Consider the following 207,416-nt stretch of genomic DNA (forward strand, 5'->3'; position numbering starts at 1 on the left):
AGCTTTTTAATTTTTGAGTGGAAATAGAAAAACACTTGCTATAAGGTCTGTGGGTACCAAGTGGCACAGATGAGAGTAGAGCCCTGAGCCATGGTGGGCACGGAAGGCAGCAACCTGCCAGGAGCCAAGAGCCCCACTAGGTTGGTGAGCCGCCTCGCTGCAGGTGACTTCTTCTCCTCTAAATAGTCCAAAAAAGGTTCCAACTGCCCGTGCAGCAGCCCAACTAAAGGTCTTTTTCCTTTACTCCCCCTGATCTGGCTCCTTCTTTGAGGAAAAGATCGTAGAACATGCTTTCAAATTACTTTCATGTTAATATTATACCCTGCCATACATACGACAGAAACGTGTAGGCACAACATAGGTTATGCTATTTCCTTTAAAATTCACACAGCGATAATCTACAGAGGGCAGATTATGTCCTGGGTTTAGGTGAATAGGGAGGAAAATACTTAGCTGGCTCAGTGAAGATTAAGATCTGTCTTTTTCAGTACTAGAAACACAGGAAAGAAGGAAACTCCCTTTTTTATTTTAAGGATTTCCCTTTTTGAAATAAGGAGATTACCATTAAGGTTTCTCTTCCCCAGACCTCCAAGACCCATCAAAATTTCTGGAAATTGTGAGTTGTCACACTATTCTGCTTTTGCTTATTCAAAGAAAACTCATTTAAGGCCTCTTTGGGTGTTGTTTTCTTAGAATGCAAAATGAATGATTCTTTGAACAACTCAAGAAACTTAGATCAGAATGATACTCATGTCTTAAAATTTTAGCTTTAATTTTAAATATGGGGGTATGTGTGCAAGTTTGTCACATCAGTATATTGCACCCCGGTAGAGAGCATAGTACCCAATAGGTAGTTTTTCAACCTGCACCCCTCTCCCTCCATCCCCCTCTAGTAGTCCACAGTGTCTGTTGTTCCCAACCTTATGTCCAAGGGTACCTGTTGTTTAGCTCTCATAGGTGAGAATATGTAGTATTTGGTTTTCTGGTCTTGCATTAATTTGCTTAGGATAATGGCCTCCGGCTCCATCTACGTTGCTGCAAAAGACCTGATTTCACTCATATTTATGGCTGTGTAGAATTCCATCGTGTGTATGTACCACATTTTCTTTATCCAATCCACCACTGATGGGCACCTAGGTTGACTCCATATCTTTACTATTGTGAATAGCACAGCAATTAACATATCAGTGTGTGTGTCTTTTGGTAGAGTGGTCTTTTTCCCATTGGGCATATATCCAATAGTGGGATTACTGGGTCGAATGGTAGCTCATTTTAAGTTCTTTGAGAAATCTCCAGACTGCTTTCCACAGTGGCTGAACTAATTTACACTCCCACCAACAATGTATAAACGTTCCCTTTTCTCTGCAGCCTTGCCAGCATCTGTTGTTTTTGACTTTTTATTAATCGCCATTCTGACTAGTGTGAGATGGTATCTCATTGTGGTTTTGATTTGCACTTCTCTGACAATTCGTGAAGTGAAGCATTTTTCCAGATGCTCATTGGTCACTTGTATGTCTTCTTTTGAGAAGTATGTGTCATGTTCTTTCCACATTTTTAATGGGGTTATTTGGTTTCTGCGTGTGGATTTGTGTAAGTTCCTTATAGTTTCTGGATATTAGACCTTTGTTGGATGCATAGTTTGCAAATGTTTCCTCCTGTTCTCTGGGTTGTCTGTTTGCTCTGTCGATCGTTTCTCTTGCTGTGCCAAAGCGCTTTAGCTTTATTAGGTCCCACTTGTCAATCTTTGTTGTTATTGCAATTGCTTTTGGGGACTTAGTTAAAAATTCTTTCCGAAGGCCAATGTCAAGAAGGGTATTTCTGAGGTTTTCTTCTAGGATTTTTATCACTTGAGGTCTTACATTTAAATCTTTAATCTATCTCCAGTTAATTTTTGTATATGATGAAAGGTATGGGTCGAGTATCATTATTCTGCATATTGCTAGCCAGTTACCCCAACACCATTTATTGAATAGGGAGTCCTTCCCCCATTGCTTGTTTTTGTCAGCCTTGCAATATCAGGTGGTTTTAAGTGTAAGGCTTTATTCTGGGTTTTCTATTCTGTTCCATTGGTCTATATGTCTGCTTTTGTACCAGTACCATGCTGTTTTGGATAATATAGCCTTATAGTTTGAAGCCTCTGGCTTTGCCTTTTGCTTAGATTTGCTTAGGCTATTGAGGCCCTCTTTTGGTTTCATATGACTTCTAGAATACTTTTTTCTAATTCTGTGAAGAATGACATTGGTAGTTTGATAGAAATAGCACTGAATCTGTCAATTGCTTTGGGCAGTATGGCCATTTGAATGATACTGATTCTTCCAATCCATGAGCATGGAATGTTTTTCCATTTAATTGTGTTATCTCTGATTTCTTTCTGCAGTGTTTTATAGTTCTTGTAGAGATCTTTCACATCCTTTGTTAGCTGTATTCCTAGTTATTTCATTTTCCTTGTCGCTACCATAAATGGGATTCTGTTCTTGATTTAACTCTCAGCCTGGACATTATTGGTGTATAGAAATGCTATTGATTTTTATACATTGATTTTTTATCCTGAAACTTTGCTAAAGTTATTTATCAGTTCTAGTAGCCTTTTGGCAGAGTCTTTGCTTTTCTGGATATAGAATCATATCATCAGTGAAGAGAGATAGTTTGACTTCTTCTTTTGCTATTTGGATGCCTATTCTTTCTTTCTCCTGCCTGAGTTCTCCAGGTAGGTCTTCCAGTGCTACGTTGAATAGGAGTGATGAGAGTCGGCATCATTGTCTTGCTCCATTTCTCATGGGGATTGTTTCCAACTTGTGCCCATTCAGTAGGTTGGTGGCTGTGAGTTTGTCATAGATGGCTCCTATTATTTTGAGGTATGTTCCCTTGATGCTGAGTCTGTTGAGGTTTTTAATGTGAAGGGATGTTGGATTTTATCAAAAGTTGTTTCTGCATCTATTGAGATGATGATATGGTTTTTCTTTTAGTTCTGCTTATGTGGTGAATCACTAAATGTGATTTACCACATTTAGTATGTTGTAAATATGAACATCATATTTGAACCAGCCTTGCATCCCTGTACTGAAGACTTGATTGTGGTGGATTAACTTACTGATGTGCTGCTGGATTCTGTTTCCTAGTATTTGGTTGAGAATTTTTGTGTCTATGTTAATCAGAGTAATTGGCCTGAAGTTTTCTTTTTGTGTGTTTCTCTGCCAGATTTTGGTATTAGGCTGATGCTGGCTTCATAGACTGAGTTAGGGAGGAGCCCCTCATCCTCAGTTCTTTGGAATAGTTTCAATAGAACTAGTACCAGTTCTTTGTACATCTGGTAGAATTCAGCTCTTGCGTCATCTGGTCCAGGGCTTTTCCTTGTTGGTAGATTTTACATTAATGATTTGATTTTTGAACTCGGTATTTGTCTATTTAAGGTTTCAATCTCTTTCTAATTCAATCTTGGGAGATTGTATGTTTCCAGGAATTTCTCCATTTCCTCTAGATTATCTAATTTGTGTGCATAGAGTTGTTTATAGTATTCTCTGAGGATCTTTTGTATTTCTGTGGGATTGTTTGTAATGTCATCTTTGTCATTTATGATTGTACTTATTTGGCTCTTCTCTTTTTTTCTTTGTTTAGCTATCAGGCTATCCATCTTGTTTATTTTTTGAAAAACTAATTATTGGTTTCATTGATCTTTTGTGTGGATTTTTGCATCTAGTCTAAAAAAACAGCACCTCAAAAAGCACTTCATTCAGTGCTTCTCTAATTTTAGATATTTCTCTTCTGCCAGCTTTGGAGTTAGTTTATTCTTTTTTTCTAGTTCCCTTAACTGCAAAGTAGGAAAGTTAATTTGAGATATTTCTAACTTCTTGATGAAGGCATTTCGTGTGTAAACTTTCCTATTAACACTGCCTTAGCTGCATCCCAGAGATTCTGGTATGTTGTGTCCCTATTTTCATTAATTGTAAAGAATTTTTTTATTTCTGCCTTAATTTAGTTTTTCACCCAGGAGTTATTCAGGAGCAAATTATGTAATTACCATGTATTTATGTAGTTTTGAGAGATCTTCTTGATACTGATTTCTATTTTTGTCTCACTGTGGTCAGAGTGTGTGCTTGGTATGATTTCAAACTTTTTGAATTTATTGAGGCTTGCTTTATGGCCAAGCATGTGCTTGATCTTAGAATATGTTCTGTGTGCACATAAGAATGTATCTTCTGTGTTTGTTGGGCAAAGTGTTCTGTAGATGTCTATCAGGTCCAATTGGTCAACTGTCAAGTGCGAGTACAGAGTTTGTTAGTTTTCTGCCTCAATGATCTGTCTATTGCTGTCAGTGGGTTGTTGAAGTCTCCTGCTGTTATTGTGTGTCTAAATCTTTTTGTAGGCCAAGAAAAACTTGTTTTATGAATTTGGGTGCTCCAATGTTGGGTGTGTACATATTTAGGCTAGGTCTTCTGGTTGAATTGTGTCCTTTATCATTCTATAAGGAATGCTCTTCTTTGTCCTTAATTTTTATTCATTAAAAATATGTTTTATTTGGCCAGGTGCAGTGGCTCATGCCTGTAATCCCAGCACTTTGGGAGGCTGAGGCGGGTAGATCACGAGGTCAGGAGTTCGAGGCCAGCCTGACCAACATGGTGAAACCCTATCTGTACTAAAAATACAAAAATTAGCCAGGTGTGGTAGAGCACCCCTGTAATCCCACTTACTCGGGAGGCTGAGGCAGGAGAATTGCTTGAACCCAGGAAGCAGAGGTTGCAGTGAGCCGAGACTGCACCACTGCACTTCAGACTGGCAAGAGACTGAGACTCCATATTAAGAAAAAAAAAAATCAACCACTTAGAATAGTAACACACGTTAAGCAGATCCTGCACCTAGAATGGGTTAAGCAACCATTTGTAAGCATCTTCATGAGAAATGATCACTTCTGGGTTTTTCTGGTAACATTTGAAATAAACATGGAACCAAACTGTATTTCCCTCAGCACATAACTGTCCAAATTACATGTGCAAGTAGAGGTTTATGTAAAAGCCCTGACAGAACTGTACTCAGTCTTTTGAATTAGGTGCATAAGGCTACTGACCACTCTCTATTTTACCAAGGGAAAGAGCAGTGACTTCTCTATTTCAGTACAATTATGGGCAGAAATGACATGATGCAAAATAGAGGTTCTTCCATACAATTTAAGATGTAGGGTATAAGGGAAGACGAAAAAGCAAAATTCCCAAGAAATCAGAATAACTTCACACTGGTCTTGTACTACAAGAAACCCTGAGATGAACTGTAGTCCTCAAACACCTGTGCTTGGCTCAGGCCGTCCAAGACACTTCAGTATGCTTCCAACTGGCTCATCATCAACTTCCTGGTATATTCGTCGGCCAAAAAGAGTGCTAAATCGTCAGGTAATGCTCGAATCATAGTAGGTTTCAGTCCAGAATGTAAGGCCATTATTCCTAGAAGACAAAAGGGCAAGCAAAGACTGCAACAATCCCTCCTTTGGGGACACCCACGCAGCTGCATTGCACAGGTATATTTACACATGCAAATCCAGACAAGAGTGCTAAAAACCAACAAGTCATGGAAGGACGCATTCCCAGCTTTCCCTAAATAGACCAACAGAAACAAGGACAAGTATCAGGTCTCCTGGCAAAACTGACTGATGCTCAGGTAACATACCCCAATTCCATGCTTGGTTAACTCTTAGTACATGGATGGGGCAGTGTTGAGGCCTGAGACGGCCAGACAGATGCAACCATGGAGACAGAGGTGGCCACAGCTTTGCAGCTTCACCTGGGCAGTGGCAAGAGCACCAACCTTGAGGTTGGAGACTGGTTTATAATATTAGTACTGCCCAGGGTGGTTATGAAGATTGAATTAGATAAGGGAGGTATAAGTACTGTGTAAAACTTCGCATGTTATACAAATTTAAGGGAGGATTACTATGAGTAATAGACAAGTTATCTGTGCTCTATTTGGGACACAAAGTTTCTGTGTTACCGTTCTCTTTCCTTTTACAATCAAAACAGAGAAGTTCACTTCTCAGATTTTAAGATGTATACTAGATGCTGTAAAAACAGGTGTTTATTCACCTTCATTTTTCACAACATTTATAAAAGTTCTGATAAATCCTGCCTGTTTTCAAGACATGGAAAGAACTTGAATTCTGGATTTGATACAATCCACTAGATATACCGCAAGCCAGAGGCAAATCCCGCCAACTCCCTCCACCACTTAACATCAAAGGGACAGGGCCTAGATAAAAAAAAAATAGCAAATGGTATTTTATCTCAAGAACAGCTGATGTGACATTTCCAGAGGTCAGCGTAGTAATGGCTGCAGGCAGGTGCAAATAGAAATGCTAGTGCTATGGAAGAGTTCTTTGTGGAAACTGTCAAAGCTCTTGTTCCCAGGCTCTAAGAACACAAGGTTTTGTTTGGTAGCCCAGGTCTACGCCTGGGTCTTGCCAAGTACAAGAAGCTCTAGTGAGGGTTGTATTTCGTTTGGTCACTGAGGTGTCGAGGGCTGGCCCACACGAACCAGCAGGCCTCCAGCTGAGTGGCAACCCCTCACGGTGGGGAGAAGACAGGCCAAACACAATCTACCTCTTTTTTTCTTTTTTCAACTTTCTCATTCTTAAGCATTTTAATAGCCCCGATTCTTCCTTTACCATGTTTTTATTAAACATAGCAGTTAAGTCTGGGAGCTTGTCTAATCCCAGAATAGATTCAAAATGCTGAGGGAGATGGTAAGAACAGGTAAATGCATTTGCATTCACAGCAGTGGGGTGTGATGGTGTTTGCTCCCTGCAGGTATGGTTTCTGTGGATTCTCTGCTCTTTGTGCTCTCCTCCCCACATTGGTGGCTCCATCTGGCACAGGGAAGCTTCTGGATGCCAGAAGGTAACATGTTGGCAGGCAGTTGATAGCACCCCACCCTCCAGGCTTGATAATTTCCTTAGGACAGGGGCTGAAGCAGTACATCCCAAACTTTCTTACTGGAATAAGGTTTGTTAATTTTTCTAGATCTATTTTAGAAGAGAAGAAATTCAGAAATGACCTTCCCAGTTGGGGAATCACCTATAAATAATCTTGAAATAAGCTTAAAACCTGGTAATCTCAGTAGCTTTTTGAGAGTAGCGAAAACCGTAGTTCTTTGTAGCTTATCATGTTTTGTTGGTTGGTACGACTGCATGCGATGTTTGCCTCACATAAGTGAATGAGTTTTTCTTCCCTGATTCCCTGTCTTCTCTCCCCATTTTGTCCTTTACTAAGGAAACTGAACTGAACTGAAGTCCAGGTCTTCTATAATAGAGAGTCTCTCCTTCAACAGGGAACAACACTACAGTCTCCCGTGGCTTTGTTTCTGTTCAGTCTCCACCGTGGCATGCCACACTCTCCTGGTTTGGGCCCTGCTGATTTCTTTACTGCCTTCCTGCCTGCTGTTTTTGTGCTGGTAGGTCATCCCATTCATGCTCAGCCCTCCTCGCTGTCTACACTGTCTTCTTGGGCAATCGTATCCAGTCCCAAGCCTTTTAAAAAAACAAGCTATACCCATCCTGGTGGAATTCCTGCCTATAAAAGGGCACACCTTCAGACCTCCAGGCATGTCCAGCGAACACTGCTATGCACACGGAACCAAATTCAGTTGTGTGGGACCTGCAGCTGCAATTGGGTTTCAAACTCCCATTGCTGATGATCAAGTTAAAATATGAATGTGCTGGATTAAATGCTTTATTCAGCTTATCTGCATCTAGGTTATCTAAATTACACACCCACTTAAAACATTCTGTCACCTCTTCTCTTGGAATAATTAATTATTTTAATGTAATTCAGATCTCATTTTATCCTAGCCCAGCAGCACCTGGGAGAGAATGACTCAATCATAGTAAAATCATATTAAATTATATTCCACTGATTCAGAATTGGAGATAATCTGGCAATTAAAGTGAGAAGTGTGTCATTCCTCTCCTGGAAGAAATGAACAGTAATGATGGGATCACAGAGATCATACATATAAGGGCCCAATACAGGTTCAAAACATGCCCACCGGCAACTGCCTTACATACCTGGCTCCCAACCATACTGTTACAATTTCTATCTTTCAAACTCACTGTAAATTACAAATGTGGTACCCAAATACCTGTATGCACATAAATAGGAAAAGGTAAACTTTTTTTTTTTTTTTAGGTGGATTTTCGCTCTGTCACCCAGGCTGGAGCGTAATAGCACAATCTTCGCTCACTTCAACCTCTGCCTTCTGGGTTCGAGCAATTCTCCTGCCTCAGACTCCCGAGTAACTGGGATTACAGGCGTGTACCACCACGTCTGGCTAATTTTTGTATTTTTAGTAGGGACGGGGTTTTACCATATTGGCCAGGCTGGTCTTGAACTCCTGACCTCAAGTGAACCACCCGCCTCAGCCTCCCAAAGTGCTGAGATTACAGGCTTGAGCAACCTTGCCCAGCCAAAAGTAAACTTTTTAATTCCATCACAATATGTTCTAGATCTTTGACAGACTGAAAGACATAGAATGTCAAAAGGTGAGACTCTCTCATGTGGCTAAACACCCTCCTACTGCAGATACAGAACTGAGCCCAAGAGCATTCACATGCTGGTGAGAAGTGGTGGCCAGGGGCAGGCAGATGGTTGCACCACCCTCAGGGTCAGCATTCTCCCCAGTGTGGCATGGCGAGGAGGGGAGGGGGCACGGGGCCTGGGAGGCTGTAGCCTAAAGGCACGCAGTGGGCAAGAGACTACTGGGCGGGCCCCTGCCAGCCTTCAGTTCCCTGAGTGTCTGGTGCCAGGACGCTTCTTGTGGGCTCTGCCCTGGGAGAAGTGCCCTTGCCCAGTGCTCCTTCTCGGTGTCTGTGACACGCTGTCTCCAGTCCTCCTCATTAGCATAACTTGGCTGACCTTTGGCTCATGGAAAAACACTTTGCTCTTCTCTGAACAATTTCTTTTTCACAACTGAGCAAATGACTGATGAGGTGACCACACTCATGACCATACTCATCTGTTGATGGTGGGTGGGGGGTGGACTGGATGATGACAGCATTGGGCAACACTCCTTCTGGCCTCACCACTGCAGGGAGCCGCAATTACTATGAGAGTCCTGTGGGAGGCCAGGGTAGTCCAGGGTTTCCCTTTGGGCCATCAGCATTCCAACCGCTCCTCCTACTTCTGGCCTCTGGAGAACTAAATTACCACCATGCACTTCCCATTCCACCTCTGCCTCAGCCCGAGGGTCCTGCTCTTCCTGCATATTCAAGCTGATCTTTCTAGGGAGTAGCCTGCACTGTGCCAGCACTACCCCTTGTCACAGGCAGCACCTCCCTGTGCTGGGGGAGCCTCAGTCTGCCCTTGGGCTCAGGCCCCTAGGCTCAGGTTAGCTGACATTCCCAGGAAATCCTACAACTTCTCCTTTCCTTTCATGGCTCTAAGACACAGTCCACTATCAGTCTCATTGTAAAAGACGTTTCTAAAGAGTGTCCTCCTTTCTTTCCCAACACTAGCAGGGACAGTAAGTGATGTTTCCTGGACTGCAGCTTTTTGCCGCCGCCGCTTTTTGCCCACCCCGGGTTTTTGTCCCCCTCCCCTCGCCACCATGGGTTGTTCCCCGCCCCGGCTTTTTGCCCCACCCCGGCGCCGTGGCTTTTTGCCCCCCGCGGATATTTGCCCCCCTGCAGCCGCAGCTTTTTGTCTCCCCGCCTCCGCGGGTTTATGCCCGCCACGGCTTTTTGCCCCCCGCCGCCGCGGCTTTTTGCCGCCGTGGCTATTTGCCCCCGCCGCCGCGGATTTTTGCTGCTGCGCCTTTTTGCCCCCGCCGCCTTAACAACCTTAATTTCACTTGAAATCTAATTTCCCACTGCCATGCAACCTAACATATTTGTATGTTAGGGAATTGTAACTCTGGGAATTAGGACATGAACATTTTTGGGAGGCTATTATGTTGTCTACAGCAGACATAATCTATTTACCTGCAGATTAAAGTGCTCTTTATTTTTCTGCCTCCCTCTCTTAATTGTTTTAAAATAATATGAATTGTAGGAAAGAGAAAAGAAAGAAAAAAGAAGGAAGGAAAGAAGGAAGGAAGGAAAGAAAGAAGAAAGAAAAGAAGGAGGAAATGAGAGAAGGGAGGGAGGGAGGAAGGGAGAAAGGCAGGAAGGGAGAAAAAAGCAAGAACTCAAGAAAGAGAGAAAGAAAGTGAGAAAGAAGAAGGAAAGGAGGAAGAGAGAATGGTAAAAGGGAGGAAGGCAAAGACACGAAGAAAATAAAGAGGAGAAGGAAGGAAAAAGGAGGAAAGGAAGGGAGGGAGGAAGGAAGAAAAGGAGGGAGGAAGGGAGAAAAAAGGAAAGAAAGCAACAAAGTGAGAAAGAATAAGAGAAAAGAAGGAAGAAAAGGGAGAAAGGGTGGGGGGAGGGAAGGAAGAATAAGGGGAAAGAAAGAAGGAAAGAAGGAAGGAAGGAGAAAAGAAAGAAAAGAAAGGAAAAGAAAAAAAAGAAAGAGGAAAAGAAGAAAGGAAGGAAGAAGGCAAGGGAACGGAAGAGAAGAGAAAGGAAGATGGAAAGATAGAAAGAAGGGAGGAAGATCGCAAATATTAGAAATTCTGGGTTTGTTAGAGAATATGCCATAGTGTTTTTTTTTTTCACTTGAAAAGAAAGAGTATCTGCCATTGCAGATTGGATGTCTTGTTGGTGATATTGTTGTTCTTATCTTCCATATGACTACTGAGTTTGTGCCTAGTCTATCCATTACTAAGACAAAAGTGTTGAAGTCTGCAAATATAATTTTGGATTTTTCTAGTTCACCTTTGATTTCTTTCATGTTTTACCTCATGTATTTGGAGGTTCTGTTGTTAGCTGCATAACCTAATTAGGAGGATGCTTACATCTTCTTGAGAATTGATTATTATATTATCTATTACCTCTCATCTCTGATACTATTTCTTGTTCTGAACTCTGTTGTATCTAATATCTATGTAGTCCTTCAACAGCTTTATTTTATTGTTTCCATGATATGGCTTTCTCCATATCTTGATGATAACCTATTTATATCTCTATATATTTGGAGCAAGATATAAAATTTAGAGTTGATTTTTAAAAGATTTTTCAAGATTTAATTCTTATTTATTTTTGTTCTATTTGACATTCTCTGAGTCTCCTATATCTGAAGTTCCATTTTCTGTCACTTCTTTTAGAATATTTTTGGCAGTTATTTTGAAAAATATTTCTTTTGCTCCATTATTTTTCCCTCTTTTCTTTTTGGGATTTCAGTCATAACTAGAGTAGGTAATTTCATCTCAGTCTCATGCAGGTACTTTTTCTCAGGGTCTCAGGAATGTAGCCTTCTCACACTTCTGTTCTTTTCCTGGCTGTGTTAGTGAGCTCAGTGATATTCCTCCTTCACCTTCAAGAGCAGTTTTGTTTTGTTTTTCCTGTTTTCATACTCCCAGCATCAGGAGTATTCTAAGTGTGGCAGTTTTTGTTGCCTTCCCCTGCATATTAAGTGGAATATCTTGGTCTATTTGGACTCTTATAACAAAATAACATATACTGGGTGACTAAAAAACAACAGATATTTCTCTTTTCACACTTCTTGAGGCTGTAAGATCTCAGGTCAAGATGCTCACAAATTCAGTGTTGATGAGAGCCCATTTCATGGTTCATAGATGGTGCCTTCTTTCTATGTCCTCACACAGTGGAAGGCACACAAGAACTCCATTGAGCTTCTTTTATAAAGGCACTAATCCCATTCATAAGGGCTCGGCCCCCAAGACCTGGTCACCTCCCAAGTGTTCTGCTCTCCCTGATCTGTGTCATATACAGACTCTCTTGGATTTCTCACCAATTGCTTGAGAGATCGCAGTGGGTTTGTGGGGAAAAAGTTTTCAAGATGATGGATCTTTCCCAACTTCTGCAGCTGTCAGCGGTCTCCGAATTTCACCAGCCCCACTTTGTCTTTAGGAATTTATTGATTATTCCAGCTTTACTTGTCATAATGGTGTCTATTTGCATCTGTCCTATGTAAGTGCATCTGTCCTCTTTCTCCTTGCAGGTGCTTGTTTTCCCTCACATTTTGACTCAGTTCTTGGCAACCTGGTTGCTATAAAAATAAAGTCATGACTTTGAAGTTAGTTTGGTTCTTTCATTGTTGTCAGGTTAGGAAACCTATTCCATCCCAGATCTCCAAAACCCAGACTTTTTGGGGGGTTGAAATTTTAGGCTTTCTCTTTGAATTGTAGTTTTATCTTCTTTCAGTTACAATTTGCGTTTTCATAATGATTAATGAGACTAAGCTTTTTTTGTGTAGTTGACTGTACCTTTGGATTTTTTTCCCAAATCCCTTTTCATTCCTTATTTTCTTTATGGTTTTAGAAAATGTAGTTTACATAATTGCAGCTTGATTTTTTACTCAGGTAATGGCATGCTTAATAGAGAGAAAAAATATTAACTATATTTCCCTTTTTAATTACTGTGCTTTTTTCTTCTTTAAGGAAATATTTCATTATGTTAAATTTTAGTGTTATTCTACTCAGCTATTCCTTAACTATTATAGTATTTTGGATTTCACATATAAATTTGTAACACATCTTGAGTTTATTGTATATAGAGTAAGGCTATTTTCTATTTTTTTAAGGTAAAAATCACATAATATAAAATTAATAACTTAAGAATTTTAAAGCATACAACGCAGTTGCTTTTAGTATATTCACAATGTTCCAGGACAATTTCATCATGTCCCTTCTAAAAACCCAATTATGCATGAAGTTGTTACACCCTGTTCTGCTTCCCTGAGCCCTAATGACCACTAATCTGATTTATATCCCAGTTGATTTGCCAATTCCTGATGTTTCATGTGAATAAAATCAAGTAATATTTATCCTTTTGTGCACTTAACGTAATGCTTTCAAATTTCACCCATATTATACCATGTATAAGTACTTCATTCTTTGTTATAGCTGGAAATTGGGTGTCCATTTATGAGTCAACAAGCATATGGATTGTTTCCACTTTTTGACTGTAAGAATATTACTGCTATAAATATTCATGCATATGTTTATTTTTTGAGCACCTAGGTTTTCTAAGATTAACAGCTGACTTAACAGAAACAATGGAAGGCAAGAGGCAGTAGAATAATATATTCAAAAGATGCAAAGAAAAAAACTGTCAGCCACCAATTCCTTATCGAGCAATTATTTTTCAAAAATGAAGATAACAGAAAGACTTACACAGATAAACCAAAATATTAACCGAAGTTGTTGCTGGCAGACCTACCATACAAAAAAAAAAAAACACTAAAATAAATTCCTAAGGCTAAAAGCAAGTTACACAAGCCAGTCATTTGAATCCACATTTTTAAAAAAGCACTGGTATAGGTAATATTAACATTATAAAAACAGTAGAAATGCATATTTTCTCTTTATCATAAATTGTTTATAAAATAATATGCATATAACGGCCGGGCACTATGGCTCACGCCTGTAATCTCAACATTTCGGGAGGCCGAGGCGGGCGTATTATGAGGCCAGGAGATAGAGCCCATCCTGGCTAACACAGTGAAACCCCGTCTCTACTAAAAATACAAAAAATTAGCCAGGCGTGATGGCAGGCGCCTGTAGTCCCAGCTACTCGGGAGGCTGAAGCTGAAGAATGGCATGAAGCCGGGAGATGGAGCTTGCAGTGAGCGGAGATTGTGCCACTGCACTCCAGCCTGGGTGACAGAGGGAGACTCCGTCTCAATGATAATAATAATATATGCATAATGTATTGCTGAGTATTTGACATGTAGAAATGTAATACGTCTATAACATATTTTCCAGTAACATCAACAAGGAGGTAGTTGGAAGAAAAATGTATTGTGATAAGGTAATCACTCTAGATGGTAAAGCAATAATTACTAAAATATATTGTTGGCTTTGTAACTTTAATAGATGTAACGTGTAAAGTGATAATACTTTAAAATGGAGGAAATAAAAGAGATTTGTATAAGAATGATGTTTCTATGTATTACTAAAAGTTTACTAGTATAAATTGGAAGATGATTTGAATAAATAATTTTCCATATACCTATATGGTAAACTTACAACAACAAAAATTCTCAAAAATATATAGTAAAATAATTCATTAGTAATCTAGAGTTCCCTATTTTAGAAAATATTCATTCATTGCAAAATAAAGGAATAAAGAAAAATATTTGAGAAATATACAAAACAAACGGTAAAATGGCAGACATAAATAGAATTATACCAATTATAATATTAAATGTGAGCAGATTAAAATCCCTTCAAGAGGCAGAGATTGTCAGACTGGATTAAAACAAGTGATCCCAATATACCCGGAGATGCAAGGATACCAATGGAATGAAAGTACAAAGATGACAAAAAATATCATGCAAAGAGCAATCATAAGAACACTGAACTCATTATACTCATAACACACGATATACACTATTAAAAATGTGAATAGGATTTTAAACATTTATATTGTAGTAATAAGGAGGTCAACGCTTTTGGTCATAGCTTTTCCCGCTTTTTGGTCATAGCTATTACAGTCATGTATGCACAGATATGAGCTAAATTGTTTCCTCTATATAGATGCTGAAATCTTAACCACTGAATATGACCTCATTAGAAAATAGGTTCTTTGCAGGTGATTAAGTTAAGATAAAATCAGATGAGCCTGAATTCAATATGACTGATGTCCTTATAAAAAGAAAAAATTTGAGTAGAGGGAGACATACACATAGGGAGAGTACCATGTGATTATGAGGACAGAGAATAGCCAAGGAAGGCCAAAGACTGCCACTAAACCACCAGAAGCGAGAAACAAGGCACAGAAGAGACTTTCTCTCATAGCCCTTGAAGGGACCATCCCTGCTGACACCTCAATCTCAGACTTTTAGCTTCCAGGACTATAAGACTATAAATGTATGTTGTTCAAGGCACCCAGTTTGTGTTAGTTGGTTATGGCAGCCCTAGGAAACTAATACATGAACTAATAACAAAGCACAATAACATGAAGCAAAAATTGACAAAAGAGGAGCATCAGCAAAATGGTAGTGGAGACAGCTGCAATCTGTCATTTCCCCACAGAAACATCACACAACTAAGAGAAACTGTCCGAATAAACTTTGCCAAAACTCTGGAAAATGGTCAAAAGATTACAACAACCAAGTGAAAGCAGACTCAAGAGAAAGACAACTGGAAAACTTTATGACATTTTTAACTTGCCTTTGCAGCAGCAAATTGGCAGTTTTGAAGTATCAGAAGCCCACGTTCCCAGTGAGGAACCCTAGTCCATGGTCCAAAGGAACAAGAGAAGATCTTACCCTCAAATTACTATGTGTCTGTTCTGACTGGTCTGGGGGATACCTAAAGGACTCATGAAAGACTTTTTTTTTTCTGTGTTGCTAGAATACAGAACAGATAAGGAATGGACATTATCAAGAAACTCTGCAAGGAGACCTAACAAGCCACAGATGCTTAGGGCAAAAATTAGAGTTTACACATATAGTAGATCACCTTGAGCACAGGAAGAAAAGTTGGAGAAGAGTATTTGGAAAACTAAGACATTCAAAATCATTCACGTACATGGGAGGGTCTAGAAAGTCACATGTATGCATAGGTTAAGCCACATGCTGACAAATGTCATAAGAATACCCTACACTTTTACCTTGGCCGATCCCTCCCCTCAGTGCAAGCTCTGTGCAAGAGTGAACTTGAACTTCACTCAGTGCAAGAGTGAACACACACTTTGTGCCGGCTTTAAAGAACCGAGTACAAAGCCAGTCTGCATGGCCTAGAGACATATTTTGCTGGACAATGATTACTTGTTTTTCTTTTTGTTTTTGTTGTATTTGCCGGTTTGCTTAGTTCCTGACATACAAGAAAATCACTGTCAAAACATTAGCTTAACATTTGTTAAGGAAACAAAAAGACTTCGGTGACCACACCTTATAAAGCAAACAGTTTTGTAAATCACTTTGGAAAATTTCACTAAAAAAAAATCCTTAACAATATAATAAGTAAAGAAGATTTAAAACCACAAAATATTACTGTGTTTGTAGCGGGGGTGGGGGTCTGATTTACAGAGTAACCACATGGTAATTATAATTATTATAATGTCCAGTTTTCAAAAAAAGTTACAAGGCATACAAAGAATGGGAAAGTGTGACTCATTCAAAGGAACAAAACAAACTGACAGAAAATATCTCTAAGGAAACCCAGACTTCAAACTTACTAGACAAAGACTTTAAAACAGCTCTCTTAATTATACTCAAATGTTAAAAGGAAAACACAAACAAAGAAATCAAGGAAACAGAAAAAATATTAAAAAGTAGGAATATCAACAGAGATAGAAGAAATTCTGGAGTGGAAAACTACAACAATAAAAATTTAAAAATCACCAGAGGGATTTAAGAGTATATTTGCACACACAGAAGAAGTCATGAGCTTGAAGATAAGAAAATGGAAAATACTCTGAGAAACAGATAAAAAATGAGCAGAGACTAAGGAATCTGTGGGACATCATCAAATAGACCAACATTCATATTCTAGAAGGATAAATTATGTTGTTGAAAACTTTAGCATTCTTTCTTTCCACCTTTCTTCCTCCCTCTCCCTCCTCCTCCTTTTTACTTTTCTTCCTCTTCCTTTCTCTTCTTCTTTCTCTCCTTCATTATCCCTTTCTCTCTGTTTCTCTTTCTCCCTTTCTCTTTTTTCTTTTCTTTCAATTTTCTCAATTACTAAGAGATGTTTAAATACCCTTACCATGTGAGTTGATATGGTTATTTCTCCCTTTAATCCTCTTTCGAGATTTATAGTCACTCTAAGTAAAGAGATAACCCCAAACATAAGCCTCACAAACAGGCTTCCATACCACTCTTAATTTGGTCCTGTAATTCTTCATTGCTCTATTAACTTTCTGATGCTTTTAAGGATGTTTTATAACAAATTGTTTAGTTTTTTTCACTGGAATGTTTATTCTGAATTATCTAATTCATATTGTAAATATAGAGGGAGTTTAATATAAAATTATTAAACTAATATTTGTGAAAGAATGTATTTGTGCATTTAACAAATATGTTAATCCTCAGACTGTTATTGGGCAGCTGAGCATACAGCAATAAAAATAACATAATTTTTATGTGTACAATATTTATGGAATACGTTACTGGAACAAATAATTTAGTTAATAACATGACAAACGACAGAAATTGTATGCACTATAGAGCATAGTAATGGAATAATGAATGATTAAAGTTATTAATATTAGGTAGAAAATGAAGGGTATCTTTGAGAGCAGAACTCAAGGAAGCAAGCAATTCGCCTTATGAGGAAAGAGTTACCTGTGGATAAAGGAGAATCTGAAAAATTTACAATTCAAGACTTTTTGAGCAAAAACAAAAATATGACTATTAGTCACCAATTCACTACAGTGAAAAAAAAGTTGAAGAGATATCTTGGAAGTAAACCATGCTGTGGAAGAGCATGTAGGGTTTTGATAATCATGGGATGATTCTGAATTAATTTTAAATGCGATAGGAATATATGAGATAATTTCACCAGAGAATAACATGATTGTGTTTGCATTTCAAAGGGGTGTATCTGGTGCACTGTGTAGAATAAATAGGTTATGTGAGCAAATAAATTGGGAGGCTACTGTAATCCAGAGAAAACAGGTAGTGACTTAGGTGAGAATGCTGTGAGGATGAGTGGTATTAGTGGTGAGAAGTCGTTAGGCCATGGATGTATTTCATAGGACTGGCCAAGAGAACTGCAGCTAAATTGGAGTGTAGGGAGTGAAATGGAGAACTCAAATATGACTCTCAGCACTGGAAGGTGACAGCTGTCACTGAAGCATGCTGATGCCTCTTATTAAGAGAGTTACTTGGGAATGGCAAGATCAAAACTTCTCATTTTCAAATTTATGAAAAATATTGTTTTCAGAACGAATGACTTTGGGATCAGAAAGCCATCATTCTAATTGATGGTTCCAAGACTACACGGGCTCACACTCCCAAGAACAGAAGTAAATCATCACAAAGGTGCTTCCTGATAATTCTAGAGAATGGAGAATTACTGTAACATCTTTCTGATTTTAGGAGAGGAACAATTCCCTTTTTAGTCTAAATGCTATTTTTTTTTAAAGCTCAGCCAAGAGACTCCATTATAATTTTCAAAAGTGTGTAACTTAAATTCTCATATGAAATACCACTATGCGTAAATTAGTCAAAACATTTTCTCCATCTACAACTCTATCTTGTCATTGCAATCATTTTCACAAAAGTGACTGCAGCTCACAGACCCTAAAAGGAGAAAATCCAGGGTAGGTTATCTGATCTAGTTAGTTTCGAAGACAGGATCTAGAGATTATTTAATATGAAATAGGTCACCTGAAATGAAGTGTTCACTGAAAACAGCTTGGATCAGCCCAGTTTTCTACCACTGAACCATGCATTTGGTTTCAAAAACACAACAACTCTGGCTGCTTCCAACTGTGTTGAAGGTGTTAAAGAAAACAGCATAAAATTATAAATGATCATCTGAGGCCTTTGTAGTCTCTGCTGAAGAGACTAGAGTCTTCCATTCTTAACGAAACAACCAAATATCTTAATAATTGGGCAAAATCTAAATATCGGAGAGATAATTTTATCTTGAAGATTGTTAAATTATAATGGTGATTCACTACCTTGCCACGTCTCTGAGTCAAAAATTAGAACTTTGTTTAGGAATCAATGGTACTCTGCAACTTGGAAATAGGAAGATTTTAGAAGACTCAAACACTGACTTTCTTGTGTGCAAAAAAAAGACAAATTGAGATAAGACAAGTCTTTCCTTGCAATGATACCTCTAATGCTCATACACCACCTCCCCTAACGTTAATATAGCTTCCAGGTCACTAAGCAGTGTCAGAGAGCAGCCCATGCAACTACAAATTCAATAGATGTTGAACACAGGGTCAAGCCTAGAATAAGAAGTCTTAGCTAATTAAGTATGCTTTTTTCCCCAAATTCATATGAACAAAAACTTGGATATGTCAGAGAATGCATTCTAAGTTCACTCAACCTAGGAGGGAGAAACATAATTTTAAATTAAGAGCTGAAGCATTCTTGTCCTAACAGAAAGCAAGGAAAACGAAATATCACACCACAGGAGGGATTTCACAAATTAGTGTCAACATCAAAACCTTAAAATAGGCAAGGAGAATGCAGATTCACGATGAACTCTTGTACTTGTTTTGTTCAGAGAAGAGATGGTTCTGAGAGAATGACAGTGAACTAACCCCAGCTGGTTTAGTTGGTGCTTTCGACTGCTGCTTCTGATAAACTCCTTTAGCTAGAACAAATTGATGAGGATTTTGGCATGTGGTATTAGAGATGGTTATTAATTTTTTCCTCGTATTTGCATTGTTCAATGTAGTAAATACTAGCTGTATATGGCTACTTCAATTCAAATTAATTACAAGGAAATATACTTCAATATTGAATTTTTTAGTCACTGTTGGTTCATTATTGAATATCTTCAGCTAAGATTTCCCATCTAAATACACTAAGAGGTGGCTTAGTTAACTGGTCGTCCACAAATATTGAAGCTGATGTTAACTCCTGATATATTCTCTGCAAAGAGAATATTCATAAGCCTCCTCCTGAAATCAGCAGCCTAGAGATAGTTTTATAAATTGGATACCAGTTGGAAATCTATACTCTTTAAGTTTTTGAAATATTAGCTTCCCAGGGAAGAAAATCAAATTCGTAAGATATGTTAGGACAATTTAACTCAAGATGTTCAAAACTGAAATGACATATTCTACAATATATGATAAAACCACCCGCTAACAACTTAAAGCAAAACAGGGATTGACCTTAAAGACCTGCCTTTGCCTCATCCCCCAGCCAATCAGTTTTCAAATCTTGCATTTAATTTCGAAAGGTCCTTATCCCCCTAGTCTCTTGTTTCTAGACTTGGCACATATTTAAGCTTGTTACCTCTATGTACTGACTTTTCTCTTTTCAAACAGTATCTATGCCTGCCAAATGTGAACATACAAAAAACAAATCAGAATGTGCCATTCTGATTTAAACTGCTTATTAGTTAATACCCTCAAGGTAACATCTGGGTTCTTAGCTGCAATGAGTCAAGCCTACTTACATCTTCTTTTGTCTTTGGCTGCACATTTCCTATCACATCACACTCCAGCAAAGCCAAGCTGTGCCGGACTTCTACCCCATCTCCACTATTTTGCCCTCCGTCGCGGCGGCTTTTTGCCCCCCCGGCGCCGCGGCTTTTTGCTCCCCCGCCGCCTCGGGTTTATGCCCGCCACGGGTTTTTGCCGCCCGCTGCGGCTTTTTGCCCCCCTCCGGTGCCGCGGTTATTTGCCCGCCGCGGCTTTTTGCCCCCGCCGCTTTGGCTTTTTGCCCCCGCCGCCGCGGCTTTTTGTGTTTTTTTGCCCCTGCTCCCACTGATTTTGCCCCCACCACCGCGGCTTTTTGCGGCTGTTTGCGCCCGCCACCGTGGCTTTTTGCCGCCCCGGCTTTTTGGCTCCGCCGCCGCGGCTTTTTCCGCCCGTCAGCGCAGCTTTTTGTTGCGGCGGCTTTTTGCCCGGCCTTTGCTGCCTTCTTATTTAATCAGAGCCTTAATTTGAACCTCAGGTCATCAAATCTGGAAGGTGATAACACCAAAAGAGAACACTGGAGCTGTGGGAGGGAACAACTGGGGAAAACAAGAGGACTCTACCCAGGAAAAGAGCAAGAACACGCAGACCAACATCTCATCTGGAGGAAGTTCAGAAACACTGGAAAGCTCACACCCAGACTCAGGATCACAATATGGACCCAGGAAAAGTCGCAAAATCTCCCTTTATTCTATTGCCTTCAACCAATTTCACTATTGTCAGTTAAATATAACATTTTAACCCACCTGAAGGAGCTGAAAGAGATTCTCTGGAGGAGGGAACAGGTGATGAGACAAAGCCAAGCAGGAAAGAAAAACGAGGTATCACTGGAGCATCTGAAGTCTCTGGTGGACACAGAACAGACTTCAACTCTGATGTCCACTGCAAAAGTAAATGTCAAATGTAGCTGTGAGAAGATTCACGGACATTTCCACAATAATTGCCTGGCAAAGATAAAGTGTGGTCAAATACAGGCAGAAAATGGATAAAATGAAATAAGCCAGTATCAACTGTCAAACCCAACATGTCTGGTTATCAACAACGATTATTACATATATTAATGAGAAATACCAAAGTCACAATAAAGAAATAATCAGAAAGGGATTTATAAAAGATACAGGTATTATAACTAATTAAATAAGATATATAATGTAACTATAATTCATATGTAAAAATCTCTTGAAGAAACTGTGGACATAATGCAGGACTAGATAGGGGACTGAGAGATGAAAATACTAAGAAGTAATCAAATGGAAATGCATGAGAAATCAAAAGCAATGCAGTATGAACATTGAGCAATCTTTGGGCACACTGCTCATTAGAGCTGGCTCAGCTTTTAAATGAAACCATGCACTTAAAATGTCACTAGAAATTTAACAAGTAAATTGCAAAGGAAAAGAGTGAAGAAACTAAACAATATCAAAAGTGTAGTAAATGTATACTTTAATTCTGAAAAGTAGAAATTATAGATACAGAGAAAGTATTTGAAAAAATAATGGTTGAGAATGTTCCCAATTTTGTGAAAGACACTGAACTACAGATCCCAGAATCACAGAGAACCCCAAGCAGAGTAAACACAGATACAGACACACACCACACATCCAACATGGACAGCGTGGTTAAAGAAAAATTGCTCACATCACACACCACACACATTTCATCAACTTTATTCCTTTTGCTTAGTTGTTTTAAATGTATTGGCATTTATAGTATTAAGTAGAAGTCTATAATTAAAATATATTATTCTATGCATAAGTCTGTCTATGCTTACCATGATCAAATACACAGCTTGGTGCAAATGAGTGTAACTATGTTGTTAGGAATTTCACTATTTCAAATAAAAATGGTATTTTTTTCAGGCTCTGTGTTGAATCACTTGTAATGTATGGCAATACAATCCTTTTTAATTAAAGGATTTTTTAGGTTGGCAGATAATGATTGTTTATATTTATGGGATACAGTGTGATATTTCAATACATCTCTGCCATGTGGTTTGACCAAATCAGAACAATGAGAAAATTCATCAGCTCAGACATTAACATTTATTTGTGTTGGTAGCATACAAAATGCTCTCTTCTGGCTACTTGTAAACGTACAATATATTGTTAGCTGTAGTCATCCTACTGCGCTGTAGAACACTAGAGCATATCCCTCCCGTCTACCTGTAATTGTGCATTTGTTAACAAGCCTCTTCTTGTCTCTCAGTCTCCTCCCATTTGGAGCATCTCATAACCACTACTCTACTATTTACTTCTAGAAGATCAACTTTCTTAAACTTCCACATTAAATTGAGAAAATGTGGTATTTATTTTTCTAGTCTGTCTTCTTTCATTCACCATAAGGGTGTCCAGTTCCAACCATGTTGCTTCAAATGGCAGAATTTCATTTTTAAGGCTGAATAATATTTCATTGTGTAAATTTACCTCATTTTATTTATCCATTCATCTGTTCATGGACACATATGTTGATTTCATAGCTTAGCTATTTCAATTAGTGCTGCAGTAAACATGGGTGTACAGGTATCTCTTCAATTTTAGTTTTTTCTTTTAATTATTTAAATAGATAAATACTCAGCAGTTGGATCGCTGAATTATATGGCAGTTCTATTTTTTTCCCATGATGGCTATACTAATTTACATTTCCACCAGTGGTCAATAAGAGTGTCCCCTTCTATGCAGCCTTGCTAGCTTTTGTTTTCCTTATTTTGGCTTTCTGTTAACAGAATTTCCAGCAAAGATGAAGGATGAAAAGATATCTCATTGTGAATTTGCATGTTCCTGAATATTAGTGCTGTCTAGCAATATATGTGTGCATATATACTTATCATCTATCTATCTATTGATCCTTTCCACGTCTTCCTTGGACAGATGTTCATTCATGTTATTTGCCCATTATTATTCAGATTATTAATTGCAGTTCAGTTAATTTTATATGCTTTATAGTAATCCCTTGTCAAATGAACAGTTTTCAAATATTGTCTATCATCTGCAGGTTCTCTCCTCACTCAACTGTTTCCTTTACTGGGCAGGAGCTAAAATTTCTTGATAGAACCTGGACAGGTGGGCTGTGGAGCTGTGGGACATTGGAGGAGAAGAGATGGTCTCCACTTGCTGTAAGCTCACACTATATTCTTCGCTTACTCTCTGAACCATTTTATGAGGGTAGTGATGAGCCCTCACTAAATTTAATTTAATTTTCAGTAAATGGAAATTAAATGGAAATTGTATATCTTCTCAGCATGAATCCCATGGGCAGTCATGAATTATTCTTCTGGTTATAGTAATTGATTTTTCTTGGCATGTTCATTACTAGTAATATTCAAAGTCATTTCATTTAAATCTTTGATGCTTAATTTTTTTGTTTTTGCTATGACATTCTTTCTTCTATTGAATCTTCCCTTTAGCATTATAACATGATCCAGTACCCAGGCTCAGTTGTCGTTAATAGTAACCACATATGTTAAAAACTATGTCTTCTTTCCACAGCAGACAAGATTTTCTCTTTTCTGGGGATGAACACACACTGCTGAGCTACCCCCACTCACAAGAACATATCCACAATTATGATATTTTCATTTATTTGACTAATAAGTTATATTATTCTCCCTTCAAGTTCTTCACCCCTCAGAAGTCCCGGACAAACTCTTCTGCATCTGGTCAAACCATAAACTCAGAAACAAAACCACATGGTGAGTAAAAGCTTACTTGATTCTGGATATTGGGTCCAGCTCTTCCCCATTTATGTCCCACAGCACCTCAGCCCACCTGTCCAGGTTCTATCAAGAAACCAAAACTCAGGGGTGGTTCCAAAATGGCCGAATAGGAACAACTCCAGTCTACAGCTCACAGTGTGAGCGACACAGAAGATGAATGATTTCTGCATTTCCAACTGAGGTACCAGGTTCATCTCACCGGGGACTGTCGGACAGTGCGTGCAGGACAGTGGGTGCAGCGCACCGAGCATGAGCCAAAGCAGGGCGAAGAATCGCCTCACCCAGGAAGTGCAAGGGGTCAGGGAATTCCCTTTCCTAGCCAAGGAAAGGGGTGACAGATGGCACCTGGAAAATCGGGTCACTCCCACACTAATACTGTGCTTTTCTGATGGTCTTAGCAAACAGCACACCAGGAGATTATATCCCGTGCATATCTTGGAGGGTCCCACGCCCACAGAGCCTTGCTCATTGCTAGCACAGCACTCTGAGATCAAACTGCAAGGCAACAGCGAGGCTGGGGAAGGGGGGCCTGCCATTACCAAGGCTTGAGTAAATAAACAAAGTGGCCAGGAAGCTCGAACTGGGTGGAGCCCACCACAGCTCAAGGAGGCCTGCCTGCCTCTGTAGACTTCACCTCTGGGGGCAGGGCATAGCCAAATAAAAGGCAGCAGAAACCTCTGCAGACTTAAATTGTCCCTGTTTGACAGCTTTGAAGACAGTAGTGGTTCTCCCAGCATGCAGCTTGAGATCTGAGAATGGACAGACTGCCTCCTCAAGTGGGTCCCTGACCCCCAGGTAGCCTAACTGGGAGGCACTCCCCAGTAGCGGCAGACTGACATCTCACATGGCCGGGTACTCCTCTGAGATGAAACATCCAGAGGAAAGATCAGGCAGCAACATTTGCTGTTCACCAATATTCACTGTTCTGCAGCCTCCACTGCTGATACCCAGGCAAACAGGGTCTGGAGTGGACCTCCAGCAAACTCCAACAGACCTGCAACTGAGGGTCCTGACTGTTAGAAGGAAAACTAACAAACAGAAAGGACATCCACACCAAAACCCCATCTGTACATCACCTTCATCAAAGACCAAAGGTAGATAAATCCACAAAGACGGAGAAAAAACAGAGCAGAAAAACTGAAAATTCTAAAAATCAGAGTGCCTCTCCTTCTCCAAAGGAATGCAGCTCCTCACCAGCAATGGAAAAAAGCTGGATGGAGAATGACTTTGATGAGTTGAGAGAAGAAGGCTTCAGACTATCAAACTTCTCCAAGCTAAAGGAGGAAGCTCAAACCCATGGCAAACAAGTTAAAAACCTTGAAAAAAGATTAGACGAATGACTAACTAGAATAACCAATGCAGAGAAGTCCTTAAAGGATCTGAAGGAGCTAAAAATCATGACACAAGAACTGTGTGATGAATGCATGAGCTTCAGTAGCTGATTCAATCAACTGGAAGAAAGGTTATCAGTGATGGAAGGTCAAATGAATGAAATGAAGTGAGAAAAGAAGTTTAGAGAAAAAGGAATAAAAAGAACAAAGCCTTCAAGAAATATGGGACTATGTGAAAAGACCAAATCTATGTCTGATTGGTGTACCTGAAAGTGACGGGGAGAATGGAACCAAGTTGCAAAACACTCTGCAGGCTATTATCCAGAACTTCCCCAATCTAGAAAGGCAGACCAACATTCAAATTCAGGAAATACAGAGAATGTCACAAAGATACTCCTCAAGAACAGCAACTCCAAGACACATAATTGTCAGATTCACCAAAGTTGAAATGAAGGAAAAAAATGTTAAGGGAAGCCAGAGAGAAAGGTTGGGTTACCCACAAAGGGAAGCCCATCGGACTAACAGTGGATCTCTCGGCAGAAACTCTACAAGCCAGAAGAGAGTGGGGGCCAATATTCAACATTCTTAAAGAAAATAATTTCAACCCAGAATTTCATATCCAGCCAAACTAAGCTCCATAAGTGAGGGAGAAATACAATCCTTTACAGACAAGCAAATGATGAGAGATTTTGTCACCACCAGGCCTGCCCTAAAAGAGCTCCTGAAGGAAGCACTAAACATGGAAAGGAACAACCGGTAACAGCCACTGCAAAAACATGCCAAATTGTAAAGACCACCAAAGCTAGGAAGAAACTGCATCAACTAACGAGCCAAATAACCAGCTAACATCACAATGACGGGATCAAATTCACACATAACAATATTAACCTTAAATGAAAATGGGCTCAGTGCACCAATTAAAGACACAGACTGGCAAGTTGGATAAAGAGTCAAGACCCTTCAGTGTGCTGTATTCAGGAAACCCATCTCATGTGCAGAGACACACACAGGCTCAAAATAAAGGGATGGGGGAAGATCTACCAAGCAAATGGAAAACAAAAAAAGGTAGGGGTTGCAATCCTAGTCTCCGATAAAACAGACTTTAAACCAACAAAGATCAGAAGAGACAAAGAAGGCCATTACAGAATGGTAAAGGGATCAATTCAACAAGAAGAGTTAACTATCCTAAATATATATGCACCAAATACAGGAGAACCCAGATTCATAAAGCAAGTCCTTAGAGACCTACAAAGAGACTTAGACTCCCACACAATAATAGTGGGAGACTTTAACACCCCACTGTCAACATTAGACAGATCAACGAGACAGAAAGTTAACAAGGATATCCAGGAATTGAACTCAGCTCTGCACCAAGCAGACATAATAGACATCTACAGAACTCTCTATGCCAAATCAACAGAATATACATTCTTTCAGCACCACACCGCACTTACTCCAAAACTGACCACATAGTTGGAAGTAAAGCACTCCTCAGCAAATGTAAAAGAACAGAAATTATAACAAACTGTCTCTCAGACCACAGTGCAATCAAACTAGAACTCAGGATTAAGAAACTCACTCAAACCGTTCAACTACATGGAAACTGAACAAACTGCTCCTGAATGACTACTGGGTACATAATGAAATGAAGGTAGAAATAAAGATGTTCTTTGAAACCAACGAGAACAAAGACACAACATACCAGAATCTCTGGGACACATTTAAAGCAGTGTGTAGAGGGAAATTTATAGCACTAAATGCCCACAAGAGAAAGCAGGAAAGATCTAAAATTGACACCCTAACATCACAATTAAAAGAACTAGAGAAGCAAGAGCAAATACATTCAAAAGCTAGCAGAAGGCAAGAAATAACTAAGATCAGATCAGAACTGAAGGAGATAGACACACAAAAAGCCCTTCAAAAAATCAATGAATCCAGGAGATGGTTTTTCGAAAAGATCAACAAAATTGATAGACCACTAACCAGACTAATAAAGAAGAAAAGAGAGAAGAATCAAATAGACACAATAAAAAATGATAAAGGAGATATCACCACCGATCCCACAGACATACAAACTGCCATCACAGAATACTATAAACACCTCTACGCAAATAAACTAGAAAATCTAGAAGAAATGGATAAATTCCTCGACACATACACCCTCCCAAGACTAAACCAGGAAGAAGTTGAGTCCTTGAATAGACCAATAATAGGCTCTGAAATTGAGGCAATAATTAATAGCCTACGAATTAAAAAATGTCCAGGACCAGACAGATTCACAGCTGAATTTTACCAGAGGTACAAGGAGGAGCTGGTACCATTCCTTCTGAAACTATTCCAATCTATAGAAAAAAAGGGAATGCTCCCTAACTCATTTTACGAGGCCAGCATCATTCTGATACCAAAGCCTGGCAGAGACACAACAAAAAAAGAGAATTTTAGACCAATATCCCTGATGAACATCATTGCAAAAATCCTCAGTATAATACTGGCAAACTGAATCCAGCAGCACATCAAAAACTTATCCACCGTGATCAAGTGGGCTTCATTCCTGGGATGCAAGTCTGGTTCAACATACACAAATCAATAAATGTAATCCAGCATATAAATAGAACCAATGACAAAAACCACATGATTATCTCAGTAGATGAAGAAAAGGCCTTTGACAAAATTCAACAACCCTTCATGCTAAAAACTCTCAATAATTTAGGTATTGATGGGACGTATCTCAAAATAATAAGAGCTATCTATGACAAACCCACAGCCAATATCATACTGAATGGGCAAAAACTGGAAGCATTCCCTTTGAAAACTGGCACAAGACAGGGATGCCCTTTCTCATCACTCCTATTCAACATAGTGTTGCAAGTTTTGGCCAGAGCAATCAGACAGGAGAAGGAAATAAAGGGTATTCAATGAAGAAAAGAGGAAGTCAAATTGTCCCTGTTTGCAGATGACATGATTGTATATCTAGAAAACCCCATCATCTCAGCCCAAAATTTCCTTAAGCTGATAAGCAACTTCAGCAAAGTCTCAGGATACAAAATCAATGTGCAGAAATCACAAGCATTCTTATACACCAATAACAGACAGAGCCAAATCATGAGTGAACTCCCATTCACAATTGCTTCAAAGAGAATAAAATACCTAGGAATCCAACTTACAAGGGAGGTGAAGGACCTATTCAAGGAGAACTACAAACCACTGCTCAATGAAACAAAAGAAGATATAAACAAATGGAAGAACATTCCATGCTCATGGGTAGGAAGAATCAATATCATGAAAATGGCCATACTGCCCAAGGTAATTTATAGATTCAATGTCATCCCCATCAAGCTACCAATGACTTTCTTCACAGAATTGGAAAAAAACTACTTTAAAGTTCATATGGAATCAAAAAGGAGCCCGCATTGCCAAGTCAATCCTAAGCCAAAAGAACAAAACTGGAGCCATCACACTACCTGACTTCAAACTATACTACAAGGCTACAGCAACCAAAACAGTATGGTACTGGTACCTAAACAGAGATATAGACCAATGGAACAGAACAGAGCCCTCAGAAATAATGCCACATATCTACAACTATCTGATCTTTGGCAAACCTGACCAAAACAAAATATGGGGAAAGGATTCCCTATTTAATAAACGGTGCTGGGAAAACTGGCTAGCCATATGTAGAAAGCTGAAACTGGATCCCTTCCTTACAACTTATAAAAATTAAATTAAGATGGATCAAAGACTTAAATGTTAGATCTAAAACCATAAAAACCCTAGAAGAAAACCTAGGCAATACCATTCAGGACATAGGCTTGGGCAAGGACTTCATGTCGAAAACAGCAAAAGCAATGGCAACAAAAGCCAAAATTGACAAATGGGATCTAATTAAACTAAAGAGCTTCTGCACAGCAAAAGAAACTACCATCAGAGTAAACAGGCAACCTACAGAATGGGAGAAAATGTTTGCAATCTACTCATCTGACAAAGGGCTAATATCCAGAATCTACAGAGAACCCAAACAAATTTACAAGAAAAAAACAAACAACCCCATCAACAAGTGGGTGAAGGATATGAACAGACACTTCTCAAAAGAAAACATTTATGCAGCCAAAAGACACATAAAAAAATGTTCATCTTCACTGGCCATCAGAGAAATGCAAATCAAAACCACGATGAGATACCATCTCACACCAGTTAGAATGGCGATCATTAAAAAGTCAGGAAACAACAGGTGCTGGAGAGGATGTGGAGAAATAGGAATACTTTCACACTGTTTTTGGGACTGTAAACTAGTTCAACCATTGTGGAAGTCAGTGTGGCAATTCCTTAGGGATCTAGAACTAGAAATACCATTTGACCTAGCCATCTCATTACTGTGTATATACCCAAAGGATTTTAAATCTTGCTGCTATAAAGACACATGCACATGTATGTTTATTGTGGCACTATTCACTATAGCAAAGACTTGGAACCAACCCAAATGTCCAACAATGCTAGACTGGATTAAGAAAATGTGGCACATATACACCATGGAATACTATGCAGCCATAAAAAAGGATGAGTTCATGTCCTTTGTAGGGACATGGATGAAGCTGCGAACCATCATTCTCAGCAAACTATCACCAGAACAAAAAACCAAACACTGCATGTTCTCACTCATAGGTGGGAATTGAACAATGAGAACACATGGACACAGGAAGGGGAACATCACACACTGGGGCCTGTTGTGGGGTGAGGGGAGTGGGGAGGGATAGCATTAGGAGATATACCTAATGTAAATGATGAGTTAATGGGTGCAACACCCAACATGGCACATGTATGCATATGTAACAAACCTGCACGTTATGCACATGTACCCTAAAACTTAAAGTATAATAAAAAAAAAAAGAAATCAGCACAATTGGAAGGCTACTCCAACAGAGAGAATTTGGACCTATTTAATTAATAGACTGGAATTCACTCAAAGACACTCTCCTATGGGATCTCAAACTTAAGCAGATCTCTGTAAGCTGAAGAAGTTTCCTCAACAGATATTTTTCTCTAGGCATCAAAAAATGGAAAAACACATTTTGGATATTTGTGCATGAGTGATCTGTAGAAGGCCTTGGCCTATTAATGAAAGTTCATGGATATATGATAACTTCATCACTTACTGTGCACTCACACTTCACTGGTTTCAAAAATTCCTCACCCGTGTGATGGGGCAATGCAGAAGAAGACACAATAGTGCCATCTTCCTCATGAACACAACTCTGCATTCCCCAGATAACTTAGCCCTGCCTGAGGGGAGAGCTATTAGCTTTCACAGTCCAAAAGCATTTCATTCCCTGGAGCCTGAAGAATAATTTGGATGTGGAACAACCTTGTACTTATAACAGAGAAGGACAGAGGTCAGACTCCCACTGGATTTGAATATGTTTTCTTGTTTTCTGTTTATTTTCTGGTTGATGTGAAGCATTTTCTTGCCAAAAATTACAGCCATGACATTTGATAAAATCTGCTTAATCTGATTTTCCCACCTGTGACATTTGTACTTCATCAAGTGAGCAATGTGCATACCTTACAGGAACAATTACAAAATAACTCTCTAAGTCATCAGTATCACACAAACGCTATCCTGTCCTTACTGCCAAATATCTTCTGGAAAGATTTAAGTAAAAATAAATCATAAATTGCATCTTTAAGTTAAAAGTAGCATAATATCCAGAAACTCAGGAACTCCCTTTGCCAAAGGTACTCCCACCAGAACTTACAACCCTTAGTCTGCTTCCTCAAGGACACAGACATTATCACCCTATGGCTTGGTTCATCAAAAGCCCATGTATTTCCCATTTTACCTTCAGTTTTATATACTGATTAATCGCAAGCCGATACAGCAAAGTATTTTAAGGGATTGATGTGCTATGCAGAATCATTCAACAGGATGTTAAAGATGGCTTCCTGGCCAGGCGCATCAACTCATGCCTGTAAACCCAGCACTCTGGGAGGCTGAGGCGGGGGGGATCACCTGATGTCAGGAGTTCGAGACCAGCCTGACCCACATGGAGAAATCTCCTCTCTACTAAAAATAAAAAATTAGCCGGGCGTGTTGGTGCATGCCTGTAATCCCAGCTACTCGGGAGTCTGAGGCAGGAGAATCACTTGAACTAGGGAGGCAGAGGTTGCAGTGAGCTGAGATCCCGCCATTGCACTCCAGCCTGGGCAACAAGAGTGAATCTCCATCTCAAAAGTAAATAAATAAATAAAAATATGCCTTCCAAATATGCCAAATAGATCTTCCTAAGTATCTTCTTTATTGGCGTCAACTTGGAAATTCTTTATTTTAGAAGAGATATCAGAGAAAAATTGCTTCGAATATTGTAAAGGGGGCTTATTAACATTAATAAGAAATGCAGCAGTGACTACAGGATGTCAATCCATAGGTTTATGAAGTGAAAATGAGGTGGGTTACATAAGCTGTTTTGAAAGAATTATCCTGTGCTTGTAGAATCAATACCAAGGGTGGCATCAGTATAAGGCTGAACAGGCAGTCGCTGGACACATATCTTTGTAGAAGGAAGTTTTATATGGTGTTGGTGGCTTCTATCCAAGGTTGTGATTAAGCAGAGTCAATTTATGGTAGTTCTTCTTATCAGGAGTATGTGCATGCGAACCCTCCTTCATGGTCATTCCTAGTTCCATTTGTCAGGGTTTTAACACAAGTGGCTCCATTTTGATTCTGACAACTTTCACACACTATTTATAACGCCACTGGTGAGGAAGGTGACTTTGTGGTAGCTTGCACAGCACAGGACAAATTTCATATCCACATCCCATTTTGTCCACACAAGCTCATCCCCTTCACTACTATTGGCCACTTCCTTTCCCAGGTGAGTCTCCACACAACACACTGGATGGTCTCGTGCAATGAGAGAGAAGAAAGTCCCATCAGCCTCTCCCGTGTGGCTGCAGGAGCCACAGCCTGAGCCCCACCTGAGCTGCAAGGAATGGGCTTGAGCCCTGGAGCTTTGGCAGCAAGAACCACATCCCCACTTTACAGGGAGCAGCAGCAGTACAAGGAAAAGCAAGAATAACAACAACAAATAAAGAGAAACAGAATGTGCTAGGAGTAAAAGGGCCCCAGATCGGCGCTGATACTGATTGGCATGCTTTATTGTTGGTGGAGAAGGGTCAGACATAAAACTTGTGAGGTTCTATCTGACATTGATCTGGCCCAGCCTCTGTCTTGGCTGAGGTTAGGATTCCTGAGACTGTTCTCCTCAGGGAACCCCGCTAAGGTTCCTGTCCCGAATGTGACTGAAGAAGATTCACCAGGTTACCCTCAGCTTCCTCAGGGCTGTGATCCTAGTGACCACTGGCAGAGAGATTGCTCTACATTTAGGGCCTGTGAGAAGGTTTCCTCCTGGTACAACAAAACTGTGGTATTTTAGAGATGTAGAGCTAGACACAGCACCATGAAATAAGAGAGGGTCCCTGGAGGAAACATGAAGATGGTGAGGCAACCCCAGAACCTGGCAGTAAACCAACCTCTCATCTCTACCCCCAACTGCTCTGGGGCTGGCCCTGTGCTTCCTGCAACCTGCTCTTCCCTGGTGGTCTTGAGTCCCCTCTGTGGTCCTGAGTCTTCCTGGCAGTCCTGAGTGCCCTGCCAGCAAGTTTTGTGTCAGGGCTCACAAGGACACCTTCTCATTAAGTCTTTCACAGTAATACTCAGCTGTGTCCTGGGCAGCCATGGAGCTGAGCTTCACAGAGAACTGGCTCTTGGTTGAGTCATTGTTGATGGGGACATGGACCTGGGTGGAGGGAGCATGATGTGTATTCCTTGGTGATCGACTCTAGTAACTGTGCCCCAGCCATTCCAGCCTGTTGCCCAGGGGATGGTGGATTCAGCTCAAATAGTATCCATGGTAAAAAAGAATCCAGACACAGCACATGTGGAGGGCAGTGTCTGAGGGCCTCATGGGTCCTGGACCTGACTCCTGCACCTACACATGGGACAGGACACCTGGAATAAGAGGGAACATCCTGGTGAGTCACACAGAGAGCTCACTTGTCCACATCAACCCTTTTTTAAATTCTAGATGTTCACCCTGCAAAGCTGTCAGCAAAGGAAGAAATATAAGTAGTTGATCTTCTTGAGAGAAAGAATAATGTCTTTCATGGGGAATTTGTTCCTTGGCTGATGACAGAGCGGTATCTGGGGAGGAGAGGGGCTGACAACACCCAGCATTGTTGCTGGGGTGTAAACAGAGTTTGAGGAGAAGTGTGCATGTGCCAGGAGCCCCGCACATATAAGGGGCAGGAACTACGGCGGACCTCTGTCTTGGAACCTCTTCCCAGGCATGATTTTCCTGCTCAGGAGTCAGATGACACAAACTAATTCCTCCTCTGAAAGAGCATCCCTCTGCTGAGTGTCAAGGCATCCATTCTTACCCCAAGGACAGGAAGGCAGGTGACAGAAACAAGCAGGTTTGCTGGACAGAGAGGAAAGGAAAGGGGTAGGAACTGGGGAAAAACCTTGTGCACAAGACCTATGGCCTAAAGTCCCCCTGCCTCTTTTGGGGTCCCACCTGGAGCTGGAGATTCTCCATTGTGAACTTTCCTGGCACAGGAAATTTCTTGAGGGAAAATTGAGGGAAATGTTGAGTGAGTTCTCCTCTTTGCTGAGCACAGAATTCTCACCCTCTCTTGTACGTGGTGTTTTCCCTGTCCGGTTGAGTCACCGCTCCTGGTCCCCTCCCTGCTACTCCCCAGGTTTTGCTTCTTTGCTCATATGCTTATCCTTTTCTAGATTTCTCTTCATGGAGCCCCCATTGTAGCCTTGAGTGACAACATCACCCTAGTTCACAACACCTTAGCATGCCTGAGGACTCCTTTTGTACCACTGTGAACACACACACACACACACACACGCACACCAGTTCCCCACATCCCCTTTCAATTTCATACAGGAAAACTCATGACTGTGTTGGGGAAATCATTTGCATGGGCCATAGGAGACACAATGAGGTATCATCTGTCTCTGAGAATACAGGATCTCCATGTCCAAGGAGGTGAGAGACTGCAGGTGCACAGAAGCCCAAGGTTTCAGGATCTGGGAGAGGAATCACAGGAGACCAAGTACAGCAGGACTGGCCAAGAGGACCAAAGCTCTGATGGTAGACTTTGAATGAGGAGGACAAGGTGAGGCCTGATCTTATGGCCTTTGTCCTTTCTGTTGATGTGATGTGTCACATTGATTGATTTCCATATGTTGGACCATCCTTGAATCACTGGGATAAACTGTACTTGGTCATGATGCATGATTTTTTTAATGTGTTGTTGAATGGTGTTTGCTAAGTTTTCCTTGAGGATTTTCGCTTCTGTATTCATCAGAGACATTGGCTTGTAGTGTTTTTTATGTTTTTATTTGGTTTTCATTTCAGGGTAATACTGGTCTCATAGAGCAGGTTTGAAAGTACTCCCTCCTTCTCTACCTATTTTTTAATATTTTGAGGAGGATAGATATTGTTTCTTCTTTAAATATTTGTCACAATTGCGCAATGAAGCCATTGAGTCCTGGGTTTTTTTTCTTTCCTGGAAGACCTTTTATTAATGCTTCAATTTTGTGACTTGTTATTGCCCTGTTCAGGGGTTGGTTTCCTGCTGGGCAACACCAGAGCCAAAGGGGATCTTGGCTCTAGGCTTTGTGCAGCTAGTATTTTGGCCTTTACCCACTTGTGTGTTTGATGGAATGGAAACAGAGGCCCAGTGTGGAGACATGCAATGACTACTGCCCCAAAGAAGGGCACCCTCCAGAAGTGTCTCTGGTCTCAAAGTTGTGACAGGCTATAGCATTTTGGCTAATGGGATGGGTGGTGGGCAAGGAATACAGATTTTGCTCCTAATCTTGTGCAGTACAGATGCATGAATTCCTTCCAGCTCTCCAAGTTGAGCTCAGGGTTTGCAAGCCCTGTGAATTTATTTTACAGTAAGGATTGTTGACATGTGTGATTGCAGTGGGGTCTGATGTGCTTCTTCTACTTAACTTTCCTCACCAGGGATAATCCCATGTGAATCTCGAGTATGAAGCTGCAGACACAGGGTGCTTTCACTATTAGAAGCACTATTGGGCTTCTAATAACCACAGGGACCTCTCCTCTCCCCTGCTATCCTCTACTTCTCCCTTTCATCAGTCCAGTCTAGTCTTAGCTGTTTATTCAATTCTGTCATTCCGTCATATGGGATTGACGAATGTCAGGCACATCTATTCAGCTGTCATGCTGATTTTTTTTTTAAATTTTAGTTACATATTTATAGCTAACATGGACACTAAAATTGGTAATTCAAATTTATAACAAAATAGATTGAATTATGATTACCTTAGCATCGATAGTGCATACAAATCTGTGTCTCTACAGCTCTATCCATCTTCCCTTACTGTGTTATTACTATATATTAGTATTTTACAAATTATATGTATATTATTTACATGTATAATTAATATTATGGTACTTGATTTTCAAAATAATGGAGGAATGAAACATGAGACTCAGGGCAGAATAAAACACTATTGGCGCTCACATACACAAATGTAATGACATTTCTGGGACACCTTCCTTGTTGCTGTTGTTCTTTTTAGGTGTAAGATTTTCTGCTCCTCTCCACTCTCCTTTCAGTTCAGTCTGTGGGACTCCATATAGCATTTCTCATAAGGACTGTCTAGGTTCCATGAACTCCATCAGCGTTTGTTTCTTTATATTCACCTTAATTTCTCCTTCACTTTTGAAGGTTTCTTTGAAAGTGTATAATTCTTGATTGACAGTGTATTTCAGTCTTTTGATACGCCACCTCAATGAGTTTTTGCCTTCATGAATTTGGTGAGAAATCAGTTGTTTATTTTATGAAGGTTTTATTATAGGCAACGCTTCTTTCTCAGGTTCTGACACTCAAACATACTTGATATTTTCAGACATGTGACACTGAGGTCAAGAGATGAATCTCTGGCGAGGTGGGGTGGCTCATGCCTGTAATCCCAGCACTCTGGGAGGCCAAGGCGGGCAGATTACGAGGTCAAGAGATCAAGACCATCCTGGCCAACATGGTGAAATCCCATCTCTACTAAAAATACAAAAATTAGCTGGGCATGGTGGCACACACCAGTAGTCCCAAATACTCAGGAGGCTGAGGCAGGAGAATCGCTTGAACCCTGGAGGCAGAGGTTGCAGTGAGCTGAGATCACGCCACTGCACTCCAGCCTGGCGAGCAGAGCAAGACTCCATTTAAAAATAAATAAATAAACAAAAGAGCCTGGGCACGGTGGCTCATGCCTGTAATCCTAGCACTTTGGTAGGCCAAGGTGGGAGGATCACCTGAGGTCAAGAGAGACCATTCTGGCCAGCATGGTGAAACCCCATCTCTAAAAAAAGTACAAAAATTAGCTAGGCATGGTGGCACATGCCTGTAATCCCAGCTACTCAGGAGCCTGAGGTGGGAGAATCGCTTGAACCAGAGAGGCAGAGGTTGTGGTGACCCGAGATCATGCCACTGCACTCCAGCCTGGGTAACAAGAGTGAAACTCCAACTCAAAAAAAAAGTCTCTAAAAGCATGCATACTAACAATCCACATGTATATAAACATGCTCACAGACTCACACACACTCTCAACACCTTCATATGTAGAGTCACAGGTAATGACCCCCCCACACACTCAGGGGCACACACTCACCAAGTAATACAAAGAGCACACACACACTCAAATATTCCTGGTCACACTAGCGTCAAATCAACTATATTCACTTCTGAAAGGAAAGTAAATCTTGGGACCCTAAGATCACACCGCTGAAGAGAAAAGTCAAGTTAGAAACTACTAGGGCAAACTTGTCTACTACTCTATTCAAAGTCATCCATCTGCTCACAGAGATAAAAGCATATCTGATTGAGTCTTTTGGAAAAGCTAATCAGAAACTCAAAAGAATGCAACCCTTTGTCTCTCACCTACATATGGAAACCCCCTTCGAGTTTTCACATCTTTCTGGAATGAATCAATGTATTTTTTTTCTTAAGACAGAGTCTTGCTCTGTCACCCAGTCTGGAGTGCAGTGGCACAATCTCGGCTCACTGCAATCTCCACCTCCCAGGTTCAAGCAATTCTCCTGCCTCAGCCTCCCAAGTAGCTGGGACTGCAGGCGTGCATCACCACACCCAGCAAATTTCTGGATTTTCAGTAGAGATGGGGTTTCACCATGTTGACCAGGCTGGTGTCGAATTCCTGACATCAAATGATCTGCCCACCTTGGCCTCCCAAAGTGCTGGGATTACAGGCATGAGCCACTGCACCAGGCCAACCAATGTACATCTTACACATATTGTTTGATGTCTCATGTCTTCCTAAAACGTATAAAACCAAGCTGTGTCCTGACCACCTTGGGCTCATGTCATCAGAACCTCCCGAGGCTGTGTCATAGGTGTGTGTCTTTAACTTTGGCAAAACAAACTTCTTAAATTGCCTGACACCTATCTCAGATACTTTGTATTCACCTAGTCAAGTATGCAACTCACACGTACTAAGGAAAATTAACATTCATGCAAATTGATAGGCTCAAATATTGAAGAACGCACTCACACACACTCAAAATAGCATACGCTTTTACAAACTAACTCACAGAAACACACAAACACGTTCTCCCACACACTTGGTCGAAGATATAGTGTAACAATCACAAAGTAAGTAACTCATTTTAATATAAAACACAGGCACACACAAGCTCACACCCTCACACAAACACACACATTCACAAACACACAGACACAGTTGTATGCATCATCCCACTTACACACAATGTTCTATAGTGACACACAGACAAACATTGAGACTATTCCATGACCAGGGGCTTGAGACAGTAGCTGTCTCAGTCTCCATGGACGTCACACTGTCTCAGAGGCTCAAGGTTTGCTTTCCACTACAGCAGGTAACCCTGAAATTTCCCTAGATGTTAATGATTGTGTCTTCCCTTCCACCATCTAGATTCTCCTCAGAGATGGCCAGGACTCCAGAGTTCAGGTTCTCACATGTTGTGTGGCTTTTGGGCTAAAACACACCTGAAACACTGAGTGGCTGTTGTCCTTGATCACTTGATCATCATCTGCATTTTGGTTGATGCATTTTTTACCTCATTGGAATAAAATAAAACAAATTAATTGACTCTACCTGGGCCAAATGGACTTCTTTCTGTTTCTCTTGGTAGCTGCAAATGTAGCCCCAAATATGACAGGATCCAGTAAGCACTGCAGCTCTTAAAACACTTTCTTGGTCAGCTGGTCTAACAGCATAAGGACCTCAGGAGAACAATTATATTATGGGTGTAATTCTGTACCCACTGCAGACCAGTTTATTTTTATAGACCAGCAGCTCCAGTCTATCACAACCTATGATTATCCAGATGGAAGGAAACAGTCTTCAAATTTTTATGACAGATGCGGAAAGATAAACTGATATTTCTGTCATTTGTTTTCTAGGCCCAGGTCTTGTAGCTCCTGGCCACGGGGCACTGTGGTGCTCTCTGATTTGGGGCGTTTGAAGGATACTGGAAAATAGTATTGTCCTCAAAACGGACTTTCTTTAGAGACTAATTTTTCTACTATGAAACAGTGGCATAAAACATCTGGTATAATACTCGTATGGGACTGGAGAGACTGAAGTCAATTCTCCCATTGTTCTCCTGGGTCTCTGTCTGGGCAACTGTGAAAAGACAAAGCACTGCTGGATCCCTGCTCATGTTCTTACGATCACATCTCCTATCCCTAACAACAGCTACATTCCTTTGTGTCAGACCATAATATGCAGTCTCTCATACTGGGAAATAAGATATCCAGAACTTGGACAGTGGCGTTAGCAGGTTCTCTATGGAAAAAAAAAGAAACAACAAAACCTAAAAACATCCCATGTGAAGATAGGAGTCAGTTTCTCATTATAAATTACTACCTATCAAGTTTGGGCTTTATCTAAATTATTCAAATTGTCCCCATATGGCTGGTGGATATCCTTAAAGGGTGTCGTTTTTTTGTTAGACAAATGTGATATCTATCACTATCAGCTCAGGCACTCGCTGAGAGGTTCTAGGTTAGTCTGGTGGAAGGTATCTGTGCTGAGTCTTCATTGTACATGTTAGGGAAAGTTTTGATATAAAGAGAGAGGACACTATAACTTGCGTAGCAGTATTAATTAAACTGAAGAAGATAATCATACTATGAGTTCCCCATACTCACTTACCCAGGATAATGGATTTCCCTTTTCCTCAGCTGTTGGCTTACTTACCTTAAATATTACAGCATTTACTTTTGTTTACAATGTTTTTTTTATCTTAGGTTATTGCCTGATTAAAGTAAGCACAAGTAAAATTTAAAATTAACAATCAATCACCTGTAGAAATAACAAAAAATGGGCTTGGTGAAATTTAAGGAGCGATGCCAGAATTAAACAAATAAAGAAACACATTGTGTAAGTTAGAGTGGTCAGTGAGGAGTGAAATGATGAGAAGCTGGTGCTGAACGATATATGAAGAACGTCAAATACACTTGATATTCAGAATGCTGGTCACAACAGTGAAAAATCTGTAGAGTGGTCTGCGCAGATAAGAAATTAGAAAGTGAGAAAGTCACAAACTTTCAACAGCAGGAGACATGCAATATATTCAGTATTCAGCTCTCTCTGTCCTCTAGGAAAAATAGGTTATAACTGCATGGAAAATGAGACAAGTAGTTTTTAAGATAATTCTCGAGAAAAGTTGCTAATAAAGTTATTCAGATGATGTTCCGACACAGGATTGTGGAGGGGACGTTGACCCGTGGTTGTCACTGTCAGCTATACGGGATGGTCAACTTGGTGGTCTCCTTTGCCAATTTTTTGTCCACAAGAGAGATTACGCTGTCATGTGCTATGTTGCAGATGAGTTTCTTAACCTCACACCATGAGAGGAACATGAGAACAAAGAAGATGAGAAAACTGAAGACCACACTACATCACCTACATTCCACTGATGAGAACTCGTCACACAGAGGCCCAGGGATGAGCAGGGAAGACAAAGGGGCTGGGAAATATCATCCACAAAGGGACACCTCCAGGCTGCTTGACCTCCCCATGCAAGGAGAGGTGAAATGTTTGTTCTCAGCTAATGGTGGCTATGTCAGGACCTCCACAAGCTTTGAGAAATACAGATTTGTATGAACAAATGCCCATACTTTATTCAGAGGGAATATTTTACTCATAATTTATTTCCTCTCCCTAGCAAGCACCGCAGAAGGATGTTTCCATGATTCTCCCTAATCCTTCCTCAGTTCCTGGTGCAGTTCCTGGAGGAAAAGCCTGCATGGGGGAGGGAGCCCTCCTCATGTGCAGCCCTGAGGCTGTGCCATCACCTCACCTACTATTGCCCTTCAGTCAGTTTTTAAACATTCCAAACTAATTTTCCTGAAATGTGTAGTATTTGGCAGTGTCTTTCCCAGATAAGAAAATACTTAAGTTCTGTTTATCCCTGCAGGCGCATATCCATTTCTGGAAGTCAGGTGGTTTTTGAATGTTTAGTAGTGGATAATTAGTGGGAGGAGGTTTGTGTGCATCTTGTCATCTTCCAGAGTGCACCCCAATATGGCATTGACACTGGCAAGCAAGCAGATGGGCTTGTTCAGCTGGAGAATGGCAGACATTGTTATAACCTGTGACCCCAATGAGGCTCTCCCTCTACAAGCCCAATCAGGCTCATGCCTCTTGACAACGTGCAGCCAGCACAGGACACCAGTGTCCACCTCAGTGAGGGGCCTTCCAGGTGCCCACCTTCTTCCTAAGGGGGAGCTTTTGTCCCTGCCTGGATCCCACGCATGTGCTTGCATTTGCTGCAAAAAGGGATTCATCCGTAAACACACCCCACGAGCCTACAGTGTAAGTAATCCATCTACAGGGCCTCATACATGACATCTCTCATGGCCAAGGTCTCCATTTCTCATTAAAGAACATTCATTGTAGAATTCACTAGAACTTGCTGGACTTTTAGAGGCATGGATAGGAATAACCTTACCCACTTTCCCTCTAATATCATTCCTAGAAACCCTCTGAAAATACCTCTGGTGCTCCAAGATAATTTATGTTTGTTACACCACGGGATCACCAGGAAAAGAAAGAACCAAAGTGTCCATGTAGGTTCATCATTTGTAACTTGCTGATATGACTCTGGTGCAGGATGCAGATAGTGGAGAAGGCTGTGCCTGTGTTGGACGGGGATTCATGGGAGCTCTGGTACTTTCTGTTCAAGTTCACTGTTATCCTAAAACCACTCTAAAATAAAATTTATGCAACAACAGTAGCAGAGACATTCTTGGAAGACATTTTGGACATTTTTCAGAATCATACTTAGTCTTACCATGTGATCAAATAATCTTGCTCAAATTATTCATCCATCTAATTTGAAAACTTGTTCACAATAATATACTCATTGATATGATTTTATTGATATGGTTTGACTGTATCCCCACCCAAATCTCTTCTTGAGTTTTAATAATTCCAATGTGTTAAGGGTGGGGTCAGGTGGATGTAATTGAATCATGGGGGCGGTTTCCCCCATACTGTTCTCGTGGTAGTGAATATGTCTCATGAGATCTGACAGTTTTATAAACAGGAGTTCCCCTGGCACAAGGTCTCTCTTGCCTGCTGCCATGTAAGACATCAGTTTACTCTTTCTTCATCTTCTTCCATGATTATGAGACCACCCCAGCCATGTGGAATTATGATTCCATTAAACCACTTTTCTTTATAAATTATTCCATCTCAGGTACGTCTTTATTAGCAGCATGATAATGGACTAATACAGGGCCTTTACTAATCTTTGAATTTTCTGTATACGGTGACTCTTGAATAAAATATTTATCATAAAATTAGAGTGTGTCCTTGTTTCTATTGATCCTTGTCCTCAGTTACTTGACCCATTTTCTAAACAACTTTAAACCTCATCTTCCCTGTCATCTCCTCTGCAGGAACACAGCTGCCTCCTCCCTGCAGTTTCTGAAACTCTCAAGATGTGGGTTTTCACATTGTGTCTCTCACACAGTAATACATGGCCGTGTCCTCAGATCTCAGACTGCTTAGCTCCATGTAGGCTGTGCTCATGGATGTGTCCCTGGTTATGGTGACTCTGGCCTGGAACTTCTGTGCATAGCTTGTGCTGCCATCACTAGGGCACACCAATCCCATCCACTCAAGCCCTTGTGCATGGACCTGGTGCACCCAGTGCATACAGTAGCTGGTGATGGTGTATCCAGAAGCCTTGCAGGAGACCTTCACTGAGGCCCCAGGCTTCTTCACCTCAGCCCCAGACTGCACCAGCTGTACCTGGGACTGGGCACCTGTGGAGAGGACACAGGAGTGGATAAAACCCTCTTTTACTGGACCCAGTCACCTTAGTCCTGGGGACTGAGAATTATCCTACCCGCAGCTATGACCACCAAAAACAGGATCCTCCAATTCCAGTCCATGGTAAGGAGCTGTGCTCTCAGGGGCTTCTCTAGAGGACATGGCTGGTTATTGGGTAATGCTCTCAGGGCACAGACATATCTGTAGTGTTCATCTCAGGTGATTTGCATATTCACGAGAACTACTACTTCATAGCCTTACACTTGATCCAGCATGAGAAAGAGAAAATAGATCTCACATGAACCACACAACTGTGGGATGCTGAGGTACAAGTCCTCATTCTTATTTAAAGTCGTGTTTCCCTTTATATGCCCAGAACTTTGTGAAGGGAGAACTTCTCCACTAAGAAGGTGACTCACACAGGACATGGCACATGGACAGCCTCCACCCTTTCGGGGTTTTGCTGTCTGCAGTCTTACTCTTGGGATCTATGTGTCTTCTGAAATGTGTACCTTTTGATTTAATAAAACCATCCCTGTTCTTCATTTTTTACTAGGAAAATACCTCAAACCGCTAACAATTTTGCCTTTTAAATGTGGTTCTCACTGAATTGTTGATTTATTTATTTCTAAATGTATAGAGATAATAGAAATAGTCTTTGCAAAATTCTAATTTTAACATGTTATAATTTTTTGGTTTTCAATAAAACAACACTCAGTTCTCAGAGAAATCCCCGCTGCAGCCTCATGTGCACCAGCTCTGGGGCTGGAGCCTGTTCTGGGTGGGTCCTGGGCGCCCTCTGCAGCACTGTCTCTGCTCTGCATGGAGGTTTCCATCTGGGCTCACAGAGGATTTATCTCTCAGTGTTTCTAGGGCTATAGGAAGAGGTCATGCCCTAGTTTAAAATGCTCCTTCAGTGACACCATATGTTACTGACACAATCTTTTGAAAACATTGACCTTAGAAGACCCAGTGAACTCTAAGAAACCATCAGGGAGCCCTTCCCTGGAGCTCAGGATGCATTTAATTAGTGGACACATAGTGAGCACAAAAATTTTGAAGGGTTTTGGGGGATGCTCTATCTTGTTTGGTCTTCTGCAATTGAATATTACATCTAAGAATACCTGTAGGCATATATACTTGTGGATCAATGCCCACTCCATGTCTTCTTTTTCAATAACACACACACACACACACACACACACACACACACACAGAACTAGTTGATTTGTACAACAGTGGGCCTCTAACTTGCCATTTTTTCTAGTATCTTGCAAATGGGGAGCACCCCCTACATGGATACTAGACCTGAGTATATGACTTCCTTCTCCAAACAGAAGTAACGAAAACAGTACACAATTGGAGACGTAGCAAGTGTACATTCATCATGTTTGTATATTTTCACCTGAGAATACTGGAGTTTCCCTAAGAGAAGTGACTCTGTGTCCATCAAGGGTTGAGTGACCCCGTTCATCAAGCTGTTGGTGTCAGAAGCTTCCAGTTGCTCTACTGTCCTTCACTTTTTTTCTCCCAGTGTCTTTGCATTTCCCTATGTTTTTCTCTGTATATAGAGTCTCTGCTTTGCCACACTCATCTTCAATGTAGATTAATTATGCTGATGAGAAGGTAATGTGTGAGGATTGTATATATTTTCTTTTCTTACAACTATAGGATTTTTCATTCAGTTAAGAGGTAAACAGATTAACATTGGAGGCTATTCCATTTAACTAGCCCAAGTTCCTATTTCACTTTATATATCCCTCCCACACTGCCGTACGTCTCGAAGAAATGACTGCCAGAAGACTTTGCTTCTAAATTCTTAGCAATAACTTTCAATGAATTGCTTTCAAATAAGTTATTCCTAACTTAAAATTTTATTGTGTTCAAAGAAACTCGTCCTTCTAACAGGCTTCCACATATGCCGATAGAACGTTCCACCACTGACAGGAGGGCAGAGTACCAATGATTCTAATTACAGGAGCTACTCCAAGGAAAGCCTCAGTGATATTTGCGTTTGAGTCCGTCCATTCCATTCGAGTACATTCTATTCCATTCTATTCCATTCGATTCCATTTCATCTGATTTCATTCCGGTCCACTCCATTGCATTGCATTCCATTCCATTCCAGTCCATTCCATTCCATTCCATTCCATTTCATTCTATTCCATTCCATTCCACTCGAGTCCATTCCAAACCATTCCATTCGAGTCTTTTGCATATCATTCCATTCCATTCGAATTCATTGCATACCATTTGAGTCCATTCCATTCAATTACATTCCATTCCATTCGAGTTCATTAAATTCGATTCCATTCCACTCGAGTCCATTCGAGTCCAACCCATTCCATTCGATTCCATTCCATTCTATGCCATTCAAGTCCATTCCATTGCATTCCATTCGAGTCCATTCCATTCCACTCGAGTCCATTCCATTCAATTTGTATCCATTCCATTCAATTTGAATCCAATGCATTCCATTCCATTCCATTCGAGTCCATTCCATTCCACTCGAGTCCATTCCATTCAATTTGTATCCATTCCATTCCATTTGAATCCATTGCATTCCATTCCATTCCATTTGAGTCCATTCCATTCGATTCCATTAGAGACCATTCCCTTCCATTCCATTCAATTCGAAACCTGTCCATTCCATTCCATTCGAGTCCATTCCGATCCATTCCATTCGAGTCCATTCCATTCCATTGAACTCCATTCCATTCGAGTCCATTGAGTTCCATTCCATTCCATTCGAGTCCTTTCAATTCCATTCCATTCGAGTCCATTCCGATCCATTCCATTCGAGTCCATTCCGTTCCATTGCACTCCATTCCATTCGAGTCCTTTGAGTTCCATTCCATTCCATTCGAGTCCTTTCAATTCCATTCCATTCCATTCCATTCAATTCCACTCGATTCGATTCCATTACATTACATTCGAGTCCATTACATTCCAATCCAATCCATTCTATTCGATTCCATTCCATTCCATGCCATTCCTTTGCATTCTACTCGAGTCATTTCCATTCCATTCCATTCCATTCTAATCCATTCCATTTCATTCGAGTCCATACCATTCCATTCCAATCGAGTCCACTCCATTCCATTCCATTCCTTTCGAGCTCATTCAAATCCACTAGTTTCCTTTCGATTCCATTCCATTCCATTCAACTCCATTTCATTCCAATACATTCCATTCCATTCGATTCCATTCCATTCCATTACATTCCATTCGATTCAAGTCAATTCAGTTCCATTCCATTCCATTTGAGTCCATTCCACTCCATTCCATTCGAGTCCATTCCAATCCATTCCATTCCATTCAAGTCCATTCCATTCTATTCCATTCGAGTCCATTCCATTGCGTTCCATTCTAGTCCATTCCATTCCATTCCATTTCATTCGTGTCCATTCAGTTCTATTGCATTTGAGTCGATTCCATTCCATTCCATTCAAATCCATTCAATTCCATTCCATTCCATTCCTGTCCATTCCATTCTATTGAATTCGAGTCCATTCCATTCCATTCTATTCGAGTCCAATCCATTCCATTCCATTCAATTCGAGTCCAATCCATTCCATTCCATTCAATTCGAGTCGATTCCATTCCATTCCATTCCATTCGAGTTCATTCCATTCAATTCCAGTCCATTCCATTTCATTCCATTCCATTTGAGTCCATTCCATTCTATTCCTTTCGAGTCCATTCCATTCCATTCCATTAGGGTCCATTCCATTAAATTCCATTCCATTCCACTCAATTACAAAGCAATCCACTGCATTCGGGTCCATTCCATTCCATTCATTCCATTGTGGTCCATTCCATTCAATTCCATTTGAGTCAATTTCATTCCATTCCTTTGGAGTCCATTCCATTGCATTCCATTCCATCACTTTCGACACCATTCAATTCCATTCCATTCAGTTTGAGTCTATTTAATTCCATTACATTCGAGTCCATTCCTTTGCATTCCACTCCATTCGAGTACATTCCATGGTATTCCATTTGAATCCATTCCATTGCATTAAATTAGATTCCATTCCATTAGTGTCCATTCCATTAAACTCCTTTCCATTCCATTCGAGTCAATTCCATTCCATTCGTGTCAGTTCCATTCCAATACCTTCGAGTCCATTACATTAAATTCCATTCTTTTCCATTCAAGTCAATTCCATTCCATTCCATTCGGGTCAATTCTAATCCATTGCACTCAATTCCAATCGAGTGCAGTCCATGCCATTCGAGTAAATTAGATTTCATTTCATTCCATTCGAGTCCCTTCTATTCCATTCCATTCCATTCGAGTCCCTTCCATTACATTCCATTACATTCGAGTCCATTCCATTCCATTCCATTCCATTCCATTCCATTCCATTCCACTCCATTCCATTCCATCTGGGGCCATTCCATTCGAGTCCATTCCATTGCATTCCATACCATTCGAGTCCATTCCATTCCATTCCATTCAACTCGAGTCGATTCCATTCTATTTCATTCCATTCATGTCCATTCCATTCCATTCGAGGCCATTCCATTTCATTCCATTCGAGTCCATTCCATTCCTTTCCATTCCATTCCATTGCATTCCTTTTGAGTCCATTCAATTCAATAGCATTCCATTCGAGTCCATAACATTCCATTCCATTCCATTCCATTTTTCCATTCCATTACATTCCATTCCATTCGATTCCATTCCTTCCCATTCGAGTCCATTTCATTACATTCCACTCCATTCCATCCTAGTACATTTCTTTCTGTTACATTCCATTGCAGTCAATTCCATTGAATTCCATTTCTTGGCATTCGAGTCCATTAAACTCCATTCCATTCAAGTCCACTCCATTCTACTCCATTATTTTCGAGTCCATTCCATTCGAATCCATTTCATTTCACTCCATTATTTTCGAGTCCATTCCATTCTATTCTATTCGAGTCCATTCCATGCCATTCCATTCGAGTCCATTTCATTCCATCCATTCTGTTCCTTTTAGGTCCATTCAATTCCATTGCATTCCGATCGAGTCCGTTCCGTTCCATGCAAGTCCATTCGATTCCATTCTATTCCATTTGAGTCCATTCCACTCTATTACTTTCGAGTCCTTTCCCTTCCATTCCATTCTATTCCTTTCAACTCCATTCCATTGTATGAATTTGTATTCCATTCCAGTCCATTCCATTCCATTCCAGTCCATGACATACGGGTCCATTTCATTTCATTCCATTCCATTCGGGTCCATTTCATTCCATTCCACACCATTCTTGTCCATTCAATTTTCTCCATTCCATTCGATTCCATTCCATTCGATTCCATTCGAGTCCTTTCAATTCCATTGCACTCGAGTCCATTCAATTCCATTCCATGCTATTCCATTCGAGTCCAATACTTTACATTCCATTCCATTCGAGTAATTTCCATTCCATTCGAGTCCATTGCCTTCAATTCCATTGGAGTCCTCTCCATTCCATTCTATTCCATTTGAGTCCTTTCCACTCCATATATTCTAGTCCATTCCATTCAAACCCCTTCCATTGGAGTCAATTCCATTCCATTCCATTCCATTCTATTCCATTCGAGTCCATTCCTTTCCATTCCATTCCATTCGAGACCGTTCCATTCCATTGGAGTCAATTCCACTCCATTCCATTGGAGTCCATTCCATTACATTCTATTCCAATTGAGTCCATTCCATTCCATTCCTTTCGAGTCCATTCCATTCTATTCAAATCCATTCCATTCCAGCCCATTCCATTCGAGTCCATTCCATTCCATTCCATTCGAATCCATTCCATTCGAGTCCATTCCATTCCATTCAATTCGAGTCATTAGATTCCACTCCATTCCATTCCATTCGAGTCCATTCCATTCCATTCCATTCCATTCCGTTCCGTTCCATTCCATTCCATTCCATTCCATTCCATTCCATTCCATTCCACTCATGTCCATTCAATTCAATTCCATTCGAGTCAATTCCATTCTATTGCATTCGAGTCCATTCCATTCTGTTCCATTCCATTAGATTCCAGTCCATTCCACTCAATTCCATTCGAGATCATTCCAAACCATTCCATTCCATACCATTCCATTCCATTCCTTTCCATTTGGGTCCATTCCATTTGAGTCCATTCCATTCCTTCTATTCCATAACATTTCATTCGAGTCCATCCCATTCCTTTCCATTCCACTCGAGTCCATTCCATTCTAAACCATTCTATTACAGTTCATTCCATTCGAGTCCATTCCATTCCCCTCCATTAGAGTCCATTCCATTAGAGTCCACTCCAGTAAAACCCATTCAATTCCATTCGTGTCTATTCCATTCCATTCCATTCTATTAAAGTCCATTCCATTCCATTCGAGTCCATTCCATTCCATTCCATTCAATACCATTCCATTCCAATCCATTCTATTCCATTCAAGTCCTTTCCATTCCATTCCATTCAATTCTATTCAGATCAATTCCATTGTTTCCATTCGAGTCCATTGCATTCCATTCGAGTCCATTGAATTCCATTCTATTCGAGTACATTCTATTCCATTTCGTTCCATTCCAGCCCTTTCCATTCCTTTCCGTTCCTTTCATGTCCATTCCATTCCATTCCACTCCATTCCATTCCATTCCACTCCATTCAATTCCATTCCACTCCATTCCATTCAATTCCATTCCATTCCATTCCATTCCATTCCATTCCATTCCATTAGAGTCGTATCCTTTCCATGCCATTCCATTAGGGTAAATTCCATTCTATTCCACTCAATTCCATTCCATTGCATTCCATTTCATTTGAGTCCACTCCTTTCCATTCCATTCAACTCGAGTCGATTTCATTTCATTCCATTCCATTCGAGTCCATTCCGTTCCATTCGAGTCCATTCCATTCCATTCCATTCCATTTAACTTGAGTCATTTCCATTAAATTCCATTCCTTTCCAGTCCATTCCATTCCATTTGACTCCATTCCATTCCATTGCATTTGAGTCCATTTCATTTCATTCCATTCCATTCCATTCCATTCAATTCCATTCCATTCGAGTCCATTCCATTGCATTCCATTCCATTCGAGTCCATACCTTTCTATTCCATTTGAGTCAATTCCATTCCATGCCTTTCGACTACATTCCATTCCACTCCATTCCATTCCATTCCACTCGAGACTGTTCCAATCCATTCCAATACATTTGAGTCCATTCTATTCCATTCGGGTCCATTCCATTCCATTCGAGTCCAATCTCTCTCATTTCATTCCATTCCTTTCAAGTCCATTCAATTCCATTCCATTCCATTTGAGTCCATTCCATTCCACTCCATTCCATTCCATTCCATTTCACTCCATTACATTCGTGTCCATTCCATTCGAGTCCATTCCATTCCATTCATGTCAACTCAATTCCATTCCATTCCATACGTTCCATTTTATGCCATTCCATTCGAATGCATTCCATTCTATTCCATTCAAATGAATTCCGTTCTATTCCATTCGAGTCCATTCCATTCCTTTCCATTCGAGTCTGTTCCATTCCGTTCCTTTCTATTCCTTTCAAGTTCATTCCTTTCAATTCCATTCCATTTGAAGGCATTCCCTTCCATTCGAGTCCATTCGAATCCTTTCCCTTCTATTTCATTTGAGCCATTCCATTCCATTCCATTAGTGCCCATTCCATCCAGTTCCATTCCACTCGAACCCATTTCATTCTGTTGAAATCCATTCAGGTCCAATCAATTCAAATCCATTCGAGTCAATTCCATTTGAGTCCATTCCATAGCATTCCATTCCGTTTCACTGAATTCCATTCCATTCCTATCGAATCAATTGCATTCAAATTCATTCGAGTCCATTGCATTCTATTCCATTCGAGTCCATCCCTTTCCATTCCATTAGGGTCCATTCCATTAAATTCCATTCCAATCCATTCGAGTCCATTCCATTCCATTCTATTCCACTCCATTCCATTCCATTCCATCCCTTTCGATTCCATTGCATTCTATTCGCGTCCATTCCGTTCCATTCCATTCCATTCGGGTCCATTCTATTCCATTCCATTTGATTCCATTCCACTCCACTGCATTTCATTCGAGTACATTCCATTCCATTTCATTCCATTCTATAGAATTCCATTCGACTCCATTCCATTCCATTCCATTCCATAGTCAACTTCATTTCCTTACATTCCATTCCAGTTGAGTCCATTCAATTCCATTCCATTCGAGTCTATTCCACTCCATTCCACACAAGTCCATTCCATTCCACACCATTCCATTCGAGTTCATTCCATTCGATTCCAATCCAGTATATTCCATTCAATTCCATTCGATTCAAGTCGATTCAAATCCATTCCACTGCATTCAAATCCATTCGATTCCATTCCATTCCATTCCATTCCATTCTAGTCAATTTCATTCCTTTACATTCCATTCCAGTCGAGTCCATTCAATTCCATTCCATTCGAGTCTATTCCACTCCATTCCATACAAGTCCATTCCATTCCAAACCATTCCATTCGAGTTCATTCCATTCTATTACAATCTAGTAGATTCCATTCAATTCCATTCGATTCAAATCCATTCGAATCCATTCCATTGAATTCAAATCCATTCAAGTCCATTCCATTCCATTCCTTTCGAGTCCATTCCATTGCATTCCATTCCATTCTTTTCGAGTCCATTCAATTCGATTCCACTCCTTTGAAGTCCATTCAATTCCATTCCATTCCATTCGAATCCATTCCATTCCATTCCATTCAAATGCGTTCCATTCCACTACATTCCATTCGAATCTATTCTATTCCATTCCGTTCGCATCCATTCCATTCGAGTCCATTCCATTGCATTCCATTCCATTCGAGTACATTCCATTCTTTTCCATGCGAGTCCATTACTTTCTATTCCATTCCATTAGATTCCATTCCATTAAATTCCATTCCATTCCTTTCGAGTCCATTCCATTCAAATCCATTCCATTCCAATCCATTCCATTCCATTCCCAACAAGTCCATTCCATTCCATTCCATTCCATTCCATTCCATTCCATTCCATTCCATTCTATTCCATTCAAGTCCATTCCATTCCATTCCATTCCATTCCATTCCATTCCATTCCATTCCATTCTGTTCCATTTCATTTCATTCCATTCCAGCACATTCCATTCCATTCGAGTCCATTCCATTTCATTCCATTCTATTGCTTTCGAGACCATTCAATTCCATTCCATTTCATTCGAGTCAATTTCATTCGATTCCATTCCATTGCATTCCATTCCATTGGCGTCCATTCCGTTCTATCCCATTTGAGTCCATTCCTTTCCATTCCATTAGATTCCATTCCATTAGAGTCCATTACATTAAATTATATTCCATTCCATTCGAGTCCATTCCATTCCAAAGGAGTATATTCCACTCCATTGTCTTTGTATCCATTCCATTCCATTACATTCTATTCCATTCATGTCGATTCCATTCCATTCCCTTTCATTCCATTAAATTTCATTACCTTACATTACGTTACATTACATTACATTACATTACATTACATTACATTACATTACATTACATTCGGGTCCTTTCTATTCCATTTCCTTCGAGTCTATTCCATTCCATTGCATTCCAATCAAGTCCATTCAATTCCATTCCATTTCATTCGATTCCATTCCATTGTATTCCCTTCGAATCCATTGCATTCCATTCCATTAGAGTCCATTCCATTAAATCACATTCTGTTCCTTTCAAGTCCATTCCATTCCACTCCAACGTACTCAAGTCATTTCAATTCCATTCGAGTCCATTCCTTTCCATTCCATTCCATTCCACTGGATTCTATTCCATTCCATTCCATTCCATTCCATTCCATTCCATTCCATTCGGGTCCATTCCATTTCATTCGATTCCACTCCGTTCCCTTCCATTCCATTCGAGTCCATTTCATTCCATTCCATTCCTTTCAGATCTATTCAATTCAACTACATTCCATTCAAATTCATTCCATTCCATTCCATTCCATTCCATTCCATTCCATTCCATTCGATTTGGGTCCATTCGATTCCATTCCATTCATGTCCATTCTATTCCATTCGAGTCCATTCCATTCCATTAATTTTGGTTTCATTCCATTCCATTCCATTCAATTCCGTTAGAGTCCATTCCATTCCATTCCATACCATTCCATTCCATTCCATTTCATTCCATTCCGTGCCTTGCAATTCCATTCGATTCCATTCCATTCGGGTCCATTCAATTCCATTCCATTAGGGTCCATTCCATTCCATTCCACTCCATTCGGGTCAATTCCATTCCGTTCCATTCCATTCGATTCCATTTCTTTCCATTCCATTCCATTAAATTCGGGTTAATTCAATTCCCTTCCATTCGAGTCCATTCCATTCCATTCCGTTCCATTCCATTCCATTCCACTCCACTCGATTCCATTCCACTTGAATCAATTCCATTCGAGTGAATTCCTTTCCATTCCATTCGTGTACATTCCACTCCGTTCCATTCAATTAGAGTTTATTCCATCCCATCCCATTTGAGTCCACTTAAATCCATCCCATTCCATTCAAGTCCATTCCATTTTAATCCATTGGAGTCCATTCCATTGCATTCCATTCCATTAGAATCCATTCCATTATATTACATTCAAGTCCATTCCATTCTGTTCCATTACAATCGTTTCCAGTCCATTCCATTCGAGTCCATTCCATTTCATTCCATTCGAGTAAATTCCATTTCATTCCATTCCATTTGAGTCAATTCCATTCCATTCCGTTGCATTCCATTCCATTCCATTCCATTCCACTGCATTCCATTCGTGTCCATTCCTTTCCCTTCCATTCGAGTCCATTCTACTTCATTCCAATCCATTCCATTCCATCCCATTTCATTCCATTTGAGTCAATTCCATTCCATTCCATTGCATTGCATTCCATTCCATTCCAATCAATTCCATTCAATTCCATTCTATTCCATTTGAGTCCATTCAATTGCATTCCATTCGAGTCCATTCCATTCCTTTCCTTTAGAGTCCATTCCAATAAATACAATTCTATTCCATTCAAGTCTGTTCTATTCCATTCCATTCCATTTGTATCCATTCTATTTCACTCGAGCCCATTGCATTCCATTCCATTCGAGGCCATTCCATTCCATTCCTTACTATTCCATTCAAGTCCATTCCATCCAATTCCATTGCATTCCATTCCATTCCATTCAATTCCTTTCCATTCCATTCCATTCCTTTTCCATTCCATTCCATTCCATTCCATTCCATTCCATTCCATTCCACTACATTCCGTTTGAATCCATTCCATTCCATTCCGTTCGAGTCCATTCCATTGGAATCCATTCCATTGCATTCCATTCCATTCGAGTCCATTCCATTCTTTTCCATTTGAGTCCATTACATTCGATTCCATTCCATTAGACTACATTCCATTAAATTCCATTCCATTCCTTTCGAGTCCATTTGATTCCATTCAAATCCATTCCATTCCATTCCCATCAATTCCATTCCATTCCATTCCATTCTATTCAATTCTAGTCCATTCCATTCCATTTCATTACATTCCGTTCCTGTACATTCTATTGCATTTTAGTCCATTCCATTTCATTCCATTCTATTCCTTTCGAGACCATTCTATTCCATTCCATTTCATTCCAGTCCATTCCATTCGATTCCATTCCATTGCCTTCCATTCCATTGGCGTCCATTCCATTCTATGGCATTCGAGTCCATTCCATTACGTTCCATTAGAGTCCATTTCATTAAATTACATTGTATTCCGTTCGAGTCCATTCTATTCAATTTCATTCCATTCGTGTCCATTCCATTCCACTCGAATCCATTCCATTCCGTTACTTTTGAGTCCATTCTACTCCATCCAATTCTATTCCAATCAAGACCATTAGATTCCCTTCCATTCCATTGAAGTCCATTCCACTCCATTCCATTCTAGTTCGTTACATTCCACTCCATTCCATTCGAGTCCATTCCTTTCTACTCCATTCGAGTCCATTCCATTATATTCCATTCCATTCCATTCCGTTCTATTCTGTTCGAGTCTGTTCCATTCCCTTCCGTTTGAGTCCACTCAATTCCTTTCGATTCCATTCCATTCCATTGCATTCAAATCCATTGAATTCCATGCTATTCCATTTGATTCCATTCCATTCCATTCCATTAGAGTCCCTTTCATTCAAAGCAATTCCATTCCATTCCATTCCATTCCATTCCATTCCATTCCATTCCATTCCATTCCATTCGTCTCCTTTCCATACCATTCCGTTCCATTTGAGATCATTCCATTCCATTCCATTCCATTCGGGTCCATTCCATTCAATGCCGTTCGTGTCAATTCCACTCAATTAGGTACGAGTCCATTCCATTGCATTCCATTCCATCGAGTCATTGCATTCCATTCCATTCGAGTCCATTCCATTGCATTCCATTCCATTCCTTTCGAGTCCATTCAATTCCATTAAATTCCATTCGAATACATTACATTCTAATCCATTCGGGTCTCTTCCATTCGAATCCATTCCATTGCATTCCATTCCATTCAAGTCGATTCCATTCTATTCCATTCGAGTCCGTTCCATTACATTACATTCCTTTAAATTCCATTCCATTAAATTCCATTCCTTTCCTTTTGAGTCCATTCCATTCCATTCAAATGCAATCCATTCCATTCCCATTGAGTCCATTCCATTCCATTCCATTCAATTCCATTCCATTCCATTCCATTCCATTCCATTCTATTCCATTCAAGTCCATTCCTTTCCATTTCATTCCAGTCCATTCCATTCCATTCCATTCCAGTCCATTCCATTCCATTTCATTCGAGTCCATTCCACTGCATTACATTCCATTCCTTTAGATACCATTCAATTCCATTCCATTTCATTTGAGTTCATTCCATTTCATTCCATTCCATTGACATCCTTTCCTTTCTATTCCATTCGATTCAATTCCATTCCATTCCATTAGAGTCCATTCCATTAAATTCCATTGGATTCCATTCGAGTCTATTCTATTCCATTTTTTTATTCATGTCCATTCCATTCCACTCAATTCCATTGCATTCCATTACTTTTGTGTCCATTCCATTCCATTCAATTCTTTTCCAATCAAGTCCATTAGATTCCTTTCCATTCCATTCAAGTCCATTCCACTCCATTCCATTCTAGTCCATTTCATTCCACTCCATTCCATACGAGTCCCTTCCATTCTACTCCTTTTGGTTCCATTCCATTCCATTGTATTCCATTTGACACCATTCCATTCCCTTCCATTCTGTTTGAGCGCACTCCATTCCTTTCAATTCCATTCCATTCCATGGCATTCGAATCCATTCAATTCCATGCTATTCCATTTGAGTCCATTCCATTCCATTCCATTAGAGTTCCTTTCATTCAAAGCAATTCCATTCCAGTCCATTCCGTTCCATTACTTTCCATCCCATTCCATTCGTCTCCATTCCATACCATTCCATTCCATTTGAGCTCATTCCATCCCATTCCAATCCATTCGTGTCCATTCCATTCAATTGCTTTCCAGTCAATTCCATTCAATGCCATACACGTCTATTCCGTTGCATTCCATTCCATCGAGCCCTTTGCATACCATTCAATTCGAATCCATTCCATTGCATTCCTTTCCATTCCTTTCGATTCCTTTCAATTCCTTTCCATTCCATTCTAATACATTACATTCTATTCCATTCGAGTCCATTCCATTCGAATCCATTTCATTGCATTCCATTCCATTTGAGTCCATTCCATACTATTCCATTCGAGTCCATTCCATTAGGTTCATTTCCTTTAGATTCCATTCCACTCCTTTCGAGTCCATTCCATTCCATTCAAATTCATTCCATTCCATTCCCATCCAGTCCATTTCATTCCATTCCATTCTATTCCATTCAAGTCCATTCCTTTCCATCTCATTACATTCCAATGAAGTCCATTCCATTCCATTGCATTCCAGTCCACTCCATTCCATTCCATTCGAGTCCATTCCATTGCATTCAATTCCATTGTCATCCATTGCATTCTATTCCATTCGAGTCCATTCCATTGCATTCCATTCCATTGTCATCCATTGCCTTCTATTCCATTAGAGTCCATTCCATTGCATTCCATTCCATTCCTTTCGAGTCCTTTCAATTCCATTAAATTCCATTCAAATACATTACATTCTAATCCATTCGAGTCCATTCCATTCGAATCCATTCTATTGCATTCCATTCCATTCAAGTCCATTCCATTCTATTCCATTCGAGTCCATTCCATTACATTCCATTCCTTTAGATTCCATTCAATTAAATTCCATTCCATTCCTTTTGATTCCATTCCATTCCATTCAAATCCATTCCATTCCAATCCCTTCGAGTCCATTCCATTACATTACATTCTATTCCATTCAAGTCCATTCCATTACATTTCATTCCATTCCATTCCATTCCATTCGAGTCCATTCCATTGCATTCCATTCCATTCCTTTCGAGAACATTCAATTCCATTCCATTTCAATTGAGTCCATTCCATTGCATTCCATTCCATTGACATCCATTCCATTGTATTCCATTTGAGTCCATTCCATTAAATTCCATAGTATTCCATTCGAGTCCATTCTATTCCATTTTTTTCCATTCATGTCCATTCCATTCCACTTGAGTCCATTGCATTCCATTACTTTTGAGTCCATTCCATTCCATTCAATTCTTTTCCAATCAAGTCCACTAGATTCCATTCTATTCCATTCAAGTCCATTCCACTCCATTCCACTCTAGTCCGTTACATTCCTCTCCATTCCATAAAAGTCCATTCCATTCTACTCCTTTCGATTCCATTCCATTCCATTCTATTCCATTTGAGTCCATTCCATTCCATTCCATTAGAGTTCCTTTCATTCAAAGCAATTCCATTCCAGTCCATTCCGTTCCATTACTTTCCATCCCATTCCATTTGTCTCCATTCCATACCAATTCATTCCATTTGAGCTCATTCCATTCCATTCCATTCGGTCCATTCCACTGAATTGCTTTCCAGTCAATTCCATTCAATTCCATACACATCCATTCCGTTGCATTCCATTCCATCGAGTCCATAGCATACCATTCCATTCGAGTCCATTCCATTACATTCCATTCCATTCCTTTCGCTTCCTTTCAATTCTTTTCCATTCCATTCTAATACATTACATTCTATTCCATTCGAGTCCATTCCATTCAAATCCATTTCATTGCATTCCATTCCATTCGAGTCCATTCCATATTATTCAGTTCGAGTCCATTCCATTAGATTCCATTCCTTTAGATTTCATTCCACTCCTTTTGAATCCATTCCATTTCATTCCCATCGAGTCCATTTCATTCCATTCCATTCTATTCCATTCAAGTCCATTACTTTCCATTTCATTACATTCCAATCAAGTCCATTCCATTACATTCCATTGCACTCCATTCCATTCCATTCGTGTCCATTCCATTGCATTCCATTCCGTTCCTTTCGAGTCCATTCAATTCCATTAAATTCCATTCGAATACATTACATTCTAATCCATTCGAGTCCATTCCATTCGAATCCATTCCATTGCATTCCATTCCATTCAAGTCCATTCCATTCTATTCCATTCGAGTCCATTCCATTACATTCCATTTTTTTAGATTCCATTCCTTTAAATTCCATTCCATTCCTTTTGAGTCCATTCCATTCCATTCAAATCCATTCCATTCCATTCCCATCAAGTCCATTCCATTCCATTCTATTCCATTCAAGTCCCTTCCATTCCATTTCATTACATTCCATTCCAGTCCATTCCATTCCATTTCATTCGAGTCCATTCCATTACATTCCATTCCATTGCTTTCTAGACCATTCAATTGCATTCCTTTTCATTCAAATCCATTCCATTCGAGTCCATTCCATTGCATTCCATTCCATTGACATCCATTGCATTCTATTCCATTCGAGTCCATTCCATTAGAGTCCATTCCATTAAATTCCATTGTATTCCATTCGAGTCCATACCATTCCATTTTTTTTTCCATTCGTGTCCATTCCATTCCATTTGAGTCCATTGCATTCCATTACTTTTGAGTCCATTCCATTCCATTCAATTCTTTTCCAATCAAGTCCATTAGATTCCATTCCATTCCATTCAAGTCCATTGCACTCCATTCCATTCTAGTCTGTTACATTCCACTCTATTCCATACGAGTCCATTCCATTCTACTCCTTTCGATTCCATTCCATTCCATTCTATTCCATTTGGTCCATTCCATTACATTCTATTCTGCTTGAGTCCACTCCATTCCTTTCAATTCCATTCCATTCCTTGGCATTTGAATCCATCCTATTCCATGCTATTCCATTTGAGTCATTCCATTCCATTCCGTTAGAGTCCGTTTCATTCAAAGCAATTCCATTTCTGTCCATTCTTTTCCATTCCATTCCATCTCATTCCATTCATCTCCATTCCATACCATTCCATTCCATATGAGCTCATTCCATTCCATTCCTTTCGGATCCATTTCATTCAATTGCTTTCCAGTCAATTCCATTCAATTCCATACACGTCCACTCCGTTGCATTCCATTCCATTGAGTCCATTGCATACCATTCCATTCGAGTCCATTCCATTGCATTCCATTCCATTCCTTTCACTTCCTTTCAATTCCTTTCCATTCCATTCTAATACATTACTTTGTATTCCATTCGAGTCCATTCCATTCGAATCCATTTCATTGCATTCCATTCCATTCGAGTCCATTCCATACTATTCAATTTGAGTCCATTCTATTTGATTCCACTCCTTTTGAGTCCATTCCATTCCATTCAAATCCATTCCATTCCATTCTCATCGAGTCCTTTTCATTCCATTCCATTCTATTCCATTCAAGTCCATTCCATTCCATTTCATTACATTCCAATCAAGTCCATTCCATTCCATTCCATTCCAGTCCATTCCATTCCATTGCATTCGTGTCCATTCCATTGCATTCCATTCCATTCCATTTGAGACCATTCAATTCCATTCCATTCCATTCGAGTCCATTCCATTGCATTCCATTCGACTCCTTTTGAGACTATTCGATTCCATTCCATTTCATTCGAGTCCATTCCATTTGAGTCCATTCCATTGCATTCCATTCCATTGTCATCCACTCCATTCTATTCCATTCGAGTCCATTCCATTCCATTAAATTAGAGTCCATTCCATTAAATTCCATTGTATTCCATTTGAGTCCATTCTATTCAATTCCTTTCCATTCCTGTCCATTCCATTCCACTCGAGTCCATTCCATTCCATTACTTTTGAGTCCATTTCATTCCATTCAATTCTTTTCCACACAAGTCCATTGGATTCCATTCCATTTCATTCAAGTCCATTCCACTCCATTCCATTCTAGTCCGTTACATTCCAGTCCATTTCAATGCAGTCCATTCCATTCTTCTCCATTCAAGTCTATTCCATTCCATTCCATTCGAATCCATTCCATTCCATTCCATTCCATTCCATTCCATTCCATTCCATTCCATTCCTTTCCGTTTGAGCGCACTCTATTCCTTTCGATTCCATTCCATTCCATTGAATTTGAATCCATTCAATTCCGTGTGATTCCATTTGATTCCATTCCATTCCATTCCATTAGAGTTCCTTCCATTCAAAGCAATTCCATTCCATTCCATTCCATTCCATTCATCTCCATTCCATACCATTACATTCCGCTTGAGCTCATTCCATTCCATTCCATTCGAGTCCATTCCATTGCATTCCATTCCATTCGAGTCCATTGTAGTCCATTCCATTCGAGTCCCTTCCATTGCATTCCATTCCATTCCATTCGAGTCCATTCCGTTCCATTCTATTTCATTTCATTCCATTCCATTCCATTCCAATGCATTCTATTCTATTCCATTTGGATCCAATCCATTGCATGCTATTCCATTGCATTCCAAGCATTTGAGTCCTTTCCATTCCATGCTGTTCCTTTTGAGTCCATTCCATTCCATTCCAATCAAGACGATTCAATTCGAGTCCATTCCATTAAAATCCATTCGAATCCATTCCATTCCATTCCATAACATTCGAGTCCATTCAATTCCATTCCATTCGAGTCCATTCCTTTCCATTACATTACACTAATTTCCAATCCATTCAATTCCATTCGAGTCCATTCCATTCCATTCCATTCGAGTCCATTCCATTGCTTTTCATTCCAATGCCTTCGAATCCATTCCATTCCATTCCATTCCATTCCATTCCATTCCATTCCATTCTAGTCCATTCAAATCCTTTAAATTTGAATCCATTACATTGCATAGCATTCCACTCTAGTCCAGTCCACTTCATTCCATCCAAGTCCACACCATTTCATTCCGTTAGAGTCCATTCCATTTAATTCCGTTGTATTCCATTCGAGTCCATTCCATTCAATTCCTTTCCATTCTATTCGAGTCCATTCCATTCCATTCCATTCCATTCCATTCCATTCGAGTCCATTCCATTCCATTCCATTCCATTCCATTCCATTCCATTCCATTCCATTCCATTCAGGTCCATTCTATTCCATTCCATTCGAGTCCATTCCAATCCATTTCTTTCAAGCCATTCCATTCCACACCATTCCATTTGAGTCCATTACATTCTATTCCACTCGAGTCCATTCCACTCAATTCCATTTGAGTCCGTTCCATTGCATTCCATTCCATTAGAGTCTATTCCATTCCATTCAATTTGTGTCCGTTCCATTCCATTCCATTCCATTTTTTTATTCCATTCAATTCCATTCCATTCCTTTCCAGTCCAGGTCATTGCATTCCATTCGAGTCTTTTCCACTCCATTCCAATCCATTCCATTCCTTTCGAGTCCATTCCATTCCATTCGACTCCATTCCATTCCATTGCATTTCATTCTTTCGAGTACATTCCATTACATTCCTTTCGAGTCCATTCCATTAGATTCCATTACTTTAGATTCCATTCCAATAAATTCCATCCTGTTCCTTTTGGAGTCCATTCCATTCCATTCAAATCCATTGCATTCCATTCCTTTCGAGTCCATTCCATTGCATTCCTTTCTAGTCCATTCCATTAGATTCCATTACTTTAGATTCCATTCCAATAAATTCCGTCCTATTCCTTTTGGAGTCCATTCCATTCCATTCAAATCCATTGCATTCCATTCCCTTCGAGTCCATGCAATTCCATTTCATTCTATTCCATTTAGGTCCATTTCATTGCATTTCATTCCATTCCATTCCATTCCATTCCATTCCATTCCATTCCATTCCATTCCATTCCATTCAATTCCTTTCCATTCCATTCGGGTCCATTCCATTCCATTCAAGTCCATTTGAGTCCATTCCATTCCATTTCATTCGATTCCATTTGATTCCAAACCATTTCATTCGAGTCCATTCCATTCTATTCCATTCGAATCCATTCCATTCCATTCGAGTCCATTCCATTCCATTCCGTTCGAATCCATTCCATTCCTTTCCATTCCATTCGAGTATATTCCACTCCATTCAATTCCATTCCATTCCATATCATTCCATTCTATTCTGGTCCATTCCTTTCAATTCCATTAGAGTCAATTCCATTGCATTCCATTCGAGTTCATTCCTTCACATTCCATTCCATTCGAGTGTATTCCAATCCATTCCATTTGAGTGTATTCCATTGCATTCCATTCCATTCTTTTAGAGTCCATTCAATTCTGTTCCATTCCTTTCGAGTCCATTCCATTCCATTCCATTCCATTCCATTCCATTCCATTCCATTCCATTCCATCTGGGTCCATTCCATTCTATTGGCGTCCATTCCATTGGCGTCCATTCCATGACATTCGTGTCCATTCCAATCCATTCCATTCCACTCGGTTCCACTCCATTCCATTCTATTCGAGTCCATTCCATTCCATTCCATTCCATTCGAGTCCATTCCATTACATTCTATTCCATTTGCGTCTATTCCATTCCATTCCATTCGAGTCCATTCCTTTCAATTCGAGTCCATTCCATTCCATTCCATTCGAGTACGTTCCATTCAAGTCCAATCCATTCCATTCCTTTTGATTCCATTCAATACAATTGCATTCCATTCGAGTCCATTCCATTGCATTCCATTCAATTCAAATCCTCTCCATTCCATTTGGGTCCATTCCATCCCATTCCATTCCATTCGAGTCCATTTCATTCCATTCCATTCCATACCATTCGAATCCATTCCATTCCGTTACTTTCCATTCCATTCGAGTCCATTCCATTCCAGTCCATACCAGTCGAGTCCATCCCATTCTATTCCATTTGAGTCCATTGCATTCCATTCCATTCGAGTCCATCCATTCCATTCCATTCGAGTCCATCCATTCCATTCCATTCGAGTCCATCCCATTCCATTCTGTTCCGTTTGAGTCGATTGCATTCCATTCCATTCGAGTCCTTTCCATTCCAACCCATTCGAGTCCATTTCATTCCAATCCCTTCCATTCGAATCCATTCCATTCTATTCCATTCGAGTCCATGCCATTCGATTCCGTTCGAGTCCATTCCTTTACATTCCATTCGATTCCCGTCCATTCCGTTCCATTTCATTCCATTCGAGTCCGTTCCATTTCATTCATTGCATTCCTTTTCGGTCCATTCCATTCCATTCTAGTCCATTCCATTCCATTGAATTCCACTTGAGTAGTTTCCCTTCTATTTCAGTCAATTCTATTCCACTCCACTCCATTCAAGTCCATTCCATTTCTTTCCATTCGAGCACAATCCATTCCATTCCATTGCAATCCATTCCATTCCTTTTGAGTCCATTCCATTCCATTCCATTCCATTCCATTCCATTCCTTTCGAGTCCTGTCAATTCCATTCCATTCAATTCGAGTCCATTCCATTCCATTCCATTCCACTCGAGTCCAGTCCATTCCATTCCATTCCTTTCGAGTCCTGTCAATTCCATTCCATTCCATTCGAGTCCATTCCATTCCACTTGAGTCTGTTCCATTCCATTCCATTCCATTCCATTCCATTCCATTCCGTTTCATTCCATTTCATTCCATTCCATTCGAGTCCATTCCATACCATGACATTCCGTTGTATTCTAGTCCATTCAATTCCATTCCATTCCAATGCATTCCATTCGAGTCCATTCCATTCCATTCCTTTTGGGTCCATTCTTTTCTATTCCATTCGAGTCAATTCCTTTCCATTCCATTAGAGTCCATTCCATTCTATTCCATTCCACTCGAGTCAATTTAATTCCGTTATATTCCATTCGAGTCCATTACATTCCTTTCCATTCTAGTCCATTCCTTTCCATTCCATTCCATTCCACTAGTGTCGTTTCCATACCATTCCATTCCATTCGATTTCTTTCCCTTCCTTTCGAGTACATTCCATTGCATTCCATTTGAGTTCATTCCATTCCATTTCATTCGATTCCATTCCACTCCATTCCATTCAATTCGAGTCTGTTCCATTCCATTCCATTCCATTCGGGTCCATACATTTCAATACCATTTGAGTCAATTCCATTCCATTCCATTGGAGTCCAAGCCATTGCATTCCAATCCATTCGATTCCATTCTGTTCCATTCCATTGCATTCCATTCCATTCTTTTCGAGTCCATTCAGTTCCATTCCATTACTTTCGAGTCCATTCAGTTCCATTCCATTACTTTCGAGTTCATTATATTCCTTTCCATTCGATTCCATTCCATTTCATTCCATTCCATTCTTTTCAAGTCCATTCAATTCCATTCCATTACAATCGAGTCCATTCCATTCCAGTCCATTAGATTCCATTCCATTAAATTACACTGAATTCCGTTCAATTATTTTCCATTCCATTCGTGTACCTTCCATTGCATTCGAGTCCATTCCATTCCCTTCCTTTTGAATCCATTCCTTTCCATAACATTCTATTCCATTAAAGTCCATTCCATTCCATACCATTCAATTCCATTCCAATCCATTGAATTCCACTCCATTCCATTCGTGTCCATTCCATTCCATTCCTTTTGTGGACATTCCATTCCATTCCAATCCATTGAATTCCACTCCATTCCATTCGTGTCCATTCCATTCCATTCCTTTTGTGGACATTCCATTCCATTCCAATCATTTCCAATCCATTCCATTCCAGTTCTTTCCATTCTTTTCCAGTCGACTCCATTCCATTCCATTCCATTGCATTCCATTTCATTCCTTTTGTGTCCTTTCCATTCCATTTCATTCCATGCGAGTACATTCCATTCCATTCAATTCGAGGCCATTCCATTCCAATCGACTCGTTTCCATATCATTCCATACCACTTGAGTCCATTCCATTCCATTCGAGTCCAATCCATTCAATTACATTCGTATCCATTGCATTCCATTCCAGTACATTCCATTCCATTTATTTCATGTACATTCGAATCCTTTCCATTCCATTCGAGTCCATTGCATTCTATTTCATTCAAGTGCATTAAATTCCTTTTCATTAGAATAAATTCCATTAGAGTCCATTGCATTAAATTCCATTCCATTGCTTTCGAGGCCATACCATTCATTTGGCGTCCATTGAATTCCATTCCATTCGAGTCCATTCCATTCCATTCCATTCCATTCCATTCCATTCCATTCCTGTTGGTTCCATTCCACTCCATTGCATTCCATTCCATTCCATTAGTGTACTTTCCATTCCATTCCATTGGGGTCCAATCCATTCCATTCCAGTCCACTCGAGTCATTTCCATTCCATTCCATTCCATTGGAGTCCATTGTATTCCTTTCGAATCCATTCCATTCCATTCCATTCCATTCGAGTCCATTCCATTCCATTCCATTCGAGTCCATTCCATTCCATTCCTTTCATTTCAAGTCCCTTCGCTTCCTTTCCATTCCATTCAAGTCCATTCCATTCTATTCCATTTGGGTCCATTAAATTCCACTTCATTAGAGTCCATTCCCTTAAATTCCATTCAATTGCATTCGAGGACATTCCACACAATTCAAGTCCATTCCTTTCCATTGCCTTCGAGTCCATTCCATTCCAATCCGTAATATTCCATTCAAGTCCATTCCATTCCAATCCTTTCCATTCCATTCAATTCCATTCTATTAAATTGCATTCCCTTCCATTCCATTCAATACTGTTCCATTCCATTCCATTCCATTCTGGTCCGTTTAATTCCATTTGAGTACTTTCCATTCCATTCGATTCAAGTCCATTCCATTGCATTCCATTCCATTCCTTTCATCTCCATTGAATTCCATTATATTCCATTCTAGTCCATTCCATTCGATTCCTTTCTAGTCCATTCCATTCCATTCCATTCAATTCGTGTCCACACCATTATATTCCACTCCATTCGAATCCATTCCATTCTATTCCATTCCAGTCCATTCCATGCCATTCCATTAGAATGCATTCATTAAATGTCACTCCCTTCCTTTGGAGGCCATTCCATTCCATTTGAGTCCATTCTATTCCATTCCACTCCATTCGTGTCCATTCCATTCCATTTGAGTCCATTCCATTCGAGTCCTTTCCTTTCCATTCCATTCCATTCCATTCCTGTTGATTCCATTCCATTCCATTCCATTCCATTCCATTCCATTCCATTCCATTCCGTTCCTTCCCATTCCATTTGAGTCCATTCCATTCCATTTCCTTCAATTCTATTCCATTGGCGTCCATTCCATGACATTCGTGTCCATTCCAATCCATTCCATTCCACTCGGTTCCATTCCATTCCATTCTATTCGAGTCCATTCCATTCCATTCCATTCGAGTCCATTCCATTACATTCTATTCCATTTGAGTCTATTCCATTCCATTCCATTCGAGTCCATTCCTTTCAATTAGAATCCATTCCATTCCATTCCATTCGAGTACGTTCCATTCAAGTCTAATCCATTCCATTCCTTTCAATTCCATTCAATACAATTGCATTCCTTTCGAGTCCATTCCATTCCATTGCATTCCATTCAATTCAAATCTTCTCCATTCCATTTGGGTCCATTCCATCCCATTCCATTCCATTCGAGTCCATTCCATTCCTTTACTTTCCATTCCATTTGAGTCCATTCCATTCCAGTCCATACCAGTCGAGTCCATCCCATTCTATTCCATTCGAGTCCATTGCATTCCATTCGATTCGAGTCCATTCCATTCCATTCTGTTCCGTTTGAGTCGATTGCATTCCATTCCATTCGAGTCCTTTCCATTCCAACCCATTCGAGTCCATTTCGTTCCAATCCCTTCCATTCGATTCCATTCCATTCTATTCCATTCAATTCCATTCCATTCATTTCCATTCGAGTCCATTCCATTTCATTCCATTCTATTCCTATCGAGTCCATTCCATTCCATTCCACTGCATTCGAGTCCATTCCATTCCATTCGAGTCCATTCCATTCCATTCTATTCCATTTCAGTCCATTCCATTCCATTCGAGTCCATTCCATTCCATTCCATTCCATTCCATTCCATTGAATTCCATTCTATTCCGTTTGAGTCTGTCCCCTGCCATTCAATTCAATTCCAGTCAATTCCATTCCATTTGAGTCAATTCCAATGCATTCCTTTCCTTTCAGGACCATTCCTTTCCAATCCATTCGAGTCCCTTCCTTTGAATAACATTGCTTCCTTTCGAGTTCATTCCAATCCATTCCATTCGAGTCCACTCCGTTATATTCCTTTCCATTCGAGTCCATTCCATTCTCTTACATTCGAGTCCATTCCATTCCAATCCTTTAGTGTTCATTCCATTAAATTCCACTCTATTCCATACGGGTCAAATCCATTCCATTCCATTCCATTCCATTCCATTCCATTCTGTTCCATTGAAGTTCATTCCATTCAATACCATTCCATTCCATTCCATTCCATTCCATTCCATTCCATTCCATTCCATTCCATTCCATTTGGGTCCATTTTATTCCATTCTCTTCGAGTCCATTCCATTCAATTCCATTCTGCTCGATTCCAGTCAATTCCATTCCATTGCATTTGAGTCCATACCATTCAATTCCATTCCATTTCATTCGGGTCCATTCCATTCCGTCCCATTTGAGTCCATTCCATTCCATTCCATTCCATTCCACTCAATTCGTTACAATTCTAATCCATTACATTCCATTCTAGTCCATTCCTTTCCATTCGTGTTAATTCCATTCCATAATATTCGAGTCCATCCCATTACATTCGAGTCCATCCCATTCCTTTCTATTCCCTTCCCTTCCATTCCATTGCTTTCAGGTCCTTTCCATTCCGTAGAATTCCATTCGAGTCCATTCCAATCCATTCCATTGTGTTCCTTTCTAGTCCATTCCATTCTATTCCATTCCATTCGGGTACAATCCATCCCATTCCATTCGAGGACATTCCATTCCATTCCACTCAATTGGAGTCAATTCCATTCATTTCCATTCCACTTGAGTCGATTCCATTCCATTCATTTCTTTCAAGTCCATTCCATTCCATTTGAGTCCATTCCATTCCATTGCATTCCATTCGAGTCCATTCCATTCATTCCATTCTATTCCATTCCAATCCATTCTATTTCATTTCAATCCAATCCATTCCATTCCATTCGAGGCCATTCCATTCCAACCATTTCGAGTCCATTCCATTCCAACCCATTCGAGTCCATTCCACTACACTGCATTCCACTCGTTTCCATTCCATTCTATTTCACTGGAGTTCATTCCATTCCCACCCATTCCATTCGGTTCATGTCCATTCCATTTCATTCCATTTCATTCGAGTGCTCTCCATTCCATTCCATTCCTCTCGAGTCGATTACACTCCATTCCATACCATTCGAGTCCATTCTATTCCATTCAAATCCATTCCATTCCATTTGATAGCATTCCATTCCATTCCATTCCATTCCATTCCATTCCATTCCATTCCATTCCATTTCATACCATTCCTTTCAACTGCATTCCTTTCGAGTCCATTCCTTTCCATTCCATTCGAGTCTATTCCATTCCATTCTATTACATTCCCGTCCATTAAATTAATTCCATTCCATTCATTTCGAGTCCATTTAATTCCATTCCATTACTTTCGATTCCATTCCTTTCGATTCCATTCCATTCTATTCCATTCGAGTGCATTTCATTGCATTCCATTCCATTCATTTTGAGTCCATTCCATTCCATTCCATTACTTTCATTTCCATTCCAATCCATTCCATTCGTGTCCATTCCATTAAATTTCATTGTATTCCATTCCATTCCATTCATGTCCATTCTATTCGAGTCCATTCGATTCCATTCAGTACTATTCCTTTCGAGTCCATTCCATTCCAATCCTTTCTTTTCCATTCAAGTCCATTCCATTCCGTTTCATTCCATTCCATTCCATTCCATTCCTTTCCATTCCATTCCATTCCATTCCAATCCTTTCCGCTCGGCTAAATTCCTTTCCATGCCATTCGAGTCCATTCCATGGCATTTGAGTCCATTCCATTCGAGTCCATTCCATTCCACTCCATTCCATTTGATTCCATTCCATTCTATTCCATTCGATTGCTTTCCAATACATTACATTCTAGTACATTCCTTTCCATTCCGTTTTAGTCCATTACAGTCCATTCCATTTCTTTCCATTCCATTCCATTGGGACCATTCCATACAATTCCATTCGAGTGTATTCCATTCCATTACATTCCAGTCCATGCCATTCTATTCCATTTGAGTCCTTTCCATTTCATTCCCTTCCATTTCTTTCAGGTCCATTTCTTTTCTTTCCAATCAATTCCATTCCATTCCATTCAAGTCCATTCCTTTACATTCCATTCCACTCAAGTCATTTTCATTCCATTCCATTCCATTCAAGTGCATTCCATTCCATTCCATTCCATTCAAGTGCATTCCATTCCATTCCATTCCATTCCATTCCATTCCATTGCATTCCATTCCTTTTGAGTCCCTTCGATGCCATTCCATTCCAGTCGAGTCCATTCCATTCCATTCGCATCCATTCCATTAAATTCGAGTCCATTCCATTCGAGTCCATTCCATTCCACTCCATTCCATTAGAGTCCATTCCATTACTTTTGAGTCCATTCAATGCAATTCCTTACCATTCATGTACATTCCATTTAAATTCCATTCCATTCCATTCCATACCTTTCCTTTCCATTCCATTCCATTCTATTCCAATACATTCCATTCCATTCCATTCCATTCCATTCTATTCGAGTACATTCCATTCCCTTCCATTCCAATGGAGTCCATTCCATTCTATTCCATTTGAGTCCATTCTATTCTATTCCATTGGAGTCCATTCCATTCTATTCCACTCGAGTGCATTTCATTACATTCCATTCCATTCGAGTTCATCCCATTCCATTGAATTCGAGTCCAATCCCTTCCAGTCCATTCAATTCCACTACGTACCATTTGATTCCATTCCATTCCATACTTGTCCATTCCATTCCACTCTAGTACTTTTCATTCCATTGCATTTTATTCCATTCGAGTCCATCCCATTCCATTCCATTCGAGTCTATTCCACTCCATTCGAGTCCATTTCATTGCATTCCATTCCAGTCCATTCCATTCCATACTCTTCCATTTGAGTACATTCCATTCCATTCCATTCGAGTTCATTCCATTCCAACCCATTTTTTTCGACTCCATTCCATTTCATTCCTTTCGAATCCATTCCATTCCATTCCATTCCATTCGAGTCCATGCCACTCCACTCCATTCCATTCGAGACCATTCCATTCCATTCCATTAATTTCCATTCTTGTCCATTCCATTCAATTCCATTCGAGTCAATTCTATTCCATTCCATTCGAGTCCATTCCATTGCATTCCATTCCATTCTAGTCCATTCCATTGCATTCCATTCCATTTCAGTCCATTCCACTCTATTCCATTCGAGTCCTTTCCATTGCATTCCATTAGATTCCATTACATTAAATACTATTGTATTCCATTCGAGTCCATTCCATTCCATTCCATTTGTGTCCATTCCATTCCATTTGAGTCCGTTTCATGCTATTCCTTTTGAGTCCATTCCATTCAAATCCATTCTATTCCATTCAAGTCCATTCCATTCCATTCCATTCCATTGGGACCATTCCCCTCCATTCCATTCCAGTCCAATCCATTACACTCCATTCCACTCCCCTCCCTTCTATTCCATTCGAATCCTTTCCATTCCATTCCCTTCCATTTCATTCAGGTACATTACATTCCTTTCCATTCAAATTCATTCCATTCCATTCTATTCGAGTCCATTCCATTTCATTCCATTCCACTCGAGTCATTTTCATTCCTTTCCATCCCATTCGAGTCCATTCCATTCCATTCCATTCCATTCCCTTCCATTCCATTTGAGTCCATACGATTCCATTCCATTCCACTCGAGTCCATTCCATTCCATTCCATTCGAGTCCAATCCATTCGATACCATTCCATTCCCTTCCATTCCATTCGATTCCAATCGATTGTATTCCATTCAAGTCCATGCCATTCTTGTATATTCCATTCCATTACGTTCTATTCCATTTGAGTCCATTCCATTCCATTCTATTCCATTCCATTCCATTCCATTCCATTCCATTCTAATCTATTTCATTCGAGTCCATTCTATTTCATTCCATTCCAGTCCATTCCATTCCATTCTATTCCATTTGAGTCTATTCCATTCCATTCCATTCGAATACATTCCATACCAACGCGTTTCATTCGAGTCCATTCCAATCCCTTGTATTCGAGTCCATTGCATTCCATTCCCTTCCATTCCATTCCATTCCATTCCATTCCATTCGAGTAAATTCCATTCTTTCCATTCCATTCTAGACCATTACCTTCCATTCGAGTCCATTCCATGCCATTCCATTCCATTCCATTCCATTCCATTCCATTTGTTTCCATTCCATTCCATTCCATTCCATTTGAGTCCATCTTATTCGTCTACATTCCATTCCATTCGAGTCCATTCAATTCTATTCCATTCCATTTGAGTCCATTCCAATACATTCCCATTCGAGTCCATTGCATTCCTCTCCATTCCATTCGAGTCCATTCCATTTTATTCCATTTGAGTCGTTGCTATTCCATTCCATTCGAGTGCATTCCATTCTGTTCCCTTAGAGTCTATTCCATTCCATTCCATTCCGTTCAAGTCTCTTCCATTCCATTCGAGTCCATTCCATTCCATTGCATTCGAGTCCAATCCATTCCATGCTATTCTTTTGAGTCCTTTCCATTGGAGACCATTCCTTTCCAACCCATTCCATTCAGGTCCATTCCATTCCATTCCATTCGAATCCATTCCATTCCATTCCATTCCATTCCATTCCATTCCATTCCGGTCCAATCCATTCAATTACATTTGCATCAATTCCATTTAATTCCATTCAAGTCCATTCCGTTACAATCCACTCCATTCGAGTCCAGTCCATTTTATTGAATTCGAGTGCACTCCATTCCATTCCATTACAATGCATTCCATGAAACTCTGTTGTATTCCTTTTGAATCCATTTCATTCCATTCAATTCAATTCGAGCCCTTTCCATTCCATTCCATCCCATTCATGTGCATTCTATTCCATACCTTTTGAGTCCATTCTACTCCTTTCCATTTCATTCGAGTCCATTCCATTCCATTCCATTCCATTAAATTCGAGTACATTCCATTCCATTCCTTTCAAGTCCATTTCATTGCATTATATTACATTCCAATAGAGTCCATTCAATTCCATTCCATTTGAGTCCATTCAACTCCATTCCATTCGAGTCCATTCCATTCCACACCATTCCATTTGAGTCCATTACATTGTATGCCATTCGAGCCCATTCCATTCAATTCCATTAGAGTCACTTCCATTCCATTCCTTTCCAGTCTTTTCCATTGCATTCCATTGCATTCTATTCCCTTCGATTCCATTCCTTTCTGTTCCATTGGATTCCATTCAATTGGAGTCCTTTCCCTTAAGTTCCATTCCATTCCATTTGAGTCCATTCCATTCCATTCCTTTCGAGTCCATTCCATTCCATTCCATTCTATTCCATTCAAGTCCTTTCCATTCGACATTATTACATTCCATTCCTGTCCATTCCATTCCATTCGGGTACATTCCATTCCATTCCATTCGAGTCCATTCCATTCCATTCCACTCCACTCCATTACATTCTACTCCATTCGAATCCCTTCCATTCCATTCCTTTCCATTCCTTTCATGTCCATTCCATCCCATTCCATTCGAGCCCATTTCTTTCCATTCCATTCCAGTCCATTTCTTTCAATTCCATTCCATTACATTACATTCGTGCCCATATTATTCCATTCCATTCCACTCACTTCTTTTCAATTCCATTCCACTACTTTCGAGTCCATTCCATTCCATCTGAGTCCATTCCATTCCATTATTTTCGATACCATACCATTAAATTCCGTTCCATTCCTTTCAAGTCCATTAGACTCCATTCCATTCCATTCGTGTGCATTCCATTCCATTCGAGTCCATTCCATCCCATTCCTTTTGAGTCCATTCCATTCCATTCCATTCTATTCCATTCAAGTCCTTTCCATTCCACATTATTGCATTCCATTCCTGTCCATTCCATTCCATTCGGGTACATTCCATTCCATTCCATTCGAGTCCATTCCATTCCATTCCACTCCACTCCATTACATTCTACTCCATTCGAATCCTTTCCATTCCATTCCTTTCCATTCCTTTCGGGTCCATTCCATTCCATAACATTCGATACCATTTCTTTCCATTCCATTCCATTCAATTACATTCATGCCCATACTATTCCTTTCCATTCCTCTGACTTCTTTTCAATTCCATTCCATTACTTTTGAGTCCATTCCATTCCATGATTTTCGACACCATACCATTAAATTCCTTTCCATTCCTTTCGAGTCCATTAGATTCCATTCCAGTTCATTCCATTGCATTCTCTTCCATTCCATTCCATTTCATTCGAGTGCCTCCATTCCATTCTATTCCATTCGACTCCATTTCATTCCATTCATTCCATTCTATTCTAGTCCATTCCATAACATTACGTTCCATTTGATTCAAGTCCAATCAATTCCATTCCATTTCGTTTGATTCCTTTCCACTGCATTCCATTTGAATCCATTCCATTGCATTGCATTTGAGTCCTTTCTGTTTATTCCATTCGAGGCAATTCCATTCCAATCCATTCGGGTCCATTCCTTTCCATTCCATTGCACTCAAATCGATTAGATTCCATTCCAATCCATTCGGGTCCATTCCTTTACATTCCATTGCACTCGAATCGATTAGATTCCATTCCATTCCATTCGGGTCCATTCCATTCCAATCCATTCCATTCGAATCCATTCCATTCCAGTCCATTCCATTAGGGTGCATTCCATTCTATTCCCTTTGAGTCAATTCCATTCAATTCCATTCAAGTCCAATCCTTTGCATTCCATTTCATTCCTTTCGAGACCATTCAATTCCATTCCATTTCATTCAAATCCATTCCATTCCATTACTTTCGTGTCCATTCCATTCCATTCCATTCGAGTCCATTCCATTCTATTCAGTTCGATTCCATTCCATTCCATTCCATTAGATTCCATTCCATTAGAGTCCGTTCAATTAAATTCCATTCCATTCCATTCGAGTCTATTCCATTCCATTCGAGTCCATTCCACTGCATTCTGTTCGTGTCCGTTCCATTCCATTCCATTCTCTTCCATTCAAGTCCATTGCATTCCATTCCATTCCATTCCATTCCATTCCATTCAAGTACATTCCATTCCGTTCCATTCCATTCAAGTACATTCCATTCCATTCCATTCCCATCCATTCCAATTGGGTCCGTTTCCTTCCATTTTATTCTAGTCCATTCCATTCTATTCTTGTACCTTACATTCCATTCCATTCGAGCCCATTCCATTCCACTCAATTCCTTTCGATTCCATTCAATTCTATTCCATTCGAGTCCATTTCCTTCCATTCCCTTCGAGTCCGTTCTGTTCCATTCCTTTCTATTCCAGGCAAGTCCATTCCACTCCATTTCATTCCATTCCATTCCAGTACATTCCAATACATTCCATTCCATTTCATTCGGGTCCATTCATTTCCATTCCTTTCAAGTCCATTCCATTCCATTCCATTAGGATCCATTCCTTTCCATTCCATTCGAGTCCATTGCATTGCATTCGTGTCCGTTGCATTCGAGTCCATTCCATTCTACTCCATTCTTTTCGGGTCCATTCCATTCCAGCCCATTCCACTCGAGTCCATTCCATTCCTTTCCATATTTCACTCGAGTTGATTCCATTCCATTCCATTCGAGTACATTCCATTCCATTCCATTCCATTCCTTTTGAATCCATTCAATTCAATTGCATTCCATTCGAGTCCATTCAATTTCACTCCATTCCATTGCATTCCGTTTCATTCCATTCCATTGCATTCCATTTCATGCCATTCCATTCCATTCCTTTCGAGTCCATTTCATTCCATTCCAATCCATTCCATTCAATTCGAGTCCATATCATTCCAGTACATTCCTTTCCATTCGAGTCCATTCAAATCGGCTACATTCCATTCCATTCGAGTCCATTCAATTCATTGTTGGTGGGACTGTAAACTAGTTCAACCATTGTGGAAGTCAGTGTGGCGATTCCTCAGGGATCTAGAACTAGAAATACCATTTGACCCAGCCATCCCATTACTGGGTATATACCCAAAGGACTATAAATCATGCTGCTATAAAGACACATGCACACGTATGTTTATTGCGGCATTATTCACAATAGCAAAGACTTGGAACCAACCCAAATGTCCAACAGTGATAGACTGGATCAAGAAAATGTGGCACATATACACCATGGAATACTATGCAGCCATAAAAAATGATGAGTTCATGTCCTTTGTAGGGACGTGGATGAAATTGGAAATCATCATTCTCAGTAAACTATCGCAAGAACAGAAAACCAAACACCGCATATTCTCACTCATAGGTGGGAATTGAACAATGAGATCACATGGACACAGGAAGGGGAATATCACACTCTGGGGACTGTTGTGGGGTGGGGGGAGGGGGGAGGAATAGCATCGGGATATATACTTAATGCTAGATGATGAGTTACTGGGTGCAGTGCACCAGCATGGCACATGTATACATATGTAACTAACCTGCACAATGAGCACATGTACCCTAAAACTTAAAGTATAATAAAAAATAAAACAAAATAAAAAAAAGAAAAAAAATTCCATTCCATTTCATTCGAATCCTTTAGACTCCATTCCATTTGACTCCATTCCATTTCATTCCATGCGAATCCATTCCATTCCATTCTATTCCATTCTATTTTATTCGAGTCCATTCCATTCCATTCCATTCCATTCCATTCGAGACCATTACAATCCATTCTATTCCTTTTGAATCCATTCTATTCCATTCCATTCGCGTCCATTCCATTCGAGTCCATTCCATTCCATTCGTGTCCATTAAATTCCATTACATTGCATTTGAATCCATTCCAGTCCATTCCATTCCACTCCATTAGACTACATACCATTCCTTTCCATTCCATTCCATTCGAGTCAATTCCATTGCAATCCATTCGGGGCCATTCCATTGCATTCCATTCGAGTCCATTCCATTCCATTCCATTCCATTACATTCTATTAGACTCCATTCCATTCCAGTCGAGTCAATTCTATTCCATTCCATTCTAGTCTATTCCATTGCATTCCATTCGTGTCCATTCCATTCCATTCGAGTCCATTCCATTACATTCTATTCGAGTGCATTCCATTCCATTCTATTCCATTCCATTCCAGCCCATTCCACTAGTGTCCATTCCATTCTATTACATATTCCATTGCACTCGAGTTGACTCCATTCCATTCCATTCCATTCGAGGGCATTCCGTTCCATGCGAATCCATTGTATTCTATTCAACTCTAGTCCCTCCATTCCATTCCATTCCATTCGAGTCCATTGCATTCCATCCGTTCCTTTCCATTTGAGTCCATTCCATTCCAGTCCATTCTATTCCAGTCCATTCCACCCGAGTCCATTCCGTTACATTCCGTATTCCATTCCACTCGAATTGATTCCATTCCATTCATTCCATTCGAGGGCACTCCCTTCAATTCGAGTCCATTCCATTCCATTCCAGTTGAGTCCATTCTATTCGATTCCATTCCATTCCTTGCCATTCAATTCCTTTCGAGTCCATTCAATTCAATTGCATTCCATTCGAGTCCATTCAAATACATTACATAAAATTCCAATCCATTCCATTTCATTCCATTCCATTCCATTTGAGTCCATTTCATTCCATTACATTTCATTCCATTCTAGTCCATTCCAATCGGTTCATTCCACTCCATTTGAGTCCATTCAATTCCATCCTTTTTATTCGAATCCATTCCACTCCACTCCTTTCGAGTCCATTCCATTCTACTCCATTCCATTCGACTCCATTCCATTTCATTCCATTCGAGGACATTCCATTCCATTCCATTCTATTCGATTCGATTCCATTCCATTCTATTTGAGTCCATTCCATTTCATTCAAGTCCATTCCATTCCTTTCCATTAGAGTCCATTCCAATCCATTCTATTCCTTTTGAATCCTCCATTCCATTCCATTCCATTCGAGTCCGTTCCACTCGTGTACATTCCATTCCCTTTGTGTCCAATCAAATCCATTATATTTCATTCGAGTCCATTCCATTCCATTCCATTCGAGTCCATTCCATTCCATTCCAATTCATTCCATTCTGTCCATTCCATTCAATTCCATTCGAGTCAATTCCATTAAATTCCATTGTATCCCATTAGATTCCATTCCATTCCATTACTTTCCATTCGAGTCCATTACATTCAATTCTATTCGAGTACATTGCATGCCATTTGAGTCCGTTCCATTCCATTAAATTCCAGTCGAGTCCATTCAATTCCATTCCACTCAGGTCCATTCCATTCCAATCCATTCCATTCCATTCCATTCCATTCCATTCCATTCCATTCCATCCCATCCCACTGCATTTGATTCCTTTCCGTTACGTTCTTTTCCATTCATTTCAGTTCCATTATATTCGATTCCGTTCGAGTCCATTCCATTCCATTCAATTCCAATCGATTCCATTTCATTCCATTCCATTCGAGTCCATTCCATTACGTTCCATTAGAGTCCATTCCATTCCATTCGATTCCATTCCATTCGAATCCATCCCATTCGAGCCCATTCCACTCCATTCCATTCGAGTTCGTTCCATTCCATTCCATTCCATTCTATTCCATTATATTCCACTCCATTACATTTGAGTCCATTCCATTCCATTCGAGTGCATTCTATTCAAATCCATTCTAGTCCATTAAATTCCAATCAATTCCATTCGAGTCCATTCCATTCCATTCGGGTGCATTCCATTCCATTCCATTCGAGTCCATTCCATCGCATTTCATTCCATTCCTTATGAGTCCATTAAATTACATTGCATTCAATTCAAGTCCATTCCATTCTATTCCATTAGATTCCATTCCGTTCCACTCCACTCGATTCAGGGCAATTCCATGCCATTCCATTCCATTCCATTCCATTCCATTCCATTCCATTCCATTCCATTGCATTCGAGTCCATTCCATTCCATTCCAATCCATTCGAGACCAATAAATTCCATTCCATTCCATTCCATTCCATTCCATTCCATTCCATTCCATTCCATTCTTTTCGAGTCCATTCTAATCCATTCAAGTCAATTCCATTTCATTCCATTCCATTCCATTCCATTCCATTCCAAACTGTTCTATGCCATGCCATTCCATTTGACTGCATTCCATTCCATTCCATTCGAGTCCATTCCAATTCATTCCATTACATTAGTTTCCATTCCATTCTATTGAATTTGTGTCCTTTCCCTCCCATTGCATTCGAGTCCATTCCATTCCATTTCTTTCCATTCCATTCCATTCCATTTCATTCCATTGGAGACCATTCCATTCCATTCGAGTCCATTCCATACCTTTCCATTTCATTCGAATCCATTGTATTCCATTCCATTCTGTTCGAGTCCATTCCTTTCCATTCCATTCCATTCCTTTCGACTCCATTCTATTCCATTACCTTCCATTCCATTAGAGTTCATTCCACTCCAATCCATTCCATTCGAGTCCATTCCATTCTTTTCATTCCATTCCATTCCATTTGAGTGCATTCCATTTCACTGGAGTCCATTCCATTCCATTCTATTCCATTCGATACCTTTCCTTTCCATTCGAGTCCATTCCATTCCATTCAGTTCGAGTCCATTACTTTCTATTACATTACATTGCATTACATTTGAGTGTATTCCTTTCCATTACATTCCATTCCATCTGTGTTCATTCCATTCCATTCCATTCAAGTTCATTCCATTCCATTCAATTTCATTCCATTCCATTCCACTTTATTCAACTTCCCCCCATTCCATTCCATTCCATTCGTCTCCATTTCATTGCATTCCATTCCATTCGAATCCATTCCATTCCATTCAATTCCATGCGAGTCTATTCAATTCCGTTGCATTTCATTCCATTCAATTAGGCTCCATTCCTTTCCATTTCATTCCATTCGCGTCCATTACATTCCATTCCTATGGAGTCCATTACTTTCCATTCTATTCAGGTCCATTCCATTCCATTCCAATCCATTCCATTGCATTCGAGTGCATTCCATTCCATTCCATTGCATTTGAGTCCATTCAATTCCATTTCATTCATATCCGTTCCATTACATTCCATTCTTTTCGAGTCCATTCCATTCCATTCAATTTCATTCGAGTCTATTCCATTACATTCCATTGGAGTCCAATCCATTCCTTTCCATTCCTTTCGATTCCATTCCATTCCATTCGAGTCCATTCCATTCCAATCCATTCCAGTCCATTTGATTGCATTCCATTCCATTTTTTCGAGTGCGTTCAATTCCATTCCATTCCATTCGAATACTTTCTTTTCCATTCCATTCAAGAACTTGCCATTGCATGCCATTCCATTCAAGTCCATCCCATTCCATTCCATTCAAGTCCATCCCATTCAATTTTATCCATTCGAGTCCATTCCATTCCACTCCATTCCTTTGGAGTCCATTCCATTCCATTCTACTGCATTCCATTCCAATCCATTCGAGTCAATTCCGTCGTATTCCATTCCTTTCCTTTTGAGTCCATTCAATTCCCTTCCAATCCATTTGAGTCCACTTTATTCCATTCCAGTCCATTCAAGTCCATTCCTTTTCATTCCATTCCATTCAAGTCCATTAAATTCCATTCCATTCCATTCCATTCGAGTCCATTAAATTGCACTCCATTCCATTTGAGTCAATTCCATTGCATTTGACTAAATTCCATTCATTCCCTTTGAGTTCATTCCATTCCATTCCATTCGAGACCATTCTATTCCATTCCATTCGAGTCCATTGCATTATACTCCATTTGATTCAAGTCCATTCAATTCTATTCCATTCCAGTCGAATGCATTCCACTCCATTCCATTCGAGTCCATTCCCTTCCATTGTATTCAAGTCATTCCATTCCATTCTATTCAGGTCCATTCCATTCCATTCCATTCCATTTAATCCCATTCCATTCCACTGCATTCCAGAACATTCCATTCCATTCCATTGCATTCCAATAAATTCCTTTCCATTCCTTTCCATTCCATTGCATTCGAGTCCATGCCATTCCTTTCCATTCATGTCCATTCCATTCCGTTCTGCTCAAGTCCATTCCATTCCATTCAATTCCAATCGAGTCCATTCCATTCGAGTCCGTTCCATTCCATTCAATTCCTTTCTAGTCCATTCCATTCCATTTGAGTCCATTCCATTCCAATGCATTCCAGTGCACTGCATTGCATTCCATTCCATTCTTTCGAGACCATTCAAATCCATTCCATTCAATTCAGGTCCTCTCCATTCCATTTCATTCAAGGTCTTTCCATTGCATATCATTCCATTCGAGTACATTATATTATATTCCATTCGAGTCCATACCATCCCATTCCATTCCATTCAGGTCCGTTCCATTCGAGTTCATTCCCTTCGAATCCATTCCATTCACTTCGATTGCATTCCATTCCATTTCATTCGAGTCCTTTCCATCGTATCTCATTCCTTTCCTTTCGGGTCCATTCAATTCCATTCCAAACCATTCGAGTCATTTCCATTCCATTCCAATACATTTGAGTCCATTCCATTCCATACGAATCCATTAATTTGCATTCCACTCCATTCGTGTCCATTCCATTCAATTCAATTCGAGTCCATTCCATTCCATTCCATTCAAGTCCATTCCATTCAATTCCATTCTTTTCCATTCAAGTCCATTCCATTTCATTCCATTCCATTCGAGTTCATTCCATTGCATTTGAGTAATTTCCGTTCCATTTGAGTCCATTCCATTCCGTTCGAGTCCATTCTTTTCCATTCCATTATGTTCTACTCATTTCCATGCCATTCCATTCCAGTCGAGTCCATTTCATTCCTTTCCATTCTATTCAATTCCGTTCCATACCGTTCGAGTCCATTCCACTCCACTCCCCTCGAGTCCATTGGATTCCATTCCATTCCACCTGAGTCCATTCCATTCCACCTGTGTGCAGTCCATTCCATTCCATTCGAGTCCAGTCCATTCCATTCGAGTCCATTCCATTTAATTCCATTTGATTCCATTCCATTCCATTCCATTCCATTCCATTCCATTATATTTCTTTCAAGTAAATTCAATTCAATTGCATTCCGTTTGAGGCCATTCCATTCCATTCCGTTGAGTCCATTCCTTTCCATTCCATTAACTTCGAGTTCATTCCATTCCATTCCATTCCATTCAATTTGAATCCATTCAATTTCATTCCATTCCATTCCATTCGTGTCCATTCTATTCCATTCCATTCCACTCGAGTTCATTCCATTCCAATCCTTTCGAGTCCAATCCATTCCATTCCATTCCATTCCATTCTTTTCAAGTCCATGCCACTCCATTTCTTTCGAGTCCATTCCATTCCACTCCATTCCATTTGAGTCCATTGCATTCTATTCCATTCGAGTCCATACATTTCCATTCCATTTAGGTCCATTCCCTTCCATTCTATTCCATTCCAGTCCATTCCATTCAATTGCATTGCATTCCTGTCCAATCTATTCCATTTGGGTCCATTCCATTCCATTCCATTCGAGTCCATTGCATTCCATTATATTCCATTTGATTCCTTTCCATTCAAGTGCATTCCTTTCCAAACCATTCAATTCGAATCCATTCCATTCCATTCCATTCAAGTCCATTCCTTTCAATTCCGTTCCATTCGAGTCCATATCTTTCCATTCCATACTATTTGAGTCCATTCCATTCCATTCCATTCCATACGGGTCCATACCCTTCAATTCCATTCGAGTGAATTCGATTCCATTTCATTTGATTCTATTCCATTGAATTCAATTCCATCACATTCGAGACCATTCAATTCCGTTACATTCCTTTCGAGCCCATTCCATTCCATTCCATTCGAGTTTATTCCATTGCATTTCATTCCCTTCGAGTATATTCCTTTACATTCCATTCGAGTCAATTCCATTCCATTCAACTGGTCTCCATTCCATTAGAATCCATTTCATTAAATTCCATTCCATTCATTCGAGTCCATTCCCCTCCATTTCAGTCCACTCAATTCCATTCCATTTCAGTCCATTCCATTCCTTTGTATTCCATTCGAATCCATTCCTTTCCATTCCAGTCCATTCCATTCCATTCCAGTCCATTGCATTCCATTCCATTCCAGTCTTTTCCATTCCATTCGGGTCCATTGCATTCCTTTCAATTTGAGTCCATTTAATTGCATTCCATTCCATTCGATTCGAGCCCAATCCATTCCATTCCATTCCTTTCAGGTTCATTCCTTTCCATTCCATTCCATTCGAGTTCATTCCGTTCCGTTACATTCCATTCCTTTCGAGTCCATTCCATTCCATTCCATTCCATTCAAGTGCAGTCCAATCCATTCTGTTCGACTCCATTCCATTCCATTCAAGTCCATTCCTCTCCATTGCATTCGAGTCAATTGCATTACATGCTATTCTATTCCAGTCCATTCCATTCCATTCCTTTCCATTCCATTCCATTAGAGTCCATTCCATTCCATTCCATTCAACTCCATTGCGTTGCATTCCAATCCAATTTGGTCCATTCCTTTCCATTCCATTACATTCGAGTCCATTATTTTCCATAACATTCCATTCCATTTGGGTGCATTCCATGGCATTCAATTCAAGTCCAGTATATTCCACTCCATTCCATTCAAGTCCATTCCATTCCATTCCATTCCATTCCACTCCATTCCATTCGAATCCATTCCATTCCATTCCATTCGAACACATTTCGTTCATTTTCATTCCATTCCATTCGAGTTCATTCCACTCTGTTACAACAAATTCCATCCTAGTCCATTCAATACAATTCCATCCCATATGGGTCCATTCCACTCCATTCCGTTCGAGCTAATTCCATTCTATTTGAGTCCATTCCATTCCATTGTATTCGAATCCATTCCGTTCCATGCTATTACATTTGAGTCCATTCCATTCCATTCCATTCGAGTCCATTCCATTCAAACCCATTCCAATCCAGTCCATTCTGTTCCATTTCATTCTTTTCCATTCCATTCCATTCCATTCCATTCCATTCCATTCCATTCCATTCCATTCCATTTGAGGCAAATCCATTCCATTGGATTCAATTCGAGTCCATTCCATTCCATTTCATTCCATTCGGGTCCATTCCCTTCAAGTCCTTTTGAGTCATTTCCATTCCATTCCTTTGAGTCCATTCCATTGCATTCCATTCCATTCGAATCCATTCCATTCCATTCCATTGGATTCCATTCCATTGTATTCCATCCGACTCCTTTGGAGTCCATCCAATTACATTCCATTCCATTCGAGTCCATTCTATTGTATTCCATTGGTGTCCATTCCATTCCATTCCATTCCATTCCATTCCATTCCATTCCATTCCATTCGAGTGTTTTCCATTCTATTCCATTCAAGTCCATTCCATTCCACACCATTAGTGTCCTTTCCATTAAAATTCCATTGTATTCCATTCCAGTTCATTGCATTCCTTTCCATTCCTTTCGTGTCCATTTCATTCCATTCTATTCGATTCCATTGCATTCCATTCGAGTCCATTCTGTTCCATTCCATTCTATTCCATTCGAGACCATTCCATTGCATTCCACTGGATTGCATTCCTTTAAATTCCAATTTATTCTATTTGAGTCCATTCCATTCAATTCCTGGACTTCCCATTCCATTGGAGTCCATTCCATTCCATTCCTTTTTAATTCATTCCATTCCATCCTATTCTATTCCATTCATGTCCAATCAAATCCATAACATTCCCTTCCATTGCATTCCATTGCATTCCATTCCATTCCATTCCATTACATTCCATTCCAGTCGGTTCCATTCCCTTTCATTCCATTCGAATGCAATCCATCCCATTCTACCCTATTCAGGTCCACTCCATTTCATTCAATTCGAGCCCATTCCTTTCTGTTCCATTACATTCCATTCGGGGCCATTCCACTCCATTCCATAGGAGTCCATTCCATAACATTACATTCCGTTTGATTCAAGTTCACTAAATTCCTTTCCATTTCAATCGAGTCCATTCCATTGCCTTCCATTCTATTCGAGTCCATTCGTTTCTATTCCATTCGAGTCAATTCCATTCCATTCCATTCGAATGCATTCCATTCCATTCCATTCCACTCCATTCCTATCCATTGGGTCCATTCCTTTCCATTCCATTCCATTCGAGTCCTTTTCTTTCCTTTACATTCCATTCGAGTCCATTCCATTCAATTCCTTTCGAGTCCTTTCAATTAAATTCCATTCCATTCAAGTCCATGCCACTCCATTCCATACGAGTCCATTCCATTCTACTCCATTCCATTCGTGTCCATTGCATTCTATTCCATTTGTTTGCATTCTTTTCCATTCCATTCGAGTCCATTCCATTCCATTATATTCCATTCGACTCCATTCCATTCAATTTCATTCCACTCCAGTCCAATCTATTCCATTCGAATCCATTCCATTCCATTCTATTCCATTTGAGTCCATTCCATTCCATTTCATTCGTGTCTATTCCATTCCAAACCATTCCATTCGAATCCATTCCATTCCATTCCATTCCAGTCCATTCCATTCAACTCCATTCCATTCAAATCCATTCCATTCCATTCCATTCAAGTCCATTCCATTGAACTCCATTCAATTCGAGTCCATACATTTCCATTCCATTCTACTCGAGTACATTCCACTCCATTCCATTCCATTCGTGACCATACCATTCAATTCCATTCGAGTCAAATCCATTCCATTCCATTCGATTCCATTCCTTTGCATTCCATTCTATCCCTTTTGAGACCATTCATTTCCATTCCATTCCATTAGAGCCCAGTCCTTTCCATTCCATTTGAGTCCATTCCATTGCATTCCTTTCCATTCAAGTATATTCCATTCTATTCCATTCAATTCAATTCCATTCCATTCCTTTGGACTCCATTCCATTAGAATCCATTCCATTAAATTCCGTTCCATTCCATTCGAGTCCATTCCATTCCATTTTAGTCCATTCAATTCCATTCCATTTGAGTCCATTCCATTCCATTCCATTCCATTCCATTCCATTCCATTCCATTCCATTCCATTCCATTCCATTCCATTCTATTCTATTCAAATCCATTCCAGTCATTTCCATTCCATTCCATTCCATTCCATTCCATTCCAGTCCATTCCATTCCATTCGGGTCCAGTCCATTCCATTCCATTCGAGTCTTTTCTATTCCTTTCGAGTCCATTGCATTCCAATCCATTTGAGTCCATTCCATTCCATTCGAGTCCATTCCTTTCCATTCCTTTCCATTCCATTCAAGTCCATTCCATTCCTTTTGGGTCCATTCCGTTCCATTCCATTCCATTCCAGTCCATTCCACTGGAGTCCATTCCATTCCATTCCATTCCATTCCATTCCATTGCATTCCATTCCATTCCATTCCATTCCATTCCATTCCATTGCATTCCATTCCATTCCATTCCATTCCATTCCATTCCATTCCATTGCATTCCATTCCATTCCATTCCATTCCATTCCATTCCATTCCATTCCGTTGCATTCCATTCCATTCCATTCCATTGCATTCCATTCCATTCCATTGCATTCCATTCCATTCCATTCCATTCCATTGCATTCCATTCCATTCCATTCCATTGCATTCCATTCCATTCCATTGCATTCCATTCCATTCCATTCCATTCCATTGCATTCCATTCCATTCCATTCCATTCCATTCCATTCCATTCCATTTCATTGCATTCCATTCCATTCCATTCATTTCTGGTCCATTCCATTTCATTCCAGTCGAGTCCATTCCATTCTAAGCCATTCTACTTGAGTCTCTTCCATTCCATTTCATTTGACTCCATTCCATTCCATGCTATTCCATTTCAGTCCATTCCATTCCATTCCACTCGGGTCCATTCCATTCCATTCCATTAGAGTCCATTGCATTCCATTGCACTCCATTTTGGTCCATTCCATTCTTTCCGTTCCATTCGAGTCCTTTATTTTCCATAACATTCCATTCCATTCACGTGCATTCCATGCCATTCCATTAGAGTCCAGTCCATTCCACTCAATTGCATTCGAGTCCGTTCCATTCCATTCAAGTTCATTCTATTCCATTCCATTCGAGACCACTGCATTCCATAACATTCCATTCCATTACTTTTGGGTCCATTCAATTCAACTGCATTCCATTCGTGTCCATTCCACTGCATTCCATTCCATTCCATTCCATTCCATTCCATTCCATTCCATTCCATTCTATTCCAACCCTTTCAATTCCACTCCATTCCTTTAGAGTCCATTCCTTTCCATTGGAGCACATTTCATTCCTTTACGTTACATTCCATTCGAGTTCATTCCATTCCATAACATTTAATTCCATTCAAGTCCATTGAGGGCCATTACATTCCATATGAGTCCATTCCACTCCATTCCGTTCGAGTCCATTCCATTCCTTTCGAGTCCATTCCATTCCATTGTATTTGAGTCCATTCCATTCCATGGTATTCTGTTTGAGTCCATTCTGTTCCATTCCATTCCATACAAACCCATTCCACTCCAGTCCATTCTATTCCATTCCATTCTTTTCCATTCCATTCCATTTGAGCCCAATCCATTCCATTGCATTGAATTCCAGTCCATTCCATTCCATTCGGGTCCATTCCCTTCAAACCCATTCGAATCAATTCCATTCCATTCCTTCGAGTCCATTCCATTGCAATCCTTTCCATTCGAGTCCATTCCATTCCATTCCACTGGATTGCATTCCATTGTATTACATCCGAATCCTTTCGAGTCCATTCAATTCCATTCCATTCAATTCGAGTCCATTCCATTCTATTCCATTTGAGTCCGTTCCATTCCATTCCATTCCATTCCATTGGATTGCATTCCATTGTATTACAGCCGAATCCTTTCGAGTCCATTCAATTCCATTCCATTCAATTCGAGTCCATTCCATTCTATTCCATTCAAGTCTGTTCCATTACATTCCATTCCATTCGAGTCTATTCCATTCAATTCCATTCCATTCCATTCCATTAGTTTCCTTTCCATTAAAATTCCATTGTATTCCATTCCAGTTAATTCCATTCCATTTCATTCCATTCGTGTGCATTTCATACCATTAGAGTCCATTCCATTCCATTCAATTTGAGTCCATTCCATTCCATTCTATTCCATTCGAGATCATTCCATTGCAGTCCATTGGAGTCCATTACTTTAAGTTCCATTCTGTTACATTCGAGTCCGTTCCATTCCATTCCATTCAATTCCTGGCCTTTCCATTCCGTTGGAGTCTATTCCATTCCATTCTTTTTGAAGTGATTCCATTCCATCCCATTCTATTCTATTATTGTCCATTCCAATCCATATCATTTCATTGCATTGCATTCCATTGCATTCCATACCATTCCATTCGTGTCCATTCCCTTTTATTCCATTCGAGTGCATTCCATTCCATTCCATGCCATTCGGCTCCACTTCATTCTATTCCATTCGAGTCCATGCCTTTCCATTCCATTCCATTCCATTCAGGTCCATTTCTTTCCATTACATACGAGTACATTCCATAACATTACATACCATTCGATTCGAGTACATTAAATTCCTTTCCATTCCATTCTAGTCCACTCCACTCCATTGCATTCGAGTCCATTCGATTTCATTCCTTTCTATTCGAGTCCATTCATTCTATTCCATTCTAGTCCATTCCTTTCCATTCCATTCTATTCCATTCAGGTCCATGGCATTCCATTACATACGAGTCCATTCCATAACATTATATTCCATTCGATTCAAGTACATTAAATTCCTTTCCATTCCTTTCGAGTCCACTCCACTGCATTGCATTCAAGTCCCTTCCATTTCATTCCTTTCTATTCGTGTCCATTACTTTCTATTCCATTCGATTCAATTCCATTTCATTCCATTCGATTGCATTCCATTCCACTCTATTCTTCTCCATCGAGTCCATTCCTTTCCATTATATTACATTGGAGCCCTTTTCATTCTGTTACATTCCATTCAAGTCCCTCCATTCCATTCCTTTTGAGTCCATTCAATTAAATTCCATTCCATTCAGTCCATGCCACTCTATTCCATACGAGTCCATTCCATTCCACTGCATTCCATTCGTGTCCACTGCATGCTATTCCATTTGAGTCCACGCATTTCCATTCCATTCGAGTCCATTCCATTTCATTATATTCCCTTCAAGTCCATCCCTTTCAATTGCATTCCATTCGAGTCCAATCCATTCCATTATAGTCCATTCCATCCATTCCATTCTATTCCATTTGGGTCCATTCCATTCCATTTCATTCGTGTCTATTCCAAACCAATACATTCCATTTGAATCCATTCCATTCCATTCCCTTCCATTCCATTCCATTTGAGTCCATTCCATTCAATTCCATTCCTTTCGAGTCCATACCTTTTCATTCCGTACTACTCGAGTACATTCCATTCCATTCCATTCCATTTGGGTCCACACCCTTCAATTCTATTCGAGTCAAATCCATTCCATTCCATTCGATTCCACTCCATTGCATTCCATTCCATCCCTTTCGAGACCATTCAATTCCATTCCATTCCATTCGAGACCATTCCATTCCATTCCATTTGAGTGCATTCCATTGCATTCCAGTCCAGTCGAGTACATTCCATTCTATTCCATTCGATTCCATTCCTTTCCATTCCATTCCATTGGACTCCATTCCATTAGAATCCATTTCATTAAACTCCATTCCATTCCATTTGAGTCCATTCCATTCCATACGAGTACATTCAATTCCATTCCATTTGAGTCCATTCCATTCCATTCCATTCTGTTCCATTCAAGTCCATTCCATTCCATTACAGTCCATTCCATTTCATTCGGGTCCTGTCTGTTCCATTCCATTCGAGTCTTTTCCATTCCATTCACTTCCATTGCCTTCCATTCCATTCCTTTCCATTCCATTCCATTTGAGTCCATTCCATTCCATTCCATTTTAGTCTATTCCATTGCATTCATTTCCATTCCATTTTAGTCTATTCCATTCCATTCCTTTCCATTCCATTCAATTCCATTCCATTCCTTTCAAGTCCATTCCATTCCATTCCATTCGAGTCCATCCCTTTCCAGCCCATTCCACTCGAGTCCATTACATTCCGTTTCATATTCCATTGCACTCCAGTTGATTCCATTCCATTCCATTCCATTCGACAGCATTCCTTTCCATTCGAGTCCATTCCATTCCATTCAAATCCATTCCATTCCATTCCAGTTCATTCTATTCTATTACAGTCCACTCCATTCCATTCCATTAGGTTCCAGTGCATTCCATTCCATTCGAGTCTTTTCCACTCCATTTGAATCCATTGCATTTCATTTGATATGAGTCCAATCCATTCCATTCCATTCAAGTACATTCCATTCCATTCCATTCCATTCCATTCCATTCGAGTCCAGTCCATTCCATTCCATTCCTTTCGGGTCCATTCCATTCGAGTCCATTCCTTTCCAGTCCATTCCACTCGAGTCCATTCCTTTCCATTCCATATTCCATTCCACTCTACTCCATTCCATATTCCATTCCACTCGAGTTGATTCCATTCCATTCCACTCCCTTCAAGGGGATTCCTTCCAATTAGAGTCCATTCCATTCCATTCCATTCGAGTACATTCCATTCCAATCCTTTTGAATCCATTCAATTCAATTGAATTCCCTTCAAATCCGTTCGAATTCATTCCTTTACATTCCATTCTATTCGAGTCCATTTCATTCCATTCCATTCCATTCCATTCCATTCAGGTCCACTTCATTCCATTACATTCCTTTCCATTCGAGTCCATTCAATTCCATTCCATTCCATAAGAATCCATTCCATTCCATTCCATTCGACTCCATTCCATTCCATTCCATTAGAGTCCGTTCTGTTCTATTCCATTTGAGACCACTGCATTTCATTGCATTCCATTCCATTCCAGTCCATTCCTTTCGGGTCAGCTCAATTCAACTGCATTCCATTTCTGTCCATTCCATTGCATTCCATTGCATTCCATTCCATTCCAATCCATCCCATTCCATTCCGTTCCACTCCATACCTTTCGAGTCCATTCCATTCCATTCCATTCGAGTACATTTCATTCAATTACTTTCCATTCCATTGGAGTTCATTCCACTCCATTACATTAAATTCCATTCAAGTCCATTCAATGCCATTCCATTTCATATGAGTCCATTCTACTCCATTCCGTTCAAGCCAATTCCATTCCATTCGATTCCATTCCATTCCATTTTATTCAAGTCCATTCCATTCCGTGCTATTCCATTTGAGTCCACTCCATACCATTCCATTCGAGTCCATTCCATTCAAACCCATTCCAATCAAGCCCATTCTATTCCATTCCATTATTTTCCATTCCATTCCATTCCATTCCATTTGAGCCCAATCCATTCCATTGCATTCAATTCAACTCCATTCCATTCGGGTCCATTCCCTTCAATTCCATTCGAGTCAAATCCATTCCATTCCTTCGAGTCCATTCCATTGCATTCCATTCCATTCGAGTCCATTCCGTTCCATTCTGTTGGATTCCATTCCATTGTATTCCATCCAACTCCTTTCGAGTCCATTCCATTCCATTCCATTCTAGTCCATTTCATTCCATTCCATTCGAGTCTATTCCATTCAAGTCCATTCCATTCCATTCTATTAGTGTCCATTCCATTAAAATTCCATTTTATTGCATTTGAGTTCATTGCATTCCAATCCATTCCATTCGTGTCCATTTCATTCCATTCAAGTCCATTCCATTGCATTTCATTCGAATCCATTCCGTTCCATTCTATTGCATTCAAGACCATTCCATTGCATTCCATTGGAGTCAATTCCATTAAATTCCAATTTATTCCACTCGAGTCCATTCCATTCCATTCCATTCGATTCCTGGCCTTTCCATTCCATTGGATTCCATTCCATTCCATTCCTTTTGAATTCCTTCCATTCCATCCCACTCTATTCCATTCATGTCCATTCCAATCCATAGCATTCCATTCCATTCCATTCAATTCCATTCCATTTCATTCAATTCCATTCTATTCCATTCCATTCCATTCGGTTCCATTCCCTTTCATTCCATTTGAGTGCATTCCATTCCATTCCACTCCATTCGGGTCCATTCCATTCCATCCCTTTCGAGACCATTCCATTCCATTCCATTCCATTCGAGCCCATTCCATTCCATTCCATACGAGTCCATTCCATAACATTATATTCCATTCGATTCGAGTCCACTAAATTCCTTTCCATTCCATTCGAGTCCTTTCCACTCCATTACATTCGAGTCCATTCCATTCCATTCTATTCGAGTCCATTCCTTTATATTCCATTCGAGTCAATTCCATTCCATTCCATTCCGTTCGAGTGCATTCCATTCCATTCCATTCCACTCCATTCCTATCCATTGAGTCCATTCCTTTCCATTACATTCCTTTCGAGTGCTTTTGATTCTATTACATTTCATTCGGGTAGATTTCATTCCATTCCTTTCGAGTCCATTCAATTAAATTCCATTCCATTCGAGTCCATGCCACTCCATTCCATACGAGTCCATTCCATTCTTCTCCATTCCATTCGAGTCCATTGCATTCTATTCAATTCGAGTCCATTCTTTTCCATTCCATTCGAGTCCATTCGATTCCATTATATTCCATTTGAGTTCATTCCATTCAATTGCGTTCCACTCGAATCCAATCCATTCCATTGGAGTCCACTCCATTCCATTCCATTCTGTTCCATTTGAGTCCATTCCATTCCATTTCATTCGTGTCTATTCCATTCCAAACCGTTCCATTCGAATCCATTCCGTTCCATTCCATTCCATTCGAGTCCATTCCTTTCAATACCATTCCATTCGAGTCTATACGTTTCCATTCCATACTACTCGAGTACATTCCATTCCATTCCTTTCCTTTCAGGTCCATACCATTCAATTCCATTCGAGTCAAATCCATTCCATTCCATTCGATTCCATTCCTTTGCATTCCATTCCATCCCTTTCGAGACCATTCAATTCCATTCCATTCCATTCGAGCCCATTCCATTCCATTCCATTCGAGTCCATTCCATAGCATTCCTTTCCATTCGAGTACATTCCATTCTATTCCATTAGATTCCATTCCATTCCATTCCACTGGACTCCAATCCATTAGAATCCATTCCATTAAATTGCGTTCCTTTCCATTCGAGTTCATTCCATTCCATTTTAGTCCATTCAATTCCACTCCATTGGAGTCCATTCCATTCCATTCTATTCTATTCAAATCCAATCAATTCCATTCCATTCCATTACAGTCCATTCCGTTCAGTTCCAGTCCATTCCATTCCATTCCATTCGAGTCTTTTCTATTCCTTTTGAGTACATTGCATTCCAATCCATTCAAGTCCATTCCATTCCATTCCATTCGAGTCCATTCTGTTCAATTCCTTTCGATTCCATTTGAGTCCATTCCATTCCATTCTATTACTTTTGGGTCCATTCCATTCCAATCCATTGGTGTCCATTCCATTCCAGTCCTGTCCATTCGATCCCACTCCATTTATTCCACTCCATTCCATTCCATTCCATTCCACGCGATTCCATTCCATTTGAATCAATTCCTTTTGAGTCCATTTCGTTCCTGTTCATTCCATTCCATTTCAGTCCACTCCACTCCTTTCCACTCAAATCCACTCCACTCCACTCCACTCCGTTCCATTGCATTCCACACCAGTCCCCTCCTCTCCACTCCACTCCACTGTGTTCGATTCTATTCCTTGCCATTCTCTTTCATTCCACTCTGTTCCATTCCACTACCCACCACTCCATTCATTTCTGTTGCACCCCATTCCATTCCACTCCAATCCACTGCACTCCACTCCACATCATCACATTCCATTCAATTCCATTCGATGCTATTTGATTTCATTCCATTCAATTCCATTCCATTCAATTCCATGGCATTCGATTCCATTCCTTTTGATTCAATTCCATTCCATTCCAATTTATTCGAGTCCATTCTGTTCCAGTGCATTCCATTGGAGATCATTGCATTCGCGCCCACTCCATTCCACTCCATTCCATTTGAGTCCATTCCATTCTAGTCCATTCCATTGCACTCCATTCCTTTACATTGCATTCCATTCCACTCCATTCCATTTCATTCCACTCCACTCCATACCACTCCCCTCCTCTCCTTTCCATTCCACTCCATTCCACTCCTTTCCACTCCACTCCACTCAATTCAATTCCACCCCACTCCACTCCACTCCAATCCGTTACATTCCTTTCCATTCCTCTCCATTCTGCTCATCTCGTATCCACTCAACTGCACTCCACTCCACTTGAGTCCATTCCATTCCACTCAACACCATTTCTCTCCTCTCCACTCCACTCCACTCCACTCCACCCTATTCCATTGCATTCCTCTCCACTCCACTCCAGTGCACTCTGTTCAATTCCATTCCTTCCCATTCCATTCAATTTCACTACATTCTACTGAACTCACTCCACTGCATTCAATTCCATTCCACCCCATTCCATTCCAATGCATTCCAAACCAATCCACTCCACTTCACCGCATTCCATTTGAATCCATTCGATGCCATTTGATTCCATTCCATTCGATTCCATTCCATTGGATTCCATTCCATGCGATTGTGTTCCATTCCATTCAATGCCATTCGATTCCTTTCCATTGGATTCCATTCCATGCGATTGTGTTCCATTCCATTCAATGCCATTCGATTCCATTCCATTGGATTCCATTCAATTGGATTCCATTCCACTCGATTCCGTTCCATTTGATTCCATTCGGGTCCATTCCATTCGAGTCCATTCAATTCCAATCCATTCCATTCCATTCCACTCCAGTCCACTCCACTTCCTTAACCGCATTCCACTCGATTCCATTCGATGCCATTCGTTTCCGTTCCATTGGATTCCGTTCCGTTGGCTACCATTCCATTCGATTCTACTCCATTCCATTCCGTTCCATTCGATTCCCTTCCATTCGGTACCATTCCGTTTGAGAACTTTCCATTTGAGTCCATTCCATTCCATTCCATTGCATTCCACTCCAGTCAACTCCACTGAACTCTACTCCCTACTATTTCATTCCTTCCCATTGCATTCCATTCCACTGCATTCCACTCCACTCCAGTCCATTCAAATTCATTCCACCGCATTCCTTTCCACTATATTCCTCTGCACTCCACTCCACTTCACCACATTCCATTTGATTCCATTCGAAGCCATTTTATTCCATTCCTTTTGATTACATTCAATTCGATTCCATTCCATTCGAGTCCATTCCATTGGAGTCCATTCCATTTGAGTACATTCCATTCCATTCCATTCCAATCCACTGGATTCTTTTCCATTACATTCCACTCCACTCCTCTCCACTCCATTCAATTTCATTCCTTCCCATTCCATTCCACTCCACTCCATTCCCCTCCACTCCACTCAATTCCACTTCATTCCACTCAAATCTACTCCATTCCATTCCATTCCAATCCACTCCACGCCAATCCACTCCATTACACTCCAGTCTATTCCATTTCATTCCATTGCATTACACTCCAGCCCACTCCACTGCACTCCATTCAATTCCATTCCTTCCCATTCCATTCCATTCCACTCTATTTCACCCCACTCCAATCCACTCCATTCAATTCCATTCCACCCCTTTCCATTCCACTACCTGCCACTCCAATCTTGTACAATCCACTCCATTCTATTCCATTCCTTCCAATTCCATTACATTTCACTCCATTCCACTCAACTTCACCCCACTTCACAGCATTCCATTCAATTCCATTCAATGCCATTGGATTCCATTCCATTCGATTGCATTCCATTTGATTGCATTCCATTTGATTCCATTTCATCCGATTCCATTCCATTCGATTCCATTCCTTTTGAATCCATTCTATCCGCGTCCATGCCAATCGACTCCATTCCATTCCAGTCCATTCCATTGCAGTCTGTTCCAATCCATTCCATTCCATTTCAAACCACTGCACTCCACTCCACTCCATGCCATTGCACTCAATTCTATTCCATTCGTTTCCGTTTCACTCCATTAAACTCCACTCCACTCCACTCCACACCACTTCACTCCATTCCACTGCATTCCACTCCATTCCAATTTGTAGCATTCCTTTCCATTCAATTCCGCAGCCTTCCATTCCACTTCACTGCACTCAACTTCTTTCCATTCCATTCCATTCCTCTCTACTCCACACCACTCCATTACAATTCCATTCCACTCCATTCCATTCCACTCCATTCCACTCCATCCACTCCACTTCACCGCAATCCTATCAATTCCATTCGATGCCAATCGATTCCGTGCCATTGTGTTCCGTGCCATTTTGTTCCATGCCATTCGATTCCACTCCATTCCATTCCTTTCAGTTCCATTCCATTGCATTCCACTATATTCCTTTCCATTCCACTCCATTCCATTCCATTCCATTCCATTCCATTGCACTCAACTCCACTGCACTCCATTGAACTCCATTCCACTCCGTTTCACTCCAGTCCACTCCACTCAATTCCGCTACATTACACTCCACTCCAATCCACTCCAGTACACTCCAATCCATGAAAATCCATTCCATTCCATTCCACTGAATTTCACTTTACTCTACTCCACTCCACTTAAGTGCATTTCATCCCACTCCACTCGAATCCACTCCAATCCATTCCACTCCACTCCACTCAATTCCATTCCACTCCATTCCATTCCATTCCATTCCATACCACTCCTTTCCACTCCACTCCACTGCACCGTATTCCATTTGATTCCAGTCGATGCCATTTGATTCCATTCCATTTGATTCCATTCCATTTGATTCCATTCCATTTGATTCCATTCCATTCGAGTCCATTCCATTCCAGTCCATTCCATTAGAGTCCATTCCATTTGAGTCCATTCCCTTCAAGTCAATTCCTTTCCATTCCTTTCCATTCCATTCCACACCATTCCATTTCATTTCACTGCATTCCTTTTCATTCCAATCCAATTCACTCCACTTCACTGCACACCACTCCTTTCAAATCCATTCCACTCCACTCCACTGCAATCCACTCCATTAAACTTCACGCAACTCCACTCTACTCCATTCCATTCCTTTAAATTCCACTCCATTCCTTTCCACTCCATTCTACTTCACTCCCCTCCAGTCCACTCAACTCCACTCCACTTGTGTGAATTCCCTTCCACTCCACTCAAATCCACTATATTCCACTCCATTCGAATCCACACCACTAAACTACATTCCACTCCATTCCTCTCCACTCAATTACTTTCCATTCCATTGCATTCCACTCCACTCCAATCCTCTCCACTCCATTCCATTCCATTGCATTCCATTGCTCTCCAATCTACTCCTCTCCACTCCATTCCATTCCAACCCATTCCATTCCACTCCATTCCACTCCACTCCACTTCACTGCACTCCATTTGATTCCATTCGATGCCATTTGATTAAATTCCATTCGATTCCATTCCATTCGATTCCATTCCACATGATTCCACTCCGTTTGATTCCATTCCATTCCATTCCATTCCATTCTTTTCCATTCGATTACTTTCCATTCCAGTACGTTGCATTCCATTCCATTCCGTTTCATTCCATTCCAATCCAATCCACTTTTCTCCACTCCACTCCATTGCATTCCATTTCAAGGCACTCCATTGCACTCCACTCCATTAAATTCCATTCCTTTTCATTCCATGCCATTCCACTCCTTTCCACTCCACTCTACTCCTTTCCATTCCATTCCGCACCATTCCATTGCACTCCTTTCCACTCCACTCCCCTCCAATTCACCGCATTCCTTTTGATTCCATCCGATGACATTCGATTCCTTTTCAATCGTATCCACTCCATTCCATTCCATTCCTTTCAATTCCATTCCAGTTGATTCCACTCCATTCTATAACATTTATTTCCATCCGATTCCTTTCCATTTGATTACATTCCATTCCAGTCCATTCCATGCCATTCCATTCCATTTCATTCCATTTCACCCTACTCCACTCCACTCCACTCCACTGCACTCCACTCCATTAAATTCCATTACTTCCCATTCAATTCCATTCCAATCAAATCCGCTCCACTCCATTCTATTCCTTTCCAAACCATTGTTTGCACTCCATTCAACTGCAATCCACTCCACTTCACCGCATTCCATTCAATTCCATTCACTGCCATTCGATTCTATTCCATTTGATTCCCTTACAATCGAGTCCATTCCATTCCAGTCCATTCCATTCCAGTTCATTCCATTCTAGTCCATTCCATTCCAGTTCATTCCATTCGAGTCCATTCCATTCAAGTCCATTCCATTCGTGTCCATTTGATTGCATTCCATTCCATTCCATTCCATTCCATTCCATTCCGTTCCATTCCAGTCCAGTCCTGTGAATTCCATTCCATGTTTTCCACTCCATTCCATTCCATTCCCTTCCCTTCCATTCCATTCCATTCCATTCCATTGCATTCCTTTTCACTAAACTCCACTCTGTTCCATCACATTCCTTCCCATTCCAATCCACTCCATTCCACTCGACTCCATTAATTTCAGTTCCACCCCATTCCATTCCACTCCATTCCACTCCACTCCATTCTGCTTCACCGCATTCCGTTCGATTCCATTAGATGCCATTCAATTACATTCCTTTCGATTCCTTTCCATTCCATTTCATTCCATTCCATTCAATTCCATTCCACTTCACTCCATTCCATTCCACTTCACTCCATTAAATTCCACTCCTCTCCACTGCATTCCACTCCATTCCACTCCATTGCATGCCACTCCATTCCATTCCATTCCATTCCATTCCACTCCATTCCATTCTGTTCCATTCCGTTCCACTCCGTTCCATTCCATTCCATTCCGTTCCATTCCGTTCCATTCCATTCCACTCCATTCCACTCCATTCCATTCCATTCCATTCCACTCCACTTCACTCCATTCCACTCCATTCCACTCCATTCCGTTCCATTCCATTCCATTCCACCACATTCCATCCCATTCCATTCCACTGCACTCCATTCAACTGCACTGTATTTCATTTGATTCCTGTCGATGCCATTTGATTCCATTCCATTCGATTCCACTCTATTCATGTCCCTTCCATTCCAGTCCATTCCATTCGAGTCCATTCCATTCGAGTCCATTCCATTAGAGTCCATTCCGTTTGAGTCCATTCCATTTCATTCCTTTCAGTTCCATTCCATTCCACTCCATTCCATTCCGTTGCCCTACACTCAATTCCATTCCACTCCACTCCATTTCACTTCATTCCACACCACTCCATTCCACTCCACTCCACTCCACTGCATTCCATTCCATTCAATTCCACTCCATTCTATTCCACTCCATTCCACTCCATTCCATTCAACTGCATCCCACTCCATTCAACTGCATTCCATTTCATTTGATTCCATTCCATTCCATTCCCTTCCACTCCACTCCATTCCTTTCAATTAATTTCTGTCCCATTCCATTCCTTCATATTCCATTCCATTTCATTCCATTCCACTCCTCTCCTCTCCACTCCATTCAACTCCATTCCACCCCATTCCATTCAACTCCATGCCACTCCACTGCCCTCCAGTGGACCACATTCCATTCGATTCCACTTGATGCTGTTCGATTCCATTCCATTCAATTCCACTCTATTCTATTTCATTCCATTCAACTCCATTCCATTCTATTCCATTGCGTTAAATTCCATTAAATTTTATTCTGTTGCATTCGAGTCAATTCCATTCGATTCTATTTCCTTCCATTCCATTCCATTCCTTTCCATTCCATTCCATTCCATTCCATTCTACTGCACTCCACTCCAATCCTCTGGACTCCACCCCATTCAATACCATTCCATTCCATTCCATTCCATCCCGTTTCATTAAATACCACTCCATTCCATTCCACTCCACTCCACTCCACTACAATCCACTCCATTCCTCTCAATTCCATTGCACTCCATGCCGTTCCACTCCACGACATTCCTTTCAATTAATTTCTGTCCAATTCCATTCATTCCCATTCCATTCCATTACATTCATTTCCACTCCGCTCCTCCCCATGCCATTCAACTCCATTCCACCCCGTTCCATTCCACTCCATTCCACTCCACTGCACTCCAGTGGACCACATTCCATTCGATTCCATTTGATGCCGTTCGATTCCATTCCATTCGATTCCACTCTATTCTATTCCATTCCATTCGATTCCATTGGATGACATTCGATTCCATTCCATTCGATTCCACTCTATTCTATTCCATTCCATTAGATTCCATTCCATTCAATTCCATTGCGTTCAATTCCAGTAATTTCTATTCCGTTTCGTTCGAGTCCATTCCATTCGAGTCTATTTCATTCTATTCCATTCCATTCCTTTCCATTCCATTCCATTCCATTCTACTGCACTGCACTCTAATCATCTGGACTCCACCCCATTTAATACCATTCCATTCCATCCTGTTTCTTTTAATACCACTAAATTCCATTCCACTCCACTCCACTCCACTCCACTACAATCCACTCCATTCCACTCCATTCCATTCCACTCCATGCCATTCCATTCCACTGCAATCCAATCCAAACCACTCCACTCCATTCCATTCCTTTCCTCTCCATTCCACTCCATTCCATTCCATTCCATTCCACTCCACTCCACTCCGTTCCATTCCATTCCAATCCATTCCATTCCGTTCCATTCCACTCCATTCAATTCCATTCCATTCCTCTCCATTCCCTAGCACTCCATTTCACTCCATGCAATTGCATTTCATTTCGTTTGATTCCATTCCAACCCATTCCCTTCTAGTCCTCTCCACTAAGTTCAATTCCTTTCTGTCCCATTCCATTCCTTCCCATTCCACTCCATTCCACTCCATTTCACCCTGCTCCTCTCCACTCCCTTCAATTCCATTCCACCCCATTCCATTCCACTCCATTCCACTCCTGTGCACTCCAGTGGACTGCATTCCGTTCAATTCCATTCATTGCCATTCGATTCCATTCCATTCGATTCCACTCCATTCCATTCCATTCCATTCCATTCCATTCCATTCCATTCCATTCCATTAGATTCCATTGCATTCAGTTCCATTAAATTCGATTCCGTTCCATTCGAGTCCATTCAATTCCATTTCATTCCATTCTATTCTGTTCCACTCCACTCCACTCCATTCACCTCCACTCTACTTCACTCCAATCCTTTCCATTCCATTCTTTTCCTTTTCATTCCATTCCATTCCACTCCATTCCATTCCATTCCAGTCTATTGCATTCCACTCCACTCCACTGCACTCCAATCCATTCCACTCAACTCCAATCCATTCCATTTCCTTTCATTCCACTCCACTCCACTCCACTCCGTTGAATTCCATTCCTTCCCATTCCATTCCACTCAATTCCTCTTCACTCCATTCAATTCCATTCCACCACAATCCTTTCTACTCCATTCCACTCCACACCTCCTCATTTCACCACATGCCTTTTGAATCCATTTGATGCCATTCGATTCTGCTCTCTTTGATTCCATTCCTTTCGATTCCATTCCTCTCTATTCCATTCCATTCGATTCCATACCATTAGATTCCTTTCCTTTCGAGTCCATTCCATTCCAGTCCATTTCATTCCAGCCCATTCCATTCGAGTCCATTCCATTCCATTCCATTCCACTACACTCCATTCGATTCCATTCCATTCCATTCACTTCCACTGCATTCCATTCCACACCACTCCAATTTACTGCACTCCACTGCACTAAATTCCATTCCATTCCTCTCCACCATATTCCATTCCACTGCATTCCATTCCACTCCATTCCTTTTTAACCCACTCAACTCCACTCCATTTCACTCCACTCCACTCCATTCCATTCCATTGCATTCCATTACACTCCATTCCTCTCCTCCCCACTCCACTCCACTCCATTCCACTCCACTCCACTCCATTCCATTCCATTGCATTCCATCCCACACCACTCAACTCCATTCCATTCCATTCCCTTCCATTCCATTCCACTCCAGTCCATTCCATTTCACACCATTCCATTCCACTACATTCCACTCCACTCCACTACACTATATTCTACTCCACTCCACTCCGTTCCATTCCACTCCACTCAATTCCACTACAATCCACTCCACTCCAGTCTACTCCATTCCATTCCATTCCATTGCATTCCTCTCAACTCCACTGCACTTCTCTGCATTCCTTTGGATTCCATTCTATGCCATTCCATTCCACTCCATTTCATTCCATTTCATTTGATCCCATTCTATTTATCCCATTCCATTCAATTCCATTCCATTCGATTCCTTTCCCCTCGACTCCAATCCATTCCTGTCCATTCCATTCCAGTCCGTTCCTTTCCATTGCATTCCATTCGAGTCCATTCCATTCCATTCCATTCTATTCCATTCCAATCCTTTCCATTCCATTTCATTCCACTCTACTCCACACCATTACATTCTATTCCTTTCCTTTCCATTCTATTCCACTCCCCTCCGCTCCTCTCCACTGAAGTCCTTTCTACTCCATTCCAATCCACTCCATTCCATTATGTTACATTCCATTGCATTCCACTCTTTTCCACTCCACTCCTCTTCACACCAATCCATTGCATTCCAAGGCACTCCACTCCATTCAATTCTATTCCTTCCCATTCATTTCCATTCCACTCCATTAAACTCCACTCCACTGCATTCCATTCCATTTCACCCCATTCCTTTCCACTCCATTTCACTCCACTCCACTCCACTTCACCGCATTCCATTCCCCTCAATTCGATGACATTCAATTCCACTCTATTCAATTGCATTTCATTCGATTCCATTCCATTCGATTCCATTGTATTCAAGTCCATTCCATTGGATTCCATTCCTTTCGAGTCCATTCCATTCGATTCGATTCCATTCCATTCCATATCATTACACCGCACTCCATCCCACTCCACTTCACTCCACTCTATTCCTCTTCAATCCATTCTATTCTATTCCACTCCATTCCACTCCACTCCATTCCACTTGAGTCCATTCCATTCCACTCCACTCCATTCCACTCAACTCCACTCCACTTGAGTCCCTTCCATTCCACTCCACTCCAATACACTCCACTCCACTCCTCTCCTTTTAATTCCATTCGTTGCCTTTACATTCCATTCCACTGCATTCCACACCACACCACTCCATTCAATTCCATTCCACCCCATTTCATTTCACTCCATTCCACTCCACTCCACTCCACTTCACCGCATTCCATTCAATTCCATTCGATGCCATTCAAATCCTTTCCATTCGACTCCATTCCATTTGATTTCATTCCATTCGATTCCATTCCATTCTTTTCCATTCTTTTCGATTCCATTCCATGCAATTCCATTCAATTCGAGTCCATTCCATTCAAGTTGATTCCTTTCCAGTCCATTCCATTCCATTCCAGTCCATTTCACTCCGTTCCACTCCACTGCACTCCATTTCACTAAACTCCACTCCACTCAACTTCACCACATTCCTTTCGTTTCCTTTTGATGCCATTCTATTCCTTTCCATTCGGTTCCACTCCATTCGATTCCATTCCATTTGATTCAATTCGATCTGATTCCAATCCATTCGATTCCATTCCATTAGATTTTATTCCATCCAAGTCCATTCCGTTCCAGTCCATTCCATTCGAGTCCATTCCATTGGATTCCATTCCATTCCATTTGAATCCATTCCATTCAATACCATTCCATTCCAGTCCATTGCATTCGTGTCCATTCCTTTCCATTCCATTCCATTCTGTTCCATTCCATTCCACTCAACTCCACTCAACTGCACTCCATTCCATTCCATTCCATTGCGTTCCACTCCATTCCACTGAATTGCATGCATTTAATTCCATTCCTTCCCATTCCATTCCACTCCACTCCACTCCATTCCACTCCACTCCACTCCACCTCATTCCACTCCACTCCACTCCACCCCATTCAAATCCCTTCCACCACATTCTATTCCAGTCCACTCCACTCCACTTCAGCGCATTATATTCAATTTCATTCGATGCCATTCGACTCCCTTTCATTCGATTACATTCCATTGAATTCCATTTCATTCTTTTCAATTCCATCCAATTCCATTTCATTTGACTCCATTCCACTCGAGTACATTCCATTCCAGTCCTTTCCATTTGATTCCGTTCTTTTCCCCTCCATTCAATTCCATTCCTTCCCATTCCACTCCACTTGACTCCAATATGCTCCACAACACTCCACTCCATCCTATTCCATTCCATTCTATTCCACTCCCCTGCACTTCACTCCACTCCATTCCTTTCCATTGCACTCCACCCCATTCCACTGCACTCCACAACGTTCAACCCCATTCCATTCAACTCCACTCCACTCCATTCCAATCCAGTCCACTCCTCTGCATTCCATAACACTCTATTGCATTCCACTCTACTCCACTCCATTTCACTGCACTCCACTCCACTCTATCGTTTTACACTCCACTCCATTCAATTCCCTCCCTTCCCATTCCAATTAATTCCACTCTATTCCAGTCCACTCCACTCCACTCCGTTCAATTCCATTCCCCCCATTCATTTCCAATCTATTCCTTTCCACTCCACTTCACTGCATTCCATTTGATTCAAGGCGAATCCATTCGATTCCATTCCACTCAATTCCATTCCATTCGATTCCATTCCATTTGATTCCATTCCATTTGAGTCCATTCCATTCCAGTCCATTCGATTCGATTCCATACCTTTTCACTGCATTCTATTCCTGTCATTTCCATTTCAGTCCATTTCATTCGACTCCATTAGATTCGATTCCACTCCATTCCATTCCATTGCATTCCATGCCACTCCATTCCACTCCATTCCATTCCATTCCGTTTTCTTCCATTATTATACCCTCAACTCCATTCCATTCCTATCCATTCCATTCCCTTCCATTCCACTCCACTCCACTCCATTCCATTCCATTCCATTCCATTCTTCTCCACTCCAATTCACTCCACTCCACTTCACGCCTCTCCATTTCATTCCATTCCATTCCATTCCACTGCACTCGCCTGCATTCCATTCCATTCCATTCCACTCCATGCCATGCCATTCCATTCCATTCCACTTCATTCCCTTACTTTCCATTCCACTCCATTCTAATCCACTCCTCTCCACTCCACTCCACTCCATTCGACTGTACTATCTTCCATTCCATTCCATTGCATTCCACTCCACTACATTCCACTCCACTCCACACTGTTCAATTACAACCTTCCCTTTCCGTTCCTTTTTATTACATTCCACTCCAATCCACTCCACTCCACTCCATTCACTTCCATTCCTCCCTATTCAAATCCACTCCATTCCACTGCACTCCACTCCACTTCACCACATTCTATTCGATTCCATTTGATGCCATTCCATTCCATTCCACTGGATTCCGTTCCATTCCAGTCGATTCCATTCCATTTGATTCCGGTCCATTCGAGTCCATTCCATTAGAGTCCATTACATTCCAGTCCATTCTGTTCGAGTCCATTCCATTCCAGTCCATTCCACTCGAGTCCATTCCATTCGAGTCTATTCCATTCCTTTCCATTATATTGCATTCCCCTCCATTCCACTGCACTCCAGTCCACTCCACTCCTTTCCATTCCATTACATTCCACTCCAATCAACTCCTGTCCAATCCACTCCATTCCATTCCATTGCATTTCACTACACTCTATTCCATTCCACTCCATTCCACTCCACTCCACTCCATTCAATTCCATTCCACCGCATTCCATTCCACTCCATTGCACTCCACTCCACTCCCCTTCACCTCAATCCATTCCATGCCATTCGATTCCATTCCATTCGACACCATTGCATTCGATTTCATTGCTTTCTAATCCTTTCCATTCGATACCATGTATTCGATTTCTTTGCTCTTGAATCCATTCCTTTTGATTCCATTCCACTCGTTTCCATTCCATTCAAGTTCATTCCTTTCAACTCTATTCCATTGGAGTCCATTCCATTCCAATCCTTTCCATTGGAGTCCATTCCATTCGAATCCATTCCATTCCAGTCCATTCCATTCCATTCCATTCCATTTGAGTCCATTCAATTCCATTCCATTCCATTTCATTCGAATCCATTCCATTGGAGTCCATTCCATTCTTCTCCATTGCATTCCAGTCGTTTCCATTCCATTCCATTCCATTCCACTCCACTCCACTCAACTCCATTCCACTCCATTCAATTGCAATCCAGTCCAATCCACTCCACTCCATTCCATTCAAATTCATTCCTTCCCATTAAATTCCATTCCACTCCATTCAACTCCACTGCACTCCACTCCATTCAATTCCCTTTCACCACATTCAATTCCACTCCATTCCACTCCATTGCACTCCATTCCACTCCACTTCACTTCACTGCAGTCCATTCGATTCCATTCGATGCCATTTGATTCCATTCCTTTCGATTCCATTCCATTCAATTCCATTCCATTCGATTTCATTCCATTCGATTCTATTCCATTTGAGTCCATTCCTTTCGAGTCTATTCCATTTGATTCCAATGCATTCCAGTCCATTCCATTTGAGTCCATTCAATTCTATTCGAGTCCATTCCATTCCATTCCATTCCATTCCATTCCATTCCATTCCACTCCACTCCATTCCACTTGACTTTGTTCCATTCCATTCCACTACATTCCACTCTATTGCATTCCACTCCACTACAATCAATTCCATTCCATTGCAATCCATTTCATTCCATTCCTTTCCACTCCACTCCACTGCAGTACACTCGACTCCACTCCTCACCACTCCATTCCATTCCATTCCATTCCTTTCCATTCCATTTTACTCTGCTCCTATCCATTCCACTCCTTTCTACTCTATTCTCTCCCATTCCATTCCATTCCACTCCATGCCATTCCATTCCTTTCCATTCCATTCCACTCCATTACACTCCAATCCACTCCACTGCAATCCACTCCCCTCCACTCCATTCCATTCCATTCCATTCTATTCCATTTCATTCCTTTGCATTCCATTCCACTCCAATCCACTCCACTTCACTGTGTTCAATTCCATTCCTACCCATTCCACTCCATTTCACTCTATTCCACTCCACTCCACTCCACTTCACAGCATTTTATGCGATTCCATTCAATGCCATTTGATTCCATACCATTCGATTCCAGTGCATTTGATTCCATTCCGTTCAATTCCACTATATTTGATTCCATACCATTTGATTCCATTCCCTTACATTCCATTCCATTCGTGTCCATTCCATTCCAGTCCATTCCATTCGAGTCCACTCAATTTGAGTCCATTCCATTCCATTCCATGCCATTAATTTCCAGTCCATTCTATTCATTTCCACTCAATTTTACTCCACTCCTTTTCATTCCATTCCTGTCTGTTCCATTCCATTCCATTCCACTCCATTAAACTGCACTCCACTCTACTCCACTCCACTGCACTCCACTCTACTCTTGTCAATTCCATTCTTTCCCAATACATTCCATTCCACTCCATTCCACTGACCACCACTCCACTCCATTCAATTCCATTCCAATCCATTCCATTCCACTCCATTCTGCTCCACTCCTCTCCACTTCATTGCATTCCATTTGACTCGATTCGATGCCATTTGATTCCATTCCATTCATTTCCACTTCACTCGATTTCATTACGTTACATTCCATTCGATTCAATTCCATTCCATTCAATTCCATTCCATTTGAGGCCATTCGATTCAAGTCCATTCCATTCGAGTCCATTCCTTGCTATTCCATTTCCGTCCTGTAAATTCTATTTGATTCCATTCCATTCCTTTCCATTCCACTCCTCTCCTTTCCATTCCACTCCCCTCCATTCTACTCTTTTCCATTCCATTCCACTCTATTCCATTCCATTCCACTCAACTCCACTCCACTCCAATCCACAACACTCAATTCCATTCCATTCCATTGCATACCACTCCACTCCACTCCTCTCAACTCCACTCCACTCCATTGAATTCCATTCCTTCCCATTCCATTCCACTCCACTCCACTCCATTCCACTCCACTTCATTCCACTCTATTCCACTCCATTCCATTCCATTACATTCTTTCCACTCCATTCCACTCCACTACTTTCAATTACATTTTTTCCCATTCCATTGCATTCCACTCCATTACACTCCACTCCACTCCACTCCAATCAATTCCAATCCATTCCACTCCATTCCATTCCTCTCCATTCCGTTCCATTCCCTTCCACTTCATTCCACTCCATTCCACTCCACTCCAATACAGTGCATTCCATTCCATTCCATTCCATTTCCTTCAATTCAATTCCACTCCATTTCATTCCATACCTTTCAATTCCATTTCACTATATTCTTCTCCACTCCACTCCATTCCATTCTGTTCCTTTGCATTCCACTTACCTGGTTTCCATTCCCATCCATTCAATTCCATTCCACCCCATTCCTTGCCACTACTTTCCACTCCACTCCACTTGTTTCCATTTGATTCCATTGGAAGCCATTCCATGCGATGCCTCTTTCCAGTTGATTCCATTTGATGCCATTCGATGCCATTCCATTTGATTCCATTTCACTCAATTCAATTCCATATGATTCCATTTCATAAGAGTCTATTCCATTCGAGGACATTCCATTCGAGTGCATTCCTTTTTAGTCCATTACATTCCTGTCCATAACATTCGATTCCATTTCATTCCATTCCATTCCATTCCACTCCACTCCAATCCATTCTATTCCATTCCATTGCATTCCACCGCATTCCACTCCACTCCGTTCAATTCCATTCAATCCAATTCAATTTCATTTCACTCCATTCCACTCCACTCCACTAAATTCTATTCCATTCCACTCCACTCCACTCCATTTCACTTCATTGCATTCCACTCCACTCCACTCCAATCCATTCCACTGCACTCCACTCCACATCTCTCCACTCCACTCCATTCCATTCAATTCCACTATTTCCACCCCATTCCATTCCACTCCACTCCATTCCATTCCATTCCAATCCACTGGATTCCATTCTTTGCATATTACTCCATTCCACTCCACTCAACTCAACTCGGTTCAATTCTATTCCTTACCATTCCATTCTATTCAAATTCATTTGACACCACTCCGCTCTGCTGCATTCAATTCCATTCCACTCCATTCCACTCGACTCCACTCCACTTCATCGCATTCCACTGTATTCTCTTTGATGCTATTCTATTCCGTTGCATTCGACTCCATTCCATTCTATTCCATTCCATTCTCATCCATTCCATGCGAGTCCCTTCTATTTGATTCCATACAATTCGAGTCCATTACATGCGAGTTCATTCCTTTCGAGTTCATTCCATTCAAATCCATTCCATCCAAGTCCATTATATTCCAGTCCATTCCATTCCAGTCCACTCCCTTCAAGTGCATTCCATCGAGTCCATTCCATTCGAGCCCATTCCTTTCCAGACCATTTCATTCCAGTCCATTACATTCGAATCCATTCCATTCCATTCCTTTCAAATCCATTCCATTCCATTCTATTCCATTGCATACTACTCCACTCCACACAACTCCACTCTACTCCATTCCATTGCATTGCTTTCCACTCCTTTTCATTCCACTCCAATCCGTTCAATTCCACTCCTTCCAATTCCATTCCATTCCAACCCATTCCAATGCACTCCACTCCACTCAATTCCATTCTACCTCATTCCATTCCACTGCGTTTCAATCCACTCCACTCCACTTCACCGCATTCCATTTGATTCCATTTGATGCCATTCGATTCCCTTCCATTCGATTCCATACAATTCAATTCTATTCCACTCAATTCCATTCAATTGCATTCCATTCCATTCCCTTCCATTCAAGTCCATTCCATTCCAGTCCCTTCCATTCCATTCCATTCCCTTCCATTCCATTCCATTCCACTCCATTCCACTCCACTCCATACCACTCTGGTGCATTCCATTAAATTCGACTCAATTCCACACCATTTAATTCAATTCCATTCCATTCCAGTCCATTCCTCTCCACTACACTACACTTTATTCACCTCCACTCCACTCCATTCCATTCAATTCCTTTGCATTCCACTCCATTCCACTCCACTCCATTCAATTCCAGTCCTCATTCCATTCCATTCCAATCGATTCCACTCCACCCCATTCCATTCCATTCCACTCCAGTCCATTCCATTCCACTTCATTCCATTCCACTCCACTCCACTCCACTCAGTTCAATTCTATTCCTTCCAATTCAATTGCATTCCATTCCATTCCATTCCATTCCATTCCATTCCATTCCATTCCATTCCATTCCACTCAATTCCATTCCATTCAATTCCCTTCCACTCCACTCCAGTCCACTCCACTTCATCGCATTCCATTCAATTCCATTCGATGCCATTTGATTCCATTCCCTTTGATTCCATTCCATTATAGTCCATTCAATTCGATTCCCTTCCATTCGAGTTCATTGCATTCGAGTCCATTCCACTCCATTCCATTGTATTCCATTCCAATCATTTCCATTCCCTTCCAGTACATTCCAGTCGAGTCCATTTTATTAGAGTCCATTTCATTCCATTCCATTCCAGTCCATTCCACTCAATTCCATTCCTTTCCATTCCATTCCATTCCATTTTACTCCATTGCAATCCACTCCACTCCACTACCTTCCATTCCTTTCCATTGGATACTACTCTCCACTCCACTCCATCCAATTAAATTTCTTCCCATTCCGTTCCATTCCACTCTATTCCACTACACTTCACTCCATTCAATTCCCTTCTGCGCCATACCATTCCACTCCGGTCCACTAAACTCCAATTCATCGCATTCCTTCCTATTCCGTTTGATGCTATTCGATTCCTTTCCTTTCTATTCCATTCCATTTGATTCGATTCCATTCAATTCCTTTCCATTCAATTTCATTACTTTGGAGAACTTCCATTTTTGTCCATCCCAATCGAGTGCATTCCATTCCAGTCCGTTCCATTCCAGTAAATTCCATTTCAGTCCATTCCATTTGAGTCCATTCCATTCCATTCCAATCCATTCCAATCTCTTCCATTCCATTCCACTCCACTCCACTCCACTCCACTCCAATTTATTCCATTACATTGCATTCCACTCCACTCCACTCCAATCCATTCCTTTCCTTTCCATTGCATTCCACTCCACTCCACTCCACTCTGTTCAATATCATTCCTTTTCATTGCATTCCATTCCACTCCACTCCACTCCACTGCACTCCACTCCAATAAATTTCTTTCAACCCCATTCAACTCTGTTCCAGTCCACTCCACCCCACTCCCCTTCACCATTTACCATTCGAATCCAGTCGATGCCATGCTGTTCCATTCTGTTGGTTTTAATTCCATTCATTTCCATTCCATTTGATCCCATTCCATTCGATTCCACTCCATTCCCTTTGAGTCCATTCCATTCCAGTTCATTTCATTCGATTCCATTCCATCTGAGTCATTCCATTCCATTCCATTCCATTCCATTCCATTCCATTCCATTCCACTTCACCCCACTCCATTCCATCCACTCCACTTCACTCCACTCCATTCTATTCCACTCCAATGCATTCCACTTCATTTCACTCTACTCCATTCCATTCTATTCTATTCTATTCCACCACCACTACATTCCATTACACTGCATTCGATTCCACTGCATTTCTTTCCACTCCATTCTATTCCATTCACATGCATTACACTTCACTTCAATCCACTCCACTCCCCTCCACTCGACTCCACTCCATTCCATACCATTCCATTGCATTCCAATCCACTGCACTCCACTGCATTTAATTCCATTCCTTCCCATTCCATTCCACTCCACTTCAGTCCATTTAATTCCATTCCATCACTTTCCATTCCAATCCACTGCACTCCAATCCACTACACTCCACTTCACCACATTCCATTCAATGCCATTCGATTCCATTCTATTCCATTCCATTCCATTCCATTCCATCCACTACCATTCCATCCGATTCCATTCTGTTTGATTACACTCCATTCAATTACATTCCATTCGATTCCATTCTGTTCGAGTCCATTCCATTCAAGTGCATTCTATTCGACTCCATTCCATTCGAGGACATCCCATTCCAGTTCATTCCATTCAAGTCCATCCAATTCGTGTCCATTCCATTCCATTCCATTCTACTCCATTCCATTCCACTCCAATGCATTCCATTAAACTCCACACCACTCCACTCCATTCCATTCCATTCTGCTCCATTCAACTCCATTCTTCTCCACTCCACTCAACTCCACACCACTCCACTCCACTACATTCCCCTCCACTCCACTCCCCTCCATTCCATTCCATTCCACTCTATTCCATTCTACTCCACTCCACTCCACTCTATTCCACGCCCCTCCTTTCCATTCCATTCGATTCCACTCCATTCCACTCCACTCCACTCCACTTGAGTCATTTCCATCCCACTCCACTCCATTCCATTACACTCCACTCCACGACTCTATACTCGACTCCATTCCACTCCACTCCACTCCACTCCATTATATTCCAGTCCTGGGCATTCCAATACACTCCTCTCAACTGTACTCCACTACAATCCATTGCATTCAATTGCACTCCAATGCACTTCACTCCACTCCACTCCATTGAATTCCATTCCATCCATTCCATTCCATTCCACTCCACTCCATTCCGTTCAATTCCATTCCTTCCCATTCCATTGCATTCCATTCCATTATATTCCATTCCATTCCACTCAATTCCATTTCATTCAATTCCATTCCACTCCACTCGACTCCTCTCCACTCAATTCCACTCCACGCTACTCCACTTCACTCCATTCCACGCCAGTCCACTCTGCTCTACTCCACTCTACCCCATTCTATTCCATTTCATTGCCTTCAACTCCACTCCACTGCACTCCACTGCACTCCGTTCAATTCCATTCCTTCCCATTCCATTCCATCCCACTCCATTCCACTACACTCCATTCCAGTATATTCAATTCCATTCTAACCCATTCCATCACACTCCATTCCACAACTCTCCACTCCACTTCATCACATTCCATTTGCTTCCATTCGAGGCCATTCGATTCCATTCCATTCGATTACATTTGATGCCTTTCAATTCCATTCCATTCCAACTCAATTCCATTCGATTCCATACCTTTCAATTCCATCCCATTCGATTCGATTCCATTCCATTCCATTCAAATCCATTTGAGTCCAATCAATTCAAGTCCATTCCATTCCACTCTCTTCCATTCCATTCCATTCTATTCCATTCCATTCTATTCCACTCCACTCCATTCTACTGCACTCCACTCCACTCCTCTCCACTCCACTGCATTGCTTTCCATCACATTGCATTTGATTCAATTGCTCTCCATTCCATTCCATTCCATTCCATTCCATTCCATTCCATTCCATTCCATTTCATTCCATTCCTCTCCATTCCTCACCACTGCACTACAGTTTACTCCTCTCCACTCCACTCCACTACATTCCATTCCTTTGCATTCCACTCCACTCCACTACATTCAATTCCATTCATTCCCATTCCATTCCATTCCACTCCATTCGACTGCACTGCAATCCACTCGATTCAATTGCATTCCAAAAAATTTCATTCCAATCCATTCCACTCCATTCCACTCCAATCTTTTCCATTCCATTCCACTCGACACCATTCCATTCCACTCCACTCAACTCCACTCCATTCTTCTCCACTCCACTCCACTACAATCCACTACACTCCAATCCAATCCATGTCCTTCCATTCCATTCCATTGCATTCCACTCCACTACATTCAATTCAATTCCATTCCACCCCATTCCATTCCACTACATTCCACTCCACTCCATTCAATTCAATTCATTCCCATTCCATTCCATTCCATTCCATGACATTGCAGCCACTCTATGCCACTTCACTGCATTCCATTTAATTCCATTAGATTCCATTCGTTCCCATTCCTTTCAAATCCATTCCATTAATTTCCATTCCTTTCTATTCCATTCCATTCGATTACATTCCACTTAAGTCCATTCTATTCGTGTCCATTTCATTCTAGTCCATTTTATTCCATTCCTTTCTACTCCACTCCACTACAGTTTACTCCACTCCACTCCACTCCATTCCATTCCTTTGCATTCCACTCCAATCCACTCCACTCCACTCCAATCAATTCCATTCATTCCCATTCCATTCCATACCACTCCATTCCACCCCACTCCAATCCACTCCATTCAATTGCATTCCACCAAATTCCATTCCACTCCATTCCACTCCACTCCACTTCTCCACATTCCATTCAATTCCATTCGATGCCATTCGATTCCATTCCTTTCGAATCCATTCTATTCAATTAATTCAATTTGATTCCATTTCATTTGATTCTATTCCATTCCAGTCCATTCCATTCGTGTCCATTCCATACCATTCCATTCCATTCCACTCCACACCACCCCACCCCACTCCACTCCACTCCACACCATTCAATTCCATTCCATTGCATTCCATTCCACTCCTCTCCACTCCACTACATTAAGTTCCATTCCATTCCATTCCATTACAATACACTCCATTCCACTCCCCTCCACTACATTCCAGTCCTTTCCACTCCACTCCATTCCATTTCATTCAATTCCACTCCACTCCTCTCCACTCCACCTCACTCCATTCCACTCCACTGCACTACACACCACTCCACTCCATTCCATTCCATTCTATAGCATTCAACTCCTCTCCACTCCAATCAGTTAAATTCCTCTCCTGTCAACCACATTCCATTCCCCTCCATTCCATTCCATTCCACTCACTCCATTCCATTCCAATCCACTCCATTCAATTCCTTTCCTATCCCTTACATTCCATTCCATTTAATTTCTTTGCACTCCATTCCACTCCATTCCACTCCATTTCTTTACATTCCATTTTATTACATTCCACTTGACACCATTCAATTCCACTCCCCTACACTCCACTTCACTCCTGTACAGTCCACTACACTCCAATCCAATCCATGCCATTCCAATCCATTCCATTGCGTTCCTCTCCCATCCATTCAATTCAATTCCATTCCACCCGATTCCATTCCACTCCATTCCAATCCATTACACAACACTCCATTCAATTCCATTCCTTCCCACTCTATTCCATTCCACTTCATTCCACTCCACTCCACTCCACGCCACTTCACTGTATTCCATTGAATTGCATTCGATTCCCTTCGATTCCATTCCTTTCAAATGATTCCATTCAATTCCATTCGATTCAATTCCATTCCATTCGATTCTATTCCACTCAAGTCCATTCCATTCGTGTCCATTCCATTCCAGTCCATTCTATTCCATTCTGTTCCACTCCACTTCCCTGCACTCCTCTCCATTCAATTCCATTCCATTGAATTCCTCTCCACTCCACTCCACTGCGTTTAATTTTTTTCCATTCCATTCCATTCCACTCAATTCTACTCCCGTTTACTCATTCCATTCCATTCCACTCCACCACATTCTATTTCATTCCATTCCACTCCACTCCACTACAATCCATTCCACTCCACTCCACTTTACTCCTTTCCACTCGACTCCATTCCATTATATTCCATAGCATTCCACTCCACTCCACACCACTCCGTTAAATTCCAATCCTGTCAACCCTATTCCATTCCCCTCAATTCCATTCCATTCCACTCATCTCCATTCCATTCCATTCCATTCGAATCCACTCCATTCCATTCCACTCCACTCCATTCCATTCCATTCCATAAGATTCCACTCCACTCCACTCCATTCCATTCCATTCAATTCCTTTCCACTGCATTCCACTCCATTCCACTGCATTCCATTCCATTCCATTTCATTTCATACCACTCGACACCATTCCATTCCACTCCACTCCACTCCACTGCACTCCATTCCACTCTACTCCACTACAATCCACTGCACTCCAATCCAATCCACACCATTCCATTCCATTCCATTTCATTCCTCTCCACTCCACTCAGTTCAATTCCATTCCACCTCATTCCATTCCACTCCATTCCACTGCATTCCACTCCACTCCCTTCAATTCCATTCCTTCCCATTCCTTTCCATTCCACTGCATTCCACTCCATTCTACGCCACTTTACCGCATTCCATTGAATTCCATTCGATTCCCTTCTGTTCTTTTCGTTTCACATCAATTCCATTCAATTCCATTCCATTCAATTTCATTCCTTTCGATTCCATTCCACTCAAGTCCATTCTATTCGTGTCCATTCCATTCCAGTCCATTCTACTCGATTCCATTCCACTCCCCTCCACTACACTCCAGTCTTCTCCATTCAATTCCATTCCATTGCCTTCCACTCCACTCCGTTCAATTCCATACCATTCCATTCCACTCCATTCCACTCCCATCCACTCCATTCCATTCCATTCCACCCACCATATTCCAATTCATCCCATTCCACTCCACTCCACCATATTCCATTTCATCCCATTCCACTCCACTCCATTCCACTCCATTCCACTCCACTCCAATTCACTGCTTTCCACTCCACTCCATTCCATTACATTCCATAGCATTCCACTCCACTCCCCTACACTCCACTCCACTCTGTTAAATTCCATTCCTTTCCACTCCATTCCATTCCCCTCCAATACTTTCCATTCCACTACGTTACATTCCATTCCACTCCTTTCCATTCCATCCCATTCCAATCCATTCCATTCCATTCCATTCCATTGCATTCCATTCCATTTATTTCAACTCCATTCCATTCCATTCCACTACATTCCATTCCATTCTATTCCATTACATTCCACTAGACTCCATTCCTTTCCACTCCACTCCACTCCACTCCACTCCACTCCCTTCCACTCCACTCCACTCTACTACACTCAACTCCAATCCATGCTGTTCCCTTCCATTCCATTGCATTCTGCTCCACTCCACTCCACTCCATTCAATTCCATTGCACACCATTCCATTCCAATGCACTGCACTCCAATTAACCACATTCCATTCCATTCTGTTTGATGCCATTTGATTCCTTTCCATTTGATTCCATTTCATTCAATTCCGTTCCATTCTATTCCATTCCATTTGATTCCATTGCATTCGAGTCCATTCCATTCGAGTCCATTCCATTGATGTCCGTTCCATTCTAGTCCATTCCTTTCCTGTGCATTCCATTCCACTCCACTCTACTCCACTCCACTCCACTACACTACACTCCATTCCACTACTCTCCACTCCACTCTACTCCACTCAACTCCAATCCATGCTGGTCCATTCCATTCCATTGCATTCTGCTCCACTCCACTCCACTCCAATCAATTCCATTCCACCTCATTCCATTCCACTGCATTCCAATTCATTGCACTCCAATTAACCACATTCCATTCCCTTCCACTCGTTGCCTTCCGATTCCTTTCCATTTGATTCCATTTTATTCAATTCAGTGCCATTTGATTCCACTCCGTTTGATTACATTGCATTCGAGTCCATACCATTCGCGTCCATTCCATTCAATTCCGTTCCATTCGAGTCCTTTCCATTCCAGTCCATTCCATTCCATTCCTTTGCACTCCTTACCATTCCTTTGCATTCCACTCCTCTCCGCTCCACTCAACTCCACTCAGTTCAATTCCATTCCTTCCCATTCCATTCCATCCCACTCTATTGCACTCCAGTGCACTCCACTGCATTCCTTTCCATTCCACCCCATTCCAATCCACTCAATTACACTCCTCTCCACTCCACTTCACTGCATAACACTGGATTCCATTCGACGCCTTTCCATATTATTTCATTTGATTCCATTCCATTCGATTCCATTCAGTACGATTCCTTTCCATTCTACTCCATTACATTCGAGTTCATTCCTTTTGAGTCCATTCCATTCCAGTCCATTCCATTCGGGTCCATTCCATTCCAGTCCATTCCCTTGCAGTCCATTCCGTTTGAGTTCATTCCATTCCATTCCATTCCATTCCATTCCATTCCATTCTATTTAATTCCACTCCAATCCACTCCACTCCACTCCATTCCATTCCATTTCATTCTATTGCATTCCAATCCACTCCTCTCCACTCAAGTCTGTTCAATTCCATTCCTTCCCCTCCATTCAATTCCACTCCATTCCACTCCACTCTGCCCCACTCAATTCAATTCCATTCCACCCCATTCCATTCCACTGCATTTCACTCCACTCCACTTCACCGCATTCCATTCGATTCCATTTGATGCCATTCGATTCCATTGCATTCAATTCCATTCCATACGATTCCATTCCATTCCAGTCAAATCCATTCGAGTCCATTCCATTTTGCATCCCTTCCATTCCAGTCAATTCCATTGGTATCCATTCAATTCGATTCCATTCCATTTGATTCCATTCCTTTCGAATCCATTCCATTCAATTCCATTCTGCTCGAATCCATTCCATTCAATTCCATTCCATTCGAGTCCATTACACTCCACTCCATTCCATTCCAGTCCATTAAATTCCAGTCCAATCCATTCTAATTCATTCCATTCCATAACCTTTCCATTCCATTCCATTACATTCAATTCCATTCCATTCGTGTCCAGTCCATTCTAGTCCATTCCATACCAGTCCATTCCACTCGAATCCATTCCATTCGTTTCCATTCCATTTGATTTCTTTCCATTCGAATCCATTCCATTCCAGTCGATTCCATTACAGTCCATTCCATTCCATTGGAATCCATTCCATTCCTTTCCATTCCATTCCATTGCATTCCAATTCCCTACACTCCATTCCATTCCATTCCATTCCATTCCATTCCATTCCATTCCATTTAACTGCTGTCCACTCCACTCTACTCCACTGCATTCCATTCCATTCCATTCCATTTAACTGCAGTCCACTCCACTCTACTCCACTGCATTCCATTCCATTCCATTCCATTCGATTCAATTGCACTCCATTCCTTTCCATTCCATACCATTCCACTCCATTCCTCTCCACTCCACTAGAATTTACTCCACTCCCCTACACTCCATTCCATTCCATTCTTTTGCATTCCGCTCCACTCGCCTCCACTCCATTCAATTACATTCATTCCCATTCCATTCCTTTCCTGTCCATTCAAAACCACTCCACTCCATTCAATTGCATTCCGCCAAATTCCATTACACTCAATTCCACTCCACTCCACTTCACCACATTCCATTCGATTCCATTTGATCCCATTCAATTCCGTTCCTTTCAAATCCATTCCATTCTATTAATTCCATCCCATTCCCTTCCATTTGATTCCATTCCATTCAAATCCATTCCATTAGATTCCATTCCATTCCATTCCATTCCATTGCATTCCATTCGACTCCACTCCACTCCATTCAATTCCATTCCATTGCATTCCACTCCACTCCACTTCACTCCGTTAAATTCCATTCCATTCCATTCCATTACATTGCACTCCATTACACTCTCCTCTACTCTATTCCAATCGATTCCACTCAACTCCATTCCATTTAATGTCATTCAACTCCACTCCTCTCCACTCTTCTCCACTCCATTCCACTCCAGTCCTCTCCACTCCTTTCCACTCCAATCCATTCCACTCCATTCCACTCCACTACAGTCCACTACCCTCCAATCCAATCCATGCCATTCCATTCCATTCCATTGCTTTCCACTCCACTCCTCTCCACTCCATTCAATACCATTCTATCCCATTCCATTCCATTGCATTTCACTCCACTCCACTCAACTTCACCGCATTCCATTCGATTCCATTCAATGCCATTCGATTCCATTCCATTCTATTCCATTGAATCCGAGTCCATTCCATTCCAGTCCAATCCATTCTAGTCCATTCCATTCACGTCCATTCCATTCCATTCCATTCCTTTCGTGTCCATTTCATTTGATTCCATTTCATTTAATTCAATTCCATTTGATTCCATTCCATTCGATTACATTACATTCGATTACATTCCATTCTATTCCCTTGTATTTGATTACATCCCATTTGATTCCATACCATTCGATTAAGTTCCATTCAAAACCATTCCATTCCATTCCACTCCATTCCATTCCATTAAACTCCGCTCCACTAAAATGCAATCTACTCCACTCCTCTCCATTCCATTGCACTCCACTCCAAGCCCCTCCACTTCATTCCATTCCATTCCATTGCCCTCCACTCCATTCAATTCCATTCCTTCCCATTCAATTCCATTCCATTCCACTCCATTCCGCTCCACTCCACTCCACTGCTTTTATTTCCATTCCATTGTATTCCATTCCGCTCCATTCCATTCCACTCCACACAACTCCACTCCAATCCATTCCATTCCATTCCGTTGCATTCCACTCCACTCCATTCCACTCCATTCCATTCTCTTCCTTCCGATTCCATTCCCTCCCGTTCCGTTCCATTCCACTCCATTCCTTTCCACTGCACTCCACTCCATTCAATACAATTCCACCCCATTCCATTCCACTCCATCCCAGTCCACTCCACTCCACTTCACCACATTCCATTCGATTATATTAAATGCCATTCGATTACATTCCTTTTGATTCCATTCCATTCAATTCCTTTCTATTCGGGTCCATTGCATTCGAGTCCATTCCGTTCAAGTCCATTGTATTCGTGTCCATTCCATTCCATTCCATTCCATTCCATTCCATTCCATTCCATTCAATTCCACTCCATAACACTCCCTGCACTCCTCTGCACTCCACTTTTCTGCACTCCATTCCATTCCATTCCTTTCCAACCCATTCCATTCCAATCCACTCCATTCCATTCTATTCCACTCCACTCCATTAAATTCCATTCCATTCCATTATATTCCATTCCATTCCATTCCATTCCCTTCCATTCCAATCCACTGCATTCCATTCCATTCCACTCGACTCCATTCCATTCCACTCCACTCCACTCCAGTCCACTCCATTCCACTCCATTCCATTACTTTGCATTGCATTCCATTGCATTTTATTCTGCTCTACTCCATTCCACTCCATTCCATTCCAATCTGATCCACTCCACTCCACTCAACTCAAGTCCACTCCAATCCATTCCATTCCATTCCATTGCATTCCACTCCACTCCACTCTGTTCACTTCCTTTCCTTCCCATTACATTCCTTTCCACTACATTCAACTCCACTCCACTCCCTTCAGTTCCACTGAACACCATTCCATTCCACTCTACTCCACTTCATTTGACCATATTCCATTCGATTTCATTCCATGCCATTTGATTACTTTCCATTCGATTCCATTCCACTCGATTCCATTCCTTTAGATTCCATTACATTCAATTCCATTGCGTTTGATTCCAGTCCGTTAGATTCCATTCCATTCGATTCCATTCCATTGGATGCTTTTCCATTCGATTCCAATCTCTAGGTTTCCATTCAATTCGAGACCATTACATTCGAGTCCATTCCTTTTGAGTCCATTCCTTTCGAGTCCACTCAATTGGATTACGTGCCATTCGAGTCCATTCGATTAGACTCCATTCCATTCCAGTCTATTCCATTTCAATCCATTCCATGCCATTCTTTTCCATTCCATTCCATTCCACTCGGTTCCACCCCACTCCACTCCACTCCATTCCTTTCCATTCCATTCCAGTGCATTCGTCTCCACCCCACTCCACTCATCTCTACTCCAATCAATTCCATTCCTTTCCATTCCATTCCGTTCCACTCCATTCCACTCCACTTCACTTCACTCCATTAAATTCCTTTCCACCCCATTCCATTCCACTCCCTTCCACTCCAATTAACTCCAGTTCACTAAGTCCATTTGATTCCATTCGATGCCTTTTGATTACATTGCGTTAGATTCCATTCCACTCTTTTTCATTGCGTTCGATTCCATTCCATTCGAGTCCATTCCTTTCCAGCCCATTCCATTCCACTCCATTACATCACACTTCGTTTCATCCAAGCCCATTCTATTCGAGTCCATTCCATTTTATTCCATTCTAGTGCATTCCAATCCAGTCCACTCCTCTTCATTCCATTCCATTCCACTCCATTCCATTACACTCCATTCCACTCCACTACACTCCATTCCATAGCATTCCATTCCCTTCCATTCCTTTCGGTTCCATTCCATTCCACTCCACTTCATTCCATTCCATTCCATTCCATTGCAGTCCATTCCACTCCATTCCACTCCACTCCATTCCGTTCACTTCCACGCCTTCCCATTCCATTACATTCTACTCCACTCCACTAGAATCCAAGCTACTACATTCAGTTGCGTTCCACATGATTCCATTCCACTCAATTCCACTCCACTCCACTCCACCTCACCACATTCTATTTGGTCCCATTCGATGCCATTCGTGGCCATTCGATTCTATTACATTTGATTCCATTCCATTCGATTCCATTCCATTCGATTCCTTTCCATTCGATTCTATTCCATCCGATTCCACTCCATTTGAGTCCATTCCATTCCAATACATTCCATTCGAGTCCATTCCATTCGAGTCCATTCAATTAATGTACACTATATTCCAGTCCATTCCATTTGAGTCTTTTCCATTTGAGTCCATGCCATTCCATTCCATTCCACTCCAAACCACTCCATTCCACTCCACTACACTCAACTCCATTCAACTCCACTCCACTCCAGTCCACTACACTCCACTCCATTCCCTTCCTTTCCATTCCATTCCATTCAATTCCATTCCATTCCTTTCCACTCCATTCCATTCCATTCCATTCCACTCGACTGCATTCCATTCCACTCCACTTCACTCCACTCCTTTCCACTCCTTTCCCCTCCACTACAATCCACTACACTGCAGTCCAATTGACGCCATTCCAGTACATTCCATTGCATTCCACTCCACTCCGCTCCACTCCATTCAATTCCATTCCACCACATTCCATTCCACTGCATTTCCCTCCACTCCACTCCACTCCACTTCATCATATTCCATTCGATTCCATTCAATGCCATTCAATTCCATTCGTTTCTATTGCATTCCATCCGAGTCCATTCCATTCCAGTCCGATCCATTCGAGTGCATTACTTTTGCGTCCATTCCAATCCAGTATATTCCATTCGAATCCATTCCATTCGATTCCGTTCCGTTCGACTCCATTGCATTTGAATCTATTCCATTCGATTCTATTCCGTTCGAAACCATTCCATTCTATTCCATTACATTCCAGTCCATTCTATCCCAATCCATTAAATTCCAGTCCCTTCCATTTGAATCCATGCCATTCCATTCCATTCAATTCCATTCTATTCGTGTGCCATCCATTTGAGTCCATTCCATTCCAGTCCATTCCATTCGAATCCATTCAATTCGATTCCATTCCGTTCGTTTCCTTTCCATTTGATTCCATTCCATTAGAGTCCATTCCATTCCAGTCCATTAAATTCCAGTCCATTCCATTCGAATCCATTCCATTCAATTACATTACATTCCACTCCCCTACACTCCCCTCTACTACATTCCATTCCATTCCATTTCATCGCATTCCTCTCCTTTCCACTCCAGTCCGTTCAATTCCATTCCTTCCCATTCCATTCCATTTCAATCCATTCCACTCCACTCCACTCAGTTCCATTCCACTGCCTTTCACTCCACTCCACTCCACTTCATCGCATTCCATTCGATTCCATTTGATGCCTTTCGACTCCATTCCGTTCCATTCCATACCGTTTGATTCCATTCCATTCGATTCATTTCGATTTGACTCCATTCCATTCCATTCCATTCAATTCCATTCCACTCCATTTCATTCCATTCCATTCCACTCCATTCTACTCCACTCCACTAAACTGCACTCCACTGCACTGCATTGCATTCCATTCCATTGCATTCGATTCAATTGCACTCCATTCCTTTCTATTCCATTCCATTCCATTCCACTGCATTCCAATCCACTCCACTCCACTCCATTCAATTTCATTCCACCAAATTACATTCCACTCCATTCCACTCCACTCCACTTTGCTGCATTCCATTCGATTCCAATAGATCCCATTCGATTCCATTCATATCCATTCCTTTCCATTCCATTCCACTCTACTCCACTCCACTCGACCTCATTCAATTCCATTCCATTGCATTCCACTCCACTCCACTCCACTTCAACACGTTCAATTAAATTCCATTCCCCTCCACTCCTTTCAAATCCTTTCCACTGCCCTCCATTCTATTTCATGTCATTCCACTCCACTCCTCTCTACTCCACTCCACTCCATTCCACTCCAGTCCACTCCAATCCTCTCCACTCCACTCCATTCCATTCCATTCCATAGCATTCCTCTCAACTCCACTCCACTACACTCCCTTAAATTCCATTCGTTTCCACCTCATTCCATTCTATGCCATTCCTTTCCTCTCCAATCCATTCCATTCCACTCCATTCCATTCCATCCCACTCGACTGCATTCCATTCCACTCCCCTCCCCTCCATTCCTCTCCATTCCACTCCAATACACTCCACTACACTCCAATTCAATCCACACCATTCCATTCCATTCCATTGCTTTCCACTCCACTCCACTCCATTCAATTCCATTACACCCCATTCCATTCCACTCCGTTCCACTCCACTCCACCACATTCCATTCGATTCAATTCGATGCCATTTCATTCCATTCGATTTGATTCCATTTCATTCAATTCAATTCCATTTCATTCCGTTCCATTCAATTGCGTTACATTCGATTCCATTCTATGCGATTCCATTCCATTTGATTCCTTCCCGTTCTTTTCCAAACCATTCAATTTAGTTCCATTCGAAACCATTCCATTCCATTCCACTCCATTCCATTCCATTAAACTCCACTCCACTCCAACCTACTCCACTCCACTCCAATCCCCTGCAATTCATTCCATTCCATTCCATTGCACTCCACTCCACTCCACTCCATTCAATTCCATTCCTTCCCATTCCTTTCCATTCCACTCCATTCCACTCCACTCCACTCCAGTGCTTTCCATTCCATTCCATTTTATTCCATGCCACTCCATTCCATTCCACTCCACTCCACTCCAATCCATTCCATTCCATTGCATTCCAATCCACTCCACTCCATTCCATTCCCTTCCTTCTGATTCCATTCCTTCCCATTCCACTCCATTCCACCCCATTCCACTCCACTGCACTCCACTTTATTCAATACAATTCCACACCATTCCATTCCTCTCCATTCGAGTCTACTCCACTCCACTTCACCACATTCTATTCCTATATATTAGATACCATTTGATTCCATTCCTTTTGATTCCATTTAATTCAATTCCTTTCTATTCGAGTCCATTGCATTCGAGTCCATTCCATTCAAGTCCATTCCATTCGGGTCCATTCCCTTCCGGTCCGTTCCATAGTATTCCATTCCATTCCACTCCACTCCACTCCATTCAATTCCACTCCACTCCACTTTTCTACACTCCTGTCCATTCCGTTCCATTCCATTCCTTTCCAACCCATTCCATTCCACTCCATTCCATTCTATTCTATTCCAATCCACTCCATTCCATTCCATTCTATTCCACTCCACTCCATTCCATTCCATTCCATTCCATTCCATTCCATTCCCCTCCATTCCATTCCAATCCACTCCATTCCATTCCACTCTACTCCATTCCATTCCACTCCCCTCCAGTCAACTCCAATCCCCTCCATTCCTTTCCACTGCATTGCATTCCATTGCAATTTATCCACTCCACTCCATTCCACTTCATTCCATTCCATTCCACTTCTTTCCATTCAACTCTACTCCACTCCACTCAACTCCAGTCCACTACACTCCATTCCATTCCATTGCGTTCCACTCCACTCCATTCTGTTCAATTCCATTCCTTCCCATTTAATTCCAATCCACTGCCTTCTACTCCACTCCTCTCCGTTCAATTCCATTGAACACCATTCCATTCCACTCCATTCCACTCCATTCCACTCCACTTCACCGCATTCCGTTTGATTCCATTCGGTGCCATTTTATTATATTCCATTCGATTATATTCCACTCGATTCCATTCCGTTACATTCCATTCCATTAGATTCCATTCCATTTGATTCCAATCCGTTAGATTCCATTCCATTCGATTTCATTCCATTTGATGCCTTTCAATTCGATTCCTATCCATACATTTCCATGCAATTCGTGACTATTACGTTCGATTCCATTCCATTTGAGTCCATTCCTTTCGAGTCCTCTCAATTCGAGTACGTGCCATTCGAGTCCATTCCACTTGATTCCATTCCATTCCAGTACATTCCATTCCAATCCTTTCAATGCTACAGCTTTCCATTCCATTTCATTCCAATCCTTTCCACTCTACTCCACTCCACTCCATTCCTTTCCATTCCATTCTACTGCATTCGTCTCCAATCCACTCTACTCAACTCTACTCCAATCAATTCCATTCCTTCCCCTTCCATTCCATTCCACTCCATTCCACTCCACTCCAATTCACTCCATTAAATTCCTTTCCACCCCATTCCATTGCACTCTTTTCCACTCCAATTAACTCGACTAAGTCCATTTGATTCCATTAGATGTCAATCGATTATATTGCATTCAATTCCATTCCATTCAATTTCATTCCGTTCGATTCTATTTCATTTGAATCCATTCCATTCGATCCCTTTCCATTCAAGCCCATTCCATTCCAGTCCATTCCATCCCACTCCGTTTCAACCAAGTCCATTCTATTCGAGTCCATTCCATTTTATTCCTTTCTATTCCATTGCATTCCATTCCACTCCACATGACTCCATTCCGTTCCACTCCATTCCACTCCACTACACTCCATTCCATACCATTCCATTCGCTTCCATTCCATTCCGTTCCATTCCACTCCACTCAACTCCACTCCACTTCACTCCACTCCACTCCTCTCTGCTCTGCTCCACTCCACTCCATTCCACTCCATTCCATTCCATTGCATTCCATTCCACTCCATTCCACTCCACTCCACTCCGTTCAATTCCCTTCTTCCCCATTCCATTCCATTCCACTCCATTCCACTAGAATCCAAGCTACTCCATTCAGTTTTGTTCCAACCCATTCCATTCCACTCAATTCCATTCCACTCCACTCCAGCTCACCGCACTCTGTTCGATCCCATTCAATGCCATTTGTTGCCATTCTATTCCATTGCATTTGATTCCATTCCATTCCATTCCATTCCATTCCATTCCATTCCATTCCATTCCATAATTCCATTTCATTCCATTACATTCCTTTCCATCCGATTCCATTCCTTCTGATTCCACTCCATTTGATTTCATTCCATTCCACTCCATTCCATTCGAGTCCATTCAATTCATATATATTCCCTTCCAGTCCATTCCATTTGAGTCCATTCCTTTGGAGTCCACTGAATTCGAGTACTTGCCATTCAAGTCCATTCCACTTGACTCCATTCCATTCCAGGCCATTCCAATCCAATCCATTACATGTCCCTGCTTTCCATTCCATTCCATTCCATTTTGTTCCACTTCACTCCACTCCATTCCATTCCTTTCTGTTCCATTCCACTGCATTCCTCTCCACTCCACTCAAATCTACTCCTGTCCATTCCATTCTGTTCCACTCCAATGCACTCCACTCCACTTCACTCCATTACATCCCTTTCCACGCCTTTCCATTCCAATCCCTTTAACTCCCATTCACTAAGTCCATTCAATTCCTTTCAATGCCATTTGATTACATTGCATTCAATTCCATTCCATTTGATTTCATTCCTTTTGGTTCCATTCCATTCGAATCCCTTCCATTCGAGCCCATTTCATTCAAGCCCATTCCATTCCATCCCACTCCGTTTCCTTCAAGTTCATTCCATTCCATTCCATTCCATTGTATTCCATTCTATTACATTGCATTCCATTTCACTCCGCTACACTCCATTCCTTACCATTCCATTCCCTTCCATTCCATTCCCTTCCATTCCCTTCCATTCCACTCCACTCATCTCCATTCCACTCCACTCCGCTCCACTCCATTCCATTCCATTGCATTCCTTTCTACTCCATTCCACTCCACTCCACTCCTTTCAATACCATTCCTTCCCATTCTATTCCATTCCACTCTATTCCACTACATTCCAAGCTACTCCATTCAGTTCCGTTCGAACCCATTCCATTCCACTCAATTCCACTCCACTCTGCCTCACCGCATTCTATTCGTTCCCATTTGATGCCATTCTTTGCCATTTGATTCCATTGCATTCGATGCCATTCCATTCGATTCCTTTTCATTTGATTCCATTCCATCCGATTCCACTCCATTTGAGTCTATTACATTCCAGACCATTCCAGTCGAGTCCATTCCATTCCAGTCCATTCCATTCGAGTCCATTCAATTCCAGTCCATTCCATTCCAGTTCATTCCATTCCATTCCATTCCATTCCACTTCACACCATTCCATTCCACTCCACTCCACTTCATTCAATTCAACTCCACTCCAGTGTAGTCCACTGCACTCCACTTCATTCCATTCCTTTCCATTGCATTGCATTCCACTCCTCTCCAATCCTCTCCACTCCATTCAATTCCATTTCTTCCCATTCCATTCCATTCCACTCCATGCCAATCCACTCCACTCCAATCCATTCAATTCCATTCCACCCCATTCCATTCCACTGTATTCCACTCCACTCCAGTTGACTTCACTGCATTCCATTCTATTCCATTCAATGCCATTGGATTTGATTCCATTCAATTACATTCCAATCAATTCCATTCCATTCGATTCCTTTCCATTGCATTCCATTGCATTCCATTGCATTCCATTCCATTCCATTCGTGTCCATTCCATTCGAATCCATTCTGTTCTATTCCACTCTATTCCGTTCCATTCCATTCTACTCCGTTCCATTCCATTCGATTCCAATCCATTTGAGTCCATTCCATTCGATTCTATTCCATTCCAGTCCATTCCCCTCCAGTCCATTCCATTCAAGTCCATTCCATTTCATTCCATTCCATTGCACTCCACTCCACTCCACTCCTGTCCATCCCAATACACTCCACTTCACTAGACTCCACTTCACTCAATTCCATTCCATTGCATTCCACTCCACTCCACTCCTTTCAATTCCAATCATTCCTATTCCTTTCCATTCCACTTCATTACCCTCAACTCGACTCCACTCCATTCAATTCCATTCCTCCACATTCCATTCCACTCCATTTCAACCCACTTTACTCCACTTCACCGCATTCCTTTCAATTCCATTTGATGCCATTCGATTCCATTACATTCGATACCATACCGTTTGTTTCCATTCCATTCCATTTCTTTCCATTCCATTCAATACCATTCCATTCAATTCCTTTCCATTCGATTCCATTCCATTCGATGCCATTCCATTCAATTCCATTCCATTTGATTCCATCCCATTCGGTTCCATTCCATTTGATTCCATTCCATTCGTTTCCATTCCATTCAAGTCCATTCCAATTTATTGCATTCCATTCCATTCCATTCCACTCCATTACATTCTATTACTTTGCATTCCACTCTGCTCCACTCCACTACACTCCACTTTGTTCAATTCCATTCTGTCCCATTCCATTGAATTCCATTCCGTTCCATTCCTTTCCATTCCATTCCATTCCTTTCTACTCCACTCCATTCCACGACATTCCACTCCATTCCACTCCATTGCATTCATTTACATTACACACCACTCCACTGCATTCCGCTACTTTCCACTCCACTCCAATCCACTCCACACCGTTCAATTCCATTCCCTCCCATTCCATTCAATTCCCTTCCATTCTACACCAGTCCACTACAATCCATTCAAATCCATTCCACCCCACTGCATTCCCATCCTTTCCACTCCACTGCACTTCACTTCACCGAATTCCATTCGATTCCATTTGATTTGATTCAATTCCATTCTATTACATTCTATTCGACTCCATTCCATTCCATTCCATTCCATTCCACTCCACTAAATTCCATTCCATTCCTTTCCTTTCCACTCAATTCCATTCCATTCCATTGCATTCCACTCTACTCCTCGGCACTCCACTCCACTCCACTCCATTCAATTCCATTCTATTGCTTTCCACTCCACTCCACTACGTTCAATTCCATTCCTTCTCATTCCATACCATTCAACTCCATTCCACTCCACTCCACTCCACTGTATTCAATTCCATTCCACACATTCCATTCCTCTCCTTTCCAATCCACTCCACTCCAATTCACCAAATTCCATTTGATTTCATTCCATTCCATTCTATTCCATTCCATTCTATTCCATTCCATTCCATTCAATTCGATTCCATTACATTCTATTCCATTCCACTTTATTCCATTCCATTTGAGTACATTCCATTCTATTCCATTCCATGCCTTTCCGTTGCACTCCACTCCACTCCACTCCACTCCATTCCACTCCATTCCACTCCACTCTCCTCCATTCCATTCCACTCCATTGCATTTAACTCCAGTCCAGTCCACTCCACTCGATTCAATTTCGTTACTTCCCATTCCTTTCCATTCCACTCTATTCCACTCTACTCCACTACATTCAATTACATTACCCGCATTCCATTCAACTCCATTCCACTCCACTGCACTCTACTATACCACATTCCATTCAATTCCATTTGATGTCATTCGATTCCATTCCGATTGATTCCATTTCATCCGATTCCATTGCATTCTATTTCATTGCATTCTATTCCACTCTGTTCGATTCCATTCCGTTCGAGTCCATTCCATTCCAGTCCATTCCATTCGTGTCCATTCCATTCCAGTCCAGTCCATTCCATTCCAGTCCATTCCATTCGTGTCCATTCCATTCCAGTCCATTCTATTCCAGTCCATTCCATTCAAGTCCCTTCCATTCCATTCGTGTCCATTCCTTTACTATCCATTCCATTCCATTGCAATACATTCCACTCCACTCCACTCCACTCCACTCCATTCAGTTCCTATCCTTCCCATTCCATTACATTCCACTCCATTCCACTCCACTCCACACCACCACATTCAATTCCATTCCACCAAATTCCCTTCAACTCCATTCCACTCCCCTCCTCTCCACTTTACCATATTCCTTTTGATTTCATTTGATGACATTCGATTCCATTCAATTCGATTCCATTCCATTCGATTCTATTCCATTCAATCACTTTCGATTTGATTCCTTTCCATTCCATTCCTTTTCATTACATCACATTAAATTTTATTCACTTCCATATGATTCCATTCCATTCTATTTGATTCGATTCCATTCCATTACATTATGTTTGATTCCATTCCATTCAATTCCATTCCATTCGAGTCCATTCCATTCATGTCTGTTCCATTCCAGTCCATTCTATTCGAGTCCACTCCATCCCACTTCATTCCATTAGAGTCCATACCTTTCCATTCCATTGCATTCTATTCCATTCCACTCCACTCCACTCCTTTCCACTCTACTCCACTCCATTCCATTCCATTCCACTCCATTCCATTCCACTTCACTCCACACCATCCTAACCCACTCCAGACCATTCCGTTCCTATCTTTTCCATTCCATTTTACTCAATTGCATTGCATTCCATTCCATTCCATTCCATTGCATTCCATTCCACTCCACTCTACTCCAGTCCCCTCCATTCAATACCATTCCTTCCCATTCCATTTCATTCCACTCCATTCCACTCCACTCCTCTCCATTACATTCAATTCCATTCCACCCTATTCTATTCCACTCCATTCCACTTCACTCCTCTCCAATTCACCGCATTCCATTCGATTCCATTCGATGCCATTTCATTCCATTCCATTCAATTCCATTCCATGCGATTCCATTCACTACTATTCCATTTGATCTCATTCCATTCAAAGCCATTCCATTCCATTCGATTCCATTCCATTCCATTATATTTGATTCCATTCCATTAGCGTCCATTTTATTTGAGTGCATTCCATTTAAGTCCTTTCCATTCCAGTCCATTCTATACCAGTTCATTTCATATGAGTCCATTTTATTCAATTCCATTCTATTCCATTCCACTCCCCTCCACACCTCTCCTCTCCACTCCACTCCATTCCATCCATTCCATTACATTCCACTCCACTCCGCTCCACTGCACTCCTTTCAATTCCATTCCTTACCATTCCATTCCATTCGCCGCCACTCCAATACACTCTACTCTATTCCATTCCACTCCATTCCATTCCACTCCATTCCACTTTGCTCCAATTCAGTTTGCCACATTCCATTTGATTCCATTCGATTCTGGTTGATTCTAATCCATTCAATTATATTGCATTCGATTCCATTCCCTTTGGGTCCATCCATTCTAGTCCACTCCAATTCTTTCTATTCCATTCCACTCTGTTGAGGCCTATTTTGGAAAAGGAAATATCTTCACATAAAAACTACACAGAAGCATTCTGAGAAACTTCTTCATGAGTTGTGCATTCAACTCACAGAGTTGAACTTATCTTGTCACTGAGCACTTTTGAATCTCTCTTTTTGTAGAATCTGCAAGTGGATATTTTGAGCCCTTTGTGCCCTATGGTGGAATAGGAAATATCTTCAAATAAAAACTACACAGAACCATTCAGAGAAACTTCTTTGTGATGAATGCATTCCTCACACAGAGTTGAAACTTTCTTTTTATTGAGCAGTTTTGAAACACCCTTTTTGCAGAAAGACCAATTGGATATTTGGAGAGTTTTGAGGCCTATTGTGTAAAAGGAAATATCCTCAAATAAAAACTATCCCAGAAGCATTCTGAGAAACTTCATTGTGATGTGTGCATTCAACTCACAGAGATGAACCTATCTTTTGACTGAGCAGTTTTGAATCTCTCTTTTTGTAGAATCTGTAAGGGGATATTTGGAGCCCTTTGTGCCCTATTGTGTAAAAGGAAATATCTTCATATAAAAACTACACAGAAGCATTCAGAGAAACTTCTTTGTGATGAATACATTCCTCACACGGAGTTGAACCTTTTTTTTTATTGAGCAGTTTTGAAACATCCTTTTTGAAGAATGACCTAGTGGATATTTGCAGAGTGTGGGGCCTATTGTGGAAAAGGAAATACCTTCACATTAAAACTACGTGGAAGCATTCTGAGAAACTTGTTTGTGATGAGTGCATTCATCACACAGAGTTGAACCTTTATTTTTATTGAGCAGTTATGAAACACTCTTTTTGCAGAACCAGCAAGTGGATATTTGGAGAGCTTTGAGGCCTGTTGTGGAAAAGGAAATATCTTCAAATAAAAACTACACTGGAGGAGGAGCCAAGATGGCTGAATAGGAACAGCTCCAGTCTACAGCTCCCAGCGTGAGAGACGCAGAAGACGGGTGATTTCTGCTTTTCCATCTGAGGTACCGGGTTCATCTCACTAGGGAGTGCCAGACAGCAGATGCAGGACAGTGGGAGCAGTGCACAGTTCATGAGCTGAAGCAGGGTGAGGCACTGCCTCACTCGGCAAGTGCAAGGGGTCAGGGAGTTCCCTTTCCGAGTCAAAGAAAGGGGTGACGGACGCACCTGGAAAATCGGGTCACTCCCACCCGAATATTGCGCTTTTCAGACCGGCTTAAAAAACGGCGCACCACGAGACTATATCCCACACCTGGCTCAGAGGGTCCTACGCCCACAGAATCTCGCCGATTGCTAGCACAGCAGTCTGAGATCAAACTGCAAGGCGGCAGCGAGGCTGGGGGAGGGGCGCCCGCCATTGCCCAGGCTTGCTTAGGTAAACAAAGCAGCTGGGAAGCTCGAACTGGGTGGAGCCCACCACAGCTCAAGGAGGCCTGCCTGCCTCTGTAGGCTCCACCTCTGGAGGCAGGGCACAGACAAACAAAAAGACAGCAGTAACCTCTGCAGACTTAAATGTCCCTGTCTGACAGCTTTGTAGAGAGCAGTGGTTCTCCCAGCACGCAGCTGGAGATCTGAGAACCAGCAGACTGCCTCCTCAAGTGGGTCCCTGACCCCTGAACCCCGAGCAGCCTAACTGGGAGGCACCCCCCCGCAGGGGCACACTGACACCTCACACGGCAGGGTATTCCAACAGACCTGCAGTTGAGGGTCCTGTCTGTTAGAAGGAAAACTAACAAAGAGAAAGGACATTCACACCGAAAACCCATCTGTACATCACCATCATCAAAGACCAAAAGTAGATAAAACCACAAAGATGGGGAAAAAACAGAACAGAAAAACGGGAAACTCTCAAATGCAGAGCGCCTCTCCTCCTCCAAAGGAACGCAGTTCCTCACCAGCAACGGAACAAAGCTGGATGGAGAATGACTTTGACGAGCTGAGAGAAGAAGGCTTCAGACGATCAAATTACTCTGAGCTATGGGAGGACATTCAAACCAAAGGCAAAGAAGTTGAAAACTTTGAAAAAAATTTAGAAGAGTGTATAACTAGAATAACCAATACAGAGAAGTGCTTAAAGGAGCTGATGGAGCTGAAAACCAAGGCTCGAGAACTACGTGAAGAATGCAGAAGCCTCAGGAGCTGATGCGATCAACTGGAAGAAAGGGTATCAGCAATGGAAGATGAAATGAATGAAATGAAGCGAGAAGGGAAGTTTAGAGAACAAAGGATAAAAAGAAATGAGCAAAGCCTCCAAGAAATATGGGACTATGTGAAAAGACCAAATCTACGTCTGATTGGTGTACCTGAAAGTGACGCGGAGAATGGACCAAGTTGGAAAACACTCTGCAGGATATTATCCAGAAGAACTTCCCCAATCTAGCAAGGCAGGCCAACGTTCAGATTCATGAAATACAGAGAACGCTAAAAAGATACTCCTCAAGAAGAGCATCTCCAAGACACATAATTGTCAGATTCACCAAAGTTGAAATGAAGGAAAAAATGTTAAGGGCAGCCAGAGAGAAAGGTCGGGTTACCCTCAAAGGGAAGCCCATCAGACTAACAGTGGATCTCTCTGCAGAAACCCTACAAGCCAGAAGAGAGTGGGGGCCAATATTCAACATTCTTAAAGAAAATAATTTTCAACCCAGAATTTCATATCCAGCCAAACTAAGCTTCATAAGTAAAGGAGAAATAAAATACTTTACAGACCAGCAAATGCTGAGAGATTTTGTGACCAGCAGGCCTGCCCTAAAAGAGCTCCTGAAGGAAGCGCTAAACATGGAAAGGAACAACTGGTACCAGCCGCTGCAAAATCATGCCAAAATGTAAAGACCATCGAGACTAGGAAGAAACTGCATCAACTAACGAGCAAAATCCCCAGCTAACATCATAAGGACAGGATCAAATTCACACATAACAATATTAACTTTAAATGTAAATGGACTAAATGCTCCAATTAAAAGACACAGACTGGCAAATTGGATAAAGAGTCAAGACCCATCAGTGTGCTCTATTCAGGAAACCCATCTCACGTGCAGAGACACACATAGGCTCAAAATAAAAGAATGGAGGAAGATCTACTAAGCAAATGGAAAACAAAAAAAGGCAGGGATTGCAATCCTAGTCTCTGATAAAACAGACTTTAAACCAAGAAAGATCAAAAGAGACAAAGAAGGCCATTACATAATGGTAAAGGGATAAATTCAACAAGAAGAGCTAACTATCCTAAATATATATGCACCCAATACAGGAGGACCCAGATTCATAAAGCAAGTCCTGAGTGACCTACAAAGAGACTTAGACTCCCACACATTAATAATGGGAGACTTTAACACCCCACTGTCAACATTAGACAGATCAAGGAGACAGAAAGTCAACAAGGATACCCAGGAATTGAACTCAGCTCTGAACCAAGTAGACCTAATAGACATCTACAGAACTCTCCACCCCAAATCAACAGAATATACATTTTTTTCAGCACCACACCACACCTATTCCAAAATTGACCACATACTTGGAAGTAAAGCTCTCCTCAGCAAATATAAAAGAACAGAAATTATAACAAACTATCTCTCAGACCACAGTGCAATCAAACTAGAACTCAGGATTAAGAATCTCACTCAAAGCCACTCAACTACATGGAAACTGAACAACCTGCTCCTGAATGACTACTGGGTACATAACGAAATGAAGGCAGAAATAAAGATGTTCTTTGAAACCAATGAGAACAAAGACACAACATACCAGAATCTCTGGGACGCTTCAAAGCACTGTGTAGAGGGAAATTTATAGCACTAAATGCCCACAAGAGAAAGCAGGAAAGATCCAAAGTTGACACCCTAACATCACAATTAAAAGAACTAGAGAAGCAAGAGCAAACACATTCAAAAGCTAGCAGAAGGCAAGAAATAACTAAAATCAGAGCAGAACTGAAGGAAATAGAGACACAAAAAACCCTTCAAAAAATCAATGAATCCAGGAGCTGGTTTTTTGAAAGGATCAACAAAATTGATAGACCGCTAGCAAGACTAATAAAGAAAAAAAGAGAGACGAATCAAATAGACAAAATAAAAAATGATAAAGGGGATATCACCACCCATCCCACAGAAATACAAACTACCATCAGAGAATACTACAAACACCTCTACGCAAATAAACTAGAAAATCTAGAAGAAATGGATACATTCCTCAACACATACACTCTCCCAAGACTAAACCAGGAATAAGTTGAATCTCTGAATAGACCAATAACAGGAGCTGAAATTGTGGCAATAATCAATAGTTTACCACCCAAAAAGAATCCGGGACCAGATGGATTCACAGCCGAATTCTACCAGAGGTACAAGGAGGAACTGGTACCATTCCTTCTGAAACTATTCTAATCAATAGAAAAAGAGGGAATCCTCCCTAACTCATTTAATGAGGCCAGCATCATTCTAATACCAAAGCCAGGCAGAGACACAACCAAAAAAGAGAATTTTAGACCAATATCCTTGATGAACATTGATGCAAAAATCCTCAATAAAATACTGGCAAACCGAATCCAGCAGCACATCAAAAAGCTTATCCACCATGATCAAGTGGGCTTCATCCCTGGGGTGCAAGGCTGGTTCAATATAAGCAAATCAATAAATGTAATCCAGCATATAAACAGAGCCAAAGACAAAAACCACATGATTATCTCGATAGATGCAGAAAAAGCCTTTGACAAAATTCAACAACCCTTCATGCTAAAAACTCTCAATAAATTAGGTATTGATGGGACGTATTTCAAAATAATAAGAGCTATCTATGACAAACCCACAGCCAATATCATACTGAATGAGCAAAAACTGGAAGCATTCCCTTTGAAAACTGGCACAAGACAGGGATGCCCTCTCTCACCGCTCCTATTCAACATAGTGTTGGAAGTTCTGGCCAGGGCAAATAGGCAGGAGAAGGAAATAAAGGGTATTCAATTAGGAAAAGAGGAAGTCAAATTGTCCCTGTTTGCAGATGACATGATTGTATATCTAGAAAACTCCACTGTCTCAGCCCAAAATCTCCTTAAGCTGATAATCAACTTCAGCAAAGTCTCAGGATACAAAATCAACGTGCAAAAATCACAAGCATTCTTATACACCAACAACAGACAAACAGAGAGCCAAATCATGAGTGAACTCCCATTCACAATTGCTTCAAAGACAATAAAATACCTAGGAATCCAACTTACAAGGGATGTGAAGGACCTCTTCAAGGAGAACTACAAACCACTGCTCAATGAAATAAAAGAGGATACAAACAAATGGAAGAACATTCCATGCTCATGGCTAGGAAGAATCAATATCATGAAAATGGCCATACTGCCCAAGGTAATTTACAGATTCAATGGCATCCCTATCAAGCTACCAATGACTTTCTTCACAGAATTGGAAAAAACTACTTTAAAGTTCATATGGAACCAAAAAAGAGCCCGCATCGCCAAGTCAATCCTAAGCCAAAAGAACAAAGCTGGAGGCATCACACTACCTGAGTTCAGACTATACTACAAGGCTACAGTAACCAAAACAGCATGGTACTGGTACCAAAACAGAGATATAGGTCAATGGAACAGAACAGAGCCCTCAGAAATAACACCGCATACCTACAACTATCTGATCTTTGACAAACCTGAGAAAAACAAGCAATGGGGAAAGGATTCCCTATTTAATAAATGGTGCTGGGAAAACTGGCTAGCCATATGTAGAAAGCTGAAACTGGATCCCTTCCTTACACCTTATACAAAAATCAATTCAAGATGGATTAAAGATTTAAACATTAGACCTAAAACCATAAAAACCCTAGAAGAAAACCTAGGCATTAACATTCAGGACATAGGCATGGGCAAGGACTTCATGTCCAAAACACCAAAAGCAATGGCAACAAAAGCCAAAATTGACAAATGGGATCTAATTAAACTAAAGAGCTTCTGCACAGCAAAAGAAACTACCATCAGAGTGAACAGACAACCTACAAAATGGGAGAAAATTTTCACAACCTACTCATCTGACAAAGGGCTAATATCCAGAATCTACAATGAACTCAAACAAATTTACAAGAAAAAAACAAACAACCCCATCAAAAAGTGGGCAAAGGACATGAACAGACACTTCTCAAAAGAAGACATTTATGCAGCCAAAAAACACATGAAAAAATGCTCATCATCACTAGCCATCAGAGAAATGCAAATCAAAACCACAATGAGATACTATCTCACACCAGTTAGAATGGCAATCATTAAAAAGTAAGGAAACAACAGGTTCTGGAGAGGATGTGGAGAAATAGGAACACTTTTACACTGTTGGTGGGACTGTCAACTAGTTCAACCATTGTGGAAGTCAGTGTGGCGATTCCTCAGGGATCTAGAACTAGAAATAGCATTTGACCCAGCCATCCCATTACTGGGTATATACCCAAAGGAATATAAATCATGCTGCTATAAAGACACATGCACATGTATGTTTATTGCGGCACTATTCACAATAGCAAAGACTTGGAACCAACCGAAATGTCCAACAATGATAGACTGGATTAAGAAAATGTGGCACATATACACCATGGAATACTATACAGGCATAAAAAATGATGAGTTCATGTCCTTTGTAGGGACATGGATGAAATTGGACATCATCATTCTCAGTAAACTATCGCAAGAACAAAAAACTAAACACCGCATATTCTCACTCATAGGTGGGAATTGAACAATGAGATCACATGGACACAAGAAGGGGAATATCACACTCTGGGGACTGTGGTGGGGTTGGGGGAGGGGGGAGGGATAGCATTGGGAGATATACCTAATGTTAGATGACGAGTTAGTGGGTGCAGCGCACCAGCATGGCACATGTATACATATGTAACTAACCTGCACAATGTGCACATGTACCCTAAAACTTAAAGTATAATAATAATAAAAAAAACTGCACTGAAACATTCTGAGAAACTTCTTTGTGATGTGTGCATTCATATCACAGGTTTGAACCTAACTTATGATTGAGCAGTTTTGAAACACTCTTTTTGTGGAATCTGCAAGTAAATGTTTGGAGCGGTTTGAGGCCTATTGTAGAAAAGGAAATATCAACAAATAAATACTACACAGAAGCATTCAGAAAAACTTCTTTGTTGTGAGTGCATTCATCACACAGATTTGAACCTTTCCTTTGACTGAACAGTTTTGAGACACTCTTTTTGCAGAATCTGCAAGTGCATATTTTAGGACTTTGAGGACAGTTGTGGAAAAGGAAATATCTTCACATAAACACTACACAGAAGCTTTCTGAGACACTTCTTCGTGATGTGTGCATTCACCTCACTGGGTTGTACCTGTCTTATGATTGAGCAGTTTAGAACCGCTGTTTTTGTAGAATATGCAAGTGTATATTTGGAGCACATTGGGGCCTACCGTGGAAAAGGAAATATGTTCACATAAAAACTACACAGAAGCATTCTGAGAAACTTCTTTTTGATGTGTGCATTCATTTCACAGAGATGAACCTTTCTTTTGATTGAGCAGTTTTGAAACACTATATTTGTAGAATCTACAAGTGGATATTTGGAGAGCTTTGAGTCCTATTTTGGAAAAGGAAATATCTTCACATAAAAACTACACAGAAGCATTCTGAGAAACTTCTTTGTGAGGTGTGCATTCAACTCACGGATTTGAACTTTTCTCTTCATTGAGCACTTTTGAATCTCTCTTTTTCTAGAATCTGCAAGTGGATATTTGGAGCTCTTTGCACCCTGTGTTGGAAAAGGAAATATCTTCAAATAAAAACTACACATAAGCATTCTGAGAAACTTCTTTGTGTTGAGTGCATTCATCACACAGAGTTGAACGTTTCCTTTGATTGAGCAGTTTTGAAACGCTCTTTTCGTAGAATCTGGAAGTGGATATTTGGAGGGCTTTGAGGCCAATTTTGGAAAAGAAAATATCTTCACATAAAAATTACACATAGACATTCTGAGAAACTTCTTTTTTATTTGTGCATTCAACTCACAGAGTTGAATCTATCTTTTGATTGAGCCGTTTGGAATCTCTCTTTTGTAGAATCTGCTAGTGAATATTTGGAGACCTTTGTGCCCTATTGTGGAAAAGGAAATATCTTCAAATAAAAACTACACGGAAGAATTCTGGGAAACTTCTTTGTGATGTGTGCATTCAGGTGACACGTTTGAACCTATCTTATGATTGAGCAGTTTTCAATCTCTCTTTTTGTAGAATATGCAAGTGGATATTTGGAGCCCTTTGCACCCTATGGTTGAAAAGGAAACATCTTCAAATACAAACTACACAGAAGCATTCAGAGAAACACCTTTGTGATGACTGCATTGATCACAAAGAGTTTAAAGTTTCTTTTGACTGAGCAGTTTTGATACACTCTTTTTGTAGAAACTCAAAGTAACTATTTGGAGGGCTTTAAGGCCTATTTTGGGAAAGGATATATCTTAACATAAAAACTGCACAGAATTATTCTGAGAAACTCCTTTGTTATGTGTGCATTCAACACACAGAGTTGAGCCTATCTTTTGATTGAGCAGTTTTCAATCTCTCTTTTTGCAGAATCTGCAAGTGGATATTTGTAGCACTTTGAGGCCTACTGTGGAAAAGCAAATATCTTCAAATAAAAACTACACAGAAGCATTCTGAGAAACTTTTTTGTGAGGTGTGCATTCAACCCACAGACTCGAATCTTTCTTTTGATTGAGCAGTTTTCAATCTTTCTGCAGAATCTGCAAGTGGATATTTGGAGTGCTTTGTGGCCTATTGTGGAAAAGGAAATATCTTCAAATAAATACTACACAGAAGAATTCTGGGAAACTACTTTATGATGTATACATTCAGCTCACAAGTTTGAACCTATCTTATGATTGAGCAGTTTTGAATCTCTCTTTTTGTAGAATCTGAAAGTGGATATTTGGAGCCCTTGCATCCCATGGGGGAAAAGGAAATATCTTCAAATAAAAACTGCACAGCAGCATTCAGAGGAACTCCTTTGTGATGAGTGCATTCATCACAAAGAGTTCAAAGTTTCTTTTGATTGAGCAGTTTTGAAACACTCTTTTTGTAGAATCTCGAAGTAGCTATTTGGAGGGCTTTGAGGCCTATTTTGGAAAAGGATATATCTTAACATAAAAACTACACATAATTATTCTGAGAAACTACTGTGTTATGTGTGCATTCAACACACAGAGTTGAACCTATCTTTTGATTGGGCAGTTTTGAATCTCTCTTTTTGCAGAATCTGCAGGTCGATATTTGTAGCGTTCTGAGACCTACTGTGGAAAAGCAAATATCTTCAAATAAAACTACACAGAAGCATTCTGAGAAACTTTTTTGTGAGGTGTGCATTCAACTCACAGAGTCAAACCGATCTTTTGATTGGGCAGTTTTGAATCTCTCTTTTTGCAGAACCAGCAAGTGGATATTTGGAGTGCTTTGAGGCCTATAGTGGAAAAGGAAATATCTTCACATAAAAACTACACAGAGGCATTCTGAGAAACTTCCTTGTGATGTGTGCATTCAACTCACAGAGTTGAACCTATCTTTTGATTGAGCAGTTTAGAATCTCTCTTTTTGCAGAATCTGCAATTGGATATTTGGAGCGATTTGAAGCCTATTGTGGAAAAGGAAATATCTTCACATAAAAACTACACAGAGGCATTCTGAGAAAACACTTTGTGATGTGTGCATTCAACTCACAGAGTTGAACCTATCTTTTGATTGAGCAGTTTTGAATCTCTCTTTTTGTAGCATCTGCAGGTGGATATTTGGAGCCCTTTGTGGCCTACAGTGGAAAAGAAAATATCTTCAAATAAAAACAACACAGAATCATTCCGGGAAACGTTTTTGTGATGAGTGCATTCATCCCAAAGGGTTGAATCTTTCTATTGACTGAGTAATTTGGAAACACTCTTTTTGTAGAATCTGAAAGTGGATATTTGAAAAGCTTTGTGGTCTATTTTGGAAAAGGAAATATCTTCAGATAAAAACTACACAGAAGCTTTCTGGGAAACTTCATTGTTAGATGTGCATTCAAGTCACAGATTTTAACCTATCTTTTGATAGAGCAGTTTTGAAACTCTCTTTTTGTAGAATCCGCAAGTGGATATTTGGAGCTTTTTGTGGCCTATGTTAGAAAATGAAATACTCTCACATAAAATCTATACAGAAACTATCTGAGAAATCTGTTTGTGATGTGTGCGTTCATCTCAAAGAGTTGAACCTTTCTTTTGATTGAGCAGTTTGGAAACACTCTTTTTGTAGAATGTGCAAGTGGACATTTGGAGCGCCTTGTGGCCTATGGTAGAAAAGGAAATATCTTCACATAAAATCTAGACACAAGCAATCTGAGAAACTTCTTTGTGATGTGTGCATTCATCTCACAGAGTGAAATCTTTCTTTTGATAGAGCAGTTTTGAAACACTCTTTTTGCAGAATCTGCAAGTGGACATTTGGAGCGCTTTGTGGTCTTTGGTGGAAAAGGAAATATCTTCACATAAAATCTAGACAGAAGCAATCTGAGAAACTTCTTTGTGATGTGTGCGTTCATCTCACAGAGTTGATCTTTTCTTGATGGAGCAGATTTGGAACTCTCTTTTTGTAGTATCTGCAAGTGGAAAATGGGAGTGCCCTATGGCCTTTTGTGGAAAATAAATTATCTTCACTTAAAAACTACACAGGAGAATTCTGAGAAACTTCTTTGTGATGTGTGCATTCATCTCACTGAGTTGAAACTTTTTTTTGATTGAACAGTGTGGAAACACTCTTTTTGTTGAATCTGCAAGTGGACATTTGGAGTACTTTTTAGCATATGGTAGAAAAAGAAATATCCTCACATAAAATCTATACAGAAGCAATCTGTGAAACTTCTTTGTAATGTGTGCATTCATCTCACAGAGTTAAAAATTTCTTTTGATAGAGCAATTTTGAAACTCTCTTTTGTAGAATCTGCAAGTGAGCATTTGGAGCACTTAAAGGCCTATGGTGGAAAAGGAAATATCTTCACATAAAAACTAGACAGAAGAATTCTGAGAAACTTCTTTGTGATTTGTGGCTTCATCTCACAGAGTTGAACCTTTCTTTTGATTGAGCAGTTTGGAAACACTATTTTGTACAATCTGCAAGTGGATATTTGGAACGCTTTGCGGCCTAAAGTAGAAAAGGAAATATCTTTACATAAAATCTAGAAAGAAGCAATCTGAGAAACTTATTTGTGATGTGTGCATTCATCTCACAGAGTTAAACCTTTCCTTTGATTGAAAAGTCTTGAACTCTCTTTTTGAAGGATCTGCAAGAGGACATTTGTAGCACTTTGCGGCCGACGTTAGAAAAGGAAATATCTTCACATAAAATCTAGACAGAAGCAATCTGAGGAACTTCTTTGTAATGTGTGCATTCATCTCACAGAGGTAACTCTCTCTTTTGTCTGAGCAGTTCTGAAACTCTCTTTTGTTGAATCTGCAAGATGACATTTGGGACGCTTTGACGCCAATAGTGGAAAAGGAAATATCTTCACATAAAAACTAGATAGAAGCATTCTGAGAAAGTTTTTGTGATATGCACAATCATCTCCCAGAGTCGAACCTTTCCATTGATGGACCAGTTTTGAAACACTCTTTGTTTAGAATCTGCAAGTGGACATTTCAAGCGCCTTGAGGCCTGTGGTGGAAAATGAAATATCTTCACATAAAAACTAGACAGAAGAATTCTGAGAAACTTCTTGGTGATGTGTGCATTCGTCTCACAGAGTTGAACCTTTCTTTTGATTTAGCAGTATGGAAACACTCTTTTTGTATAATTTGTAAGTGAATATTTGGAGCACTTTGCAGCCAATGGCAGAAAATTTAATATCTTCACATAAAATCTGACAGAAGCAACCTGAAAATCTTCTTTGTGATGTGTGCATTCACCTCAAAGAGCTAAACCTTTCTTTTGATTGTGGAGTTTTGAAATTCTCTTTTTGTAGAATCTGAAAGTGGATATTTGGAGGGCTTTGTGGCCTATGGTGGAAAAGGAAATATCCTCACATAAAAACTAAGCAGATGTATACAGATAAATATCTTTGTGATGTCTGCATTCATCTCATAGAGGTAAGCCTTTCTTTTGACTGAGCAGTTTGGAAACAAACTTTTTTGAGAATCCACAAGTGGACATTTTGTGCGCTTTGTGGCCTATTGTAGAAAAGGAAATATCTTCACATAAAATCTAGACAGAAGCAATCTGAGCAATTTCTTTGTGATGTGTGCATTCATCTCACAGAGTTGAATCTTTCTTTTGATTGAGCAGTTTGGAAACACTCTTTTTGTAGGATCTGCAAGTGGACATTAGGAGCACTTTGAAGCCTATGGTAGAAAAGGAAATATCTTCACATAAAATCTAGACAGAAGCAATCTGAAAATCTTCTTTGTGATGTGTGCATTCATCTGACAGAGTTAAACCTTTTCTTTTGATAGATTAGTTTTGAAACTGTCTTTTTATAGAATCTGCATGTGGACATTTGGAGCGTTTTGAGATCTATTGTGGAAAAGGAAACATCTTCACATGAAAACTAGAGAGAAGAATTCTGAGAAACTTCTTTGTGATGTGTGCGTTCATCTCAGAGTTGAACGTGTCTTTTGAGGGAGCATTTTGGAAACACTCTTTTTTTCAAAACTGCATGTAGACACTTGGAGCGATTTGCAGCCTATGGCAGAAAAGGAAATATCTTCACATAAAATCTAGACAGAACAAATCTGAGAAACTTCTTTCTGATGTGTGCATTCATCTCAGAGAGTTAAACCTTTCTTTTGATTGAGGTGTTTTGAAACTCTCTGTTTGTAGAATCTGCAAGTGGACATTTTGAACGATTTGAGGCCTATAGTGGGAAAGGAAATATCTCCACATAAAAACTAGACAGAAGAATTCTTAGAAACTTCTTCATGATGTGGGCGTTCATCTCACAGAGTTGAAGCTTTCTTTTGTTGAGCAACTTGGAAACATTCTTTTTGTAGAATCTGCAAGTGCACATTTGGAACGCTTTGCGGCCTGTGGTAGAAAAGGAAATATCTTCACATAAAATCTAGACAGAAGTAATCTGAGAAACCTCTTTGTGATATGTGCACTCACCTCACAGAGTTTAACCATTCTTTTGTTTAAGCAGTTTTGAAACTCTTTTTGCAGAATCTGCAAGTGGACGTTTGGAGTGCTTTGAGGCCTATGGTGGAAAAGGAAATATCTTTACATAAAAACTAGAAAGAAGAGTTCTGAGACAATACTTTCTGATGTGTGCATTTATCTCACAGAGTTGGACCTTTCTTTTGATTGAGTAGTTTGGAAACACTCTTTTTGTAGAATCTACAAGTGGACATTTGGAGCACTTTGCAGCCTGCGGTAGAAAAGGAAATATCTTCACATAAAAACTAGACAGAAGATTTCTGAGAAACTTCTTTGTGTTGTGTGCATTAATCTCACAGAGGTAAATCTTTCTTTTGATTGAGCAGTTTTGCAACTCTCTTTTTGTAGAATCTGCAAGTGGACATTTGGAGGGCTTTGAGGACTAAGGTGGAAAAGGAAATATCTTCACATAAAAACTAGACAGAAGAATTCTGAAAAACTTCTTTGCGATGTGTGCATTCATCTCACAGGATTGAACCTTTCTTTTCATTGAGCAGTTTTGAAACACTCTTTTTGTAGAATCTGCAAGTGGATATTTCGAGAACCTTGAGGCCTATGGTAGAAAAGGGAATATCTTCACATAAAAACTAGACAGAAGAATTCAGAGAAACTTCTTTGTGATGTATGCGTTCATCTCACAGAGTTGAACCTTTCTTTTGGTGGTGCAGTTTGGAAACACTCTTTATGTAGGATCTGCAGGTGGACATTGGGAGCACTTTGTGGCCTATGGTAGAAAAGGAAATATCTTCATATAAAATCTAAACAGAAGCAGTCTGAGAAACTTCTTGGTGATGTAGGCATTCATATCACAGAGGTAAACTTTTCTTTTGATTGAGCAGTTTTGAAACACTCTTTTTGTAGAATCTGCAAGTGAACTTTTGGAGCACTTTGATGCCTATGGTGGAAAGTTAATATCTTCACATAAATCTAGACAGAAGAATTCTGAGAAACTTCTTTGTGATGTGGGGGTTCATCTCACGTAGTTGTACCTTTCTTTTGATTAAGCAGTTTGTAAACACTCTATTTTTAGAATCTGCAAGTGGACAATTGAAGCGATTTGCATGCAGCCTATGGTAGAAAAAGGAAATATCTTCACATGAAATCTAGACAGAAGCAACCTGAGAAACTATATTGTAATGTGTGCATGCATCTCAGAGAGTTAAACATTTCTTTTGATTGAGCAGTTTTTAAACTCTCTTTTTGTAGGATCTGCAATTCAACATCTGGAGCGCTTTGACGCCTATGGTGGAAAAGAAAATATCTTCACATAAAAACTAGACAGAAGAATTCTGAGAAACTACTTTGTGATGGGTGCGTTCATCTCACAGCGTTGAACTTTTCTTTTGATTGAGCAGTTGTGAAACACTATTTTTGGAGAATCTGCAAGGGAAATTTGAAGAGCTTAGAGACCTATGGTTGAAAAGGAAATGTCTTCACATAAAAACTACATAGAATCATTCTGAGACCTTCTTAGTGATGTGTGCATTCATCTCCCAGAGTTGAAACTTTCTTTTGATGGACCTGTTTGGAAATACTTTTTTGTAGAATCTGCATGTGGACTTTTCGAGTGCCTTGACGCCTATGGTGGAAAATGAAATTTCTACACATAAACACTAGACAGAAGAATTCTGAGAAACTTCTTTGTGATGTGTGTGTTCATCTCACAGAGTTGAACATTTCTTTTGATTGAGCAGTTTGAAAACACTCATTTTGTAGGATCTGCAAGTGGAGATTTGGAGCGCTTTGCAGCCTATGGTAGAAAAGGAAATATCTTCACATAAAATCTAGACAGAAACAATCTGAGAAACTTCTTTGTGATGAGAACATTCATCTCACAGAGTTAAACCTTACTTTAGATTGAGCAGTTTTGAAAATCTCTTTTTGCAGAATCTGCAAGTGGACATTTGGAGCACTTTGAGGCCTATGGTCTGAAAAGAAATACCTTTACATGAAAACAAGATAGAAGAATTCTGAGAAACTTCTTTGTGATGTGTGCGTTCATCTCACAGAGTTGAAACTTTCTTTTGATTCAGCAATTTGGAAACACTCTTTTTGTAGAATCTGCAAGTGGACATTTGGAACGCTTTGGGGCCCATGGTGGAAAAGGAAATATCTTCACATAAACACTAGGCAGAAGAATTCTGAGAAACATCTTTGTGATGTGTGCATTCAATTGACAGAGTTGAATCTTTGTTTGAGCAGTTTGGAAACACTCTTTTTATAGAATCTACTTTTGGACATTTGGAGCGCTTTGTGACCTATGGTAGAAAAGGAAATATCTTCACATAAAATCTAGACAAAAGCAATCTGAGAAACTTCCTTGTGATGTGTGCATTCATCTCATAGAGTTAAACCCTTCTTTTGACTAAGCAGTTTTGAAACTCTCCTTTTGTAGAATCTGGAAGTGGACATTTAGAGCACTTTGAGGCCTATTGTGGAAAAGGGAATATCTTCACATAAATACTAGACAGAAGAATTCTGAGAAACTTTTTGCGATGTGTGCATTACCTCACAGAGTAGAACCTTTCTTTTGATTGAGCAGTTTGGAAACACTCTTTTTGTAGACTCTGCACGTAGATATTTGGAGCACCTTGTGGCCCGTGTTAGAAAAGGAAATATCCTCACATAAAATCTAGACCGAAGCAATCTGGGAAAGTTCTTTGTGATGTGTGCATTCATAACACAGAGGTAAACCTTTCTTTTGATTGAACAACTTTTTTTCTTTTGATTGAACAACTTTTTGATTGTACAGAGTTTGATTTGAAACTCTCTTTTTGTAGAATCTGCAAGTGGACATTTACAGAGCTTTGAGATCTACTGTGGAAAAGGAAATATCTTCACATAAATACTAGACAGAAGAATTCTGAGAAACCTCTTTGTGATGTGTGCATTACCTCACAGAGTTGAACCTTTCTTTTGATTGAGCAGTTTGGAAACAGTCTTTTTGTAGAATATGCAAGTGGACATTTTGAGCACCTTGCAGCCATGTTAGAAAGGGAAGTATCTTCACATAAAATCTAGACAGAAGCAATCTGAGAAAGTTCTTTGTGATGTGTGCATTCATAACACAGAGGTAAACCTTTCTTTTGTTTGAATAGTTTTGAAACTCTCTTTTTGTGGAATCTGCAAGTGGACATTTACAGCGCTTTGAGGCCTATTGTGGAAAAGGAAATATCTTCACATAAATACTAGACAGAAGAATTCTGAGAAACTTCTTTGTGATGTGTGCATTACCTCACAGAGTTGAACCTTTCTTTTGATTGAGCAGTTTGGAAACACTCTTTTTGTAGAATCTGCAAGTGGACATTTGGAGCACCTTGTGGCCCATGTTAGAAAAGGAAGTATCTTCACATAAAATCTAGACAGAAGCAATCTGAGAAACATCTTTGTGATGTGGGCATTCATCTCACAGTGTTAAATACTTGTTTTGATTGAGAAATTTTTAGACTCTCTTTTTGTAGAATATGCAAGTGAACATTTGAAGAGCTTTGAGGACTATGGTGGAAAAGGAAATATTTTCACATAAAAACTAGACAGAAAAATTCTGAGAAACTTCCTTGTTATGTGTAAGTTCATCTCACCGAGTTGAATCTTTTGATACAGCAGTTTGGAAACACTCTTCTTATAGATTCTTATAGATTCTGCTAGCGGACATTTGAGTACTTTGCTGCATATGGCAGAAAAGGTAATATCTTCACGTAAAATCTATACAGAAGCAATCTGAGAAACACCTTTGTGATGTGTTCCTTCAACTCAAGGAGTTAAACATTTCTTTTGATTGAGGAGTTTCGAAACTCTCTTTTTGTCGAATCTGCAAGTGAACATTTGGAGCGCTTTGGGGCACATGGTGGAAAAGGAAATATCTTCACATAAAAAATAGGCAGAAGAATTCTGAGAAACTTCTTTGTGATGTGTGCATTCATTTCACAGAATTGAGTCTTTTCTTTGATTGAGCAGTTTGGAAACACTCTTTTTATAGAATCTACTTTTGGATATTTGGAGCGCCTTGCGGCCTATGGTAGAAAAGGAAATATCTTCACATAAAATCTAGACAAAAGCAATCTGAGAATCTTCTTTGTGATGTGTGCATTCATCCATAGATTTTATGTGAATATATTTCCTTTTCTAGCATAGGCCACAAACACTCCAAATGTCCACTTGCAGATTCTACAAAAAGAGTGTTTCCAAGCAGCTCAATCAAAGAAAGATCCAACTCTGTGAGATGAACGCACACATCACAAAGTAGTTTCTCAGAAATCTTATGTCTAATTTTTATGTGAAGATATTTCATTTTCCACCATAGGCCTCAGGCACTGGAAATGTCCACTTGCAGATTCTACCAAAAGAGTATTTCAAAACTGGTCCATCAAAAGAAAGGTTCAACTCAGGGAAATGAATGTAAACATCACAAAGCAGTTTCTCAGAATGCTTCTATCTAGTTTTTCTGTGAAGATATTTCCTTTTCCACAATAGGCCTCAAAGTACTCCAAATGTCTACTTGCAGATATTACAAAAAGAGAATTTCAAAAATGCTCAGTCAAAAGAAAGGATTAACTCTGTGAGATGAATGCACACATCACAAGAGTGTTTCTCAGACGACTTCTGTTGAGATTTTTTGTGAAGATATTTCCTTTTCTACCACAGGTCGCAAAGCGCTCCAAATGTCCACTTGCAGATTCTAGAAAGAGTGTTTCCAAACTGCTTAATCAAAAGAAAAGTTCAAGTCTGTGAGATGACTGCATGCATCACAAAGAAGTTTCTCAGAATTATTCTGTCTAGTTTTTCTGTGAAGATATTTCCTTTTCCTCCACAGGCCTCAAACGGCTCAAAAGGTACACTTGCAGATTCTACAAAAATAGAGTTTCAAAACTGCTCAATCAAAAGAAAGGTTTAACTGTGTGAAATGAATGCACATATCACAAAGAAGTTTCTCAGATTGCTTCTGTCTAGATTTTATGTGAAGATATTTCCTTTTCTACCATAGGCCTCAAATCGCTCCAAATGTCCACATGCAGATTCTACAAAAAGATTGTTTCCAAACTGCCCAATCAAAAGAAATATTCAACTCTGTGAGATGAATACACACATCACAAAGAAGGTTCTCAGAATTCTTCTGTCAAGTTTTTATGTGAAGATATTTCCTTTTCCACCTTAGGCCTCAAAGCTCTCCAAATGTCCACTTGCAGATACTACAAAAAGAGAGTTTTAAAACTGCACAATCAAAAGAAATGTTTAACTCTGTGAGATGAATTCACACATCACAAATAAGTTTCTCAGATTGCTTCTGTCTAGATTTCATGTGAAGATATTTCCTTTTCCACCAAAGGCTGCAAAGCTCTCCAAATGTCCACTTTCAGATTCTGCAAAAAGAGTGTTTCCAAACTGCTCAATAAAAAGAAAGGTTGAACTCCTTAAGATGAAGGCACACATCACAAAAAAGTTTCTCAGAATTCTTCTGTCTACTATTGATGGGAAGATATTTCCTATTCCACCATTGGCCTCAAAGCCCTCCAAATGTCCACTTACAGATTCTACAAAGAGATTTTCAAAACTGCTTAATCAAAAGAAATGTTTAACTCTGTGACATGAGTGCACACATCCAAAGAAGTTTCTCGGATTGTTTCTGTCTAGATTTTATGTGAATATATTTCCTTTTCTACCATAGGCCACAAAGCACTCCAAATGTCCACTTGCAGATTCTACAAAAAGAGTGTTTCCAAACTGCTCAATCAACAAAAAGGTTCAACTCTGTGAGATGAACGCACACATCACAAAGTAGTTTCTCAGAATTCTTATGTCTAGTGTTTATGTGAAGATATTTCGTTTTCCACAACAGGCCTCAAGGAACTGGAAACGTTCACTTGCAGATTCTACAAAAACAGTATTTCAAAACTGGTCAATCAAAGGAAATATTCAACTGTGGGAAATGAATGTGCACATCACAAAGCAGTTTCTCAGAATGCTTTTATCTAGTTTTTATGTGAAGATATCTCCTTCTCCACAATAGGCCTCAAAGCGCCCCAAATGTCCAATTGCAGATACTACAAAAAGAGAGTTTCAAAATTGTTCAATCAAAAGAAAGCGTTAACTCTGTGAGAAGAATGCATACATCACAAAGAAGTTTCTAATATTGCTTCTGTCGAGATTTTTTTGTGATGATATTCCCTTTTCTACCACATGCGGCAAAGCGCTGCAAATGTCCACTTGCAGATTCTAGAAAGAGTGTTTCCAAACTGCTTAATCAAAAGAAAGTTTCAACTCTGTGAGATGAACACATGCATCACACAGAAGTTTCACAGAATTCTTCTGTCTAGTCTTTCTGTGAAGATATTTTCTTTTCCTCCACAGGCCTGAAAGTGCTCAAAATGTCCACTTGCAGATTCTACAAAAATAGAGTTTCAAAATTGCTCAATCAAAAGAAAGGTTTAACTCCATGAGGCGAATGCACACATCACAAAGAAGTTTCTCAGATTGCTTCTTTCTAGATTTTATGTGAAGATATTTCCTTTTGTACTAATAGGCTGAAAAGCGCTACAAATGTACACTTGCAGATTCCACAAAAAGATTGTTTCCAAACTGTTCAATCAAGAGAAAGGTTCAACTCTGTGAGGTGAATGCACACATCACAAAGAAATTTGTCAGAATACTTCTGCCTGGTTTTTATGTGAAGATATTACCTTTTCCATCATATCGCTCAAAGCGCTCCAAATGTCCACTTACAGATTCTACAAAAAGAGAGTTTCAAAACTGCTCTATCAAAACAAAGGTTTACATCTGTGAGATGAATGCACAAATCAAAAGAAGTTTCTCAGATTGCTTCTGTCTAGATATTATATGAAGATATTTCCTTTCCTACCATAAGCTGCAAAACGCTCCAAATGTCCACTTACAGATTCTATAAAAAGAGAATTTCAAAACTGCTCAATCAAAAGAAAGTTTTAACTCTGTGAGATGAATGCACCCATCACAAAGAAGTTTCTCAGATTGCTTCTGTCTAGATTTTATGTGGAGATATTTCCTTTTCCATCATAGACTGCAATGCGTTCCAAATGTCCACTTGCCGATTCTACAAAAAGAGTGTTTTCAAACTGCTAAATGAAAAGAAAGGTTCAACTCTGTGAGATGAATGCAAAGATCACAAAGAAGTTTCTCAGAATTCTTCTGTCTAGTTTTTAGTGTGAAGACATTTCCATTTCCACTATAGGCCTCCACGTGCTCCAAATGTCCACTTGCAGATTCTACAAAAAGAGTGTTTCAAACTGCTCAATCAAAAGAAAGGTTCAAGTCTGTGAGATAAATGCACACATCACAAAGAAGTTTGTCTGAATTCTTCTGTCTAGTTTTCATGAGAAGATACTTCCTTTTTCACCATAGGCCTGAAAGCACTCCAAATGTCCTCTTACAGATTTGACAAAAAGAGAGTTTCAAAACTGCTCAATCAAAAGAAAGGTTTAACTATGTAAGATGAATACAAACATCACAAAGAAGTTTCTCAGATTGCTTCTGTCTAGATTTTAAGTGAAAATATTTCCTTTTCTATCATAGGCCACAAAGCACTCCAAATGTTCACTTGCAGATTTTACAAAAAGAGAGTTTCGAAACTGCTCAATCAAAGGAAAAGTTTCACTCCGTGAGAAGAATGCACACATCAAAAAGAATATTCTCAGACTACTTCTGTCTAGATTTTATGCGAAGATATTTCCTTTTCTACCATAGACCGCATAGCTCTCCAAATGTGCACTTGCAGATTCTACAAAAAGAGTGTTTCCAAACTGCTCAATCAAAAGAAAGGTTCAACTCTGTGAGAAGAACGCACACATCACAAAGAAGTTTCTCAGAATTCTTCTGTCTAGTTTTTATGTGATGATATTTCCTTTTGCACCATGGGCCTCAAAGCGCTCCAATTGTTTACTTGAAGATTCTACAAAAAGAGAGTTTCAAAACTGATCAATCAAAAGAAAGGTTTAACTCTGAGATGAATGCACACATCACAAGTAAGTTTCTCACATTGCTTTTGTCTAGATTTTATGTGAAGTTATTTACTTTTCTACTATGGGACACAAAGTGCTCTAATTGTCCACCTGTAGATTCTACAAAAAGAGTATTTCCAAACTGCTCAATCCAAAGAAAGACTCAACTCTGTGAAATGAACTCACACATCACAAAGAAGTTTCTTAGGATTCTTCTGTTTAGTTTTTATGTGATGGCATTTCCTTTTCCAACATAGGATTCAGAGTGCTCCAAATGTCCACCTGCAGATTCTGCAAAAAGAGAGTTTCTAAAGTGCTCAATCAAAAGAGAGGCTTAACTCTGTGAGATGAATGCACACATTACAAAGAAGTTTCTCAGATTGTTTCGGTCTAGATTTTATGTGAAAATATTTCCTTTTCTATCATAGGCCACAAAGCACTCCAAATGTCTACTTGCCGATTCTACATAAAGAGTGTTTCCAAACTGCTGAATCAAAAGAAAGGTTCAATTCTGTGAGATGAATGCACACATCACAAAGCAGTTTCTCAGAATTCTTCTGTGTAGTTTTTATGTGAAGATATTTCCTTTTCAAACATAGGCCTTAAGGCGCTCAAAATGTCCACTTGCACATTCTATAAAAAGAGTATTTCAAAACTGGTCCTTTGAAAGAATGTTTCAGCTCTGGGAGATGAATGCACATATCACAAAGAAGTTTGCCAGAATGCTTCTATCAAGTTTTCATGTGAAGACATTTCCTCTTCTACCATAGGCCTAAAAGTGCTCCAAATGTCCACCTGCAGATTCTACAAAAAGAGAGTTTCAAAACTTCTCAATCAAAAGAAAGGGTTAACTCTGTGAGATGAATGCACACATCACGAAGAAGTTTCTCAGATTGCTTCTTTCTAAATTTGATGTGTAGATATTCCGTTTTTACCATTCGCTGCAAAGCGCACCAAATGTTCATTTGCAGATTCTAGAAAAAGAGTTTTTCCAAACTGCTCAATCAAAAGAAAGGTTCAACTCTGTGAGATTAACACACACATCACAAAGAAGTTTCCCAGAATTCTTCTGTCTAGTTTTTATGTGAAGATATTTCCTTTTCCACCACAGGTCTCAAAGTGCTCCAAATGTCCACTTGCAAATTCTATGAAAAGAGATTTTCAAAACTGCTCAACCAAAAGAAAGGTTTAACTCCGTTAGATGAATGCACACATCACAAAGGAGTTTCTCAGATTGCTTCTGTCTAGATTTTATGTGAAGATATTTCCTTTTCTAACATAGGCCACAAAGCGTTCCAAAAGTCCACTTGCAGATTCTACAAAAAGAGTGTTTCCAAGCTGCTCAATCAAAAGAAAGTTTCAATTCTGTGAGATGATCGCACACATCACAAAGAAGTTTCTCAGAATTCTTCTGTCTAGTTTTTATGTGAAGATATTTCGTTTTTCACCATAGGGCTCAAAGTGCTCCAAATGGCCACTTGCAGATTTTACAAAGAGAGAGTTTCAAAACTCCTCAATCAAAAGAAAGGTTTAACTCTCTTAGATGAATGCACACATCCAAGCAAGCTTCTCAGGTTGCTTCTGTCTGGATTTTATGTGAAGATATTTCCTTTTCTACCATAGGCCCCAAAGCACTCCAAATGTCCACTTGTAGATCCACAAAAAGAGAGTTTCCAAACTCCTCAATCAAAAGAAAGGTTTAACTCTCTGAGGTGAATGCACAAATCACAAAGAAGTTTCTCTGATTGCTTATGTCTAGATTTTATGTGAAGATAGTCCTTTTTCTACCGTAGGTGACAAAGCGCTCCAAATGTCCACTTGCAGATTCTACAAAAAGACAGTTTCCAAACTTCTCAATCTAAAAAATGGTTCAGCTCTGTGGGATGAACACACACATCGCATAGAAGTTGCTCAGAATACTTCTTTGCAGTTTTGTTGTGAAGATATTTCATTTTCCACAATAGGCCTCAAGGCACTCCAAATGACCAATTGCAAGTTCTACAAAAAGATTATTACAAAACTGGTCCATCAATAGAAAGGTTCAACTCTGGGAAATGAATGCACACATCACCAAGAGGTTGCTCAGAATGCTTCTATCTAGTTTTTATGTGAATATATTTTCCTTTGCAGCATGGGCCTCGAGGCGCTTCAAATGTCCACATGCAGATTTTATAAAAAGAGAGTTTTAAAACTGCTCAATCAAAAGAAATGTTTAACACTGTGAGATGAATGCACACAATAAGAAAAGCTTCCTCAGATTGCTTCTGTCTAGATTTTATGTGAAGATAATTCCTTTTCTACCATAGGCCGCAAAGCGCTCCACATGTTCACTTGCAGATTCTACAAAAAGAGTGTTTCCCATCTGCTCAATCAAAAGAAAGGTTCAACTCTGTCAGATGAACGCTGGCATCACAAAGAATTTTCTCAGAATTCTTCTGTCTACTTTTTATGTGAAGATATTTCCTTTTCTTCCATAGGCCTAAAAGCTCTCCAAATGTCCACTTGCAGATTCTACAAAAAGAGACTTCCAAAACTGCTCAATCAAAAGGAAGGTTTAACTCTGTGAGATGAATGCACATATCACAAAAAGTTTCTCAGATTGCTTCTGTCTAGATTTTATGTGAAGTTATTTCCTTTTCTACCATAGAACCCAAAGCACTTATAATGTCCCCTTGCAGATTCTACAAAAAGAATGTTTCAAAACTGCTCAATCAAAAGAAAGGTTCAAATTTGTGAGATGAATGCTCGCATCACCAAGAAGTTTCTCAAAATACTTCTGTCTAGTTTTTATGTGAAGACATTTCTTTTTCCGTGATAGGTCTCAAAATGATCAAAATTTCCACTTGCAAATTCTACAAAAAGAGAGTTTCAAAGCTGCTCAATCAAAAGAAAGGTTTATATCTGTGAGATGAACACACACTTCACAAAGCAGTTTCTAAGATTTCTTCTGCCTAGATTTTATGTAATGATATTTCCTTTTCTACCATACTTTGCAAACTGCTCCAAATGTCCACCTGTAGATTCTACAAAAACAGTGTTTCCAAACTGCTCAATCAAAAGAAAGGTTAACTCTGTGAGATGAACTCACACATCACAAAGAAGTTTCTCAGAATTCTTCTGTCTAGTTCTAATGTGAAGATATTTCCTTTTGGACCAGAGGCCCCAAGGCTATCGAAATGTCCCCTTGTAGATTCTACAAAAAGAGTATTTCAAAACTGGTCCATCAAGAGAAAGGCTCAACTCTGGGAGGTGAATGCACACATCACAAAGAAGTTTCTCAGAATGCTTCTATCTAGTTTTTACATGAAGCTATTTCCTTTTCCACCATAAGCCTCAAAGCGCTCCAAATGTCCACTTGCAGGTTCTGCAAAAAGAGAGTTTCCAAAGTTCTCAATCAAAAGAAACGGTTAACTCTGTGAGATAAATGCACACATCACAAAGAAGTTTCTCAGAATTTTTCTGTCTAGTTTTTGTGTGAAGATATTTCATTTTCCACCATAGGCCTCAAAGCGCTCCAAATGTCCACTTGCAGATTCTACAAAAAGAGAGTTTTAAAACTGCTCAATCAAAAGAAAGCTTTTACTCTGTGAGATGAATGCACCCATCACAAAGAATTTTCTCAGATTGCTTCTGTCTAGATTTTATGTGAAGATATTTCCTTTCCTACCGTAGGATGCAAAGCGCTCCAAATAGCCACACACAGATTCTACAATAAGAGTGTTTCAAAACTGCTCAATCAAAAGAAGGTTTAACTCTGTGAAATGAATGCACACATCACAAAGAAGTTTCTCAGAATTCTTCTGTCTAGTTTTTATGTGAAGATATTTCCTTTTCCACCTAAGGCCTCACAGCACTCCCAAAGTCAAATTGCAGATTCAACTAAAAGAGAGTTTCTTAACTGCTCAATCAAAAGAAATGTTCAACTCTGTGAGGTGAAAGCACACATCACAAAGAAGTTTCTCAGAATACTTCTGTGTATTTTTTATGTGAAGATATTTCCTTTTCCATCATAGGCCTCAATGCTCTCCAAAAGTCCACTTGCAGATCCTACAAAAAGAGAGTTTTAAAGCTGCTCAATCAAAAGAAGGGTTTCACTCTGTGAGATGAATGCACACATCACAAATAATTTTCTCAGACTGCTCTGTCTAGATTTTATGTGAAGTTATTTCCTTCTCTATCATAGGCCACAAAGTTTACAAATGTCCACTTGCAGATTCTACAAAAAGAGTGCTTCCAAACTGCTCAATCAAAAGAAAGGTTCAACTGTGCGAGATGAAATCACACACCACAAAGAAGTTTCTCAGAATTCTCCTGTCTAGTGTTTATGTGAAGATATTTCATTTTCCCCAATAGGCCTCAAGGCACTCCAAATGTCCACTTGCAGATTCTACAAAGAGAGTATTTCAAAAATGGTCCATCAAAAGAAAGTTTCAACTGTGGGAGACGAATTTACACGTCACAATGTAGTTTCTAAGAATGCTTCTTTCTAGTTTTTATGTGAATATATTGCCTTTTCCACCATAGTCCTCAAAGCGCTCCAAATGTCCACTTGTATATTCCACAAAAAGAGAGTTTCAAAAGTGCTCAATCTAAAGAAATGGTTAACTTTGGAGATGAATGCAAAAATCACAAAGAAGTTTTTCAGGTTGCTTCTGTCTAGATTTTATGTGAAGATATTTCCATTTCTACCTCAGGCCACAAAGTGCTCCAAATGTACACTTGCAGATAGTAGAAAAAGACTATTTCCAAACTGTTCAATCAAAACAAAGTTTCAACTCTGGGAAATGAATGCACACATCACTAGGAAGTTTCTCTGAATTCTTCTGTCTAGTTTTTATGTGAAGATATTTCCTTTTCCACCTTAGGCCTCAAGGTACTCGAAATGTCCACTTGCAGATTCTACAAAAACAGTATTCCAAAACTGGTCCTTCAAAAGAAAGTTTCAACTCTTGGAGATGAATGTACACATCACAAAGAAGTATCCCTGAATGCTTCTATCTAGTTTTTATGTGAAGATATTTGCTTTTCCACCATAGGCCTGAAAGCACTACAAATATCCACTTGCAGATTTTATAAAAAAAGTGTTTCAGAACTGCTCAATCGAATGAAAGGATTAACTCGGTGAGATGAATGCACACATCACAAAGAAGTTTCTCAGATTGCTTCTGTCTAGATTTCATGTGAAGATATTTCCTTTTCCACCATAGACCTCAAAATGCTCCAAATGTCCACTAGCAGAATCTACAAAAAGAGAGTTTCAAAACTACTCTATCAAAACAAAGGTTTAACTCTGTGACATGAATGTACACATCACAAAGTAGTTTCTCGTATTGCTTCTGTCTAGATTTTATGTGAATACATTTCCTTTTCTACCATAGACCATAAAGCGCTCCTAATGTCCACTTGCAGATTCTTTAAAAAGAGTGTTTCCAAACTGCTCAATCAAAAGAAAGTTTCAACTGTATGAGGTGAACACACACGTCACAAAGAAATTTCTCAGAATTCTTCTATCTAGTTTTTATGTGAAGATACTACCTTTTCCACCATAGGACTCAAAACGCTCCAAATGTCCACTTGCAGATTCTACAAAAAGAGAGTTTCAAAACTGCTCAATCAAAATAATGGTTAATTCTGTAAGATGAAGGCACACATCACAAAGGAATTTCTCATATTGCTTCTGCATAGATTTTATGTGAAGTTATTTCCTTTGCTGCTATACTCTGCAAAGAGCTCCAAATGTCCACTTGCAGATTCCACAAAAAGAGTGTTTCCAAACTGCTCAATCAAAAGAAAGTTTCAAAACTGTGAGATGAACACACACATCACAAGGTAGTTTCCCAGAATTTTTTTGTCTAGTTTTTATGTGAAGATACTTCCCTTTCCACCATAGGCTTCAAAGCACTCCAAATGTCTACTTGCAGATTCTACAAAAAGAGTATTTCAAAACTTTTCCATCAAAAGAAAGGTTCAACACTGGGAGATGAATGCACACATCACAAAGAACTTTATTGGAATGCTTCAATCTAGTTTTTATGTTAATATATTTCCTTTTCCACCATAGGCCTCAAAGCACTCCTAAGGTCCCCTTGCAGATTCTACAAAAGGAGAGTTTCAAAACTACTCAGTCAAAAGATAGGGTTAATTCTGTGAGGTGAATGCACACATCACAAAGTAGTTTCTCAGATTGCTTCTGTCAAGATTGTATGTGAAGATATTTCCTTTTCCACCGTAGGCCTCAAAGCGTTCCAAATGTTCACTTGAAGATTCTACAAAAAGAGAGTTTCAAAACTGCTCAATCAAAAGAAAGTTTTAACTCTGTGAGATGAATTCCCACATCACAAAGAAGTTTCTCAGGTTGCTTCTGTCTAGATTTTATGTGAAGATATTTCCTTTTCTACCATAGGCCGCAAAGCACTCAAATGTCCTCTTGTAGATTCTACAACAAGAGTGTTTCTAAACAGCTCAATCAACAGAAAGGTTTAACTCTGTGAGAGGAACGCTTATATCACAAAGAAGTTTCTCAGAATTCTTCTCTCTAGTTTTTATGTAAAGATAATTCATTTTTCACCAAAGGCCTCCAGGCACTCGAATTGTCCATTTGCAGATCCTATAAGAAGAGTATTTCAAAACTGGTCTATCAAAAAAAAAGGTTTAACTCTGAGAGATGAATGCAAACATCACAAAGAAGTTTCTCAGATTGCTTCAGGCTTGATTTTATGTGAAAATATTTCCTTTTCTACCATAGGCCGCAAAGAGCTCCAAATGTCCACGTGCAGATTCTCCAAAAAGAGTGGTTCCAAACTGCTGAATCAAAAGAAAGTTTCAACTCTGTGAGATGAACTCACACATAACAAAGAAGTTTCTCAGAATTCTTCTGTCTAGTTTTTATGTGAAGATATTTCATTTTCCTCCTTAAGCCTCAAGGTGCTCCAAAAGTCCACTTGCCGATTCTACAAAAAGAGTATTTCAAAACTGGTCCATCAAAAGAAATGTTCAACTCTGGGAGATGAATAGACACATCATAAAGTAGTTTCTCAGAATGCTTCTATCTAGTATTTATGTGAAGATATTTCCTTTTCTGCAATAGGCCTCAAAGCGCCCCAAATATCCACTTGCAGATTCTACAAAAAGAGAGTTTCAAAACTGCTCAATCAAAAGAAAGGGTTAACTCTGTGAGATGAATGCACACATCAGAGAGAAGATTTTCAGATTGTTTCTGTCTGGATTTTATGTGAAGATATTTCCTTTTCTACCTAAGGCTGCAAAGAGCTCCAAATGTCCACTTAGAGATTCTACAAAAAGAGGGCTTCAAAACTGCTCAAAGAAGGCTTCAAATCTGTGAGATGAACACACAAATCACCAAGAAGTTTGACAGAGTACTTCTGTCTAGTTTTTATCTGAAGATATTACCTATTCCACCATAGGCCTCAAAGCGCTCCAAATGTTCACTTGCAGATTCTACAAAAAGAGAGTTTCAAAACTGCTCTATCATAAGAAATGATTAACTCTGTGAGATGAATGCACGCATCACAAAGAAGTTTCTCAGATTGCTTCTGTCTAGATTTTATGTGATGACATTTTCTTTTCTACTATAGGCTGCAAAGCACTCAAAATGTCCATTTGCGGATACTACAAAAAGAGTATTTGCAAACTGCTCAATCAAAAGAAAGTTTCAACTCTGTGAGATGAACGCACACATCACAAAGAAGTGTCTCAGAATTCTTCTGAGTTTTTCATGTGACGATGTTTTTATGTGAAGATATTCCATTTTCCACCATTGTCCTCAAGGCACTCGAAATGTCCAGTTGCAGATTCTACCAAAAGAGTACTTCAAAACTGCTCCATCGAAAGAAAGGTTCAATCTGGGAGATGAACGCACTCTTCACAAAGAAGTTTCTTGGAATGCTTCTACTTAGTTTTTATGTGAAGATATTTCCTTTTCCACCATAGGCCTCAAAGAGCTCCAAATGCCGACTTGCAGATTCTACAAAAAGAGATTTTCAAAACTGCTCAACCAAAAGAAAGGTTTAACACAGTGAGATGAAAGCACACATCACAAAGAAGTTTCTCAGATGGCTTCTGTCCCGATGTTATGTCCAGATATTTCCAGTTCTACCACAGGCTTCAAATCACTCCAAGGTCCACTTGCAGATTCTACAAAAAGAGTGCTTTCAAACTGCATAATCAAAGGAAAGCTTCAGCTCTGTGAGATGAATGCACACCTCACAAAGAAATTTTACAAAATTCTTCTGTCTAGTTTTTATGTAAAGATACTTCCTCCTCCGCCATAGACCCCAAGTGCTCCAAATGTCCACTTGCAGATTCTACAAAAAGAGAGTTTCAAAACTGCTCAATCAAAAGAAATGCTTAACTCTGTGAGATGAATGCACACGTCACAAAGAAGTTTCTCAGATTTCTTCTGTCTAGATTTTATGTGAAGATAATTCCTTTTCCACCAAAGGCTGCAAAGCTCTCCAAATGTCCACTTTCAGATTCTGCAAAAAGAGTGTTTCCAAACTGCTCAATCAAAAGAAAGGTTCAACTCTGTGAGATGAATGCACACATCACAAAGAAGTTTCTCAGAATTCTTCTGTCTAGTTTTTATGTGAAGATACTTCCTTTTCTACCATAGGCCTCAAAACACTACAAGTGTCCACTTGCAGATTCTACAAAAAGACTGTTCCAAAACTGCTCAAACTAAAGAAAGGTTTAACTCTGTGAGATGAATGCACACATCACAAAGAAGTTTCTCAGATTGCTTCTTGTAGAATATATGAAAAGTTAATTCCTTTTCACCATAGGTCACAAAGCACTCAAAAAGTCCACTTGTAGATAATACAAGAGAGTTTCAAAACTGCTCAATCTAAAGAAAGGTTTAACTCTGTGGGATGAATGCACACATCACAAAGAAATTTCCAAGATTGCTTCTGTCTATATTTTATGTGAAGATATTTCCTTTTCTACCATAGGCCTCAAAGTGCTCCAAATGTCCACTTGCAGATTCTAGAAAAAGAGAGTTTCCACACTGCTAAATCAAAAGTAAGGTTCCACTCTGTGAGATGAGTGCACACATCACAAAGAAGTTTCTCAGAATGCTTCTTTCTCTTTATTATACGAAGATATTTCGTTATCCACCATAGGCCTCAAAGAGCTCCAAATGTCCACTTGCGGATTCTACAAAGAGAGTTTTTCAAAACTGCTCAATCAAAAGTAACGTTCAACTCTGTGAGGTGAATGCACACATCACAAAGATGTTTGTCAGAATGTGTCTGTCTAGATTTTATGTGAAGATATTTCCTTTTCTACCATAGGCCTCAAAGCGCTAGAAATGTCCACTTGCAGACTCCAGTAAAAGAGGTTTTCAAGCTGCTCAATCAAAATAAATGTTCAACTCTGTGAGATGAATGCACACATCACAAAGAAGTTTGTCAGAATGCTTCTGTCTAGTTCTTATGTGACGATATTTCCTTTTCCACCAAAGGCTTCAAAGCACTTCAAATGTCCAATCACAGATTTTACCAAAAGGGGGCTTCAAAACGGCTAAATCAAAAGTAAGTTTCAACTCTGTGAGATGAATGCACATATCTCAAAGAAGGTTGTCAGAATCCTTCTGTCTAGTTTTTATGTGAAGATATTTTCTTTTTACCATAGGCCTAAAAGTGCACAAAATGTCCACTTGCAGATTTTACAAAAAGAGTGCTTCGAAACTGCTAAATCAAAAGAAAGATTCAACTCTGTGGGATGAATGCACACATAACAAAGAAGTGTCTTAGAATGCTTCTGTCTAGTTATTATGTGAAGATATTTTGTTATCCACCATAGTCCTGAAAGTGCTCCAAATGTCCAATTGCAGATTCTACAAAGAGAGTGTTCTGGGAGGGGAAACAAGATAGCCAAATAGGAACAGCTCCGGACTACAGCTTCCTGTGTGAGTGACGCAGAAGATGGGTGATTTCTGCATTTCCATCTGAGGTACCGGGTTCATCTCACCAGTGAGTGCCAGACAGTGGGAGCAGGTCAGTGTGTGCGTGCACCGTGCACGAGCCAAAGCAGGGCGAGGCATTGCCTCACTCAGGAAGGACTAGGAGTCAGGGAGTTCCCTTTCCTAGTCAAAGAAAGGGGTGACAGACAGCACCTAGAATTCAGGTCACTCCCACCCGAATACTGCGCTTTTCCCACGGGCTTAAAAAACGCCACACGAAGAGATTATATCCCGCACCTGGCTCAGAGGGTCCTACGCCCATGGAGTCTCACTGATTGCTAGCACAGCTGTCTGAGATCAAACTGCAAGGAGGCAGCGAGGCTAGGGGAGGGGCGCCTGCCATTGCCCAGGCTTGCTTAGGTAAACAAAGCAGCTGGGAAGCTCGAACTGGGTGGAGCCCACCACAGCTCAAGGAGGCCTGCCTGCCTCTGTAGGCTCCACCTCTGGGGGCAGGACACAGATAAACAAAAAGACAGCAGTGACCTCTGCAGACTTAAATGTCCCTGTCTGACAGCTTTCAAGAGAGCAGTGGTTCTCCCAGCACGCAGCTGGAGATCTAAGCATGGGCAGACTGCCTCCTCAAGTGGGGCCCTGACCCCTGACCCCTGAGCAGCCTAACTAGGAGGCACCCAACCAGCAGGGGCAGACTGACACTTCACACGGCCAGGTACTCCTACAGACGTGCAGCTGAGGGTCCTGTTTGTTAGAAGGAAAACTAACAAACAGAAAGGACATCCACAGCAAAATCCCATCTGTACATCACCATTATCAAAGACCAAAAGTAGATAAAAACCCAAAGGTGGGGAAAAAACAAAACAGAAAAACTGGAAAATCTAAAAAGCAGAGCGCCTCTCCTCCTCCAAAGGAATGTAGTTCCTCACCAGCAACGGAACAAAGCTGGATGGAGAATGACTTTGACTAGCTGAGAGAAGAAGGCTCCAGACGATCAAATTACTCCGAGTTACAGAAGGACATTCAAACCAAAGGCAAAGAAGTTGAAAACATTGAAAAAAATTTAGAAGGATGTATAACTAGAATAATCAACACAGAGAAGTGCTTAAAGGAGCTGATGGAGCTGAAAGCCAAAGTTCAAGAAGTACGTGAAGAATGCAGAAGCCTCAGGAGCTGATATGATCAACTGGAAGAAACAGTATCAGCAATGGAAGATGAAGTGGATGAAATGAAGCAAGAAAGGAAATTTAGAGAAAAAAGAATAAAAAGAAATAAGTAAAGCCTCCAAGAAATATGGGACTATGTGAAAACACCAAATCTACGTCTGATTGGTGTACCTGAAAGTGATGGGGAGAATGAAACCAAGTTGGAAAACACTCTGCACGATATTATCCAAGAGAACTTCCCCAATCTAGCAAGGCAGGCCAACATTCAGATTCAGGAAATATAGAGAACACCATAAAGATACTCCTCGAGAACAGCAACTCCAAGACACATAATTGTCAGATTCACCAAAGTTGAAATGAAGGAAAAAATGTTAAGGGCAGCCAAAGAGAAAGGTTGGGTTACCCTCAAAGGGAAGCCCATCAGACTAACAACAGATCTCTTGGCAGAAACTCTACAAGCCAGAAGAGAGTGGGGGGCAATATTCAACATTCTTAAAGAAAATAATTTTCAACCCAGAATTTCATATCCAGCCAAACTAAGCTTCATAAGTGAAGGAGAAATAAAATACTTTACAGACAAGCAAATGTTGAGAGATTTTGTCACCACCAGGCCTGCCCAAAAGGACCTCCTTAAGGAAGCACTAAATATGGAGAAGAACAACCGGTACCAGCCGTGGCAAAATCATGCCAAAATGTAAAGGCCATCATGACTAGGAAGAACCTGCATCAACTAACGAACAAAATAACCAGCTAACATCATAAGGACAGGATCAAATTTACACATAACAATATTAACTTTAAATGTAAATGGACTAAATACTCCAATTAAAAGACACAGACTGGCAATCTGGATAAAGAGTCAAGACTCATCAGTATGCTATATTCAGGAAACCCATCTCATGTGCAGAGACACACATAGGCTCAAAATAAAAGGATGAAGGAAGATCTACCATGCAAATGGAAAACAAAAAAAGGCAGGGATTGCAATCCTAGTCTCTTATAAACAGATTTTAAACCAACAAAGATCAAAAGAGACAAAGAAGGCCATTACTTAATAGTAAAGGGATCAATTCAACAAGAAGAGCTAACTATCCTAAATATATATGCACCCAATACAGGGGCACCCAGATTCATAAAGCAAGTCCTGACTGACCTACAAAAAGACTTAGACTCCCACACATTAATAATGGGAGACTTTAACACTAAACTGTCAACATTAGACAGATCAACAAGACAGAAAGTCAACAAGGATACCCAGGAATTGAACTCAGCTCTGCACCAAGCTGACCTAATAGACATCTACAGAACTGTCCACCCCAAATTGACAGAATATACATTTTTTCATCACCACACCACACCTATTCCAAAATTGACCACATACTTGGAAGTAAAGCTCTCCTCAGCAAATGTAAAAGAACAGAAATTATAAAAAACTATCTCTCAGACCACAGGGCAATCAAACTAGAACTCAGGATTAAGAATCTCACTCAAAACCGCTCAACTACATGGAAACTGTACAACTTGCTCCTGAATGACTACTGGGTACATAACGAAATGAAGGCATAAATAAAGATGTTCTTTGAAACCAATGAGAACAAATACACAACATACCAGAATCTCTGGGACGCATTCAAAGCAGTGTGTAGAGGGAAATTTATAGCACTAAATACCCACAAGAGAAAGCAGGAAAGATCCAACATTGACACCCTAACATCACAATTAAAAGAAGCAGAAAAGCAAGAGCAAACACATTCAAAAGCTAGCAGAAGGCAAGAAATAACTAAAATCATAGCAGAACTGAAGGAAATAGAGACACAAAAAACCCTTCAAAAAACTAACGAATCCAGGAACTGGTTTTTTGAAAAGATCAATAAAATTGATAGACCGCTAGCAAGACTAATAAAGGAAAAAAGAGAGAATAATCAAATAGATGCAACAAAAAATGATAAAGGGGATATCACCACCAATCCCACAGAAATACGAACTACCATCAGAGAATACTACATACACCTCTATGCAAATAAACTAGAAAATCTAGAAGAAATGGATAAATTCCTTGACACATACACTCTCCCAAGACTAAACTAGGAAGAAGTTGAATCTCTTAATAGACCAATAACAGGAGCTGAAATTGTGGCAATAATCAATAGATTACCAATGAAAAAGAGTCCAGGACCAGATGGATTCAGAGCCGAGTTCTACCAGAGGTACAAGGAGGAAATGGTACTGTTCCTTCTGAAAATATTCCAATGAATAGAAAAAGAGGGAATCCTCCTTAACTCATTTTATGAGGCCAGCATCATCCTGATACCAAAATCGGGCAGAAACACAACCAAAAAAGAGAATTTTAGACCAATATCCTTGATGAACATTGATGTAAAAATCCTCAATAAAATACTGGCAAACCGAATCTAGCAGCACATCAAAAAGCTTATCCACCATGATCAAGTGGGCTTCATCCCTGGGATGCAAGGCTGGTTCAATTTATGCAAATCAATAAATGTAATCCAGCATATAACAGAACCAAAGACAAAAACCACATGATTATCTCAATAGATGCAGAAAAAGCCTTTGACAAACTTCAACACTGCTTCATCCTAAAAACTCTCAATAAAATAGGTATTGATGGGACACATTTCAAAATAATAAGAGCTATCTATGACAAACCCACAGCCAATATCATACTGAATGGGCAAAAACTGGAAGCATTCCCTTTGAAAACTGGCACAAGACAGGGATGCCCTCTCTCACCACTCCTATTCAACATAGTGTTGGAAGTTCTGGCCAGGGCAATTAGGCAGGAGAAGGAAATAAATGGTATTCAATTAGGAAAAGAGGAAGTCAAATTGTCCCTGTTTGCAGACGACATGATTGTATATCTAGAAAACCCCATTGTCTCAACCCAAAATCTCCTTAAGCTGATAAGCAACTTCAGCAAAGTCTCAGGATACAAAATCAATGTACAAAAATCACAAGCATTCTTATATACGAACAACAGACAAACAGAGAGCCAAATCATGAGTGAACTCCCATTCACAATTGCTTCAAAGAGAAAAAAAAAAATACCTAGGAATCCAACTTACAAGGGATGTGTAGGACCTCTTCAAGGAGAACTACAAACCACTGCTCAAGCAAATAAAAGAGGACACAAACAAATGGAAGAACATTCCATGCTCATGGCTAGGAAGAATCAATATCGTGAAAATGGCCATACTGCCCAAGGTAATTTACAGATTCAATGCCATCTTCATCAAGCTACCAATGACTTTCTTCACAGAATTGGAAAAAACTACTTTAAAGTTCACATGGAATCAAAAAAGAGCCCGCATCACCAAGTCAATCCTGAGACAAAAGAACAAAGCTGGAGGCATCATGCTACCTGAGTTCAGACTGTACTACAAGGCTACAGTAACCAAAACAGCATGGTACTGGTACCAAAACAGAGATATAGGTCAATGGAACAGAACAGAGCCCTCAGAAATAATGCCGCATACCTACAACTATCTGATCTTTGACAAACCTGAGAAAAACAAGCAATGGGGAAAGGATTCCCTATTTAATAAATGGTGCTGGGAAAACTGGCTAGCCATATGTAGAAAGCTGAAACTGGATCCCTTCCTTACACCTTATACAAAAATTAATTCAAAATGGATTAAAGACTTAAACGTTAGACCTAAAACCATAAAAACCCTAGAAGAAAACCTAGGCATTAACATTCAGGACATAGGCATGGGCAAGAACTTCATGTCTAAAACACCAAAAGCAATGACAACAAAAGCCAAAATTGACAAATTGGATCTAATTAAACTAAAGAGCTTCTGCACAGCAAAAGAAACTACCATCAGAGTGAACAGGCAACCTACAAAATGGGAGAAAATTTTCGCAACCTACTCATCTGACAAAGGGCTAATATCCGGAATCTACAATGAACTCAAACAAATTTACAAGAAAAAAACAAACAACCCCATCAAAAAGTGGATGAATGACATGAACAGACACTTCTCAAAAGAAGACATTTATGCAGCCAAAAAACACATGAAAAAATGCTCACCATCACTGGCCATCAGAGAAATGCAAATCAAAACCACAATGAGATGTCGTTTCACACCAGTTAGAATGGCAATCATCAAAAAGTCAGGAAACAACAGGTGCTGGAGAGGATGTGGAGAAACAGGAACACTTTTACACTGTTGGTGGGACTGTAAACTAGTTCAACGATTGTGGAAGTCAGTGTGGCGATTCCTCAGGGATCTAGAACTAGAAATAGCATTTGACCCAGCCATCCCATTACTGGGTATATACCCAAAGGAATATAAATCATTCTGCTATAAAGACACATGCACACGTATGTTTATGGTGGCATTATTCACAAGAGCAAAGACTTGGAACCAATCCAAATGTCCCACAATAATAGATTGGATTAAGAAAATGTGGCACATATACACCATGGAATACTATACAGCCATAAAAAATGATGAGTTCATGTCCTTTGTAGGGACAAGGATGAAATTGGAAATCATCATTCTCAGTAAACTATCACAAGAACAAGAAAACAAACACCGCATATTCTCACTCATAGGTGGGAATTGAACAATGAGAACACATAAACACAGGAAGCAGAACATCACACTCTGGGGACTGTTGTGGGGTGGTGGGATGGGTGAAGGATACCACTGGGATATACACCTAATGATAGATGATGAGTTAGTGGGTGCAGCGCACCAGCATGGCACATGTAAACATATGTAGCTAACCTGCACATTGTGCACATGTACCCTTAAACTTAAAGTATAATAATAAAGTAAATAAATAAAATAAATAAATAAATCTATGAACATAAAGAAAATAAAACCCAAACTGCTCTTTAAAAAAAAAAAACTTGACAGAAAAATTCTGAGAAACTTCTTTGTGATGTGTGCGTTCACCTCACAGAGTTCAACCTTTCTTTTGATTGAGCAGTTTGGAAATACTCTTTTTGTAGAATCTGCAGGTGCACATTTAGAGTGCTTTGCGGCCTATGGTAGAAAAGGAAATATCTTCACATAAAATTTAGACAGAAGCAATCTGAGAAACTTCTTTGTAATATGTGCATTGGTATCACAGACTTAAACCTTTCTTTTGATAGAGCAATTTTGAAACTCTCTTTTTGTAGAATCTGCAAGTGTACATTGGAGCACTTTGAGGCCTATGGTGGAAAAGGTAATATCTTCAACATAAAAACTAGACCGAAGAATTTCGATAAACTTCTTTGTGATGTGTGCGTTCATTTCACAGAGTTGAACCTCTCTTTTGATGGAGCAGTTTGGAAACACTCTTAATGTAGAATCTTCAAGTGTACATTTGCAGCGCTCAGTGACCTATGGTACAAAAGGAAGTTTTTTCTTATGAAACCTAGACAGAAGCAGTCTCAGAAACTTCTTTGTGATGTGTGCATTCAACTCACACAGCTAAAACTTCCTTTTGATTGAGCAGTTTAGAAACTCCCTTTTGTAGAATCTGCAAGTGTACATTTGAAGCGCTTTGAGGCCTATGGTGGAAAAGGTAATATCTTCACATAAAAACCAGACAGAAGAATTCTGAGAAACTTCTTTGTGATATCTGCGTTCATCTCACAGATTTGAACCTTTCTTTTGATTGCGCAGTTTGGAATCACTCTTTTTGTAGAAACTGCAAGTGGACATTTGGAGCGCTTTGTGGCCTATGGTAGAAAACGTAATATCTTCACATAAATTCCAGACAGAAGCAATCTGAGAAACTACTTTGTGATGTGTGCATTCATGTCACAGAGTTAAACCTTTCTTTTGATTGAGCAGTTTAGAAACTCTCTTTTTCTAAAATGAGATGCATGCATTCATCTCACAGAGATAAAACTTGCAGATAGAATCTGCAAGTAGACATTTGGAGAACTTTGTGGCCTATGGTAGAAAAGGAAATATCTGCGCATAAAAACTAGATAGAAGAATTCTGAGAAACTTCTTTGTGATGTGTGCGTTCATCTCATGGAGTTGAATCTTACTTTTGATTGAGCAGTTCAGAAACCCTCTTTTTGTATAATCTGCAAGTAGATATATGGAGCGCTATGTGGCCTATGGTTGAAAAGGAAATATCTTCACATAAAATCTAGACAGAAGCAATCTGAGAAACTTCTTTGTGATGGGTGCATTCATCTCACAGAGATAAAAATTTCTTTTGATTGAGCAGTTTTGAAAATCTCTTTTATTTGAATCTGCAAATGGACATTAGGAGTGCTTTGTGGCCAATGGTGGAAAAGGAAATATCTTCACATAAAAACTAGACAGTAGAATTCTGAGAAACTTCTTTGTGAAGTGTGCGTTCATTTCACAATGTTGAACCTTTCTTTAGATTGAGCAGTATGGAAACACTCTTTTTGTAGAATCTGCAAGTGGACATTTGGAGAACTTTGTGTCCTATGGCAGAAAAGGAAATATCTTCAAATAAAATCTAGACAGAAGCAATCTGAGAAACTTCTTTGTGATGTGAGCATTCATCTCAAAGAGTTAAAGCTTTCTTTTGATTGAGGAGTTTTGAAACTCTCTTTTTGTAGAATCTGCAAGTGGACATTTGGAGCGCTTTGAAGCCTATCATGGAAAAGGAAATATCTTCACATAAAAACCAGGCAGAAAAATTCTGAGAAATGTCTTTGCAATGTGAGGGTTCATGTCACAGAGTTGAACCTTTCTTTTGATTGAGCAGTTTGGAAACACTCTTTTTGTAGAATCTGCTAGTGGACATTTGGAGCACTTTGTGGCCTATGGTAGAAAAGGAAATATCTTCACATAAAATATAGACAGAAGCAATCTGAGAAACTTCTTTGTAATGTGTGTGTTCATCTCACAGAGTTAAATCTTACTTTTGATTGAGCAGTTTTGAAACTCCCTTTTTGTAGAATCTGCAACTGTATATTTGGAATGCTTTGGGGCCTATGGTGGAACAGGAAATATCTTCACATAAAAACTATACAGAAGAAATTTCAGAAACTACTTCATAATGTGTGCCTTCATCTTACAGAGTTGAAACTTTCTTTGATAGAGCAGTAGGGAAACACTCTTTTTGTAGAATCTGCAAGTGGACATTTGGAGCGCTTTGCGGCCTATTGTAAAAAAGGAAATATCTTCACATAAAATCTAGACAGAAGAAATCTGAGAAACTTCCTTGTGATGTGGGCATTCATCTCACAGAGTTAAACCTTTCTTTTGATAGTGCAGATTTGAAACTCACTTTTTGTAGAATGTGCAAGTAGACATTTCGATTTCTTTGTGGCCCATGGTAGAAAAGGAAATATCACATAAATACTAGACAGAAGCAACCTGAGAAACTTCTTTGTGATGTGTGAATTCATCTCACAGACTTAAACCTTTCTTTTGATAGAGCAGTTTTGAAACTCTCCTTTTGTAGAATCTGCAAGTGGACATTTGGAGTGCTTTTTGGCCTATGTAAGAAAAGGAAATATCTTCACATAAAATCTAGACAGAAGCAACCTGGGAAACTTCTTTGTGATGTGTGCGTTCATCTCACAGAGTTGAAACTTTCTTTTGATTGAGCAGTTTGGAAACACTTCTTGTAGAATCTGCAAGTGGACATTTGGAGCGTTTTGCGGCCTATGGTAGAAAAGGAAATATCTTCACATAAAAAGTAGACAGAAGAATTCTGAGAAAGTTCTCTGTGATGTGTGCATTCATCTAACAGAGTTGAAACTTTCATTTGATGAAGCAGTTTGGAAATATTCTTTTTGTAGAACCTGCAATTGGACATTGGGAGTGCTTTGTGGCCTATGGTAGGAAAGGAAATATCTTCACATAACATCTAGACAGAAGCAATCAGAGAAACTTCTTTGTGATGTGTGCATTCATCTCACAGATTTAAAACTTGGTTTTGATTGAGCAGTTTTCAAACTCCTTTTTGTAGAATCTGCAAGTGAACATTTGTAGTGCTTTGAGAGCTAAGGTGGAAAAGGAACATAAAAACTAGACAGGGAATTCTGAGAAGCTTCTTTGTGATGTGTGCATTCATCTCACAGAGTTGAACTTTTCTTTTGATAGAGCTGTTTGGAAACATTCTTTTTGTAGAATCTGCAAGTGGATATTTGGAGCACATTGAGACCTCTGGTAAAAAAGGAAATATCTTCACACAAAATCTAGACAGAAGGAATCTGAGAAACTTCTCTGTGATGTATGCATTCATCTCACAGTGTTAAACCTTTCTTTTGATAGAGTTGTTTTGAAACTCTCTTTTTGTAGAATCTACAAGTGGAGCGCCTTGAGTCCTATGGTAGAAAAGGTTAATATCTTCACATAAAAACTGGACAGAAAAATTCAGAAAAACCTCTTTGTGATGGGTGCTTACATCTCACAGAGTAGGACCTTACTTTTGATGGACCAGTTTTGAAATATTCTTTTTGTAGAATCTGCAAGTGGGCATTTCGAGCGCCTTGAGGCCTATGGTCGAAAATGAAATATATTCACATAAAAACTATATGGAATAATTCTGAGAAACTGCTTTGTGATGCGTGCAGTCATCTCACAGAGTTGAACCTCTATTTTGATTGAGCAGTTTGGAAACACTCTTTTTGTACAATCTGCAAGTGGGAATTTGGACCGCTTTGTGGCCTATGGTAGAAAAGGAAATATCTTCACATAAAATCTAGACAAAAGAAATCTGAAAAAACTTCGTTGTGATGTATGCATTCATCTCACAGAGATAAAACTTTCTTTTGATAGAGCAGTTTTGAAACTCTCTTCAGTCTCTTCTTGTAGAATCTGGAAGTGGAGCACTTTGAGGCCTATGGTGGAAAAGGTAATATCTTCAAATCAAAACTAGATAGAAGAATTCTGACAAACTTCTTTGTGATGTGTGCATGCATCTCACAGAGTTGAACCTTACTTTTCATGGACAAGTTTTGAAATATTCTTTTTGTAGTATCTGCAAGTGGGCATTTCGAGCGCCTTGAGGCCAATGGTCGAAAATGAAATATCTTCACATAAAAACTAGACAGAAGAATTCTGAGAAACTTCTTTGTGATGTGTGATTTAATTCCACAGAGTTGAACCTTTCTTTTGATTGAGCAGTTGGGAAACACTCTTTTAGTAGAATCTGCAAGTGGATATTTGGATCGCTTTGTGGCCCATGCTAGAAAAGAAAACATCTTCCCATGAAATCTAGACAGAAGGAATCTGAGAAACTACTTACTGATGTGTGCATTCATCTCACGGAGTTGAACCATTCTTATGATTGAGAAGTTTTGAAACGTTCTTTTTGTAGAATCTGCAAGTGGACATTTGTAGCGCTTTGAGGCTTATGGTGGAAAAGGAAGTATATTCACATAAAAAATGAGACAGAAGATTTCTGAGAAACTTCTTTGTGATGTGTTCATTCATCTCACAGAGTTGAATCTTACATTTAATTGAGCAGTTTGGAAACACTCTTTTTGTGGAATCTGCAAGTGGACACTTGAATTGTTTGGGGCCTATTATAGAAAAGGGAATATCTTCACATAAAATGTAGACAAAAGCAGTCTGATAAACTTATTTGTGATATGTGCATTCATCTCACAGTTTTAAAACTTTCTTTTGATGGAGCAGTTTGGAAACACTCATTTTGTAGAATCTGCAATTGTACATTTGGAGTGCTATGAGGCCTATGGTGGAAAATGAAATATCTTCACATTAAAACTGGAAAGAAGAATTCTGAGAAACTTCTTTGTGATGCGTCAATTCATCTCACAGAGATGAACTATTTTTGATTGAGCAGGTTGGAAACACTCTTTTTGTAGAGTCTGCAAGTTGACACTTGTAGCGCTTTGTGTCCTATGTTAGAAAAGGAAATATCTTCACATAAAATCTAGACAGAAGCAATCTGAGAAACTTCTTTGTGATCTGTTCATTCATTTCACAGAGTCGAAACTTTCTTTTGATTGAGCAGTTTTGAAACTGTCTTTTTGTAGAATCTGCAAGTGGATATTTGGAGCTCTTTGAGGCCTACAGTGGAAAAGGAAATATCTTCACATAAAAACTAGACAGAAGAATTCTGAGAAACATCTTTATGATGTGTTCATTCATCTCACAGAGTTGAACTTTTCTTTTGATTGAGCAGTTTGGAAATACTCTTTGCGCAGAATCTGCAAGTGGACATTTGGTGTGCTTTGCGGCCTATTATAAAAAAGGAAATATCTTCCAATAAAATCTAGGCAGAAGTAATCTGTGAAATTTCTTTGTGATGTGTGCATTCATGTCACTGAGTTAAACCTTTCTTTTGATAGAGCAGTTTTGAAACTCTCTTTTTTTGTAGAATCTGCAAGTGGACATTTGGAGTGCTTTGAGGCCCATGGTGGAAAAGGCAATATCTTCACATAAAAACTAGACAGAAGAATTCTGACAAACATTTTTGTGATGTGTGTGTTCATCTCACAGAGTAGAACAATTCTTTTAATTCAGCAGTTTGGAAAGACTGTTTTTGTAGAATCTGGAAGTGGACATTTGGAATGCTTTGCGGCCTATGGAAGAAAAGGAAATATCTTCATATAAAATCTAGACAGAAGCAATCTGAGCAACTTTTTATGATGTGTGCATTCATCTCACAGAGTTAAACCTTTCTTTTGATTAGGCAGTTTTGAAATTCTCTTTTTGTAGAATCTGCAAGTGGTTATTTGGAACACTTTGAGGCCTATGTTGGAAAAGGAAATATTTTCACATAAAATCTAGACAGAAGAATTCTGAGAAACTTCTTCATGATGTGTGTCTTCATCTCACAGAGTTGAACCGTTCTTTTGATTGAGCAGTTTGGAAACACTCCTTTTGTAGAATCTGGAAGTGGACATTTGGAGAGCTTTGAGGCCTATGGTGGAAAAGGAAATATCTTCACAAAAACTAGACAGAAGAATTCTGAAAAACTTCTTTGTGATGTGTTCGTTTATCTCACAGAGTTTAACCTTTCTTTTCATTGAGCAGTTTGGAAACAATCTTTTTGTAGAATCTGCATGTGGATGTTTGGAGCACATTGTGGCTTATTTTAGAAAAGGAAATATCTTCACATAAAATCAAAGCAGAAGCAATCTGAAAAACTTCCTTCTGATGTGTGCATTCATCTCACAGAGTTATTCCTTTCTTTTGATAGAGCAGTTTTGAAACTCTCTTTTTGTGGAATCTGAAAGTGGTCATTTGGAAGGCTTTGAAGCCTATGGTGGAAAAGGAAATATCTTCACATAAAAACTAGACAAAAGCATTCTGGGAAACTTCTTTGTGATTTGTGCCTTCATCGAGTTGAAGCTTTCCTTTCATTGAGCAGCTTGGAAACACACTTTTTGTAGAATCTGCAAGCGGACATTTGGAGCACTTGCGGCCTATGGTAGAAAAGGAAATAACTTCACATAAAATCTAGACAGAATCAATCTGAGAAACTTCTTTGTGATGTGTGCATTCATCTCAGAGAGTTAAACCTTTCTTTTGATTGAGCAGTATGTAAACTCTCTTTTTGTAGGATCTGCAAGTGGACATTTGGAGCGCTTTGAGGCCTATGGTGGAAAAGTAAATATCTTCACATAAAAACAAGACAGAAGAATTCTGAGAAACTTCTTTGTGATGTGTGCGTTCATCTCACAGAGTTGAACATTTCTTTTGATTGAGCAGTTTGGAAACACTTTTTGTAGAATCTGCAAGTGGACATTTTGAGCGGTTTGTGGCCTATTTTAGAAAAGGAAATATCTTCACATAAAATCTAGACATAAGCAATCTGAGAAACTTCTTTGTGATCTGTGCATTCATCTCACAGAGTTAAACCTTTCTTTTGATTGAGCAGTATTGAAACTCTCTTTTTGTAGGATCTGCAAGTGGACATTTGGAGCGCTTTGAGGCCTATGGTGGAAAAGTAAATATCTTCACATAAAAACTAGACAGAAGAATTCTGAGAAACGTCTTCGTGATATGTGTGTTCATCTCACACAGTTGAGCCTTTTTTTTTGATTAAATAGTTTGGTAATACTCTTTTTGTAGAAATTGCAAGTGGACATTTGGAGCGCTTTGTGGCCTCTGGTAGAAAAGGAAATACCTTCACATAAAAAATAGACAGAAGAATTCTGAGAAACTTCTTTGTGATGTGTCAATTCATCTCACAGAGTTGAACATTCCTTTTGATTGAGCTGTTTGGAAACACTCCTTTTGCAGAATCTGGAAGTGGACTTTTGGAGCACTTTGAGGCCTATGGTGGAAAAGGAAATATCTTCATGTGAAATCTAGACAGAAGCAATCTGAGAAACTTCTTTGTGATGTGTGCATTCACCTCACAGAGTTAAAACTTTGTTTTGATTGAGGAGTTTTGAAACTCTCTTTTTATAGAATCTGCAAGTGGACATTTGAAGCGCTTTGAGGCTTATGGTGGAAAAAAAATATCATCACATAAAAACCAGACGGAAAAATTCTGACAAATGGCTTTTTGATGTGTGCATTCATCCCACTGAGTTGAAACTTACTTTGCTTTGAGCAGTTTTGGAACACTGTTTTTGTGGAATGTGCAAGTTTACCTTTGAAGCGCTTTGAGGCCTTTGGTGGATAACGAACTATCTTCATATAATAACTAGACAGAAGCATTCTGAGAAACTTCTTTGTGATGTGTGCATTCATCTGACAGAATTGAAACTTTCTTTTGATTGGGCAGTTTTGAAACACTCCTTTTGTAGAATCTGCAAGTGGACATTTGGAGCTCTTTGGGACCTATTGTGGAAAAGGAAATATCTTCACATAAAAACTACATAGAAGCATTCTGAGAGCCTTCTTTGTGATGAGTGCCTTCATCTGACAGGGTTTATCCTTTGTTTTGATTGAGTACTCTTGAAACACTGTTTTTGAGGTGTCTGCAAGTGGGATACTGGGAGCACTTTCAGGCCTACTGTGGAAAAGCAAATATCTTCACATAAAAACTACACAGAAGCATTCTGAGAAACTTCTTGGTGATGTGTGCATTCATCTCACAGAGTTGAACCTTTCTTTTGATTGAGAGTTTTTGAAACATGCTTTTTGTAGTATCTGCAAGTGGATATTTGGAGCGATTTGAGGCCTATTGTGGAAAACCAAATATCTTCCTATAAAAACTACACAGAAACATTCTGAGAAACTTCTTTGTGATGTGTGCATTCACCTCACAGAGTGGAACCTATCTTTTGATTAAGCAGTTTTGAATCTCTCTGTTTGAAGAATCTGAAAGTGGATATTTGGAGACCTTGGAGGCCGATGTTGGAAAAGGAAATATCTTCAAATAAAAATTACACAGAAGCATTCTGAGAAACATTTGTGATGTGTGCATTCATCTCACAGTGTTGAAACTATGTTATGATTGAGCGGTTTTGAAACACTCTTATTGTAGAATCTGAAGGTGGATACTTGGGCCACTTTGAGGCCTATGGTAGAAAAGGAAATATCTTCACACAAAAACTACACAGAAGCATTCTGAGAAACTTCTTTGTTATGTATGCATTCATCTCACTTTGTTGATCTTTTCTTTTGATTGAGCAGTTTTGATACACGTTTTTTCAGCTAATGCAAGTGGATATTTGGAGCGCCTTGAGGCCTAATGTGGAAAACCGAATATCTTCACATAAAAACTACATAGAAGCATTCTGAGAAACTTCTTTGTGATGTGTGCATACATCTTCCAGAGTTGAAACTTTCTTTTGATTGTGTAGTTTTGAAACACTCTTTTTTTAGAATCTGCAAGTGGGTATTTGGAGGGATTTGAAGCCTATTGTTGAAAAGGTAATATCTTCGCATAAAAACTATGCAGAATCATTCGGAGAAACTTCTTTGTGATGTGTGCTTTCAACTCACAGAGTTGAACCTATCTTTTGATTGAGCAGTTTTGAAACACTCTTTTCGTAGAATCTGCAAGTGGATACTTGGAGTGGTTTGGGGTCTACTGTGATGAAGGAAATATCTTCACATAAAAACTACACAGAAGTATTCTGAGAAACTTCTTTGTGATGTGTGCATTCAACTCATGGAGTTAATCCTGTATTTTGATTGAGCAGTTTTGAATCTCTCTTTTAGCAGAATCTGCAAGTGGATATTTGGAGAGCTTTGAGTCCTAATGTGAAAAGGAAATATCATCAAATTAAAACTATACAGAAGCATTCTGAGAAACATATTTGTGATGTGTGCATTCAACTCACAGAGTTGAACCTATCTTTTGATTGAGCAGTTTTGAATCTCTGTTTTGGTAGAATCTGCAAGTCGATATTTGGAGCCCTTTGATGTCTATGGTGGAAAAGGAAATACCTTCAAATAAAAACTACACAAAAGCATTCTGAGAAGCTTATTTGCGATGTGTGCATTCATCTCACTTGGTTGAACCAATCTTATGATTGAACAGTTTTAAAACACTCTTTTTGTAGAATTTCTAAGTGGTTATTTGGAGCGTTTTGAGGCCTATAGTGGAAAAGGAAATATCTTCACATAAAAACTACAGAGAAGCATTCTGAGAAACTTCTTTGTGATCTGTGCACTCATCTCACAGAGTTGATCCTTTCTTTTGATTGAGCAGTTTTGAAAATCTCTTTTTGCAGAATCTGCAAGTGGACATTTGGAGCACTTTGAGGCCTATGGTCTGAAAAGAAATACCTTTACATGAAAACAAGATAGAAGAATTCTGAGAAACTTCTTTGTGATGTGTGCCTTCAACTCACAGAGTTGAACTTATCTTTGGATTGAGCAGTTTTGAATCTTTCCTTTGTAGAATCTGCAAGTGGATATTTGGAGCCCGTTTTGCCTTGTGGTGTAAAAGGAAATATCTTCACATAAAAACTACACAGAAGCATTCTGAAAAAACTTCTTTGTGACGTGTGCATTCATCTCACAGTGTTGACCCCGTCTTTTGATTGAGCAGTTTTGAAGCACTATTTTCATAGAATCTGCAAGTGGATATTTGGAGCCCTTTGCAGCCTACGGTGGAAAAGGAAACATCTTCACACAAAAACTATACAGAAGCATTCTGAGAAACTTCTTTGTGATGTGTGCATTCATCTAACAGAGTTGAACCTTTGCTTTGATAGAGCATTTTTGAAAAACTCTTTTTGTAGAATCTGCAAGTGGATATTTGGAGTGCTTTGAGGCCTATTGTGGCAAAGGAAATACCTTCACATAGAAACTACACAGTAGAATTCTGTCAAACTTCTTTGTGATGTGTGCCTTCAAGTCACACAGTTGAAACTTTGTTTTGATTAACCAGTTTGGAAACATTCTCTTTCTAGAAACTGCAAGTGGATATGTGGAGCCTTTTGCGGCCTAAGGTGGAAAAGGAAATATCTTCACATAAAAACTACACAGAAGCATTCAAAGAAACTTCTTTTTGATGTGTGCATTCAGCTCACAGAGTTGAACTTATCTTTTTATTGAGGAGCTTTGAAAATCTCTTTTTGTAGAATCTGCAAGTGGATATTTAGAGCCCCTTGCTGCCTGTGGTGGAAAAAGAAATATCTTCTCATAAAAACTATACAGAATCATTCTGAAAAAACTTATTGGTGATGCGTGCATTAATCTCACAGTGTTGAACCTTTCTTTTGATTGACCTGTTTAGAAACACTATTTTTGTAGAACCTGCAAGTGGATATTTGGAGCCTTTTGAGTCCTTTGTTGGAAAAGGAAATATCTTCACATAAAACCTACACGGAAGCATTCTGAGAAACTCCTTTGTGATGTGTGCCTTCATCTCACAGAGTTGAAGCTTTCTTTTGATTGAGCAGTGTTGAAAGAGTCTTTTTGTAGATTCTGCAAGTGGATATTTCGAGGGCTTTGAGTCCTATTTTGGAAAAGGAAATATCTTCACAAAAAAACTACACAGAAGCCTTCTGAGAAACTTCTTTGCAATGTGTGCATTCATCTCACAGAGTTGAACATTTCTTTTTATTGAGCACTTTTGAAGCACTCTTTTTGTAGAATCAGCAAGTGTATATTTGGAGCCCTTTGCAGCCTGTGGTGGAGAAAGGAAATATCTTCACATAAAATCTACAGAGAAGCGTTCTGTGAAACTGGTTTGTGATGTGTGCATTCATCTCACAGATTTGAACCTTTCTGTTGATTCAGCAGTTTTGAAACACTCTTTCTGTAGAATCTGCAGTTGGATATTTGGAGCACTTTGAGGCCTATTGTGGCAAAGGAAATATCTTCACATAAAAACTACACAGAAGCATTCTGAGAAACTATATTGTGATGTGTGCATTCATCTCACAGAGTTGAACCTTTCTTTTGTTTGAGCAGTTTTGAAACACTCTATTTTGTAGGATCTGCAAGTGGATATTTGGAGTGCTTTGAAGCCTATCATGGAAAAGGAAATATATTCACATGAAAACAACACAGAATCATTCTGACAAACTTCTTTGCAATGTGTGCGTTCATCTCACAGAGTTGAACTTTTCTTTTTATTGAGCAGTTTTCAAAAACTGTTTTTGTAGTATCTCTAACTGGACATTTGGAGCGCATTGAGGCCTATGGTGGAAAAGGCTATATCTTCACACAAAATCTACACAGAAGCATTCTGAGAAACTTCTTTCTGATGTGTGCATTCAAATCACAGATTTGAATCTGTCTTTTGATTGCACAGTTTCCAAACTCTCTTTTTGTAGAATCTGCAAGTGGATATTTGGAGCCCTTGGTGTCCTCTGGTGGAAAAGAAAATATCTTCACATAAAAACTACACAGAAGCATTCTGAGAAACTTCATTTTCATGTATGCATTCATCTGAGAGAGTTGAACTTTTCTTTTCACCAAGCATTTTTGAAACAGTCTTTTTGTAGAATCTGCAAGTGGATATTTGGAGCCCCTCGAGGCCTACTGTGGAAAAGAAAATATCTTCACATAAAAACAACACAGATGCATTCTGAGAAACTTCTTTGCAATGTGTGCCTGCATCTCACAGAGATCAACTTTCTTTTGATTGAGGAATTTTGAAACACACTTTTTGTAGAATCTGCAAGTAGATATTTGGAGTACGTTGAGGCCTATGGTGAAAAAGGAAATATCTTCACATAAAGCTACACAGAAGCATTTTGAGAAACTTCTTTCGACATGTTCGTTCAACACACTGTGGTGAACATTTCTTTTGATTGAGAAGTTTTGAAACCCACTATTTGTAGAATCTGCAAGTGGATATTTTTAGTGCTTAGGACCTATTGTGGAAAAGGAAATGTCTTCACTTAAAAACTACACAGAAGCATTCTGAGAAACATCTGTGTGATTTGTTCATTCACCTCACAGATTTGTAACTTTCTTTTGATTGAGCAGTTTGGAAACACTCTTTTAGTAAAATCTACAAGCGGATACTTGGAGCGCTTTGAGGCCTATTGTAGAAATGGAAATATCTTCACATAAAAACTAAACAGAAGCATTCTGAGAAACTTCTTTGAGATGTGTGTATTGAACTCAGAGTTGTACCTATCTTTTGATAGACGAGTTTTGAAACTCTCTTTATGTAGAATCTGCAAGTGAATATTTGGAGCCCTTTGTGGTCAATGGTGTAAAAGGAAATACCTTCACATAAAAACTACACAGAAGCTTTCTGAGAAACTTCTTTGTGATTTGTGCATTCATCTCAAGGAGATGAACCTTTAATTTGATTGAGCAGTTTTGAAACACTCTTTTTGTAGAATCTGCAAGTGGATATTTGGAACGCTTTGGAGAGAATGGTGGAAATGGAAATATCTTCACATAAAAACTACGGAGGAGCATTCTGAGAAACGTCTTTGTGATGTGTGCATTCAACTCACAGAGTTCAACCTTTCTTTTGATTGAGCAGTTTTGAATCCCTCTTTTTGTAGAATCTGCTAGTGTATATTTGGAGCACTTTGGGGCCTATGGTGAAAAGGAAATTTCTTCACATAAAAACTATAAAAAAGCACTCTGAAAAACTTCTATGTGATGTGTGCATACAATTCACAGAGTTGAACATTTCTTTTGATTGTGCAGTTTTGAAACACTCTTTTTGTAGAAACTGCAAGTAGATACTCGGAGGGCTTCGCAGACTATAGTGGCAAAGGAAATAACTTTGCATAAAGCTAAACAGAAGCATTCTGAGAAACTTCTTTGTGATGTGTGCATTCAACTCACAGAGTTGAACCTTTCTTTTGATTGAGCAGTTTTGAAACTCTATTTTTGTAAAATCTGCAAGTGTATATTTGGTGCGATTTGCGTCCAATGGTGGAAAATTAAATACCTTCACATAAAAAGTAGACAGAAGCATTCTGAGAATCTTCTTTGTGATGTGTGCATTCACCTCACAGAGTTGTAACTTTTTTTATTGAGGACGTTTGAAACACTCTTTTTGTAGAATCTTCAAGTGGGTGTTTGGAGCACTTTGTGGCCTATAGTGGAAAACGATGTATATTCACATAAAAACTAGACAGAAGCATTCTGAAAAACTTCTTTGTGATGTGTGCCTTCATTTGAAAGAGTTCAACCTTTCTTTTGATTGAGCACTTTTGAAATACTCTTTTTGGAGTATCTGTAAGTGGATATTTGGAGAGCTTTGAGTCCTATGGTGGTAAGGGGAAACATCTTCACATAAAAACGACACAGAAGCATTCTGAAATACCTCTTTGTGATGTATGCATTCATCTCACATAGTTGAACCATTCTTTTGAATGAGCAGTTTTGAAACACTCTCTTTGTAGAATGTGCAAGTGGATATTTGGACCGCTTTGATGAGTATGGTGGAAAATGAAAAATCTTCACATAAAAACTAGACAGAATTACTCTGAGAAACTTCTTTGTGATGTGCGCATTCATCTCACAAATTTGAAAATTTCTTTTGATTGAGCAGTTTTGAAACGCTCTTTTTCTAGAATCTGCCAGTGGATATTTGGAGTGCATTGAGTCCTATGGTGGAGAAGGAAATATCCTCACATAAAAACTAGAGAGAAGCATTCTGAGAAACTTCTTTGTTATGTGTGCATACATCTCATGGAGTTGAAACTTTCTATTGATTCAGCATTTTTTAAACACTTTTTGTAGTATCTGCAGTTGATATTTGGAGCCCATTGGGGCCAATGGTGGAAAAGGATTATCTTCTCATAAAAACTAGATTGAAGCATTTTGAGCAAATTCTTTGTGATGTGTTCGTTCATCTCACAGATTTGAACCATTCTTTTGATTCAGCAGTTTTGAAGCACTCTTCGTAGAATCTGCAAGTGCATATTTAGATCGCTTTGAGACGTGTGGTGGAAAAGGAAATATCTTCACATAAACACTAGACAGAAGCATTCTGAGAAATGTCTTTGTGATGTGTCCATTCACTTCACAGAGTTGAAACTTTCTTTTCATTGAGCAGTTTTGAAACACTCTTTTTATAGAATATGCAAGTGGATATTTGGAGCGTTTTGGAGAGAATGGTGGAAATGGAAATATCTTCATATAAAAACTACGGAGAAGCATTCTGAGAAACGGCTTTGTTTTGTGTGCCTTCAGCTCACAGAGTTGAACCTTTCTTTTGATTGAGCAGTTTTGAATCCCTCTTTTTGTATAATCTGAAAGTGGATATTTGGAGAGCTTTAGGGCCTATGGTGGAAAAGGAAATATCTTCACATAAAAACTACATAAAAGCATTCTGAGAAACTTCTTTCTGATGTGCGCATACAACTCCCAGAGTTGAACCTTTCTTTTGATTGTGCAATTTTGAAACACTTCTTTTGTAGAATCTGCAAGTGGATATTCGGAGGGCTTTGCCGAGTATAGTGGAAAAGGAAATAACTTTGGATAAAAGGTAGACAGAAGCATTCTGAGAAACTTCTTTGTGATGTGTGCATTCAACGTACAGAGTTGAACCTTTCTTTAGATTGGGCAGTTTTGAAACACTATTTTTGTAAAATCTGCAAGTGGATATTTGGTGACGATTGCGGCCTATGATGGAAAAGCAAATATCTTCACATAAAAACTAGACAGAAGCATTCTGAGAATCTTCTTTGTGATGTGTGCATTCATCTCACACAGTTCAACTTTTCTTTTGATTCAGCAGTTTGGAAACAGTATTTTTCTACAATCTGCAAAGGGATACTTCTTAGCCGATTTAGGCCTATGGTGAATTAGGAAATATCTTCACATAAAAAATAAACAGAAGCTTTCTGAGAAACTTCTTTGGGATGTGTGTTTTCATCTCACAGAGATGAAACTACCTTTTGATTGAGCAATTTAGAAACTCTCTTTTAGTAGGATCTGCAAATGGATATTTGGAGCGCTTTGAGGCCTGTGGTGAAAAAGGAAATATCTTCACATAACAACCAGACAGAAGCATTCTGGAAACATCTTTGTGATGTGTGCATTCATCTCACAGAGTTGAACCTTTCTTTTGATTGAGCAGTTTGGAAACAGTCTTTTATAGTATCTGCAGAGAGATATTTGTGAGCATTTTGAGGACTTTGGTGAGAAAGGAAATATCTTCATATAAAACCTAGTCAGAAGATTCTGAGAAACTGCTTTGTGATGTGTGCATTCAACTGACAGAGTTGAAACTTTGTTTTGATTCAGCAGTTTGGAAACAGTCCTTTTGTAGGATCTGCAAAGGGATATTTCTGAGCCCATTGAGACCTATGGTGAAAGAAGAAATATCTTCACTTAAAAACTAGACAGAAGCATTCTGAGAAACTTCTTAGTGATGTGTGCTTTCATCTCACATGTTTGAACCTTTCTTTTGATTGAGCAGTTTGGAAACAGTGTTTTTGTAGAATCTGCAAAGGATATGTCAAGCGCTTTGATGCCTATGGTGAAAAAGGACATATCTTCACATGGAATCTAAACAGAAGCTTTCTGAGAAACTTCTTTTTTATGAGTTCATACATCTCACAGAGGTGAAACTTTCTTTTCATTGAGCAGTTTGGAAACAGTCTTTTTGTACAGTCTGCAAAGGAAATTTCTGCGAAGTTGGAGGCCTATGGTGAAAAAGAAATATCTTCAGATAAAATGTAGACAGAAGTATTCTGAGAAAATTTTTTGTGATGTATCTATTCATCTCACAGATTTGAACTTTTCTTTTGATGGAGCAGTCTGGAAACAATCTTTTTGTAGTATCTGAAGAGGGATATGTGAGAGCAGTTTAAGGCCTGTGGTGAAAAAGGAAATATCTTCACATAAAAACTAGGTAGAAGCATTCTAAGAAACTTCTTTGTATTGTGTGCATTCATCTCAAAGAGTTGAAGCTGTCTTTGGATTGAGCAGTTTGGAAACTGTCGTTTTGTAGAATCTGTGAAGGTATATTTCTGAGCCCATTGAGGCCTATGGATGAAATAGGAAATATCTTCACATAAAAACTAGACAGAGGATTTCTGAGAAACTTCTTTGTGATATGTGGTTTCATCTCACAGAGTTGAACCATTCCTTTGATTGAGCAGTTTGGAAACAGTCTTTTTGTAGGATCTGCAAAGGGATATTTCTGTTCCCATTGATGCCTATGGTGAAAAAGGACATATCTTCACATAAAAACTAGACAGAAGCTTTCTGATAAACTTCTTAGTGATGTGTGCTTTCATGTCACAGATTTGAAACTTTCTTTTGATTGATCAGTTTGGAAACAGTCTTTTTGTAGAATCTGCAAATGGATATTTGGAGTGCTTTGAGGCTTATGGTGAAAAAGGAAATACCTTCACATGAAATATAAACAGAAGCTTTCTGAGAAACTTCTTTTTGATGCATGCATACATCTCACAGAGTTGAACGTTTCTTTTCATTGAGCAGTTTGGAAACAATCTTTTTGTACAATCTGGAATGGGATATTTCTGAGAAGTTGGAGGCCTATATCAAAAAAGAAATATCTTCACATAAAAACTAGACAAAAGTATTCTGAGAAACTTCTTTGAGAGGTATCCTTTCATCTCAGAGAGGTGAACTTTACTTTTGATGGAGCAGTTTGGAGACAGTCTTTTTGTAGTATCTGCAGAGGGATATCTGAGAGCAGTTTAAGGCCTATGGTGAAAAAGGAAATATCTTCACATAAAAACTAGGCAGAAGCATTCTGAGAAACTTCTTTGTGATGTATGCATTCAACTCAAAGAGGTGAAACTTTCTTTGGATTGAGCAGTTTGGAAATAGTCCTTTTGCAGTATCTGTAAAGGGATATTTCTCAGCCCATTGAGGCCTATGGTGAAATAGGAAATAACTTCTCATAAAAACCAGACAGAACGTTTCTGAGAAACTTCTTTGAGATATGTGCTTTCATCTCACAGAGTTGAACCTTTATTTTGGTTCAGAAGTTTGGAAACAGTCTTTGTGTAGAATCTGCAAAGGGCTATTTTTGAGCACCTTCTGGACTATGGTGAAACATAAAATATCTTCACATAAAAACTAGACAGGAGCTTTCTGAGAAACTTCTTTATGATGTGTTCTTTCATCTCACAGAGTTGTAAATTTCCTTTGATTGAGCAGTTTGGAAACACTCTTTATGGGGAATCTGCAAGTGGATATTTGGAGTGCTTTGTGGCCTATAGTGGAAAATGAAATATCTTCACATAAAAACTAGATAGAATCATTCTGAGAAACTTCTTTGTGATGTGCACATTCATCACAAAGAGTTGAACATTTCTTTCGATTCAGCAGTTTGGAAACAGTCCTTATGTAGAATCTGTGAAGGGATATTTCTCAGACCATTGATGCCTATGGATGAAATAGGAAATATTCTCACAAAAAAACTAGACAGAAAATTTCTGAGAAACTTCTTTATGATATGTGGTTTCATCTCACAGAGTTGAACCGTTCTTTTGGTTGAGCAGTTTGGAAACACATTTTTTGTAGAATCTGCAAGTGGATATTTGGAGCACATCGAGGCCTATGGTGGAAAATGGAATATTTTCACATAAAATTTAAACAGAATCATTCTGAGAAACTTCTTTGTGATGTGTGCATTCAACCCACAGAGTTCAACCTTTCTTTTGATTCAACAGTTTTGAAACACTCTTTTTGTAAAATCTGCCAGTGGATTTTTGGAACGCTTTGAGGCCTACAGTGGAAAAGGAAATATCTTCACATAAATAGTACACAGAAGCATTCTGAGAAACTTCTTTGTGATGTGTGCATTTAACTCAAAGAGTGCAATCCTTCTTTTGATTGAGCAGTTTTGAAAGACTCCTTTTGTAGAATCTGTAAGTGGATATTTGGAGCGCTATGTGGCCTTAAGTGGAAAAGGCAATATCTTCACATAAAAACTAGTCAACAGCATTCTGAGAAACTTCTTTGTCATGTGTGCATTCATCTCACAGAGTTGAAGCTTTCTTTTGATTGAGCAGTTTTGAAGCACTCTTTTTGTAGAATCTCCAATTGGATACTTGGAGCGTTTTGAGGCCTATTGTAGAAAAGTAAATATCTTCACGTGAAAACTACACAGAAGCATTCTGAGAAATTGGTTTGTGATGTGTGCATTCAACACACAGAGTTGAACCTTTCTTTTGATTGAGCAGTTTTGAAACACACTTTTTTTAGGATCTGCAAGTGGATATTTGGAGTGCTTTGTGGCCTACTGCGGAAAAGGATATATCTTCACATAAAAACTACGGAGAAGCATTCTGAGAAACTTCTTTGTGATGTGTGCATTCATCTCGCAGAGTTCAACCTTTCTTTTGATTGAGCAGTTTTGAACCACTCTTTTTGTAGAGTGTGCAAGTGGATATTTGGAGCACTTTGAGGCTTATGGTAGGAAAGGAAATATCTTCACATAAAAACTACAGAGAAGCATTCTGACAAAGTTCTTTGTGTTGTGTGTGTTCAACTCACAGATTTGAGTCTTTCTTTTGATTGAGCAGTTTTGAATCACTCTTTTTTTAGAATCTGCAAGTGGATATTTCGAGTGTTTTGCAGCCTCTGTTGGAAAAGGAAATATCTTCACATAAAATCTAGACAGAAGCATTCTGAGAAATTTCTTCATGATGTGTGCATTCATCTCACAGAGTTGAACCTTTCTTTTGATTGAGCAGTTTTGAAACACTCTTTTTGTAGAGTCTCCAAGTGGATATGTGGAGCACTTTGAAGCCATGATAGAAAAGGAAATATCTTCACATAAGAACTAGACAGAATCATTCTAAGATACTTCTTTGTGATGTGTACATTCAACTCACAGAGTTGAACATTTCTTTTGATTGAGCAGTTTTGAAGCACTCTTTTCGTAGAATCAGCAGTTGGATATTTAGAGCGCTTTGAGGCCTATGGTGGAAAAGGAAATATCTTCACATAAAAACTAGACAGAAGCATTCTGAGAAACTTTTCTGTGATGTGTGCATTCAACTCACCGAGTTGAACATGTCTTTTATTGAGCAGTTTGGATACATTCTTTTCGTACCATCTTCAAATTTGTATTTGGACAGCTTTGAGGCCTATAGTGGAAAAGGAAATATCTGCACATAAAAACTAGACAGAAGCATTCAGAGAAACTTCTTTGTGATGTGTGCATTCATCTCACAGAGTTGAACCATTCTTTTCATTGAGCAGTTTTGAGACACTCTTTTTGTAGAATCTGCAAGTGGATATTTGGATCTCTTTGAGACATACAGTGCAAAAGAATATATCTTCCCTTAAAAACTAGCCAGAAGCATTCTGAGAAAGTACTTTGTGATGTGTGTATTCTACTCACAGAGTTCAAACTTTATTCTGATTGGGCAGTTTTGAAACACACTTTTTGTAGAATCTGCAATTGGATATTTGGATCGCTTTGCGGCCTCTTGTGGAAAAGGAAATATCTTCACATGAAAACTACAGGGAATCATTTTGAGAAACTTCTTTGTGATGTGTGCTTTCAGCTCTCAGAGTTGAAACTTTCTTTTGATTGAGCAGTTTTGAAACACTCTTTTTGTAGAATCTGCAAGTGGATATTTAGAGTGCTTTGATGCCTATGGTGGAAAAGGAAATATCTGCAATGAAAACTAGACAGAAGCATTCTGAGAAACTTCTTTGTGTTGTGTGTATTCATCTCAGAGAGATGAACTTACTTTTTGTTGAGCAGTTTGGAAACACTCTTTTTGTAGAGTCTGCCATTGGATATTTGGAGCGCGGTGAATCCTATGGTGGAAAAGGACATATCTTCACATAAGAACTATAAAGCAGGTTTTCTAAAAACAACCTTGTGATGTGTGCATTCATCTCACAGAGGTAAGTGTTTCTTTTCTCCTATCAGTCTGGAAACTGTGTTCTTGTACAATCTCAAAGGGGGTATTTTTGAGCACTTTGAGGCCTATTGTGACAAAGGAAATATCTTCACATTCAAAGTATGCAGAAAGTTTCCAAGATACTTTTTTGTGATATGTGCATTCATCTCACAGATTTGAATGTCTCTTTTAATTTAGCCCTTTGGAAACAGTCTTTTTGAAGAATCTGCAAACGGATATTTGTGAGCACTTTGAGGCCTATGCAGGAAAAGAAGTATCTTCACAGAAAACTATAAAGAAGGTTTCTGAGAAACTGTTTTTTGATGTCTGCATTCATCTCACAGAGGTAAACAATTATTTTCTTTGATCAGTTGGGAAACTCTGTTCTTGTAGGATCTGCTAAGGGACATTTTTGAGTGCCTAGAGCCCTATTGTGAAAAAGATATTGTCTTCACATGAAAACTAGACAGAAGCCTAGTGAGAAACTTCTTGGTGATATGTGCATTCATCTCACAGAAATGAAACTTTCTTTTGATTAAGCAGTTTAGAAACGTCTTTTTGTAGAATCTGTAAAGGGATATTTCTCATCACTTTGAGGCCTATGGTGAAAGAGAAATTATCTTCACAAAAAAACTAGACTAAAGATTTCTGAGAAACTGCTTTGTGATGTATGCATTCATCTCACAGAGTTCAACAATTCTTTTGATGGAGCAGTTGGGAAACCACGTTTTTATAGAATCTGCAAAGGGATATTTGTGAGCACTTTGAGTTCTATGGTTAAAAGGAAATATCTTCACATAAAAACTATAAAGAAGGTTTGTGAGAAACTTCTTTATGATGTGTGCATTCATCTCACAGAGTTGAACCATTCCTTTGACTCAGCGGTTTGGAAACAGTCTTTTTTTAGGATCTGCAAAGGGATATTTTTGAGCACTTTGAGGCCCATGGTGAAAAAGGAAACACTTTCACATAAAAACAAGATAGATGCTTTCTGAGAATCATCTTTTTGATGTTTGCATTTATCCCACAGAGGTGAACCTTTCTTTTGATGAGCATTTTGGAAGCAGTATTTGGTAGAATTTCCAAAGGGTTATTAGTTAGTGTTTTGTGTCCTATGTTGGAAAAGGAATTATTTTTAAATAAAAACTAGACAGAATATTTCTGAGAAACTGCCTTGTGATGTTTGCTTTCATCTCACAGAAGTAACCATTTCTTTTCAATGAACAGATTGGAAATTCTGTTCTTGTAAAATCTGCAAAGGGATATTTGTCAGCACTTTGAGGCCTATGGTGAAAAAGGAATTATCTTCACATAAAAACTAGACGGAAGCTTTCTGTGAAACATCTTGGAGATGCGAGAATTCATCTCACAGAGTTGAAACATTCTTTTGATTGGGCAGTTTGTAAACAGTATTTTGGTAGAATCTGCAAATGGATATTTGTGATGCTTTGAAGCCTATGGTGAAAACGAAATATTTTCACATGAAAACTAGAGAGAAGCTTTCTGAGAAACCTCCTTGTGATGTGTGCATTCGTCTCACAGATTTGAAACTTTCTTTGGATTGAGCAATTTGGAAACAGTATTTTTGTAGAATCTGTAAAGGCATATTTTTGAGTGGTATGAGGCCTATGATGAAATAGGAAATATCTTCACATAAAAACTAGACAGAAACTTTCTGAGAAACTTCTTTGTGATGTGTGCATTCATCTCGTAGAGTTCAACCATTCTTTTGATGGAACAGTTTGGAAACACTCTTTTTGTAGAATCTGCAAAGGGATATTTATGAGTGCTTTGAGGCCTATGGTTAAAAAGGAAATGTATTCACATAAAAAGTATAAACAAGGTTTCTCAGAAACAGCTTTATGATTTATGCATTCATCTCACAGAAGTAAACGTTTCTTTTCTCTGATCTGTCTGGAAACTGTTCTTGTAGATTCTGCAAAGGGATAATTGTGAGTGCTTTGAGGCCTATGGTGAAAAAGGAAATATCTTCACATAAAAATTAGAGAGAGGCTTTCTGAGAAACCTCTTTGTGATGTGGGCATTCATCTCACAAAGTTGAAACTTACTTTTGATTGAGCAGTATGGAAACCGTCTGTTTGTGGAATCTGCAAAGGGATATTTATGAGAGCTTTGAGGCCAATGGTGAAAAAGGAAATATATTCATATAAAAGGTATAAAGAAGGTTTCTTAGAAACAGCTTTGTGGTGTGTGCATTGATCTCAGAGAGGTAAACGTTTATTTTCTGTGATCAGTCAGGAAACTGTTCTTGTAGAATCTGCAAAGGGATATTTGTGAGTGCTTTGAGGCCTATGGTGAAAAAGGAAATATCTTCACATAAAAACTAGACAGAAGCTTTCTTAGTGGCTTCTTTGTGATGTGTGCAATCATCTCACAGAGTTGAACCATTCTTTTGATTGAGCAGTCTGGAAACAGTGTTTTTATAGAATCTGCAAGGGATACTTGTCACGACTTGTAGTGCTATGGTGAAAAAGGAAATATCTTCACATAAAAAATGGACAGAAGATTTCTGAGAAACCTCTTTGAGATGTGTGCATCCATCTCACAAAGTTCAACCATTTATTTGATTGAGCAGTTGCGAAGCAGTCTTTTTGCAGAATCTACAAAGGGATATTCCTGAGCACTTTGAAGCCTGTGGTGGAAAAGGAAATATCTTCACGTAAAAACTAAAAAGAAGTTTCTGAGAAACTTCTCTGTGATGTACACATTCATCTCACAGAGTTGAACTATTCTTTTGATTAAGCACTTTGGAAACAATCTTTTTGTAGAATCTGCAAAGGGATATTTTTGAGCACTTTGAGTCCTAGGGAGAAAAAAGAATTATCATCACATAAAAAGTATAAAGAAGGTTTCTGAGAAACAGTTTTGTGATGTGTGCATTCACCACACAGAGAAAAACGTTTGTTTTGTTTGATCAGTCTGGAAATTCTGTTCTTGTAGAATCTGCTAAGGGATAATTGTGAGCAGATGGAGGCCTATGGTGAAAAAGGAAATGTCTTCATATAAAAATTAGACAGAAGCTTCCTGCAAAACTTCTTAGTGATTTGTGGATTCATCTCAGAGTTGAAACTTTCTATTCATTGAGCCGTTTGGAAACAGTCTTTTTGTAGACTCTGCAAATGGATATTTGGAGCACTTTGAGGCCTATGGTGAAAAATGAAATACATTCACATAAAAATCAGACTGAAAGTTTGTGAGAAACTTCTTTGAGATGTGTGCATTCATCTCACAAAGTTCAATAATTCTTTTTATTGAGCGATTTGGAACAATCTTTTTGTAGAATCTGCAAAGAGATATTTGTGAGGGCTTTGAGGCCTATGGTGAAAAAGGAAATATCTTCACAGAAAAACTATAAAGAAGGTTTCTGAGAAACTTCTTTGTGATGTGTGCAGTCATCTCACACAGTTCAACTTTTCTTTTGATTGAGCAGTTTGGAAACAGTCTTTTTAAATATTCTTCAAGTGGATACTTCTGAGCACCTTGAGGCTCATGGGGAAAAAGGAAACATTCACATAAAAAATTAATAGAAGATTTCTGAGAAACCACTTTTTGACATGTGCATTCATCTCACAGAGTTGAACCTTTCTTTTGATGAGCAGTGTGGAAACAATCTTTTTGTAGAATCTGCAAAGGGACAATTTTGAGTGCTTTACATCCTGTGGTGGAAAAGGAGATACCTTCACATAAAAACTAGACAGAATGTTTCTCAGAAACTGCTTTGTGATATGTACATTCATCTCCCAGATGTGTCTGTTTCTTTTCATTGAGAAGATTGGAAACTCTTTTCTTGTAAGATCTGCAAAGGGATATTTGTGAGCCCTTTGAGGTGTATGGTGAAAAAGGAAATATCTTCACATAAAAACTACACAGAAGCTTTCTGAGAAACATCCTCGTGATGTGAGCATTCACCTCACAGAGTTGAAACATTCTTTTGATTGAGCCATGTGTAAAGAGTCTTTTTGTAGAATCTGCAAAGGGATATTTGTGAATGCTTTGAGGCCTATGGTGAAAAAGGAAATATCTTCACATAAAAACTAGAGAGAAGCTTTCTGAGAAACCTCTTTGTGGTGTGCATACATCTCACAGAGTTGAACCTTTCTTTTGATTGAGCAATTTGGAAGAAGTATTTTTGTAGAATCTGTAAAGAGATATTTGTGAGCACTTTGAGACCTACGGTGAAAAACTGGACAGAAGCATTATGAGAAACTACTTCGTGATGTGTGCATTCATCACACAGAGTTGAACCTTTGTTTTGATTGAGCCGTTTGGAAACAGTCTTTTTGTAGACTCTGCAAACGGATATTTGGAGCACTTTGAGGCCTATCGTGAAAAAGGAAATATATTCACATAAAAACTAGACTGAAGGATTCTGAGAAACTTCTTTGAGCTGTGTGCATTCATCTGACAGTGTTCAATAATTCTTTTTATTGAGCAGCTTGGAAACAGTCTTTTTGTAGAATCTGCAAAGGGATATTTGTGATGTCTTTGAGGTCTATGTTGAAAAAGGAAATATCTTCAGGGAAAAACCATAAAGAAAGTTTCTGAGAAACTTCTTTGGATGTGTGCATTCATCACACAGAGGTGAAATATTCTTTGGATTGAGCAGTTTGCAAACAGTCTTTTTGTAGAATCTGCAGAGGGATATTTGTAGAGCTTTGAGGCTTATGATGAATAAGGAAATATATTCACATAAAAACTAGACAAAAGTTTTCTGAGAAACTTTTTGTGATGTGTGCATTTATCTCATAGAGTTTAACATTTTTTTTTTTGATAGAGCAGTATGGAAACAGTCTTTTTGTAGAATCTGCAAAGGGATATTTAGGAGCAAGTTGAGGCCTATGGTGGAAAAGGAAATATCTTCACATAAAAGCTAGAAAGAAGCATTCTGAGAAGCTGCTTTAAGATATGTGTACTCATCTCACAGATGTAAACATTTCTTTTCATTGAGCAGTTTGTAAACTCTGTTATTCTAGAGTCTGCAAAGGGATATTTTTGAGTGCTTTGAGACCCATGTTGAAAAAGGAAGTATCTTCATATAAAAACTAGTGAGAAGCTTACTGAGAAACTACTTTCTGATGAGTGCATTCATCTAACAGAGTTGAAACTTTCTTTTGATTGAGCAGTTTGGAAACAGTCTTTTTGTAGACTCTGCAAAGGTATATTTGGGAGTGCATTGAGGCCTATGTTCAAAAAGGAAATATCTTCAAATAAAACTGAGAAGGAAGTTTTCTGAGAAACTTCTTTGTGATGTACACATTCGTCTCACAGGGTTGAATCATTCTGTTTATTGAGCAGTTTGGAAACAATCTTTTTGTAGAATCTGCAAAGGGATATCTGTGAGTGCATTGAGGCATATGGTGAAAAAGGAAATATCTTCATATTAAAAGTAGAAAGAAGTTTTCTGAGTAACTCATTTGTGACATGTGCATTTATCACACAGAAGTAAAAATTTCTTCCCATTAAGCAGTTAGTTTTTATGTGAAGATATTTCCGTTTTCACCATAGACCTCAAACTGTCTACATATATCCCTTTGCAAATTCTACAAAAAGACTGTTACAAAACTGCTCAATCAAAGAAAGCTTCCACTCTGTGAGATGAATGCACACATCACAGAGAAGTTTCTCAGAAAGTTTCTGTCTACTTTTTATTTGTTGATACTCCCTTTTTCACCATAGACCTCAAACCACTCATAAATAACCCTTTTCAGATTCTACAAAAAGACTGTTTCCAAACTACTCAATCAAAAGAAAGCTTCAATTCTGTGAGGTGAATGCACACATCACAAAGAAGTTTCTCAGAATGCTTCTGTCTAGTTTTTATCTGAAGACATTTCCTTTTTCACCATAGGCCAAAAAGGGATCCCAAATATCCCTTTGTACATTCTACAAAGGACTGTTTCCAAACTGCTCAATCCAAAGACAGGTTCAACTTTTGCGATGAATGCACACATCACAAAGAAGTTTCTCAGAAAGCTTCTGTCTAGTTTTTGTGTGAAGATATTACTTTTTTCACCATAGGCTTCAAAGGGCTCACATATATCGCAAAGCAGATTCTACAAAAAGACTCTATCCAAACTGGTCAAGGAAAAGAATACTTCAAATCTGTGAGATGAATGTGCACATCTCAAAGAATTTTCTCAGAAATCTTCTGTCTAGTTTTTATGTGTAGATATTTCCTTTTTCACCATAGACCTGAAACCGCCTATATATAACCCTTTGCAGATTCTACAAAAAGACTGTTTCCAAACGGCTCAATCAAAGAAAGCTTCTACTCTGTGAGATGAATGCACATATCAGAGAGAAGTTTCTCAGAAAGTTTCTGTCTAGTTTTTATTTGTCGATATTCCCTTTTTCACCATAGGCCTCAAACAGCTCATAAATAACCCTTTGCAGATTCTACAATAGGACTGTTTCCAAACTGCTCACTCAAATGAAAGTTCAGCTGTGTGAGATGAATGCACACATCAAAAAGAAGTTTCTCAGAATGTTTCTGTCTAGTTTTTATGTGAAGACACTTTTTTTCACCATAAGCCTGAAAGTGTTCCCAAATTTTCCTTTGCAGATTCTATGAAAAGACTGTTTCCAAACTGCTCAATCAAAAGAAAGGTTCAATTCTGTGTGATGAATGCACACATCACTACGAAGTTTCTCAGAAGGATTCTGTCTAGATTTTATTTGTGGATATTTCCTTTTTCACAATAGGCCTCAGAAAGCTCACAAATATCGCTTTGCTTATTCTACAAAAAGACTGTTTCCTATCTGCTCAATGAAAGAAAATTAAACTCTGTGAGATGAATGCATGCATCGCAAAGTGGTTTCTCAGAATGCTTCTGTCTAGTTTTTATATGAAGATATTTCCTTTTTCATCACATGCCTCAAACCACTCAAAAACATCCATTTACAGATTCTCCAAAAAGACTGTTTCCAAACTGCTCAATCAAAAGAAAGATTCAAGTCTTTGAGATGCATACACCCATCACAAAGAAGTTTCCCAGAAAACATGAGTCTAGTGTTTATATGAAGATATTTCCTTTTGCACCATAAGCATCAAAGCATTCACCAATATCACTTTGCAGGTTCTACAAAAAGACTGTTTCCAAACTGGTGAATTGAAAGAAATTCAACCCTGTGAGATGAATGCACACATCACAAAGAAGTTCTTCAGAAAGCTGCTGTCTACATTTTATTTTTCGATATTTCCTTTTTCACCATTGGATTCAAACCACTGAAACATATCACTTTGCAGATTCTACAAAAAGACTGTTTCCAAACTGCCCAATCAAAAGAAAGGTTCAACTCTGTGAGATGAATGCACACATCACAAAGAAGTTTCTCAGATAGCTCTTATTATTTTGAGATATGTCCCATCAATACCTAATTTATTGAGAGTTTTTAGCATGAAGGGTTGTGGAATTTTGTAAAGGCCTTTTCTGCATCTATTGAGATAATCATGTGGTTTTTGTCTTTGGTTCTGTTTATATGCTGGATTACATTTATTGATTTGCATATATTGAACCAGGCTTGCATCCCAGAGATGAAGCCCACTTGTTCATCGTGGATAAGCTTTTGGATGTGCTGCTGGATTCGGTTTGCCAGTATTTTATTGAGGATTTTTGCATCGATGTTCATCAAGGATATTGGTCTAAAATTCTCTTTTTTGGTTGTGTCTCTGCCAGGCTTTGGTATCAGGATGATCCTGGCTTCATAAAATGAGTTAGGGAGGATTCCCTCTTTTTCTATTGATTGGAATAGTTTCAGAAGGAATGGTACCAGTTCCTCCTTGTACCTCTGGTAGAATTCGGCTGTGAATCCATCTGATCCTGGACTCTTTTTGGTTGGTAAGCTATTGATTATTACCACAATTTCAGATCCTGTTATTGGTCTATTCAGAGATTCAAATTTTTCCTGGGTTAGTCTTGAGAGGGTGTATATGTCGAAGAATTTATCCATTTCTTCTAGATTTTCTAGTTTATTTGCATAGAGGTGTTTGTAGTATTCTCTGATGGTAGTTTGTATTTCTGTGGGATCAGTGGTGATATCCCCTTTATCATTTTTTATTGCATTTATTTGATTCTTCTCTTTTTTCTTCTTTATTAATCTTGCTAGCGGTCTATCAATTTTGTTGATCCTTTCAAAAAACCAGCTCCTGGATTCATTAATTTTTTGAAGGGTTTTTTTTTGTCTCTATTTCTTTCAGTTCTGCTCTGATTTTAGTTATTTCTTGCCTTCTGCTAGCTTTTGAATGTGTTTGCTCTTGCTTTTCTAGTTCTTTTAATTGTGATGTTAGGGTGTCAATTTTGGATCTTTCCTGCTTTCTCTTGTGGGCATTTAGTGCTATAAATTTCCCTCTAAACACTGCTTTGAATGTGTCCCAGAGATTCTGGTATGTTGTGTCTTTGTTCTTGTTGGTTTCATGCTGCTATAAAGACACATGCACGTGTATGTTTATTGTGGCACTATTCACAATAGCAAAGACTTGGAACCAACCCAAATGTCCAACAATGATAGACTGGATTAAGAAAATGTGGCACATATACACTATGGAATACTATGGAGCCATAAAAAGTGATGAGTTCATGTCCTTTGTAGGGACATGGATGAAATAGGAAATCATCATTCTAAGTAAACTATCACAAGGACAAAAAACCAAACACTCACATGTTCTCACTCATAGGTGAGATTTGAACAATGAGAACACATGGACACAGCAAGGGTCACATCACACTCTGGGGACTGTTGTGGGGTGTGGGGAGGGGGGAGGGATAGCATTAGGAGATATACCTAATGCTAAATGATGAGTTAATGGGTGCAGGACACCAGTGTGGCACATGTATACATATGTAACTAACCTGCACATTGTGCACATGTACCCTAAAACTTAAAGTATAATAACAATAAAATAAAATAAAAAGAAAGTGCACATCACAAAGAAGTTTCTCAGAAAGTTTCTTTCTAGTTTTTATATGAAGATATTTCCTTTTTCACCATAGTCCACAAAGTGCACCAAATATCTTTTGCAGATTGTGCAAAAAGAGGTTTTCCAAACTGCTCAATCAAAAGAAAGGTTCAACTCTGTGAGATGAAATCACAAATCACAAAGAAGTTACTCAGAATGCTTCTGTCTAGTTTTTAAGTGAAGGTATTTCCTGTTACACCATGGGCCTCAAGGGGCTCACAAATATCCTTTTGCAGATTCTACAAAAAGACTGTTACAGAACTGCTCAATGAAAAGTAAGTTTCAACTCTGTGAGATGAATTCACACCTAAAAAAGAAGTTTCTCAGAATGCTTCTGTCTAGTTTTATGTGAAGATATTTCTTTGTCACCATAGGCCTCAAACCACTCAGAAATATCCCTATGCAGCTGTTACAAAAAGACTGCTTCTAAACTGCTCAATGAAAAGAAAGATTCTACTTTGTGAGATGAAAACACACATCACAAAGAATTTTCTCAGAAAGTTTTTTTCTAGCTTATATGTGAAGATATTTCCTCTTTCAGCATAGGCCTCAATGGGCTCAAAAATATCTCTTTTCAGATACTACAAAAGGCCTCTTTCCAAACTGCTCAATCAGAAGAAAGTTTCAACTCTGTGAGATGAAAGCACACATCACAAAGAAGTTTCTCAGAATATTTTTCTAGTTTTTATGTGAAGATATTTCCTATTTCACCATAAGCCATAAAGGTCTTCCAAATATCCCTTTGCAGACTCTACAAAAAGCCTGTTTCCAAACAACTCAATCAAAACAAAGTTTCAAATCTGTGAGATGAATGGACATATCACAAAGAAGTTTCTCAGAAGGCTTCTGCCTAGTTTTTATGTGAAGATATGACTTTTTCACCAGAGGCCTCAAAGAGCTAAGAAATATCCCTTTGCAGATTGTACAAAAAGACTGTTTCCAAATTTCTCAATGAAAAGACAGGTTCAACTCTGTGAGATGAATGCGCATATCATAAAGAAGTTTCTCAGAATGCCTCTGTCTAGTTTTTATGTGAAGTTATTTCCTTTTTCACCATAGGCCTTAAATGGCTCCCAAATATCCCTCTGCAGATACTACAAAAAGACTACTTGAAAACTGTTCAATCAAAGGAATGCTTCATCTCTGTGAAATGAATGCACCCATCCAAAGAAGTTTTTCAGAATGCTTCTGTCTAGTTTTTATGTGAAGATATTTCCTTTTTCACCACAGGCCTCAAAGTGCTCCAAATATCCATTTGCAGATTCTACAAAAAGACTGTTTCCAAACAGCTACATGAAAAGAAAGGTTCAATTCTGTCAGATAAATGCACACATGAAAAAGAAGTTTCTCAGAATGCTTCTGTCTGGTTTTTATCTGACATAATTATTTTTCACCATAGGCCTCAAACCGTTCAAAAACATCCCTTTGCATATTGTACAAAAAGACTGTTTCTAAACTGTCAAATGCAAAGAAAGGTTCAACTCTGTGAGATGAAACCACACATCACAAAGAAGTTCCTCATAATGCTTCTGTCTGGTTTTTATGTGAAGATATTTCATATTTCACCATAGGCCTCAAAGAGCTCACAAATATCCCTTTGCAGACTCTACAAAAAGACTGTTTTCGAACTGCTCCATGCAAAGAAAGGTTCAACTCTGTGAGACGAATGCACACATAAAAAAGAAGTTACTCAGAATGCTTCTGTCTAGTTTTTTTGTGAAGATATTTCTTTTTCACCATAGACATCAAACCATTCAGAAATATCCCTTTGTACATTGTACAAAAAGACTGTTTCCAAACTGTTCAATCAAAAGAAAGGCTCAAACCTGTGAGATGAAAGCACACATCACAAAGAAGTTTCTCAGAATGTTTCTGTCTAATTTTTATGGGAGGATATTTCTTTTTCACCATAGGAATCAAACCCCTCAGAAATATCCCTTTGCAGATTGTAGATAAAGAATTTTTCCTAACTGCTCAATCAAAAGAACAGTTCAAGTCTGTGAGATGAAAGCACACATCACAAAGAAGTTTCTCAGAAATCTTCTGTCTAGTTTTTATGTGAAGATATTTCCCTTCTAACGATAGGCCTCAAAGAAATCCAAATATCAATTTGCAGATTCTACAAAATAGTGTTTCCAAACTGCTCAATCAAAAGAAATTTTCAACTCTGTGAGATGAAAACACACATCACAAAGAAGTTCTTCAGAAAGTTTCTCACTAGATTTTATGTGAAGATATTTAGTTTTTCACCACAAGCCACAAAGTGCTCCAAATATCCATTTGCAGATACTTCAAAAAGAGTTTTTCCAAACTGCTCAATCAAAAGAAAATTTCAACTCTGTGAGATGAATGCAAACATCACAAAGAAGTTTCTCGGTATGCTTCTGTATAGTTTTTCTGTGAAGATATTTCCCATTTCACCATGGGCCTCAGTGGGCTCACATATATCCTTTTGCAAATTCTACAAAAGATTGTTTCCGAATTTCTCAATGAAAAGAAAGATTCATCTCTGGGAGATGAATGCACACATGAATAAGAAGTTTCTCAGAATGCTTCTGTCTAGTTTCTGTGTTAAGATATTTGTTTTTCACCATAGGCCTCAAACTGCTCAGAAATATTCCTTTGCAGATTGTACAAAAAGATTGTTTCCAAACTGCTCAATGAAAACAAAGGTTCAACACTGTGACATGAATACTCACATCACAGAGAAGTTTTTCAGAAAGCTTCTGTTTAGTTTTTAAGTGAAAATATTTCCTTTTTCACCATAGGCCTCAAAGCACTCCAAATATCCTTTTGCAAACTCTACAAAAAGAGAGTTTCCAACTGTTCAATTAAAAGAAAGATTCGAATCTGTGAAAAGAAAGTACACATCACGAAGAAGTTTCTCATAATGCTTCTCTCTACTTTTTTTGTGAAGATATTTCCTATATCACCATGAGCCTCAAAGATCTCACAAATACCCCATTGCAGATTCTACAAAGACAGTTTTCGAACTGCTAAATGAAAAGAAATGTTCAACTCTGTGAGACGAATGCACACATAATAAATTAGGTTATCATAATGCTTCTGTCTAGTTTTTATGTGAAGATATTTCTTTTTCACCATAGGCATCAAACCGTTCAGAAATATCACTTTGTAGATTGTACAAAAAGACTGTTTCTAAACTGCTCAATCAAAAGAAAATTTCAAACTGGTGAGATGAATGCACACATAACAAAGGAGTTTCTCAGGAATCTTTTTTTTTTATTTTCAACACTTTTTTATTTCTTTCAAAGTTAGTTTTTTAATTTATTATTATTATATTTTAAGTTTTAGGGTACATGTGCACAATGTGCAGGTTTGTTACATATGTATACATGTGCCATGCTGGTGTGCTGCACCCACTAACTCGTCATCTAGCATTAGGTATATCTCCCAATGCTATCCCTCCCCCTTCCCCCCACCCCACAACAGTCCCCAGAGTGTGATATTCCCCTTCCTGTGTCCATATGTTGCTCTCATTGTTCAATTCCCACCCATGAGTGAGAATATGCGGTGTTTGGTTTTTTGTTCTTGCGATAGTTTACTGAGAATGGTGATTTCCAATTTCATCTATGTCCCTACAAAGTACATGAACTCATCATTTATTATAGCTGCATAGTATTCCATGGTGTATATGTGCCACATTTTCTTAATCCAGTCTTCTGTCTTGTTTTTAGTGAACATATTACCTTTCTCAACATAGGCCTCAAAGCAATCCAAACATCCATTTGCAGATTCAACAAAAAGACTGCTTCCAAACTAATCAATCAAAACAAATTTTTACCTCTGTGAGATGAAAGCACACATCACAAAAAAGTTACTCAGACAGCTTCTCTCTAGTTTGTATGTGAAGATATTTTCTATTTTACCTGAGGTCATAAAGGGCTCACAAATATCCCTTTGAAGCTTCTACAAAAAGACTGTTTCCAAACTGCTCAATCAAAAGAAAGTTTCAACTCTGTGAGATGAATGGACACATCACAAAGAAATTTCTTGGAATGATTCTGTCTAGTTTTTATGTGAAGATATTTCTCTTTCACCATAGGTCTCAAAATGATCAGAATTATCCCTTTGCAGATTGTTCAATAAACCTCTTTCTAACCTGCTCAATAAAAAGAAAGGTTCAACTCTGTGAGATGAATGCACACATTACAAGGAAGTTTCTCAGAAAGCTTCTGTTTAGTTTTTATGTGAGGATATTGCGTTTTTCACCATGGGCCTCAATAGCGCTCAAAATATCCATTTGCAGATTCTAGATAAAGAGTGTTTCCAAACTCCTCAATCAAAAGAAAGTTTCAATTCTGTGAGATGAAAGCACACATCACAAAGAAGTTTCTTAGAAAGCTTCTTTCTAGTTTTTATGTGAAGATATTTCACATTGCACCATAGTACTCAATGCGCTCAGAAATATTCCTTTGCAGATTCTACAAAAGGGCTGTTTCCAAACTGCTCAATCCAAAGAAAGTTTCAACTATGTGAGATGAATGCACACATCAAAAAGAAGTTTCTCAGAATGCTTCTTTCTAGTTTATATGTGAAGAAAATTCCTATTTCACCATAGGCAATAAAGGGCTCACAAATATTTTTTTGCAGATTCTACAAAAAGACTGTATCCAAACTGCTCAATAAAAAGAAAGTTTCAACTCTGTTAGATTAATGGACACATCAAAAAGTAATTTCTCAGAAAATTTCTGTTTAGTTTTTATGTGAGGATATTTCCTTTGTCACCATTGACCTCAAAGCACTCCTAATATCCATTTACAGATATCACAAAAAGAGTGTTTCCAAACTGCTGAATCAAAAGAAAGTTTTAACTCTGTGAGATGAAAGCACACATCTCAAAGAACTTTCTCAGAAAGCTTCGGTCTAGTTTTCATGTGAAGATATTTCCAGTTTCACCATAGGCCTCAAAGGGCTAAGAAATATCCCTTTCCAGTTTCTAAAAGACAACCATTTCCATACTGCTCAATCAAAAGAAAGCTTAAATTCTGTGAGGTGAATGCACACATGAGAATGAAGTTTCTCAGAACTCTCCTGTCTAGTTTTTATGTGACGATATTTACTATGTCACTATAAGCTTCAAATGTCTCAAAAATATCCCTTTGCAGATTCTACAAAAATATGGTTTCAAAAGTGTGAATTAAAAGAAACCTTCAAATCTGTCAGATGAATGGAGACATCACAAAGAAGTTCCTCAGAATGCTTCTGTCTAGTTTAAATATGAAGATATTTCTTTTTCACATAGACCTCAAATGGCTCAGAAATACACCTTTGCAGAATGCAGGAAAAGACTGTTTCTAAACTGCTCAAACAAAATAAAGTTTCAACACTGTGAGATGAATGCACACATCACAAAGAAGTTTCTCAGAATGCTTCTGTGTGGTTATTATGTGAAGGTATTTCCTTTTTCACCATGGGCCTGAAAGCACTCCAAATATCCACTTGCAGATTCTACAAAAAGAGTGTTTTCAAACTGCTCAATGAAAAGAAAGGTTCAACTCTGTGAGATGAAAGCACACTTCACAGAAGTGTTTCTTAGAAACCTTCTATCTAGTTTTTATGTGAAGATATTTCATATTTCAAAATAGGTCTCAATGGGCTCAGAAGTATACTCTTGCAGATGCTACAAAAAGAGTGTTTCCAAAAAGCTCAATCAAAAGAAAGGTTTAACACTGTAAGATAAATGCACACATTACAAAGAAGTCTCTCAGAATTCTTCTGTATAGTTTTTTTGAGAAGCCACTTCTTTTTTCACTGTAAGCCTGTCCGCTCACTAATAGCCCTCTGCAGATACTACAAAAGACTCTTTCCAAACTGCTCAATCAAAATAAAGTTTCACATCTGTGAGATGAAAGCCCACGTCACAAAGAACTTTCTCAGAAAGTTTCCGTCTAGTTTTTATGTGAAGATATTTCCTATTTCTCCTTAGGCCTCAAAGGGATCACAAATATCCCTATTCAGATTCTACAAAAAACTGTTTCCGAACTGCTTCATCAAAAGAAAGGTTCAACTCTGTGAGATCAATGCACACATGCAAAATTAGTTTATCAGAATGTTTCTGTCCAGTTTTTATTTGAAGTTATTACTTTTTCACCATAGGTCTCAAACCGCAAACAAATATTCCTTTGCAGATTGCACAAAAAGCATGTTTCCACACTGCTCAATGAACTGAAAGGTTCAACTCAGTGAGATGAATGCAAACATCACAAAGAGTTTTCTCAAAATGCTTCTGTCTAGGTTTTAGATGAAGATATTTACTTTTTCACCATAGGCCTCAAACTGCTGACAAATATCCCTTTGCAGATTCTACAAAACGAGTTGTTGCCAAACTTCTCAATGAAAAGCAAGGTCCAAATCTGTGAGATGAAAGCACACATCACAAAGAAGTTTCTCAGAAAGTTTCTGTCTAGTTTTTAAATGCAGATATTTTCTTTTTCACTATAGGCCTCAAAGCACTCCAAATATCCATTTGCAATTTCTACAAAAAGAGTGTTTCCAAACTGCTCACTCAAAAGAGAGGTTCAACTCTTTGTGGTGAAAGCACACAGTACAAAGAAGTTTTACAAAAAGCTTCTGCCTAGTTTTTATGTGAAGACATTTCCTATTTCACCATAGGCCCCAATGGGCTCACAAACATCCCTTTGCAGATTCTGCAAAAGAATTCTTTCCAAACTGCTCAATCCACAGAAAGTTTTAACTCTGTGACATGAATGCACACATCACAAAGAAGTTTCTCAGAATGCTTCTGTCTAGTTTTTATGTGAAGAAATTTCCTGTTCACCATAGGCCTGAAATGCTGCAAATATCCATCTTCAGATTCTACAAAAAGAATGTTTACAAACTGCTCAATCAAAGAAAAGTTCAACTCTGTGAGATGAAAGCACACAACACAAAGAAGTTTCTCCAAAAGCTTCGGTCTAGTTTTTTTGTGAAGATATTCCCTATTTCACCACAGTCCTGAAAGGGCTCACAAATATCCTTTTGCACATTATACAAAAAGACTGTCCCCAAACTGCTCAATCAAAAGAAAGTTTCAACTCTGTGTGATGAATGCACACATTACAAAGAAGTTTCTCAGAATGCTTTTGCTAGTTTTTATATGAAGATATTTCTCTTTCACAGTAGGCCTCAAATGGCTCAGAAATATCCCTTTGCAGATTGTACAAAAAGACCGTTTCCAAACTGCTCAATCAAAAGAAAGTTTCAACACTGTGAGATGAATGCACACATCACAAAGAAGTTTCTCAGAATGCTTCTGTTAAGATTTCGTGTGAAGATATTTCCTTTTTCACCATAGGCCTCAATGGGCTCAGAAGTATTACTTTGTAGATTTTACAAAAGGTCTGTTTAGAAAACTGCTGAATCCAAAGAAAGATTCAACTCTGTGAGATGAATGCACACATTACAAAGAAGTTTTGCAGAATGCATCTGTCTAGTTTTTATGTGCAGATATTTCTTTTTTCACCATAGGCCTCAAAGCGCTCCAAATACCCATTTGTAGATTCTACAAAAAGAGTGTTTCCAAACTGCTCAATCAAAAGAAAGGTTCAAACCTGTGACACGGAAGCAAACATCACAAAGTAGTCTCTCAGAAAGCTTCTGTCTATTTTTTATGTGACGATATTTCCTATTTCACCATGGGCCGTATAAGGCTCACAAAATTTTTTTGTAAATTCTGCAAAAAGACTGTTTCCAAACTGCTCAATCCAAGGGAAGTTTCAACTCTGTGAGATGAATGGACACACCACAAAAAAGTTTATCAGAATGCTTCTATCTACTTTTTATGGGAAGACATTTCTTTTTCACCCTAGGCTTCAATGGGCTCAGAAATATCCCTTTGCAGATTCTACAAAAGGACTGTTTCCAAACTGCTCAATCAAAGAAAGGTTCAACTCTGTGAGATGAATGCACACATCACAGAGATGTTTCTCACAATGCTTCTGTCTATTTTTTATGTGAAGTTATTCACCTTTTCACCATAGGCCTCAAAGCACTCCAAACATCCATTTGCTGATTCCGCAAAAAGACTGTTTCAAAACTGCTCAATGAAAAGAAAGCTACAACTCCGTGTGTTGAAAGTACACATCACAAAGAAGTTTCTCAGAAAGCTTATGTCTAGTTTTTCTTTGAGGATATTTTCTGTTTCACCATGGGCCATAAAGGGCCCAAAAATATTTTTCACAGATTCTACAAAAAGACTATTTCCAAACTGCTCAATCCAAAGAAAGTTTCAACTCTGTGAGATGAATGGACACAATACAAAGAAGTTTCTCAGAATACTTCTGTCTAGGGTTTACATGAGATATTTCCTTTTTCACCACAAGCCTCAAAGCGCTCCAAATATCCATTTGCAGATTCCACAAAAAGACTGTTTCCAAGTTGCTCAATGAAAAGAAAGTTTCAACTCTGTGAGGTGAAAACACACATCACAAAGAAGTTTCTCAGAATGTATCTTTCTAGATTTTTTGTGAAGATATTTCCTTTTTCAACATAGGCCTCAAAGCACTCCAAGTATCTATTTGCAGATTCTACCAAAAGACTGTTTACAAACTGCTAAATCAAAAGAAAGTTTCAGCTCTGTGATATGAATGCAGACATCACAAAGAAGTTTCTCAGAAAGCTTCTGTTTAGTGTTTATCTGAAGATATTTCCTTTTTCTCCATAGGCCTCAAAGCTCTCCAAATATGCATTTCCAGATTCTATAAAAAGTCTGTTTCCAAACTGCTCAATGAAAAGAAAGGTTCAACTCTGTGAGATGAAAGTACATATCACAAAGAAGTTTCTCAGAATGTTTCTTTCTAGTTTTTTTTGGAAGATATTTCCTTTTTCACTATAGAACTCAGAGCACTCCAAATACCCATTTGCAGATTCTACAAAAAAGACTGTTTACAAACTGCTCAATCAAAAGAAGTTTTCAACGCTGTGAGATGAATGCACACATTACAAAGTAGTTTCTCAGAAAGCTTCTGTTTAGTTTTTATGTGAAGATATTTCCTTTTTCACCATAGGCCTCAAAACGCTCCAATTATCCATTTGCAGATTATGCAAAAAGAGTGTTTCCAAACTGCTCATTCAAAAGAAACACTTAACTCTTTGAGATGAGAGCACTCATTAAAAATAAGTTTCTCAGAAAGTTTCTGTCTAGCTTTTATGTGAAGATATTTCCAATATCACCAAAGGCCTCAATCGGCTGAGAAGTATTCCTTTGGGGATTCTACAATAGGACTGTTTCCAAAGTGCTCTAGCAAAGGAAAGGTTCAACTCTGTGAGATGAATGCACGCATCACTAAAACGTTTCTCAGAAAATTTCTGTGTAGTTTTTATGTGAAGATATTTCCTACTTCACCCTAGGCCTCAAAGGGTTCACAATTATCCCTTTATAGATTTTACAAAAAGACTGTTTCCAAATCTTCAATCAAAGAAATGTTCAAATGTGTGAAATGAATCCAACCCTCACAAAGAAGTTTCTCAGAATT

At 39.5% G+C, this 207,416-nt stretch overlaps 2 pseudogenes, besides 64 other annotated features; both read right to left on the reverse strand.

The window, feature by feature from the left end:
- On the reverse strand, positions 5,111-6,234 carry SLC25A15P4 (solute carrier family 25 member 15 pseudogene 4; annotated as a pseudogene).
- Positions 42,246-42,691, reverse strand: IGHV1OR21-1 (immunoglobulin heavy variable 1/OR21-1 (non-functional); annotated as a pseudogene).
- Positions 48,908-49,826: an enhancer, noted in NCBI's record as "OCT4-NANOG hESC enhancer chr21:10855487-10856405 (GRCh37/hg19 assembly coordinates)". NCBI's record gives its function as "activates a minimal SCP1, AML or CMV promoter by ChIP-STARR-seq in primed H9 embryonic stem cells {active_cell/tissue: H9 hESC(primed)}" and the evidence as "EXISTENCE:reporter gene assay evidence [ECO:0000049][PMID:30033119]".
- Positions 50,249-50,753: an enhancer, noted in NCBI's record as "OCT4-NANOG hESC enhancer chr21:10854560-10855064 (GRCh37/hg19 assembly coordinates)". NCBI's record gives its function as "activates a minimal SCP1, AML or CMV promoter by ChIP-STARR-seq in naive and primed H9 embryonic stem cells {active_cell/tissue: H9 hESC(naive and primed)}" and the evidence as "EXISTENCE:reporter gene assay evidence [ECO:0000049][PMID:30033119]".
- Positions 50,969-51,908: an enhancer, noted in NCBI's record as "OCT4-NANOG hESC enhancer chr21:10853405-10854344 (GRCh37/hg19 assembly coordinates)". NCBI's record gives its function as "activates a minimal SCP1, AML or CMV promoter by ChIP-STARR-seq in naive H9 embryonic stem cells {active_cell/tissue: H9 hESC(naive)}" and the evidence as "EXISTENCE:reporter gene assay evidence [ECO:0000049][PMID:30033119]".
- Positions 58,293-58,808: an enhancer, noted in NCBI's record as "OCT4-NANOG hESC enhancer chr21:10846505-10847020 (GRCh37/hg19 assembly coordinates)". NCBI's record gives its function as "activates a minimal SCP1, AML or CMV promoter by ChIP-STARR-seq in primed H9 embryonic stem cells {active_cell/tissue: H9 hESC(primed)}" and the evidence as "EXISTENCE:reporter gene assay evidence [ECO:0000049][PMID:30033119]".
- Positions 61,765-62,642: an enhancer, noted in NCBI's record as "OCT4-NANOG hESC enhancer chr21:10842671-10843548 (GRCh37/hg19 assembly coordinates)". NCBI's record gives its function as "activates a minimal SCP1, AML or CMV promoter by ChIP-STARR-seq in primed H9 embryonic stem cells {active_cell/tissue: H9 hESC(primed)}" and the evidence as "EXISTENCE:reporter gene assay evidence [ECO:0000049][PMID:30033119]".
- Positions 66,676-67,183: an enhancer, noted in NCBI's record as "OCT4-NANOG hESC enhancer chr21:10838130-10838637 (GRCh37/hg19 assembly coordinates)". NCBI's record gives its function as "activates a minimal SCP1, AML or CMV promoter by ChIP-STARR-seq in naive H9 embryonic stem cells {active_cell/tissue: H9 hESC(naive)}" and the evidence as "EXISTENCE:reporter gene assay evidence [ECO:0000049][PMID:30033119]".
- Positions 67,184-67,692: an enhancer, noted in NCBI's record as "OCT4-NANOG hESC enhancer chr21:10837621-10838129 (GRCh37/hg19 assembly coordinates)". NCBI's record gives its function as "activates a minimal SCP1, AML or CMV promoter by ChIP-STARR-seq in naive H9 embryonic stem cells {active_cell/tissue: H9 hESC(naive)}" and the evidence as "EXISTENCE:reporter gene assay evidence [ECO:0000049][PMID:30033119]".
- Positions 68,126-68,785: an enhancer, noted in NCBI's record as "OCT4-NANOG hESC enhancer chr21:10836528-10837187 (GRCh37/hg19 assembly coordinates)". NCBI's record gives its function as "activates a minimal SCP1, AML or CMV promoter by ChIP-STARR-seq in naive H9 embryonic stem cells {active_cell/tissue: H9 hESC(naive)}" and the evidence as "EXISTENCE:reporter gene assay evidence [ECO:0000049][PMID:30033119]".
- Positions 68,786-69,446: an enhancer, noted in NCBI's record as "OCT4-NANOG hESC enhancer chr21:10835867-10836527 (GRCh37/hg19 assembly coordinates)". NCBI's record gives its function as "activates a minimal SCP1, AML or CMV promoter by ChIP-STARR-seq in naive H9 embryonic stem cells {active_cell/tissue: H9 hESC(naive)}" and the evidence as "EXISTENCE:reporter gene assay evidence [ECO:0000049][PMID:30033119]".
- Positions 70,769-71,428: an enhancer, noted in NCBI's record as "OCT4-NANOG hESC enhancer chr21:10833885-10834544 (GRCh37/hg19 assembly coordinates)". NCBI's record gives its function as "activates a minimal SCP1, AML or CMV promoter by ChIP-STARR-seq in primed H9 embryonic stem cells {active_cell/tissue: H9 hESC(primed)}" and the evidence as "EXISTENCE:reporter gene assay evidence [ECO:0000049][PMID:30033119]".
- Positions 71,429-72,090: an enhancer, noted in NCBI's record as "OCT4-NANOG hESC enhancer chr21:10833223-10833884 (GRCh37/hg19 assembly coordinates)". NCBI's record gives its function as "activates a minimal SCP1, AML or CMV promoter by ChIP-STARR-seq in primed H9 embryonic stem cells {active_cell/tissue: H9 hESC(primed)}" and the evidence as "EXISTENCE:reporter gene assay evidence [ECO:0000049][PMID:30033119]".
- Positions 75,706-76,638: an enhancer, noted in NCBI's record as "NANOG hESC enhancer chr21:10828675-10829607 (GRCh37/hg19 assembly coordinates)". NCBI's record gives its function as "activates a minimal SCP1, AML or CMV promoter by ChIP-STARR-seq in naive H9 embryonic stem cells {active_cell/tissue: H9 hESC(naive)}" and the evidence as "EXISTENCE:reporter gene assay evidence [ECO:0000049][PMID:30033119]".
- Positions 94,775-95,324: an enhancer, noted in NCBI's record as "OCT4-NANOG hESC enhancer chr21:10809989-10810538 (GRCh37/hg19 assembly coordinates)". NCBI's record gives its function as "activates a minimal SCP1, AML or CMV promoter by ChIP-STARR-seq in naive H9 embryonic stem cells {active_cell/tissue: H9 hESC(naive)}" and the evidence as "EXISTENCE:reporter gene assay evidence [ECO:0000049][PMID:30033119]".
- Positions 97,377-98,337: an enhancer, noted in NCBI's record as "OCT4-NANOG hESC enhancer chr21:10806976-10807936 (GRCh37/hg19 assembly coordinates)". NCBI's record gives its function as "activates a minimal SCP1, AML or CMV promoter by ChIP-STARR-seq in naive and primed H9 embryonic stem cells {active_cell/tissue: H9 hESC(naive and primed)}" and the evidence as "EXISTENCE:reporter gene assay evidence [ECO:0000049][PMID:30033119]".
- Positions 98,338-99,299: an enhancer, noted in NCBI's record as "OCT4-NANOG hESC enhancer chr21:10806014-10806975 (GRCh37/hg19 assembly coordinates)". NCBI's record gives its function as "activates a minimal SCP1, AML or CMV promoter by ChIP-STARR-seq in naive and primed H9 embryonic stem cells {active_cell/tissue: H9 hESC(naive and primed)}" and the evidence as "EXISTENCE:reporter gene assay evidence [ECO:0000049][PMID:30033119]".
- Positions 99,483-100,046: an enhancer, noted in NCBI's record as "OCT4-NANOG hESC enhancer chr21:10805267-10805830 (GRCh37/hg19 assembly coordinates)". NCBI's record gives its function as "activates a minimal SCP1, AML or CMV promoter by ChIP-STARR-seq in primed H9 embryonic stem cells {active_cell/tissue: H9 hESC(primed)}" and the evidence as "EXISTENCE:reporter gene assay evidence [ECO:0000049][PMID:30033119]".
- Positions 100,047-100,612: an enhancer, noted in NCBI's record as "OCT4-NANOG hESC enhancer chr21:10804701-10805266 (GRCh37/hg19 assembly coordinates)". NCBI's record gives its function as "activates a minimal SCP1, AML or CMV promoter by ChIP-STARR-seq in naive H9 embryonic stem cells {active_cell/tissue: H9 hESC(naive)}" and the evidence as "EXISTENCE:reporter gene assay evidence [ECO:0000049][PMID:30033119]".
- Positions 105,825-106,354: an enhancer, noted in NCBI's record as "OCT4-NANOG hESC enhancer chr21:10798959-10799488 (GRCh37/hg19 assembly coordinates)". NCBI's record gives its function as "activates a minimal SCP1, AML or CMV promoter by ChIP-STARR-seq in naive H9 embryonic stem cells {active_cell/tissue: H9 hESC(naive)}" and the evidence as "EXISTENCE:reporter gene assay evidence [ECO:0000049][PMID:30033119]".
- Positions 108,538-109,332: an enhancer, noted in NCBI's record as "OCT4-NANOG-H3K27ac hESC enhancer chr21:10795981-10796775 (GRCh37/hg19 assembly coordinates)". NCBI's record gives its function as "activates a minimal SCP1, AML or CMV promoter by ChIP-STARR-seq in naive H9 embryonic stem cells {active_cell/tissue: H9 hESC(naive)}" and the evidence as "EXISTENCE:reporter gene assay evidence [ECO:0000049][PMID:30033119]".
- Positions 109,333-110,127: an enhancer, noted in NCBI's record as "OCT4-NANOG-H3K27ac hESC enhancer chr21:10795186-10795980 (GRCh37/hg19 assembly coordinates)". NCBI's record gives its function as "activates a minimal SCP1, AML or CMV promoter by ChIP-STARR-seq in naive H9 embryonic stem cells {active_cell/tissue: H9 hESC(naive)}" and the evidence as "EXISTENCE:reporter gene assay evidence [ECO:0000049][PMID:30033119]".
- Positions 110,454-111,095: an enhancer, noted in NCBI's record as "OCT4-NANOG hESC enhancer chr21:10794218-10794859 (GRCh37/hg19 assembly coordinates)". NCBI's record gives its function as "activates a minimal SCP1, AML or CMV promoter by ChIP-STARR-seq in primed H9 embryonic stem cells {active_cell/tissue: H9 hESC(primed)}" and the evidence as "EXISTENCE:reporter gene assay evidence [ECO:0000049][PMID:30033119]".
- Positions 111,232-111,751: an enhancer, noted in NCBI's record as "OCT4-NANOG hESC enhancer chr21:10793562-10794081 (GRCh37/hg19 assembly coordinates)". NCBI's record gives its function as "activates a minimal SCP1, AML or CMV promoter by ChIP-STARR-seq in naive and primed H9 embryonic stem cells {active_cell/tissue: H9 hESC(naive and primed)}" and the evidence as "EXISTENCE:reporter gene assay evidence [ECO:0000049][PMID:30033119]".
- Positions 111,232-112,272: a biological region, named in NCBI's record as "OCT4-NANOG hESC enhancers GRCh37_chr21:10793041-10793561 and GRCh37_chr21:10793562-10794081".
- Positions 111,550-111,844: a silencer, noted in NCBI's record as "tiled region #9778; K562 Repressive non-DNase unmatched - State 24:Quies". NCBI's record gives its function as "represses a minimal TATA promoter and a strong SV40 promoter by Sharpr-MPRA in K562 cells {active_cell/tissue: K562}" and the evidence as "EXISTENCE:reporter gene assay evidence [ECO:0000049][PMID:27701403]".
- Positions 111,752-112,272: an enhancer, noted in NCBI's record as "OCT4-NANOG hESC enhancer chr21:10793041-10793561 (GRCh37/hg19 assembly coordinates)". NCBI's record gives its function as "activates a minimal SCP1, AML or CMV promoter by ChIP-STARR-seq in naive H9 embryonic stem cells {active_cell/tissue: H9 hESC(naive)}" and the evidence as "EXISTENCE:reporter gene assay evidence [ECO:0000049][PMID:30033119]".
- Positions 112,315-113,256: an enhancer, noted in NCBI's record as "OCT4-NANOG hESC enhancer chr21:10792057-10792998 (GRCh37/hg19 assembly coordinates)". NCBI's record gives its function as "activates a minimal SCP1, AML or CMV promoter by ChIP-STARR-seq in naive H9 embryonic stem cells {active_cell/tissue: H9 hESC(naive)}" and the evidence as "EXISTENCE:reporter gene assay evidence [ECO:0000049][PMID:30033119]".
- Positions 113,257-114,200: an enhancer, noted in NCBI's record as "OCT4-NANOG hESC enhancer chr21:10791113-10792056 (GRCh37/hg19 assembly coordinates)". NCBI's record gives its function as "activates a minimal SCP1, AML or CMV promoter by ChIP-STARR-seq in naive H9 embryonic stem cells {active_cell/tissue: H9 hESC(naive)}" and the evidence as "EXISTENCE:reporter gene assay evidence [ECO:0000049][PMID:30033119]".
- Positions 114,247-114,831: an enhancer, noted in NCBI's record as "OCT4-NANOG hESC enhancer chr21:10790482-10791066 (GRCh37/hg19 assembly coordinates)". NCBI's record gives its function as "activates a minimal SCP1, AML or CMV promoter by ChIP-STARR-seq in primed H9 embryonic stem cells {active_cell/tissue: H9 hESC(primed)}" and the evidence as "EXISTENCE:reporter gene assay evidence [ECO:0000049][PMID:30033119]".
- Positions 114,842-115,685: an enhancer, noted in NCBI's record as "OCT4-NANOG hESC enhancer chr21:10789628-10790471 (GRCh37/hg19 assembly coordinates)". NCBI's record gives its function as "activates a minimal SCP1, AML or CMV promoter by ChIP-STARR-seq in naive H9 embryonic stem cells {active_cell/tissue: H9 hESC(naive)}" and the evidence as "EXISTENCE:reporter gene assay evidence [ECO:0000049][PMID:30033119]".
- Positions 115,762-116,620: an enhancer, noted in NCBI's record as "OCT4-NANOG hESC enhancer chr21:10788693-10789551 (GRCh37/hg19 assembly coordinates)". NCBI's record gives its function as "activates a minimal SCP1, AML or CMV promoter by ChIP-STARR-seq in naive H9 embryonic stem cells {active_cell/tissue: H9 hESC(naive)}" and the evidence as "EXISTENCE:reporter gene assay evidence [ECO:0000049][PMID:30033119]".
- Positions 118,697-119,548: an enhancer, noted in NCBI's record as "OCT4-NANOG hESC enhancer chr21:10785765-10786616 (GRCh37/hg19 assembly coordinates)". NCBI's record gives its function as "activates a minimal SCP1, AML or CMV promoter by ChIP-STARR-seq in naive H9 embryonic stem cells {active_cell/tissue: H9 hESC(naive)}" and the evidence as "EXISTENCE:reporter gene assay evidence [ECO:0000049][PMID:30033119]".
- Positions 124,650-124,944: a silencer, noted in NCBI's record as "tiled region #7824; HepG2 Repressive non-DNase unmatched - State 24:Quies". NCBI's record gives its function as "represses a minimal TATA promoter and a strong SV40 promoter by Sharpr-MPRA in HepG2 cells {active_cell/tissue: HepG2}" and the evidence as "EXISTENCE:reporter gene assay evidence [ECO:0000049][PMID:27701403]".
- Positions 139,009-139,523: an enhancer, noted in NCBI's record as "OCT4-NANOG hESC enhancer chr21:10765790-10766304 (GRCh37/hg19 assembly coordinates)". NCBI's record gives its function as "activates a minimal SCP1, AML or CMV promoter by ChIP-STARR-seq in naive H9 embryonic stem cells {active_cell/tissue: H9 hESC(naive)}" and the evidence as "EXISTENCE:reporter gene assay evidence [ECO:0000049][PMID:30033119]".
- Positions 139,524-140,037: an enhancer, noted in NCBI's record as "OCT4-NANOG hESC enhancer chr21:10765276-10765789 (GRCh37/hg19 assembly coordinates)". NCBI's record gives its function as "activates a minimal SCP1, AML or CMV promoter by ChIP-STARR-seq in primed H9 embryonic stem cells {active_cell/tissue: H9 hESC(primed)}" and the evidence as "EXISTENCE:reporter gene assay evidence [ECO:0000049][PMID:30033119]".
- Positions 140,038-140,552: an enhancer, noted in NCBI's record as "OCT4-NANOG hESC enhancer chr21:10764761-10765275 (GRCh37/hg19 assembly coordinates)". NCBI's record gives its function as "activates a minimal SCP1, AML or CMV promoter by ChIP-STARR-seq in primed H9 embryonic stem cells {active_cell/tissue: H9 hESC(primed)}" and the evidence as "EXISTENCE:reporter gene assay evidence [ECO:0000049][PMID:30033119]".
- Positions 143,707-144,682: an enhancer, noted in NCBI's record as "OCT4-NANOG hESC enhancer chr21:10760631-10761606 (GRCh37/hg19 assembly coordinates)". NCBI's record gives its function as "activates a minimal SCP1, AML or CMV promoter by ChIP-STARR-seq in naive H9 embryonic stem cells {active_cell/tissue: H9 hESC(naive)}" and the evidence as "EXISTENCE:reporter gene assay evidence [ECO:0000049][PMID:30033119]".
- Positions 144,683-145,658: an enhancer, noted in NCBI's record as "OCT4-NANOG hESC enhancer chr21:10759655-10760630 (GRCh37/hg19 assembly coordinates)". NCBI's record gives its function as "activates a minimal SCP1, AML or CMV promoter by ChIP-STARR-seq in primed H9 embryonic stem cells {active_cell/tissue: H9 hESC(primed)}" and the evidence as "EXISTENCE:reporter gene assay evidence [ECO:0000049][PMID:30033119]".
- Positions 154,369-155,082: an enhancer, noted in NCBI's record as "OCT4-NANOG hESC enhancer chr21:10750231-10750944 (GRCh37/hg19 assembly coordinates)". NCBI's record gives its function as "activates a minimal SCP1, AML or CMV promoter by ChIP-STARR-seq in naive H9 embryonic stem cells {active_cell/tissue: H9 hESC(naive)}" and the evidence as "EXISTENCE:reporter gene assay evidence [ECO:0000049][PMID:30033119]".
- Positions 155,083-155,795: an enhancer, noted in NCBI's record as "OCT4-NANOG hESC enhancer chr21:10749518-10750230 (GRCh37/hg19 assembly coordinates)". NCBI's record gives its function as "activates a minimal SCP1, AML or CMV promoter by ChIP-STARR-seq in naive H9 embryonic stem cells {active_cell/tissue: H9 hESC(naive)}" and the evidence as "EXISTENCE:reporter gene assay evidence [ECO:0000049][PMID:30033119]".
- Positions 155,796-156,509: an enhancer, noted in NCBI's record as "OCT4-NANOG hESC enhancer chr21:10748804-10749517 (GRCh37/hg19 assembly coordinates)". NCBI's record gives its function as "activates a minimal SCP1, AML or CMV promoter by ChIP-STARR-seq in naive H9 embryonic stem cells {active_cell/tissue: H9 hESC(naive)}" and the evidence as "EXISTENCE:reporter gene assay evidence [ECO:0000049][PMID:30033119]".
- Positions 160,699-161,517: an enhancer, noted in NCBI's record as "OCT4-NANOG hESC enhancer chr21:10743796-10744614 (GRCh37/hg19 assembly coordinates)". NCBI's record gives its function as "activates a minimal SCP1, AML or CMV promoter by ChIP-STARR-seq in naive and primed H9 embryonic stem cells {active_cell/tissue: H9 hESC(naive and primed)}" and the evidence as "EXISTENCE:reporter gene assay evidence [ECO:0000049][PMID:30033119]".
- Positions 161,518-162,337: an enhancer, noted in NCBI's record as "OCT4-NANOG hESC enhancer chr21:10742976-10743795 (GRCh37/hg19 assembly coordinates)". NCBI's record gives its function as "activates a minimal SCP1, AML or CMV promoter by ChIP-STARR-seq in primed H9 embryonic stem cells {active_cell/tissue: H9 hESC(primed)}" and the evidence as "EXISTENCE:reporter gene assay evidence [ECO:0000049][PMID:30033119]".
- Positions 171,023-171,540: an enhancer, noted in NCBI's record as "OCT4-NANOG hESC enhancer chr21:10733773-10734290 (GRCh37/hg19 assembly coordinates)". NCBI's record gives its function as "activates a minimal SCP1, AML or CMV promoter by ChIP-STARR-seq in naive H9 embryonic stem cells {active_cell/tissue: H9 hESC(naive)}" and the evidence as "EXISTENCE:reporter gene assay evidence [ECO:0000049][PMID:30033119]".
- Positions 172,059-172,576: an enhancer, noted in NCBI's record as "OCT4-NANOG-H3K4me1 hESC enhancer chr21:10732737-10733254 (GRCh37/hg19 assembly coordinates)". NCBI's record gives its function as "activates a minimal SCP1, AML or CMV promoter by ChIP-STARR-seq in naive H9 embryonic stem cells {active_cell/tissue: H9 hESC(naive)}" and the evidence as "EXISTENCE:reporter gene assay evidence [ECO:0000049][PMID:30033119]".
- Positions 172,577-173,096: an enhancer, noted in NCBI's record as "OCT4-NANOG-H3K4me1 hESC enhancer chr21:10732217-10732736 (GRCh37/hg19 assembly coordinates)". NCBI's record gives its function as "activates a minimal SCP1, AML or CMV promoter by ChIP-STARR-seq in naive H9 embryonic stem cells {active_cell/tissue: H9 hESC(naive)}" and the evidence as "EXISTENCE:reporter gene assay evidence [ECO:0000049][PMID:30033119]".
- Positions 177,336-178,141: an enhancer, noted in NCBI's record as "OCT4-NANOG hESC enhancer chr21:10727172-10727977 (GRCh37/hg19 assembly coordinates)". NCBI's record gives its function as "activates a minimal SCP1, AML or CMV promoter by ChIP-STARR-seq in naive H9 embryonic stem cells {active_cell/tissue: H9 hESC(naive)}" and the evidence as "EXISTENCE:reporter gene assay evidence [ECO:0000049][PMID:30033119]".
- Positions 178,142-178,946: an enhancer, noted in NCBI's record as "OCT4-NANOG hESC enhancer chr21:10726367-10727171 (GRCh37/hg19 assembly coordinates)". NCBI's record gives its function as "activates a minimal SCP1, AML or CMV promoter by ChIP-STARR-seq in naive H9 embryonic stem cells {active_cell/tissue: H9 hESC(naive)}" and the evidence as "EXISTENCE:reporter gene assay evidence [ECO:0000049][PMID:30033119]".
- Positions 178,947-179,753: an enhancer, noted in NCBI's record as "OCT4-NANOG hESC enhancer chr21:10725560-10726366 (GRCh37/hg19 assembly coordinates)". NCBI's record gives its function as "activates a minimal SCP1, AML or CMV promoter by ChIP-STARR-seq in naive H9 embryonic stem cells {active_cell/tissue: H9 hESC(naive)}" and the evidence as "EXISTENCE:reporter gene assay evidence [ECO:0000049][PMID:30033119]".
- Positions 181,340-181,863: an enhancer, noted in NCBI's record as "OCT4-NANOG hESC enhancer chr21:10723450-10723973 (GRCh37/hg19 assembly coordinates)". NCBI's record gives its function as "activates a minimal SCP1, AML or CMV promoter by ChIP-STARR-seq in primed H9 embryonic stem cells {active_cell/tissue: H9 hESC(primed)}" and the evidence as "EXISTENCE:reporter gene assay evidence [ECO:0000049][PMID:30033119]".
- Positions 181,864-182,386: an enhancer, noted in NCBI's record as "OCT4-NANOG hESC enhancer chr21:10722927-10723449 (GRCh37/hg19 assembly coordinates)". NCBI's record gives its function as "activates a minimal SCP1, AML or CMV promoter by ChIP-STARR-seq in primed H9 embryonic stem cells {active_cell/tissue: H9 hESC(primed)}" and the evidence as "EXISTENCE:reporter gene assay evidence [ECO:0000049][PMID:30033119]".
- Positions 182,387-182,909: an enhancer, noted in NCBI's record as "OCT4-NANOG hESC enhancer chr21:10722404-10722926 (GRCh37/hg19 assembly coordinates)". NCBI's record gives its function as "activates a minimal SCP1, AML or CMV promoter by ChIP-STARR-seq in primed H9 embryonic stem cells {active_cell/tissue: H9 hESC(primed)}" and the evidence as "EXISTENCE:reporter gene assay evidence [ECO:0000049][PMID:30033119]".
- Positions 182,910-183,432: an enhancer, noted in NCBI's record as "OCT4-NANOG hESC enhancer chr21:10721881-10722403 (GRCh37/hg19 assembly coordinates)". NCBI's record gives its function as "activates a minimal SCP1, AML or CMV promoter by ChIP-STARR-seq in primed H9 embryonic stem cells {active_cell/tissue: H9 hESC(primed)}" and the evidence as "EXISTENCE:reporter gene assay evidence [ECO:0000049][PMID:30033119]".
- Positions 183,433-183,956: an enhancer, noted in NCBI's record as "OCT4-NANOG hESC enhancer chr21:10721357-10721880 (GRCh37/hg19 assembly coordinates)". NCBI's record gives its function as "activates a minimal SCP1, AML or CMV promoter by ChIP-STARR-seq in primed H9 embryonic stem cells {active_cell/tissue: H9 hESC(primed)}" and the evidence as "EXISTENCE:reporter gene assay evidence [ECO:0000049][PMID:30033119]".
- Positions 185,526-186,049: an enhancer, noted in NCBI's record as "OCT4-NANOG hESC enhancer chr21:10719264-10719787 (GRCh37/hg19 assembly coordinates)". NCBI's record gives its function as "activates a minimal SCP1, AML or CMV promoter by ChIP-STARR-seq in naive H9 embryonic stem cells {active_cell/tissue: H9 hESC(naive)}" and the evidence as "EXISTENCE:reporter gene assay evidence [ECO:0000049][PMID:30033119]".
- Positions 186,050-186,572: an enhancer, noted in NCBI's record as "OCT4-NANOG-H3K27ac hESC enhancer chr21:10718741-10719263 (GRCh37/hg19 assembly coordinates)". NCBI's record gives its function as "activates a minimal SCP1, AML or CMV promoter by ChIP-STARR-seq in naive H9 embryonic stem cells {active_cell/tissue: H9 hESC(naive)}" and the evidence as "EXISTENCE:reporter gene assay evidence [ECO:0000049][PMID:30033119]".
- Positions 187,097-187,619: an enhancer, noted in NCBI's record as "OCT4-NANOG-H3K27ac hESC enhancer chr21:10717694-10718216 (GRCh37/hg19 assembly coordinates)". NCBI's record gives its function as "activates a minimal SCP1, AML or CMV promoter by ChIP-STARR-seq in naive H9 embryonic stem cells {active_cell/tissue: H9 hESC(naive)}" and the evidence as "EXISTENCE:reporter gene assay evidence [ECO:0000049][PMID:30033119]".
- Positions 188,144-188,666: an enhancer, noted in NCBI's record as "OCT4-NANOG-H3K27ac hESC enhancer chr21:10716647-10717169 (GRCh37/hg19 assembly coordinates)". NCBI's record gives its function as "activates a minimal SCP1, AML or CMV promoter by ChIP-STARR-seq in primed H9 embryonic stem cells {active_cell/tissue: H9 hESC(primed)}" and the evidence as "EXISTENCE:reporter gene assay evidence [ECO:0000049][PMID:30033119]".
- Positions 188,667-189,189: an enhancer, noted in NCBI's record as "OCT4-NANOG-H3K27ac hESC enhancer chr21:10716124-10716646 (GRCh37/hg19 assembly coordinates)". NCBI's record gives its function as "activates a minimal SCP1, AML or CMV promoter by ChIP-STARR-seq in primed H9 embryonic stem cells {active_cell/tissue: H9 hESC(primed)}" and the evidence as "EXISTENCE:reporter gene assay evidence [ECO:0000049][PMID:30033119]".
- Positions 189,190-189,712: an enhancer, noted in NCBI's record as "OCT4-NANOG hESC enhancer chr21:10715601-10716123 (GRCh37/hg19 assembly coordinates)". NCBI's record gives its function as "activates a minimal SCP1, AML or CMV promoter by ChIP-STARR-seq in primed H9 embryonic stem cells {active_cell/tissue: H9 hESC(primed)}" and the evidence as "EXISTENCE:reporter gene assay evidence [ECO:0000049][PMID:30033119]".
- Positions 189,713-190,236: an enhancer, noted in NCBI's record as "OCT4-NANOG hESC enhancer chr21:10715077-10715600 (GRCh37/hg19 assembly coordinates)". NCBI's record gives its function as "activates a minimal SCP1, AML or CMV promoter by ChIP-STARR-seq in primed H9 embryonic stem cells {active_cell/tissue: H9 hESC(primed)}" and the evidence as "EXISTENCE:reporter gene assay evidence [ECO:0000049][PMID:30033119]".
- Positions 198,681-199,534: an enhancer, noted in NCBI's record as "OCT4-NANOG hESC enhancer chr21:10705779-10706632 (GRCh37/hg19 assembly coordinates)". NCBI's record gives its function as "activates a minimal SCP1, AML or CMV promoter by ChIP-STARR-seq in naive H9 embryonic stem cells {active_cell/tissue: H9 hESC(naive)}" and the evidence as "EXISTENCE:reporter gene assay evidence [ECO:0000049][PMID:30033119]".
- Positions 205,189-205,925: an enhancer, noted in NCBI's record as "OCT4-NANOG-H3K27ac hESC enhancer chr21:10699388-10700124 (GRCh37/hg19 assembly coordinates)". NCBI's record gives its function as "activates a minimal SCP1, AML or CMV promoter by ChIP-STARR-seq in naive and primed H9 embryonic stem cells {active_cell/tissue: H9 hESC(naive and primed)}" and the evidence as "EXISTENCE:reporter gene assay evidence [ECO:0000049][PMID:30033119]".
- Positions 205,926-206,661: an enhancer, noted in NCBI's record as "OCT4-NANOG-H3K27ac hESC enhancer chr21:10698652-10699387 (GRCh37/hg19 assembly coordinates)". NCBI's record gives its function as "activates a minimal SCP1, AML or CMV promoter by ChIP-STARR-seq in naive H9 embryonic stem cells {active_cell/tissue: H9 hESC(naive)}" and the evidence as "EXISTENCE:reporter gene assay evidence [ECO:0000049][PMID:30033119]".
- Positions 206,662-207,398: an enhancer, noted in NCBI's record as "OCT4-NANOG hESC enhancer chr21:10697915-10698651 (GRCh37/hg19 assembly coordinates)". NCBI's record gives its function as "activates a minimal SCP1, AML or CMV promoter by ChIP-STARR-seq in primed H9 embryonic stem cells {active_cell/tissue: H9 hESC(primed)}" and the evidence as "EXISTENCE:reporter gene assay evidence [ECO:0000049][PMID:30033119]".

This window comes from Homo sapiens, chromosome 21 (genome assembly GCF_000001405.40).
Source record: "Homo sapiens chromosome 21, GRCh38.p14 Primary Assembly".
NCBI classification, from domain to species: Eukaryota; Metazoa; Chordata; class Mammalia; order Primates; family Hominidae; genus Homo; species Homo sapiens.